This window comes from Erithacus rubecula (genome assembly GCF_903797595.1).
Source record: "Erithacus rubecula genome assembly, chromosome: 13".
Classification (NCBI taxonomy): domain Eukaryota; kingdom Metazoa; phylum Chordata; class Aves; order Passeriformes; family Muscicapidae; genus Erithacus; species Erithacus rubecula.
Genome location: NC_136665.1, coordinates 11,809,966 through 12,033,318, shown reverse-complemented (window position 1 = coordinate 12,033,318; position 223,353 = coordinate 11,809,966). Strand labels below are relative to the sequence as shown.

The 223,353-nt window shown below is 52.0% G+C and overlaps 18 protein-coding genes across 42 annotated transcripts; 6 read left to right on the top strand and 12 right to left on the bottom strand.

Annotated features, from left to right (window-relative positions):
- Nucleotides 1-18,140: 18,140 nt before the first annotated feature.
- On the bottom strand, nt 18,141-29,571 carry SLC25A20 (solute carrier family 25 member 20). Its single transcript, XM_079317151.1, has 9 exons — nt 29,213-29,571; nt 28,486-28,578; nt 26,460-26,587; nt 24,251-24,341; nt 23,176-23,293; nt 21,968-22,040; nt 21,255-21,364; nt 19,816-19,940; nt 18,141-19,313 (listed from the first exon to the last, which is right to left on the bottom strand). The coding sequence occupies exons 1-9, from the start codon at nt 29,315-29,317 to the stop codon at nt 19,251-19,253; spliced, it is 906 nt and encodes a 301-aa protein (XP_079173277.1). The 5' UTR covers nt 29,318-29,571; the 3' UTR covers nt 18,141-19,250.
- ARIH2 (ariadne RBR E3 ubiquitin protein ligase 2) lies at nt 29,537-62,760 on the top strand. 2 transcript variants are annotated; one of them, XM_079317128.1, is made up of 15 exons: nt 29,561-29,700; nt 33,410-33,759; nt 46,265-46,332; nt 48,004-48,067; nt 51,941-52,088; nt 52,596-52,717; nt 53,605-53,714; nt 54,541-54,658; nt 56,146-56,196; nt 56,297-56,318; nt 57,803-57,954; nt 59,015-59,158; nt 59,512-59,580; nt 60,511-60,594; nt 61,070-62,760. In XM_079317128.1, exons 2-15 carry the CDS (start codon nt 33,511-33,513, stop codon nt 61,139-61,141), a joined length of 1,473 nt encoding a protein of 490 aa, XP_079173254.1. In that variant the 5' UTR covers nt 29,561-29,700; nt 33,410-33,510; the 3' UTR covers nt 61,142-62,760. The 2 variants fall into 2 exon arrangements, with proteins under 2 accessions (XP_079173255.1, XP_079173254.1); XM_079317129.1 differs by lacking the exon at nt 33,410-33,759 and having other exon boundaries at nt 29,537-29,700.
- A 2,143-nt stretch (nt 62,761-64,903) lies between these two features.
- P4HTM (prolyl 4-hydroxylase, transmembrane) lies at nt 64,904-82,568 on the top strand. The gene is made up of 9 exons (XM_079317137.1): nt 64,904-65,184; nt 65,257-65,338; nt 74,648-74,838; nt 75,857-75,953; nt 77,989-78,151; nt 79,766-79,951; nt 80,320-80,410; nt 80,847-80,970; nt 82,247-82,568. The coding sequence occupies exons 1-9, from the start codon at nt 64,936-64,938 to the stop codon at nt 82,474-82,476; spliced, it is 1,413 nt and encodes a 470-aa protein (XP_079173263.1). The 5' UTR covers nt 64,904-64,935; the 3' UTR covers nt 82,477-82,568.
- Nucleotides 65,353-74,634, bottom strand: LOC306807501 (secreted frizzled-related protein 5-like). The gene is made up of 4 exons (XM_079317163.1): nt 72,211-74,634; nt 71,310-71,482; nt 70,296-70,385; nt 65,353-69,168 (listed from the first exon to the last, which is right to left on the bottom strand). The coding sequence occupies exons 1-4, from the start codon at nt 72,534-72,536 to the stop codon at nt 68,834-68,836; spliced, it is 924 nt and encodes a 307-aa protein (XP_079173289.1). The 5' UTR covers nt 72,537-74,634; the 3' UTR covers nt 65,353-68,833.
- Nucleotides 82,569-82,652: 84 nt separating the features above from the next.
- On the top strand, nt 82,653-87,300 carry WDR6 (WD repeat domain 6). Its single transcript, XM_079317077.1, has 6 exons — nt 82,653-82,762; nt 82,834-85,246; nt 85,513-85,608; nt 85,804-85,920; nt 86,110-86,228; nt 86,310-87,300. Exons 1-6 carry the CDS (start codon nt 82,654-82,656, stop codon nt 86,804-86,806), a joined length of 3,351 nt encoding a protein of 1,116 aa, XP_079173203.1. The 5' UTR covers nt 82,653; the 3' UTR covers nt 86,807-87,300.
- Nucleotides 87,301-87,424: 124 nt separating this feature from the next.
- DALRD3 (DALR anticodon binding domain containing 3) lies at nt 87,425-91,551 on the bottom strand. The gene is made up of 13 exons (XM_079317119.1): nt 91,086-91,551; nt 90,675-90,964; nt 90,320-90,591; nt 90,039-90,097; nt 89,819-89,941; nt 89,623-89,693; nt 89,464-89,522; nt 89,059-89,141; nt 88,851-88,974; nt 88,706-88,764; nt 88,486-88,599; nt 88,195-88,263; nt 87,425-87,981 (listed from the first exon to the last, which is right to left on the bottom strand). Exons 1-13 carry the CDS (start codon nt 91,458-91,460, stop codon nt 87,862-87,864), a joined length of 1,818 nt encoding a protein of 605 aa, XP_079173245.1. The 5' UTR covers nt 91,461-91,551; the 3' UTR covers nt 87,425-87,861.
- Nucleotides 91,552-94,241: 2,690 nt separating this feature from the next.
- On the top strand, nt 94,242-95,838 carry NDUFAF3 (NADH:ubiquinone oxidoreductase complex assembly factor 3). Its single transcript, XM_079317158.1, has 5 exons — nt 94,242-94,544; nt 94,659-94,851; nt 94,937-95,003; nt 95,135-95,235; nt 95,331-95,838. Exons 1-5 carry the CDS (start codon nt 94,486-94,488, stop codon nt 95,421-95,423), a joined length of 513 nt encoding a protein of 170 aa, XP_079173284.1. The 5' UTR covers nt 94,242-94,485; the 3' UTR covers nt 95,424-95,838.
- A 1,159-nt stretch (nt 95,839-96,997) lies between these two features.
- IMPDH2 (inosine monophosphate dehydrogenase 2) lies at nt 96,998-110,853 on the bottom strand. Of its 2 annotated transcripts, XM_079317123.1 has the most exons (15): nt 110,680-110,853; nt 110,543-110,591; nt 110,347-110,448; nt 110,059-110,133; nt 109,400-109,606; nt 104,918-105,005; nt 104,136-104,335; nt 102,976-103,066; nt 102,238-102,333; nt 100,836-100,907; nt 98,538-98,681; nt 98,209-98,353; nt 97,980-98,123; nt 97,520-97,603; nt 96,998-97,257 (listed from the first exon to the last, which is right to left on the bottom strand). In XM_079317123.1, exons 1-15 carry the CDS (start codon nt 110,775-110,777, stop codon nt 97,236-97,238), a joined length of 1,617 nt encoding a protein of 538 aa, XP_079173249.1. In that variant the 5' UTR covers nt 110,778-110,853; the 3' UTR covers nt 96,998-97,235. The 2 variants fall into 2 exon arrangements, with proteins under 2 accessions (XP_079173249.1, XP_079173250.1); XM_079317124.1 differs by lacking the exon at nt 100,836-100,907 and having other exon boundaries at nt 110,680-110,852.
- A 1,514-nt stretch (nt 110,854-112,367) lies between these two features.
- Nucleotides 112,368-138,778, bottom strand: QRICH1 (glutamine rich 1). Of its 7 annotated transcripts, XR_013775727.1 has the most exons (13): nt 138,634-138,732; nt 137,604-137,664; nt 133,828-134,157; nt 124,684-125,700; nt 122,284-122,461; nt 121,585-121,739; nt 120,718-120,832; nt 119,299-119,407; nt 118,793-118,944; nt 118,014-118,104; nt 117,064-117,257; nt 115,153-116,761; nt 112,368-114,956 (listed from the first exon to the last, which is right to left on the bottom strand). XR_013775727.1 is itself a non-coding variant. In XM_079317086.1 (12 exons), exons 3-11 carry the CDS (start codon nt 134,134-134,136, stop codon nt 117,065-117,067), a joined length of 2,319 nt encoding a protein of 772 aa, XP_079173212.1. In that variant the 5' UTR covers nt 134,137-134,157; nt 137,604-137,664; nt 138,634-138,732; the 3' UTR covers nt 116,315-116,761; nt 117,041-117,064. The 7 variants fall into 7 exon arrangements, 3 of the variants coding, with proteins under 3 accessions (XP_079173212.1, XP_079173214.1, XP_079173213.1); XR_013775726.1 differs by having other exon boundaries at nt 115,153-117,257; nt 138,634-138,736; XR_013775729.1 differs by lacking the exon at nt 137,604-137,664 and having other exon boundaries at nt 138,634-138,727.
- A 1,084-nt stretch (nt 138,779-139,862) lies between these two features.
- QARS1 (glutaminyl-tRNA synthetase 1) lies at nt 139,863-146,093 on the bottom strand. The gene is made up of 24 exons (XM_079317085.1): nt 145,919-146,093; nt 145,424-145,571; nt 145,241-145,350; nt 145,059-145,134; nt 144,717-144,781; nt 144,444-144,497; nt 144,191-144,248; nt 144,015-144,086; nt 143,760-143,845; nt 143,464-143,550; nt 143,256-143,355; nt 143,057-143,135; nt 142,834-142,942; nt 142,622-142,752; nt 142,408-142,500; nt 142,143-142,280; nt 141,982-142,069; nt 141,762-141,905; nt 141,586-141,690; nt 141,134-141,226; nt 140,731-140,858; nt 140,472-140,538; nt 140,148-140,273; nt 139,863-140,045 (listed from the first exon to the last, which is right to left on the bottom strand). The coding sequence occupies exons 1-24, from the start codon at nt 146,063-146,065 to the stop codon at nt 139,995-139,997; spliced, it is 2,355 nt and encodes a 784-aa protein (XP_079173211.1). The 5' UTR covers nt 146,066-146,093; the 3' UTR covers nt 139,863-139,994.
- An 848-nt stretch (nt 146,094-146,941) lies between these two features.
- On the bottom strand, nt 146,942-149,468 carry LOC306807487 (epidermal differentiation-specific protein-like). The gene has a single exon (XM_079317146.1). The coding sequence runs from the start codon at nt 148,187-148,189 to the stop codon at nt 147,131-147,133; it is 1,059 nt and encodes a 352-aa protein (XP_079173272.1). The 5' UTR covers nt 148,190-149,468; the 3' UTR covers nt 146,942-147,130.
- Nucleotides 149,469-149,610: 142 nt separating this feature from the next.
- SLC6A8 (solute carrier family 6 member 8) lies at nt 149,611-155,300 on the bottom strand. Of its 2 annotated transcripts, none has more exons than XM_079317112.1 (14): nt 155,011-155,300; nt 154,523-154,744; nt 154,052-154,183; nt 153,189-153,462; nt 152,979-153,111; nt 152,605-152,739; nt 152,414-152,517; nt 152,207-152,331; nt 152,016-152,128; nt 151,799-151,936; nt 151,395-151,497; nt 151,218-151,318; nt 150,839-151,009; nt 149,611-150,121 (listed from the first exon to the last, which is right to left on the bottom strand). In XM_079317112.1, the coding sequence occupies exons 1-14, from the start codon at nt 155,117-155,119 to the stop codon at nt 149,990-149,992; spliced, it is 1,992 nt and encodes a 663-aa protein (XP_079173238.1). In that variant the 5' UTR covers nt 155,120-155,300; the 3' UTR covers nt 149,611-149,989. The 2 variants fall into 2 exon arrangements, with proteins under 2 accessions (XP_079173238.1, XP_079173239.1); XM_079317113.1 differs by having other exon boundaries at nt 154,523-154,741; nt 155,011-155,299.
- Nucleotides 155,301-156,018: 718 nt separating this feature from the next.
- USP19 (ubiquitin specific peptidase 19) lies at nt 156,019-177,128 on the bottom strand. Of its 12 annotated transcripts, XM_079317064.1 has the most exons (28): nt 176,988-177,126; nt 173,229-173,328; nt 172,834-173,078; nt 171,020-171,076; nt 169,804-169,932; nt 169,123-169,256; nt 168,404-168,811; nt 167,826-168,093; nt 167,540-167,696; nt 167,367-167,438; nt 166,740-166,855; nt 166,216-166,430; nt 165,730-165,931; nt 165,507-165,640; nt 165,152-165,310; nt 164,961-165,071; nt 164,691-164,801; nt 164,434-164,535; nt 164,081-164,221; nt 163,781-163,899; nt 163,421-163,558; nt 162,967-163,331; nt 162,197-162,307; nt 161,452-161,668; nt 160,978-161,130; nt 160,699-160,862; nt 160,441-160,619; nt 156,351-158,622 (listed from the first exon to the last, which is right to left on the bottom strand). In XM_079317064.1, exons 3-28 carry the CDS (start codon nt 172,940-172,942, stop codon nt 158,389-158,391), a joined length of 4,305 nt encoding a protein of 1,434 aa, XP_079173190.1. In that variant the 5' UTR covers nt 172,943-173,078; nt 173,229-173,328; nt 176,988-177,126; the 3' UTR covers nt 156,351-158,388. The 12 variants fall into 12 exon arrangements, with proteins under 12 accessions (XP_079173196.1, XP_079173197.1, XP_079173188.1 ...); XM_079317070.1 differs by lacking the exons at nt 156,351-158,622; nt 173,229-173,328 and adding an exon at nt 156,019-156,270 and having other exon boundaries at nt 176,988-177,128; XM_079317071.1 differs by lacking the exons at nt 156,351-158,622; nt 173,229-173,328 and adding an exon at nt 156,019-156,270 and having other exon boundaries at nt 166,216-166,424; nt 176,988-177,128.
- Nucleotides 177,129-177,403: 275 nt separating this feature from the next.
- LOC306807446 (laminin subunit beta-2-like) lies at nt 177,404-187,660 on the bottom strand. Its single transcript, XM_079317058.1, has 33 exons — nt 187,405-187,660; nt 187,103-187,266; nt 186,876-187,011; nt 186,612-186,685; nt 186,322-186,510; nt 186,183-186,246; nt 185,119-185,321; nt 184,911-185,031; nt 184,454-184,642; nt 184,201-184,380; nt 184,012-184,124; nt 183,827-183,906; nt 183,613-183,748; nt 183,273-183,428; nt 183,034-183,161; nt 182,834-182,951; nt 182,526-182,718; nt 182,308-182,451; nt 181,970-182,201; nt 181,734-181,897; nt 181,433-181,654; nt 180,688-180,902; nt 180,504-180,600; nt 180,064-180,436; nt 179,807-179,991; nt 179,489-179,730; nt 179,212-179,415; nt 178,975-179,119; nt 178,471-178,678; nt 178,248-178,389; nt 177,992-178,168; nt 177,753-177,912; nt 177,404-177,668 (listed from the first exon to the last, which is right to left on the bottom strand). The coding sequence occupies exons 1-33, from the start codon at nt 187,460-187,462 to the stop codon at nt 177,532-177,534; spliced, it is 5,349 nt and encodes a 1,782-aa protein (XP_079173184.1). The 5' UTR covers nt 187,463-187,660; the 3' UTR covers nt 177,404-177,531.
- A 116-nt stretch (nt 187,661-187,776) lies between these two features.
- Nucleotides 187,777-201,495, bottom strand: LOC306807445 (laminin subunit beta-2-like). 2 transcript variants are annotated; one of them, XM_079317056.1, is made up of 35 exons: nt 201,171-201,495; nt 199,474-199,523; nt 198,816-198,991; nt 198,588-198,711; nt 198,415-198,488; nt 198,120-198,308; nt 197,978-198,041; nt 197,698-197,903; nt 197,498-197,618; nt 197,041-197,229; nt 196,749-196,928; nt 196,274-196,386; nt 196,076-196,155; nt 195,696-195,852; nt 195,377-195,520; nt 195,121-195,279; nt 194,923-195,044; nt 194,662-194,782; nt 194,002-194,188; nt 193,674-193,817; nt 193,087-193,318; nt 192,651-192,814; nt 192,339-192,563; nt 191,715-191,929; nt 191,528-191,624; nt 190,698-191,076; nt 190,432-190,616; nt 190,131-190,360; nt 189,842-190,045; nt 189,350-189,494; nt 189,053-189,264; nt 188,827-188,964; nt 188,436-188,612; nt 188,174-188,330; nt 187,777-188,032 (listed from the first exon to the last, which is right to left on the bottom strand). In XM_079317056.1, exons 1-35 carry the CDS (start codon nt 201,458-201,460, stop codon nt 187,899-187,901), a joined length of 5,784 nt encoding a protein of 1,927 aa, XP_079173182.1. In that variant the 5' UTR covers nt 201,461-201,495; the 3' UTR covers nt 187,777-187,898. The 2 variants fall into 2 exon arrangements, with proteins under 2 accessions (XP_079173182.1, XP_079173183.1); XM_079317057.1 differs by lacking the exon at nt 201,171-201,495 and adding an exon at nt 200,273-201,103.
- A 1,793-nt stretch (nt 201,496-203,288) lies between these two features.
- Nucleotides 203,289-213,478, bottom strand: CCDC71 (coiled-coil domain containing 71). 2 transcript variants are annotated; one of them, XM_079317142.1, is made up of 2 exons: nt 213,341-213,478; nt 203,289-210,941 (listed from the first exon to the last, which is right to left on the bottom strand). In XM_079317142.1, the coding sequence occupies exon 2, from the start codon at nt 210,878-210,880 to the stop codon at nt 209,693-209,695; it is 1,188 nt and encodes a 395-aa protein (XP_079173268.1). In that variant the 5' UTR covers nt 210,881-210,941; nt 213,341-213,478; the 3' UTR covers nt 203,289-209,692. The 2 variants fall into 2 exon arrangements, with proteins under 2 accessions (XP_079173268.1, XP_079173269.1); XM_079317143.1 differs by lacking the exon at nt 213,341-213,478 and adding an exon at nt 211,411-213,326.
- On the top strand, nt 213,347-217,666 carry LOC306807495 (uncharacterized protein). Its single transcript, XM_079317157.1, has 5 exons — nt 213,347-213,778; nt 213,851-214,236; nt 214,840-215,000; nt 215,396-215,528; nt 216,975-217,666. The coding sequence occupies exons 1-5, from the start codon at nt 213,625-213,627 to the stop codon at nt 217,161-217,163; spliced, it is 1,023 nt and encodes a 340-aa protein (XP_079173283.1). The 5' UTR covers nt 213,347-213,624; the 3' UTR covers nt 217,164-217,666.
- Nucleotides 217,667-218,139: 473 nt separating this feature from the next.
- KLHDC8B (kelch domain containing 8B) lies at nt 218,140-222,298 on the top strand. Of its 3 annotated transcripts, none has more exons than XM_079317125.1 (6): nt 218,140-218,206; nt 218,897-219,361; nt 219,915-220,079; nt 220,274-220,498; nt 220,746-220,847; nt 221,644-222,298. In XM_079317125.1, the coding sequence occupies exons 2-6, from the start codon at nt 218,989-218,991 to the stop codon at nt 221,838-221,840; spliced, it is 1,062 nt and encodes a 353-aa protein (XP_079173251.1). In that variant the 5' UTR covers nt 218,140-218,206; nt 218,897-218,988; the 3' UTR covers nt 221,841-222,298. The 3 variants fall into 3 exon arrangements, with proteins under 3 accessions (XP_079173251.1, XP_079173252.1, XP_079173253.1); XM_079317126.1 differs by lacking the exon at nt 218,140-218,206 and adding an exon at nt 218,235-218,519; XM_079317127.1 differs by lacking the exon at nt 218,140-218,206 and adding an exon at nt 218,235-218,601.
- The last annotated feature ends 1,055 nt before the right edge of the window (nt 222,299-223,353 follow it).

Genomic DNA, 223,353 nt, shown 5'->3' with positions numbered 1-223,353 from the left:
CAATTTTTTTCCTCTGGCTTCATGGCATGTTCAGCACCGAGTATGGAGTTAGATAAGACTTGTGTAGCTGGGGAAGCTGGTCCCCACAGTACTCCTATCAAAATATATGTATATTTCAGTATGTAGTTCTCCTAATAATTTCTTAGTGGCTGAAAGCTATTCCCATATATACCACGTGTCTGTGCTCCCAAATGTGAAGTCCCATCCCTTTACTCTGCCTGCTCTACCCAGATCTGTGGGACTTTGTGTGACTTTGTCATTTGTGAAACTGTTGTGGAGTTTCAGTGCTTGTCCTGCTCAGGCAGGAGTAGTAAAGTTGCCAGCAGAAAAAGCAAAATAGTCTGTGTAGTCTTGCACTGGGGAAAAATAATCAGATTAAACTTTCTGACTGGCTCCTTATAAAGCAAAATAAATCCTTTTATAACAAGTAATAATTCACTTCTCATAAACCTGTCAGCACCAGCCAGAGCTCAGACACTATATAAACATATGTACATCTTGGATTAATTACACTTGCCTTCGAATTCCATACAAGGATCATGCAAGAAAATACTAAATATTCTGATGACATTTATTAGTGAACACAGCCTCACGTTTTCCACATTCCCCTGGTGCTCAAGCCAGTGATCAAGGTTTACCTCAGCAGCAAGGTCCAGAAGTTCAATATCTGTAAGATATAGCAGCACTTCTTTTTCTAAGATCTGGAGCAGTCTCCCCAGGTTTGCCAAATGTCTCCTACTCCTGATATCACAGGATTTGGCAAATGTTTCTGCCTGTGTTTTATTTGCTACTTTGTGATTTTGTAAACCTCAATCTAACCTCAGTCCTCTCAAAATTGAGGTCTCACAGTCCTACTGTCTCTTCTCCAAAAGCAGCTGCTTCCCCAGGATGACATTAAATGTTCCTTTCTGGAGCTGCTCAGCTTCTCTGTGCTTTTCATGAGCACTGTGTGCAGTTCTGGTCTCCACATCCCAAACTGTGGGGCTTACCCTGGTTTTATACAGCACAAAAATGATTCTGTTTGTTTTGTTCTCTAACACTTTTCCTTAGATTTTTTGGCTGCCACATCATTATGAACTGCATGTATCCACTCTTCTTTATAAGATATAAAGAGATGAAAAAAATCCCACTTCCCTTGCTCTGTTTTTCCCGTGGCTGACCACCCTCATTGTAAAAAACATGCTGAGTTTCACATTTTAAGTTTTCTATGTTTAGCATTCTAATATTTTTCTACCCACTGCTTGCTCCTGTTGCTGCAAATGTGCCTAAACATCATATAACTTTGTGCATAATGTACACAAACCTTCTGAGTTTGCATTTTACCAGAAGTAATAGTAACAAACAAGTGATCCTGGGCTTAACAGACAGGCTGTGGAGATCCTTGAACACCACATGCAAGATGAAACTGCTTCTCCTGCTTCTTTGGTTCCTTCTCAGGAAAGTACTAAACCTCAGAAACCAAACCTTGCTCCTCTCAGCAGTTGGTTTGCTTGTGACAGTAAGCAAGATTTAGTATGTATTTTTGTTAGTCTTTAGAGTGAATAGCTTCAACAAATCATTTGGAGCTGCCTATCAATTATACAAAGACAGGTGGGAAAATCAGCCATTTTTTTCAATAAACTCATATAAATACTTGAGTCAGCTGAAATTTGTTAGCTTGACACTACCTTTAGTCCATCAAAAATATTCTGGATAATTCTTAGAAAGATGTCTTGCTGCATTTGTTGATGCATGTCAAAGTATCAAGTTGGAAGAATCATCTGTAAAAATATCCACATAGTTTAGTTTATGAGCATAGAAAGCACTGATTCTGTTGGTAACAATAACAAATTTTCAGGCAGTAGAAAACACCAACCTTAAAATACCTGATTTGTTAATCATTTAACCTAGGTGTTACCTAGATGTAAAAGAAATACCTCTGACTATCATACTTGTGATGTAAGATGGCACATTTGAATCTAGATAAAAGCAGTATCTGTGACATAAAACTTGTGGGATGACCATGTTGTTTAAACTACCCTGAGCAGCACTATACAGCAGATGAAGAGTTGATGGTTCCCACGTCAGAGGAGCCCTAAGCAACAGCACTGCTGTGTAAACAGGGGATATTCAAATAAGGACTTGGCTGAGCACCTGGTTCTCTTGCATACAAAGTGGAAGCTGTACCCACTTTGGTTGCACTTTAATTTCTGTCCCCAGCACTGAAAATGTTACATTAAGACCTTCTCCACAGAGGTTGGTATGAATTCTGGGCAGAGGTGACTGGTGGGAGCAGACCTTTGTGCATGTCCTGTGGTAGCCAGTCACTCACTGGGCAGCCCTGATCCTGCTGGAGGGCAATGTTGGCCTTAGAGTACACAGACATTGCTACTAAATAAAGGTAGAAAGTTTTCAGATTATTTTATGTTAAGAGAATAAAGAAAATTAACCTCCCTGTGAGTTGTTTGAAGACTGATCTGAATCCAAACTATCAATTGCTGTGTGTGTTTTCCAGCAGAACCTGTTCAAAGACACGTTTGTTGATGTTGGGGGGTTTGTCATACAAAGAGCTCTGAAATTTATTTCTTCCTTGAGCCTTTGCTTGCAGATCTGGAATTTTGCAGTATGTACAAACTTGTCCCCTCCCCATCTTCTCACATTTCCACCACACAGTTCAGGGTATGAGCATTTCTGTACTTGGTCCCAACATGCCACACCCAGAGATGTATGACTATGTCACTGTTGCTACGACTCCTGTTTTTACATCTTCTGTTGTCACCTTTGTAGATTGAATGTTATTAACCATTTCCCACGCTTGGCATTTGCTAATTTGTCATGTATCTTCACTAGATGCTTGTCAAATAACAATTGCTGTGGTTTTTGGTGTCCACCAGAAGCCATTGACACATTTCACTGTTCTCAGTGTTTGTGTCTTGCCCTTGGTGCTCACAGATCCATCCTGGCCACAGAAGTGCTGCACACAAACATTGGGCAGTACTACAATGAAGGGCTCACTTTACAGGTCAGCATGGTGTGTTAAGTAATTCCAAGTGCTGAAATTGCAGCATTAAATGTAAATTGCGACAGTAAAAATGAGCTTTATCCACCAAATCCCCAGACTTTTGTATTTCCCTCTGAAAATCCTTTTATAGGCTTCATTACAGCTGCTAGCACTTGTTTTAATTAAACTCATGGAGCAGCATGAAGATCAGTTAACCAGTTTTTAGAGAAAATCAGGAGGCAGTTCCTATTCTATTTTGCTATCATTCTTCACATCCTGTGCTTTGGTGTACATTATGAAAACGTTGGTAGAGGATTTTGTATCTCAGGGGAGGATAATGGAGACATGAAATTTCTCACTTCTAGGCTCATTTTCCAATTCAGTTTAGGTTCTTAAGTTTTATAGAAGTATTTGATGCTTGACTGCAGCTCGGATGTCTTCATTCAAGGTGGTCTTATCATCCAAGGCACCTCACCATGTCCAGATCCCTCTTTGCCAGTGTCAGAAAAAAATTATTGGTTTGTAGAGCTGAAAAATGCTTGCTGCCTTCAACCATGACTTAAATCACATCTGTGTAGGAAACTAATTGAATGGGTGTTCCATCTAAAGTGCTGCTCCTGAGGGGGTTTTTGAGTTTAATTCCCAAGGCTATCATCCCAGAAGAGTTACATTGAAAAAAGAGGAAAAGAAGAATCTGGTTTTAGAGAATGCAGCAGCACTACCTTTTGTTGCAGTTGCTTTGAAGTGTCTCTCCATTGACATCTAGTGTCCGTACAGGAAGATCTTTAGATTCCTCACAGCCATGCTTGAAGTATATATCTATAATTTTAAGATTTTTTTTCCTCATGTAATTATTAAGAGCTCTTATTGATTGTACCAGGTCAGCCAGTAGGTGAGCTGATGGTGCAAACACAGCAATCTCCTACTCCTAACAGTGGCATCAGAGACATCCATGTATGTCTATGTTCTGAATGGCTCCTGGAACCCCTTTTCAGTTCTTTGCAGTGCAAAAATATTATCCCTTTTTAATTTTTTCTGTAAATACCTGTAAAATATTTCAAATCTCCATCTCTTTCCTCAGACCATACAAGCATTTGTGAATCAATGAATATTCAATACAGATCTTATGAAGTATTGTACTTTGTAGTCAGGCATTATACTAATTATATTTAATTAAAGAAGAGTCTTTTCAATGATAGAGATCTCTTTTTTACACTCTATTTTATCATTCAAAGTTACTTAATAAAGAAGTGTCTTTGTTCTTCTAATGGTGAGAGTTATTTTCATATTTATTTATTTACACTGTAGAAATCCCAAGTTTTTCCAAAATGATTTGTTGTTTGGCTTCTTCAAAATCTTAAACAATGGCAGTGAGCAATTAATCATGTCATTACTGTACACTTTGCTCTGTGAGCAGTTCTTCCTTTGGAGTACTTCCTCCTGCTCCTTTGATCAGCCTGAAGTGCTTCTGTTGGGCACACAGGGGTCGTGCCAGGGTCACAGCCACACCATGCTTGGTCCCAGACTGATGTCAAGTCCTTCCCTACTCTGAATACACCCTGCACATTCATACTTGGATCACTTCCTTTGTCTGGTCACAAAGGCAGTTATTCCAAAAAAACTATGTTATGAAACTATGTTATGTTGTCTTAATATTTGTGTTGCAGCTTCAGGAAAAGACAACTGGTTCAAGGATGCACACCAGACACATCTTCTGTCCGTGATGGACTCTGTGTTTCCAGGGGGCTCATGGACTCCATCATTTCTTGGCAGTGTTTTATGATTCATCCCTTTCCAGCCTTTCCTCAATATCTCATAAGTCCCAGGTGAGCTCTCTCTTGAACTGGTGATACCTGACATAGCAGGGTCCTGCCCTTGCTGGCTGGTGGAAGTTACTAGTGTGAAAATAATAGATCTTTGCCTTGGAACAGCAGGAAACCTGCTGAAAAATCTAGAACAGCCTTGAACTTCTTCTGTGAAGGTCTGAGGAGAGTGAATCAGTATTTTCCACCATTTCCTGAAAAGAAGCAGTCATCAGTTTCTATGGACAGTCACACATTTTCCTTCTTTCTCCTTTCAGTGTTCTGTTATTTAAAAATTCCCATTACATTAACTGTCAGAGAGTCTCTGTTGAAAGAACCTGCTGAATCAATACATCCAGAATAAGAATGACAGCATCATTAAGATGTATCCTGCTTAGATTATTCATAATTTAACTATAAAGCAAAACATGTGATCATGAGTAATAAAGGAATGTGACATAAATTATTTCATTCAGAGCAGTGCATTAATGCAGGCACTGGCAAAGCTGCTGCAACCGCAGCGGGAGCCTTTAATTGCAACTGCTTATAATTAGGGTTACAAATAGGGCTTTATGTCTGGTTTTGCCGTGATCCTTTGGCCACCCCAACTTTTCATCGCCGATAGGACTCAGTGCTTCCAGCAGCCCCAGATTTCCCCTCCGTGGCGTCAATGGAAGGAGGCAGGAGCATCGTGTTGCTATGGCAGCACATCCCACTTCCCTGGGGACCGTGTTGCCTCGGCGACGGCGGGCGGGCGGCGCGGTGGATCCGGTGGGCTCGGAGCAGCTGCCCCTCGCAAACAGGAGCCCTGGGATCGGTACCAGGGAGCCCAGAGCTCCGGCTGGCACACACTCACCGGGGCTGGGCAGGGCTGACCCCGCTGTGTCATCCTTCGGGTACCGAGAGGAGGCTCCAGCCGAAAGGAGCTTCCCATTGCCGTCTGGAGTGTTAAAATGAGACGGATGGCAGGAAAGCCGATGTCGGTGGGAGTGGTTTTGCTGGAGGGAGCAAACGCTGGGGCCACTGTCCTTGGTTCAGGACCTGCAGCAATAACGCAGCATCAGAAGTCATCGCCTCTTGTTGCACAGCCTGTGTGAATGTAGGTGAACTTGTATGTTGATTTTAGGGTAATTCAGCTCTGTTTTTCACTGTGTCACCAGCACCACGTAGGCAGCAGATTAGAGATCAATTTACATAGGCAAATGCCTGTGTTAATGCTGTCAGCACAGAGCCTCCCTCTTCTGTGCCAGCGACCAGCCCCAGGCAGAGACAGGATCTCAAGAGCCCCCAGCCCTTTGTCACAAGAGTGGTTTTGGATATCTGCACCAAACCTTCTGTAGATTTCACTGGAGCCCTCTGTGTAACTGCCAGTAAGAAGAGGGATTTCAAAGCTCAATGCACCAACACCAGTTATGGACATCAGTTATCCACAGCACTCAGAGAGCAATTTGAGAAGCAGGAAGATGATAAAGGACAGACAAATTTGCACAAGACAGGTAAATTCCTTGTAATTTGCCTGTTCCTATAGGAATCTTTTCTCCCTATATACTGTTGCATTAAGAAGCCTTTTGCCCATTGTAATTGGCCCTTGAATAAACACCATGTCTGGAACACAGGCCTCTGTTGTTCTGATTTTGTGATTTAGCAGTGCTTTGTGTTTTTTTAAAAAACCTTACACTAATTACTGGAGAAGAGCAGAGCCTGCCCTAGGGAGTCTGGTGTTTCTTTTTGCCTCTGGAAAAATTGCCATGTGTTGCAGAACTGTGTCTCAATGGTGGTAGCATACTTGGCTTTAAGTAGATATTGTCTGTACCTGCATCTACACCCTTCTTCTTGTTCTATCCTTGTATTTCTGCCATTAGCCTCACTCTCTTGGAGCCATTCTGTGTGCATTTTTCACACATTAGCTCTCTTTCTTCTCACAATCAGAGCTATGGTTAATTGTGTTTACAAAGGATTCCTGAACTGTGGGAAATGTTTCTCAGAATGTGTGGTTTTGCATCATTTAGCCTTGAAAGGATGCTGCTTCCCCTGACCTCGTGTTGGTTTTTTCTCAATGACACTGGTAATTGCATCAGTAGCCTTGGGAGTCACATTTTCCTTTCACATCTAGGAAAGATCCAACCTTTCCTTACCCTTTCTCAGCAGAATCACATATCCAGTCCCTCCTGTTTTCTGTGGTTCTACCACACCAGCTCTTTTTCTGGCTTCTTGTTTCACCTTTGTCCCAAATAAACTCTGCTGCGTCATCATTTGCACCACTCCACTTTTCTGTGAAATTCTCAGTCTTTCTTCTCCTCTCCTGCATCAAACACATTTCTTATCTTCTGCATCAACATCCTTTACAACCAATCTTCTGTCAGGTCTGTTCTGACAGACTGATTCGTTCTGACAGCATTGTCCTCAAAATTCTGACAGCATTTTGACACCATATCAAACAGATGTGTCAGTGTCTTTTCCACAGCTCCCCACCACAGCTGGGCAGAGCTCTCCAGAAACATCTGCAAAGACGGTTTGGGGCACAAAGTCCAAATGGTACCACATGCTCCCTCCTGTTGAGGGGATTAATCTGCCGTGTTTCACTTATACTTAAAATCAAACTGCCTTGAGAAATGCCTTTTTTGCTTCAGCGCACTGAGAAAGTGAAAAATGACAGCCAGGAGTGCACCCCAAACCCACACACTTCAGGTTCTGATGTCACCTCAAAGCTCCTCAGTCCCCACACTGATGTTCCACATTATCTGCAGTTGTGTGTGGGGAGGTTCCCTTTCAAACACACATAAGCAACATCGGGTCCTTGAGGTTAACCTGCAGTTTGCAAGAAGCTGTAGGCAACAGCAGAGAAAAAACCTGTCTCCTCTCTCTCTCCACACCTCTTTAAAGAGGATAGTTTTTTCTGAGTCACAGCTAAGGAAAAGCTGTTGGAAAAGATTCAGTCTAGATTAATACTCCAGCTCAGAGGAACATAGAAGACCATTTAGTGTTCAAAGTATTATTTTAATTATTAATCAAGCCCCTGTCTGGCTGAGCTCTGTCAGACCCTTCTTTGGATTTTGCAGAGTTTATTTCTCTTGCTATCCTGAGCAGACTTTGACATGCAGAACACATCTTGTTGATGAAATGAGAAGATTGCTGGCAAAGTTTGGCTCTGTCTCTGCATTTGCAGTAGGATCTTAGTGCAGGGGATATGCAGTGCAGTAGTTCTTTTGTTCATATTTAATCATTTAGGAAAGAAGAGTGTAATTAAGGCCTGTCTCCCTCAATCTCCTCCCTGCCTCAGAGTATTTCAACCCTTTGAGATAAAGGAAATGGAGATTTTTCTGACAGCAAAGTGCAGCCCAGAGCATATCAGGAGTGATTCTGCCCCCACTGACATTCCATTTGACAACGTTTTCCCTCTGAGCAGTTTCCTATATGAAGGAACACAGCCATTAGAAAAAGCATTGCAAAATCTGATCAGAGCTGGAAGCACAGTATTTGCTCTCAGTTTTCTTTGCACCTTTGACAGCCCAGCTTGCTTCTCTGTCCTCCTCAATAGCTGACTGATTTCTCTTTATCTGAAAATGCCCTTAGGTAGTTACTAGATTTCAGGATGCAGCATCAAAAGGGGTCTTGGCTCATAAATAGACTTTTTTTCTATTTATCTATTTTAGCTGTTTATTGTCTGCTTAGCTTTGTATCTCACTTCATTTGTGCTCTAAACCTACTGACCACTTTAAAGCCCACACAGGGTTATGAAAGATTTTCAGGAGAATCCTGAAAATTGGAAATGTCTGATTGAAAAAAGGGTGTTTCAAGCTTGCATTTTGGGTTGGCTTTGGGCTGAAATGAAACCATATCAGCAAAGACAAGAAATGACTGGAAGAGGCAGAGAGGCACCCAACCCCTTGGGCCTGCCCTGGGCAGGCAGCAGGTCCAGGATCCTGATGGGGAGGGATGGTGTTCAACCAGACCAAGGAGAAATGTCCCAGGCCTGAGTGAACCCTGCCAGAGAGCTGCAGAAAAACCATCAGTGAGCAGCCTGTTGATTGATGAAGTTGCCTGAAATGAGGAAGGAGGGAGGAGGCTCTAATGCACAAACACTTTAATTGCAGAGTTGTTTATTCTGAGCTTTCCTAAGAACTGACAGGGCAAGTGTTATTGCTCCTTCCCAGGCTATGTAACAGGCACAGAGACTGACAGAGAAGTTTTACACTTAGTGGCAGGGCTATTAAATTATAAAAAAGATAAGAGTTTATCACAGAAGCAATAAGCTGCTGTTCTGTCAAGACTTTCCTGTTAAACTTTAGAAGAAATACTGTGGAAATCAAAGCAGTGATCAAAAGGGAAAAATCTGTTGCAGATAAAATACTGATTTAAATCTTGCTTCAATTTGCAAAACTGTTTTTACCTACAGAGAGGCTTTTAACAAGGAGAAAATATTTTCCTGTTGCTTGGGATCAAAATCCAAGTCTCAGCCACACAAAGATTAGTCCAGAGGAAGAAGCTGCATAAAAAAAGCCATGACAAATGAGGAACCTCATGGGCATGTAAAGTGAAGGGGAAAAAAAGAACAAAACAATAGAAAATGTTCTTGCAGTTGCAAAAGTGTAGCTAAAACACAAGATTTGACTATATGGGAATCAAAAGGTTATACAGGAAGATTTCTTGTGAGTTAGTGAGTCTGAAGGTTTCATAGTGGCAGTGCTGGTGCTTAAAAATAAGCTGCAAGAAGGTTGATTTAACTGGGAAGAGGCTATTCCCATGTTTGAGAAATACAGACATGATGAGTCCAGGAAAGATGAGTTAAATAAAATGGAAAGGATAAAATGAAGTGGAAATTAGGCTGGTGCTGTGTGCTCACAGTGGGAGTGTCCTGCTGCAGCCAAGCACAAGCAGAGAGCATGGCCATGGCTGGGGTGTGGCTGGGGGCAGGGGCACAGCCCAGCACAGCAGGGATGCACAGGGAGCTGCTCAGCTCTGCTGCTCAGCATCCTGCCTTTGTCACCCTGTCACTGTCAGCTCAGACCTCCTTGGGCCCCACCACAGGGATGGGGCAGCCCCTTCCCACACAGGGGTTGTCTGTATCCAAAGCAGCATATCTGAAGCTTTAAAAAACCCCCAAATAATAATTAGTTACCTTTAAACTGACATATTTGAAGATCGGAGAAATAAACAATACAGGCAAAAATGACAAAACTGAAAAACTGTTTAACTGTTACTCTACATCAGGAAAGGATTTGGTCAAGTGCCAGACATGGAAGGTCTGCTCCAGGTGCTGTTTTCTGCAGCTTGAGCAAAGGAAAGTCTTACTCTGTAGTAGTGATATTCAGAGTGAAGCTGTGTGTAAGAATAGGAAGTGATGGTATCTCCTGTTAAAGGACACAGTTGCTCGCCCAGTTATCCCTATCACAGGATTCAGATTCTGCTCACAGTCAAAAGCAAATGTTTAAGATATACTTTAAACTAGGCCAGTGCTTTGGGAAAGGTCAAATTCTTTTTGGAATTCTGAGCAGTGTATATTTTTACAGGAAAAGACCCAATAAAGAAGGAAAAATAGAGGAGGCAGCAGGCACTCACTGTATCAGCAATTCAGGCTCCCAGACTGCAGAGGCAAACTGCCCTCAGGGAAATGAGATTATACTTTACCTCTGACATATATAGAATAACAGATTTCTCATTCATCTCTAAATTCATATTCAAACTGATTAGGCAAGAGCTACTGGAACAGGAGGAAAATCATGTGCAAACCTTAGAAGCAGTATTTGTTTGCCAGATGAAGTCTTTGGGAACATTTTTTTTAAAATGAATGCTGCATTCACTGGAAGAAGTTAGAGAAATTAAGGATGACTGCTCCATGCTTTCAGTAAATGGAAATCTGCTTATTTATTTATTTCTATGAAGACAAACTGCCTAAGCAATATTTAGGGCAAAAAAATGTCCTAACTTTTTTTTAGAGAAAAAATAAGAGTAATCAAGTAAAAAATTAAATAATAATAAAATTCTTAAAATCGGATTTTTAAAAGTATATTTAGAATTAATTTAATTTGAACTTCGTGGCATATGACAAGAAAATCTGGTCTCTTATGAAAGCAGAAATCAAGTGGTAAGGATCATGATTGTGACATTGAAAAGTACCAGCGTTGTCAGTAAGACAGTTACATATTGTAGCAAAATGTGTACTGGTGTTGATTACTTACTCAAAAAAATGTTTATATTTGGGATATTTTGACATAAACAAAAAAGATGTAACAGTTTGTCAACCGTTACATTGGTTAAATGTCCAAAGAATAAAAAAATCTCAGAGGAAAATAAGAAAAAATTAATTTAGAATGTCATAAGGGCACAGGAGGTTATGGATTATGCCTTCCCTGCTGGATTCTACCAAGCTTTTTAAATTTTGAAGGGCACTTGAGTTGGCATCCTGTGTGCAACAAGCTTACACGTGAAAATAAGCCTTTTTCCCCAAAAAATATGTTAAGAAGGAAACAAAGCAAGAAGGAAACACCCTAAATGCAGCAGGCTGGACACCATAGCTTTGCCATCACCAGCAGCAGTCAGGATGGAGAAAGGCTGGGCAGTCTGGTTTGGGTTTTTTTTGGTTTTTTTGGGTTTTTTTCAGAAAAACAGTGCTTGTTTATTGATGGTGTAAATGTTGCTAAGCAATATGGATTAAGTTAAAACCCTCATCCTTTCACAATGTGTACACTACCTTCAGCAAAGAATGCTCTGTGAATACAGTAAAAGTTGAAGGGTTATTCCAGATCAGTCAAATTTAATTACAGAGGAACCTATAGAAGACAGATTATCAGCCAGCTACTCAATAAAGAGGCTTTTAAGCATATTTAGAAATCAATACCCATTTTGTTAACCAGATGTGCCAGTGCAAGAGGAAACTATTATATTTTTATTTAAAAATGGTCTGTAGAAGACATACAAAATAGGGGGACAGGCATTATATAAGGACAGGCTAAATAAGACATCAGCTTGAAAAAGAATCCAAAGAAGAAAAGCCCAGAAAGTTAAAAACTATTGCAGGAAAGATAAAGGGGAACAATTTGTTATTATTTCTCACAAGATAAGATTGAAGTGATGTCAGTGAAACCATTCAGCCAGTCTGAAACACAGCAGCACATAATTAAACAGTGCTGCTCACTGCCATCAGACCCTGGAGAGGCCAAACCCAGAGAGGTGTCTGGGAGGTAACTGTATTTAAACCAAGCCTAGAGCTCTGGGTGTGGATCCAGGCTCCAGCCCAGTAAATCCCAGCTGTGGCTGTGGGTGGCAGAGCTGGTGGCAGCTCCCTGGGCAGGAGCAGCTGGGAGCTTTGTGCCCCTGCTCTTCTCTGCAGGCAGAGCTTAGGGATGAGAGACCTTCGGTCTGGGGCCCAAACCCCATTCTTAATGACACAGCCTGCTTTTATCTTTTCCAGGAAAACAACCCTTAGCTGTATTAAATTTTGTTTGCTGAGGGAGTGAGGAGGAGCAGCCGTGCTTCACACCCCAGTTCGCTTTGGGACAGGGCTCTGCAGACACTGTCACCCCTCTGTCATGGAATGGAGCAGGGGGAGAGAGGAGAGGGCAGCGTTGACCTGTCCTCGGGAAGGGCTGCATTTCTGGGAAGGTCTGCTCTCCCAAAGCAGCTCTGGCATCTCTGGACATGCCCACACTGGAGAGCAGGACAGCTGCAAGCTGCATTTTGTGAGCATTAGTGACAGAAATGCCAAGAACAGCCTGTGCTTTTGGGGCAAACAGTGTGTGGGTGCTTCATCCTCTGAGCTGGACCCATAGGGAAGAAAATGGAGAAACCCCCAACAATTTGTCATCAGCACCTAAGAGATTCATCCACATGACGAGGAATTGTTCGTGTCGGGATAGACGACATGTCACACAGGGCCGTGCCATCGTGTCACCGTGTCACCGTGTCACCGTGTCACCGTGCCTCATCCCCTATCCCCGGCGGGCACAGCAGCAGCCCCAGGTGCCTCCCCAGCCCGGGGCAGCTGAGCTGCCTTGTCCGATGGAGCTTTGCTGCATCAGCAGAGGTCGGGGGGAGTTGCCAGGGCTCTGCCCACACCCATTCCCATCTCGACAGCATCCTGGGATGCTGGCAGAGCCAGAGCAGACCCTGCTCCCGCCTCCTGCCCCCGCAGCCTGGGGCTCCTGCCCAGCCGAAGCTCCGCGCTGGCTTCGTGGGAAACGGGTGGTGGGGCTGCGAGAACAGCGAGTTCCCTCCGCCGAGTGATCTCCTGCCATCCAGTGCCAGATCCTGAACTTTGGCTCCGGCCAGGAGGCAGAAAACGAAGCAGATAATTGCCTGGCAGTGAGTGATAGGGAGTCAAGGGTGAGCGGGCGGGGAGGGGCGGGGGATGAGCGCCAGGATTATGTTTCAGAGGGAAGTATTTTTTTTAGGATTTGTCTATGCAGGCATTCAGGAGCTTTTCTGAATCACATGGGCTTAGACCCAGGAGAAGGAGGACTCACTGTAATTTTACACCTTTTCAGCATTTCAGCTGATTCTGCTGAAATCTGCATAGGGATTAAAGATGGGAAGGGACAGATAATTTATTTCCTTGCCCTTGGTCTCCAGGACAAACATTCAAAGCTAAATCACAGTTTAGAATTTTTTGATGGCATGAGTGGAGAGAGGAAGGAACCAGCAGCTGACAGTAATAAATAACTATTAGGAAATGGTATTAGGAAATAGTACCAAGGAGAAATGTCGCTGCTGGGATATGCTTTCAGCCTTGGGGAATCCATATCCAGGCAGCTCAACATTTGCTTTAGTATCCAGAGCTTGTGTGCAACTTCTCTGAGGCCCAGAGCAGCAGCAGTGCTGAGGGAGAAGCTGAGCTCAGGTCTCGGATGAAGAAGGGAAGTCAGCTCATTGCACGGACAAACATCTCAGGCTTCCACCCTCCGTGCCAAGGGTTAGCAACAGCACTGTGTCCTTCAGCAAATCAACACTCAAACTGTCACCTGCAAAGGGAAGTGGAGCTTATCCACGGCCTATTGCTGAAACTTTGATACTGATCTTTATGGTCATGTTCCTAGTAAGCCTAGGGACAACTTGTGCATCATAAACTGCTGAAACAGATCTGTCTGAGCTTAAACTGAACTGTCTGATCTTAAAGTGGTGTCTGAATTCAGAGACAGATGTTAGTAAAAATCCAGTCCAATGTTTTCTTAACGTTTACATTTTTACCAGGTTTGAGATATACTTCCAGAGCTATTCTAATACATTGAGGTAATGGAAAATGTCCTTAGTTTTATACACAAATCTCCCTAAATTAGAAGTGGTTTTCCATTTCAAACATCAGGCAGACTGCTTCTCCCCTTCTCTGGGAGTTTTCTCAGGGCAGGGTCTGCTGGACAGAAAGACAAAGTGTGGTGCAAAATGGGGTTAGACAGAGCCACGTCCAGAGCCCAGCGCTGTGAATGGGCACAGCTGCCCGTGATCCAATCACCCAAAGGCATCCTGGAGAGCAGAGAGGCAGGAATCCCAGCAATCCTACACCCACCCTCCTGGGAAGCCCCCGGCTGCAAGGCAGGCATCTCCCTGCCATCATCTGAGTCAGGAGCAAAAGTCCCCGGGATGCAGCTGCTGGGGCAGCCAGATCTATTTTCAGCAGGGATAACTGGGCAGCACCATGGAAAGCCTTGGGTGCAGAGCACACTCAGTGCCACTGTCACAGTGCCACAGCATGCATGGCTTCAGGCCACTGACTCAGCAGGCATTTCAGGCCAGCACTGTGGTCACACACTGGAAGCAGGATTATTGGATGGCAGGATATTGGGCCACCAATACACCCTTGTGGCAAAGAAGGGCACCAGCCTGCTGGGCTGCTTTAGGAAAAGCAATGCCACCAGGGCTGGGGAGATGAGCCCTCCCTGCTCTCAGCACTGGCCAGGCCACAGCTGCAGTGCAGGGTCCAGTTCTGGGCTCCCCAGTACAGCAGAGGCCTTGACATGCTGGACAGTCCAGTGAGCCCTGCAGAGATGGTGAGGGAACTGGAGCATTTGCAGTATCAGGAGACCAGGAGAGATGGAATTGTTCAGCCTGGAGGAGGCTTCATGAAAATCTTACTGATGCGTATGGATCTGTGATTGGATGGAGCCAAGCTCTTCTCAGTGGTATCTGGTGACACTGAAATACAGAAAGTTCCTCTTTGACATAAGAGAACTTGTATTTTTTGTGAAGCTGGAACTGGTTGCCCCAAGAAGCTGTGGACTTTCTATCCTTGGAGACAGTAAGAACCCAACTGAACACTGTCCTGTACTAGTGGGCTCTGGTTTGAGCAGGAGAGCTGGACTGGACAGTGTCCAGAGATACCTTCCAGCCTCAACTGCTCTGTCATCCTGTGAACTGTGTGGTGGTGAAAACTACTTTGCTCAGGCTGTGCACAAGGCTGGCCTCTCATGGGCAAAACCAGAACATTAATATAGGAATCCTCTTATCCAAGAGGCAGCAGATATGAAGAACAATGGAAAACTGTAGAAATGGAAACCATTAGAGGCCAATTGGGCACAGGTAAAGCTATGGTGGTGCTGTGTCCTAGTGTACGTTATTATTTGAAGGTACATGGCCAGCCCCCCCTCCTCTGTGTAGACTCCATAGAACTAATTAGTGCTTGCCCATAATTTTGTAAAAGCCCCAGCGAAAGTGATGAAGATCAGATTTGAATCCTGTCTCTGTTCCTCTACCCAACAGTGTCCAGCAGTAGATGCTTACAGAAATAACACAAGAAATAAAACACTAGTCATGCCTTCCCTAGCACACCCTCTAAATCCCATCATCCAGCAATTCAGGAACATCCTGTGCCAAGGCTTTGCAGCCCTATCAGATTTCAGTAGATCTTGATGAACTGTTCTTCTGTGATATTTTTTTTTTTTACATTCTGTTTAAATATTGCTTGATGTCCTCATTGTATATCACTGTATCTCACCTGTAAGAAATATGAGTAAATGCACCCTCTTGACATTGCTCACCATTTGTAAGATCTACCTTGCAATGTCCTTTTCCAAACTGAATGTGTGTCCCACAGGCAGCTTCCTATAATTAGACAAATTTGATCAAGACTGACTTGTCAGGAGTGTTCCAAGGACCTTTCTGTCACTATAGCAATGCTGAGTGTGCACAAAAGGCACTTGCACACAATGGGCTGAGAAATGCAAGCACAGAAGATTTATCTATCATGGATTACTTCTGGAATACTTCCAGACACCTTGAATCACCACTGGAAAAATCACTTGCATCAAAGCAGAGGGGCCAGGAGGATGTACAGCACAGCAGTCCTGGGGCACTCTGCACTGATTTTGGTAAAGCAAACCCTGATGTGATCAGCACAAGGAGCATAAAGAATAGAAAAATATTGCTATCACTAGCTGGCACCAGTGTACCAGCTGCTACTGTGTGCCCTTAAACTGCACATACACTGCCTGAATTCCCACAAGAACCTGTGGGCAATTAGAAAATAACATTTGAATGCAAATCTAGGCCTCTGAAAGTAAAAGAGTCCTCAGGGTATAAGAAATTATGCCTGTGTTAAAATCCTTCTCTTTCTGAGGCTGCACATATTAGAGGCAAGGAATTGGCAAATTTTGTATGGCAAAATCTTTAGAGGCATGAGCAGCTTTTTAAATATTTCCAATGTGCCTGGGTTTCAGTTTTTGAATAAGCAAGCAGATGTGTCTGATGAGCCTTTGCAAAGCTCTTCTTCTCTTGCCACTGCTGTTGGAAAGCAGCCCCCCATTTGTGATTGTCTTCTGCCATATTTTACTTAGCTAAAAGCACCAAATGAAATCAACCATGGTAAACAACAGAATGTTATCATGCAAAACACAAAGCTCTGCAAAAACCTTAGAGTGGGGAGAATACAGAATATGATTACGATAAGTTAGGATCTGAAATGTTTAAGAAAAAAAATGTTAAAAGGGATAGTTTGGCAGAAGAAAGAGTCTACAACTACTAGTAACAGCTGAAGTAGGAGAGAGTGAAGGGAATATTGCAGTCTTCCAGAGCAAGTACTGCTTAAGGCCACAGGCTGGAGGGGCTCAGCTGGTGACTGCAGAGCCAAGGTAAAGTGCTAAGCACCAAGCCAGAGGCCAGTACACAGACACAGCAGGTTCCTTCTGCTCAAATGCAGGAGCTGTGCTTTTAAACCCAGCAGCTCAATCTGGAGCATTACTCATCTCTGATTTGGTCTTCAAGAATTTCATGTTTTGCACCTGCAATACTTAGGATTGATAGGACTGGGATGGGAGAGAGCACTAACCATAGTGCACAGCTCAGGACCAAGCCTTGGGGATCTCAGCCTTCCTCTGCTTCAGCTCTTCCCAGCTTTCTGGGAGCTTAGGTCAACAGCATACAGTTGACATGGCAGCTGGAATGGGCAGCTTCAAGCATCACTGTCTGGAATTTTATGAAAGAATACTCACTTCTGCCCCTCCCAAGAAGTGTCAGTATTTCTGAGTGCGTAAACAGAATTGAAAATAAAATTCAGCTTTATAACACTTCTTAAAGCTGGAAGTTGCTTCTAGGTACCACAGCCCTAGTATGGAAATCAGGAGGAGGCCAGAGCAGCCAGCAAAGCAGCACAGGGCAGCATTTTGTGGTGAGGCAGCACTGAGCCCTCAGAGCAGACCTGATTAGCTTGAAACTACCCTCAGTAAACCCAGAACTGCATTTAAAACCACTTGAGAGGTTTATCTGCTGTAATCACTTCCCCAAACCAGGAGTAACTCAGTGTTCACATGTAAATATTGCATTCATCTGAGGAGCAGCAGCCACTGCTGACACTGAGGAACAGGGAGGCCCTGGGTGGGTCCAGCAGCAGCAGAATGTAGAAGCAGCTCCATGTGACAGATTTCCCCACTCCAGGAGCCACCCCTCCTGCTCTGCAAAACAGAGGTGGACTCTGAGAAAAGCAGGTTCCCTTCTGGTCTTCCCAGAAAAAAAATGGGAAGGAAAGAATTCAAGGTTTCTCAGCACAGAGTGGGAAGTTTTCAGGGCTGCCTGTGGAAAGCCAAGGTGAAGGCTGTGTTCTCATGGTACAGGTCAACAGACCAAACTAAGTACTTTCCACATAGTATGTGCTATTCTTCCAAGATGTGTTATTTAGTGTTTTGCTTTATAGTTAAAAATTTGCATCCACAATGCAGCACCCTAAAAGCACTTGTCTGACAAACATGCCAAGTGCAGAATATTCCTTTCCACAGCTCATGTCCAAAATTGAAAAGCTAAAAGGCAATGGGTTAGCAATCAAAGACAGCACAGCACAGCTTATTTCCCAATCAATCTCAGAATTAAGAACTGGAAAACTTTTGCAAAACTAAGCATGCATGAACCATGCAAAAAGTAAATGAACCAAGGCACACATTCTAGCCAAGCAGCACCTAGTTTTATTGAGTTCAAATAACACTGCATCACAACCAAAAGAAATTAAAATTTGCTTTCTGCTTCTCAGTATTAGTCACTTCTCAAATGAAAATGTGATTATGTTTAATAATAGTAAGAGAAAACCAAGGAACAGAAGAAAGAATAAAGTTAGACAAGACTGCAGAGCCAGTGTCCTCTTCATGTGCCCCCCTTGTATCAGAGAAATTCATTTCTTGGAAGTGCTCTTAAATTTTCTCACATCAATGTCAGGGATTGAATCCCAAGACACAATATTTGATGAATCAAATATATCACAGATTGCTATGAGCTGTGCTGTATTTTGAAATCACATTTGGGCTCTCTTCAGTGGGACAGAAAGGATTTGAGAGAAAAGTTCAGGTTAATCAAACACATTTCCCCACTGGCTCCCTCAGTAAAGTTGAGTACAAATGTTAAACATAATGCATTTTGTGTCCTAGTTCCACAGAAAAGATCAGTGTGCAAAACCTGATATGGTTCCTGCAACACCCCTCAATCCACTGAGACACAGCTCTGGCCACCCCTGCTGAGTTGTGTTTGCTGCTGTATATGCACAGGAGATTAAAACCAGTGTTAACACAGAAACAGCCACAACTGAAAAACTACAGGAGATGAGAACACTGTCAGACATTGCTTGCAGACACGACCATGTGCAGCTGCTGACTTATTCCCTGAGAGTTAAGTACATGCTGCCAAAACATTATTTTAAGGAAGTTTTCCAGCATTAATAGCTACATGTTTCTTCATTAATAAAGAATTACATTTTAAGATGTGCCCCCTTCTTCCATGAGGAAGTACTTAAAGTAGCACACGTGATAGTGACAGCTGTGTGGTAGCAGTGTCACTGCTGTGGTTGGCTCAGAAGATTTGTCACCTCTAACTCCTCATCAACTCTGTGTCAGAGCTACAGCTTGCTTTTCTGATTGGTACATAGCACCACCTAAAGAATGTGAGGAAGGCAAAAAGGTATTAGGCAAACAATCATTCCTGAAACATTAAGTGATCATTCATTTATTCCTTTGAGGCAGACTTGCACTCTCTTCCTTCTCTCTCATTTCCAGACTTCCTAGTCTTCATAGACCAGGTGCAACCCAGTTAAGAAACTTCATGGCAACTTCAAAACCAAGAAAACATGCCTGGAAAAGAGACCACAGAACAAATAAGGATTCTCTAAATCTGTTTCAAACAAGGCCTTTGAAATGCTGCACTATGAACACCTAACGTGGTTTATATGGAAGAAGGAAGAGGACAAAAAAAGTCTTGAACCAGAGGGAAGAATTCTACTGTGTCACTCCACACAAAGGCTGAACTTTGGCTCTGTCAGGCTCATTATTTATTGAGGGAAAAGTGAGTCCAAACTTATTCCATCTTCTACAATTGGATGTACAACCAGTAGATAAAAATATCAGAGAAAGTCAATAAAGAGCTTTCATGCAAAGCTTTGAAGAAAGATTTACTTGTTGCTCCTAGATTAAAGTAGTTTTAGAATTTGGACACCAATAGTCAAAAGTACATGCAGTGACAAGAACCTCACTGAAATGACACATGAGCAAACAGACAATTGTGTTTTCTCCAGACTGCAAACACTCACTGTCCCCAAATGTCCCCAAAACCCACCTGGCATCACACCGTACTCACCGCGTTAGCAGGAAAGGCTCTGATCATCACAGCTGTGAACCCCTTGTACAGAGATGCAACTCCTTCCTCTCTGATGAGTTCCCTCAGCACATCTCTAAAGCCATTTGGGTATTTTCCTGCAGGAGCTGAAAGGGATGCACAACACATTAGTCCAGATGTGTGGCAGTGCCATGTGTAGCAGCCCAGGATTTTCAACAGGTTCACACTGCTATAGCAAACAAAAGACAGCTCAGTAAAGTTTCAATGAATAGAAATTAGGTGCTCACCATGACCAAAGAATTTACATCAGGGAAGAAAGGAGAATGACTTCTGTCAGGGTTGGAAGTCTGAGCTGTTACTTGCACTGCTGATCACAGCTCTCCCAAGAGCTGCACTTAGGTGATAAGAATGTCAGATTTAAAAACTGATGAAGCTGGTTAATAAGAAAATGATCCTATCACATCCCCCAGCCAAGCACAGCAACAGACTTCAAATGAAAAGCACAGGATGTTCTAACGCTGATGTTATGTGGATATGCTGAGGTGTTTTTTAAAAGCTACTCTACTCAAAAAACAATTTTGTCCTTCTTCTGACACTGCACTGGGAAATACTGCCCTCTGAAGTGGTAACCCACAGATCAGTCCAGTTAAATAGAACCACCATGAACCCACATCATCCACACAGCAGCACTGGGGACTGGCTCAGTGGAACAGGATCAAAGCTGTGATGTGTTTCCCTCTCAGCCCTCGGTATGGTAACAAAAACCACAGCAGCCATTGCTCAGAGGGAAAAAAAAAAAAAAAAAAAAAAAAAAAAAAAAAAAAAAAAAAAAAAAAAAAAAAGAGGCTTCCTGCTCTGATTATCATGATTTGTGACTCAAGAAAAATGGTCACTGTCCAGTCCAGAGTTGAGAACATGGGGAAGCCTTAACAAAAATATTCATTGACAGGACTGGCAGGGAAACCAACGAAAAACCTGTCAAACTCTGCTGAAGCACAAGGCCTGGGGCCACCCTAACTGTAATTAGGCCACAGACATTAAAGAGCAGAGCTGCCAGTCCAAAAGCAATGTTCTCAGCAAGTCATGCCTTGTTACTATAAAGTACAGATAGCACAAGCTACAATTTATACAACTATGTCTGAAGTGAAATAATAAAACCTCTCAAAAGAATTACATTTGTAATAAAACAGCTATGACAATTCTATTATTATGAGTTCTATGCTTAGGTTTCAAATCAGGTACCTCAAATCAGGATCATTATATTATCAAGGAGACAGAAACAGAGCAGTGCAGCCCAATGTGCCAAAAATCTGTGAGGAAACCAACTAGAATGCTGGGAACACCTTTGGGTTTTTCATGCACTTGTCTCAAGCAGCACTCAAGACATGCTGGAATCTTCCATCACTGCCCAGCCCATTCTCAGGAGCAGCACACTGAGTGTGGCTGTGAGTGCAACTCACCAGTCTGGAAACGTGATTTCAGCACATCTGGTGGAATGGCAACTGCCCAGTTGAAGATCCCAGCCAGGCCCCCAGCAAAGAGGATCCTAGGCACACTGAGGTCACTCACACTGTGGCAGGATCAGAGTGGGGAGGGAGGAAAAAGTGAAAAAAAATATTTTAAAAGGGAAAAAAAAAGTCTAACTCATTGTTTTGACTAAGGTGACAATTGAAAAGACAGCCTGACTGGCAGCCAGAAGGCAGCACAATGCTGCAGGCAGAGACAGAGTGCAGAATCTGAGCAACCTTTCCAAGATGGACCAGCTCCACCCTAAAGATTCAAATCTTTTTATTCAGCAGCAGACACACACATACACGCTCTGGGGTGAAAAACAAAACAAAACAAAACAAAACAAAACCAACCAACCAACCTCCCAAGCCCCCACAAAAAATCCAGCAAAGCCCCCCTGAAGTTTGTGCACATACAAGGTTGAAACTACTTTAAGTACTCCTTATTTGGCTAATAAGATCCAAACTGGAATCTGAGAGAAACTCAGAATATTATTTTAATTGTCAGTTAACCCCAAACCAAAAGAGCTCAACTCACTAGATGAGCAACAATTTTTCTTTTTTTAAAATTTTTGTTTTGATGCTACTGCTCTCTCCCTAACTGGGGCTATTAATCAGCAGTGTCTGGGAAATTCAGAAAGTGATGACTGTGAGATTTGACTGACCTCTTTCCCTCAGGGGTCAGAATGTTCTTCAGCCACTCGTACGTCATGAAGTACATTCCACTGGCTGGGACGTCTGGTGGGTAAACAAAGGCTGTGAGGAGTGGGAAACCAGAGGCAGCCCAGAGGCTTCCAGCCCCATGCCAGCCCAGCAACACCACTAAGTACATACAGATTCCTCTCCTGAACCTCTTCTACAAACAAAATAAAAATCTTCTGCTGCCTTAGACAGAGGAGTCTGAACTTTCCCATGGAGAACAGGTGTTAAAGGCAAGAACTGGGAAAATAACTTTTCTGTCAGCAGCCTTTCAAACCAGACTGTAACCTGATTACATTAAACATCAGACCAGTGCAGAAACTTAATAAATTTTGCATACTAGTGGTTCTAATGATTCTATTTGGGGATTTTTCTACAATTGATGGGTTTTGTTTTGTTTTTTTAAGCTACTCCCACAGTCTATTCTTATCCCATACCTAAATTGGAGAACCAGCCCCTATCTAGGGACACTGCTAAAGTTATACTGCAGGCTGCTACACTTGTGTGAGAAGCAGAGTATAGAACAAATTCCTAAACTGAAGTAACAAAAATACAGAAATTTTAGTTTTCAAAAGGGAATTACTAAATACGTAAAGGATTCTGGGTCTGGCACAATAACTTAGTTGTTGTTGCTGTATTTGAGAGAGGGGTCATGGCATCCCAGTCCAAAATAACCCAGACTTAAAGGGTAGAAAGCATAACTGCTGCCACCACATATTTTAAAGCAGTCAGTACTATACAGGAACACAGACAGACACAATCCTTCTCTCAAGGAGAGAACAAAAGAAAAAAAAAGTAGAAAGTAATTTTTAAAAAAGAAGCCCACTTCTGTATTTTTCTCTTCTCTTTGTTCTCTCTGCTCCTCTCCTGAAGTCTCTCATTCCTCTTGGCTTCTCAGATCTTAATTAATTCCTATATCACTCTGTCCCTCTGATCCTTGTCATCTAATCTCTTCCTCACTCACTGAGAATCTCATGTTTATTTCTCAGGCCCTTTGAGGCACTGGAGTAGCTCTGCAGACTGGAAAAAAAAAAAAAAAAACAAAAAAAAAACAAAAAAAAGAAAATGGGTAACACAGCCCCTCCAGTTGGCTAAAGGGACAGTGGGATCTCCTGCAGTGTGTCAGGCTTGTGCTGCAGTCCCCCAGCAGGGGTGGCACAGCCCCATCCCTTACCTCTCATGAGGGTCAGCACCGTTCCCTTGTACACGCCGCGGATCCCGGCCTCGCGGTACAGCTGCTTGGCACAGTCCAGGGAGCCACTGTACTTGGTCTCACCTGTAGCTGCCTGGATCTGCAGGATTAAAGGCACAGTTGCTGACCAGTGAAGGTTTCTGGATGATGCAGAATTGTTCAGCCCAGGGTTGGAAAGCCTCACGTGTGTTTCCAGAGAGGAAAGAGCACACACTTCTGCCTAGAGAGCCTCTGCCTCACTTCCCCAAGCAGCTCTCACATTGAAGCTGAGCCTGTGCTTACTGTTCCATGCAGAGGACAGATTCTCCTTTATTTTTCCACAGTGCAAGTTTGAACTTGAGTCACTTAGGTAACTCCACACTGACAAAAAGTAATCTTCAAATAGTTGAGTGAAATTCAAACCATCTGTATGTGTACAAAAGCTCCCAGGATAATATCCTGTCTGTCAGAACTAACATGTGACCACCCATCACCCTATTAACAGAGTTCAACACAGTCTGAAACAAGTAGAACTTCCCACACCTGCTCAAGATGGCATTTCATTTGTTCAGGTTTACATTTTCCAACAATACTTGAAAACCCCCGCAGGAGGTGCAGAGCTCACAGCCACCCAAATGTCAGAACATTTTTGAAATGCATTCCTTAGCTCTGCATGGGGAACTGTCAAGGTAACAGAATTTTTTTACACCACAAAGAGTGTCATGATCTACAGGGTTTTACACCTTTTTTTTTTTTTTAGGGAAAGTTTCATTCAGAAAAAAATTGACTTTTCCATATTTTGAAGTGGACTGAGGCATCCATGGATGCCTCATATAATGTCCCATAGCATAACACTTGAGCTGTGTAAAATGAATAGAGCACTTAATGCTGTGTGTATTTATACTGTCATGGTGAGTTGGTTTAAAATGCTTCTTCATGACACAGATGCATTAAATGACAGTTGTCTCAGTCCTGTCAAAAACCAGAACAGAATAAATGAACTAATCAAAGAAATTCCTGCTATGGAAATACAAGACCTCTAAAATTAAATTCCCATCACCACCATCCAATGCCTTACCTGTAAAAGGCACTTGATTCTTTCTCCTGGAGCCATGATTACTGTTGTGAACACTCCTGACAACATGCCAGCAGCAAACAGCTGAGGATATCTGCCCCAAGGAAACAGAAAAGACCCTAACACAACACAGCACACAGGAAATGAAGGGCAGAAAAACCCCTGCATCACAGATGATGCTGTTCCACATGAACATGGCAGTGGAACTTGAAATGCATCCACTGCTTTCATCAGTGCACAAGTGCCTTGTCAATGCAGAGGTAAAAATTTAGGATCTCTAGGACTCAACAGACTGGTTCCTACAGCAACCCCAACTCAGCTCTTCACATTCATTCTATTTGCTAATACTCCTTCTACTTGCATTTTTTGCTATAGCATTCCCCATTCATTTTCATTCCCAACAGTCTCTTCCTCCTCCAGTCTTCCATACTCTTCACAGTGACCCCAGATTCCACACATACCCCTGTGTGCTGCCAGAAGCCTCCTTGCCATAACCTCTCACTCCTTCAGTCTCTGCCAAAGTCCAGTCTGTCTTACCAACCTGCCATTATCCCAAACATTCTGCACCTGCTTTCACGTGGCAAAGTCTCCATGACAAAAATCCCTTAAACAAGCTGAGTTTCTCCATCACAAAACTATCTTTACATCCAGACTCCTGCTACCTCCCCTAGTAAGATGACCCAGCATCTCAATTTAATCAAATTCCACATCTTCTGCTTCTCTCCACTTGCCCAAGAGATGGCATTCTATTCCAATTCTTACACCTTTCTCTACTCAAATTCCCATTATATCTTCCAGACCATTCAGACCTCCCTCACCACTCCACATGCACTTCCTATTTGCTCAAACTAAGTTTTGAGGTTTTTAGCTCACCTTAAGATTATTCAGCCCCAGAAAAAGCAGGATAGGCTCCTCAGGTTTCTCTCCATCTTCTTCCTTCACAACATCCCTTCAAAATCAGCATGGGGAAATACAACCAACCAGCCTGCCCCTAGACCCATAACCACAGCACTAGGAGTCTGACCTTTATTTTTAGGTCTCATGTCCCAAGTGCACTGCACTTTGACTGTGTCAGGTCTGCACCCACAGCACAGCTAAGCACAGAGACAGTACATACACTATTTGCTCTTTTCCACTGCTCTGCTTGAAAGGAATCCTAATAAAGACTCAAAAAACTATGCTGTCCTGCTCCAGTTTGCTCCTTAAAACTTCCTGTTGGTACCATGTGTATAAAACACAAGGCACTGAGCTGATCAGCTGCCAGGAGTAAGTTCATGGTGCACTTGTTGTCCAGTCCCTACTGTTCCCCTGGCCTTTCCCTTCAGTCTTGCCTGCAAGAAGACACTGCCATGGTATAACAGAGGGGAAGTGAGCAGTTTCCCAGCACCTGAGCACTGCCTCTCTCTGAGCAATGGGAGCTGTGTTGGCAGTGGCTCGTGTGGTATGCTCACACCAGCCCTGTGTAGGCAAGGCTCCAACAGAAACCAAAACACCCCATCACAGCTGGCTCCACATGATGGACTCATGCTTTCTGACAGAGCTCCTACCTAGCACACAAACAATGGGATAAAATGTTGCTAAGCTACAGCCCAGTCCCTGTAGAGCTGTAAATCACAGTTTGGCAAACACATTATAGGAGTATTTTATGGGTGAGGAGCTTTCTTCATGCACAGGTTGGCTTGTAGAAAGCCCCACCAAGCCTTCTCAGCTTCCTACTGCTGTTTCTGAAGGTCAGACATGCCTGAGAGGAGGGCTTCTCATAAATATAATTATCAAACATTTGTATGGCTGTTTTCATATCCTAATGAAGGGACACAAGAAAACTCATAACTAACAGGGAAAAGAGAATCAAGGCTGTGAATGTTGTCAAGACTGCTTGACCATGAATTTATTGGTCCCACAGTTTCTGTTAATAGCCAGACTGTTGGCAGGCAGTCATTATATAACTTCACTGTACTCATCTAAACCAGAATTGTTCCTTAAGGGCTCCTTCTTGCGTAGAAAGGGAATTGCATCGCACCTGCCCACACAGTGTCTGTTTTTAGCTATCAGTCCCACGCTTCCAGAAGCATTAAAACATGAGTGTTTTATTTTTCAGAGCTGTATTTATAACCTAGGAGAAGACACAAATTTACACCACAACTCAAAGTGTGACAATGCAGCAAGAGCCTCAGGATGCCTTTCCCAACCATCTGATTAACCAGGAACTCACGTCAAAACATCATCAGGTTTTCTCTGCTGGAGTCTTTTTCCCAAGCCAAATCCAAAGAAGCACACAGCAAACATGGGTGTCACTCCAATGATAGGAGCTGCCATTCCTCTGTATAAGCCTCGGACTCCCTGCAAGAAACATTATGACAGGAGTTACTTTGTTTGTCATAAACTTTGCACACACTTCAACTTGCTGAGAAAGGCAACAATCCAGGATAGGCTTCATCTGACAGTTAAATTGATCAGAGAAATAAAGGGGTTCATTTAGAGTTATCCATGTTTATCTGAGGCTCAGGGACTGCTGCAGAGGAAAGTTATCCTTCCTGGGAAACACTGGCAGTACTGATGCCCTTCTATAACAATACACATCACCCGCACGTCCATCTCAAAAATCATGAAGTGAAGTTAAAAGCCACCTGAATAAATAGCTTATGTCAAGAGACAATACTGTCAGCAACACACAGAAATGCACTGTGTTTTATTGGTAACTTGTCAAATGCAGTAGTGTATAACCCTGACACCAAACCTGCTGGAACTAATTCACTCTAACTAAAGGAAGAGCCAGGGAGGGCAACCTGAATTCCTTCACTGCCCACATGAATTCACTTTGCAACAGTTTCAAGAGCAAATTATTTTTAGTTTCCTACCCTAAATCCAAACTTTTTCCCCACACATCACATTCCTGATGTTTTATGCATTCCTGATATTTCCTTTCATAGACTACACAAATGAAAAAGTTCTAACGCAGACCACAGCAGCTGTATTTATTTAATTTCTCTTGCCTTTAAATTGAACTTTTTCCAATAAAAAGGAGAGTTATCTTCCTAGATAAAGGCTAGACACATAAGTTAAATATCTGCAGGTCTCTGCACCCTTTTTTTCCCCCTGCCCAAATAAACCAGTGCATCCCAGTACATGCTCAAGCCTTACAGGCACAGTTGGCTCTGCCATGAAACTGCAGGTGGCTGAGAGATCAGCCCCTGCTGCTCAACCTCCCCATGAGCACTGGGAAGCAAAAGGCCTTGGCAGAGAGGTTGAATAGTTTTCCTTACAAAAAGGATGAGTATTGAGTAGGAGTAGGAGCAGATAGAGAAGCAGCACTGCCTTTGAACTCCCCATCACAAGGCTATTATTATGGCTCAGCTCTGACGTCCGTGCTGCAGCAGGGGTGTTAAAAACTGCCAGGGATTCAGAGCTGGCACAGCATTCCAGTCCTTTGTGGGAGAGACCAGAGAAACAAGATTTGCTTTGGTTATATAACAACCTGTTAATACCACAATGGAAGTAGATTTCAGATTTGAGGCAGGTCTTTCATTCAACAGGGAGTTACCTAACAAGATCCAACGGTTAGAATAGAGATTTCAGGCAAGCAGATAAACAGTTGGGCTTCACAGCCATTATTTCCAAATAGTAAATAGCTGCAAAGAAAACTTAAAAAGCCAAAAACTGGACTCCCTGTCAATTAAAGACTTTAAATCAAGGCTATGTGCCTTTCTAAAAACAAAACAGACTAGCTCAATTATATGGTCATGATGGTTCAGGAGAAGGTTGAACAACTACTATAATTGACACTCTGCTCTCAAAAAAAGAAAAGGAAAAAAATCTATAAACTAAAGATCCTCTGCTTTCTCATAGGTGGCATTACACTTTATAGAAGAAAGTAAAAGTACTGCTTGTATCAACAAAAGGCATTACCCATTTTAGAATTTCCAGAGATGACTCCAAATACCAGCAAAATTTCACTAACTACAAGGCCAAAAAACAACTGCCAACATTCACTCCAGTCTATAACTTCAGACATTAATATCATGTTATTTTGAACCAAAAACATTTCTCAGCAAAACAAAGATACATGTACCTGGAGCATGTGTATGCTAAATATTCTCCAAGCTTTGTAATCTGCTTAAAAATGTTGATTAGAATCAATTTAACCAATAAGCCAGGAATTGTGTGGTCTCTGGGGGGCACAGGATTCCATTCCTACAATATACAGAAACAACTGATATATCTGGCAGGTGTCACAGTACCTCTCCAACAAGAGTCTTTCTGAAGCAGTCAAAGGTGCCAGAATAGAGTGGGGCCTGGCCAGGCTGTGGCTTAGGCTGAGTTTGCAGTCTGACCTAGTAAGAGAGAGAGAGAAAACATTATTTTACTAAATATATCTAAACTTTGATTGACAGAACACATCTGGCTGTTATGGAGTATGTTTTATGACTGGACCTGAAGATATCGATAGAAACACTGACATCATTTTAGCTCTTTGCAGAAGAGAAGAGGTTGAATTATAATGTAATGAGTGGTTAATGTATTTAACTAATTAGGGTTGGGATGACGTCGGGAAGAGGACCTCCGCTCCCTGGACCCCATAGGGTCACTCCTGGCTCCCTGGTCACTCCCCGCGGGACGGGGCTGGCGGGCGCATCCCAGCTCCCAACTCCTCCCAACATGGGGAACCCCGGCGCTCTTTTCCCGGTTTTTCACTTAAACCGGGACTGCGCGCCGCTCGGCCGCCGCGCCGCCAGGGGGCGCCCTAGGGCACCGCAGAGGTCCAGCTCAGCCTTCCCACGGCGCGTGCAGGAAGCTCCGCCTCACGCGCAGTGCCTGCCGGGAGTTGTAGTTCTGCCATAGCGCCCACCGGGACCCGCAGCGCTCCCGCGCAGTTCCTGCCGGGAGCTGTAGTCCACTCCCCGGTGTCCCGGACCGCACCGAGCACCGGCCGCCCCCCTCGTCCCCGGGTGCCCCGCGCCACCTCACCTTGATGGTGTCCAGCGGGTGTCCCACGAAGACCAGGCAGACGCCTCCGAAACCGCCAGCGAAGAAGTTCTTCAAGGGGCTGATGGGCTGGGGCTGCTTCGCCATGGTGGCGGCGGCGGGTGAGAAGCGGGACCGAGACCGGGACCGGGATCGGGGCGCTGCGTCCCTGCCGAGCCAATGCCGCCCCCTCCGCGCCGCGACCTTTAGCCCAGTGCGGGGCACGCCGGGAGGCGGGCGCGGGGCGGGCCGGGACCGCGGCGGTGCGAGAGGCCGCTCCCGCCGCGGCCACTGGGTGTTGTCACCGGTCAAGCCCGGCGCGGGGCCGCTTCCCCCCGCCCGCCCGCAGTGGTTCAGCCGCTCCCCCCCGCCGCAGCGCCGTGGCCCGGCCCGGCCCCGCCCCGCCCGGCGGAGGTGACGCACCGGGCCCGGCGGTTCCGGCGCGCAGGAGGTGCTCGGGGCGCCGCTCTCGCCGCCCGCCTGCCCGCCCGGTAAGTGCGGGGCCCGGCCGTGCCGTGCCGTGCTGGGGCGAGCCCGGCGGGAGGGATGTGGGGCCGCTTATCCGTGCCCGGTGCTGAGCTCGGCGCTCACCCCGGCAGAAGCCGCAGCCCGAAGCTCCCGGGCTCCAGGCGGCCGTGCGGGGGCCCCTCCTCGCCCCGCCGCCCCCCGGGCTCTCCCCGCCCGGTTCTCGCTCGCGGTGTTCCTGCGCTGCCCGCCCGCCCGCAGCGCTCTGGCTGTGCGGGACGAGCGCAGGAGCTGGTCTCACACTCATTCCAAAAGAATGGACCCGAGGTCATTTAAATGCGCTGGGTACAGCTCTGCCCTAGCGCAGAGGTGCCGTGGAATACGTAGGTATACGTAAAACAACTTGTTAAAAGCGACCATAGGTTGAAAAGGGCAGGAATGAAATTAATTAGGTGAGTTAAGAAAGACAAGGCAGCCGTGATAGTGTGAACCAAGAGTGGCAAGAGGAAGGAAAGCAGGTGTGTTCCCGAGGGAGTGTGATAGGCTGCAAGGAGGTCCCTGCAGAGTCATCTGTGGTGAAAAGGATAGGGCATATTCTGGTTTCTCGGTCTTGGATGGAAAAATCCATACCTAAAAAACAGTAGAGAAGGAATGGCGAGGTGTGCGCTGTATATGTGAGGAGGAGTTGGGAATGATCCACAAATTAGGGGTTTAAGTGGCATAGATGAAGATGCAATTATCATTGATAGCCAACATGGAGCTGAGACTGTGGATGGTTCCAGGGAAAAGGGAGAGTGTTAGCCTGTCTAAAGGTTACATGGATAAGGAGTCCAGGAGGCAGATTTAAGTTGCACTTTCTCTGTTTCAGATAAATAAAGAGGTGAAAGAAGAAAAAAACATATGAAATGGTTGTGAAATATCAACAGGAAAAGAGGAGGAGCATTCTCCAATTGGAGGAGTCTCCACCAAAAGAGTTATTAAAGGAATCCCACAGGGGTAGGCAAGAAATAAGAATACAGCAATGTAGTGGGGCAAGGAACAAGGTGGGATCACATAATGTGATGAAAGTAATGGAAGGCGTTTTGTTTCAGAAGGACTTGTTAAAAATTGTGTTGCAAAGTAGGAGTCAGGGAAAGGGCACTGTTGGAGGTGATAGACAGCCGAGGGTAGGGGTGGGTGTGTTTAGGAGTTCCGGCAAGAGAGGCGACTAAATTGTATCAGCATTAGTGAAGATACAGGAGTATCTTGTATAAAGGTGGTAAAGAAGGAGATAATTCTTCCTTGGGTAGAAAAGTGATCTAAGTATGGTTTAAAAATTTATAATTTGGTCTTGGGAGTTGTGGTCATTATTTAATCTAAATAATCCTTGCTCTTTTGACCCTATCTTTTGAGATTAACATATTTATTGTTCTAAAAATTGATGCTATCAAGTAGTAGCTCTGTCTTGTCTTTGTATTCAGAGAGTTTGATTGGGCTGAGCATAGGTGAGTGAGTTTTTTTCCTGGTTTTCTAAGTCCACTCTTTTGCTTTGTTCACAGAGCATGTGCCTTGTCCTTCCTCTCGTTTCACTTGTGTCAGTGTTGTGCCAGTTATGCTGGAAGGGAGTTCTTTCCTAGAATGTTGGAACAGGAGTTACCCAGTCCTGCAGACTGTTTTCTGCTTGATAAATCCATATGTCCATTTGTCTGTGCAAACAGTTCCTCTGCTTGCTCATAAAACTGTGCTGGTGGCACAGAGACATCTCTGCACTCCTCTGACCCCTCCCCAGTGACTGGTGTGTAATTGGGAGGTACTGGGCAGGCCCATTATTCTACCTGGATGTCTACAAACATCTCACTGCTTGGATGTGATTTGCTATGTGTTGGAATAGCAGAGGACCCAGTGTTTTCATGGTTATTTTTCTCTCTCTAGAGTGTGGAATGATCTGAATGAGTTTGAGAAGTTCCCTTGGCTGTAAAACTTGCTCAGGCTTTGTGGTGGCTGAACAAAGTTGTTGCACACTGGCTGATAGTGCACACTGGGGTTAGAGACTCAATTAAGTCATTCTTTTAACATAAGTTTTAGCAGGTAAAGATCTGTTACTTCTTTTATGCAAGAGCTCAGTGTCAATGCAGATTAAGCCCAGACTCTAAGCAGGGTAGAGGGAGGGATGAGGGTTTGCCTTGTGTCTTCCAAATCAGATTTCACATCTGTCTCCTTCCAGTATGGAGAGACTGTGTGTCTGTTCCCCTGAAGTACTATGGAAAGCAGTACTATAAATCATTTCTGTGCTATGTGTGCTGTGGATAGCTAAGGAATCAAGGGGCAAATGAAAGGAATGAAGACCAGAATTCAGGGGGTAATGTAATCTTCAGCCTCTCTGGAGGTTTGTATCTCCTGAAATCACTGAAGCCCCTCAAATTAATTGTACATCACATCTCTTGCTGGTCATTCTTTGCTGCCTGGTCAGGTTGCTGGAAATAGGAAAAAAAAAGAGTTGAGAAAAAATAATGAAAATTTGTGGTTGAGATTTCCTGTAGTCTAAAGTCAGGATTATCAAAGCTTGATTATGATTTCCCCTGCAGCTACAAATTGCAATACTGAGGGAATATAGTTGAGTGGCAGAGCTGACAACATAGTAGTGTAGAATGGGAATGTATTTAAAGAACCAAATACATGCTGCTTGTGAAAAATAGAGCTTTGATTTTAATATATGTTTTTATATGTAAAATTTGGTTACAGCATTATTCTAATTCTTCTGTATTTAATGTATTCTCTCTAAACTAAATAATTTGGTTAAATGGAAATTTGCAACTAAATATGAGATGACCATAATTAAAGGTTGATTCATGCTTTACTGCTGAATCTTTTAGAGCTCAAATTCATACAGTTCAGTTACACAAGCAAATTTGTAGTTTAGATAAGCATCAGATGTGTGAATTTTCCAAAACAAGTGAGAATCTTAAAAAAAAAAAGAAAAATTAGCTGTTCTGATTCTTCTTCAATAACAGCTAACACCTGAGGATAAATTTCTACATTCAAAAGGTAATAAGTATATATTGAGAAGGCAATAAATAATAATTTTATTTCACTCTTCAGATGTAAGGTCCAAGCCACATCACATCCGGTAGAACCAATTTAAAGGGATGAACTAGTTTCACAATTTCTTTTGAGATGGTATTGATGATTGTTAAATTGTGTGCATGTGAGAGATCTGTTTGCTGGTCTTATTTTCCTAAGTCCCACTTCATGTCTGTGGTTCTGAAGCAATATGGATTTCTACAGAATATCACAGGTTCTACAGGATATCACAGGTTGCCTTTCTAGCTGCTATGGTCATAGGTAAGAGGTTTGTGTTTTTCCTGTTGATTAAATAGATAGGATGCTGGGATGCTGTTCTTCAGCATTTCAGGCTTTGGATAAAAAACTTTGTCATAAATTAATGTTTATGAAGATGTGTAGTGAAGGTTATGCAGCCAGTTTCCAAATGTCAGAAGTCATGGGGCCTGCACTGGGGACTAGGATGCAGTGTAATAATCCAATCTCCAAGGATTTGGACCTGTCCTGTAAGAGCAGCCTTGGCTTTGGAGGTGCAAGAGAGTCACAATGGATCCCAACCAGGGACATGAACAGCAGAATCCTCTTTACTGGGCCATTGGGTTGGTCTGTTCCCAGCTGTTTGATCACCTATTTGTTGTTGATATGGCACCTCTTACAATTTCTTAGGCACAGAAAAAACTGTTTTTCCTCCCTTAGGAGACAGAGCTCAGATGAAATCAAAAGAACGATAAAGTTTGGAGGAAAAAAAAGAAGCTGCGCTTGCTTTCCTGGTCTGCAGTGTTTGGCAGGGCATTAAGATGTCCGTGGACATGAACAGCCAGGGCTCTGACAGCAATGAAGAGGATTATGACCCTAATTGCGAGGAGGAGGAAGAGGATGAGGATCCTGGGGATATTGAGGATTATTATGATGGGGTAGCTAACGACGTGGAGCAGCAGGGAGCAGATGCCTTTGATCCAGAGGAATATCAGTTCACCTGCTTGACTTACAAGGAGTCGGAGAGCACTCTGAATGAACACATGGCCAGCTTGGCTGCCACGTTAAAGGTGAGGAAAGGTTTCTGCATTAACACAGGTGTAAGACAAGTCTGTGGTTGAACAGGCAAACGCTGAGAATACAGTTGTAATGAAAGCTGTGGCAACATTGCTGGTGTGGGGGGGTTGGAGGAGAATTATTGAAGGTCCCGTGTTCAAAACTGACTCGAAGGTTTGCAATTGTTACGTACTGGGGCCTGAAAAATCTTCCTTACTGAATATTGATCCTTTTTTTTTTACAGAGCTGAGCTTCATGACTAAAATTCCTGAGTTATAACTCTCTGCATTATCACAATGCAAAGAGGGTATATAGAAAAGAAACAGATCAAACCATAAATGGTGCAGTTTCGTACATCTGCATTTGAGGAGATAACTGACAAAAAGGCAGACATGCTAAAACACTGTAATTCAAATAAAACCACTTTTCTTGGTTGGTTCTGAGAAAGTAATCTTGGACTTTCAAAGAGGGATCAGCTGTCATGCCAGTTATTAACAGTACTGTTGCAGTGACAGCAATTCAAGTACAGTGGACTTGCCACCTCTTGGGGCAAGTGGGACTTAATCACTGAAAAGTCACACTCAGAATCAGCTCTGTGATATTATGTTCAATAAGACTTTTGTGAAATTTTCTTTCTCTTTTTGTAACAAATTGTTATAGTGTCAGTCAAAAGAGGAGGCAGGCAGAGTTTTCTAAGTTCTAGATGTGGACACTGGGTTGAAATTGCTGCTGCATCTACTTTATAACAAACAGGTCTAGTGCTTGCTCTTCTCTGGAACAGCCCCTGAAAGCAGGGCAGGTGATGACTGCAGCATGTAAAAAAAACGTGTTGGGTAGGTTTTGATTCCAATTCATTCTGTCTGAATCAAATCTAATTTTAAAAATGACAGGGATCTCTTGGTCTTTATTTGCACATCAATGTCCTGTAAAAGAGTATAACCATAAAGCCTGAGGACTATGAACCATAAACAACAGGCTTTAAAGGGCACCCATAATTTAATGATTTTGCCATCTGTTGTGTTTGTTCCCAGCATTTGCCACCTCAGAAAATGAAGTTTTACTTTTTGTTGCTCTTAAATTTGTCTCTGTAATTACTTCAAAATGTGCATCCTGAGCTCTGAATGCCAGCAGTTCCCTACAGATTGTCAGAAACTGGAGGCAACAGAAAAGTACAAATGAGAATAGTTGGTCAGCACTTCTGATCCAGCTGCCAGTTGCTTTTGGTTCTTAGCAATTAAGATTTAGAACAGCTTTTCTGTGCTTTATTGACTGTCTTCAAATGGAACACCCTCCTAAAATGTGACCCCTGCCATATTGTTCTCTTGAATTAAATTACAGAAAACAATACTTTTAGTCCTTAAAATCAGGCTTCCAGTGTTAAAATTTTCAGAAGTTCTGAAGGTCTCATTGAGACATATTATAGTTGCCCAGACTATACCAACCTGCTAGCTCAAATCTCATCCCAAATAGTACCCAAGGAGAGAAAATCTAGATTTCTTTTATATCAAGAATATGCCTGCGTGTTTACTTTTAAAATTAAGCTCTGCACACTTTGGTTTGTGCATAAGAAGATGAAATGAAATTTGAGCAGCAATTTGGAAGGATGTGATCTTGCAAGCCACACACTCAGGCTTTAGCCCTTGAGTTGCCCCATTAACTCTCTCCAGCAACAATAGTCCCTCAGTTGCACTTTTATTGGATATCTCTTGTGTATCTGCAGCATTTGCTTTTTGTTTCTTGGCATAGTGCTTATGATTCTTAAAACAACCCTGTCTTCATTCCCCTCTCTCCCCTCCTCGAGGAAAATTGTGATTTTGTTAGTTCTCTGAGACAAAATGGAATAAAAAGAATTAGTTTTGAATTAGCAAGCATGGAGAAGAAAGAAATGGAGCATGCTGAATTATTTATCATCATTATTTTCCGTGGACTTAATGGATATGAGTAAACAGGGGTAGACTTTTAAAAGAATTATATTAACTTCTTTTCTATTAATTTGTTTGAGCTGTAAAAACTGTTTTTTCTTTTTAAAACTACCTTTCCCAATGTCTTGGGTTTCCTTGGATAGTGATTGTTCTTTTGGAGCATCTAGTTAATTTCAATGTCATCTTTACTCCTTTCTCTCCTTTACTATTTTGTGATAGATACTGATTATGTGGTGCTTTTTCAGCATTAGCTCCTATTTAAGGCAGAGTGGTTGCCCCAACAGGGAAGGTTGAAGGTAAATTAAAAATTATCTTCTGGAGGTACAATGTTGAAGCCAATGGATGATTTGGTGTCTGAGTGATTCACTATCACAAATTAATAGATGAATACAATTCCCTAAAGCAAATTAAAAAAAAAAAAAAAAAAAAAAAAGGTAAAAAATGGGCTTAAAGCTGTGTTGAAATGTTCTGCCACTGTCTGTTCTCATTAGGTGATTCACTTTCTGAAGGTTAAACTCTGGGACACAATCACTTTTATTGAGTGGCTTTTTTCTTTGTGACATATTGTCTACACACTTTAAAGATGAGAAACAGAATTTCAGAGCTTTACATCTTCATATTTGCAATCTGTGCTGTTAGTGGCTAATAACAGTTTAAATAGTATTTCATTTGCTCTGCTTAATAACTCTCAATGTTTGTTTTTCAAACTGTTTTGCTCAGCTATTTCAGACTGATTCTTAATTTCCTATTTTATTTTGAAGCATTGTGGTAAAGGGTGGTCTTTGGACTGTTTGCATTCCCCATGAGTTATAGCTGACCATGTTCTCATTCTTGCTGAAGGCACTGAACTGGGCAAACCTTGCACTGGCTGGTTAATGTAAGGTTAGGTGTGAACACCCTGCACATGTTTCAAAGTTCACATGCAACATAGGAAGAAAAACTCTTCAACAAAATGCTTGTTTTGTTTACCCCAATTAGAAACAACAGTCAGCTAAAATCTGAACTCTGATAAAAGCATAAGACCCTGCATGTAGGTAAATGCATGTCCTTGTATCTCTTACTGATATAGGAAACTTTTACCTTAAATTTTTCCAGCTTGCTTTTTGTCAGGTGCAGAAATCTGAATAGAAACATTAGTGCAAGCAAGGCAGCAGTAGACTGAGCCAGCTGTGCTATGTGACAGGCCTGCAACTGCATTAGTGGTTATTCCAGAACCATACAGAAGATAGAGAGATTTAGAAAGTGTTACTCTGAAAGTTTCTCCTTAATTTTGGTTTTAGTAAGAACTGTGAGTTCATTGGTTTTCAAGGAAAAGAAAAGGAAATCTTTGCTCCTTGGTTAGTGCTGTTAATACCAAGATCTGAGGAAGGTTCCATTAATACCCTGACTAAAATTAGGACAGGCCATCTCTATTGAAATATACCAGATGAAAATCTTGAATTAATAACCAAAACTGTGCTTCTCTGACCAAAAGTCTTGTAAATTAAAGTAGGTCACTTTTAGTTCTTTAAATTAAAACCACAGTCAACACTTGCAAATGACAATTCTCTTGAAATCATTGTGGCCTGTATTGCCTGCAGGCCAGCAAATGAATTCACAACAGTTCTTTTTAAGAAATAGATATAAGATACAGTATCTTTCAAAAGTAATGAGTTAAAACGGTATAGTAGTAACTTTGCTTTTGAGATAACTCTGTCAGTTGTCATGGAGCGATTGTGGGTCCTGGAGTGGCTTATCAGTACATGCAAACAGTGTGATACTCAGCAGTTGTACAAACAAAGCTGAGCCTGTCACTGGCAAGCAATTGAGTATCTGATGATGTCATATTGTTTTTGTTTGTTAATGGTGCTTCCTGGCTCTGCTGAGGGTCTCCATACATTTCTGGAGTATCTGTAATGTTTCAAATAACTGGCAACAGTTTCTCTGTTTCAGTGATGAGGTACATTTTTCTAGTGTTACTTTTTTTTTTTTTTTTTGGTTATAAATCACTAGATAAAACAATTGCAAGTAGAATATATGAAAAAAAAATTACATTAACTTTAGGTGTTAGCTGATTGTCAGTCATCAGCTGTGATCTTTCTGCATATGCAAGCTAGTAAGGGAAGATAGTCATGGTGTTCTACAGGTAATCAGTACTGACGTCTTTCCACTAAAACCAAAGGACTTGTAAGACTGAAGAACTTATACTTTTCACTTCACTAATTTGAGTGATCTGCTAATATTTATCAGAGAGCAAAAAGCTTATTTCTGTACTTCCTGAAATTACAGCTTGTGATGTGGGGGTTTTTTTAGCTCTGTCCCTTGAAGAGTAAATCTTGGTAGATGTAAAAAGTATTTGATATCATGACATAATTCTGTTAATCCATGTTATCACTACTGATCTTTTAGAGATATACCCGTTTTTCATATCTTCTGGCTCAACATAGTGATGTTGCATCTTTTCATGGAACCAGATGAGTATTTACTCATGAAAACACAGCCCTCTGAGGCTGCTCCACACACTCAAATTGCGCTGACACAGAGCAGTTAGTTTGTAGAGCTGCTTGGTGAGAGCTGGCAGTGCTCCTCTGCAAATACCATCTCCAGCAGACCCAGGGTCATGTGCATGGGGCTGGCAGCCCATGTGAGCAGCCCTTCCTGAAGGAGCCTGTTCCCTGCAATCACAAAGTGTCTGTAATGAGACACATGTCAGGACCCAGGTCTGTGTGTGCCCCACTGTGCTGCTCTTCAAACCATGGCCCAGAACGTGCTGTGGGGTGCTGCTTATCTGAACCAACCTGCAGTGCTGCAGTGTCATGCTTTCAATGCCATAACGACTTCATGGAACTTTCTGCAATGCAAAATGACAGCATTCGAGCCTCACTGTGCCTGGGTACTTCAGGATTAAAGCCCCTTGAAGAATTAAAATGCATGTATACAAGAAGGGCATTTCAAAAATTTCTTTTCAAAGTTAAAGTACATAAGCACCAATATTAGTATGTATTAGTGAGCAGTAAATATTTAAATATATTTTTTTATAAATGGCAGAACCTGATAGGCAAATTTGACTTTTTCACAGAACCCCTGTGGTGCTGTTTGGCCAAGATAACACACTGTTTCAAAGTACCCTTAAACCCCTAGATTAGTCAGGACATGCAGGTTTATATCTGTACTTTTAACATCAAATCAACATTATGTGGGACACCCAGTCTGATGCTGCAACCTATAGGAGCACTCGTGTTTGAGATATATCTTTGTCCTTTACCTGCCTTTTGTCCCTGAACAGGAGGATTAAGAAGTTGCATTTTTGCCTACACATTCACAATACCTGTACTTCAGTAGTATCAAGAGGACATGAGTGTGTCTAACTTCAGTGTAACTGTCTTCAGTGTGTTTTGTTGGGCTCATAAAACTCTTAGTTTTTAAAAAATGTATTAAGTTTTTGTAGCCTTCTGGTCAGCAGAATATGAGCTGGCTGGAGAGCCCAGACCTTGCAACAGGTTGTGTGTTGTGTTGTGACACCTTCCCGGAGTCATTTGAGGAGAGAAAACAATTTTGTTGCTTATTGCCCAGGACTGCTGAATTTCTCAATTTGACTGGAAAAATGAGCCACAAATGTGGAGGGTGATTATAGCCCACACATTTCTTTGTGATTCACACCTTTAGTGTGTCTTACAGTCAGTATGACTCTGCAGTGAGCAAAAAAATCTGTTCGCAGCTGTTGATGAGTGTGATCTTGGTGGGAGGTAGAGGCAAGACACAAGTCAATAAAAATGCCAAAACAACCTCTGTAACTGTTCCATGTTGCAAACTTACAGCTGGACATCATGATCACAGGAGCAGCATGAAGCAGCTGAACACTTTGCCAGATTTGTGCTGTGCCTATTAAGGATGGTGAAGCAGGAACAAGCTGTGTTGTGCACTGTGGAACGTTGTGCAAAGCAGATGTTCCTCTTCTTCATCTTTGTATAACAAAAGTAAAATGCCCTTAGAGTTGGTGTTGTTGAGTGAAGGACTGTGTTATTTGGGACTGAGCAGGGATTACTCATTGCAAAGTTACCTAAGCCCTGCTCCACTGTGGCTGTGTGCCCACACCAGTGCTCCCAGTTTGTGTTGGCCGCCCAGTGTTCTTACCTGCTGGTCTCAATTGTGTGGGTTCAGGTTATTACCAGACCTTCCCTTCTTCCCTGTGCACCTTCTGAATCATCCTCTCTGTCAACCAGAAGGGATTGTCCACTCTTCCTGTGTTTTGCTGGGGCTGTGCAGTGGGGTGTGTTGGTGGGTGTTGCAGCATCCAGGGAGCACAGTGCAGCATGTGCTGGGCCCCGGTGTTCTCACACTGTGTTGCTTTGGAAAGAATAACTGCAGGGAGGACAGCTGGGAAGTCTCATGCCAATCATATCTGTGTGCTGCCTTACAGCTTTCTTGCTGCATTTCTTTCGCTCTAAATCTTTTTCAAAGAAGGGATCTCATGGCTGTTTTGTAATAATGCCTTCTGGCATACCAGCTTGCTTAAATGTTTCTGTTCTCTTAATATTTATTTCTGAATTTCCTCAGGAAGAATAGCTAACAGCTTGAGAAATACGTATGTTGAGATTTCCTAGCTGAGTCCTACTGATCCTGTTTGTTGGCAGCTGCAGCTGAAATTGTTGCTGTCCTTGTGTAGGAGAGTGGATGGATTAAAGCAATGTGTGAATGTGGGGAAAGAGCCAGAATTTAACCCCAGATCCCCTTTCTTCAGTATATGGCCAACTAGGTTATGTCTGACAGCTTCACAACCATGGTGTAACACCAGCAGTATTTGTCATTCCCAAACTGCAGTCTGCCTCCTAAATATGCTTCTAATCTTGCAGACTGACACCAGGTCTCTGCATGCCAGAAGGTGAGTGATGGGGTACAGATTAAAACCCTGTGATGAAGCAGAGCTTATGTAGTCCTGTTTGACAAAACCTTTCCATGGTGTTGAGAGTGCAGCTACAGTCTCTTAAATGGCATTTCTTACCTGCTTCAGCCTGCAGTCTGTAATGAGGAGAGGGCCTGAAATGTCAGAGAAATCATAATCTCTGCATGAAAGCTAAAGATGGAGAGCTTTCTCTCACTTTTTTATTTTAATTTGACTGAACACAAGAAAAAATAAATGCAGTATATGTGATTTTGTTGTAAGACTGTCTGGTTTTCCTGTTAGATGAAATTAATTTGAGTTCCATTTTGAAAACAATCTTCTTATGCTCAGAAACCTGTAATAGATATGAAAGATTTTGCTTCACGAGTCTGAACACTTGGGGTGTTTGTGGCAGGTGATGTGAATCATATCTCAAGCCCCTGAAACCTCTTGAGCTTTTTACTAGGATTACTTATGGGAAGTCTGCTTCCAAGAGATAGATCAAAGGACAGTGTAGTCCAAAAAAAAATCTTAGGGTTGCCCTTTCTTAATTCTTGATACTTCTGCAGTTTTCTGAGAAACCCTCCAGTAAAAACAGGGCAGTCACATAATTTTTCCAATGGGACATGAAGGGAGTCAGATCTACTTTCTACAAGCAAAACAAGTATAAAATATTTTTTTTTCCATTTGTGGGTCGCTTTCCTTACCTCAGCATACTGCAGTAAAGCATGTCTGAAGGGATTTTTTCTTCAGTAAAATTACTCAGTACAAATTATGGTTTCTTTCAAAGGTGTTACTGCCAGCTCAGCTCAGTCTCTATTTTGCCATAGTTTCTCACCAGCAGAAACAATTTAGAGGCTTTTGCTCTGTGTGCCTTTCCTGTTTTAAAGAATTTTAGTGTGTTTTTGGAAGTTTGGATGTAACACACAAACTAGTATCTTTTGAAGTTCATCCTTTCATTGTAGAACTAACAAAAACTATTTGTGGGTCGAAACAAATGCTTCTCAAGATTAATCCTATTTGCTTAAATCTATTTGTATAAAAACCTTTGATTAGTGAAAATGAAATGGAAGCTACATTTCTTTATGCCAGATTTGTGTTCTTCTTGGGCAGACATTTCAATGCAATCCTGATCTAACAGGAATTGTCAGCTTAGTGCAAAGCCGTGGGATATCAGCTCCAAGCAGACCCTATCATCTCCAACTCATTCTGAATTGAATCTTTTTGAGAATCATGTGATGATCATTGTTTTAAATTCCTGATACAATATATCTGCAAAAATGAGCATTGAAATGCACTTCTAAAATATAGGCCTTCCCTTTGAGAAAAGTGAAATGAACTCGTGAGATATGCATGTGATATAAATATGCTTGAGCAATTTAGTTGGATATAAACTCGACAAAAGATGGTGTTTTTTAGGAAACATTTCTGTCTGAATTAGCAATTGTCGAGGTGGCATGGTTGAAAAGATTCTCAACTGTAAATAGATTTAACATCACCTCTCCAGACACCTTGGCTCATCTAAGGAAGCAAGTTGAGACAATTGTTTTAGAGCCCTCTGAACACAGCAAGGTACCTGCAGGGATTCTTTTCAAATTCTGTTGATATTGTCTTGTCCTAAAGAGTGCCAGACTCTATTTCACACTTCAGAAGTGTGAGAATTTTGCTTATCTTGGAGACTAAGGAACCTAGGAGATAAATGGAAATGCAAATAATAATGAAAAAAAATTACTGTGCTCTCTTTCAGAAAATGCATAGATTTGTGTTTGATGCAGAGGCATTACTATTTTTGTTCCACTTTCAGAATCTGTTTTTGTTCAGCATTATGTAAAATCTTCAGACTTTTTTACAGCTCCTGTAGAATCTTTTTCTTATGCAGAGCAGCTGCTTCTTGGCACCCTTGCTTTGTGCATAGGTGCTGTGTCCCTTTTCCAGTGCATTGATCAACATTTGGTGCCCATTCCTGGCAATCAGCAGCACTCCATAACTCAGAATTATAGTGATGGAAGTTTGGAAGAGGCTTTGGAGATAATAAAGTTCCTGTTTTAAAATAAAGCTGGCAATGGCAAATTGTCTATTCAGCTTTGCTGCTACATCATGGAGAAAGAAGTCTGGTCTTCAGTCAGAAATATTCCAGGTTCTGATTTGGACTGATCTGATCTTGGATATTAAGGTTTTAAGGTGGTGGCACAGAAATGAGAATGAGGAAAAGAAAAAAAAAATAGCATGACTATTGCTTACAGCTTCTAAACTTTAATAAATTTAAAGAAAAGTCAGGCTATGTAGAAGCACTGGCATAATTAATGGGTTGCAGTCAAATACTGATATAATGCAACATACAGAATATGCATTCCCCTTTGCACTGGGGTCTGTAGAAGTATTTCACTGAAAGAAGCTGCTGCCAACAAGACACCAAGTGGGCTGTGTTACTGCCTTTTTTGGTCCTTAGGATTCTGAAGTGAGAATAAGAAAATTTAAACAAAGCAGACAATTTATCAGAGGCATAATTTTTTTAATGTATTTTGTGTCTGAGACAAAATATTACTGTTCTTGAGATCTTGTGGCACCCAGTGTCTGATAGGAGACTGAATCAGTGCTCTTTTTGAAGTGTTTTACAAGTTTGAGATACTTCATTGGATGAAACTCTGGAAATGCTTCATTGGATAGTATGCCAGCAGTATCAGCTTCTGCATGTTGCTTCTTCAGTACTGTAAGACAATTAATTATGTGCACATGGACCAAACTTCTGATTGCAATGGTATTTTTCTGTGTTCAGCATGTTTTTGCTCCAGCTTACAAAGAAATACTTCAACTGTTCTGGGGTGTTATTGTGGAAGAACTGGCTGACTTGGTACAATCATTCAGTCATTGTGAGTGTTCAGTCATTGAAGAGAGGCTGGGGAGTGCTGCTAATCAATAGAAGCAGGCTTTTGTTAAACATTTGTTTTTCTTCTCATGCTTGTTTTCTGGAATCTCCTCAGTAGTGTTGGCCCCTGATGGTATTTACATTAGTCTTCTGAATTCCTAGCCTTGCTGCTGGTGAGCAGGATACAGCATGTGGTGAGACTCCACTCAGCAGGCACAGCCCCACCATCATCAGTTGTTTCCTCCTCTCCCATCCCTTTTTCTTACAGTTTGAATATTACCTATCTTTAATCTGTAATAACTGGTACTTCTGTGCCAAGGAGACTGTGCATGTGTTGCTGCAGCTGTCTGACTCTGGGACTTCTGTTTTACAAGATCACATGCGCTCCAATCAGGTAGTATTAAAAATTTTTCTGCTTCAGGGCTTTTATGAAAGTGGTTTAATATCATGGATCAGGCCTTATGAATTGAAAATTTATGGGTTTTATATTCTTGTGTGCTTTTATGATGAAAGCACTGAAACTAGCACTACAGCTGATCCAGTTGATGCTTGTAGTTGGAGTTAAATGGGAATAGTCACAGAAGATTTGTTGTTCTTCTTGATCTGTTAGTCTGGCATCCTTTTGGAGCTTTAATTCCACATTTTCCCTGACACATAATTTGGCTCAATAGCATTTGATTGTGTTAGGTTAGTTTGTTAGATTTCAGAAATGTCTATTGGTATTTGTCTTTCTCTTTCTGTACATATTCAGCCTTGAATGTACTTGACTCCTCCTCAGGGAACGAGTAACTCGATGAAGTCGTGATGCTGCAACAAATGCTATACCTCAGGCTCTGAAAATCCGACAGAAAAATACTCATTTTCCTATGTTACAAATCAACTTCCCATTTAAGTCCAGCAGTTTGTTTTCTTCTGTCAGTTCTTCCTTACTGCTACTGAGAAATAGTTTCATTACTGCTTAAGAATGATTCATTAGCATGTGGTTTGCATTTGTAGGAAGCCAGTCTTGTAGAGACCACATTCCTGGTGCTTGTTTGTTTTACAGACACAAATGCAGATGTTTTCCTTGTACAAACAAGTCAGAGGTGTCTGTCTGGGTCTGCCAGGCTGGGGGCTTAAGATAACAACGCATCCCAGGCTGGCAGTGTCACTTCATCCATGCAGACTTGTGTGTTGGCAGCAGCAGCCCTGTGTGCTGCATCTAATCACAGGCTTCTGTGCTGGAGGGAGGGCAATGCTGCCTGGCAGCCTTTGTTTGCAGAGGGTCACATCACATTGCTGATAAAGTTGAGGAAGGTGACATGCCAGATCTTGCACAGCATGAGCTAATGCTTTGATTCTCCTAGGAAAAAAAGGTTATTTGTATATTGCAAATTGGTGTTTTATTAGTGGGATTTCTTAGTAGCCAGCAAAATGGGCACATCAGAATGTGGTGATGGGTAAGAGTCAATTAAACACCACATCTGCTTTGTGTCTTGGTGTTGCCCTGGTTTAATTCACTCACTGAACCGTCCAGCACTGAAAAATGCCAGTGCAGGACCAGGGCAATATCATGTGGCAGCAGTAGGTCAGTTGTGTTGTGAAACTGCCCCTCTTCAGCAGGGTTGACTTAGAAGAGTAATGAATATGATGCTTCTGGGTGTGCAGAGCTTGACTGTTTTTGTAGGAGTGACCATTCCCTGTTTTTCCTTCCAGGATTGTGCTGACTGTACTACATCACATCCTGTGATTCACCTGTAGCAGGGTTCAAGAAGCCTATGGTATTTCAGCCAATGATTGGGGCTGACAGCTTCTCTAGGAGAAATAAAACAACTCTTCCTGCAGCTAGAACTGAAGGACTTATTTCTGTGAGCAAAGTTGAGAGATGCCTTGGTGATAGCTCATCTTGGAGTACAGGAGGCAGAGCCCTTTAGTGTCAGAGGGTGTTTGAATGCAGAGTGTGCCGACACTGAACTTGCCTAAGTGCTTCCTAGCACAGATAGCAGTGAGGAGACAGCCATTGTCAGCCCTCTGAATTCCTCTGGAAAAGGTCTGTTGTTTGAAGGACACTTGCTTTGTTTGAACTCTAGGACCTGAAAGGCTTGAGAAGCAGGGTGAAGGTCTATCAGCTCAGCAGATGTCTGTTGTCTTAGAGGAAAGGAGTCTTTGTGCAAGCAGAGAAGGCTGTTTTCTTCTGAAATAAACCAATACATAAAATGAAGGAGGACTTGTTTACTTGTACCCTTGTAGCATGACTTTAAATGTCATGTTGCAGTACTCTGATGGTGCTCAGACTAGCACGGATTGTGCTACTGTTTGCCAAGAGTCCACGTAATGCAAGCAACTGCACAGAAACAGGCCCTGTCACAGTAGTTCTCTATCTTCCTCTCCACTCCAGCATGCAACTTTCTTCTCTACAGTGAAGGGCTGGCAAAATGTTTTGTATTTTCCCCATACCCTTTGTTGTCCCAGTTTGCCTGCATTTGCAGCCTATAGCTTCTCCACCTCAGGAAGTGGTATCTTCTGCCCTGGAGTTCCTGCTTTGCGCATTTAGTGAGGACCCTGATCACAGTCTAATCTGGCCCTCTGGAGTGGTGATGACAATCAGGATTGGATGTGGGCTTTCCATGAGCAGTTAAGCTAATCCACTGCATTCTTGATTCCTTCCTCTCTGTGCTATTGTAACAAAGTTAGTTTTTGGTACACCCGTACTTCATTCCAGCTTTTGTATTGCAGATGTACTGTGAGCATCATGTCTAGCAATTTAATGTGAATTGATTATCACTAGGATATTGTACATTTTTTAATATGAAAATCATACTCCTAAGCATAGGTGTAGCTTCAAAATGTGCAAAGTTTGATCTTTTTTTTTTCTTTTATTTTCTACCTAGGTATCACATGCCGTTGCAAAGCTAGTATTAGTTAGTTTCCACTGGCAAATCTCAGAGATTTTGGAAAGGTAAGTGCAAATAGTCTTATCTCATTTGTGCTGAGTGCTTTCCCCCCTAACTTTGCAGAAATGCTCAGGGGCCCATAGGTGCATTTTTTTTGGCAAGTGTCTTTGGACCTGGAAGCAGGACATGCAGTCCATTTTAGGGAGCAGAGGAAAACTACTGATTTGTTGAGGCCGCACTGCCTGTAAGAAATTTTTAATCAAGGAGAGGGTAGTAGTGATAAATGTCTTTGTTTTGGAATTATTGTTGTGCTAAGAGCCCTCTAGATAGATTTATCTTAAATTTTGAGATAACAGATTGAGAATGCTACATCTATATTTATTTAATAGACATAAAGATAACATATGTTCTGCCTTGAACATAGGAGCCAGAAATCATAAAGAAGCGCTGACCCTATACTGATGTAGTCTTTAGTAGTACATTCACACTGAAGTTTGTAGTTTGAAGTTGTTCCTTTTGATGTTAAGTGATGATTTTTTTCCCAAGTTGGCCAGCATTTGGAGAGCAGGAGAAGATGAGAGAACTGAGCACTACAGCTCCCTTGTTTGGCCAGTGTCACTGTAACAAAACCCTCCAACCAATTTCAAAAAGAGGGTTCAGGCTCGGCCCAGACGTGTGCGGGAAGTGCATTGGGAGACACTGCTGGCTGGCAGCCCCTCCACAGAACACTGGCTCAGAACTGAACATTGTCTGAAAATAGAGAGCATATCAGATTGACTCATTCTGCCCAGACATTTTTGGCCCTGTAGCCAGCAACTTTATCCAGAGAATGTATGGAAAATGCATCCTGTGTATGGATGCTGTTGTCTCCTTGGTTACCCTGTATCCTGTGAATGCTTGTCTCTGGGATTCAAGGAGGGTGAGATTACTGCATAGCAGTTTAGGGTGATCCTGATGAGACTTAAAAAAAAGGAAATTTGGGGAAGAGTTTACTAAAGTAATGAATTTTCGAATTGTTCTCCAGTTGATCTAGTCCTCAAACTTCTCTCTTGGGACAAAATGACATTGTCAAAAGAAAGTTCACTAAGACAGCTAAGAAGTGCTGGTGAGGAAGGAGGACTTACAGCAAGGCCACAACAGTGACTGTTTCTGAATTCAGTGAGATATAAACATTTGTCCACAAAGGAAATCACAAACAGCAAAGTGTGTTTAATTCTATGGCTGCTGATAGACAGCTTCACATGCTGAAAGGGAGTCAGTCTGTCACACAGTAATTACCTAACTAGACCATAGTCTGGAGATACAGTGAGACTTAACCAGGACAGCTTAATTTTACAGAGCAATAGGAGACAGTCTGGAGCCTCACTGCTGTGTTATTGTGGGCAGTGGCTTAGGACTACTCTAGGAGTGTGGATGGAAAATCTTAGCTTAAAAATAATTTTTCAGGAGAGGAAGATAGTTGTAGAAAGATATTCATCAAGATATGTAAGGGAAATGTTAATCCATTACCAGGAGAGGTAGTATTTCTGGTTCTGAATAAACTCTCACAAAGTTTTGTTGATGGGAGCTTATCTCTCTATATGAAGGAGCTTTACACAGGAGACATTTCCACTTTCCTTGTTGAAACCTACCCTACTTTTGCACAGAGAAACTGTTTATTCAGGCAAGAAGATTCAATTTAACGATGCAAAATGTATTCAAAACTTGATTTGATCATTCTTCAATTGCCTTTTCAGGCACAAATCTAATGCTGCCCAGTTGCTAGTAGAAGCTCGAGTTCAGCCCACCTCATCCAAACATGTAAGTATGTGAACTATCCCTTCTGCTCCCTTGGCAGACACCTCTGACCCCCCTGATGGGGGATTGCATTACTAATGGCACACTCTGTACAATGTTAACCCTTTGCAAACCCAGGTCTGACACCCTGATTCATTGCTGGGTTTACTTCTGAAATGAGAATGCATTCAAGAGGTCTCTAATATTTAAACAGCAGCTTTGCTGTTGGCTTGCAGGTAGTGTTCAAGAAAATTTCTTCAAGAAAATTAGGATAATTTTTTTGGCATGAGTGGTGGCAGACAGTGGAAGGAACAGAGTACTTTGGCTTGGCTACCTCTTCCTATTCTGTTTTCTGTTAAAAGGCACTGAAAAGAAGTTCTGGCTGCACAGACTTAACAGAGTTTGTCTGTGCCTGGAACAGATTTTTTGATTTTTTTTTAATATTTTCTTTTACCTTTTAAATCGTTCTTATCTATTTGCACTGCTCAGCTCAGGGATGCTTAAGCTAAGTCTCTCAGTGAGTTGTGTTGCTACTGAGTCAGTCAGTGCTGATATTTGAACCAGCAACTTGTTTTTTGTATCCAGGGCTACACTGATCACCAGATGCTTTCCCCACCACCTTAAGCAGAAATTTCCTGTTGCATGTTTATAGATTTCATTCATGGTGGGTGTCTGTACAATGCAGAATTACCCTAGGAACATGTTGCCATGTGTCAGATTTTGAATGATAAAATACTGCATCTGGGAAGCACTCTGGATTGTGGGGGAGAGATCTTAAAAGCCTGATTTGGCATCTGAGCTCTCTTGTAACTGGCAGATTTGTTCACTGGCAGTGAAAAAGCCAAGCTGACAGAAATATAAACTTCATGGACTCAAAGTATCTGCCTAAAGTCCAGAAAAAAAATCTTTCTAATTTGACATACCTGCAAATTGCTACATGTATTTCAAGATTTATCCAAGTCTTGTATCACTTGAGTATTCCCCCTGGCATTCCAACCTCCATGCCAGGCAAGGTGAAGACCATCAGCACATCATTTCAGTCAGGGTCCTGGGTTTGGACCAAACACTTACCCAGCTTTAATGTACAATAACTTTATATTTTGCTCCAAGGAGATAAGAAGTGGTACAGGAAGCTTTTTTGCCTAGTGTGGCAAACTTCTATACATACTGCAAAACTCCATCAGTGAAATCCTCCACACATACTGTTCCATTTTCCTTTGCATGCCTGCTGTATTCTTCTTGAAGCTGAGCCAGCTCAGTTGCAGAATAGGGCATTTGTTTAGTTGTTGCACTGGGTGCTGCCTCCTCACACTCCCTCTCATAAACAGCATCAGTCTTTATAAGTGGTCAGAGTTTAGGGATAGGTTGAGGGTCTGGCTTTGCTGTACCAAGCTCCTCCCAAGGATAAAGGCAGGTGACATCATCAGTAAGCTCCACCTCTTTAGTGAGTCTAGAAAATCCCACCTCATTCTCCAAATCCTCCCCCTTCAGGCAGGCAATCTACAAATGTAATTCTCTTTCTCTTACATGAGATTCTTTAGTCAAATATACGAGCTTTCTGCCAGTCTCTTTTCAGCATTTAACTCATTATGTGTTTTCTGCTGGCCACTGTGTTCTGCCTCCAAGGTCACTTGCAGTATTTTAGCCAATTCTGTCAAAGACCCATTCACCACCTTATCTCATTGCTTAGCTCTGTGCTTATCTCTTTGAGCAGCTATTAAAGCAGCTCCCAAAAGTGGGCAGACTGTGGGTTTGCCTTTACCAATTTTTTTCTTCTTTTTTTGCTAAATACTGTATTTTTTCCACAAGACCAGACAGAGAATGCCAATTTTCCTCTGTCCATGCAAAGCAAGTCTGGCTGAAGGTAGCAGTTGAGATCGTGCTTTTCCCAGGTTACCACGATCTCTCTGCTGGAAAATTTGGCTTCAACTGAATAACAATTCTCCTTTGTCCAGTACTCAGTGTGTTGTCCCAGTTGAACACAGCTCCTCACCACCCTCAACCACTCACCACCCTCACCCCTGCTCACTGCACCTGAAGAACTGTCATGCCCTGAGCTCTCTCGATGAGTGTTTGAAAGGGGTTTAGGTACTTTGATACTCCTAGGCAGAGTGCAGGAGAAGACAACAAACTTCTCAGGAGATTGAGTAACAAACTTTTACTTGCAACTTTGGACTACACAGGACTTGGCAAATATTAAAGCAACATCCAATTAAAGTAAGGCAAGGCACTGATTTAGCAAACTCTAATCCATCCAGATTTCAAGAAAAGGAAGTTAGGAGAAGAAAGAAGAGAGATAGAAAGATAATAGTCACCATCTTGGATTCAGTCAATCTTAGCTGCTGTAAGGTCCAAGGCAGCGAGACTCTCAAGGCTGCACACTGTCACTATGGTCTTTTATCTGTTCTAGTCCCTCCCCACAAGTGGGGCTTTCAGTGTTCCAGTGGCTTTTCTACTTTGGCCTGGACCAGAAGCTCCAGGCTCCAGTGGGTGGGATATGGAGCAATGACCACCCCACCTTCCCAGAACTTCTCCTGCCCCCACCCAAGCACATACTTTAATTGTTTTGAGCCATTAATAACTTCTCCAGTCTCCTACAAATGGTAGGATTTTATTTTAGGATGAAAGATACCATGGTTAAAATGTTAATTTAAACTTGATTTGCTAGACAATTCATTATAGTCTGTGTCTGCTAGAGCAAGATGTTCTGTGTTTCAGCTTGTAATGCAGGATGATTCTGGGGACAGATGCTCATAGTGAGTGTCTGTAGGGGGCTGACCCCATAGGGAGAAGCTGTAGTGGTGAGCTCAGAGAGGCAGCACATGTGCTCTTCAGGCTGAGCAGCTGATCCAGGCAATCAGTGCAATTACAGACTCAGTGAATCTTGTTCTGGTCTGTAAGTGAGGCCATTTAGAACAAATTTGCATTACTGCTCTTTCTTGTGGCCGTGCCATAAATCAAGCTCTGTCAGTCATGTGGCTGCATATCATGGTGCTGCTGCTCCATGTCTCCAGCATGCAGAGATTTGTGTGAAAACTGATGGCAGGCTCACACCAGCTTCTCCACAAGTAGCAATGTGTGTGCAAAGTGATTATATGACTTCTCTGTGAAAGGAAAAACTGGAACATAAACTGCAGCTGACAGCTTTGTAGAGCCTTGGTTTTGATGATGCTGGGCTAGACCTAGTTCTGCAGGTCCCAGTGGTGAGTGGAGATATGTTGTAGGCTTGATCTGTTGTCTAGGGATCAGATCTGCACAACATAGGGGGAAACCAGGTTTGGTGAAGCAGTAGCAGTTATGCCTGATTTGAAACAAACCCTCTTAATCTTTTTCAGCTGAAGGGATGATGCCTGTTTTGCCAAATGTAGCATAGGCAGAAGATAAGAGATGGCAGGTGATAGTTAGTGAATTGCCTTTCATCTCTGTATAAACACTCTTGTGTCTTCCATTACCCAAAATTACTGTCCAGTAAAAGGGCATTGCTAAGTCTGTTTGCAGTGACAGCTGCTCTCCAGAGCCTGTAGAGATAGTCTGGCCCAGCTCGCAAAATATTAGTAAATCCAGGGAAGGACTAACACAATGAGGTATTTCAAACAAGATGGGAATAAGAACCAGAAAAGCAAAGATGAGTTCTGGACAGCACTAGAGGAGAGGCAGAAGCTCTTCAGAGACTGTCAACGTGTTGTGCTCTGTGAGGTTGGAGGTTCTTGAGAAGGACTGACTGTTTGGAGCAGTGCAGCACCTTAGCACACCAGCTGCTTATGAACTTGTTCTGGTCTGGACCTCTATGGAGCCCATTGTCACAGTGAGGGTGATGCAGGTGTCTGTGGACGAGCTGAAAATGCTCTGGGAGGCCTGGGATGCTTTCACTGTACTGCTGATTTGTCTCTCTCCCAGGCAATGGTACATTCCTCCCACCACTGCGCAGTGTGCATGCAGTTTGTCCGGAAGGAGAACTTGCTCTCCCTGGCTTGTCAGCACCAGTTCTGTCGCAGCTGCTGGGAGCAGCACTGTACAGTGCTCGTCAAGGATGGTGTTGGAGTCGGTGAGTTCAAGGTGGATGCGGTGCTGGGTCTGTGTTTGCCCCACTGGCCATTCTGATGAGTCAAGAGCATGACTGTAACAAGTTAGAAACTGCAAATCTGTTGAATAGAACTTGCATCTGTGATGATGTGCAATGCCCCTGGAGTGCTTGTGGATACAAACATCTGTTCCCTTTTTTGTTGGGGAGAAGCCAGTAGTTGCCAGAGTTGCTTTGGGCTTTTCTGAGCCTGTTTTTCATGTTGGCATGGCAGTAACATGTAATTTTCTAATTTAAGTATCTGACCTTGTGAATACTGGTTGAAGCACTCACTGGTCCTGGATACACATGTGCCCTGTCATCTTCTGGTGAAGACAGTTGGGCTTCAGCTTTTCAGCAGCCCTTATTTGTTTCACAGTTGTATCCCTCTTGCCACAACAACAGATGGCACTAAGGAAACCATCGAATACTCTGTGCATTCACCCCTTAGTATAAGCAGCACTGTTCTAAAATGTTGCTTTGTCTTCTCAGGGGTGTCCTGCATGGCTCAGGACTGTCTACTCCGGACACCAGAAGATTTTGTGTTTCCATTGCTGCCTAGTGAAGAGCTGAAAGACAAATACAGGCGCTACCTCTTCAGGGACTATGTGGAGGTAGTAGATTTTTTCAGTTTTAAAATACCCTGGGTCAAATCACCAATGACTTGCAGAAATTTTGTTTGAAGTGTCTTGCATTTTTGATTAGAACTGCAGTAACTGCAGCAAAATTGTCCTCAATAGGCATGATGTGGCTGCTTCTGTAGGACAGCCTCACTGACAAAATGCTCTAGCAGGTTGCCAAAGTAAATTCTGCTGTAAGGTCATCCACTAACTCCTTGGCTGGTGCTTCAGAATTCTCAGTGTTGCAGCTGAGAATTTCAAAACTTCAATCTGATTATTCAAGTCCTTGTTATTTACATAAATTTTTTTTAGGTTCAGAAAAATAGGTCACTCAACTCAGGATAACCCAGCTGAATTGGCTTGCTCAATTACATTTTGTGTGAGCTTTCTTGAAATTAAAGTAGCAGTTGTTAAGGTTAAATATGCAGGAGTATTCTGATAACTGAGAACAGACAGGGAACACTAAAAAAGCAGCAAAGCAGTTGGAAAGCATGGTGTCACCTCTTCTCAATAAGAGACCCTTGGTAAGAAATGGCCACCACAGAAGAGCAGCAGAGTAGCTTCTGGGAGATAAGAAGATAGGGAAGGAGCTCAAATGGAGTAAAATAATTTGTTTAGTGTCTTTGTGGGGTTTTGTTTGTTGTGCTCACTTAGTCTGTAACTGTCCTTTTGAATTGGCTGTTCTAGAGAAGCTGTAAGTAAGAACCAATCCTCTTCCATACGGGGAAATGCGGGATCTGCTCTGATAGCCAAGATCTGATGATACTTCTTTTATATGAAATAACTCCCTTGTATGTTTTTGAGGATAGGAATGGTCAAAGTGGAACAGATAATGGTCTCCTACACCCACTGCTGGTCTTACTCCCTTGTTGTGTCCACAGAGCCATTACCAGCTGCAGCTGTGTCCTGGTGCAGATTGCCCTATGGTCATACAGGTACAAGAGCCAAAAGCCCGGCGAGTGCAGTGCAATCGTTGCAATGAGGTTTTCTGGTAAGAAACAGAGTTTACAGATCACAGGGAAAGTGTGTGCTGTCCTCAGAGCCAGTCCTTTTGCTTGCCAACAGTTTTGGTGTGTAGAAGTATCTGAAATGCTTTGCTACAGTTGTTTGTAACTTGAGTTAGCCTGAGTAACTGGACACTTGTGATCTGACTTCTGCGGGTGGTCACACATCCCCTTGCTTCCTAAACTGCTGAGAACTTGGGTGCTCTGACAACCAGGGGACACAGAGCTTGAGTAACCAAAGGGTTACAAATCTGCCATTCTCACATTTTGGCTAGCTTAGAAATTTTCCTACAGGCACAGTGCTTGATATAGATTCTGGTAGTAAACATAGAGTCCTCCTTGCTATCTGCTGGTATTGAGTTTTTAAGTTTATTAAAACATCTGACTCCCAGTTTAGTGATCCAGCTTTCTGGTATCTCCATGCAAATAGCCCTTGTTCACCTGGGGTTGTCAAGTCATGCTAATATAGGTGCCTTATATCTGCCAGTGGAGTCAGGATACTTGTAAGTGACTGATCCACCCCAGAACTCTGCAGTCTTGTTAGAGGAGACATTGGTGGGCTCTAGGAAGGGGCATATCAGCCCTCAGACACATGATTTGTCAGGCCCAGGTTCACTTTCATCCTGACTCTGGCTTTTACACAAGAAGAAGGGGGAATTGCAGTTCAGTCTTGGTCTTCACACTCTACTAATACACAAGAGCATTTCCATCCCTTACTGGGCCCCCCAGATTTTGGTCAGGAAAACCTCAATTCTTGAGTCATTTCTGTAGAAAGTGATATGTCTTTTCCTTTTTTTTTTCTCCCCCATTAAGCTTTAAGTGTCGGCAGATGTACCACGCGCCCACAGACTGCGCTACCATTCGGAAATGGCTCACCAAGTGTGCAGATGACTCTGAAACAGCCAACTACATCAGTGCTCACACTAAAGATGTAAGAACAGGCACCTGCATGTTATTTCTTCTCCTCTAGCCCTGGCTGGAAAGCAGGATGTAATTCTATACACACGTAGCATTGTGGTGTTCTTTTTCGCAGACTGCAAATTCTCACAGCTCCCTAGGGACTGTCAAGAAGCTTCTGTCAGAAGCTACTGTCATATGTGAAGTGATTATGTACTTATGGCAGTGATAGAACTTAACTGAATGCCTTGAGAATGCTTTGTGTGGGAAGCTCAGCTGCCCTCCTGCAGTAAGGACCTGGTGGTCCTTATTCCAGACCTGATGTGAATGTCTGACTGCCAGGTGTGCTGTCCTCCCACAAGCAGAAGAATTGTGACTGCTTTGAAACAACCAGTGCAGATGTATTTATAATGGAAGGAGAAGGTGTCATAAGTGCAAAGTCAATACCAAGAAAGGCACCAGTGGTGTTTAAGCCTGAAAAACTTTGTGCAGTACTGTGAACTGGAGGACAATCTTGATTTGGCAAGGACTGCAGAGTGGAGTAGTTGAAGTCTGTAAATTAGACATTGGAGTACTTTTAGTAGATTTAGACCCAAGACAAAGAAATAGTATTACATATTGTGCATGCTAGCCTACCTGTAGAATTGTTGTATGAATATACTATCTTCATCCTCTAAATTAGCAGTCTGAGACTGAAAGTTTTAATATCTCCTTGGTATTTTGTGGCCCAACTTCAAAACAGTTTTTGGCTACATTTGTAGTACGATGGCCAGTGGCAATTGTGACAGTGGTGATTTAGCTGCAAGCTTCAGTTTTGTTAGGAAAGGGGGTACTTAGATGGATCAGAGATTTCAAGTTCCCTTCCTTCTCTGGACAAAGTGTCAGCATGTGATGGTATTGTTTCTGATGATTCTCTATTATTGAGCACAGTCCTGGCATACATTTTTCCCGAGATGAAAATTTATACAAAGTAGCAAAACTCACTTCCTCTGTTTTACCTATGCAGCCCAAAAAATGTATCTGGACACCCCAGGGTATCTGTGGAGTGGGGGTGTGTGCATCCCTCCTGTGGTTAGGCAGAGTCTCTGCAGGTAGCTGAGATGTCATTTGTTAGTGGCTGCTGAAGGCAGAATATAGTGACAATTATCTGTAGTCAAAGTAGCTGTGATACACTGTCATCCTTGAGCTAATTGTGTCCCTGTGCCTGAGTAACTGCAGGGTGGTAACTCAGCAAGACCTTCCGTTTTACAAGGAGTAACAACAGTACATTTGTTTTCTTGAGCAAACACTCCAGTGCTGCAGTGTAAATGCCTGACTTTGCTATTCTGCTGTCTTTTAAATGGAGCTGTCAGGAACTGGTGGGAAGCAGGGTATAAATGCTAATATTCTCATATGAGAATATTTCTCATATGTGAATGCCTATTTTTAAGAAAAAAAAGCAGAGAGGAATAATCATACAAGTGCTGTCATTCTTCAGAAGGCTGCTAGAGTTAGATCTAACAATTGTGTCTGTTTCCTTAGTGTCCCAAGTGCAATATCTGTATTGAAAAGAATGGAGGCTGCAATCACATGGTGAGTAATTCCCTGAACACGTCAAACCCCCCTTGTTCTAAGTGGAATTTTTTTCCCACACTTTCTGCTAACCAAATGCCTTTTGTCTCTTCTTTTTCAGCAATGTTCCAAATGCAAGCATGGTAAGTTGGGTTTGGAAGCTTGTTTCTTCTGCAGTGTTTGTCAGTGGTGATGATTCCCTCTCTTTTGTTTTTGACAAATTGTGAACACAGGCTGAAATATTTTCCCCCTAATAAAAGCTGAACAGGATATTAATTACATATTTCTATGTGACAGCTTTTTTTAGTACTGGCTGTGATCTCAACTGAGTTCTGATTCAGTGCTGGTTTGACTTCTGCCCCTGATATGTGTATTGGATAGAGAAGTATCCAGGATATTAACAGTGGAGTCCATCTCACAGGAGAGCTTTCCATGTAATTGTATTTGTAATCAGCTGAAAATATTGTCAAACTTAGCCATTTACACAGCTTAAGTCCTTCTGCTTAGTGATGGAAATAATGAGCTTCAACCCAGATGAAACTGCAAGAGCTGTGAATGTAACAGCAGGTGTTGAACTTCTCAGTCCATTCCTGTGCAATTAGCAGCCTGGGTGTCTTTGGCCCATTGTGTGGCCCTACAAAATGACAGCCTGTTTTTTCACTTACCTTTACATGGCAGAATTAATTTCGGTTGCCTTGGAGTAAGATATTGTTGTATTCAGCCCTCTGAGTTAAATGTACCACTAGAAACTATTGTAATATCAGAACCTTATTGGGAAAGTGCTTAAATATGACTGTCCTCTCTCATTTCCTTTGCTTTGGAGTTCTTGGCAGCACTGGATGTGCTTTGATGGAGCTCTGTGACAAGGGGGAGCAGGAAGGTGCCAAGATAACATGGTGACTTAGCATTCAAGAAGGCTGATGAACTGAAGAATTATAGATTTCAGTCTCATTATCATAGTAACACAGAAGAGATTCTTATTGTAGCAATTTAATCTCCATCTTTTTTCCTTCACAGCAGAACTCACAGCCTCTCTCTGAAATCAGAAAATTACCACGTTTTGCTCTTTTTACTATTGCTCTCTTTACTCCACTTTCTTCCTATTTCTGCAGCTTCTGACTTGAAGTGTCATAAACCACTGACATCTGACATTACCTGGGTTGTTCCCTCCTGGAGAGAACTGAGGGCAGACTTCCTTTTGCATTACTTAGCTCATTTTTGGATCCAATTATTCATGTTTTATTCAGACAGAGGTTTGCATGGGGCGGTGTGCCCATGGTGGGGAGGGTGCAACTCACAAAAGGGACTGGCAGCCTCTTCTCTAACCCAGAGTGACAGTATGTGCAGGGTGCAAATGCAGTTCTACCAGTGTTTTTGGTGTACAAGATGCAGAACTTAAAGATTTACTTTCCATAGCTGAATGAGAGGCTGTGCAATTAAAATCTTCAAGACAGGGTGGTATTTTTGGCTCACTGTTGAGTTCTGTTTTGCAAGATGATACAAAATGTGTGTGTTTCTTGGCTTAGCTGAAATATCTGAACACAGATGGGCTCTGTCTTCTGAAGCTTTTCTTTCTTAGAGGTTTTTTTCTGTGCATCACAGTGAGGTTTTTTGCTGTTTTCTGCAGACTTCTGCTGGATGTGTCTGGGAGACTGGAAGACTCACGGCAGCGAGTACTACGAATGCAGTCGGTACAAAGAGAATCCTGATATTGTAAACCAGAGTCAGCAAGCACAGGCCAGGGAGGCCCTTAAGAAGTACTTGTTCTATTTTGAGAGGGTAGGAGACATCTCCTTGGCCAGAGCTGCTGTAGCCTTTTAATGCTCCCTGCCTGGTGCAAAGGTCATTGCCAGCAATCTCCGTGCAAGAAACTGCCCAAAGAGAATCTGTGCAGAATTTTCAAGCCCTGTTGTTTATCACTCAAAATCCTGCCCTGAAAGTTCCATGTGATGACATCCCCAAAGCAAATTGTATTCACTCCTATATTCCCTTGTGCTAGAGAAAATCAGTATTACCTGTGTGCCACTGTACCATGTACCTGCAGGCTGAGTGGTGCTGCAGTAGATAGATACTGTTCCAATCATTTCCTTTCAAGACTGGGAAACTTCTGTTCCTTGCAGTATGTCTTTATACAGTTAAAAACTAAATAAATTATACCATGTTCAAAGCTTCATTGGCTGTAGCAAAATTTTACTGAAATTTCATGTAATCGCATTTTTAAAAGTTGCCATCAGAGCATCTCTGTCCACACAGCAGGCTCCATGCACCTGGCCATGCAGAGCAACTCTACAGCAGCATCTCTAGAAGAGAATGTGGTAGAGGTTAAATACTGCTGCCTTTCAGTTTCCCCATTAAAATGCATTTATTCTTCACAGCATGAGCCAAGTCCTATCATAAAATAAACGTCTTCATTCCTGGCTCTCCAGACCAACAGGCTTTGGGAAATAGCCATGTTTATAATGTGCATGTGGATATTGGAGTTCACTGAGCTCATGTCAAATGTTAATTTAAACTCTTGACCTTCCTATAGAAATCCTTTAAGTTGAGGATTTGCCATGACTTTCCCCTTGTTAGACACAAGGTCACTGTGTGACCAGAGGGCATTCCCACTTGGAGGAGCTGGGTTTGCTCCCTGCTCTTGCTGCTGTCAGTCTGTTGTCTACAGCCTCCACCACTTGCTGCTGGAGGTGCTGCCTTGCCATTCTTTCCCACAGCATGTCTTACCTTGCTGGACTCCTACCCCACTCCAATTTCTGCTTGCTAGAGCTTGTGCTTTTACATCAGTAGTACTCTGTTCTCATGCCATTTTTTTCCTTTCCCTGTCTCCCATCCCTTGCAGTGGGAGAATCACAATAAAAGCCTACAGCTGGAGGCACAGACATACCAACGAATCCAGGAGAAAATCCAGGAAAGAGTTATGAACAACTTGGGAACATGGATAGATTGGCAATACCTACAGAATGCTGCAAAATTACTTGCAAAGGTGGGTAATTGTGTCTTGTTGGCACAGTGAAGAGAATACATGACAGAATGCTAAATTCATAACACCAAGTAAGGAGGGAAACTTAAGAGTTGTGGTTTTGTGGGACAGCACTTCTGGTCTAGGACATGAACTAAGCAAAAATCGTCTAGAAGTGACCTCTGTGAAGTCACACTGCACAATACACAGACCTGTATAAGTTCTTCAAAGCAAGTTATAGGGAATTTTACCAGGAACTGTCCAGTTGTCAGGAGGTAGCTTCTTAACCTGTAGTGATTGCATAAATGTGACTGTGCTGATTTCCAAGACTGACACTACTGTCCTTTTCTCTCTCTTTTCCTCCTACTCTTGGACAGTGTCGTTACACCCTGCAGTACACATATCCATATGCCTACTACATGGAGTCTGGTCCCAGAAAGAAGCTGGTAAGATGTTCTGCTCCTTTTTTCTGATAACTCTTTGGGCTATAGCTGGCAGCATGCTGGGCTGAATTCCAGGGCTGGGCAGTGTCTAAAATATTAGTCCTGACTTTGAGGTAAGGAGAGACAGAATAAATAGATGGGGCTTGCACCTTTCTTCTTCAGTTCAAGTCCATGAGCAGTCCTATCCTCTTATACACTACATTATTTTCCCAAAGGACTTCACTGCACTTTCACTAACAAGCCATTTATCCAGAATGATTTGAGGCTGGAAGTGTGTATTTATATCTTGGTAAGATTTATCACAATGGTGTGGGCCATATTTCCTGCAAAGAGCTGCTGGAGGAGAAATTTTCCTTGGATCAGGGTGTAGCTTTGCTTTTTATTCCTGGTATAAGTTCCTTACTGGCTTGGTGCATCTCATGGGCTGAAGAAGCACAAAAATAACCTTGAATTCAGTGAGGAGTTTTTTCTTTGACTCAGCTGTCCTGTAAAACCTGTTATAGAATCTGCCTTCATAGCATCATGTGTTCTCTAAGGCTGTGGATAGACATTCTCTTCTGGATCTGACTGTGCTAATGAAACAAGTTGCTGCTCCTAACAGTGGTTAACAATCCCTTCACTCTGCCTGAAGAGTTACTTATGAGAGCATTTTGTTCCCTATTTATGGCAAAATAAGCTGAATTAGGAGATGTTTTGTCACGTGCAGTTTTTAGGCTGACTGGGTTAATTTTGAGTGCTGCAGGTTGGGAAGTGCTTGCACAAGAAATGCCTAGAAGGGGTGATCCCATCTAGATGAAGATGGATAAGGAGGATACACAAACCTGCTCTGCCAGCACTGCTGTTGGCAGAACACATTTGTCTGCTCCTCAAGTGTAATGAAACTACTCCACTAAACTAGTTTCTTGTTGATGTCTCTTATTTTGATCTTTGCAGTTTGAATACCAGCAGGCCCAGCTGGAAGCTGAAATTGAAAATCTCTCATGGAAAGTGGAGCGAGCAGACAGCTACGACAGAGGGGTGAGTGTTCTGCTTGCTTGAGCCTGCTGGCCAGATTTTGTTTGTTGGGCTTAACACTTCTGCAGTAGTACTAAGGCTGTCAAGTGAGGGTTCTGAGAAACTAGATCCAGAAACCATCTTTAGCCAGGAGATGATGTAGAAGCAGAGTGCTTACTGCCTTGTGGGAGAGGAAGGGTGGCTGCAGGGATTCCTGCAAAATGAAACAAGTCCCACGGAGCTCTGGAGGAGACTGCATGCAGCCCTCTGGTGAAAAACAATTTTATTAAGTGTCTAGCATTTTAGACAGAGCAGATGCTGGGTAACTGCAGAGGGAACCCCTATAAAAAGGCAGAGGATCTGGGATCTTGTAATCTGGAATCTGTATAAAGTGTGTGATGGTTGGTGCTTCTCAAGCTGGATTTCAGTGTCCCCCTAAGGAAAATGAGGTCTTCTCCAGGGATTTTATGCTAACAGTTTGTACCTTTTCTTTTACCAGGACTTAGAGAATCAGATGCACATAGCAGAGCAGAGACGAAGAACCCTGCTGAAAGACTTCCATGACACATAAGAGAGGAGGAAGTGACAGTGCAGGGGTGAGAGCAGCGAGTGAAGTGATGGTAGCTTCACTAGGATAAGCAGGCACTGCCTCTGGGAGAACACGGCCAAGGACAAAGCCACCCCTCCCCTTGCAAGTCAGACACATGCAAACACCACCTCTTAGTCCAGTTTGTTCTCTTATCTTTCTGTTTCTGTTTCTGCCAGGCTAGAGGCCAGAGCTCAGATTGGCGTATTTCCTGGGCCATTATCCCTCCTGCCCTTGATGGTTTCAGAAGGGGAGGGAGTTTTTTTCTGAATGGCTGTTAATAGTGTTAGATCATTACAGTTTATGTAATTTTCAACGGTTGTACAATTATACAGACAAACCTTAGAATAACACAAAACCCTTTTTAAAAATAAATTGGCAGTGGAGTGTTTTTCCTTAATCTGCTTGTAAATTTAATGGGCTTTTCCCCCTCTCCCTCTCCCTTCCTCTGACCTGAAAATCCTCCTAGTCACTGAAGGAGGTTAAAAAATATCTCAGCTAGATTTTCCAGTGCTCCTTTAACCAGGGCATTGCAGCATTGGCATTGAATGAGGAGAGTGGCTGGTGTTAAGGGTGGCTGCTGCTGTGTCTGGCCTGACAGTACCAGCAGTGGCTGTGATTCAGTATGATCACATGTGACATCTCTTTTTCTTGTAAATCACCTGTGCAAAATCCAGCTACACAAGCAAAAGCAAGCAGAGGAATTGCAGGGGACAGGCTGGGTTAACATTGGGGGGAATATGCCTTGAGTTTGAGAGAAATTGAGAGAAATCAGATTCTGCATTTGATGAATTTTAGGTCTTCCATGTAGATTTTTGCTTTACTTGTTTTTGTGGGGAGGATGTTGTATTGCCAAAGTGAGTGATGAGGGAGTAGTAGCATACAGTTGTTAATCAAGGCTTGGGGCTTTTGCAGAGTGAAAGAATCCATGTTATAACAGTGCCATGCAGCCTGATAAAGATTATTTGTGCCTGCTGGGTAGCATGGCTGAGAAAAATTGATCTCGTTCATCAAAGTGAGACTAAACACCACTACATTATGAGGAGGAAATATTATGTACTACACACTCCCTGGCACGTGTTGGCAATGTGGACGGGCACTTGAATACAGGTGCACTGCTTGTGCAGAGCCTGCACCAAGCCAGGCAGAAAATTAACTAGCAAAATTAATTTATTTGTATATTAGTATTGATGCTGGTGGGAACTTATCAGAAAATTGATTGTTAGGAGCATGTGGAGCTTTTTTATTAACATTCTCTTTTCTAATGTAAAATATACACTAAAATAAAAATATGAAAACCTAGTTCATCTTAGTAGGGGTTAACATGCAAAAGGTTACTTAAATGCTGGCTCTTGCCTGTTTGCTACAGGAAGCAGGCAACATACTAGGATTTCATAGATATCTGTGTCACTTGCACCAGGAGCTTGTTTACAGCCAGTAAGGTGCAGCTAGAGTCTGATCTGAGGAAATTTTCACCTCTGTGGGGAACTCGTGGGATTTTCTTCTATGCTGTATTTGGAAGTGTTGCCTTTGATGCATCCCTGTATTGTTCTTATGCAATGTCACTTGATAAAGATTAAACTGGAGGGGGGAAAAGTGCTAAATTCCTTCGTGTCAGAATAAGCTAACTCTGCAGTTGGAGTCTCTTTCATGTACCTGAGACATGTGACCCCAGGTATTACAGCAGGTGTAATTTGGCTCTTAGATTTTATCGAGACTGATGCATTAGTTTAAACTGAAGGAGTAGCTGTCATAGGAGCTAATTCTGTGCCCATGCTTGCTGTACACAGCAGAAAATTTCAAACTGAGAGGCCTTCACCTTCCTCCCATCCCTGGTGTGGGATCTATCCTCAGGGAATGAGGGAATGCACTACAAGGAGCTGCTGGCCATGGAGTGAGTTTTACAGCAGAAACAGCCGAGGGCAGGGCAGGCTTGTGGAAAGGTGGCTGGAGTCAGGGAGCAGGGCAGGGAAGGGGTCTGTGGTTTCTGGGAGCAGCACTGCTTCTGTGCAAAAGATCTCCATATCCATGGCTCCTGCTCTGTCCTGTTCTGGCTCCCCTGGAGGCTGGAGCTGTAGAGATAGATTTGACCTTGCTCCAGCCACTGTCTCTTGACTTCATTCCTTACTCTGCACCCCGCAGCAGCCTCATTGTGCCCTCCTCATGATACATCCTAGAAGTCAGTCTCTCTCCCTCTCCCATTCCCAAATGGTTGTCTTGGCATGCTGCTTCCATGGGAAGGGATAGTGGAGGGGGGAAGGTTTGCTGAGACCCAGTAGTTTGCAGTGAACCAATGATTAAACTATCCTTAAAAAATGCAGTGTGCAAAGTACTGATTAGGATAAAAGCTGGTGTTCTTGTTGTCTAAACGTAACTATTTTAACACCTAATCCCTTTGCAGAGCAGGTATGTAGAGTTTCCTAATCCCAAAGAATTTTAACTTCTGTTACATAATTGTCCAGTTTTGAGCTAATTGAGAATGAGGTTTTGTCTCTCTTCTCCTCTCTCTCCCTCCTTCCATCCCTCCCTCTCTCTTCTATGCCCCCACAAAATATTTTGCTATGAATCCTTGCTTGTAGACAAGCCAGACCATATAACTGTGGCCAGGCTTACTGAACAGGCTGAGGAACAATAATAAGGATTGCACAGTGCACCCACTAATTCCTTCAAATTTTCTGAAACTAGAGCTTTGTTAACAGTTCCATTTAGTTTTTAAACAAAACATCCTTTCTGAAAGTGGTGAAAGTCCTGGGTTGCACCCACAGATCCTCTGGGAAAACAACAGGACTTGCTTTTGCATCCCAGGCAGGACCACTTCTGTATTGGTGTTGTACAGAAAGTCATGGACTTCAAGACTAAATGTGCAGGGCACAAGGGCTGCTGGCTCTGTGTAAGGTGAATGACACTGCTCAGGAGGCAGATGACAGGAAGGAAATGGGGTTTCTCAACACCAAAAGAAAATGCTGTTTTCCCACTCTAATAAAGTACATGGCCCTTTTTGAGTTAGCAAGGCTATATGGATGTAGGTAATAAAAAGTGGCTCAGGAGTCATTAATTCTGAAGTATCAGTTTCCCTTTGATGCATTACTGCCACAGACATGGAATGTTTGCTTTCTTTTTTCTTTTTTGCACTTGTTTCCAGCTCCTGCGCCAGCCTGACACTTCTCCATCCTTGCATCTGGTACTCTTTAATTTGGGCTTTGCTTGTGTTAGTGCATTGGCTGCCTCATCTCTATTCGTTCTCAGGCTTCCCAGACTGTAATAAAATGTTTTCTACTGCCACCGTAAACTGCATGACCACTGCCCTGCGCAGCGAAGTCTCTGCCCACCCGCAGACGGGGCAGCAGGAGGTTTCTGTACTATAGTCTTGCACTCTAAATTTTAGACTTTTTAAGCAGGTGAAAAATAGAACTTTATTTTTAAATGAGGCACTTGTTCTGGGAATTCCTTTCTCGGCCCCGGTCTGGTTGGGTTGTGGGGCGGCGTTGAGGTGTGTGGGAGGGCACAGGACTGCTCGCACCCCTCGCTTTTCTTCGCAGGCACCAGAGAGGGGCAGGGGCGGCGGAAACCGCCCGGGAGACGGTTGCCAGAGGTGTGCCCGTGGTTTATTTGAAATAAATTGTGACTTTCTAAGTACGGCGGTGTCTGGCTCTCTTTGGCGGTGGGACGGGGAGGGGCTGCTGTCGCTGTCGCTGTCCCCGCCCGCGGCCCCGCCCCGCGGTGACGCAGCGCCCGCCGGGCCGTTGCCGTGGTGACGCGGGGCCGGCCGGGCCGGGGCGATGGCGGCGGCGGAGGCGCCGGCCGAGGGGCCGCCGCTGCCCGGCCCGCCGGGGGGCCGCCCGCGGCCCGTCTGCTCCCGCCCCTACTTCCTCGTCCTCATGGTCTTCGCTCACCTCTACGTCCTCAACGTCCTGGGGCTGCTGCTCTTCGTGCACCTCAGCGCCGGCGAGCCCGGCGGGCCGCCCGCCGCCCCCGCGCCGCCGCCGCCGCCGCCCGCTCGCGCCCTCCCGCGCCTTGAGGGCATCAAGGCAAGGCCGCGACACCGGGGGCCGGGGCCGGGGCTGCTGAGCGCTGGGCGCTGACCGCTGCTCTCCCCGCAGGTGGGCCACACGCAGCGGGTGGAGCTGGTGCCCGGTCGGGCCCACGCTGTGCGCACCCTCAGCCTCAAGCCGCTGCTGTTCGGTGAGTACCGGCCCCGCCGCGGCTGCTGCTGCCGGGCCCGGGCACGCCGGTAGCGGGGGGTTTCCGTCCCGACGGCGGAGCGGTGTGTGTGTGTGTCTGGCTGTCTGTCTGTCTGTCTGTCTGACACCCGCCGCTGTCTTACACCCACTCGGGGAAAATGATTTCCCGTGTGTTGGCATCACCTCCCTGTGCTGCTGTTCCTTAAAGAGTGCGGTATCGTTTAAGGTATGTTGATGTAAAATTCGCAGAGGTTACGTATTCTGAATGGCCCACTTTGAAGAATTTGGAAGGTTAACTTTTCCAGGTTTTTCAGGTTCTCTGTAAAATACTAAGAATGGACAGCAGATCGCTGGCAAGAACCTTGAAGAAGCTGCTCAGTATAAGTAAAGGACCAGAGATGTCCAAACTTTTGTTAATAAATTATGAAAAAGCAATTTAGTATTGTTACTTCATCACTGAGGAAATGAGTAACAGGAGAACTTATAGATTTCAAGTCTTCCACCATTTTGTGTCCTGTTCTAGATTTATTTTTATTTTTGGCTTCTCTGATACACAACCACACATCTGCCTTTTAGAAGTTTTTAAATCTTCTTTACCTTTCTGTTACATTTTGCTGTCACTGGTCAAGTCTCACTAATGGAACTCTGTGTTCTGAAAAGCCACTGACAATATGCTAAATAATTTGAGGGAGGGGAATGAATCATTACAAAATTCCTACTATTGCAAAGTGAGAGGAAACCTGTTGTTTCTGAAAAGACAGCATAGGGAATCTTTCAGATGCTTTCTCAATAATATAAGTAGAGGGATTTTTTCTTATTCCAAATAGATCATATACACTGAAAACCTCATCATGAACTTTGTAGTGGATTTCTGACTTACATTCACTAAACAGACACACCAACCTGGAGCTGATAACCCCACAGCATCACAAAACTGATGTCATTACCAGAACCATGGTTTGAGGCGATTACTCTGGTTTTCACTCAGGAAAACTCCTATTTCCTCTTTCCCTGCCTTCCTAGTACCACTGAAGTGAAAAAGTTGGTCCTGGCCTGCAAGAAAGGTGCTGAAAACAATCAAAGGCAAGTTTGTCCTGGCAGCAGTAATCCTGCAATTTTTAGCTTCTTGTTCCAGCACCTCCATTGGTTTTAAGGGAAGTTTTGCTCCCTGAGGATGCCATCACAGTGACAGACATTCACCATTTGAGATGCCATGAGTCTGGTCTCCTTTGTCCTCTGATAAGAAGTCCCTTATTTAGAAACTGCATTACAGGACAGTTCTTATCTCCCAGATGAACCTGCCAAGAGCCAGCTCTGACTTTAAGACTTCCAGAGACTTCTCTATCTATGCAAGCAGTACCAACCTAATTCAACTGGTTTAAAAAAAAACTTAATTTATTGCATCTCTGTTGCTTAAATTGGTGGAAGTGTTTAACTTGGTTGTGTTTGGTAAATACAGAAGCCCTTAGCAAAGATTCTTGAGTTTCTGGGGATTTAACATGAAGTGCTGCAACATACAAGAGCCAATTTAAGGAAACAGTGCCTGGTCTGTCATCTTTGCTTTCAGCAGAGAAGGCTGCAGTAAGACCACAGCAGCAAACATTCATTAATGATTTAATGTGTTCTCTGGGCTTCAGAACACAGTCTGGGCACTGTAGGGAAACTGTAAGTTTGTTTTTTAGTTGTGGGTAAGTCACATCTGCATGGAACCCCAGGCGTATTTTATGGAACTATGAAAAAAATCCCTGCCCTATTTTTTCCCCCCTCTGGCTACAAGGCATAATTTCTAAAGCTTGTAAATCAGACCATCTGTGCAGTTTTCAGTTGGGAAACACTAGTAATCAAATAGGCCTACTAATGGAAAACAAATCAGACAAAGCCTTTTCAACCTTCAGAGCTTTTATAAGTTCTGTTTCCAAACGCGGTCTGTTGAGAAGATGCTGCCGTTGCAGAGACCACCTGACAGCAGACTCTGTGGATTGGGCAGCAGTTTCTAAGACAAGACAGTGGGCAGGAATGAAGATAGGAAATTCGGCTGTTGTTTTTCTTCTGAGCCTCAGGGAAGAGAAGTAATCACTGCACAAATGTCAGGGCGCAGCTGAATTGCAGTGTGTGTGTCTGAGCACTTGTTTCAGCCCACAGCAGTGTGAGGAGGAGCCTGCAGTGTGGGTTGTTGGTGTTCCTTGTGAACACAGGGAGGCAATGTGTCTCCAGCAGACCAATGTGTCTCCAGCACACCAGCTGTCTCTGCACAGCCAGCACTGCAGGCATCACCAACAAGGCAGAAAACATTCCTCCCAAAGGCTGGTTCTTTCACTTGGTTATTTTTTTCTTTTTTTTTTTATTTCAGCCACAGGTTTAAACCAATATAGAAAACTTTCCATGGACAATGCTTTGTTAGGCAGTAGAAATCCGACTTGTTTCCTCATTTGGGAATTTGCTGTTTTCTGCTCTGTGGTCTGGAGTACAGTGTGTGTACCCCTGCAGGGAGTGACAGTCCTGCTTGAATGAGAGAGTGAGCTGCAGAGAACTTGGTGATACTGAGATTTCCCATATTTTCTATCTTCCTCGTGTACAGGTGGAAGGCCAGGCAGCTGTAAAAGGTTTCTCCCCTGCTCCCATATCAAAACTGTAATATCCTACTATAGTGGGGCTGGGACTCACCTCTTAGTCACGAGCAAAGCTGCTTGCTGTTCACCAAAACTGATGTCTCATTCATGCTCTGCTTTTCATAAGGTTCTTGTGATATTCCCAATTACCAGAATCTTCTGATCCACACTGAATTTCTGATGTTGAAGAGTAGTTTTCCCTGTTACATAGAAATCCTCAGCTGTCTGCTCTGTGCCTTTCCTGCTTGAGAATGGCTGTTTCCTTTTGCGTGTGTGGATGCTCATCAACTCTCGGTGCAGGAAGCTGAAGGGACAGCCTGACTAGAGCAGAGTTCAGAATGCAGTTTTAAGGGGCTGGGCACACCTGAGGTGGTTTCCTCTCCCCGTTAGTTTACCTCAGACCCTTCAAGAATATAGTCTTTGCTCCATTACATAAAAAGTATCACTTAACAGTCAGGGAGACTTTCATGTAATCTCTGCACAGAGAGCAAGCAGGCACTTGTACAACTTCGATGTCTCAGGGTCAAATAATGAGTCTGAAATACCAGCTCTGATAATGAGAACTAGAAGGAACTGTTATTAAAGGTTTCTTCTAGTTTGTCCTCACCTGCATAGTTAAGTTTGGTTGTGATGTTGGATCCTATGCAAAGCTGAACACAGCACGTCCTGGATCTGCAGAGCCTTGTGAGAGGAACATGTTAAACCTGCATCCTTAAGCTCTGTCTTGGTAAAACAGTGATCTGTAGTGAAGCCCTATCTGTGCACTATGACTGCTTCAAATCACCTAGAAATATGACTGTACATCTCCAAAACACCAACTGCCAGGGAAAGGAGTTTTCTAGCCGTAGGGAAGGGAGCAGTTTCTTGTTGCTGGAATTGAGATTTTTTCAGACCTTCCATCCCGCCTGTTCGGGGCAGCGGTGATGTTTCCACCTCCGCACTGCCTGGTGCAGGTTCCTGTTCCTCTTCTGCCAGGCATAGGCCTTGTTCACCACCACTTTGTCACTCTGTACTTCACCACTTACAACAAAGACCCCTGCCTGGGTGCCTCTCATGATGTTGTGGGCGCACGTGGCGTCTATGTCCAGCCACTGCTGGAGCCTGGCAGGGATTTCAGTTCTGAGGAGCGGGCCGTGCTTCAGCACCTCCACCTTGGAGGGGTCCAGGTCGAAGTCCGAGATGGTAGTGGTTGTGTTCTTCCTCAGGATTCGGATTTTTACTGCTGCAGGGGTTGGAAAAAGAGCTGTGAGTTCTGTTTACTCTTCATAGTTCTCACCTACTTAAAGACAGAGCCAGCCCAAGGCTTCTTTGCTGTCTCTGTGGGAAAGTATCTGTCCAAGCTTTTGCAACTGTAGTGAACTGTAAAAGTTCTCATTTGAGGTTAGTTTCCAGTACTGAATACTGTTCTTAGAATCACAGAATTATTTAGGTTGGAAAATACCTCAAAGATCAAATTCAACCACTGTCCCAGCACCGCCCAGTTCACCACGAAACCATGTCCTCAAGTGCCACATCTACATGTCTTTCAAAAACCTTCAGGGATGGTGACTCAAGCCCTTCCCTGGGCAGCCTGTTCCAGTGCTTGATAATTATTTTGGTGAAGAAATATTTCCTATTACCCAATCTGAACCTCTACATTATAACTTGAAGCCGTTTTTTCTTGTTAACTGGGAGAAAAGACCTCCTTCTCCTTCTCAGTCCTCCTCAATTCTCAATCTCAGTTTCCCTCCTAAGAGCACAGGCAAGCAGATACATTAAAGACTCGGTCTTGTGTGAATTACTTGACTTTTCTCTGAGCAGGGATTTCAGGAAGTGACATGACTGACAGCTGCTCAGGATTTGCAATCTTTTTTCTTTTATTGAAAATACCTATTTTTCTGTATGTGTGCCTGAATTCAGGACAGTATCTTGAAAACTTCCTGCCATCTGATTGAGCAGAGCCCGTGCTGCTGTTTGCTTGGGCTAGGAGAGGGAGAGTCACAATATTAGAACAATACTATTGAAGTTTGAAATAGCTGGTGTGGAATTTGCTAAAGATTCTTATAGGCATTGATTGAAATGTTTGTCTGCAAGGGAAAGCCAGAGTACTGCCTCTTTTTAGCAGTCACAGACTAAAACCAAATCAGAGCCCACAGAAGTAAATCAGTAAATCTTCACTTTCAGTGCTGCCAGAAGCTGGGTCCTCCAGCTACCTCACAGGTAAGATGGAAACTGAAAATCCCAAGGATCTGCTGTAAAAGCTTCAGTTTCTCCAAGTCAGTATGTTATGGCAAAGCTATTTTCTATTCATGCCACTGCCCGGCTGCTGGAGGGAATGGCAGCAATTGAGAGGAGAAGGAGTGTACTCACCAAAATCATTTGCACAGAGGCTTTCTAGGATCTCTCTGGCAGTGCTGGCTTCCTCAAGCTCACAGTCCTTGCAGCTGGCTCGGGGCACTGCTGCAAGAGAAATTAAGTTATAACACCCTTGTCAAGCTTCACTGGAAAAGGTGCAGTGAAATTTTGAGATCTACAAGTGGTGTCTTGCTGTTTCCTAGTGTAGCTTTTTCCTGAGCTAGCCTGGCCCTGGAGACATATCTCAGACAGGCAGGGTGGGAAATGCTGGAGTCTCCTTCCTGTGACTGAGGCAGACACCGCTTGTTGTGCTTTGTTCAGGCTTGTGTGTATTGGTGCATGTTAGAGCAGCAGTGAAAATGCTTAATGAGGATCTCCTAATTTGGATGAAACAGCAAAGTTTCTAGTGATATAGCCAGACTCCATCCAGTGATGCTGAAATGATGTTGAAATGTCTGTTCTCCCCTTAACTGTTCTTGAATCTCCCCCAGTGTTCATCAGTATCTGGGTGTTAGTTGAGTCCTTCAGACAGACTTTTTTCCTGTGTAACTCATGTCTGCAGAGGCTCATGTCCTTTCATGGTGTTTCTAATGTTTAGAGAGAAGGCTTGCAAAACGTTTCTTTTTGCATGGTTTTAAGCCCTAGACACAGCTGAAAGATCAGGGCTGCAGCTCCACAGCTCCACTGGAAGCACATTCGCTGCTGGGAGTCTGCACTCCATGAGCTCTCCCACTGTGCCTGGGCCAGAGGCTTTGCAGCCTTTCCTTCCCTCTGCCCCAAGCCCTGCGGGGTCTGATGGCACCCAGAGAGCTAATGAATACAGCAGAGAGAGGAACAAGCCACAGTCAATGTTATGCTAATTTTCTAGACACAGCTCCCAGAGAGAACAAAACTAGAATTTGTAATTAAAAAAAAAAAAAAAAAACAGCTTAAAACCAGAAATATGCAGAATAGAAACAAGTCATAGGATCATCCTTTTGAGCTTGCAATGTTACATATGGGAAAATACATGAAGAAAAAGTCTCTTACTTCTCCTGCTTGAGGAATCTTCATCCACGGAGACTGCTGCAATGCACAGTTCATGATCTGCAGGGAACTTGTTGCAGTTCAGGATTTCTGGCCAGGGGTAGCCGTAACAAGCCATGACGGGCGCACAGCTTCTCTTGACGGCCTCACAGAGGCTGCGGCAGGGATAGATGAGCCTGGGGAGGGGGTGGGTATTCAGCACCTCTCTGTGCCTGGCAGGAGGCTGAGGGTCGAGCCCTAGCACCACTGCTACCACTGCTGCTGTGTTGAAGGGTTAGCAGGCAATCTGGGGATCTTTGACTTTTTTTTGAACATTCATGCAAGCAAGCATGGAATTTCTGAGGACAAGAGGGATGAGACAAGCTGCCAGAAGCCCTATACCTCCTTAGGGATCTTCTCTAGTTGTGCAAAGACTGCTTACCTTTGCAGGTGCCTGATTACACCCCAAATTTCCTTAGCAACTCTGTACTTTAAGAACTGCACCTCAAAACTGGGGATTTGTTTCTGTTGCTAGAACTGTTGGGAAACAGTTGGGAAATTGAGAAACTCTGTGTTCAGGGCAGGAGCTGGGGTGAGGGGCTGCACAGGAGGTGGGAGGTGAAGCTAGTGTGTGCCAGCAGCCACTGCAGTGTATGAGGGGCTGGCCAGGGCATGTAGTGCCTGGGGTGAGAGAGCAGAAGAATCCCAAGGAGGGAATATATTTCTGCTGTGATATGAAATGTTTCGCTTTCAGAGGGATGTTCCCTGCTGAGTAATCCAATTGTCTCATACCAAGAGCAGCAGCACTGCTTTTTGGGCACTGCTCAGATTACATTGAATACATTTTCTCTCAGGAGGCACATGTAGTTATGCTCCTGCAGGGACTTAACTATTACAGCCAAAATAACTCATAAAAGCATCTTACCTGTCCAAGCAGATCGGTGCAAACAGGGAGCAGAGGAAAATCCTAGCATCTGGGTGGCATTCCCTGGCCAGCAAGGGCAGCCAGCTTGAAGACTGCTGGATGACTTCTGTCATGGTCTCATGCTCCAGCAGGTTGGGAATCCTCATCTCGGAGTAGCCGATGTCGTAGCACAGGGCCATGCGGTGTGGGATGGGCATGCAGCTGGAGGATCTCCTCAGGTAGCTGGCCCAGGCACCTGGAGAGCCCCAGAGCAGCAGGCGTGCCAGGAGACCCAGTAGCCACGGGCCACCCAACCTCGAGGGGTGCCTGCGAGGGGACGTGACCATGCTTGGAGCAAGTGAACCGCCAGCACACCCCGGACTGAGCTGCTCCTGCCTGTGGAATGCCTTTTATAGCCTACGAGCCACCTCTTTGTCAATCCATCCTCATTAAGTTCGGCCCTTTCAGAGCCCTCATGGGGAAGACAATGCTCCAATTTTCATTTGCCAGCGGCTCCGATTGTTTGTATTTTAGCAGGGGTTTGGCTTAGATCAGCAGGTGTGGAAATGAGGGCAGTTGGGGAGGGATGAATGACTTGGCCCATGTGTCTTGGGGCTCTTTCAGCCAAGATTGAATCTCTGTTTGACACCACTGCTCCAACCCATCCCCTTTCTCTTGCTCCAGGATTAGTCATTATTTCATAAACCCTAATGTTTTCCTCTCTTTTGTTTTTTGTAAAAGCAATCAAGTGTTGCTTAAAGTCAATTAGAAGGCATTTGTTTAGTTGGATCTATTGTTGAACAGGCTGGGAGATAGGATGGTCTCACAGCCACAAGTTAACTGTTTCAGAGAACTGGAGGCAGAGAGGAACTAATTTGCAGCTGTGGAGCCAAGTTGTTTGCAGATAGGATTGGCAGCACTCAGCTGGAAACCCCCTCACCTTGCAACCTGCATGACCACACTGCATTTCCAGTTAACAGAACTCCTACTTCGTTCTGAAATCCCATTACTACCACTGAAGAATGGAATTGTCCTTCCTCCAGCACGTAATTAAGGTTCCATAAGCCATCATTATTGTAGCCCAGTTTGAGGAACTGGAAATACTGGGGGCACTGGTTTTCAGTGCACAATGGTTCATTTGGACCTGGTGCTGTGCCATGAGGTTCAAACTGGTCAGTAGAAGCTCCAGCTCTGAAGCATCCTCTGGCACAAGGACCCTGTGCTGCCTGTGGCGGAAATTGTTTCCTTGGAGTGTGTTACGGATACAGCTGGCTGCATTGTGTTCCTGGGGCTTCCCAGGAGCAGCTCATTTTCTACAGAGCTGGTTCTGGTCTGTGCTTAGCAGGAAGCCAACTGTTTATTGACAGCTTGTGCCGATAGGGTTGATTTCAGGTCATGAAAGTAATGAATTTTTTCCCTCCATTTGAGGATTGCTGCTGTAGTTGATCTATGATGTGTCCTTGGCACATACCTGCAGGAGCTCTAGGGAGCTGCAATTTGGAGAGCAGGACCTTGGGTCTAGGAGCACATAACCTGTCCTGCATTGGTGGCTTCTCTTTCCCTTTTCAAAAGTCTCAGCAGCTGGTAACAAGACACTGGCCAGGAGGATCCTCTGAACCTCCTGGGCCACTGTGTGCAGTCCTCTGGAATGGGACCTTTCCAAGTGCATGCCCAGTATTCCATGAAGCTGGAAGTCTCCTAGACTCATGGTCATCGGTGGATTTCTCTGCACTTTAATTTGCTTGGGATTGTGAAATTGCCTGATTACTGCTGGGTTTGTGCTACAAAGGAAAGCTGGAGATAGATACCTGGGTATAGAGCCTGGCATCCTCTATGTCCAATATTTTCCTCTTTAATACTGCATTTGAAGACCATTTTTAGTGGGGAAACAAGAGAATGAGTGAGAGTAAGTTAAAATTTTTCTGCTTTCTGTTTGAGTTTCATAGTAGAGCACTGTGCTGTGCTTCCCTGAAAGAGATTTGGTTTTGTGCAAAGTGCCATCCTCTCCACGTGAGAGCAAGGACATCTGAAATCCTGGCCATCACCACTGCCCACTTTAAAGATTTTTGACCTCCCTTCCAGTAAAGCTACAGTTCCCAGACTGTGATCCACATGGCACCTTTGAAATGGTAATATGCAGTGATATGCACGTGTTTGTTCCCTCCTTTGTCCATTGTGGTATCTGTGAGAGAGTTTAAGGGCTTGACCCCAGGATTCAAACATTTAGAAACTGCTGCTATAAAAATACCTGCCTCCAGCAGCTCAGGTGTGTGGTGTATGCTCTTTGAGAGCCCTTCTGATAGAAGGGTGGATGTTTTTGAATATCCCAAACTTAGAAAGTTCCTAAATTTCCCTCCTACCTCTTTTGATTATTTTTTTCCTGAGTCTCCTGCCACAAGCATAGGATCCCACTGTAACAGTTCCTCAGTCTCTGTTGCTGCTCACTCATTTGCTGCAGAAATCCCTGACTTCCTGACAGAGGAGGAGTGCAAGCTCATTGTCCATCTGGCAAAGCTAAAGGGACTACAGAAGAGCCAGATCCTACCAACAGAGGACTATGAGGAAGCCATGGAAATGATTGAAATCAGCCAGATGGACATTTTCAATCTGCTGGATCACAATCAGGATGGGCAGCTGCAGCTCAAAGAGGTAGAGTGTGGGATGGACTGGGAAAAGTTTACTGGGCACATCCCCTCATCAGGTGCTCTCTTGTTTACTCGTGTGCTTGGGTGGGGCCAGACCCCAGGATATACTGATCACAATTTGCTTAATTTTATGCCTCAAAATTTGCCCTGGCCTTCAGAATGGAAGTTTCTGGGGCAATGTGCAGCAGTTGTCATGCTATTGGGAGTCAGCAACAGTCCTTGGCAGGACTGTGTGTTTTCAATATGCTGGATAAAATGTTCCTGTGCTGTGGGTTGTTGCCTCTTGCTGTGTGTCCTGGGAAATGAGTTTGTCACGTAGGCCTTGCTTTGTGTAGCTTGTGGGGAACTTACTGTGTGAATTCACAAGCCCCAGCAAAGCCACCCCTATTGATGAGCCAAGGGGGATAATAAACCTCTTGTCCAGAGCTCTTCAGCACCTTTGCCCTGTATGGCAGGGTGCATCAGGGCAAGTACTGACAGTTCAGGCGTGTCACTCCTCAGGTTCCCATTTCAGGTGAAGCGGGGAGTCTGAACCATCCTGTGCACCACGAGTGCTGTGGAGTACAGGGAGCTGTGCCAGTGACAGCCCAGGGCAAGGCTCCTTTCTCTGAAGGTGAGAGGCTGCTGAGAGCTGTTCAGGCTTCTGCATCTCTCTGTACATGCTGAAGGAAAAATTTGTTCTAAGCCCTTACCTTGGACAAGTAAAAGCATTCACTTTTGTCATCAATAGCTTTACTGTCCCTTCAAGAGAAAGCTGTGCCCTCTCCACCTGAGGGCTGGTTAACCAAGTCCCAGCAGTCATTTGCCATGACCTAAACTGGAAATAACAGCACTCATCAGCAACACTCTGTGTGTGGCTGCCAGATGATTCTCACTGCAATCATCTTTCTGCAGAAATGTGCCCATTCCTGTCAGACTGATGTGCTGTGGAGGAGATCCCACCAGGCCTCATGCAGGGAATCTCTAGGGTCTCAAGAGTGCAAGAAACCAGTGCTTTTTTTTGATCCAATTATGAATTTCAGGTGTTGACCCATACCCGACTTGGGAACGGCAGGTGGATGACCCCTGAAAACATCCGGGAGATGTACACTGCAGTCAAAGCTGATCCTGATGGGAATGGTAAGAGCAGCTCCATGGGAATCCCTTTACCCTCAGCACCCTGGACACCTTGCACAGCCATGTGGGGGAGAGCAAGAGCTGTGTCCCTGCCCAGGCCTTTTTCTCTAGCTGAATTCTTTGAAGGGAAGTAGCACTAGACTGCTCTAGACACTTTCTCAGGAAAGTAAATGCAGGGTAACCCTCTACTGCAGCACTCCTGCCCCTGCATCACCACTCTAGTGGCTAACTGGTCCCACTGCCTGGGTTTGGATCTTGCTGGAGCAGGACCAGACCACAACTCTGCACTGCCTCTCCCCTGTCAGACCTGCCTTGGTTCATGCCCTGCTGTAACAGGATCTTAGGGCTGTGCTTTTGCTCCCCTGGTCTGAGAGACCCATTCAGGTTCTGACTACAGGGCTCTTGTTACCTGGGATGCAGATATTCAGACACACATTGCATGCCCCCCTGTTTTCAGGGAGACTTTTGCAGCAGGCCAAGTGGTCCCTGTCACTGTGAGGGAAGAGTGGAATAAGTGGAGGTGGGGGTGATCTTGTCTGTCAGCCTTTGGTGCTGACCCTTCTCTCTGCCACACAACCTCTCTGTATTCCATGAGGCCACTTCTGCCCCCTGGTCTCCCAAGGGCTCCTGCTGGTCCGGACATACACTCTAACCTCTGCTGCTCTAATTAGAGTGGCCTCAATTAAGCAACACTCCATTTCCTAATCAAATTAAGTGAATGCACAAGTTCTACACACTCTCTTCCAGTGACCTGGCATGAGAGCTGCCCAGGAGGAGCTGCTTTGGAGTTGAAGCAGTAGCAGTGAATGCATAAATATCCGGAGGGCACCCTGTGTAACTCTCCTCCAGGCTGGTGGCATTCTTGGCAGGAGTATGACTGAGTCCTCAGTGGCTTTTCCACCATTCTGGACATTAACAAATAAAAGGTCCTGTTAAAGGGCTATTGGCAGGACCTTGCTTTCAGAGTGCTGCTTCCCTCTGTTGTTAGGTTGGTACATGACACTGAGAGACCAGGTCACAACCTGGATGTGGCACTGCGTCATCAAAGACTGTGGGGGGCAGTAAGGGGAAGTGGGGATAGAGAGACACTAGGAATAATAACAGTGGATCATATGGTCATGACCTGAGGACATGGCACCTGAGGAACTGTCCCTGACTGACCTTTGTGGCCAGTCCTTCCTCCTGCCAGGGGGTGCTGGTGCCCAGGAGCAGAGCTGGCACCCAGCAGCACTGGGGTTTGCTGCCTGAGTGAGCTGCTCTCCCAGCCCATGGTGTGTGCTGGGCAGCCCAGGGCAGTGCACTGTATGCTGGTATCAGGGACCTGTGCAAGGCTTCCCTTCTCCAGAAGGAGGTAACAACAAATGAGAGGATTTTCCTGAAGCTGACAAAGGCAAGAGACCATCCTTTGCTGATTCCAGTTGACTGCAAACAAGAAATACCTGTTTTAGGAGAAACTGCTTTATACCTCTTGCTTTTCTGTTATTTCTATTTACGCAAGACCATACTGTCATGCATTTTTCATTTATGTTTTGCAATTACACAAATGCAGAACAATGTACTGCTTGTTTTGGGTGTGGCTTTTTCGTAATTACCCTGCAAGGTGATATAGAAAATGTGGTCTGAGGTCTGTCCTTAAACATGTTGATTTAAATATCTAAGTAATAAGCCTCAAGACATTGGGTGGCACAGACTTTCTTCTGTATATCAGAACTGTAGTGTCTGTTTCTTTTGATGTATTGATTTGTGTGTTTCAGGAGCTTTTTAATGTTTAAAATGGTGTTCTGCTTGTTCCAGTTCTGACCCTGCACAATTCATTTTGGCAGGTTCCTCTGTGTCCTCTGCTGTAGGTGAGAGCATTGCTGGAGCCCATGACCATGGGCAGAAGGGGTGCAGCTTGTGGTGGACACAGTGGACCCAGACTGGGGTCTGTGTGAGAAAAGCAGTTTCTCCAGTGCCCTCAGCTGATGTTTCTCAAAGTACAGGACACAAGAGCTATTACCTGCACCAGAGTCAGGTGGCTTTTCCTGTGTTCCCATAGGTGTGCTAAGTTTGGAGGAGTTCAAGCAGTTGAATATCCGTGATTTCCACAAGTACATGGGAAGCCAGAAGGTGAAGATGAGTGACTTGGTCCGCAACAGCCAGCACACCTGGCTGTACCAGGGCGAGGGGGCACACCAGGTCATGAGAGCCATTCGGCAAAGGTAAGGGCCAGGCAGCTGAGGGGAGCTTGGGTTTGGGTAGGCACAAGGCACCTATGTGCTGGGAAAAGCAGTGGCAGACTTGCTAACATTCACACTTCCTAATTGTGTGAAAAGTCTTTGGAGTATAAAGAGCAATGAACACAGACAGAAAATGGAGAGAGGAGGTTTTCATTAGAACAAGAATTTGTATTGTCCTGTGGAAAGGGAAAAAGAAAAATCAGGCCTTTCAGCATCTCCATTCACTTTTGGGAACAGCCCTATAAAACCAGGAAGACTTGGCAGTATATGAAATCATTCATTCTAATTAGTAACTGAGCTTACTGGGAGAAACTGCCCGTTTCCAATGCTGTCTGGGTGCCAGCAGTTACAGTCATTTGCTTTAGTTACTCATGCATTTCACTGAAATCTGTCTTTGCTGTTCAGAGCTGACTTTTTAAAAAGCACGACTTCACCTTAAATTAGTCAAGTTAGTTTAATCCTCCAAGCATACATATTGTAGGACAGCTCATGGCAGATGGGAGAACCTCTTACCTTTCCCTTCATCTCAGATTTGGTACTGGGAAGAGCTGAAGCCCAGCATGAAGGCCAAACCATGTAGTTGTAGTGAGTTTCAGATAATCAGCTGGAGATTAGATTGTTCTTGTGGTGCTGGTCCTCACCCAGAATGTGGGTGGGTAAAATGTCCTGAGGCCTGAAAAACAGCTGTTGGCCACTCCTTTTCTTCAGTGCATTCCAGTGGGAAAATGGGTTCACATATTGCCTTGATTAGAGCAGACTGTGGCTGCCACCTTCTCTGTGCCAGCTAGCCAGCACACACAGGCATTGGCATTCTGCTTGTACACTCTCCAGTTGGCCACTGTCAGGAGGATGTGAAGACACAGCACTGAAGGAGGCTGTTAATCCTCCCTGGGACCAGGCAGCGCCTGCAGAGGCATTGCTGTCCTGCCAAGGTGCCACATTGTCCTTGCACCTGTCCCAAGGGCTTCACCAGTCCGGATTCTCAGAGCTCTGAGTGTTCTTTGGCAGGTCTCAAGACGTACCTGCTTGCCTTGGGGATGATCTCAGATGTAGCAGTGGAAAAATCCCAGAGCAGGAGGGCTCCGGTCTCCTTGATCACTTCCAGTGCCCCTCTGCCCTGGGGGAGGCTGCTGAAAAGGCAACAGGGAAAGGTGAGTTAGGTGACAAGACTATTCCTAGAGCTAGTTTCTCATTCACTCTCAGCAGGGGGCCTGTGCTTTCCTAACTGTCCCTGAGGTCTGTAGGTGGTGTGCAGGAGTCCAGAGAAGTGATGAGATGCCACATGAAGGCTCCAGGGATACGCACAGAAGGGATCTTGCTGAGCAAGCAAAGTCTTCCTGAGAGCAGTCCTGCTGGAGTTGCTTCCTTCTGTTTTGTTTTGGTTTTTTATTAACCTCGATCAGGGTTTTCTGAGCCAATGCTGATGGTCCAACAGATCTGTAAGGACCTGTCTCTTGGCATGCTCACTGCAGCCCATCCGTTTCTCCGGTCTTTTGGGGAAGGGGGTTCTTTTTCTCTGGGTTTATTCACTGCTTGGGAATAGTAGCTGACTAGGCTGAGGGTGGCTTTCCACTCACCTGCTCTGCTCTTCCCCAGGGTAATGCGCCTGACTCGCTTGCCCCCCGAGATCGTGGAGCACAGCGAGCCCCTCCAGGTTGTGCGGTACGACCAAGGAGGGCACTACCACGCCCACATGGACAGTGGCCCTGTGTTCCCTGAGACTGCCTGCAGCCACACAAAGCTTGTTGCCAATGAAAGCGCTCCCTTTGAGACCTCCTGCCGGTAAGCTCTCCCCTGAACATGTTAGACAAGGGGTGTGAAGAGCCATTTCACCTCACCTCATCTTGCCTGGGACTCAGTACTTGGCTTGTGGGCTCACAAACCAGCTCAGGACATCACTGGCATGAAGGGGTTTTAAAAGGGAGGTGGGCAAATCCTGGAGGTCCACACAAGGTGGGCCTACCCCAGCAGAGCCTACAAACGTACTCTCTACTCTGGGTAGAGGTTTTCTTTGTTGTCCTTGTGTTACCCTTGGAGAAAAGCTGATGGTGTAAATCATGTGCCATGTGATGTCTTGGAGGAGCCACTGTACTTATGGAGTGGCAGGGCTCCTGCTCCAGGTGTGTCTCCTGACAGCCTCTGTCTTGCAGGTATGTGACCGTGCTGTTCTACCTGAACAATGTGACTGGGGGAGGTGAAACAGTCTTTCCTATCGCTGATAACAGGACTTACGAAGAGATGGTAAATGAACCTTGCCTACATGTTACCCCTGGGGATTCTGAGTCCCTCTTGGAATATCTTTATTCACTGTGGCTGCAGAAGGGGCCTGGTGCATTAGGTTGGTGTGCATTAGCATTTGTAGCTAGAGCACTGGGGAAACCGTGCTCCACTTACAGTCTTTATCCTCCGAGGACAGGGGAGGAGGCACAGGGCTTTGACAGCTCATCTCTCCTTGATTAGAGGTGTGAGGTGTCAGCAAATGTGTTAAGAAGTGGCATCTGCTCAGAAACAGGTTATGAACCTCCTGGGGCCTGAAACTGGCTGCTTATGAAAGCCCCTGCATCAACCTTAAGCCATCCTGTGGGGCACTCAGGCAAGGGTGAGGGGCAGGGGCAGACCAGTGTGCCTGCCTTGTTCCAGCCCTGTTTGTGAGACCTTCCCTGTGGTTTCTTTCCAGTCTTTGATCCAGAATGACATTGACCTGCGAGATACTCGGAAAAACTGTGACAAGGGCAATTTGCGAGTGAAACCTCAGCAAGGCACTGCTGTCTTCTGGTACAACTACCTGTCAGATGGAGAAGGTACAGGCTCACTTCAAAACTGGGCTCTTGGGAGGGGTGCAACTGCAGTAGGTGACAGCCATCATCTCCTTGCCACAGCTGGGAGCTCAAAGAACAGCCAAAAAAAGGGTGGTAGCTGCCTGCTAGTGGGAACTGTAGAGTCTTTTTGTCAACAGCTGAGTAGGAGCTTCCTGACTCTGAAAGGCCTTTGTTTACAGGCAGTAGGTCAGTGGCTCCTGATGTCTTTGGGGGACAGGACTAGCTAGCAAACAAAGACCTTGGCTGCACTCACCATAACCAGCTGCCTCCCATCCCGCTGTGCAAGCTGAAACTCCTGCTGGAACGTGGTCTGCAATTCAAAATGTGTCACTGATGTGGTGTTGCCCAAAGGGATGGGGAGGGGAGGTAGACAAAGGCACAGCCATCAGCTCTGCAGTATGAGGACACTTGGGCCACCCCATGCCACGCTTGGGGCCAGTGCCTGCTTTGTAGCTCAGCCGCAGCCCCATGATGTGTCCTTGGGGCTGTTTTTGTCACGAAGCACAGCACAGTTTTCCCTGGCAGGCTGGGAATTGACATGAATCTTTAAGGCTGCTGGTGAGCATGGCTCCAGAGGGTTTCCATGGCAGATTTTGAGCTGTGGTGGGAAGGAGTGTAACGTCCCAGGTCCCCTGAGAGCAGCTCATGTTTCCATCTCTAGAAAATCCACAGAGGAGGTCACAAGACCAGTGTTTGGGCTGTTGGATGATAATATCAAGACTGCCACTCTCCTGTGAGAAGAGCCCTGTTGTGTTTTTATGAGCAATTTGTTCCTGAATGGAAAGTGGCTGCTGATTCAAGCCTGCCACAGAAAAACGATAGGATCATTGTAAACAGGTCATTTAGAACTGCTGAAATGCAATCTCTAAAATGGCTGCAAGCCTCTGGCTTCCACGGCCTTCTAGTGGCAGTACCCATCTCTTCTACTCCAGCCTTCCTTTTTTCAAAAGAGCTGAGAAAAACAGACACTGTGATCTGGATTGTGAGAGCCACTTGTGCTGAGTGGAGAGGTGGAAGCAGTGGGCATTTTGCACTCAAGGAGCCTGCTCTGATTAACTCCTTGTGGGCACTAGGGTGCCATGGCAGTAAGAAGGAGGGGTGCTAGGAAAAGTAACTCCTGTAATATATCTGAGCTCAAATCCAAGCAAGTAGTGCAGGCAGGAGAGATGGCATTGGTGTTCACTGCCCGTGTGTCCCTCTGTGGTCTCAGCTGTGCCTGCCCTTCTTTTCCACCGTCTAACAGAGCTCTGCTCTGCAGGCTGGGTGGGGGAGCTGGATGACTTTGCTCTGCACGGGGGCTGCCTGGTCACCCAAGGCACCAAGTGGATCGCCAACAACTGGATTAACGTGGACCCCAACCGCCGGCGGCAGCAGCAGTTCCAGCAGGAGATGGAGCGCTTTGCGGGGTCTGAGGCGGGGGCCGGGGCCGGAGCCCCGGGCGAGTGGACAGTGGACAAGTCCTACAGCGGGGTTCACCTGGAGCTGTAGCGCCGGGAATGCCGCCGCGCGCACGTGACCTTTTCCCGCGCGGGGCGGGGGGGCGGGGCCGCGTCGCGCGCCAATAAAGCGTGGAGACACGGGCGGCGCCTCCGCGTGCTCTGGGGGCGGGGCGGCGGCGCTGGCCAATAGGCAGGGGGCGAGCCGGTGGCACGTGGGATTCGGCCAATGAGCGCTGGGAGGAGTGGTGGCGGGGTTGGTACGGCTAAGATGGAGTCGGTGGCGTTGGTGGCGCCGGTGACGGCGCTGGAGTTCACGGGGGATGTGCTGCTGGCGGGTGAGCGCTGGGACCGGGAGGGGGCGGGCGGCGGGACCAGCGGCGGCGGCGGCTGACGCGGTGTCCCGCAGGTACAGGCCCGGAGGTGGTGGCGTTCCGGCTGAGCGGCAGCGGGCCAGCGGCGGCGGCGGGCCGGCGGAGCGTGCTACGTGAGGGCAGCGTGCAGGGGCTGCGGGCCGAGCCGGGGCCCGGGCCGGCGGCGCGAGTAGCGGTGTTCGGTGGGCGCTGGCTGGCGGTGCTGGCGGTGCGGCGCGGCGGCGCGGGCGGCGGGCCGCGGCTGGCGGTGTGCGGCGGCGGGGCCGCGCGCCAGCTCGGGGCGCGGGTGTGGGAGGCGCGGTGGGCCGCGGGCAGGCGGCTGGCACTGGCGCTGGGCGGCGGGACCGTGGCGCTCTACGAGTGGCGGGGCGGCGGGCGCTGGCTGCGGCAGGCGAGCTGTGGCGGGGCCGGGGCCCTGCGCTGCGCCGTGCTGGCGGGGGATAGCTGGTCGCGGCTGGCGCTGGCGGCCGGCACGGCGATGGGGGCCGTGGTGATGTGGCGGGCGGCGGCGGCGAAGGCCCCTCAGCGTCAGCTGTGCGGACACCGGGGCGCGGTGCTGGCGCTCTGCTACGCGGCGTCGCGGGGGCTGCTCGCCTCCGCCTCCGAAGACCGCAGCGTGCGGCTCTGGGCCGTGGGCGAGTTGGGCATCGGGGACGGGGCCGGTGCCTGCCTGCTGGTGTGCTACGGGCACGGGGCGCGAGTGGCCGCCGTGGTGCTTCGGGGGCCGCTCCCGGTGAGTGCCGGGGAGGACGGCGCCTGCCTGGAGTGGGGCGGCGGCGGCGGCGTGCGGCGGGCGCGGCGCGGGCACCGCGGGGCCTTGCGCGCCCTGGCCCTGCGCCCCGCCGGCGGCCGCCTGGCCACGGGCGGCGACGACGGCGGCGTCCGACTCTGGCAGCCCCGGCGGGCGGCCGCGGAGGCGGTCCCTACGGTTGTGGCGCTGGGAGCCCCCGATCGGCCGCGGGCCGTGCTGCTGGTGGGGCCGCGCCGGGTGCTGGCGCTGGGCGAGGCGGGCGGGCTGGCGATATTCGAGGTGGCTCCGGGGCGCTGGGCGCCGGTGCTGCATCCCGCCGCCAGCGGGCCCCGTGCCGTGCTGGCGGCCGCCCCGCTGCACGGGCGGGACGAGACGCTCTGCGCCGTGGCTGGCGGCGACGGGCGCCTCCTCCTTTTCGCCTTGAGCCGTCCCGGGGCCGCCGCCAAGCTTAGGCTGTTCGAGGGGGCCGTGCACGGGCTGAGCTGGGCCCCCCGTCCCGGGCTGCCCCCCGACACCGCTGCTGCCCTTCTGGCCTCCGGGCCCGACGGGGAGATGCTGTGGCTGGACGTCACCCACCGGCCCGGGCAGGCACCCTGGGTGCAGCTCATGGGTCGGTACCTGCTGCCCCCCTGCAAGCAGCGCTGGCACACCTGTGCCGCCTTCCTGCCCCAGGAAAAGCTCCTGGTCTGCGGGGACCGCCGGGGCTCCCTCCTCCTCTTCCCTTGCAGCAGCTCCTCGGGGTGGGCTGCAGAAAACACCAGCATTGTCAATGGTGCCACTGACCCAGTTGAGGACTCCAGCAATGAGTTGGATCCCTCTTGCTTGTTGTACAAAGCGGCTCTTCCTCTTGAGTCCCCACTGTCAGTGCTCTTCGGACTCCATGGGAAGACAGGAGTTACCTCGTTGACCATCCATGGGGGCTACATTTACAGCACGGGCCGGGATGGTGTCTACCGCCAGCTCCGCCTGCGGGACCAGCAGCTGGAGGTCCTGCAGAAGCACAGGCCCTGCAAAGGGCTCCAGTGGATTGAAGAGCTGCACTTCACCTCGGATGGGGACCTGCTTGTGCTGGGCTTTCACGCTGACAACTTTGTGGTGTGGAGCAGCAGGACTGGCGAGAATGTCCACTGCATCCCCTGTGGGGGTGGGCACCGCTCCTGGAGCTACTGCAGCAGCCCTTTGGCCAAGGTGTTTGCCTTTATCAAGTCTGGAGATGTGATGCTGTACCACTGTGAGGCCGAGCCCTGCGAGCAGCAAGTGCTGCTGCCATCCCTGCACGGGCGGGAGATCACCTGTGTGCGGCGCCTGGGGGCCGTGGAGGTGCCCGGCCGTGCCACTGTTAACGTGTTTGTCACCGGCAGTGAGGACACCACAGCCTGTGTCCTGGTGCTCAGTGAGAACTCTCGGGCAGCTGTGCCCCTTGCCCGCCTCAGTGACCACATTTCCAGTGTGAGGACGTTGGCATTCGCCATGAGACCTGGAGATGAGGGCTTTGGTGATGAGGGCTTGTCTGCCCTGCTCTTCTCTGCAGGCGGCCGTGCACAGATTGAGTGCTACCGGCTGCTGTGTGCTGGGGACACAGTGTCTGAGAGTGCTGTGGCCTGCCAGGTCATCCACGTGGCCTCCCACCGGCTGGACAAGCACTGGGAGAAGAAGAAGAACAGGCACAAGCTTGTCAAGATGGACCCAGAGACAAGGTGATGGTCAGGGACTCCCCAAGGCAGGGTTAGTAGTGATCACAGTGTGGGAGGCTGTTGGGAACTGCACTGGAATACCTGCTCTGTGCAGCTGCAGGTTCAGCTGAGGCAGGCAGGGCCAGTGTGGCTTCATGTGTGATTCCTGGTGTACAGTGCCCTGTGGGCTTCAAAGGGCTTTTGTTAGGGAAAGGCTCAGGGCTGCTCTCCTGGGCCACCCACCTCCATTGGCCATAGTGCTGTTGGTGAGTGTTGTATCTTTGCTGCAGGTACATGTCCCTGTCAGTTGTGCCTGTGACCAGCACCAAGCAGCTGCCAACACCCTGGAAGTTCCTGGCTGCTGCCTGCAGTGATGGATCAGTCCGGTGAGGAGCCATCATGGGGCCTGACAGGGAGAATGGAGCTGGTGATGGCAGCAGAGCAGGCTCCACATAGGAGGCTGCTGCCATGAGATGTGGCTTGCTCTGAGCTGGCCATAAGACAGTGTGTGGTGGGAAATGGGGCAGTGGAGCCAGAAGCTCCTACTTTCCCACAGCCAACTGTCCTTTGCTCCATTACAGGATCTTTGGGCTGCTAGAGGCTGCTCAGAAGTTTGTGCTGGTGGCAGAGTCATTTCACCACCAGCGTTGTGTGCTGAAGGTGGAGGCGTTCCTGCACACATGGGCAGAAGGGGAAAGGTGAGCCCTGAATACTGGGCTGCAGCCAATGGGCTCTGGGGAGAAATGTCTGTCCTTGAAGGGATGGCAGCTCAGCAGGCAGAGGGAAGGGAGAAGTTAATCCCCGAGGGCTGTTCTGCCACTTCCATGGATCTCATTGGGGATGCTCAGGGCTGCAGCCAGAGACTCCCCCTACACCCCCCGTTCTAGGAGGCAGCTCCTGTGCAGTGCAGCCACTGATGGCAGCATTGCCTTTTGGGACATCACCGGCCCCATCATGGATGCGGTGGATGCCCTGCACCAAGCAGAGGGAGAGATGCAGCCCTTGGGTGAGTGCTGCTGCCCCGCAGCTCTTCTGCTCTCTCTGACCAAGGTGAGCTCTGCTCTCCTGACCGAGCCTGTTTCCCCAGCCCTGGGTGCCCCGCTGGTCACCATCATGGCCCACAGCTGTGCCGTGAACAGCCTTCACATCCGCCAGACACCCGAGGGACAGCACCTGGTGGCCAGTGGCAGTGATGATGGCTCCATCCACGTGTGCCTGCTGGAGGTGACCCTGGGCAGGGGTGAAGCTGCAGCAGGGACATGCCTGCAGGTGCTGGAGCGGGTGTCCAGGCCCTGTGCCCATGCTGCCCATGTGACAGGGATCCGGGTGCTGCAGCCAGACCTGCTGCTCTCTGCCTCAGTGGACCAGCGCCTGACGCTGTGGAAGCGGTGCCCAGGCGAGCTGGTGCCCCTCAGCACCACCTTCTTCCACGTGCCTGACCTAGCTGAGCTGGACTGCTGGGAGGTGGTGGAGGCTGGGGGCGAGCTGCGGTACTACTGTGTGCTCTGTGGGCAGGGCCTGCAGATGCTGTGTGGCACAGCCTCCTTCAAACCTCGTCCTCCTCCACAAGAGGCTCTCCAGTAGTGGGGCAGGTGTGTGACACATCCAGGTACCTGCCTGCATTTGGAGGGCACCCTGCACAATGATAGGTCCTGTCCTGAGGCAACAGGCATACTTGGCTCCTCTAAGCACATGCCATGGTTGTGGTGCTCAAAGCCAGTAGTCTCTAGGAAGAAGGCAGATGTGATCCCTCCTGAACAAGCCTGGGGCTTCCCCATGCAGTAAAGAAGTGGGATTCTTGGTCCTTGCTGCCCAAGAGCAGCTCTTCTCCAAGGTGTAAAGGACCTGTGTCAGCTTTCCAGTCTCGGGCTCAGAGAGGAACCTTGCTTGGGAGGGCACTGAGGGCATAGCCTGGCCCTGGGAGCTTGAGAGCAGCAAGAGGCAAGGAAAGGTCAGGCACTGATGTGACATGTGATGGGCTGCAGCGCTCTGTGTCCTGGGACAGAGCCCTGTATGACAGTCCTGACCCTGCACTGCTGAGGATAGTGCTGAAATGCACAGGGATGCTGATCCTCCATAACAGCACTCTGTGGCATGAGGGGTGGCTGGGCTGCCCACAAATTCCACCCCCCTCAGGCCAAGTGGGTTGTTCCTGCACAGTAGCAGGACCTGAAACAGTCAGACTGAAGGAAGGGCAAACACAGGTTAGACACACAGAATATTTGTCCAGCAACAAGTGTATTGGACCCCAATACTGGGGCCTGGCTCAGAGCCCAACAGGAGCCTGAAGCCTCAGGAGCTCCCTGCCAGCATGGAGCACCCTTCAATAAAGTTTTGAGGGAAATGAAGTTGGCATCTGTCTGACTTTTGGTGACTGGTCCCTGGTGCCACCTTCCTACTACTCCCACCCCAGCTCCTGGGGTGCCACAGGAGCCCTTTTCCCTTCTGCTGGTGTGGATGTAGAGGGACATCTATGTCCCACACTGGACACAGCTGCAGAGAGCACAGACCAATCCCCAAACATCACAGGCCATGGGAAGGGAAGTGCCTGCGTGCTGCTGAATTTGGCCTTGCCTACCACTGGGGGCATATGCCCTGTTCTGCCCCCACAATGTGTGGTGTGTAGGTGACACAGTGGCTCAGATCTGGCTGAGAGGAGGGAGGTGCAGAGTTGCCAGTGCACTGTGGAACACATCCCTCACTGCTCCCAGCAGCTGAAGGCGTGCAAACATCTGGTCAAAGAGATGAGGAAATGGCTCCTGCAGGGAGAAAGGTGGCAGCTAGGGGCTGGTGGCTAACTGCCCCTCACCAGGCTGGCCCTGCTGGCATTGCTGCCTGTGCACCCTTGGAGGATGGCACTGGGGGCCATCACACTGCTGGCACCATTCCCCACATGGCTGCCCCCCAAGAGCAGTGCAGCCCTGAAAGGACTGCAAGGCCACAAGGCTGCAGCCTGGGACACCTTAACTCACCCCCAGGATGTGCACGCGGTTGTAGTAGGAGCTAAAATCCATGCTGAGCTGGATCAGGAACTTGCACACCTGCAAGGCAGAGACATTCTCATGCTGCAGTGAATTGTGGTTGGTCTTGGGCCCTCACCCACCCGAAGCACAGCAGGAACTGCCCCAGGGGCATTGCAATCTATTCTGTCAGCACTGGCTCTGTGTCGCTTACAGATGGGCAGCACCTGCTGGCATGGAGCTTTGCCCTGGGTTGGGACTGCTAGAGCAGCATCCATGGATTCTGTAACACATGGCACTTACTGTTTCTGTGTTGGCAGTGACCCGGATCCCCTTGGAGGATGGGGGCAGCTGTGCTGCCTGCTGCAGGACTTCAGGAAAGGGCAGGAGATAGTTGAAGAGCAGGAGCCATTCGCCCTGTGAAGGGATTACGTGTCTCAGTGTCAGATCCTCCTGAGCCAACAGCATCCACCACCAGAGCCAAAGGTGCACAGATCCCCCCATTCCTCCTCTCAGCACTCACCTCTTCTCGGAGGCAAGAGAAGTTCAGTTCAGACACTGGTGGCAGAGGGGGATATGTGCCTGGAAAGCAGGGAGAGTGCTGTGCCCAAAGAAGGCCCTGTAGCTCCAGGAGTGGCTGTCCAGGAGGGTGCTGGGATGGTGCTCACCCTGCTGCACAGCCTGCTGGAAGGCGCTGAAGAGCGTGGCCAGTCGGGCACAGTTGTACATCACGAAGGCACCACTCTTTGTTCCCTTCGTGGAGATGCTGTTGTTCTCCAGGTCCAGTGTGATCTGAGGGCAGGAAGGAGTCACAGTCCAGGAAAAGATTCACTCCACTGTTCCCACAACCTGGCTCCATGCAAGCCACTGTCCTACCTGACTCCGGTGAGCAGTACTCAGCAACTCAAACCTGATGGCAGCCACTGTCAGGGTATCAATCACCTCTGTCCAGGCCTCATCTGTGAAGAATGCAGGTGCCATCATGCACAGCTTGCTCCATTCCCATGTACTAATACCCCCAGCACCCAGGCAAGACACCCCTGCCAGGACCAAGTAGTAGCTGAGGACCACCACACCACCGGCCCTGGCTCTCATCAGAAGGAGCTGCTCTGTGCCAGTGCCCTGGATATTTAGATGTTTCCCAAAGCAAAGGCAGCACCTGGCTCGATCCTGGAGGGGAGGAGCACCCTGCAGGGGTGCAGTCCCCACCCTAGCTGTGGACTCATGGGAGAGATGGGATGGAGCAGCATCCATGCATGGAGCCCCAAAGCAAATTCTTACCTTGTGCAAGCTCCCCATACTTCATCACAGAGGCTTCATACATCTGGTGCTTTCGGAGCCTGGGAGAAACACAAACAGAGCCACCCACTGTGGGCTGAGCTGGCCCACAGGCAGCCTTAGCAGGAGAGAAAGCAGCAGGTGCCTTACACACCAACTTACTGGAAGTACTGGTCTGCCCCAATGGGCGATGAGGGGTTGGTCACCTTCACAGGCCCACAGACAAGGTGTTTCTGAAAGACAGAGGGGCTGAGGCTGGGAACTGAGTTTAAATCCAACCCTGTTCAAAACCTAGTCATGAGCCAAGGAAGGATGCTGGGGGCCACCCTGAGGAGGGTCAGAGGTTGCTCTTGCTCACCTGTAAAGCTGTGTGGGCTCCTGGATTCAAAATCCTCCAGAGCACATCCAGCTGTTGCTGCTGGAATTCCTCCTCACAGTTCACCACATGCACGATGCTGCAGCAACTGCTCTGGCCTTTGGCCTGCAGCAGGGCATAACAGGGAGCTCAATCCTATTGCCTGGCAGAAGGGAAGGACAGGTGGGAAGCGAGAGGCAGGCAGTGCCATGGGGTCACTCACTGGGCACTGCAGAACAGCTTCCTGCAGCTCAGCCAAAGACTGCAGTGTCCCCTCTGTCACTGAAAGATGAAGGGACACACAGTGGGACATAGGATTCTCCATGTGACACCATCGGGTCTGCCCCAGGTTGAAACTAGACTGAAGGGGAACAAGAGGGGGAAGCCACTTGTGTCCACCCCCTCACCTTATTTTTGTTAAAAAACAACTGAAAGGAAACAGGCCTCTTTGCACCTATTCCACCCCCTCTGCCACACCTGAGCTGTTGTACATGTGAGGCTCACCAAGAAGCACATCTAGATTAGGGTCGTAGCCCATCAAGCCCTGCTGCTCCACGAAGCTCTTCAGGTGCACCTTACAGATGACACCCTCGGCTGTGCCCGGTCCCTGCTCAGAGGCTGCAGCACAGGGGCACCGGTCCAGCGCTGCCTTCAAGGCCGAGACGGCATCAGTGAGGGACGAGCCACCGGAGCCGGAGGGCCAGTAGATGCGGAGCTGCCGCAGGACGTCCCAGCTCCTCTCCTCGCTGAGGGCAGGGACCAGGCGGACGCTCACCCTGCAAGAGAGGGCGAGGCAGGCGCTGGGAGCAGCGGGCGCTGTGGCGAGGGGCCGGGAGCGGGACGGGACGGCGGCACTCACCCCTGGGCGCGCAGCAGCTGAGCCAGGTGCTCGGCCACCAGGACGGAGCGCAGGTGGCGGGGCTGCAGGGCGGCGGAGCTGCGCAGCGCCGGGCAGTGCAGCACCACGCAGCCCGTCCGCGCCCCCGCCGCCGGGGCAGCCGGCTCGGGCACAGGCCCCAGCAGGCGCTGGAAGGCCTCGGGACGCCGCACCTGCACCGCCAGCCCCGCCGGCGTCTGCCGGCAAACCCGCAGCGGCAGCACCGCCGGGCCCCGCAGCGACGGCACCGCCGACACGGCCTCGGGGGGCACCTGCGGGCGGAGGGCGAGGAGGAGTCCGGGCTGCACAGGACAGCTACAGCCCCGGTCTCATCAAACAGTTCCCGCAAATCCTCGCTCCCGACCGAGGCCTGCCCACTCCGCCGCGACCTACCTGCCCGCCGGGAAAGGCGGCGCTGAGCGCGGCCCGCGGCGCCAGAAAATCCCGGTGGCGCAGATTGCGGGCGCCGCTTTCCTTCACCCAGAGCGCGGAGTGCCGCCCCAGGGCCGCGTTCAGCGCCTGCAGCGTCGCGGCCACTCCCGGGCGGCCCTCAGCCATGTCCATGGGATCCCATCCGCTGCTTCCGCCACCGGAAGTGACGTCACGCACCGCCCTCCCGAGGGCCGCGCACGGCCGCCATGTCGCGTACGGCGCTCCCGGGCGGCCATCTTGGTCGCGGGCGGGTTGGCCGGGCAAGGCGGCCATCTTGGGGGGGGAAACGGGCGCGGAGTCACCATGATGGGTGTGGCGGGCAGCCGGCGCCGCCATGATGAGTGTGTCAGATCAGGCACCCCGAGTGGCCCGAGAGGGTCTCAGTCCTGCTCAGCCTCAGCTCAGCAGGGCCAGGGTGTCACCCTGAGGTGTGTGAGGCAGACCCCAGCTGTGGGCATGGTGTCACTGGCAGACCCTGACTGGCCAGTCTAGCTGTCCACCGTGAGCCCCAGGGCTTGGCTGGGCTGTTACACGATGGCTGAGGAACACCAGCAGCATCCATGTGCATGGGCTCTGCACAGCAAAGCAATGAGCAGCTGTGGGTGCACACCCTGCGATGTTCTCCAGGCCTGTCCCAGTGGGCTGCTCGCCTGTCCAGCACATGAGCAGTGTCCCACTTATCAGCCCCAGGAAGAAGGAAGTGGAAGCGATTAGATCACGCCATCGTGGTCTTGATTACATCTGCAGAGCTGAGCTGCTCCACAGCAATGGTTGGAGTGCAGATCTGACATAGAGCTCACACTGCTTGCCAGCTCTCCGACAAATGTGCCAGTGGCTGCTGAAAACAGTGCTGCAGGGCAAGGGCCCAGCATAGCCCCAGCCCCACAGCACCAGCCTGATTGACAGGGAGCAGGAAGCGCCAAAACCCACCACAGCACCACAGCAGGGAGCTGGGGACCTTCCTCTGTAGTCTGCCCTTCCTTCCCTCCCCGTGGAGGAAGGGAGGGGGAGGGAAGGAGCTCTGCCCGCAGGGCCCAAACCGGTTCCTCCAGGGCTTGTGTACATGGGGGAAAAGGGTGGGGGACCAGGGCGAGGGCAGATCCTGCTGCACGTGCTCTTCCAGGAATGCAACAACTCATTTTGGGGCTCCTCAGGCAGCTCTGGAGCCCCAGGGCTGCAGCCCACAGCCAGTGAGAATCTGCAGCCCCAGGGCAGGTGTGAGAACGTATCCCCCAGCTGTGCCATGGTGGGGTGCCCCCTGCACCACCCACAGCCAAGAGGTGATCTGAGAATTGCTGCTCACACCAGACCAACTGCTGACTGTCCGCAGGGCAGGAGCTGCCCAGGACCCCTGCCCAGCCAGGGGGACTTGCTGGACCTTGTGTCACCACTTAAGGTGGGTCCAGGCTGGCTTCATCCACATGCCCAGAGCGTCCCCCAGGCCGCCCACGTGGGCCCTGGCAGTGCAGTGGCCTGGGGAGGGCTCTCGGAGGCGCCGAAAGAGCTTTGGAAAGACACGACATCCCCGATGGCTCTCTGGCTGCCTGCTCAGCGGGAGTGATCGTGTCATTCCAAAGCCATCTCTCTCCAGAGGCCGGATCCTTCCCACCCCTGCAGGCACTGGGGTGCTGTGAGGGCCAGGGAGAGCCGGCATGGGCAGGAAGTTCGGCAGTATCACAAAACCTGCACCACCGTGGGGCAGGGGACCACATCCACCCTGCAGCCATGCTCCCCATGCTCTCCCAGGAGACCAGCTCCTATTTTTAGCTATTGAGAGCATAATAAACAGAAGAGCCCTCAGCCGGTGTAGGGGCTGAGCCACGAGGCTGAGCACGGGGGAACGCCACCCTTCTTCCAGTGTGGCCCCAGGCGCTGCCCCAGCTCCAGGAGGGGTTGGAGCGGGACACGCGGCTCTTACCCAGCACAGGGCAGGGGGCGTGTGGGGCGAGGCGGTGGCGGGAGCGCGGGTAACGAAACCCCAGGGCAGCTGGGCACAGCGGGGACAGCTGCTTTTGGGATTCCGTTGCCCCCGCTGGCGCCGCAGAGGGATGGGCACAGGCACCACGGCCATGCCACCCCGACCCTGGGGCACTCGGTGGGCCAAGAGGGGAGAGGGCGACTTACCGGCAGGGACCGGGGCGGAGGAGGTGCGTGGGAGCCACTGCCGGACCGTTGTGATCGGGGGTGCCGGCAGAGACCGGGGTTGTGCCGCCGGCTCCCCCCGCGCCGCGGGCCGGGTGCCAAGGGGAGGGCGGCACGGCCGAGCCAAAAGGAAACGGCTCTGAACAAAGCCCCGGTGGGGCTGGAGCAACTGGTGCCAGCCCATCAGCCCCCGACGGGGCCCGGAAACACGAGCCGTCCCCGAGGGAGGGCACCTGCCCCGGCACCTGCGCCCAGAGCCTGCACGGCTCGGTCCGGCCCCGCCGCTGCCAGCGCCTCCAGCCCCCGGCCCCGGCAAGGAGCCCTCGGCATCGCCATGGGGGGACTTCAAACAGCGTGGGGAACCCCACCGGCCCCATGCGGAGCTCCCGCGGGGCCGCCCGGGGATCCCTGGGACCGTGCGCCGGCCAAGGCTGCCGGCTGTGGGAATCCCTGATGCCTCCGGCACGGCACAGTGGCGGGAAATGCTCCGCCGCCGCTGCCGGCGAGCTTCCCGGTGGCCCCCGCAGTGTCAGGCTACGGCTGGCCCCGGGTGGGTGGCACAGGTGGGGACGTGGGTCCCCTGTCCCAGGGCACCTCTAAGCACGCAGTGCCACCGGCCTCACCGAGCGCGGCAGAAGGAGGGGGAGGATGCGGCGGGAGGTCCCGGCGGCGGCTTGGGGGCTTCAGCCCCGACTGGCAGCAGCCGCCTGCAGTGGGGAACACGGGGAACCGGGGCGCTGTGCCGAGCCTGGGGCAGCCCCGCGGCACCGGCGGTGCCGGGCCAGGAGCGCAGCCAAGACCCGGGCCCGCTCCCTCCCGCCCGGGGAGCCGCCCGCTCCCCTCTCACCTCCGGCCCCGCAGCCTTCGGCACAGCAGCCCGGGCCGGTCCGCAGCCCCTCCCGGCGGCGGGGCCGGGGTGGCTCCAGCGGGACACCCCGCTCCCGCCGAGCCGCTCCCGCCCCGCCGCCGGCCGCTTTCGCTTTCGCTCCGGCGCCCACCTGGGCTCCGCAGGTCGGGGCGCACCCGAGCCCGGGGGCAGCGGGTGTGTGAGTGCCGCGGCTCTCCCGCCCCGCAGGACCCGAAAGCGGGGGGATCCCGAGGGCTCCCCGGGAGCCCCGGTCCGACCCCGCTCCCCCGGCGGCGCTGTCCCGGCCCCGGCCGCCGGGGGGCGGTAGCGGCGGGGGCGGGGCCGCTCGGCGGTTCCGGCGGTGGCGCGGCCATGGCGGCGGTGGCGGCGCTGCGGCGGCTCGTGCCGGCCGTGGGGCGGGCGGCGGGCAGGTACCGGCACCGGCAACCGGCACCGCGGCTGCCCTGCGACCGGGGGAGGTGCCCGTAGGGTCTCCGGGAGTGTCCGTGGGTCCCACGTGTCCCAGCTGCTCGCTCTCCCCGCAGAGCGCCGTGCCGGGGTCACCGGCTCACGCCGGCGGATGATGAGATGTACCAGCGGACGCGGGTGATGGTGCTGGAGCCGGAGTCCCCCAACATCATGTTCATCGAGAGCTACAGCACCCGCGGCTTCACCATCAGCGGAGACGTGGTGGTGGGGCCGTGCGCCGTGCTGCCCCGCAGCATCCTCCAGTGGAACGTGAGTGCCCGCGGCGGGGCGGGGGCTGCCGGGCCCCACCGCGCACCGGGGACAGCCCTTCTCAACGCCCGCCGTGCCCCCGCAGGTTGGTTCCCACCGGGACATCTCGCACGAGAGTCTGTCGCTGTTCCGGCTGCTGGAGCCCCAGATAGGTACGCGGGTGCTCCCCGTTCGGGCTCCCGTCGGGGTGCATGTGCGGGAGCCGTTGGTCCCTGCAGGAAGGGCAGGTCTGGGCCGAGGCAGCTCCAACGCTGCCCTGCCCACCCTTGTGCCCTGATTGCAGAGATCCTGGTGCTGGGCACAGGGGACAGGGTGGAGCGGCTCCACCCAGCCACGCTGAAGCAGATGCGGGATTGCGGGATTGCTGTGGAGGTGCAGGACACGGTAAGGAAGGGTGAGCACAGGCAGCACCCCACTGAAAGGGAGGGACTCTCCTTTCTGGGGACCGGAGCTACACTCATTCCCTTTTCTATTCACAGGCGAACGCATGTGCAACCTTCAACTTTCTAATGAATGAAAGGCGCTTGGTGGCCGCTGGGCTCATCCCCCCGCGGGGCACCTACGGGATGTAGGCACTGCCTGCCATGCCCATGGTCCTTCCCCTTGCCTGCCTGACGCCCCCGAGTGTCACTGCTCCCAACTGAGAAACGCTCCATAGTGAATGGTGGAGCTGCCGGTTGGGTGATGGCTCTGCACTCAGGAGGGCTGTGAAATACATGAGCTTAGCTCTTCCCTGCAGTCCCTGGCTTCTTCACCTCCCTGTCCAGTTTGTGCTGGGGACTGTGGGCCACAGCAGAAGGCTTTGCTGGCAGCACTGCTCCCACAGCCCTGCCAGGGTCATGCCCTACACCTTGGCAGCAAGAAGCCTCACCTGAGGGAGGGTGAAGGCTGGCGGGGTGAGTTATACAACCCCTGGGTGCATCTGGAGCTCCACGAGGAAAATACACGTGAACGGGAAGTACAATAAATTGTTTGGTAGTTAATGCACAGCGCATTGAGGCTGCAACAAATTGATGGGGCACGTGCTCACCCTGGGCACTGGGCAGCATGTGTGGTGGGATGCCATGTGCCACAGCTTCCTGTGCACAGCCAGCACCAGCAACTAACTAGTGTGTCCCAGCTGGTGCTGGCCTGGCTTGGGCTCTCCTGTGGGGCTTTGTACCACCCCAGCACCAATGTCCCTTGGGCATTGTTGGTTGAAGGGTGCTGCACCCCCTCTCACTGAAGGCTCAGCTCCAGCAGGGGACATGGAAAGGGTCCCTGTCCTGTCCCTGCATGGGTTGGTTCATGGTTGGGAATGTCACCCCTGGGGAAGAGAGTACATGTATCTAATGGAAGCCTCAAGGCCTCAACTCTACCACCTTGGCAGGCAAAGGCAGGGGATGCAGCTGCAAGGTTAGGGTGGCTTTGTTTAGCAAGTGTCTTAATGAGTGTGTGACACTGACACTCTGCCATTGTACTCAAGGCTCTGGTTTTAGTGTATAAATCAAATTTGACATCCCCAGACCACTGACAGTAAACACACACTTCAGCAGGAGTGACATATGAGACATCTACAACTGATACAGATGTAAAATACTTCTTGGCTCCAGGTATTGCAAGCACAGATAAACCTACCAAGCCATGGAAGTTTGCACTGCTCAGGATTGCAGAAATGCAGACCAGCTGCTTTATAAACTTGTGCCCCTCCCAGTGCATTGCCCACCTTCCAGCAAACAATTGCTCTCTTGGAACCTGTGCAGATAATCCACAGTGAACAGCCCAAGGGGTGCTGCCACTGGGCCTGGAGGTGTGGCATCTGCAAGAGGTTTAGGGGAATGCAGCAGCTGGACCAGGATCGGGGGCCTGCAGCACCCTGGCTGCTGCCACAGCTAGGTTTGGCAGCTCCCAGCAGGATGTAATGGCCTGTAAAACAGTTTGCTTCCTTGCCCAGCAGCCCAGCCCTCATTTTCTGCTCTCAGGAAGGATTTTAAAGAAGCCACACTGTGTTACCCACTCAGCCCTGTCTCAGGGCTCTCCCCTTCCTGTTGTCCTTCACATGCACACAGTCCGTTCTAGGGTTATCAGCTGCCTCTGACAGAGTGGGAAGCAAGGGACAGAGCCAAGGACAGAGAGCAAGGAAGGTAAAGAAGAGGAGCTCCGGGCGGACACCAACTGCACATCTTTTCATTCTTTTTATTGTAAAACATGGCCAACATGTGCAAGGCTCCAGCCCGGGATCACAGCTCCCAGGTGGAAGGTGGGCCCCGCGGGTGGTCAGAAAGCAGCCAAGGGACAGCGGGAGCTCCAGGCAGCCCAGGGTAATGGCACTTCACAGCACAAGCAGCTCCCGCGCGGAGCGGCGCGGGGCTGGTGGCACAAGGACAGACACAGACTCATCTCCTTCAGAAGAGGCGCTTCTCATACCTGTGAGGGAAGCAGCACCAGGGAGCCCCTTTACTGACCCACCTCACTCAGGGCAGGGACAAAGGTGCAGATCCTGCCAGCCCAGGGAGGGGAGCAGCCTCAGCACCCTGACAGGCCGCAGCTTCACCTGGCTGTGTAGTAGAGGGGCAAGCCAATGAATGGCACACCAAGCCAAGGGCATGGCAGCTGAGGTACAGGGTGGCTGTTCCTGACCCCAAACACCACTCCCCAAGGTGACAGGGATGCTGCTAGAAGCACTTACGAGTGGAGGCCATGCACTCCTCCTTCAACCTGGGCAGACATTGTCCTCTTCTCAAATTTCAGCTCTCCCGAGTACATCATGGCTCTGAGGGGGAAGGACACCTGTCACAAGCCAGGCAGAGTCCAGGGAAAACAGTGCTCTGGCACATGCTCAGCTGGAACACCTGGGATGAGGGTCACTGGTTCCTCCAGCTGTGGCCAGAATGGTCTTTGTTGTGCTCCCAGGAGCCAGGCTGGGTAATGTAACCCAAATGTTTTGAGCATAGCCAGCTGAATATGCCACAAGAGACCACCCTCCTGTGTCCCTGGGACTGGAAGATCCATGATGCAGTGCCCACTGGGGATGAGGCAAGAGCTACAAACTATCCAGAACACACCAGACCTTGAGTACAGCTACACAGGGACTACAGAAACCCCAGCACCACGACCTAACCAGCGTACAGGCATGGGGAAGCACTCACCGGAGTTGGGTCAAGCTCTTGGCACCAATATCCTGGCAAGAATGCTGGATCCCAGCAATTAGATATGGAATGAATTTATGGATAGAGCCCTTGTCTTGCACTGCACCGGAGACTCCCTGGGCTACTTTAATTTTGTCTGTCTCACTGCATGAAAGCACAAATCAAGGTTATTTGTGAAGCAGAGAAACCCCAAAAGCTTGATCTGCTCCCCCAAAGCACCATCTCTGACCTGAAATACCGATTCTGGCTTCCCAAGTTCTTGTCCATGGCATCTAGGGAGCCCATGCCGCGGTATTTCTTCAGCCTGATGCCATCCGAGAAGAAGTACTCGCCTGGGGCCTCCGTGGTGGCAGCCAGGAGAGAGCCCATCATCACTGGCACAAAATATCACCAGGAACAGCCCATCAGCAACAGTGGCAGTGGCTGCAAAATGCCTCAGGGTTCCTGGACACAGCACTGGCTGCAGTCCCCATGCCCCCAGCCACCTGCAGGTAAATACCCTCAGGCCCAGTGTGCTGCCATATGGAAACACCTCCTAGATTCCCTGCAATGGCTCACCTGTGGAAGCCCCAAGTGCCAGGGCTTTGGCGATGTGCCCAACTGTCTGGATGCCTCCATCGGCGATGACGGGCACGTTGAACCTCCTGGCGTACTCGGACACCTTGTAGACGGCCGTGGCCTGGGGCCGGCCGCACGCCAGCACTGCGGGACAGAGCACGGGGTCAGCTCCTGCAGCAGCACAGCCCCGTCCCAGCAGGCTCTCTCCGGCTTCTAGCACACACATGCTCCAGCACTCAGAACGCACAAATCCCTGGATGCTCCTTCCAGGAATTGCAAGAGAAGCAGATGCCCGGGAGATGCCTGCTGAGACGTCCTCACAGCTCTTGGCTCCAAAAAGCTGTGAGTAACCTTGGGACTGGGGTCTTTGATCGGATTCCTGGGATCAGATGAGATTCGTGGCTCAATCCTGGTGCATGGCAGACATGTGGGGAGCTTGGGAAGGAAATAAAGCAAACTCCAAAAGCCCCTCACCAAAGCATCCCTGGCATGTAGCCATGTCCCACTGCTGGCTCTCTCCTGGAGCTGCCAGACCCCTTGTCCATGTACCCAGCATCTGTATGATATGCCTCTTGAATGGAAAGGCAGTTGGCTGGGAGAGAGCTCATATGCCTGTATATGGTATAGATATAAATGTATCTATACATACAGGTCTGCATACACACACAAACGCACATGCAGCAGTGGAAAGGGAAACAGGCAGAATGGTTTGGTAGTAATTTATGTTCCTGCCCTGCAATGTAGCAAGGATTCCATCAAGTTTAGCTGCCCCATGAGAGAGTTATTAGCTTTGGATTTACTTGTTCTTCCCAGTTGGTAGCAGTTAAGAAGCTTCCCATTATGTGAGGAAAATCAGCACAAGGCATGTCTTATAACATGTTTGTCAGCCACAGGCATGCAAGAATACTGAGATAAGCTTCTCTCAGGGAGACATCCCTTCCCCACCATCAACTGGAAGCCTTTTCTCCAGTCATGGTTAGTCCCATAAACTGGGTAAGATTAAGGCCATACAGTATTAGTAGTTTGGAGTGTGAACTCCAGGTGTGGTTCAGCCTGCATGGCAGTAATGCTGGCAGCACATCCCTGGCAGAAGCCTGCCCGGACCAGGAGGCTACAGTTTCTCTACTCCCAGAACTCAGCAGAAGCTGCTGAGGGAGAGCAGCCAGTCTCCAGGGTGAGATTGTGACTGAACTAAATTTAATCAGACCCCAGCATTCAGCTCAGGCTCAGCCAGCCAGGGAGAGGCTGCCAGCTTTATCATCAATGCCCTTAAAGAGATGGTCTTGCACAGTTCTGCACTGCTGAAGGCCACAGTGCAGCTGCAAAATGCTGCCCTGGAAGAGCTCTGTGGAGAGAAACACCCATTTCAGCAGGGTTTTGAGTCCAGGGTCTGTGGGATTGTGCCGTAGACAGTGCAGGGCCTGCAGAAACCTCTCAAGCGCAATGACAGATCAGCCCTTTTTAGGCACAGCTTGGCTCAGAGCCCCTGGGAGCATCATGCCTCTCTGACTGTCCCAGTGCCCAGTGGCACAGCCCCAGAGCACAGGCTTCCCAAGCAGGATTCTGAGCACACACACACATCACACGGTCAGAGCGAGGGTTTGTCCCTTTTAGTGTATTGGCAGAGGGTGGTCCTACAAAATCATCTGCTAGAGAAAACCTTCCAGGATCTGCAAGAGTAAACCTCTCCCTTTGAGGTGTGTCACAACTAGGAGAAAGGACAAAGCCTAAGGCTTGCCTTGCAGGGGCTGCTTGATCAGAGCATCAGAGCAGAGAACACTGCATCCTGTGCTGGGCAGGCAAAAGCCCCTTCTCTCCCCAGGATTTGGTGGGAAAAAGATGGAACGCAGCTGCCAAGTGGCTGTGAGCAGTGAAGTCCCTCTGTAACTCAGGGGAGCCAGCTCCACAGGAAGCTTGGCCAGTGTACAGCTTCCCCAGAACTAGGGCTGTATTTTGAGCACAATGGAGAACTGCTCAGGGATCACATCCCAATCTGGATCAGCAGGAGCATGCCTGGCTAGGGATCCAGAAGGTGCAGTCAGGCTCCTAACTGGATTTTGGAGTGAAAAGAGGACAGGCCTGAGTTCCCTCAGCTTGAACAGTTTAGATTCTGCTTTAGGAAATCAGAAAGGCTTCTCAGATTTCATTTCAGATTCAAAACCAGTATCCAAAGCCACAAAACCCCAAGTGCATCTACAGCTAAATTATTCTCAAACAAGCAGTAGGGCCATGTGCAGCCAAATCAGGGTCCTGCTTCAAGACACATAATTAGGGTTGGGAACAGGGCAAGTAACTTACTATAGGTGCCCGTGACAGTAGAAGGGCATTTGGGGCTGTGGGACTTTAGGTCTGGAGGGATCTTTGGAGCAGCTAAACAAAAACAAACACACATATTTTAGAGACAGAAGAACAGCAGCAGAACAAAGGACCCCAGAAGTGACCTGCTACTGGGCAGAGCATACGGTGTGGGGCAGAGCTGACTTTGCAGACCCTTCCTATCCCGAGCCAAGCCAGAGGCCAGATCCAAGGCAGCCAGGCCTGGCTGTGCACAGCGCATGCTCGCCCTACCCCAGCAGCCACCCAGAGAGGTGACCCCTACCCCAAAAAAACTGAGTTCTTGCCTTTAACAGGGCCAAAAACCTGGGGAGTTGCAGACAAGAGTTCTGCAACCACATCTCCTATGAAGCGCCACATTCTACCTCTGCTCTGTGCCTTTGCCAAAACCAGCACCCAACCCCATCTCCCAGACAGGAGGAACCCCTGGGACATTCACCACTCTGCAGATCAGAGCATGTCTCTGCTCTGGAGCCTGGGCAGGACATGTCCTGGCTCTGCTCTGGCTATGAACTGTCAACCCAAGGATGCCACTCCCTCCTTAAAAATCCCTGAGACAGACTGCCCTGATTGGGAGCTCCCTGCAGCCAGGCAAAGCAGGAGCACAGCACAGGTCCAGAGCTGCTCACAGGCTCCATGCTGGAAAGGGCAGAGCTAAGGCAGCTCCTACAGCCAGCAGTTGCTCACTTGCTGCCTCCTGTGGCACAGACCAAGGACCAAAGCAGTGAGGGGCTGTGCTCGTGGATTGCAGCGCCTTGCTGCACCACCTCTCTGTACCCCAGCTGAGGTTCAACACACAAGGATTGACTATGTCCTCAAGACAGATTTTTTTCAGGCTCCGGGGGATGTCCCTCTTGCCTTTTAGTTAAGGGTGACACAGCCTCTGCCCAACACAAGCTCTGTATGACTGCAGACATAAAAGCAAGAAATCCCATTTTGGCCTGGAAATTGCAAAGGCATCGAGCCCAGATCAATACTCAAGCATCAGGCACACTGCTGCCAGAGGGAAAGGGAGCATGGACAGCCCAGTGCACTTCACCCATCAGCACTGGGGATCCAGTAAGTCCCTCTCCCTGCACAGCTGCCCACCAGCCCCATCCTACACCAAGCCAACACCTCCCCACAGGCAAAGCCACCATCTGCCACACCGGCTCTACTCAGTCTCGGTCAGTACTGGGAAATGCCTTTGCTGCTGCTGCCACCCCAAAGGTTGGAAATCCTGGACAAAGGGAGTGAAAGATGTCTTGCTGTTGGACACTGCCCTCACAACGGGAGAATTCCATCCCAGCCATGCTGCTTTTTCAGCAAGAAATTTCTACTAGACACATGTCTTCAGCCTATTTAGGAGGCTGCTGATCTCTCTCACCTTCCTGCGTGATGCAGATGGAGCCACTGCCCATCCCGACCCTCAGGGCATCAACCCCCGCGTCAATGAGGTTCTTGGCCTGAGCCGCAGTCACCACTGTGGGGAGCAGAAATCGGTTTGAAAACAGAAAGCACATTAGCAAACAACACTTCTCTGCCCTGCCAACATCCCCCACCCAGGGCAACAGCCAGGCCTGTCTGGGAGGAGCAGTGAGTTTCTGCCCCAGCTGTCCCAGTGGGTGAGATGACACTGCCCCTTTAGGCTATTCTGCAACACACTTCCCCCCAAAGGCTGAGGCAACAGAAGTCATGGCATGGTCCAAGTACTCTCTGGGCCACACAAGGTAGGGAGGGCAGAGTACAGCAGCACTGGGTAAAGACAAGGACCACTGGAGTCTGCTGTCAAAAGGCAGGGAAAATTGCCATTAGAATTCCACGTCAAACAATGTTCATTATTATGCAAAATGTTAAACTGGTGTGTAAAATAAGCTAAGGCGTAATGTGCTACAGAGGACTGTAACACACTGTGCTGCAGAACAAAGGCTCCCAAGTATCTGCAGCAGTAAGGTACAGCCCTGTGTCTACAGTGGTCTTGCTCCATTCCACAAGTCAGAGGAAACCATTTTAAGTATACACAAATTTACCAAGATGACAGTTTCATTCACATCCCTGCAGCTCCCTTGATGTCTAAGAAATAAAAGTGATTTAAAGACAAGAAAAGTCTTCAACACATGCCTACCATTTCCTCCAATAACTTGTAGGCTGGGATACTTCTCCTTAATGTATTTTATCATATTGATCTGGAAGATGGAATTCCCCTGAGAGGAATCCTGCAACAGAAAGAAAAGCAGTTTCAACCAGAATTTCTGCAGATTACAAATGCAGCTTCAGATTTTTACTCTGTTTGTTGGGATCTGTGCTAAGCTGGGTAATGGGCAAAATGACTCCTCAAACTGGGCACAGAATCCCGGGAGAAGCTGCTGCCAAAACAGGTCCCTTCCTTTTACAAGGAAGTTCATTGTAAAGACTTCAGTAATATCCTTCTTGTTTAATCCTGTAGCTTCTACAGAAGGCAACAAGCAGAACATCTGGCTGTGGATAAGAGCCATCTGGTTCCAACAGCAGGACACTGTCAGTCCTGTCTCAAACTACAGGTGAAAGGGAGAATGCTCCCTGTGAAACCCAGGAGGGCTGGTGGGGGGATGCACCTCCCCACTGTGCAGCAGAGCAGCTCAAATGCCAGATGTTGAGCTTTGAGCACTCAGTCCCTGCCAATCTCTGTGACCCAGTCAAATCATGTCTGTTAAATATTTCCCACTGCTCAGCCATGCCCTAGAGCACAGCAGACTCACAGGATCACAATCAATAAGAAAACCATGTGCAAATACAGGCAGTGACAACTGTGCCTGAAAATTTACAGGCCAGAGAACGAGACAAGCAGAGCAGCTCTGGGCTCACTGACCACTCCTGAACATCAGTAAGAGAGTAACACAGTAACAAACACCAAAGGGACAGAGGGAAACTACAAAAAGCCGAATATTCAAAACTAGTCAGGAACATCAGAGAGGCTGGTGGATGAGTGCAAGAGGTATTTGTAGAAGATTCTGTATTAACTGACAATGTTTCTCTTCTCAGCTTTCAGGGCTTCAATGCACCCTACAAACTCCTTCCAGGTCACATAAGTCTCCAGGCAAGAGGAATCCCTCCAGACTGAGGATTCTAACCTGAACAAGACTGGGAGGTCAACAAACTGCCATATTCTGACACAGAAAGGCCTGTAACAAAGATAGTGAGTGCCACACTGCTATTACACTATCAGAGACCTTCATTCAGCCCAGGGATTCACTCCCCAGTGTTCCAGGCTGACACAATGCCCACGGGTCCCCCACAGGTGCTCACCAGCACGACGGCGTCCACGCCAGCCTGCACCAGCAGGTCCAGCCGGTACTTGTCATCCTCGTGGGTCCCAATAGCAGCACCACAGAGCAGCTGCTTCTTGGAGTCCTTAGAAGCCAGAGGGTAGTCCCTGTTCTTCTTGAGATCAGTGCGGGCAATGATAGCCACCAGCTCGTCATCTTCATTAACAATTGGCAGCTTGCCTGGAAACAGACAGAAAGAACATTACTGCGTATTTCTGCAGGAGACAGACATTAGCTCAGAACAGTGCAGCAGACCAGGAGCACTGGGCAGGCAGAAACTGCTACAAGATGGAGACTCAGAGGTGTGTTACTAAATCTTGCTTGGCCATAGATGCCAGCAGCCCTGGCTCGAGAAACAGAGAAAGGAGTTTGCTTGTAAGGCTGGAGAAGGATTCAGTATTTTTACATAAACTATAGAAAATGTGTGCATTTTTTAAGAATTAGACACACAGCACCCTATTAAAAGTCAAACTATCAAACCATAAGAGAGCTGAACTGAGTTTGAAAGGTGAAGGCAAGGACAGAAAACCAAAGACATGAGGCTGGACAGGCAAATGCTGGGCTGCCAAGAATCCCTCAACTCCAAACACATCTGAGATGAAGGTGTGTGAACTCTGTACCCTGGCAGAGGGCTGCGGGCACTCTTCTCACTGTCATCTCCCACGCTTCACCCACCAGGGACTGTGTGCCCACATTCACCCACTGCTGCCCCAGCCCAGAGCTTCCACAGCTCTCCCTCATGCCACAGACAGTCTCAGGTACCTTTTTTACTCCTTTGCAGAATTTCATTTGCTTCTTTCAACATTACACCAGCTGGGGCCACAACAAGATCCTCTCGCTTTGTCATAATCTAGTGGGTGGGAGAAGATAAAAAGTCACAAGAACTCCTTCACATTGATCTGAAAATACCAAATCCCCCTGCCCATGTGAAGTGCTCTACAAAAGGAGCACACCTCCAGAAACACACAGGCAAAGCCTCCAGTGTGCTGTCCCCATGTGGGCACTGGCATCAGGCCCCAAGCCCATTAGTGCACTAAAAACATGAGATGGAGAAGGCCTCAGGAAGACAAGTGAAAGCACCTGGAAACAAGGGATAACTTTCAGATGACCCTAATTTGGGACAGCTCTCCCTTTCAATGGAGCAGATGCAAATAAGGGCTGGAGACACCTCCAGAGTGTCATGCTGTGCTGGCAGAAATGGTGCCCTCAGTCTCGTTTTCAGGCAGCATCTCCAGTGCACAGGCCCTGGAAGGGCTCTGCCCATAATAACCCACTGCTGTGGCTGGTCAGGTCAGTGGGGCAAAGGAGTTGCATCAATCCAAATATGCTCACCCACACTCACTCTGACAAACAAGCACCAAAATACAGTGGAAAGCCAAGGGCAGTGCTGGACAGTGGGGAACAGGGAAACATCTGACCTGGTATGGTGGCTTTCACCACAACAGTGGTCTCCCACTGGGAGAGCAGCCCAGAGAGATAATGAAATCTCCATCCTTGGAGATTTAGACACAGCTCCACAAAACCTCCTCCAGCTCCATGTGCCTTGAGCAGGTGGCTTGATAAGATACCTCCAAATCCCTTTCTGAGCACAGCATTCTGTGATCATCAAGTCCTCATGAAAGGTTATTTGAGAAGGCTGGGTAAAGCTAAAAGGGAACATTCTCTAACCCTTCAGGAAGGTAGATCAGTTGCACACAAAGAAGGAACATTTTAGTTATTTATAGAATAAGAACAGACATTTAGCAGCAGAAAGAGGCTGGCCATGCCAGCATCTACCCAAAATGCTGTCAGTGACAGAATCCACATCTCAAGAGAAGCCTGAGGCATCACATACATATCACAGAATCACTGGGCTGGAAGAGATCTCCAAGTTCATCAAGTCCAGCCCATGCCCTAACACCTCAACTAAACCATGGCACCAAGTGCCACATCAAATATTTTTTTTAAACACATCCAGGGATGATGACTCCACCTCTTCCCTGGGCAGACCATTCCAGTATTTTATTACTCTTTCCATAAAAAACTTTTTCCTAATATCCAACCTATATTTCCCTTGGTGCAGCTTGAGATTGTGCCCTCTGGTTGCGTTAGTTGCTGTTTGGAGAAAAAGACCAACTTCCACCTGACTACAGCCTCCTATCAGGGAGCTATAGAGGTCACCCCTGAGTCTCCTTTTCTCCAGGATAAACAACCCCAGCTCCCTCAGCTGTTCACTCACAGGCCTAGTGTTCCAAGCCCCTCACCAGCCTTGTTGTCTTCCTCTGGAGGTGATCAAGCATCTCAACATCTTTCCTAAACTGAGGGACCAAGAACTGGACATAGCACTCAGGGTGAAGCCTCACCAGTACCAAATACAGGGGAAGAACAACCTCCCTGCTCCTGCTGGCCACACTACTCCTGATGCAGGCCAGGGACCATTTGCCTTCTTGTCCACCTGGGCACACTGCTGGCTCGTGTTCAGTCAGCTGCTGACCACCCACCCCAGGTCCCTTTCTGCCTGGGCACTGTTCAGCCACACCATCCTCAGCCTATAGCACTGCAGGGGGTTATTGTGGCCAAAATGCTTCACTTGGCACTTGGATTTGTTAAACTTCATCTTATTGGACTCTGTCCATCCATCCAACCATCCAGGTCTCTGCAGAGCCATCCTACCTTCCAACAGATCAACACACACTCCCAGCTTAGTGTCCTCTGCAAATTTACTAATGAAAGACTCAATACCCTCACCCATGTCATCACTAAAAATATTGAACAGAACTGAGGAACACCACTGGTGACTGGTTGCCAGCTGGATGCAGCACCGTTCACCACCACTCTCTGGGCCTGGCCATCCAGACAGTTCTTAACCCAGCAAAGAGTGCTCCTGTCCAAGCCATGGGCTGCCAGCTTTACCAGGAGTTTGCTGTGGAAGACAGTGTCAAAGGCCCTGCTGAAGTCCAGGTGCACAACATCCACAGCCTTTCCTGATCCACCAGGCGGGTCACTTGGTCATAAAAGGAGACCAGGTTGGTCAAACATGACCTACCCCTCCTAAACCCATGCTGGCTGGCTCTGATAGCCTGGCCATCCTCTAAGTGCTGTCTGATGGTATCAGTATAAACTGTTCCATTACCTTACCTGGTACTGAGGTCAGGCTAACTGGCCTATAATTACCAGTATCCTCCTTCCCACCCTTTTTATGAATGGGTGTCACATTGGCCAGGTTCCAGTCATCTGGAACCTCCCCAGTGAGCCAGGACTGCTGGTAAATGATGGAGAGAGGCTTTGCCAGCTCATCTGCCGCTCCCTCATCACCCTGGGATGGATCCCATCTGGTCCCATAGATTTATGAATATCCAAGCAGCTCAGCAGTTCTCTGACTGCCTCCTCCTGTTTAACATTCCACTCCCTGACACCATCTACCAACCCAGGACAGCTGTCCTGAGGACAAGCTATCTTCCCACTAAAGACTGAGGCAAAGAAGGCATTAAGCACTTCCACCCTCTCCTCATCTGCAGTTACTAAGTTCCCTCCCTCACCCAATAGAGAACAAAGGTTGGTCTTACCTTTCCTTTTGCCACTAATATATTTGTAAAAAACATTTTTTTAATTATCCTTTACAAAAGTTGCCAAATTAAATTCAAACTGAGCTTTAGTCTCTCTAATTTTTTCCTACATACTGTAGCAACCCCCTTAAATACTTCCTGAGAGACCTGACTGTCCTTTCAAAGCTGACACATCCTCTTTTTATTCCTAAGTTCCTTCAAAATCTCGCTACCCATCCAGGCTGGACACCTGCCTCATGGACTCACCTTTCAGCATACATCTGTTCCTTCAAGATCTCTATTTTGAAGCACACCCACCTTTCCTGAACTCCTTTGTTTTCAAGGGCTGCTTCTCAAGGAACTCTCTGAATAAGTCTCCTAAATAGGCCAAAGTCTGTCCTTTGGAAGCCCAATGTAAAATTCTTATTGACATATTGATGTACCTCCTAATTTTACCAAATATCAAGAACTCTATAATTTCATGATCCCTATGCCCCAAGTGGCCTCCAACCACCACATCTCCCACCAATCTCTTATTTTCAAACAAGAAGTCTAAAACAGTCCCTCCCTTGGTGGGTTCACTCACCAGCTGCAACAAAAGGTTGTCCTCCACACCCTCTAAGAACTTCCTGGACTCTTTTCTGCTGTATTAAGCTCCCAGCAGATTTCTGGTAGGTTAAAGCCACCTACAAGAACAAGGGCTGGTGACACTTCCTAAGCCTGTGGGATTCATGGGCTTCCCATGCTACAGTAGACCTGCTTGTTTAAACGGATGGCAACAAATGACTCGGTAAAATGACTGCTGGGCTGCAGGTGGAGAGAAGACTGAGGAAACCATTTGTTCCACTGGCCTTGCCTGGTGACAGGGACAAACACCAGACACTGAGCAGAAAACTTCCTGCTCTGCAGTGCTGAACAACTCACAGAAAGTATTAGGAAAGATTCTTATCTGGCTCCTCTGAATGGGCAGCTTCAAAGAGCCATGTGCACTTTTATAACCTACCTCTGGTTTAAGACTCTTGTATCAAGTATCTGTAGCTGATTTCAAACCAAACAGGGATCAGCATGTGACACCAGGTTTGGTCAGCAAGAGCTAAAAATATTTGTGAGCCAAGAGCAAAGTGTGGCCATGAGGCACTGGTAGTGTAACCTGACAACACCACAGATCTCCAGTTACACAGCTTGTGTAACCAGAATCACAGAATGTTCTCCTGCATGAGGGGAGTCTGACAGCAAAACATTGTGAAGGCCAAACTGCCAGACTGCAAGTTTGGGGGGTTATTTGAGAGAGCAAGTAACCCAGATGTGGCTTACAGGGGCAGGCAGCCCAGAAAAGGAAGCTCAACACTTGGAGGGTTTGTTGGGCAGAGCACAGATGCTACAAAGATGACCAGTGCCAGCATGTGGGACTACATCAGCAGCCACGAACACCAGCAATTAATTAGTGAAGCAGGGGAGAACCTCCACAGCATTGAAAGATAACCACCATGACTCACATAAACTGCATGGTCTGTATGGCAGGAGTCACACAGAGAGTGCAAATGAGCAAGACACTCTCCCCTAGAAATACACTCACAGACAGATCTGCAGGGCTAAGCTGGAGCCGTTCCCTCCCAGTGGCAGAACACCCTCACAGCCACACACTCACCCTTGTCCTTATCACAGGTCACACTGCTTCCTAACATAGTGTTCACATCCATCAGGTGTGAGCACTTCTCACCTCACCGAGGGGCAGGTCATGCTCTGACTCTTTCAGGAAATCAATATCTCTGGACGAGATGATCCCAACCAGCTTGCCCCCCATCTTCCCATTGTCCGTGATGGGAATCCCACAAAATCCATGACGAGCTTTTGCTTCAAACACATCTCGCACTCGGTCATTGGGGCTCAGCACCACGGGGTCTGTGATGAATCCTTGCTCGTATTTCTGAAAGGAAGCAGATCCAGCAGCCAGGCTGAGCAGCACTGCCAGGCCAGACAGGAGCGAGGCACACGCCTGCAGATTACTGCAGCCACTCACACGGGTCTGCAACCACCCAGCCTAGACAAAAGCTCACCAACAGGACAACTCTCAAACCAGCGACAAGGCTCACCCAAATAATGTTAAAATCCAAAAGTCTCCAGGCTAACCTCCCAGCTGAAACGGTGGGGAATATTCCCACACCAGGAGGAGTCAAATCCCAGGCTCACCACAGATAGTGCCTGGCACACAAGAGGGCTGTGCCTGCAAACCCTGGCAGCACTACAGCTCTGAAACCAAGATCCGGCACACGTCAGCAATCTCCTCGTACAGCTCATTCAGCGAAGCCAGACCCGCTGCCCACCTCCACGGAGGACCCTGTGCCAGCACGACCGGGTGCTGCTGCTGCAGCCACTCACCTTCACCTTCCGCACTTCGTTGGCCTGGAACTCCGGGGTGCAGTTGTGGTGGATGAACCCAATTCCTCCGGTCAGCTGGGGACACAAAGGCGGCTGTGAGTCACTGCAGACACTACCCGGCGCTGCACCAGCCCGGTGCAGCGGTGGGTTCGGCACCGATGGAGCTCCCGGGCCCGGGCTCGGCCCGAGGGGCTGCGGGGAGCCCAGGGCAGCCGCGCGGGTGCCTCAGGCAGCGTTTCCTGCCCCGCCATCCCCGCACAGGGGACCCGCCCGCGGGGCCGCACTCACCGCCATGGCGATGGCCATGCTGGCCTCGGTGACTGTGTCCATGGGCGAGGAGACCAGCGGGGTCTTCAGGGTGATTTTCCTGGTCAGCGCCGAGGTCAGGTCCTGGCGGGAGGCAGGCAGCGGCGGCGGGTGAGCGGCGGCACCGGCGCAACCCCCGGCCCGGCCCCCGGCCCGCTCCCCCGCCCCGGCCACTCACCACCTGGTCCGCCGTGAAGTCGATGTACCCCGGGAGGATGAGGAAATCGCTGCGGGGGAACGAGGGGAGACGCGTCAGCGACCGCAACGGCCCCGCTACCCGCGTCCAGGTCCCATCCCCGTACCGGCCGCACTCACTTGTAGGTGAGCCCATCGCCGCAGCTGAAGAGCTGCTGCGCCGTCAGCCCGTCGTCGGGCACATAGCCGGTGCCGCCGCTGATCAGATAGTCCGCCATGGCCCCGCCGCGTGCCCGCCCCGCCACACCGAGCGCACGCGCGCCCCGACGGCCGCCGGGAGGGACCCGCTGTGCCCGCCCCGCGACAGCGCGGACAGAGCGGCTCCCACAGGGGCCGGCGCCGGCAGCGCCCTCTGGCGGCGCGGAGGGCTCCAGAGCGGAGCACAGCGCCGGCCCTCGCCCCGGGCTGCCCGGCGGCGGCGGGGACACAGCGGGCCCGCCTTCGCTCTCAGCCACCGGCAGCAGCTCCTGAGCAGCTTCTCAGCACCGAGCCCCTACGTGTTCAGACCGCTGATCTCGGGTTCTGTGCTCAGGCCGAGCAGCCGGGTCCGCGTACCGGAGAGAGCTGAACGCCAGCACAGCCCAGGAGGGCCCTGGTTCTGGCTTGGCTGGCACCAGCTTGTGGACCAGCACAGTGTGATACCTGCTAGAAAACCACCTTAAAAAGCCCAGCTACAGGTGACATGGTGACATGCACAGAGAGACACTGGGCTGGGAGCCGAGCCCAACAACAGGCAGTCTTGCAGCTTCAGAAGACAAGAACGGGCCTGTTGGGTCAGTGGTGAATGCAGAGCTGGGACAAAACAGCTCTAAATCAATTTTGTAAGTCAAAGGGAGCTGCACGAAGGATGGAAGTCAATAGGCAGCAGCAAGGCCAGTCTTGCACCTCGAGGGGAATGAAAGGGAGAGCTAGAGTGGATCCAAGGTGATCCCAGCTAGGCATTAGCCCCCTCTTCCCAAAGCAAGCAGGGCAGGCTGTACAAGCAAGTAGTGTGAAGAGGATAGTTGCACACAGGGGATGGGGGTATAGCACCATCAGGTATGTGCCACAGACTGGGGCTGGAGGGAGGATTTTGGAGAAGAGCAGTACCACAAGGACTGTGCCCACAGGAGCAGAACAGGCACAAACACTGAGGCGCAGAGGAGCCTTGCAGGATATAGCAGTTGGCTTTTTCCAGGATGAGATGTTCCCATCTTTGCAGTTCCATTTGAGCATCAGGAAAAGTTCCTGTAGTGCAGCTTACAGAATAACTTCCTCCTCTTGGTTTGCTTGTTGTGACATTCCAGATCCAGCCTCAGAACATCAGGGACATGAGACAATCACACCCCTTCTCACCTGCTCCCTGTAGCACACTGTCCAAGGCAACTCCCTGTCTAACACTAGTTCAGGGACTAAAGAACAGTGCTCCTGTGCCTACAACTCCCTGCTGCAGAAGGTTAATTCCTTGTTAAACGATCAGAAAGCAGATTCAAGAAAAGCGTTACTCATGTTACCCTGTAGGACACAGGAAATGTGAATAGAGATTGGAAAACACTGCCTGCCAAGGACATGCACTCTTGAGTCTGCATTACCTGTCACAGGATTGGCAGAACAGAAGACGTCATGCCAGACCAAGATCAGTGTGACAGGTTTCTCTACCCTTATTTTAAAAAAGGCTAACGGTTTGCTGAGCCTACCTGGGAGGCACACATGGATCTGAGCTGTTGTGCTACAGCACAGGCACAGCAATAAACAGGCATGTTTGGCTTCTGTTCCAACAGAAACATCAGACAAAATTTAATGGTTCTCAAACAGACTACAACAAAGGCTGCAGGGAAAAACATTTTATTTCCAAGCAGATTACAAAGAGCAGAGAATATAAGAGTAAAATTAAATTAAAAAAATAGTTGAGTGCATCTCTTTAAAATGATTTGTAGTGTGAGTTACTCACGGGGCAAAGCTACTGGAGAGTTCTGAAGGTCACTTTGCAGGATGCCAATCACATGTGCTGTTTAGACCTGGGTCAACACAGGAGGGACAGACAAGATGTATTTTGCATATAGGCTGCACACTCATTATCAAGCGAGGTTTTGGGCTGCAACTGGACCCTGCCTTTTTGAGACATCCCCTCCACCTCATTCTCTCCTGCAGTTTCCTCAAGTTCTAGACATGGTTTATTGCTGCTGTAAGTGGGTTTAATCTGCCTTCCCGTTCTGATGAGCTCCAAAGAGAAAGGAGAAGCAGGCAAACGTGTGCCATGCACAAAGGTTACAGGGAATGTGACTGCAGTGCTAAGAGCAGAGCTTCAGCCACACAGCAAAGGAAACCAGCAAGTAGGGATACAGCAATCACTTCAGAGATTTGGGAGCAGCATGTCAGCAAGACTTCTGGAAGAATTGAGATGTTCCTTAAGGTAGGAAGAGGTATAAGCAAAGAAGGGCTCTTTCCTAAGCATTGGCACCAATGAAATAGAAGAGGCTGAATCATGTGGATAAGGTGCATTCCCTGTAATGTTTGAGAGAGCAGCTTCAGCAATAAGATGGGGAGAAAAGCCCCATATAGGGTGGAAGACAGTTGATATCCCACTTTAACAGTGATTTAGGAGTCCAAGCAATATTAAACTCGCATAAGAATGTTGTTTGGCTGGACAGCTGCACAGCCATTCAGTGTCCAGCAGCACTCAGTCCAGCAAGAAGATGAGCAACTACAGTACCAGCAGTCCTCCACCCCTGTACACTCAGGGGGCTCTTTTCTACCATTTCTGGATCTGCTCTTATCACAGCACAGGAGGATTCGAGGCCCCATCCCTTCTATGCATGCCAAGGCAAACAGTAGCCCTGATGCAGAGAACAAGACAATTTCTGCCCTAGAAGCAACAGTGCAGAAGAGGATTCTTATTTAGAGATCAGATTAAGTCTTTTTGTATTGCCCAAGGACAAAGAATTCAGGAACTTGTGGCCCCTCTGAAGTCCAGACCTCTAGGGGTGAGGCAGCCAACACATGAGAGCCCTATGAAGTTCTCAGGCCATTCCCTTTATACACTGCTCTAGACAGGAGTGAAGAACCACTCTCTAGTCTGCTCTCTGCTGCTTCAGCCATTACCACTTAAGAGCAAATGCTTAACCTCTTGAAAGCAAATGAAAATCTAATGGTGCTGTGGACACGTGTAAGAGGCTACAAGTTTCCTAAAGAAAGCAACACTGTTAAATGTCAAGAGCTTAGACAATACATGAGTCTCATGTCAGAATGTGAGGTGCTTTACAACAGTCAGTCTCTGCTTTCTATGGTTCCTTTCATACCACAGTGACAAGATGGGCACAGTTCAAAATCAACAACACACAGTCTCTAGCTTGACTTCTCAGCTCTATTTATTTAGAGATCAATGCATTTTCAGCCTGTCTCATACAAGGCATAGGGCATGGAGAGTTCCTGTCAATATACATATGCATACAAGAGCAGTACAAGCAGTTTGGCACTCTCAGAGCCAAGGAGGAATGCCCTTTAAGCAGCAGTCAAGCTGGTTATAGGAAAGTGTTAAAAAGCAATTTTACATGTTCAACTGGGAACATTTCCCAGAATGTGGATAGCAACTCTAAGCCACGACACCCTTCTGTGCTACTCTGTGCATGTCTTCCTATGAGACCCTACAAGGGAGCAGATCATGTTCTTCACTATCAAAGAACATAGTATTTATATTCTAGAAATACTGTACCTTTTAAACTAGCTCCAGAGAGACAGACTAGAAGCCAGATCCAGGAAAATAATCCTTAAGTCACAGTATATCGATTGTCTCTAAAAATAGGGAATGAAGTTAACACAGTGGATATTCTGATGAGACAGTACAGAACAGTACAGCAGTCCACTTCTGCATCAGCAGATCCTCTCCTATGTACATGAGGACAATGAGAAAGGAATGGAAACACTCCAGTCCATCAGAACAAAACCAATCATCAGGAGATCTCCACAGCTCATCATGTGCCTAGTTTCCCTGTTCTTAACCAGTATCCTCCAAGGAGAACTCTTCCCCCTAAAAAGACTTGAGATCATCTTGCAATTAAAAGTAGTAAGGAAAGTGCACAATCTAGAATTTTAAGGTAACATGGAATTTTGTTCCCCCAGAAAGCTCAGCTGAAGCTCCTCTTTGTTCCCAACCTGCAACTGCCCTAAAGTTCCATCAACTATTGCAGTTTCTGTCAATTATAAGTGTTAAGAGGTGGCTCTCAAGGCTGCCCAGTAAAGCAACTGGTACAGTGTGTATCTGCCAGATTGCTTAATATCCACTGTATTTCTGATGGAGACAGCCAAGGTAGCAGGCTTTCCAGCTCTGTTCTGATGATGAGACAAACTGCCCAAAAGAAAGGGAAAGCCACTCTGTGCATGCCTGTTGGGCACATCCTGTGTGTGTGTTGCACATGCAGCTGCTTGGAATAGTAGAAGCCTGGCGCAACCATTCCCTCAAAGACTTAAAAAAGGGCCAAAGATGTACATGTCAGTCACTACATATGGTGAAAGGATTAGAGGCTTCTGACAGCTGAAGTGGTACTGGTGATCCAAGAGCCACCCTAACAAGGGGGCAACTGCTGGCTCCCAGCAGACAAACTGAGGTCACAATACCTGCTGCCAGTCCTACACCCACCCTAGGTGATCTGGACACTGATCCCAGGCTGTTTTCCTCTGGCTAGTTCTGAGGGCAGACACTGAGCTAGGAGTCTAAAACAAAACAACTGTGCATTGCTACTTAACCTCTCTGCACACAATTTTGAGTACAGAGTCCTGCAGAGTGAACAAACTGCTCATACTGACAGCAAACTCAAGCACACCTGCTTCCTCAGGAACACCAACATCAATAAGAATCATAAGGGCTTGGGAAGTCTCTCTAAGCTGCACACCTCAACACTGCTCACGAGCACAAAGGGAACATTGGCTACTCTCATCAATTTACACTCTGCACAACCAACAGAGAGGGCAGACCTTCCTTCTCAATACAGATAGGTGCTGGACAACAGAGGCTTCAGGAAAGTTGCTTGCCTGTACACAAGTTTATGTTCTTTTACTGTAATATATAATTAAATATTTATCTGTGTGTTTTGGAACAGGGAAGGAACATGAGGTGGAGAAGCAGGGAAGACAAGTTCAAGAAGCAGAGTCATTTCTCTGCATCCAAGAAGCCGGTGGCACAAGTAACAAGCCTGGCAAGTGATCTCCCATTTCAAGCAAAGTTGGCTACCTGCTGGCTTCAAAAGAGCAGACTATTTGTTAATGATATAAAATACAGCAACCATTTAAGACACAGCAAGGCAAGGCTACAGGGCTGGGGATTATGGTTCATGAACGATGCCAAAAGCTACACAGCTGTGTTAAAAACTGTGAAAAGGTTGTTAAACAGCAGGAGTAAGCCATATGCTGCTCCTGGAAGGCCTTTTCCCTCCACTACCCCTCCATCATGCCGTTGTTGATGCATTTGAAAAGGTGGAGAGAAGGGAATTTGCCTAGTGTTAAAGCCACAGAACATTAGGACAGTCTGATCTGATCTCACAGATCTCATGTTCCTAGCCTGGCACTGAGCTTCCATCAGCAAGCAAACATTCAGGTCCTTCAACAGAAATGTATGCCCTTCTACCTTCCTAAGTTGTAGGGGTGAAAGAAATCCAGCAGAGTTGAGCTGGAAAGCATGAACAGGGATGAAAACAACCAGTTTGCATACTGATCTTTGTATATGACCCCCCCACCCTCACAGCTCACTCTTCCCCAAATAAAGACACATTGTTCAATGGCATGTTGAAAAGACGTGCTCGTCATTCTTAATAAACAACTAGAGTAAGAATACATAAGAGAAACAGGGTGGTATCTTTATATGATACACAAGTGTATGTTACAAGAATTCATCAGGCACAGAAGCCTCAAGGTTTAAGGCCTCAATGTTAGGCCAAAAAAAGAAGAGTGTGGTAAAGTTTGTACTTTTAACATCTAAAAATGTCACTTAAAGGTCTGAATAGAAATTGTTGGTTTGTTTTTTTTTTTGTATAAATCATAATTGCAGTTCACTCTCTCCTCTTTCTTCCAAGATAACAGCAAATTAACGTCCAAGCACAAGAAAAGAAGATGCCTGCCTCTCCTCCACTGGCTGAGCAGGTCCATCCATCATTCTGTGCCTGCTAGGCTGCATGTGCTCCAAGGAGACAGAGGCCCCAGCCAACCAGGCAAATCCTGTAGTTCATGTTTTCTACATCATAAAAAAAAAAACAAAAAACCCAGAGTCAACCAGCAGCTTTCCACAGCTCCCAGCTTGCAGGGGATATGCAGCCTCCAATGGTTCCAACAGTTTGGTGTGTTGGGTAGGATACACAATGGGTAGGTTTTCCTTTAGATTCTTTTAAAGAGAAGAAGCCTAAAAGGGCTTCATAACTACACCAATAAAAAACCAAAAACTTAGGCATCTCCTTTAGTGTAAAAGTCTGTACAATTTCTCTTTGCTTGTCCCTCCCCCATCACCCTGCCCCACCCCATCTGAGCCACGAAGGATGCCTTAGTGCATGGTGCTGGCATTAGCCACGGCAAGAGCTTCCTGAATCTCTCGTATCACCAGGATCCGGGTGAGCATCTGCTCCATCTGCTCTCTGCTGATCGGCTGGATGGAATACCAGATAGGGCTGTTGGGGGCCACCACTGGCTCCGGTGTCAAGTAAAACGTGTCATTCCGGCCTTTCACACTCTGGGGGCTGTGTGAGGAAGATCAGAAATAACCAGGCTAACAAAATGTCCTGGAAGAGAGAGACCACCACTGTCCTCACCCCAGGCTTCACAAATCCTGACAGTGACCATCTGGCTGATGACATATGAAGGCACAGAGATACATCTAGAGACAACATTCATCCCAAAGTTTTAGGACATGCCAAGGTTAAAAATCCATGGTGAGGACTACAAGAAAGTAGTTTATATTTCACACTGGTAAGCATAACACATACATGGCTTTAGGGGTCCTTCAGAGTGAATAAAACATTCAGGCTACCTGCAGATCCATCTGTGCAGATGAACCATTATATTAAATTTCAAAATAATCATAATTTAGAGATGAGTCCTTTTGAGGCACCCTCCAATCTCCATAACAAGCCCTTACTTTTGAGAAGATAGTTTGAAGAGGACCCTAATCCTGTCTTCAGTAGTGGATGCTTCCAGATGACTTGCAACTCACAAGCAGAAGAATAAGTTCACGTCAACACAGCAAATGTCCAAGATAAAGAGCAGCCAGTTCACAAATCAGGATTTGTCTCTTAAATACCCCAAAAATTCAATATACATGCTATCAGAGTTAATCCTTACTCTCTCACATCACCACCCCTCTCCATTTAAGTAAATTTATGGAAATACAGAAACTGTGCCAGCAATATCACACAGCACTGAAAACTGGCCAGGCACAAGGTGCAGCTCCCCAGTCATAGAAGACAAGCACCATACACAGAGACAAGAGCTCTCACCATTTGAAGAGGTAGAAGTCATACAGCTTTATCGGACACCTCAGGGGGTTCTCTGGATTCTCTGTCTGCTCTGCATACATGTCATCTGTAACTACAAATCAGCCCCCCAGAAGTATGTTAGACACTCTGTGTAAGCACAGCACACTGAGCAGTACCACAGAGCCTCAACACTGCAGCACTCTGTCACCATACAAGAGCTGGCAAGAGACTGGCAAGAGATTTGGTTGTTCCAGGGCAGAGGCACCTTGCTATAAATGCTTGAAGCATTATGCAGAACTTGCTTTATCCTAAGGCTATTGAAGACCACAACCCATCCATATCATCCTTTCCATTTCTCCTCTACCAGTGCACAAAATGAGGGAAATCTCACTATTGAGACTGCAAAGCTTCAGTTGCATCCTGTGCTTTTAAAAGGATAGATTGTACTTACATAGGAATTCTGTATGAGTTCACATGAATCAAGGTAAGAGAAGCCCCCACAAAGAATTTTCTCCATCTGTTCATAAGCACTTACACCCAATAGCCTCTTTGTCCATTAAAAAAAAAAAAATTATCCTTACTTCTTGATAAGTCCCGCATGGCTCAGGTAAGGTATGTCCCCAGGGTTATGATTAGAATGTTCTATCTTCTCTTGGATAGAATGCATGGAAAATGCATAGTGGCAGGCTACTGATAACTGGCAGAGCCTTGGACTCCCTACCTGCAAACATCTCCAGGTTCATCCACTTCTTCAAGCCCAAGTAAGTAAAATATTCCCAAAGAAACCTCCTAGACATTACCTTTCTGTCCTGTCTGGTGCATGCCTGGAGCCTTCATATAGCGGATACTCGTGCTTTTATCCTTGGGATTAGAAGGGTTCTTCTTGGTCTGCCTCAGCACCTTGGAGAAGGCCAGCTTCATGTGCTGGTCTACTGTTTTCAACAGGAAGTATCTGAGCAGCAAGAACAGAACACAGGACACTCAGAGGCAAGCAAGGAACATAGTCTCAACAGCAAGGTAGTTATCTTTAGTCATCATGAGCAGGCTGAAGCTCAGACTAACCACTGGGCCAAGGACTGTTCCAGCAGCAAAGCATACAAAAGCCACAAGCTGAGTCTGCCCTCTGCTAGATCACTTCCTTGTTATACTCCATCTTCTTTATCTGATGAAGCAACAATTGGGCTCTGTGTGCAGCCATTTAAAGCTCATGATTTGGCCCTATGAATTGCAGCAGTTGAACACCAATCCTGTTAAGGCATCGGAAGTTCTTTTATTCCCCAAGATTCCCTAAGACCTGAGTACTTACTTTGTATTAAAAAACATCAATGTAGTGAGCAAGGTGGAAGGGGAGTGAGCTCCAAGCTGCTTACACTCCCACAGCATCTCTTCTGTTACATGACTGGAGAGGATGTAACCTGCAATAATCACAAGTCAGCATCATGCCAGGGGACAGACACAACATGAATACAGGCAGCATTTTACAGTCTGTAAGTACTGCAGAGCACATAGATCTTAACAGGAGGAAGTGGAGATTCTCACTAATGTCAAGATTCAGTGCTCTGTAAAAAACTTTTTAAATAACAGGAACAGTTAGGAAACACTTGTACATATCCATCAACATCTAGTTGTGGAAAGTATCCTTGTGCAACATGCCTATACATCCCAGCCCATAGAGAAAAGAATATGCACTTAAACAGCTTTTAATTATTGGTTTAACTCCAATGCAGATGCTCTTAATCCAATAATATGTGAGAGCAGGCAGGCCAGTGTAACAAATCAGTTCTTGGCCCACAGCTTCAGTCAGCATGCAGTGCCAAGTGATGTATTTGGACACATGAGTAATCCTTTGATATCAGATTTTTTCCCCCTCTTTGTGTAGAAGAAAAAGACTACACTCCAAATACACAGATAAACAGAAACAGACAGGAGTATGAACTCCAGGGCTCATGGAATGCCAAAGCACTGATCAAACAACTAAACTGAAAACAAAAGAATTCCAAAACTCATGGTGCTATTTAGCTATCTAGCCTATAACATCAGCTACTTTTCTGAACATATGCAGTAGCTTCTTCACTGATGTCCAAACGTATCAAAGGGAGTGAAACAATGAGAAATCAGGTTTCCATGCTCTGAAAATGCAATTCTTACCTAGTTCTCAGAGTTCTCAGTGAAAGTCTGTCTCTTCTGGAACTGCTCCCCCCATCCCTGTTGCCATGAACCCCTAAACATGAGGTTGAGCTGCAACTGATTGCAGCACTGGAGGCTTTAATCACTCCTTTGTTTTTTCCTTTGACACTCAGTTGGTCCTGCAGACAGTATCCACCTGGCTACACGGCACTATGACAGTGCTGTATTCTCTCCCAAAGAGACAATACATATTAGAGGCAGGATGTATTACCACTTCAGATGAGGAAACCTGATTCAAATCAAGGATCAGCTGCCAAGTAAGCCAACTCCATGACACTACAAAGTCCCCACAATGTGCCTTCTGATTGGTGACAAGTGACAGACAAATAATGCTCAATGACAGTCAGGGTTAGTGCCTGACAATTGCTGTAACCCCAACATTCACTGCAAACACATTTTTTCCCTGACCAGCATTAGCTAGCCTAGGAATGTTACATACTTCAAAAGGGATTTCATTCAGACTACACTCATGCTGTAGATTCAGTTTAAACATTCCAAGCTCTGGAAAGTTTTAAAGTTCTTAAACTATAGCCCTTACCAAGAGGTGAAACACGGGGCTGTATGTCCTTAAGAACTTCATGCAGCCATTCAGTGAACCGAATATAGTAGAGATCTGAGAAGATGTCATCAACTCGGCCATTTTCAAAGAGATACTGGAAGAGATTCACAACACAGGCCAGTACAGTGGGAGCAAGTTTGTCCCTCAGAACAGACCTCATCCTAAGGTCCCACATCCTCAGTCGAGCATTTTACAGCACAGCACTGAAGACTAACACAGCTTACTTGAAGAGTGAGGACTCTTGCACCAAGGCCAATACAGGGTAGGTAATCTCCATTACTATTATGGGAATACCAAGCCAAAAAATGGAAAAACCATCTTTCAAAGTAAAGCTGATTTGATTTCAGCTTTTATTTCATGTGTATTCCCTTCAAGTTATTTCACATGACTACTGGACACTACTTTTTCAGATTAACAAGTATGCTCAATTTCCCTGTTTAGCTGTGTTCCTGCAACTCTTCCAGAAAGCTCATACTTTCCATAGCACATAAAGCTAAGTTCTTGCCTGTTAAAGCTTCAACTAGATTTAGGTCTCAACACTGACAACTTCTTCAAACATCATTCAAACCCTTCTCCCCTCACCAAAAAGAATTAAATGGATTAATTATTTTCACTGTGATACTGAACTCAGTTATTCACAAACTTAGCTCACAGACGAAAGCATTGCTTGCACTAAGGACAAGTCATCTGATGCTTTCAAGATTTTTTAAGCAAAGAGACTTTTTTCATATAAAATGGTTGGGAAGCTTAACAGAAGCCTCAGTCTCTATTGTTATAACCAAGAGTCCCTCTACACATGCTGACAACATGGACAGTTCTGCAGCTCATAGAGCTGTACCATCCTACCTTCTGAATACACAGGAAGATATAGTAGAGCACATCTGGATCATAGGGTTCACCATCACCATTCCGAGCTTCTCGGGTCATTAAGCACAGACCATAATTCAGTTCAGCCACAGCTGAAGATATGAGATCTTCCTGGAACCTCAGCAGCTGACGCCCTGGAAAAGCAAAACAAAGCTGTATTATTTCCTAATATTTCAGGAAAGATTTCCCACATCTCCATTCTATATGGCAGGCCCAGCACTACCCTCATTCTCCCTGTATAGTAAAGCAAGTCAAAATAAATCCAGATCTCAGGCTGTAAGAAATACGAAAAGATAGAACAGGCAATGGTTTGATAGGAAGATCCTCTGCCCTATCAAATGACTATTGCCTTCCTTTACCATGTCCCCAGTGAAATGCTGCCCTGCAGCAACAGGAAAACAGCAACTCCATGACTGCTCTACCAGCCTGCCCACGCAGTCATGCAGTGCCCTTTTCTATTGCTATCAGCCCAGGTGCTCAAGGAGGCTTAGCACAGAGCTAACACATCCTGTGGCAATGGGAATACACAATAATTAGTACTGCAGAGTAAACTGAAATTTAAATTTAGGAACAATCACTGATTAAACAAAAGTTTTTCAGAGCAGTAAACACCTAACATTTTAGTAATTCCTAATCCTACTTGAAAGGAAACAAAGGCCATGTTGTCACGACACTTACTTCCAATAGGTGCTAGTCTATTTTGGGCTTCTTTTTCCAGCTCTGCATTCTTGGTCTGTGCCCAACTTTTCCACACTTCAAGACCTTCTTCTGGCTTCAGAGAGTTTGGAAGCAGAAGTTCAGGTGAAGTCTGTGGCTGTGGCTGCTGTTCAACTTCAGCAACCTGAACAGTTTGAGCCTATGAAAGAAAACACTTCAGTTTATATACACACTTCAATATGCAACAGTTGGACAAAAAACAAGAATCCCACAATACCTGTAGCCCCAGGATACCAACCTTCTGCAACACTCCCAACAAGAAATTAATCCAAGGAATGCAACTTTTGCTGTCCAACCTGAATTGCTGCTCACAAAAGAATATTCTACACTCCAATAACTCTCAGTTTGAGTGGACAGATTCTGTCCTCAGCTCACTTGCCACTCTGAATGACCACTGAAGTCCATCTCACTACAAGAGCAGCCTGAACAGGAAGGTGCCACCAGCTTTATTCAGCACTGCTGCTCCACACCTAGACTGCCCTGAGGAAGGTCCTGGGTACAATTGCCATATGCCACTGGCATCCCTCCCTGTCCAGACTCTTCTTTAAGCAGTACATAACAGGCACACACAATAAATACATTCTGTTCTTATAATCAATGATGAATAAGATTAATTCACTTGTAAAAGCTATAAAGCAGTAAGACTAGAACACAGCATCAAAATGTCAATTCAATTTCAATGCAATGTTCTCAAAATACCAAATACCACTAATGGGGACTAGCTACTATTGTGTGGAAGTGACTGCATGACTTATTACAGACATAGGGCATATCCAGAACCTTTGGAAATTTACTCTGCAGTGGGACCTTAGGTCACCAAGAATTTCCATCTCAAACTGAAACTTATTTGTCAGGCAACCAGTAGCAACAATCTAAAACCTGCAGCAAGTCCTTCAGCTGCACTCATCCTGCACTCTTCACTACAGGTTCTCAATTCCATGCCACAGACTCATAGCTACCTCAATTAACAGCTTTACAGACCTTAGTCAAACTCTCACTAGCACCCTGAATATTACACAAATAGCAATTCTTGTATCAAAACAGTTATACTTTTTCTTTCCTAAGATCTACTTCAAAAGCAGGTTTTCCTTTGATACTGCTAAGTGTCAATACTAGTGGAAGTTGCTCTGACAATACTAGAGACTACACAGAGACTTTTAATACCTGTACCTTACTTAGTATAAGAAAAACAACAGCTTAAGAGGCAAAGTCTGCAAGAGTCTCAGACTGGAGTCTTCCAACTGCCTCTGGTTGGTTTTTTATTCTCTGCATCAGCTCTTATAAGCTTTTTGCTTATCAGCCCCTGCAGCTGTAGCATGTAGCACAGCTGAAGAGAGACTGATTGAAAAGGCCCAGTTTTAATCAAGGCAGACAGCAACTAAGTTGTGAAGCAAAGCCTCTCTCTGCCTTAGAGTCCAAGGGTGAACTGACACCTTATCTTTGTAGGAGCCAGGACTGAGCCTCTGTTCTCTTCCAGAGTGCTGCCACAATACTCTCCAGAGAGCTGAAAGCTCTCCAAAGCCAACTCCCTCCATCAGCCCAATCCAGTCTTCTGTCCTGACCTCACAGACACCTTGTCCAATGTGAAGGCTGGACACAGTCTGATGTAAATCTCCTGAAGTGGCAGATGCTTCTTAACAAATTTGTATTTTTCAGGACTAGACCAGAATTGCTAAAACTTACCCAGATCCCCTAGAAGCACAATACCAGAGGACAGTACAGGGCAGGCAAGCAAATTGCTTCTCAGTTTGACAGTTTTGAGAGGGTCAATTCTCAAAAAAGTGTGATGTTCACTCTATTAGCTTTATTGGCCCCTCAGACAGAGAGTACATCCCTGCTGGAATTGCCTGTGTACTTAGGGGATTTTATTTTAAATACCCTAAAGTACACTCGATTCAGGAATTTTGATCACTAGTCAGATTTCAATACTTTACCCAGGCACTGGATCCGCTGTGGACTCCACATGCAGGATGAAGTAACTGATAACAACTAGTACTTATTAGCACACCTTATCTGGCTGCAATTATCCCTGCCTGTCCACTGCAACCCCTGAACAGCTCAGGAAAATACTGCAGATCTCAGGATACCCATATGAACAGTCTGGCATTCAGTATGTATCTATTAATTTTTAACACTAAGATCAAGACTGGACTTTCCTTTGGAAAGTTTTGAATCCTATAACTATGTAGCAACATTATTACATGAAAGTCTTATACCCATCAGGAGTCAAGTCACATTCAAACTTCTGGGACAGATGCATCTCTGCTTCCTAGACACCAGCTGTCTGTTGGCATGCTCCCTCTCCACAACATTTGTAAGTTGTTAATCACAAACCGAGACCAAGAGCCAGTTTTAACTTACTGAGCAAGTAACTTGTAGCTGCTGCTGCTGCCCCTGCTCTTGGGGCGTGGGCTGCTGCTGTTGTTGCTGTGGGTCCCATATGTGCACTGTTTGTGCTGTATTCTGGTATGTCCCTGCCACAGCCTGCACTGCCACTGGAATGTGGATGTTGCCATTCATGAACTGTGCTGGAAAGATCGAATTAGCAAGAGTCTGCACCACTTCCTCATGAGAGTTCTTCACTACTGAAGTACTTCCCACCATCTTCTCCTTGTCATCTTCCAGCTTCACTGTAGCCAGTGTTGTGGGCGAGCCACTGACGTGGACGGCATTGTAGGCCTCCTGAGGGATGGCAATGTGGGTTATGTTTTGCTGCTGAAGGTCACCACGTGGTTGAGCGGAGTAAACAGGGATGGTCCACGTCTCTCCAGTGGGGCTAGTAATGGTCCCAGTGGCACTGTACAGGTGGGCACTGTCCACTGTTAACAAGTCTGGCCTTAAAGAGACATAACTTTGCTGCTGGCCCTGAGGAATGGCCAGCACTGTGGCAACTGGCTGCCCTGAAATAGCATACGATACAGTAATAGGCATATCCACTTTACGTTTCTTCACTGGCTGAAGGACACTGGCAGAGCTGATCCGCCTCTCTCCCTCTCGTGGGGAGCCTTGTTGAGAAGGTGGAGGTGACAGTGCCCCGACTGTCTGGATCTGGATCTGCTGGCCACCAGTAATGGCCTGTCCTGCCACAAGCTGGGCCTGGATTTGCTGGTGCTGTATGTGTTCCTCCTGTAGCTCTGCAGCCTGGATCTGCTGGGCAGTCTGCACGTGCTGCACTTGGATCTGAGCTGCTTGCAGCTGCGATGGGCTGGGGCTCTGAAGAGACTGACTCTGTATTGTCTGGGATGCCTGCTGCTGTGCCTGGCCCTGGATCTGCACTTGGACCTGTATTGGCTGCTCTGAAGCCTGATGGACAGAGAGCTGTGGAGAGAGCTGCTGGGCGGAGACCTGCTGTGGTGACTGCTGGACCTGGACCTGAACCTGCAATGACACAAGCCACCAGTCAGATCAGAATATGTCAGTGATTCAGAAGAGATGGTCTGTCATTCAAGATCTATGCCCTATGTCTTTTATGCTTACTTTTGATTTCATACATTAATCCATTAGTAAAGATTTCAGGAAAATGAAACCAAGTTATTCTAGAAGTCCCTGGTTGATAACAGTGATATTGTAGATATGTTTGCTCAGCACTGCACATGACTCTCAGCACAGAGAGAACATCTCCACCCTCAAAGCTCTATGGGCTCAAGCCAACAGATTCCATCCCTGGAATCTAAGAGTCTTCAAAGCTACTTGCATTACTAAAATGTTACTTTAGCATAGGTCTTGCAATACCAAGACTTTAAGGTCATTCACATTACAATCACAGGAGCTTGCTTCACTCTTACCATGCTCTAAAGATTGTTTTACTGCTGCCCACCCCAGTCCCAAGATGACCACAGGATCACTTGCTGGTGACAGGCAATAAGAAATATGGGTAAGTTGAAACCAGCACTTAGCTCTTTCCTCATAAAGCACAGGAATATTACTTTGAAACCTGTCATTAATAGTAACGCTTCTCAAGCGGGTGTAAACATAGAATGTGGCAAGTTCAACCTCAATCTTTGTCATGCATTAATGGCCGATGCTGCAGCATGTTTTTCAAACTCCAGAAGTTTCTCTGACAATGATAATTAAAACAAACCTTTTTTTTTAATTTACTTATTCCATTTAATACCATTTATCGTCCAAACTACTCAGTTATACCTTCTACCTCACGCACTTAGACAATGATGAATAATACAGACAAAATCTGTTGACTTGATTCCAAACAAGTTCCTTTTACTTTAGAGAGAGAAAAAAAATAAAATAAAATCACACCTTCTCACATTAATGCTCACTTGTCCAGGGTCACAATATCTAGTGGTAGTCCAGCAGGACAATGAAAGCCAGTAGTCAAAGGTAGCCCCAGCACAAATTTCAGGTCTCAATAGCTTCACATGGTTGTCCAGACACTTTCTCCACGTTCCCTCACATTTACACAGACAACCTGTTACATTTGCCTTGTCCTAGAAGTGATATCCCAGGTACTCATGACCATCTGTTTCTCCAGGCTTCACTAACACTTTATCTTAAGGGAGGGAATTAATTAACTCAACACCTCCTTCTGGAGCCAACACAGACTTATTTAGTTGCAAGACTGTCTTCCTACTTACAATTCTCTCACCTTTTCTAACTCACTTCCTGGAGCCAGCCATACTAATGCAGCATTTGCACAGAGCACATCAGCCATCCTGACAACACCAAAAAGAACTACAATGCAGGCCTGCTGTGCACAAAATCTCACTTCCTAGCATGGCTGCTAAGAAGTTCTTGAAAAATGTTAGGGACCCATGTACAGCCAATTAAGAGCTGCTAAGGAAAAAACTGGGGTAGCAAAATGCCCATTGGCAGGCCAGATTTATAAGTCACCTCCTGTTAAGAATTAGTTTATTTCCAGGAAGAATAGGGTATAGTTCCTTCTGGGAACTCTGTGCAGTATACTGTAATCTGATGACGTGGTGACTCTATAATAATTTCCTGCAAGGTAACAAGAAGCATGTGACTTTATGTCAGCATGACAGTTTAAAAAGCTGCATCAATGAGTGATTTGATCAGGCAGTCAATTGAAAAAGATGAACTCACCTATGGGATGTTTCCTTAGTTCTATTTGATATCATTCTGCCCTGGAGCATGAGTACTGCCCTGAGCAAACAGCCCCAAACATGGATCCCAGGTAAGGGTTCAGTTAATATAGTCACTTGCATCCACACTTCTAAGGCAAGAATTTTTCAAAATATTTCACTTTAAAAAATCACTAATATGGTCCTTAATATTAATTTAAGTCTTTGTTCAAAAGATTACCAGTGCAGTAAAATGTAATTTGTTCAATCTTTGGTCTTTGCCTTGCAGGTAATTTTTAGTTTCACACAAGAAACACTTGCTTCAAAATGATGTTAGGAGGTAAATATGTCATTTGTCCTGTACTTCTGTAGTGTTTTCAGAATTTGCACAGTTGACTAAGAGCACCTTAAAAGCTTAAAATCCCCACCTTCTTTCCACACAATTTTACATTACAGCTCCTATGAGTGCTATAACATATAAAGAAATGACTTTTTTTTTTTGCTAGCAGTAAAAATTCAAAGTCTCCTTCTGCACTGAAACATTTTTATCACCTAAGCACAATTAGAAAGGTAACGGAACTGGTTTAAGAAAGAGGCATTGTCAGTAAGAGGCATAGTCAAAGAAAAAAAATGGAAAAAGACAGCATTTGCTCCCTTCTGCTCTTGTAAACAGACTTTCAGTTTGAGGGGACCTCCATTGATCATCTAGGCCAAATCCTGACCACTTCAGGGCTGACCATAAGCTACAGCATGCCATCCACAGCACTGCCTAAATGTCTCTTAAATAACATAGCCTACAGACAACAACCACCAGTGTTTGACCACTCTCTTGGTAAACAAACACTTCCTAATGTCCACTCTAAACCTCCCCTGGCAACCTCGAACCATTTCAGAGCCCGAGCCTACAGTGTTTGAAATCAGTGGCAACTTCCTCCACTTTCAACAGGAGAACAGTCACACCCTGAGGCCCTTCAAAATCCTAACTCCTACACAGGGATGTCTTGCTACTGTTTTAGAATCCACTATTACTGTTAACACCCAAAGAATGAAGTCAAACTCCAGAATCACTTGAAGCTCTTCGTGTTCCAAACTGCAGACACTATGCTTCTGACTAGAGAGTGGTCCTATTTAAAAGGACATTGGAGCTCTACCTACTACACATTATGCATCCCCTGTGAATTATACATCCATTTTTAACAACTCTATTTTGCAGTAGATCCCTATTTTCAAGTAGGTTGTATCCAGGAGTCCTACAAGCATCCATTTCAGATTTATAGGCTTTAACCCAGTCTGAGACCAGAGCCTTCTTATATTGACCTCATTGTTCTTTTTTTCCTCAGATAGCAAGTTAGACAAAGAATTACACTCAGCAGCAGCGGATGACTTTATGAAAGACTCTGTACAAAGGGGAATGTTTTAAATTTACAGACCAAGACCAACAGGGAGGACTTTAAATCTTCACTTTATGCTGAAGATTAAAGCAAAAACATGTTATGCTGGCAATTCCTGGGTTACTGGCACAAGAAAGGAACATGCCAAGTTACCAGCACTGAAATACTATTTATTGCCAGAAGTCTGGATCCAACAGCATGAAAGAATCACCTCCCAGCAGGCCACCATGACACAGAGAAATGCCTTTTCACCATAAAGTAGCTGGAAGCTGAATCAAGTACTAGCTGCCTAGAAAATCAAAAGCATCAGAAATCAACTCCATATCATAACAGGAGGGCAGAACTAAATTCCCTTAAAGGAAATCTTCCTTTTACATCAAGCCCAAACACATATTCTGTCCTGAACAGAGCACATGCAAAGAGTAAATAAGTAACCCCAGGACTATGAGACATCTGAACCCTGGTTGCCAAAACTTTTTTTCCTAATGGGTGATAGACAAACTTCCAAGTAGGACTCATAACATGTCTGCCCTGCATGGATTCTCTGCCCAAAAAGGAATCAGACTCGGTTGTTTCAGAACTGCAGTTCTGAAACAACTGAGATTTTCCTTGCTTGTTAATTCTTTCAGCTGCAGACTGTCTGGATTATCTAATATTTCCTAAAACGTAACTCTAAAAGAGCACACATAGCAACTCTTTCCTGCATGGATTTTTTAATATACAGCTTGTGCTAGAGCACCTGACAGGCTCTTATACACATCTTTTGACAAAGAGATCGTGGTTTCTGAAGCTGTATTTAAACCAGCAAGCAGCAGTACATACCAAGAACAAGTCTGGAAGCGTATTAACATGTCCACACTCCACCTTCCAGAAGACTATTTCAAACTTAGTTCTAGTCTTGCCCACCAGACAAGTCTGACATCACTAAAACACAAGACTGCATCTTACAGCTTAGTTTCATCTGGAGGGACCCTCAAATCATAGGTTCCAAACTGACAAGAGGTAAGAAGGGGCAGGTGGCCGACTTGCTGCAGGAAGCATGCTCAAAATGCCCACAGAAATAATGTGGGTGCATCTCAAACTTCCCAAACAAAGTCAAATACTTGGGGGGAAAAAAGTGAGAACACGAGAAGAGTAATCTCAGGTTTTTTAGCCCAATTCAAGGACAGAAGACTTAAAATACACTTCCCTCAACAACAGTCCTAAGCTAAAGCAAGTCCAGCATTAAAAACTAACACTGTAACAAAGAGCTCCTTCTAAAGTTACACCAGAAAGTGTACATGCAAGTACAAAACAGATATGAAAAGTGTAAGTGGAAAGTGAAAAGACTGATTAGTGAAGGAGCAGGAAATGTCAGAACTTGTTATTTAACTACTTTACAGAAAGTCCTCTGCTATCGAAGTAAACAAGGTCTATGGGAAGGGTACAAGTCAGCTTTTCAGAACAACTGCCAGACTCTCACTCCAGGATTTTCCTCAGCTCATTCATCAACATCAGAGAGGGAATTCCATCAGCTAAATTAGGCCTTGGGTGTGTTTAAACAGTTACAATATCAAGATTATGCTGTCAAGCTGTACACCGGAGAGGCATTTAGGTCTAAGTTAAAACATATGAACCAAGGCAAAACAGCTTACCTCTCCAACAGAAGCCTACTTCCATATACAAGTAGATCCTACCTCAAAAACACCACTCTTGACTATAACCACTCTTTGAAGCATCCCCCTCAGCCCTAGCAAATGCTAATTAATACCTGCTACACTAAAATCATACTGGCATGTTTTTCAAATGTAAGCAAATAGGAACTCTACCTTCAAGCTTAAGTTCAAAACCAGTACAGAAGCAAGAGGAAGGTACATCCATTAGAAGCAAAGGAAAGATGCATTCTGTGCAGAGCCAGAAATAAGACTTTTCTAAGCCATTTAAAGGCTTCTTTCCCTGCCTTGTGTCATTAATAATGTCTAGCCTCCTATACAGGTCTGAAGTCACAGAATAGATGGAACAGCAAACACACAAGGAATCGAGCAATTAGAAAGGCACAAGCATTAACTGAAAGGCATTTTACACAAGCATTTATTTAACCATTCCCCAAGCAGTTCTGTGATCTCACTCATATGTAGCGACCTCCCCTCAAGCCCTGTCCAAGAAAATCTTGCCACCTAGACATCAGACTGTTCATAAAAAGCTGAAACTGAGAATTTTCTCCACACACACCATAAGCAAAGATACTTTCCTCCGATATTCTTTCAGTTAAAGCTTCTTGTGTAAGAGGCACAAGAGGGTCGCTGACCTCTGCAAAAGTACCATATTTGGAAGCAAGTCAGTACTAAACACCTCACTGGCATCATCAATTTGATGGCCTCAATGCACAGGAACAACAAGCAACAATCTCAGCAAAAGCAGAGCTGATAAAACTCTTACTTGACTGAAGGAAAACAGACCTTCCCTGCCACTCCCCGATGCACAACAAGGTATGACACCTTGACACACTAAACTCCTTCTTAAGGTCACCTATGGCACCCCTGTGATACTGGGCACGGAAGGAGCTCCAGGACACTTGAACTGCAGCAATGACCAGTGTACATAACCCAACAGTTGCATCCACTCATCCTCTAAAATAAACATTTGACAAGACTTTGTTGAATCTTTTAGGCAAGAAAACCTTAAGGTGACAAGTTCTTCTAAGAGAAAATTTATTTTGTCAGAATAAATAAAGCAGCAAGCAGTCACACACATTCTGTCTTTAGTTGTTCACAGCAAGTAAAATCCAGGACGAAATCTGAGCACTGATCTCTGTGATTGTAAGATCATCAGCATCATTTGCAACTGTGAGGTCATCTGACTGGTCATTCTGTTAATCACCTTCAGCAGCACTGTCACACTGCCAGACATAAGCACAGTCATTCAAAGGGTCTTCCATTGATTTGCAATTGGATTAGCAAGAACTAAACAGATTACCAAATCAAGTACCAGGATGACAAGTTTAATCAAAAGCTAAGAGGCTTCGGCAGATGACCAAAATTCATCATAATACAACACAAGCAGTATTTCAGCACAGGAAGCCAGCTGGATTGGGTGCACTGCTATGGTGGAACACTGTCACTCCCCAGAGTCACAACAAAATCCAGCTTTAGCCAAAAGATGTGCTCTGCCACTGCTGCCACAGTGACAATGCAGAGATAAGTAAACACTAGATCATGGGTTTAGCATAAATTATGTCTCATTTAGAAATCACAAAAGACAGAAAAACACTATTGCAAAGGGGTAAAGACATCCTTCTCCATCCAATTCTTGCAGAAAAACTAGGATAATCCTGAGCTAGCTGCTCAAATACACCTGAGTTCAGCTGCACTGCTGATACACAAAAGCTGCAGCCACTTCTAGTACCAAATGTGCCACTTAAAGAGAGCAGCAGGATAGGTAATACAAATAGTAATGATGATCTGTACAGATGGGAAAGCAGGTATCTAAAAGCAGGGGAACATCAAAAACAAGAAGAGAGTAGACCACACTCTTCAGGAAAGCTGTTGAAATCTTAATTTTCCTGAGAAGCTTTTCACATTCAGGGTGCAAGTCATTCAGTTCAAAAATCGGGAACCAGTCTCTGGCAGCAACTTTATGCTTATTTACAAGAAGGTCAGGTTATATTTCCCTGGAACATATGATATATGACCTCCCTCCCTATCTCTGATATTAAAAGACTTGCAATGGTCAAGCCTGAACATTGGGTAGTTCTGAAAGGAGACAGCAAGAGGAAAAAAATGAGAGGGGGGAGAAAAAAATTCCTTTTGACTTTCACAATTGGTTTGGGGGCTTTCTACATCTTCAAAGCTAAGGCATTCAAAAGCCAACCCTTCTAGCTCTTCTACCAAAAAACAAAACTTCTTCCAGAAAACACACTAGCTGGCAAAACCAAACCCACTCTTGATCAGATTTAATAGCCTTATGCAGAGATCCAAGTCATGCCTGAAAGACTTCAGGTTTTTGTTTTTCAAAAGCCTTTCAACACAAGTTACTGTAGGGCAACAGGTTACAGAAGTCCCAGTTAAGCATTCATTTACTCAATAGAGAGTAATTTGAGACAAGTTACCAGTGAAGGAGGTAAGTTTGTCTTTACTGTAGGATAAAAACACGCAAGTGAGCTGTTGGCACAACTCCACTGCACTGCAGCAAGTACACACTACCTGATCTCCAGTCATTTGTGACTCCATACCCTCACTTATTGTAATAAAAAAAAAAGCTTATAGCTTTACATTCTGCTACAGAAACCAGAAAGCTTAATAGCTCAAGTGTATCAGAGCTATAGCCAGAGTTCAGCTGTTTAGAGACATATATAGAAAACCTTAGAAAATGCCCTGCAACCTATGAACTCTCCAAATTACAAAATTTATCTGAGGACAAAAGCAGTTTCCTAAGTTATAAACTTGGTTTTTTCCCCTCTGATACAGGATTTGCTTACTTGATACTTAATAAAATACCTAATGCAATACCTACTTTAAAAAACTCAAAACAAAATAAAACTAAAAAGGCAACTCCTTCCACTGTGCAAACAAAATCTACCTTGATGCATATGCATCCCTTGGAATTCCTTTCCTGAAATGTATCTTCCCCTGATTCATATCATATACATTTTTCCCTCAATTAAAAGTCAGTTTTCAAGAACAACTTCTAGGTTTGAGTAAAACTATTTAAAGATTATTAATTTTATTAAGAAAAAAAAAAAATCCTTAAGGAAAGCTCCATCCCACAGCCACCCTGAATAATCAGAGGGGGCTGGTATTTATGGAAGTTTCAGAGCACAAAGCTTCAGGATTTGTGTACATGCCAGAACTGTTGACCAATAGGTGACACCACTCCATTGCTATGAACACAGCTTCTCTGACAGCAGAGCTCGAGTCAAGAAAGCCAATTTACTACCAAATTCTTTAAATGAAAGAGAAATATTGCTGCTCTATATAAAGTTAATTGGCCCTGCCTCTTAAGTACTTATCTGAGGCTTAAGGTTAGACAGCAGCTCTAAACACTACTCCATCAGTTAGCAAGTCATATATAAACTCAGAATGATTTCAGATGCTTACCTGGACTTGCTGGGGTTGCTGAACCTGTATCTGCTGCTCGGGCTGAGTTTGTTGTTGGATACTGGTTGTCACAGGACAAGCAAGTTCAAGCAAAGACCCAGCCACCTCTGTGCTGTCCGTGTAAATGCAGTTGCCCCCCTGCTGATACACCATCGTGGTGGTGGCTGTCTGCTGAAACTCCTGGAGAGCTTCTGGGCCCTTGGAAGCAAGGGAGTCTAGAAACTCCTTCATCCTGTGCTGCGGGATCGTTCGCGCCTTCACACGGATGTATTCTTCAAAGGAAATGGTGTTCTCCAGAGAATTATTCATATTGCAAGGTCCTCAGGGTTCCTTAAGGAAAGAGAAAGTAAAAGTCTTAACTACAGCACTCCCTTGATGCAAGGATATTCTTAACTCCAGTAACTAATCTCTCATACCAAGTACTTATGAAAACTGGCAAACATGCACAGCCAGATGCCCAGATGCTTTAGTTTTACTTTGTGCTACTACACATTTCTCAGCTTAACCCTTGGCAGCTCAGGGGAGTCTGACACCCAGGTGTGACGACTCATCCTCCCAGAGCTCACTGCCATGTAAACTCTCCTAGCCCTGCACTTCACCCAGACCAGGCAAGTCCTGTACCAGACAAATCCAGTCATACATTCCATTTGTTTGCAGCATGCACTGTTAGTGAGAGAGGCTCAGAAATCAATATCTGCGGCCCTGCTTTGCAGCCGCAGAGGTGGGAAACTGAGCAGTGTGTTCTATCAGGCCGTGCAGTTCTATTCTAGGCAGCTAATGGGAAGCACAACAGAAGAGCAACAGATGCAGCATTCAGCTCACTGCTGTTAGGACTAGGACAGCCTCATTGATCTGAACACAGCAAGCAAAAGGAGAGCACTGGAATCGAGATATTTCCTCAAACTAGGAACTACACACATGGAGAAGCAGAGCTCTGGAAATGACAAAGGCAACTGCAGCATCAGTTCTTGATCTTTTAATATAGGAAGAAGTTAACATGAAACATGCCATGTGTGAAGATAAAAGAAAGAAAAAGAAGTTAAGATGATCAGGGCGGAAGTGAAAGCAAAGACAAAACCACCACCACCAAAGATGACTCCACCTGAGAACGTCAGACAGCTCTAGGGTATACTCTGACAGCATTCTTCTCTTATTGACTTATCTTATTTAACCCACAAATTGTTTTTGAAGTGAGTATACTGGTTATTTCTAAGCCACTAATTAGCCGTGATAGAGCATAAATACATTTGAGCTGTAACATCACCAGATACTGAGATAGTTGTGAAAAGATGTGAAACAACAAAAGATCAGGACTAGAAGAGGTGATTCAGCACTACTAGACCAAGCTGCATAAAGGAGGAAAAACAGACAGATATCATATGTACATTATGACTGTAGGTCTAAAGACAATAGGTACAAAACCAGAGCTTTATATATTCTTTTAGCACGATTTAGAAAGTAGAACTGAGACAAAGCTATGGTTGAAAATAAAACTGCAAAAGCCTGCCTGTGTGAAAATGAGAGTTAACTCTAGGCTATCACTGGCACTCAAGCACACTGCACGAGTCCAGTGCCAGTTATCACCAAAATCTGTGACAGCTGAAGCAAATGGTAACCCCTCTTCACTGTTACGTGACAGCAATCCAAACATACAGCTTTTGTTTACATGGAGGTTCATGGCTAGTGCATTGGACCAGGCTCACAGGAGAAAAAAAACTAGTATCAAAGGTAAGGGGAACACACATGAGGCAACTTGTGTTCTATGGTTTCTGAAGTCTTTAAGAAACATTTGTTGTTGTATGAGATTTCTACAGAAGATATTCTTAAAATATTCAATATGCTTAGTAAAAAACACCAGATAATGGTGCTCACACAGCAAATCAACAGCGTTGCAACTATCAGCACACAGAAGCTCCAGCAGAGCCCACATCTGGACAGAAAACATTCTTTCAGAGACACCAAACTCTGAGTTTTCAAGCCAACTCTGGGGGATAGAGCTAATAAGACTACTCACCTCTCCAGGAGCCACCCAGGAGTACTCTACACCTCTACAGCACATACAACTAACCTCTTTCCTCTTTTTTCTTTGGTGATCATACACCAAGGGTGAAACCAAGGGAGAACAATGATGTTAATGCATCCACAGGGACTCAGACAAGAACTACAACAGGCACACTGAAACGTGTTTTGTATCTAACTGCATGATGCTCCCTTATATACTCTGAGGTTGGAAAACAGATTTTGAGCAATTAACTTGTCCCAGTCTTCTACTTGGAACTTTGAAGAATTTGATTTCAATACTACAGCAAGGCTTTCAGAAGAGAATCATTGTTTTCCATGTCCACCCTGAGTTGCACTAGCAGATACAACTTTGAGGGAAGCCTCAGGATGCCATGCAGGGATCCCAGACATGAAAACCACAGATGTTCTTAGACAGTGGGATGCCAGACAAGTGCCACAGATGCTCTTTGACAGTCAGCTGCTGCTGAATTGGATGAGATCACCTCTCCCAGGTGCTCCCTTCCTGCTCCTGCATTGTTCTTTATTAGGTTGTAACTCAGGGAGTAGCTATCCACCTGCTGTTATTCTTGTCAAAGGAGAGACTAGGGAGATCAGCAGGGCCACTGTTTCCAATGGGAGCTCTTAGCCCTCACTTCTACTTTTGAAAGTCCAACCCTTCTTTCACAAGCTACATCATTTTCCCACATAAGACACCAGAAGCCACAAGAAACCCAGAAGCATAAGCAGCAGAGGTCCACCACCAAACCATCACCAACCTCTTCTGACCACCAGGAAGCAGAACAAAGCAAGCATTAATTTCTTAACTACAAATCCTTGACCCTGCTCAGCTGGTCCATTTCAGTTAGTTCTTGTTAGCATCAAAATCAAGAGGCTACTAGGCCAGTCTTCCCTTACTAGTAAATCTTCCTCGCTCACAAGCTGTCAGAAGAAATCTCTTTCCTTTTTTCTACTAGGAAAAAAAAAAAAATCCTTTACATTTTCTTGAAGTTACTATACTATACTAAGAACCACTAAGCTGAGCTCCTGCAGTATTCCAAGTGTCAGGCATGGACCAGAGCCTCATAACATAAGGCATCTGTTCCTGCCCCAGGAGAGCAGATCTTCCTTGAGTTCTCTACAGCTGCAGTTACAGACCCTGTAGGTAACAGGGTCTCCCAGAGTCACTCATATCAGTTTTAAGGCTTCTCAGGATTATTTAAGTAAAAGCACTGAACCACCCAAAACAGCATTTCACAAGAACCTATACTGCAATAGAGGTACCAGATCCAGAGAAAGATTCAGAAATGTAATGCTGCAACCCCAGAGATTTTACTTATTAAAATTACCCAACCTGCATTTATGGCAGAAAACCTCTGTAAGGGTCTAGGGTGTATTCAACAGGCTTTTATAGAGCAACACATAGAGCTTGCTGCTGCAGTCACCACTTTTACTGTTAGTTATTAAAACACACGAATTTGTGCATTCCATTTATCCCACAGACACGCACTGGAAACTGCAAATGCCCACCCTCACTGGATCTTAGCAGCATGTTTTTAACATTGCATTTTAAAATTTAAAAAAGAGCATCCAGGCAGTAAGTTTCTCCAACAAAGAAAGACAACTCTTCTCTGTGCAGCTTAACTGCATTTTTTTCAGGAAGTAAGTTCAAGAAATTCTTTGAAGATTATGAGAACATACGGTTAGTTGATAAAACTTAGACTGAGGTTACTGAAAACACACACACAACTTGCAGCATGTGGACAATCTGGACTCACCAGTCACCATGTTGCATGTATTTCTGCTGCTCTTGTCCTGAGCTCTTAGACTTGTAACGTTCTGGAGAAGACAGAACAAAGAAGCCCTTTCCATCCCCAGTTCCTCTTTCTTTATTAAGTCATTTTATTTTTAATATGTATTTCATTAAGAAAAAAGATAGGAAACAAAGATATTATCATCCACGCAGCTAGCAGCTCCTACTGAGGAATTGCAAGATGCCCAATTTCTAACCATCGTATCCCTCAGCCTGGTGGTACTGAGAACGACTGTGTGAGCAAATCTGTCACAGAGCGCCGTGCGGCGACAGGCGCGGCACGGTGGGCAACACGGAGTTACTGGCAGACAGAACTTAGAACAAGGCAGCAGCAGTGACCGCATCCAGAGGCAACCCCCCGGCCCCCTCCTCCTCAGGTGTCCCCGGTGCTGGCCCGAGAGACAGCCAGGAACGCTACGGACCGCTCGGCCACCCAGCCAAGACGAGGCGAAGCTCCGTATTTAGGCCCTGAGACCGCGGGCTGCAGCTCAGCCTGTGTCCTGCCCAAGCGAGGACGCGGAGCCCATGGGGCTTCCCCCGCCCGCGGGGACCCGGCACTGCCCCAGCCGCTCCCGCCGCCTTTGTTTGTCGGCGGGGCGGCCGGGCCGGGCCCGCAGGCGCCGCCGTGACACCGCCTCCCCCGCCCCCCCGGCAGGAGCCATGTCGGGGGCTCCGCGAGGACGAGACCGCCGCGGGCCGCGCACAGGCCGCGCCTTCCGGTGCCTCGCTGCCCGGGCCGAGGGGGAAGACGGGGACGCGCCCGGTGCACCGGGGGGAAGAGCAGGGGGCGCGCCCGCGCGGGCCAGGAAAGCGCGCGCGCGCGCGCGGCAGGCGGGGCCGCCCCCTCCCCCTCCCCGCCGGGCCCGCGCCGCCCCCGGAACCGCCGCCTCCTCCTCCCGCGCCCAAAGGGAGGCCCCACCCGGCTCTGCCGCCGCCGCGCATTACCCCGGCCCGCCGGCCCGGCTGCGCCGCGGCGTGACCCGGCCCCGCCTCACCCCGGCCCTGTCGCCGCCGCCGCCTCGGCCCCGAGTCTTTTCCCCTCACAGCTCCCTGGGCGCCATCTTACATTCAACCCCCTGCAGCCAATCACTGCGCTGCCACAGCCTCGCGAGAGCGCGGCTCCCAAGCCCCGCGAGAGCTCAGCTCCTAGGCCCGCCCCGCGCCTTAAAGGGGCCTGGCCGCGGCGGGGCGCGGGGAGGGTGTGGCCGCTGGGGGGCGCCCTGCGTGGGGAGTGGGGGGGGGGGGGGGGCGTGCGGCCGCGGTGACAGCGCAGAACGCGGTGGGGACACGTAGGGACAGGGACAGACCCCGCGTAGCCGGGATACCTGGGACGCCACCAGCACCGCGTGGCCGTGAGGCGACGCCGGCCGAGGGGTTCCACGCGGTCGCCCCGCTCCTTCGCGGCATGCGGGTGCAGCCCGGCCCCCATCCCCACGCAGCCCCTGCGCCGAGGCTTCGAATCGCGCCCGCGTGGGGCCAGGCCCCGGTGCAGGAAGGGCGCTGAGGCCTGTGCGGCTTGTAGCGGAGGGGCTGCGCCCTGCCGCGGGCGGCATCGCGGATTGCAGTGTCCCCATGGAGGCGGAGGATGCGCCGCGCCGTGGGACTGTGCCGGGTCTGCTTTAACCGTGTCCATGTGCTCGGCGCGGCCTCCCCAGCCCCAGCCCCGCTTAAGGTGGCCCGCGGGGCTGGGCAGGGTCTCTCTCCGCTTACTTCAGTTCCAGGGACACAGGCGCGGGGCTTAGGGCACGGGGTTCATGCCAGTTCCGCGGGGACACCCCTCTGACCCCCAACCCGGGGACAAGCAGGGACCACCCCACTCGAGTCCACCTTAAGGGGGGAGGGCGCTCCGGCGGTGTTTGTACACAGTGTGCACACCCTGCCTGCACCCCCTGTGCCCTGCCTGCACCCTCCCGCACATCCCCTGCTCCCTCCTGTCCTGCCTGCACCCCACCTGCACCCCCCGGAGATACTTCTCCATTCCACCCCAACATCCCTGATCCCAGTCTAACCTCATGGTGCTGGCTGAGGGAGCTGCAGCTCCCATGGGGTCACACCAGTGCTACACAGCAGATAGGTGCAGACTCTGTGTTCCCAGAACAAGGAAGGCACCCCACACACACGCTCCGCCAACGCGGGGCTCATCGGGGGACAAACAGGAGATCAGCCCCACCCCATCACCCCAAGAATGAGCAGGACAACAGGAGGCAGGGACAGTGCAGGGACAGGCTGGGGTCTCCATTTATTGAGGCGATGCTGTGGGGCACCCCAGGGGACTGTGCCAAGGCACGGTGGCAGTGGGGGTGTGCAAGGACCCCCAAGGAAGAAACACCATGATGATGTAGCAGCCATGGGGCCCTCAGGCCTTGCCAGGGTCCTCCTTGAGCGTCACCGTCCGGTTGAACACCATCTAGGGAGAAATAGAGGGTCTGCTCAGAGCCCCATGGCGGGCAGGGAGTGCTTGCACAAGTGTGTGCAGGCTGTCTCACTGCCCCTGTCCCACAGGGCTCACCTTCCCCTCTTCACTGTCAGGATCCACAGAGAAGTAGCCCAGGCGCTCAAACTGGAACTTGTCAAAGGGTCGAGCAGAGCGGACAGAGGTGTCAACCAGGGCATTGTGCACCACACGCAGGGAATCCTGGTAGAGGGGACAGTTCAGCCAGCAACCCTACCCTTCTGTTCTCTCCACAGTCCAGCTTCCCCCAGCTCCTCTTCCCCCAAGACACAGTAAAGCCTTGGCACAAGAGGGGCCACATGGAAGTGGGTGCCTCAGGACTGGGTGCAGGAGGTCCTCACTTCCCCATGGCCCATAACTTCAGCTGCTGCCACTACTCACAGGGTTGAGGTCACTCAGAAAGCCACCAGGTACCTCTGATGGGTCCTCAGGATTTTTGTGCAAAAACCTGCCATGACATAAGAGTCTTATCCCAAAGCTGCCAAATGAGGGGACATGGTGCCACTCATGGCACCCCAGAGCATCATCTTCCCCACCAAAGGTCTGGGCAGACCCCAGCAGGGCCTGCTGCTGTATAGCTGTGCTGCTGCTCCAGCACTGCTGGGCTTGTGCTGGCCTCAGCTGGCAGCCAGATACTCACAGCCGCTCGTAGAGCCGCACTTCACAGGCCAGTGGCACCGACACCCAGTGGATGAAAGCTTTGGGCTTTTCTGCCACATCCGACTTGGTGCAGGTCACCTCCAGCTCCATGACACGCCCACTGACATCCTAAGGGAGAGGAGATGAGCTAAGCTGTCAGGCAGCAGTCTTATCCCATATGGGAGGCCTGGGTCTGAACCACCAGCCCCACAGCTTGGGGATGCCTTGTTCCTCACTGAGAGGCACAGGGCAGGCAGAGAGCAGCCACACAGGCAGCCTGAGCCCTCACTGTATCCAGAGCATCCAGCACGAGATGACCATTGCTGCTCTTCCCTGCTGGGGCATGGTCATGTCCTGACATTCCACAGCCCAACTTCATGTCACCAGTGCCCACAGCCACGCACCTTGATGACATTCTGGACGGTGATGACGTAGCCAGCGTGGCGCAGCCCCACCGGCTGCCCGGGGGCCAGGCGCTTGTAGCCCTTATCTGCCTCCTGTAAGAGAGTTCACGGCTGCATGAGGGGTCCCAGCATGGGCAGCAGGTCCCTCCTCCAGCATTTCTCTTCTGCTCCCACTCCTGCCATCCCAGGGCTGTTTGTGTTGCTGTGGGACATTCCCAAGGACAGGCCAGGTTGAGTACCATTAGTTGGACATACTCTTGCAAGGCTGAAGGCAGCATTTTCCCAGTGCCCATCAGAGCTGCTAGCCAATTTGGGAGTTGCAGTAAGGTGCTCCACACCCGCCTGTGACCTCTGTGTGCAGCACCAATATCACTTCTAGTGCTGCCAAGCTCCTGCTGCACAAGCCACAGCTCCAGGAGTGAGGGTAGTATAATCCAATGGGCCTGGCTTACCTCCCTGAAGTCTGTCTCCTCAATGTAGATGGTCTGGTGGAAGGGCACTTTGTGAAAACCACGGCTCTCATCAGCTGGGAAGTTGGGCACAAGTACTTCCAGTGCCTGGGGAGAAAGAGGGTGTGAATGCTGATCTCAAGGAACACCACTCCCACAACAGCCCATGGCAGTCTCACCTTTGGAGCAGGGAAGTTGGTGATGGTGACCTTGAGGGGCTCCAAGACAGCCATGGCACGGGGGGCTTGCTCATTCAGCACCTCACGTGCACAAGCCTCCAGCAGATGCGGCTCCATTGTCGCCTGGGCCACTGTCACCCCAACCTGAGAACAGCGTGCTGTGACCATGCTGGCCAAGGGATGCAGTCATCTGCCCTGTCCCTTCCTATCCAAAGCCTACCCGTGCACAGAAGTTGTTGATGGCCTCGGGGGGGAAGCCTCGCCGGCGCAGGGCTGTCAGCGTGAAGAGACGTGGGTCATCCCAGTCCCTGAGAAAACACCAGAGTGACAACCAGGCATGCTCTGGGTGAGTCCCATCGTGGCAGCTGGCCCTGCTCCTACCTCACAGCGCCTGTCTCCACCAGCCGGATGATCTTTCTCTTGGAGACGACGGTGTAGAGCAGGTTCAGGCGCCCATATTCCCACTGCACAGGGCAGTAAACATCCAGAGCGTTGCAAAGCCAGAAGTAGGAGGAGCGTCTGCAAGGGAGGTACAGGCACAGCCCAGCTCAGTCGCATGGACATACTGTCCCCCAGCACTCTGCAGCCACCAGATGCTGCTCCCAGGTCTAGCTCAGCCCTGGGCCATGCCATGCACAGTGCTCACCTGGCCTGGAACTCCTTGGTGCAGAGGGAGTGTGTAATGTGCTCAATGGAGTCGCAGAGGCAGTGTGTGTAGTCGTATGTGGGGTAGATGCACCTGCAAGGCAGACGCAGTCAGCTCAGGGCAGAGCACAGTGCTGCTCCACTGCTGACACCTCCTCACTCCCAGGAAATCCCACCCTCACCACATGTGCCAGAACATGGCAGGGCCTCCCTACCACTTGTCCCCAGTGCGGTGGTGTGGAGTGAACTTGACACGGTAGGCAACGGGATCCATCTTCCCATCCTCCATCACCAGCTTCATCCTCAGCGTGGCTTCCCCCTCCCCAAACTTGCCCTTTCTCATGTCCTGTGAAGAGGAGGAAAGCTGTAAGCTGAGCCACAGATCCAGAGCCCATAGGCAGGCAGCACCTGCCCCAGCCAGGAGTACCTCAAAGAGCAGGAGTGACTCCTCCACAGGCCGGTCCCGCCACGGCGAGGGTGGTGGGTTGTGGCCCTTGATCTCCTCAACCTTCTGATGGCAGACATATGCCTGACCCCTATAGAGGGGAAATGCCATCACAAGACATGAGTGACTCATCCCCTGAGCAAGGGGGCAAGGGTGTAGAACATCAACACCACCCCAGCACAGTCCTGCTGCCCCACATGCTCACCTGCGGATGAGCTCCAGGGCCCAGGTGTAGAGCTGGTCAAAGTAATCCGAAGCATGAGTCACTGCATAAGGCTGGTAGCCTGGGGAGATAGGTAAAATGGAATAGGTTGGAGGAACTCTAAAGGCCCTGCAGCAAGACCTGAATGCAGGGGTGTCCCTGGCACCTGGCTTGATCGTGCCCTCCCCATCCCGAGCCATACCCAGCCACTCCACCATCTCCCGGATGGCTGTGAAGTACTTCTCCTCCTCCTTCTCAGGGTTGGTGTCATCATAACGCAAAAAGCACACGCCACCATTGGCCTGGGAATGAAGAGATAGTGAGCAGCTGCTCCCTGAGGGACCACAGGCCCAGGCCAGCAGCCAAGCAATGGGGAAAGGCAGGTGACAAGGTGGCTTGGTGCTTTTTACCTTGGCATAGCCAAAGTTGAAGTTGATGGCCTTGGCATGGCCTATGTGCAGGATCCCATTAGGCTCAGGAGGGAAGCGTGTCCGTACCTGAAGAGGCAAAGGGAACACATCTGTCCTTCAGCAGGAGACTTTTACTTTCCCTGACAGCAGTGACAGTGACATGAGCCCCTGGCAATACTGCAGAGCACCCCATGCTGTGTGGGTGCTGCCTCTGGCCGTGCCCCCCGTAAACTGTGTGTTCCCCACCCACTCTAGCTGTGTCACTCTCACATGTGGGACATGGGACATGGCCTCACCTGCCCACCCGTGATTGCCAGGTGCTGCTTCAGCAGGGCCATAGTGTTGGGCGTCACCACGTAGCCCTCAGTCTTGTAGTTCTCTCCTGCAGGCAGAGAATGTTCAGGGCTGCAGCACTGCCCTAACCATGCCAAGCCCAGCAGCCAGGGGGGGAGGGCACAGGACCTCTCCAGTCCTCTGCAGCATGGAGAGCTGGGACCTCGTACAGAGCCAGTGGAGTGGTCCCACATATGGCAGCAGCTCCTCACACTCACCTGGCTTGTGGAACTTCAGGGCTTCTCCCCGTAGCTGCTCCAGCAGTGACTGTGTCTCTGTGCCCATGTCACCTGCAGGGAAATGGGGCTGAGCTCCCTGATCACAGCTCCCAGGGCCCAGCTCAGAAGAAGGTCCAGCAGGAATTAAAGGGCTGGGGAAAAGGACAGTTTCTTACCATTCTCCACCACAGCCACCTTCTGTTTCTCTGCTGGGGCCAGACGGGCCTTTGCCACCTGCAGAGACCAGCACAGCATCCTGAGTGCCCAGCTGTAGCACATATCTTCCCCTCCAGGCCCAGCCTGCTGTCCCCAGCAGTCCCTCAGACCTGTACCCATGCTGGCAGCTCAGCCCAGAGCAACTATTTGGGATCCTGCCTTGACACTTTGCAAGAAAATACCATCCAAGTCTCCAGCTCCCTTTCTCCTTACCTTTGGCTTCTTTTCCAGGTCAGCTTCTGTCTTTGGCCCAAGCAAATGCAGCACCTGCAGAAGAGTGACACAGTCAGGAGTCAGAAAGGCTTCCTGTGTCCTAAGGCCTGGAAGTGTCCTGTCCAGCCGTCACTCTGCTTGCCCTGCCTGCACCTAGGTGGGGCAGGCTGTGCCCAGCGCTGGGCCCTCCAGGGGACTGGCTGACAGGTCCCACACCAGTCCCAGCACACCCAGAGACCACAGCAGCACCTGACGCAGTAACATTGCACCCACCTGCAGGTCCACCTCATTCTTGATGGTCTTCCCGTCTGCCCACCGCAGCTGGTTCCGTGCCTCCCCTGCAGACAGGGCACCCGTGGGCAAGGGGCAGGGCCCAAGCCTGGGGGAGCTTCAGCTGGGGCACTGATGCAGAATGCCACAACCTTTGCCCAGGGCTGTCCCTGTTGCTGGGCGCTTTGGCCCTGCCTGTGTGGGGGATCTGGCAGGATGACATCTCCCCATGGCAAAGGGCTGGCTCTCATGATTCAGGGGAGCAGACAGTGGCACTGGAAGTCAGGCACAGGGATGTGACAGCCACCAGCACCAGGCAGGGGATGCCCTGGTGTCACCACTCACCCATCAGCAGCCCCATGTTGAAGTGGTAGCGCTCTGCCAGCAGCTCTGCTCGGTGTTTGCTGATCACAGCCTCCACCTGGGAGCAGCACAGGAAATTGGAATGAACGAAGGGAGGCAGGAGCATGGCAGGAATTAGTCCAATGTCCCCTGTGCTGTCTCCACCGGGTCACAGCCCCACTCACCGCTTCCTCAATCTGCTCGGGGGTGATGCAGACTCCCACACCACAAGCCCGCTCAAAGTCTGCCACGTCCAGGGGTTCCAAGGGGTGGCTTCTCACGTATTCCAGGGCAGCTGGAAACAAAGTAGGAATGAAAAGCGGAGCCCCTGGATCCGGGGCCGGGTGGGGGCCGGGGCCGCACGGTACCGCTGAGCTGCAGGTCGGTGAGGATCTCCCTGCGAGCGATGTAGCCGACGAGAAAGCCGAGGTGCTTCGGGTCCTTGAGGCGGGCGGCCGTGTTGTACAGAAGTGTCCCGGTGGCCTTGTCCAGCGCCGGGCCCAGCGCGCTCCGAGCCTGTCGCCGCCGGGGGAAGCATCAGGGCAAAACCGCGACCCGGGCCCCGGAGAACCGGCGGCACCGAGGACCGGAGCGGGTCAGGGGAGTGCCAAGAGCCGAGGCCACTCAGCCGGGAGTAGCCGGAGCCGGGAGAATCCCGGGAAGGCTGGGGTCGAGGGGTGACAGAGGTACCACGGTGCCAATGTACCCGGCTGTCATCGGAGATCGGGGTACCGGGTCCCGGGATGACAGGGGTACCGGGGTAGCGAGTCCCCAGGGTGGCTGGGTCCCGAGGTGACACGGGGGTGAGGGGGTACTGGGGATCGAGGACCGGGGACCAGCGTGCGGCCCCGCGGCGGACGCACCTGCAGCACAGCCTGGCGCAGCAGCGCGCTAAGTGCCCCGTTGCGTAGCGTCTCGCGCGCCTTGGTCTCGCTGAGACCGATGCCAGTGAACAACCCCAGCGCCTCCTCCGCCTCCTCCGCCGCCATCGCCGCCGCCGCCGCCGCCATGCTGCCGCCTCCGCCCGGGGGCGGGTCCGCGCCCAGCCAACGGGCAATGAGAGCGCTCCGTCTCGGCCAATGGGAGCGAGGGAAGCGGCGCCGGCCGGGCCAATGGGCGCGCGAAAGGCGGGCTCAGCGCGCGGGCAGTTGCATCATTTAAAGAGACCGCCGGCGGCGGCGGCCACGTGGGGGGCGGGGCTGGGGGCGGGCCCGGGGCGGAGCACGTGTCAGATCCCGCCCTCAGAGCCCCCCGAGCCCCCCTCTCCCGGCGCTTTGTGCCCCGCGGCCGGTGCCCGTACCTCCGGAGTGCCTTTGCGTCTCCCCTGCCCCGGCAGCCCCGGGGGGACGTGCGTGCCCAAGGTCCTGGGGTGGAGAGCGAGTCGCGGTGGCTGCCACAATACGGTTTATGCGGAGCCAGCCTGGCTCGGCATCCCCGGCTCCCCCGGCCGTGCGTGGTCCCTTGGCCCCGCCAGCCCAGTATCCGTCCTTTTCCCTCCTTTCCTGTCCCCCTCGCTGCTATAGTACACCCCTCGTCTCAGTGCCCCCAGGCTTCCCCAGACCGGTGGAACTTTCGCTGCCTCTGCCCAATGTCCTCCTGCCCCCCTCCCCCGTCTGATGTCTCGTCCAGTCTGGTGTCGCCAGCTCTCCCCTTTGGCCCGCCAGCTCCCCCAGCCTGGTATTCTCTAGCTCTTCCGGCCAGTGCCCCTCCAGCCCGATGTCCCTCCCCAGCCCGGTGTCCTCCACAACCCCACGTTTTCTGCCTCAGCCCGGGAGTCCCCCCTCCACCCCAGCTTGGTGTCTCCTCTTAGCTCAGTGCCCCCCTAGCCCAGTGCCCCATCCATCCTACTCCCACCTCAGCCTGAATAGCAGCAGACTCGAGTGATTGGGGAAGGGGCTTTATTGGAAATACTGGGTGGGAGGAGGCACTGGCAGGTCCTGCCAGCCAGAGCCATCGGACACAACCAGACAAGGCAGGTCCTGGCTCCTCCATCGGTGGGTGCTGGAGTCAACGCTGGTGTCACAGTGAGTCCCACACCACGGAGGGGACAGCCATTGCTTAGCGCCGCCATAGAGCTATAGCTCCCTCCCGGTGCCAGGCACTGTGTCTGTCCCCTTGGTGGCTGCCTGCTCCCTGCGTGTAGCTGGCAGTGGCTTTAAGCTGTAGCGGGCACTGACATTGGTACCTGAGACGCTGCGGTACTCGCCCATCTCCGTACGAACGTTCTCGTTCTGGGTGATGGTGAGCAGGACCGGGACAGAGAGCGTCACCTCCTTCCGAAGGACTTGGATGCTGAGCGCAGTGCGCGGGGGGATCTTGGCCGGCAGCTGCACCTCCACGCGCTGCCGGCGAGTGCTGGTTTCGCTGCGCCCTTTCTGCACCGTAAAGATGTTGGCAGCTTCCACGGTCAGCGTGAAGGAGAGCCCGGCTTTGAGGCTGGTGGCATTGCTGAAGTGGAAGCTCTGCCAGAGTGTGGTGCCATATTCCCGGCTGCTGCTGGCTGCCAGTGCCTGCTCCGACTCTGTTTCATTCACCCCCTCAATCTCATCCACCAATACCTCCCGCTCCTCCTCCACCCGCTTCTGCTCCCAAAGGAGACGTGCTGAGACCAAGGGCCGCCCGGGCCGTAGCGGGCGCAGGTGGGACAGCCGAGACTGAAAGTTCAGCTCCAGTTTGTAGTCAGCGAGTCGCTCGCCGGGCCATGCCAGGCAGTGCCAGCCTCCCCGGCCGGGATGCTGGTACAGCAGCCAGACACCTCGCTGCACCACATGGGATGCCACCCGGTCATTGAAGTACCCATATGCCAAGTTGGTCTCCTCTGTCACCACTTTGCAGGCGCCTTGGAAGTTGGGATGCTCGTAGAGGGTGATCTGGGGGTCCCCCAGGTCATGGTGCACGAGGCGCAGTGCTGAGAAGCTGTTGGGCCGATCCACAGAGGGGTACTCGCCCTCCTCGAAGGCGTGCGGCTCCCCCTCGTACTTGGGGTCCGTGTAGGCAATCCATGGCTGCCCCTCCACTTTCAGGGAGGCAATGCAGTCCCCAAAATCCAGCTCGTGCAGGTCAGGCACGTCGCAGGTGAACTCTCGGCTCAGCCCCTCAAAGTTGGCACGCTCGTACACCGTGATCCGGTTCATGGTGCTGCCTGCCCCTGCGAGGGCACAATGTGGGTCACGTCCCCTCCTGTGGGGTCAGGTGGGTTCTACAGGAGATCCGTGAGCAAAGCGCAGCCAGCAAAACCAAACCTCAGCACCCCTTTAACTCTTGTCCTCTGCCTTCCCTTCGTCCACCTCCTCCTGGTCCCCGTGCTCTCACCGTCTGTGCTGGTAACACCCCGCAGCTGTGCCTTTTAGGAAGGGGTGGTGGGACCAGGGCGTGCTGTGGCACGAAGCGAAGGCGATGACAACGCTCACCCCCACACCCTGTGCTCAACCTTGTCCCCACTTCGGTGCTGAGGAACCAACCAGACCCTGCACGGCGGCCGACACACCGGGATGGCAGCTGGTCCCACAGACCAGCCCTGCCGGAAAGTCCTGCCGTGCCCCAGGCATGTGAGACTCTGTGCTGAAGAGTCACCGCCAATTATCAGTGATGCTTCCGCCCTGCCCGCGCTAATTACAGTGTGCATTGCCGGTGGGGCAGGAACTGCTGGCTCACCCCAGCAGGGTGAGAGGGTATCGTGGTGGGGCAAGCTAGCACCCCAAAACAAGAGCCTCTGGAACCCTGGTGATCCCATCAATTGGATATGGTGGCACTGCTCCAGCTCTGTCTCTGAGGATGGCTGGTGCAGATGGGGACACTTCTTTCCCCTTGTGGCTTCATGGCACAGCCAAGGCACTTCTGGGGTGGGGTACTGGACACAGCAGGACGCTGACATCGAACCAAGGCATTGGAAGGCAGCCACTCCAAGCACAGCATGTGGTGGTTTCCTCCAGACTCCATGCAGGTTCCCATGGCATGAACCAGACCTGGCCTCCCCAGGAGCTACTGGTGTGGGGCATAGGGCACGTGCACTCCCTAGCTGGCACCCTGCTGAAACAGGGCTCAGGCAGCTCACCGGTTCTGAGGCAGGTTAAGCCTTTGACTTCTTTGGCTACATGCCCAGGGCTGCCTCATCCACTTGTCCACACAGCCCTCACCAGCCCAGGGCTGTTCCCAAGCCACAGTTCATGGAACAGGGAGCCACAAACCTGATATGAAAAGGTCCCAGTGGGATACAGCTGGATCCTGACCCACCCTTTGGAGACAGTCAGGACCCGCAAAGCCTCTTGGGGCTGATAGGCAAGGTCAGCCCTGGCTGCATGGAGTCCCCCAGCCCCACAGGGGTTTGGTACAGCCTGCGGGAACCCACATCCTGTGGTGGAGAAGGATGGAGACCCCATTGCTCCAACAGTCTGTCCCCCCACAAGTCACCCAGGAGAAGAACCCAGGTGTTCCTGAATTCTCGAACCCTATTTCCTTCAAGCCTCTGTCCCCCAAAGGCCCGTGCCACCCCACACCTCGCCCCTCAGTTGTCCGCTGCTGGTGCCCCACTTTCCCCTGCCTGCAGTGCCAGGACTGCCAGGGTCTCCCAGTTTATTGCCAGATGTCGGGGCGGTTGGGGTTACACCAGACAAACGCTACGGGAAGCAGTTAGTGAGTGGGGGGCCATGGGGGCCGCGGGCAGAGGCCAGGGAAGGGCTGTCCCACTCACTCCCCTGGCGTGCGGCCTCCCAGCCGTTCCCCCCGGGCCGCCACGCTCCCCCGTGCCGGGACCCCTCCTGTGCCCCGCGGCTGCCCTGGCTCCGTGGCCCCCAGCACCCCCCTCCTCGCTGTGTTCACCACCCTGCAGCGAGGCTGGCGGCCGGGGCGGCGCGGGGGGCACGGGGCAGCGTGGGTGGGAGGCGGTGCTGGCATTATTGCTATGGCGGGCGGGAGCAGCGCGACCCTCCCCACGCTCAGATCACAGTCTCGAAGAGCGTCGCCTTCTCCTTGGGGGGCTCTGGGGCCAGCAGCTTGGCTTCTGCCTCTGGCGTCAGGTACTCCAGGTGGTGTTGGCCCCAGATTGGAGTGGTCAGGAGCTGCCAGCGCTGTGGGGACATCGTGTCAGCACCCAGGGACAACAGCACTGGGACTGCCTGGACCCAGCTTGATGAATTCCCCGCAATGCACAGGGATAGGAAAGGGATGAGATTTGGATGGGGGTGGAGGTGAGACTGGAACGCGGAAGGGATTGAAATGGGATTGAGAAAGGGACAGAGATTGCATAGGGAAAAGGGATGAGACTGACACACTGACAGGATTAAGACAGTGATGTCAGCAAGGATGGAGTTTGGGTGAGGCTGAGAGTGAGACAGCAGTGGAGATGGGAATCTGATAGGAGTGAGAGCAGTGAAGACAGGAACAGGGCTTGGATGGGGGTGAGACTAGGATGGGAAAGGACTAAATGACATTGAGAGAAGGACAGGAATTGCAAGGAGACAGTGATGGGGACATGCACAGGATATGGCAGTGATAGGGATAGAGACAGTGATGCAAGTACTGGTGGGAATCAGGTAAGATTGGGAATGAGACAGTGATGTGGATAGGGATGGGATTTGGATGGTAGTGAGACAATGGGGACAGACACATGATTTGGATGGGAATGAGACAGTGATGAAAACAGGGATGGAACCTGACTGTGGATGGGACTGTGATGGCAACATGGATGGCGGAATTTGAATGAGGCCAGGACTAAGAGGAAGACAACCATGACTGAGAATGGGGTGGAGACAGAGGCAGACGTGATCTCGCTGCACCGCCCTCACCTCGCGCAAGGAGCCTTTGCAGCGCAGGAGCTTGTAGATAACAGTGCAGGGGATGCAGAGCATGGAGGAGAGTGCCAGGACCCAGCCGATGGCTTCCCCCCACCACGGGTACACGTATGTCTTATTGTATGTCAGCGGCTTGTAGTTCACCACGTGGAACACAAAGATGCCCTGGGTGGGGAGAGGGAGGTGAGGTCCCTCGGAGCAGGGAGCTGGCGGTCCCCACGCCTGACGCGTGTCACCGCCGTGTCCCTGAGGCGCGCACTCGCCCCACAACCGTGACACGCGTGTGCCCGCAGCGGCCGCCGGGGGGCGCTCCGTGCCCGCGCACATGCGGGGCAGTGGCACACATGTCCCCACGCGCGGTGGCCTCGCTCACCACGCAGACCAGCGGTGTCACCACAGCCCAGCACCACTTCATGACGGGCAGGGGCCGGTAGCCAATCATGCGGGCCACGTCGTCCATGAAGCGGTCGGCACCTGCAGGGAGGAGGGCATCAGCTGGGGCACTTGTGTACCCCCTTGTGTCCCCCTCCCCGTGTCTCCCTTGCCTCACCATAGACCCAAGCAATGACCACGCACTCCCAGAAAGCCTGCCACAGCAGCGTGATCCCGCTGGCCGAGTAGTTGTCAAAGAGCTGGAATACGTACATGCCGCCCTGCCAGGAAGGTGCCCATGTCACCAGCATTGTGCTGGCTGCCCTGCACGCTGTCACACTGACAGTCACAGCCTTGCCAGCACCGGTACCCTGCCTGACATGGACACCCTGCATGCCATGGGCACCCTGCTCCCACAGCACCCCCTCGTCACATACACCCCCCCCATGCCATGGGCAGCTCCACTGACACAAGGGCAGCAGCCCCAGCGAGCTCCAACCCCACAGTGGGACCTCATGGAAGGTGATGCCTCAGGAACAGGCGCAAGTGGCCAGTGTGGGGCTGGCCGGCAGTGTCCCCCACCTGTGTGACCATGGAGAGGTCAATGAGGCAGCAGATGATGCAGCAGAGCGCAGCGGTGAGCTCACGGCGCAGCGAGCCAGCTCCCGGCTGGGGGAACAGGTCCAGGATGCCCGTGATGAAACCCTCCACACCGACAAACTGTGGCACAAAGCAGGGCTCAGTGGGGACGTGCCTCCCATCCTCTCCCCGTTCCCCATCTCCCTGGTTGCCACAGCACCTGGCTGTCCAGCCCCAGCACGAGGAGCATGATGAAAAAGAGCGTGGCCCACAATGGGGACAAGGGCATCAGCGTCACAGCTTTGGGGTAGGCGATGAAAGCCAGTCCAGGACCTGCGGAAGAGTGGGGTCAGAGATGCCACTCAAGGGTGACACAGAAGACACAGTTGGCACCCACTGTCCATCACTCACCAGACTCGGCCACCTTGGAGATGTCCACGCCTTGCTCAGAAGCCATGAAGCCGAGCACAGAGAAGACAACGAAGCCGGCAAAGAAGCTGGTGCAGCTGTTGATCACAGCCAGGATGTAGGCATCCCTGTGGGCACAGCATCTAAGGAAGTGCTGGGGGGCACTGGGGGACACCCCAGGGGCACTGCCTGCAGCTGGCACAGCCCTACCTGTAGCAGTTGTTGTGGAAGCGGTTGTAGCTGCCCAGTGCGGTCAGGGCGCCCAGCCCGATGGCATAGGAGAAGAAGACCTGGGTGCCAGCATCAATCCAGACCTGGGGCGTGACAGAGGGTCAGGGCAGGACAGGGGTGCAGGGGAGGTCTAGCACCCAACTCCTTGCTGCCCTCCCTACTGCCCTCACCTGTGCCTCAACCAGCTTGGACCAGTCAGGTTTCAGGTAGTAGATGATGCCACCGAGTGCACCAGGCAGTGTTACTCCATGGACCAGCAGCAGGATGAGGACCACATACGGGAAGAGTGCCGTGAAGTAGACAATCTGAAGAGTAGTGGGTGGCCATGAGACTCCCCAGGCTAAGGCTCTCTGTCACATGCCACAGGTGTCCCAGCAGGACCAGAGCTTGGGAATGTCCCCAGCAGCTCCTGGAGAGATGTGGGACACAGGCTTCCCACCCCTGTGGGCTGTGGCACAGGAGGGCAGGAGCCAGCAGTGGCATGTGCTGCAGTCCTGTTCTCTCATGCCAGTGGCCCTGATGCATGTACCCCTGCCAGTATTACCTTCCCAGTTGACTTGACACCCTTCCAGATGCAGAAGTAGACAACGACCCAGGTGGTAACCAAGCAGAGGATCATCTGCCAGTTCATCTCCCCTGGCTCGCTGAGGCCCCCAGAGAGACGCAGCACCTTGTTCCTGCAGAGTGGGGCTGTGCTGAGCACCAGCATGACACCCCCAGCCCCAGACGATGCCCTCCTGGTTCCCACACTCACTCCCAAAACTCAATGACAGGTGAGCGCTTGTTGGTCATGTCGGTGCAGCTGAAGTTAGACGTCAAAGTGCTGACAGTGGCATTAGTGCTGACATTGTTGCACAGGTCTGGGTTGAAGAGCTCCGTGCACTGCTCTGTGTTCCAGGAGTGGCCACAGGTGGCCCAGGGCAGGGTGTCCGTCAGTGAATGCACCAGATAAAAGAGCCCCCACACCAAGATCATGATGTAGTAGGAGTTGCAGAAGAAGACGATCACCATAGAGGCCAGACCTAAACCTGTGGCATGGGGAAATCAGAGCCCACAGGCACCTGTGGGCATCTGACAACTAGCATGGAGTGGGATGTGGGGTGTTGTAAGGATGGGGGAAGGACAGAAGAGAACTGACAGGGACAGGACAGGGAAGGCAGCAGCTCTGGACAGGACAAGGGAGAGCTGGTGGGAACAGGACAGGGAAGCTGGCAGTCCCAGGCAGGACTGGACAGGGTGGAGACAGCTGGCAGCATGGCACACGACCAGGGGGGGAGCCGGCAAGACACCTCTGAGGTGGGGCTTCAGCAGCCAGCAGCCCATGAACCAGCAGCATGCAGGCAGGGAGCCACAGGGGCAGGCAAGGCAGGCAGGGCAGCACGGGGTGCCACGGAGCACAGGTGCAGGCAGCTGCCATCCTTGGCCGGGGCACAGGGCGGCAGTGGGACGCGGGCAAGGTGCAGGGGAGCAGGCAGGGCGTGGGCAGGGTGCTGCCAGCCCCAGCAGGCTGTGAGCAGCCGAGGCAGTCAGGGTGCAGGCTGGGTGCCGGGGGCCCTGGGCAGGGTGCAGGGGCCACGGAAAGGGTGCGGGCAGGGTGCGGGCAGGGCGCGGCGTTACCCTTGAAGAGAGGGGCGATGTTCCAGGCGGCGATGCCCCCCTGCTTCATGAACTGTCCCAGGGCTACCTCCAAGAAGAAGATGGGGATGCCGCCCACGAAGACGATGAGCAGGTAGGGGATGAGGAAGACGCCTGGGGCCGGGGGCAAGGGGCTGGCTCAGCCGCCGCCGTCCCCCAGGCCCCCCCTTTTGCTCCCCCCCCTTCCCCGCGCCGCCCGCCAGGACGCAGCGAATGGCAAAGGCGCCTCCGCGCCCTCCCCTCGCCGCGATGTAGGTCGCCACAGGCAGGTAGCGGGGGGCTCCCAGGACCCCCCTCCCCGTGAGTGACTCCGGAGCCCCGCGGGGCGGCCCGCGAGCTGCTCTAAGGCGCAGGGCGAGCTGACCCAGCGCGGGGTGACCCCCAGGCACACACTCCGGGGCGGGAAGGGGGTGCCCCCCACGCCGCGGGTCGTGGGGCGAGCGCGAGGCTCACCTCCGCCGTTCTTGTAGCACAGGTAGGGGAAGCGCCAGACGTTGCCCAGCCCCACGGCGAAGCCCACGCAGGACATGATGAAATCCATCTGCCGGGTCCATGTCTCCCGTTCAGGGACGGCCTCTTTGGGGGGACCGGGGGGTCGCACCAGTGGTGCCGTCACCGTTCGCTCCTCGCCCGCCGTGGGGGGCTCTGTGCCCTCCGCCCCGCCGGCGCCTTCTGCTGAGACGGGGGGAGTGGGGATGCCCACGCCGCCGTCACGCGCGCTCGTGGGGGCGCGGAGGGGGGGGGGGTAAGCACCTCCCCCCCGCGCGCCCCTCTCCGCGCGTAGGGGCGTGACGTCAGATGTCAGGCCGGCGCGTGACGTCACAATGCAGAGCGGTGACTCACCCCGCGGCGGCGGGAGGGGGCGCGCCGCGGTCGCGCGTGGCCGTGGGTCCCCCTCTCCCCCTCCCCAGGCTCATCCCTCCCCGGCGCTCCCCGCTTACCGGAGCCCGCGGGGGCAGCGGCGGCCGCAGCTGTGGCGGCGGCGGCGGCGTCGCGTCGCGGGGCGTCGGGCGGCTGCGGGGCGGCCGTGTCGGTGGGGACGGGGGGCATGTCGCGGGGGGCCGGGGAGCGGGGGTGGGTCGGGGGCGGCTCCGTGGCCGAGGGGGCCTCAGAAGCAATCCACGAAGCACTTGAAGGTGAGTCGGAAGAACCTCATTGAGGGCGGCGGGGCGCGGCGGGGCGGGCCGGGCCGGGCGGGCGGCTCAGAGCCGGGCTGCGGGGCCGGCGCCGCGCGGCCGCTCCGGGGCTCTCTGCGCCGCGGCACCGGGCGGCGGCGGAGGCAGCGACCGGCCGCACCGCCCCCCGAGCCCCATTGGCCGCGCCACCCGCCCGCGGCTTGACGGGACTTGCAGTTCCGACGCACTGGCAGCGGCCCCGGGGCGAGGTGGGGGCACGGGGGGGACAGGGCACACCCGGCGGGATTCCGGGCACGAGGGAGAGGGAGGGACGGCGTTGGCAACGGGGGACACCGGGCACGAGGAACATCAGGGAGCAGAGCGCTAGGGACAGCAGGGGACAAGACAGGCAGCAGAGGACGAGGCACTTCAGGGCACAACAGGCACTAGAACTCCGGGACGTGCACGTCTCGCCCCATCAGCACTAGGGCACGGGAGAAGACACGAGACAGTAAAGCGCCAGGATTTGCACCAGGGCACACGAGACAACAGGGTGCACCCAGCAGCAGAGCACATGGAGAGACAGCAGGCACCAGGGGACACTGAGTCCCCCAGACCCCCCACTGCTATGGAGTGCACCTGGCAGTGGCACCAACAAATGCCGGTTCCTGAGGGTATTAGGGGATAGCGAGTACCAAGTCACACCAGGGAACACTGGAGCACGAGAGCAGCTGGGGCACTCAGGTGGGGGGTTCCAACTGCACACTGGGGACACGGGGCCCTGGCTCACCAGGAGGCAGAGGGGCCGAAGGGATAGCAGGGAGGAGAGGCGAGTGAAGTTCAGACAGTTTAATGAGCGCAGGACAAACCCCGATTCCCCCCATCCCCCCCACCCCCAAGTGCCCGGCCTGGCCCACACCCCCAGGCCAGGCCCCCCACCACACCCTAGTCGACTTCTTCCATGCTGCTGTAGGAGGGGGCTGGGCGCTCGGCGGGGCTGGCGAAACGCTCGGGAAGCCCTTCCGCAGCCAGTGGCGGGGCTCCTTCGGGGGCCAGGCTGGATCCGAACGCCACCGGGGGCAGTCCCTGCAAGCAGAAGGTGGGTGTGAGAGGGAGACTTGCACCCTGCCCACCCATCTCCCTCCCTGCTTCTTGTAGGGGGTCACAGCCCCATGTGCAGAATGTGCAGCCCCAGGGCTTAGAGAGCAGCAGCTGGTGGCAAACCCCGCGGCAGGGCAGAGGGAAGCAGCATGCCCAGGGCCCTGGGGCAGCCCCCCGGCCCAGCAGCAGAGCCGGGCCACAGCACACGCCCAGCCCAGGGCTGCTCAGCCACTGGCGGTCGGAGCAGAGCCCTGCACCCCAGCACGGGCAGCAGTGACAGGCCACGGGCAGGCTGCCAGTGCCTGCCGGCGGTCTGAGGAACAGAGTAGGGCCAGAGGGGATTTCCAGGGCTGAGAGCACCTTGTCAGGCCTCGCGGGCGGCCACCCACTGCTGGTGAGGGCAGGCAGCAGCTTGTGGGCCCCAAGCCTGGGGTGCCAGCACCAGCTGGAGCAGAGGTCAGCCCACCGGCGCCGGGCACTGACTCAGACCCACGAGGCCAGCACTGTGGGTGAGCGGGGGAAGCTGCTGAGACCCAGGGCTGTAGACAATGAGGCGACTGTTCCAGGACAGGCACCTCATGACCACAGCACAGGCCTGCCGGGCTCCCCGGCTGGCACCTGCTTGGAAGGGGAGTAAACCTCAGCACGTGGACGAGGGGTGTGGGACAGAGGGACCGCGAGTCCAGCTCAGACCCCAGCCTAAAATGCAGATGAAACTCTTCACTGCCAAGCATCCCTCCCAAGCTACCTGAGGGCACTGAAAACAGAACAGCAGCAGAGACGGAAAAGAAAGTCACAGGGCTCTGAAGTCACCTCTCACACCCAAATACGCCAGAGCTGTCTGAGCCACGCTCAGCCAAGGGCAACACGTCTCAATGTCAGACACTGTTGGAGTTACAGCCTGTGCCCCAGCCACTGGGGACTGCCTGCTCCTAGCCCTGCTGGGCTCACCACACCCTGCATGTGTCCTGCAAGGCTACCAATCCACAGCTGGGGCTGGAGCCCAGCCTGTGCCCCATGGCACGGGCAGGCAGAGCTCTCTGCTGAGCCTGCTGCCACACACGGTGCACCAGGCACCCAGCAAAGCCCAAGGGGATGGTCCTGGTGCCAGCTGGGTCACAGAGTGGCCTCAGGTGACCCCAGTGTGGAGTCCTCGCCTCTGTGTGGGAGTCCCAGCACACAGGACAGGAATGCAGCATTTCTTTGGAAAACCTGACTTTATTAACGCATTATTAACCTGTGCTCCCTGACCCCATGCCTCTCCAGCAGCATGGGCAGCTGGTGCCTACACAAATGAGGTGCTGCACCACACTGCCCTGAAGAGAAGAGACCAACTTCCCCAGATGCTGCCAGCACACAGCCCCACAGACTGGTGGGAGGCAGTAACCCACAGAGATGAGTGCTCACCATGGGCACCCCAGCTGGGATTGCCAGGCTCCCAGGCAGCTGTCTGGGCTGAGCAGAGAAGCACACAAGCCCTTGGTGACAAGCCTGTCCAGCCCCAGCAGAGGAGCGTGGGACACACAACTCTCAGTGCACAGGCAGCTGGCACCAGAAGGCTCAGCAGAAGGTTAGCAGGGCAGACTGGGCTGGCTAAGGACCATGGGTAGCCTCAGTCCTGGGGGAGCTCAAGGCTCCTGCAGCAGCACAGCTGAGAGAGGTGGAGAGCCAGGGCCCATGTCAGGGCATCCTGTCCTTGCTGCAGCCTCCCAGCAGGTCTCCACTTCCTTCTTGGGAGCCAACCAGAGAAGGCTGATTTGCCCATGAGGCTCTCAAGCCCCAGCTTCACTGCAGCAGCAATGTCCTGTCTTGAGCAGCAGGTAGCCTTGAGGTCTGCCCCACTCCCAGTGGTGCAGCAAGGAAGGGCAAAGGAGCTTCTGGTTCTGGGCTGTGCCTCGGCAAGGTAGCAGGCTGACCACACAAGCTTGCCAGCTGGCACAGGAGATGCCAGAGCAGACAGGCAGGAGCCAACAGCCCCATGTTTCCCTTGGCGAGTCTTTCCCAGCGTTTTCTGTCCTGCTGCCTCATGTCTTCGTCTCATAGCGTCCTAGAACGGCGCGTGCCCTGGCGGCCCTGCTCCCGCAGCTGGCCACGTGCCTGGGCCTATCTCCAGCGGGGCTGGTAAATGAGTGGGTAGAAGACGTTCAGGAAGAGAGCCACGATTGCGGCCGTGGTGGCCAGGACAAAGTATCTGACGCAGCCTTCATCAGGGTGCTGGGGGGTGCCCGGACTCCGCTTCTGGCCACAGGGCCTCCAGGAGTTTCTTGCACGCCTTTGGGGTGCCTCAAGCTGCAGCTCTTGTTCTTCAGCCTCCAGTTCCTGCCAGATCAGAGAAGCCTGCGATGTGGAAACCTGCGTCAGCACTTGGAGAACACAACGGGCAACACCCCTTGCCATCCCCCGGGGCAGGCGGCTGCCTGCAAGCCCAGCCCCGTGCCCAGCCAGCCCGCCTCCCCATGCAGCACCGTCGCGGTCGCGCCCGCCCCCGCAGCTCTTCAGGGTCTCTGGTGTGTGGGGCTCCGGTGGGTGGCTCTGTGGGAGGGAGTGTGGGCAGCTGCCGGGCAGGGTCTTCACAGAACGGCAGGGAGGAAAGCCGGCAGCTGGATCCCGATGGAGCAGATGCACTTGCATTGGAGGGTCCAGGAGGCAAGGGAGCAGGCAGCAGCCATTCACAGCCCAGCTTCTGTGATCCCAACAGGATCTTTCAAGTGACAGCCAATCCAGAGCCAGCTGGAGCAGCAGGAGCAGGAGGTACAGTGCCAGTACAGCCAGTCACAGCTCTGCTTTGGTGGGTAGGAATGCTCTGACAACCAATCGTAGCCCAGGTTCCAGGGGGATTTTCCACAGGCAGCCAACCACAGCTTGGCCCTTCATGGCGGTGATCATGCAGAGCAGCCAGTCAGGGAGCAGGTCTCTGGAGGGCACCCGGTGCCATGGAGGGTGCAGGTGGTCCAGGGTGGTTGGGGACCTGCTGAGCCCCACTGGGATCCAATGCATCCCATTACTGCAGGGGAACAGGTGCTGCCAGGGGCCCAATGAGCCCCAGTGCCACAGAGCAACCTGACAAATCCCAGTGCCATGGGGCATTACAGTGAGCCACAGTGCCAGTTCGGTCTCTGAGGGCTCTCACCACCAGTGTGAGAAAAGCAGTGCAGCTTTCTCACTCATTTCAGGCTGCCCCCAGTGAGTGGAGCTGCTCCAGAACACGCACACAGGGCAGAAACAGCCCAGGCAGGCAGACACCAACATGCCAGACAGCCCCGCTGGCCTCAGAGACAGCCATCTTCTGTCTGCAGACAAGAGGGCAGAGCTGGGATGCCTAACCAGCACCGGGCTAAGGGGAGGGTGAGCCAGAGGGGCAGGGAGGCCAGGCCAGAAGTGCCCCTCCCACATGTGCAGTCATGCTGGAGATGAACTCAGTATTGTCCTCAGACTCTGCAGTCCCACAGAGGTGCTGAGCATGGAGGGAACATCTGCAGCACAATGGGGTCTGACCAGGTGGGCACCAGCCTTGGCCTTCCTGACTTTCACAAGATCAGTGCAGCCATTACCTACCACTGCATTCTGAAAGCACCCTGTCATCTGGCCCACCCCCAGTCTCTCCCTCCCAGGCCACCCAGCAACAGAGCTCACTCTGGCAGGTTTCTCTTCAGCACCCTGTGAAGGCTGCCAGGCCTCTGGCTCAGCACTGGCATTTACCTTTTTTGCACTTGGCTTGGCCCCGAGTTGGGCCCCAGCAGAAAGTGTTCCCCACCCTGCCTTGAAAGCAGCTCCAGAGGGCAAGTTTTTACTGCTCCCTGCCCCAACCAGATCCTACTGTACCACTCACAATCCTCCTCCAACGCAGACCCCAGTGAGGCTGTGCCCCTTCTTCCTCTTCCAGCACCCTCCCACCAGCACTTCAACACTGATGATGAAAACCAGCTCTCCTGTGATCCCTCAGGACAGGGACTGTCACAAGCCCACAGTGAGAACATGGCAAGACTTGCCCAACTGGCGCAAGCTCTTTGATATCAAAGAGGTAAAGGCACTGCACCACGGCTGCACCAGGCTCTGTAGGTGCAGGCAAAGATGGGCAGGGCCCTGCATGCTGTCCCTGAGAATGTTTCAAGGCTCTGTGACTCCAACAGTGCTGAAAGGGACGCAAGCACTCACCTGGCTGGCAGCAGCTTCGGCGGAGGGGGTGCGCTCAGCGCGGTGGTCTGAGGGATGCCCTGGCAGGGGTCTCTCCACAGGAGAGTTCCTCCGGCGGTAGAAGAGAACATAGGCATATCTGGTTACCACCTGGCTCTCATCCACGGTGGTGACTGTGCTGTCGTCAAAGAGCCGCCAGCCTGAGGAGGAGGAAGGGTTAAGCAAGCAGGCAAGTCACAGCTGCAGTAGCAGAGGGGTGTGAGGGTGACAGATGCTCACCCACGTCGCTGCGCTGGCTGTTCTTGTCATTGGGCAGGCGGGCGTACGCTGTGTAGTGCCCTCCAATCATGCCTCCATAGTGGTTGATCACAGCATACAGGTCATACATAGGCAGCTGCTGCTCACCTTTCCGACCAATGCAGAACTTGCTCAGGTCCAGGCTCCTGTGCAGAGACACAGTGACCATCAAGGCTGATCAGTGGATCAGTGTAACGCAGGCTGGGCTGCAGGTCAGCAGAGGCAGTGCCAACCCAGGCACATCGTTCCCCAGGCTCTCACCGGACAGGAAAGTCCACCATGTCATTGATCTTGTCCCTCCAAATAAAGCTGCGGAAGGAGAAGCGCTTGAGCTGGATGATGAGGACGTTGGGCAGCCGCCACAGCATCAGCTGCTTGGAAGCCTCGCGGTGCTGCTTGCACTTGGGGCAGTACCTGGGGGAAGAGTATGCTCGTTACTGGCATGGGGAGAGCCTCAGTCCTTGCAGCCCAGCTCAGTCCCAGGGTCCCCACATGCATTGCTGGCAGAGGATATGTGGGAGATGTGGGAGGGCTCAGCCTCTTCTGTCAAGGGCAGATCAGTACAGTCCTGCAGAGCACTAGCTGTGCTGGCTTAGCCCTTCCTAGTGCACAGGGAAGGCCAGCCCATCATTCTTGGCTGCCAGTGGAAACAGCATGCAGGCCCAGGCAGCTCCTGGGAAACCCCTGCTGCTGTCTGGGCCTGTTGGCTGGAACCCACCCTGCTGCCTTCCTCACCACGCTTCCTCGGGGGCCAGGACTTCAGGCTTCGTGAAGAGATTGAGGCACTGCTCCAGGGTGAAGTGACCAGCTCGGGCTGCTTCGCTGGCTGAGCCTGGATCCTCCACACACTCCAACTCCTTGGATTCTACCAACACGAATTCCTTGAGGCGCTCATTGTTCTGCCACACCAGAGCAAGGGAGCAGTCATCTGTCAGATCCAGGGGGGTGTCACCTGGGAAGAGGCACAGAAGTCATACACCTATCCCACCAGGCTGGACCAGGCAACCTTGCTGGAGCAATCTTGCCCATCCCAGTTAATTACAGAGACCAAGAAATGCTGCCAGAAAGGGACAGGTACCCCCTGGCCAGGTTCATCACGCTGGGGCAGCAGAGCCCCTCAGCCTGCACTGGCACAGCCCTCTCATCAGCAGCACCATCACAACCAGGACGTAGTGCAGGTATCCCATTCAAACAAAGAGGTGACCCAGAGACCACAGACCCTCTGAGTATACATGAAATAGGAAGGAATTGGCCTATTTGCTGAGGAGAGCAGGAATGTCATGCCCATGAAGAGCTTCTAGACAGAGATTCTGTGCAGCAGAGTGCTTCCCTCCCCTGTCAGATGCAGCTTTTACTGTCCAGTGTGGACACCTGGGCTCATTTTGTGCCAGGCAACCTCTGGCATCCCAGCCAGGCAGACCCACTATCGTGCCAGAGGCTGTAAGGGATGAAGGTGGTGCTTCATAGGGCTCTGGCTCACCTTTATCTTCCAGCTTTTGCTCTCGGTTGGCAGCATCGATCTTAGTGATGTAGAACTGTGTGGCGCGGGCACTCAGTGAGTCTGGAGTGTGCTGGTACCCAGGGATGGCAGCTGTGAAAAGGCAGAGACAGATTTGTGGTGGCACTGCTTGTCTGCCCTGCGTAGGGGCCAAGAATTTGCAGCGCCCCCACCCCCACCTCACATGCTACGGCCTTGAAGGGACACAACCACGTGCCCGTGTCCTTGACTATTTTTAGCAGGCGCCTGCCCTTGGCAAGCTGTGCTCCTCTGCCTGCCTTGCCCCTTCACTGCACATTGCTGCCATCCTGAGACGAGTGTCTGGAAACGTGACAGCCAGGCAGCCGAGCGCGAGAGGCTGGTCCCATGCAGCTGAGTCAGAGCCAGCAAAGTGCTTTGCTCACAGCCCCCAGGGGCTCAGCCTGCACCAGCTCTGCCTTGCTCCCACAGGACTTCTGCCAACTCCTGCCTTCCCACCTCTCCCACAACAACACAGAACTCCAGCCTCCCTCCTCATCAGGTCTCCGCTCTACACCCCGGGCTTTGCCAGGGCAGGGCAGAGAGTGGGTAGGCAGGCATTTCAGGTGAGGCAACAGTGCCAAAACAAAGCTCCCAGAGCCTCATCCGTGTTCCCAGAGTCTCCAGACAAAGCTGACAAGCAGAGAGGAGATGCTCTGCTGAGAGGCCACTCCAAGGAGGGAGAATTCCTGAGCTCCTGGCACAGACACAGGCAGCATTTCAGCACCTCTTACCTTCTGGCTTGAGGGCTCTCTCATAGGACGGCTCCTTCTCACAACAGCTGTCACCCTGTGACTCCATGTGCTCAGAGAACCCTGAATCCAAGCTCAGCAGGGAACTCCTGGTTGTCAGGACCTTGCTCCGGACAGTGGTAGTATCCCCCATCTCTGGCTGCAGCTCAGGTACAGCTGGCGAGAGTGGAGGCTCCTGTGGGAGGCTGGAAATCCTGTCGCCATCTCCCAGCTCGGGGACAGAGGTGGCTGCTGCACAGCTGCTCTTGGCCAGGGGCTCCAGCTTGTCTGAGTGCAGAGGCTGCAGCCCCTGCTCCGGTGACATCCGTCCCAACTGGAATGGAGGCTGGAACACGCTGACTGAGTACCTGGGCATGGAGGTGCGAGTTAGAGCTGGCCAGACACAGGGCTGAGCTCAGCTCCGTGGCAGAAGCACCCTCCTTCCCTGGACTCTTACCTTGCATAGCCCTCCAGCAGCTGGGCCAGGCGGGCGTAGGTTAGGCGGGACTCAGGCACGCTGATAAGGAAGGGGAAACCGATGTTCTCGGGACGGCACGATGCCTTGTGGTCTGGCCAGTGTGTTTTCTGACATGCCCTGTAACACATACAGCCCCTGCTGAACCCAGCATCCTTGAACAGCCTAGGAAGGAGCAGTGCTGGGCCAGAGGGGTGTGCGGGGGAACAAGGGGAACACCAGGAGTTTAACTGGCTCCATGCCCAAAGGGCAGACCCACTCCACCTTCTTGTAACAGCAGTCTTCCATCCAGCCCTTCACAGCAGGAGACCCACCTCCCTGCCAGGCACCAAGCCAACTCACACGTTGCAGTAACCAACTCGATAGCACCTCGTGCAGCGCTTGAGCTTCTCATCCTCCGGCAGCTGCTTCTTCTGGCAGGCCGCACACTTGGCGACAGGGCCACTGGGCACCTGCGGACGCTGCAGGAGAAAGGACCCATTGGACAGAGAAGGGCACCTGGGCAGGACAAGGCAGCCTTGGTGGGCATCCATACTCACTGTAGCTAATCACCCTTGTGTGCAGTTCTGCCCCTCCTGCTCACTCCCACTTATGGCTCAGCCTTCCTACATCCCTCCCAGTAGTCCCAATACGCCTCCTCACCTGCTGGACCTGAAGCTCCACCACGCGCTCCTTGGCCAGTTCTGGGGACAGCACCTCAAAGCAAAGCAGCAGGTCGGTTGGCGAGACTGTGTCTAGTGAGTTAGATGGCAGGAACATGCGGTGGAAGTGATTCTTGACCACCTGCCAGGAAAGCAGGAGTATGGCCGTGTGAGGGCTGCCCTGTGTCCTCTCCTCAGAGAGCCCCAGATCTTAGCCTCACAGTGAGCTGTGAGTGAGCAGCAGCTCAGGGATGCTGTGCTCAGCTCACCACCTCACAAGGGAAAGATGGACATGCCCAGGCCCTCCTGTTATGGCCTACATCTTCACAGCAGGTATCTGCCCAGCGCTCTCACCTCTGCCAGGCGCAGGTTCTCTGGCTTCACACGCACGCTGTGGGCCACTGAGTCAAGTACCTCCATGGCACTGGAGTTCTCCTTGCTGATACTCACAAGGAACTGCCACCAAGAAAGTGCCACATTAGTCACACCACACTAAAGCATGCAAGTCCTTACTTAACATAGGGCTTAGCCTGTTGGCACATGATCAGCTGTCTGGGGCAACTCTTGGAGTCTTCTTAGGCTCCCTCCCCAAGGTAGAAGATATCCTTTACCTTGATGGGTTTCTTGTGTGGCTCCTTTGCAAAGTAGTAGACAGTCAGCACCTTTTGCTTCTGTGGGAGGGGCACGGGGAGGTACAGGAAGGGATCAAAGGTAATAGACACCTGAAGATATAAAAACACATTCAGCTGCGGAAAGTGCTTGTGGCTGCACAGATACAGTGCACTCAAGACCCAGCCTTGCCCTGTGACCTGTGCTCTTTGAGGGACAGGAACCTACTTCTGTACAATCAGGACAGGGACAGAACCTACAGGGCTGCCTACCTTGGAACACACTGGGCACACGAGCTTGGATTTGTACTGGCCCTGGAAGAGGTCTACTATGAACGAGTCATTCCTCATCTTGTGTCTTTGCCAAGCCTCCTCAGCTACCACCTGCAGGTAGAAAGGGCTTAGCACCTCATTAAACCACTTAAGCTGCTCTCCCAGTAACTCTGGGGGAGAAACACCCTCACCTCATCAGGCCTCCCATCTGAGTCAACGGTCTCTGTGTAGGGCTTGTTCTGGATGCGGTTGAGGTCCTCATGCAGGCCATCAAGCAAGAAGGCCATGAACTCCTGAGCATCATGCTGGGCATAGCCAGTGAACTGGCTTGCCTTGCTGGCCACAATTGCCTGTGTGGAGCACAGCAGTCAGGGCTGGTCAGCAGACCTCTGGCACCCCATGCACAAACCCTGGATGCACCCACCCACACCCACAGCTCTCTGTGGCACCTGCAGAGCAGCCAAGAATGCTGCTACACTTGCATCCACAGAGGAATGCCGGGGACCCAGAGCAGCTCCTGCTGAGCACCAGTGCCAGGGGCCCTACCTTCAATTTAGAGGGCTGAAAGGCATGGTGTGTGCCCTTCCACAATGCTCTGAGCAGCATGGCAAAGCCAATGGCCAGGCGTCCCCCTGTCCCCAGTGGGTTGTTATAGTTGATTTCCGACTCAAAGGACCGATCTGTAAGAAATGCAGGAGCTCAGGATAGCTGGATTCTGGCTTCATCATCTGAGTGGCCAAGCTCTGCTGGGCTCCCAGTGTGGGCTCACCATGGAAGTAGTCACGCAGCTCCCGGGTGTTGGACAGGGACTGGATGACACTGTTCATGAAGCAGGTGTTGCCCAGGTTCACCAGCCCCGTGAAGCCGGGCAGGCAGACCTTCTTCTTCTCATCCTCATCCTCATCATCCTCCACGCTCTCAGCACTCACTGGGCTGTGTGTCATCGGTGGCACCATACACGTTGGTTTGGGCTGCCAAAGCAGAGGCAGGTGTGAGAGTATGGCACAAAGGGAGTCTCCCTGGGAACACCAAAGGAATTCAAAAGCCCAAGAAAACCCCCAGAGAGTGCTGGAGCCATCACATCATCTCCCAATTGTACTGGGACAGACAGGACAACAGCTGCCCTTAATCCTGCCAACTATGACTGAGGGGCACTGCCTCCTCTTCCAGGAATACTTTGCCAGTCTCCAGAGTGACACCGAGGAGGTGTCCCTCTTTCCCCTATCCAGATCAGATCTAGCGTGGCCACACTCACCGAAGGAATGTGTGGCTCTTGCTTCACTGCCAAGTGCTCTGGGGCTGTACGGGCTGCCACACCATCCAGAGCCCCATCTTCCACACGTGGCTTCTCTTTGTCACTGGTTCGGGCCTCTTCCTTGCTGGAGAGGGGGTGCTGGTTACTGCCCGGAGGGTTCTTATCCAGAGGGGTAGGGCCTGTAGGCATGGCAACCTTTGCACCACCCACTGCACCTTAAAAAGGGGGAAGGGTGGGCCTGTGGTTAGCAGCACGACGCGCTGCCCACAGTGCGGCTGAACTGCTCAGTCCACACTCGCACACAGGCTCTCTCCTACCCCTTTCCTGTGAGCAAGGGAAACAGCAGTGCCCTTCCCTTATCACTTGGCTCACACCCCGCCTCACATTCCTCCTACTTGCATCCACTCAGCCCCTCTCCTTCCCCACCATTCCATGCCAGAAGATCCAGCACCAGCTGGCAGCTGGTAGTGGTGAGGAGGGCCCACACCCCACTGCAGTGCAGGACACGAAGGCAGGGTGCAGACCTCGTGTGGCTGGAGCCTCCAGCCCCCCCCAGCGCTGGCTCTGGCGTTTCTTCAGGCAGACATCAATGCGAGACACCGTGAAGTTGTAGGTGCACTGGTCCGGCTCAATAAGGTTCCTGCAAGGCACACAGCAAGTCAGAGATGCCCCAGACCTTGCAGCAGCCTCAGACGCGCCAAAACCTTTGCGTGGCAAACCCATCGCCTCCAGGCAGTAGCAACCCTGCTAGCACTGATCCTGAGGTAGCCTTGGCAAAGCAGGGTGGAAACCCTCAAGCCTGGCCACACTGAGCACAGAGAGCAACTCTTTTATGACAGATCCATTATGCTTGGCTCCCTCCTGCTGCACATCCCACCCAAAGGGCACAGACACAGCTCTGTCCCCAGAAATTCTAAAACAGCCTGGGGTGAACTGCAGGCAAGGAGACACTGGGATTTCCTCCCCTGCAAGTGAGCACACAGCCAAGGCAGACCAGGCTCAGAGCACTAGTGTAAAATGGTGTAAGTGAAACCTCCAGATGCAGAAATGAGAATTCCCTGCACAGAACCACCAGCTGGGACTGGCTCCTGCCCCAGCTCTGGACTCTCACCTCCCTTGCCCTGGTGGGGTAAGAAGGACAGGAGTCATACCTGAGCTTCACCTGCCACCGGAACACTGTGTGGGGCCCACAGCCAGGATGGAGACGAAGGAAGTTTGTATCACTGCAGAGAAACTGGGAGTGAGCTGAGGTGAACAAACAAGTAGCCCAGCCACAATTAGAAGCTCTGCAGCAGCTTGACATCATCCCAAGGCAAACTTGTACCTCGTCTGGAACACTAGTGTGAAGTCTTGTTCCCGGAACAACACCTTGGATGTCTCCTTGTGAATCTCCTTCACATAGACATGCACCACCACCAGATCATTGCCTTTCTCGTATGAGTCATTCTTGACAAAAGTCAGGCTTACAAAAGGCTCTGGCTCTGAGTAAGGAAAGCCACAGAGAAAGAGGTTATCTTCTTTGCATGCTGAGCCTATAGGCTGACCCAGGAAAGGTCCTGAGCAGATGGACCTTCCTGACCAGGCTCACCCCATGGGCTCTGAACACTCACCATCAGCTGCTGCTTCCAGAGCCACGTCGTCCTTGGACCAGTCCCTCTTCTCACCATCTCTGCCCATGGGAGGGGTAGCCAGTGGGATGGCCTTAGAGCTCTCTCCCAAGATAGGTAGGCAGTCCCGGCTCCGCAAGGCCTCAGCAGGGCTGCCTGGCTGCAGGACTCTCTTCTCAACACAGGTGGCAACACAATGGGGGAACACCTCTGTGGTAGCCGAAAGAGGTGGCATCTCCACGGGAACGGTCTCTTTGGCCAAAACCACAGCCTTGCAATACAGAAAGACACAGTGAAACACAGACACTGTCACCCCTGAGCTGCCCTGGCCCACTCACTGTGACTCCTGCCAGAAAGCCAGGGACAGCTCCATACCACCTGCTTCCCCTACACATCCCATGCTCAGTCCCATTAGCACCAGAGCACAGCAACTGCAAGGTCCTCACATCACCCTCTCCTCCACCACAGGTCCTCCTGTCAGCCCTCAGCATCCCGGAGCCCGCCTCATCCTCATTGTCAGGGATGGGTCCTGCATTTCCCGCAGAGGGCAGAGGAAGCAGGGGTACCCTGTCCTCAGATACCTTCTCCAGTGGCAGTGCGAGGTCTGCGAGGGCCGCGGGTGCATCGGCCTGGCTGGCTCTGCCGTTGCGGCGGCTGCCAGCCCTCCCACTGTGCCCTTTGCCAGGCTCCGTGCTCCCAGTGACTCTGGCATTCGGCTCCTCCTCAGTGGGAGCCACTTTGAGGTATACTGCCCGCTTGGCGCTGGGGCCACTCTGAGTCCCTGGGCTGGCTGGGCTCTTCCCTCCCAGGGCCTCGCTTCTTCCTGGAGCACGCTTGGGGTTGGAAGGCTCCCGCCGGGATCTTGCTGGTTCTGTGCCTTCAGCCCTTGGCTCTGCAGGGGTCAACTCTGCAGAAGCAGCCTTCTCCTTCCCATTCTCCCAGCACGCAGCCCCTTTGGCCGGTTCTTTGGATCCGTCTTTCCTTTTCTTCTGTAAAAAGCAATGCAGCACAGTGGGAAGGCATTCGGGTAGCAGCATCTTTCAAGCTCCCTATGAACCTCTTGCCCTCATCCCCCCTTCCCAGACTGCATCAGGACTCTCCTCCAGAACCTAAGAATGCATGACAGGCAGAAACAGGGATGCGACTCCCTGGGACAGTGGCAGATGGCTCATGCAGTACATGGTTGAAAGATGTGACCCACATTGCTCCCTGGGCAGCTCAACAGCAGGGAGCTCAGAGCTCATCCTGGCTCCCCAGGGTTCCACAAGCTCTCTTAAAAGACAGATCATTCCTTCCTTACCAGAAGTGAAGCCCAGTTATGGAGTGGAATCTTCTTCTGAAGCACAAGCTGTAGAAAATTGCCCTTCTTGCACTGGATCTTGCTGCAGGAGCCCTCAATTTCCTCATAAAACTGACAACTCCACTGGCGCCCGTCTGTAAAGCAGAGGGGAACCAGTACCTCAGGCAGTGCTCCAGACAGCTGTCACCTAACCCACAGCCCCCATTCACCTGTCCCCAGGATGAAGGAAGCACTCATTCAGAGCCAAGAAGGCTGCAGGCAGGCTGCCACCATACCCCAGGAGCCTTCCAGGGTTGCAGCCAGCTTTCCTGAACTTGCTTTGTACATCTGGCTGGCCTCCTTCCCAGTGGGAAGGCCCTGGGCCTCCCTGCCCTCAGGGGCACAGTCACTTTTCCAAAGGATACCCAGGACTGACTCAGCCATCCCAGCAAGCAGGGGAGAGACGCACTGGCGCGGCAGTGGGCACTTGTTCACTTGGCACAGAGGCCAGCTCCTGCCCTTCCCAGCTCTACAATGCTCTCCTATCGACTCTGTCTGCTGCCTGAGTGTGTGCCAGCTGAGAGCAGGGCATTGCCTCCGAGTGAAAAGTTTGACGTCTGCCTGTGGCAACCCCGTGCTTGGCCCAGAGCTGTGCCAAGTCCCAATGGAGAAATGCTTGCAGCAGTTGCTCCATTCCCATACCTGGTAGTTTGACCACACAGTCCGTGTCGGTGAAATCGGCACGTACATCCTCTGCTTTCAGAGCTCCACTGCCCAAGTTCAACTTGATAATGATCTCATCGGCATTCTGCTTCCAGTCCAGCAGCAGCTCTAGGAAAAGGGAGGGAAGTGTCACCCACTTGCTGGGGAATGAGCCTGAAGTGCCCACTCCTTGGCTGGGGAACGCAAGCCTGAACACACACGCAGTTAAGGAGGTCAGTGCAGGGAACACAGATCATGACAATTAAATGGGACCTGCCCTCATTAGACAGGCCATAAACAAGAGCACGTGTTGCAGCAGGGCAGATGAATCCTGGTGGGAACCAGAGAGATCAGAAAAGCAGCACCGCTCTTGGCATTGCCACAAGCAGCAGTGGCAGCTGGAAAGAAGGGGTAGCTCCTGCCAACAACAAAGCAATTACTGCTTTCCCAAGGAACGAGGAAGCCACAGAATTACTCTGGGGGATTTAAGTGGACTCTGACCACAATCAGAAACTGCCACTTCCCTTTTGCATATGCAAACTAAGCAGCCCAGCTGCAACCATCAAAGCACTGTACTCCTGCCAGTGAGTGTGGCTACACAACTGAAACATGGGCAGGCCCGCCAGTGGGCAAGTATGCTATAATGGGTGAGAAGAGTGCAGCCATGATACTCTAGTGCAGGCAGAACTTCCACAGTATGCCTGTCAGGCTCCAGGTGTCGTCTTGTGGTGCCCTGAAGTCTTCAAGGAAAAAGGTGATTCCAATCACCTTGATTTCAATCAGGTTTGTTCTACCCCTGGGGCATAAGGACATCCTACTCTGTCCTCAAAGTAGGCCTAGACTGCGACAGAAACCAGTCAATGCTGCCCACAAGGTGACACAGCTCGGGATGTTCCCAGCCCAGCATCATCTCCTGCTTAGAAAGAAGCAGAGCAAATGCCAGCAGTGAGGTACCCCAGGCCTGTGCTCAGTGGAATCATGACTTGCAACCTGAGTTGCAAGCAGCCTGCCACATGCCCAGGGCCTCTTCCTTGCAGACAGCCCTTCTCCACTCCTGGAGGGGCCACATACTGTTAAGATAAACACTGAGACAAGGGAGCGCTCATGTTAGCTCTGCTCAATGCCAGAGCACTGGACAACAAGGTGAGATCTTCAGATCTCTTGGCGAGGGCACTCCATGGCCATGCACTGACAGCTGGCACACACCTCGACTTACCCTCTTCTGAGTCCTTGTCCTGGGCAGTCTCAGCCTGCTCGAGCTCAGGGCGAGACACTGGTGGGCAGAGAAGCAGAGCGCAGGGAGGTCTGTCATTCTGTCACCTCACAACATAGGCTAGCAAGCTAATGATGAAAATTTCACACATCATCTCCTTCTGAATCTGTGTCCAGGCCTTTCATCCTGCATGGGTTGCCCATCTCCCTCCTCTGCTTTCTCACACTTCTCCTTTCCCAGAGTCCTGCCTGCAGGAAGTCAGCCCCAGGACAGCTGCTCTGGGCCATACCACCACATCCCAGTCTAAACAGTACCACAAGTGGGAGCAACACAACAATACTGCCCCATGTAGGCAGTGCTTTTTTGAGGCACATCTCATTGCAAGCTTGTGGCATCCAGGCTGAGCTGTGTGGCCCATGTCCCAGGCCCCAGCCATACAAAGAAGTCCTGTCTCGATGTGACAGAAAGAACCTGGTGTTTGGTCATGCTCAAACTAATTTTGCTGTAACCAGAGAACCACGTGGCCCAGCTGCACTTTAACATTTCCATTCCTGCACAAGCTGCCAATGTCCACATCTGAAAACCTCCTTCCAGAACAGGGTGGGGAACCAAACTGACCTGACACCTAATCCCTGCTCCCCACAGAATTACCTCCAACAGCCAGAAGTGTCTCCAGGCCTGGTCTAGTCCCACAGGATAGTGAACTCTGCCAGGCAAGGGACCCAAACCGAGAGCACCTTCTCCTGGAGCAGAGAAATAGTGGCAACAGGAGACGTGGTCTCCACTCAGAGGGCTGTCACTGCCTCCCTTGACTGGCTACAAACCAGCAGAAAATTTCTACTGACCACCACAGCCACTGGTGCAAAGGTGCCCATGCAGCTGGCAGTGTGAGAAGCATGGCAGTGACACTACCTGGAACACCTACAGCCCCTCACCACCTCTCACAGAGGGGATGGGGACAGCATGGCTGCCCTCAAGAAGGCCCCCATGTCAGAGGATGCAGAGTCAAGCCCTACCATACTCCTCCCATGTGAAAGAAAGCACAGTGCTGTCCTCTGCACTGTGGGATTTCACTTTGGGGACTGCGCCTGGCCACTCTGGCACAGACCTCACCAAGCACTCAATTACCTTGGCCTATAAAACACCCTGTGATTTTGAGGTTACAATAATCGTAACAGAGCAGGCACAGAAATTAAACAGCTTTCCAGAGCCACAGAAACTCCTGCAGGCATCCTGTCCACAGGCATTCCCTGCACCTGAAGCACCATTTTTGTCAAAGAATACATATGGCAGTTACAGAAGGAATTACTCTACGGCAAACCACTTCACCTGAGCCACACCTTGCCCTGACTCAGAAGCTGAAGCACCAGCCCCACCCGCAGGCCTTGCACACCTTGTCACAGCCTCACAACATCTGGCCTCAGCAAACTGATGGGAAAGAAGAAGCACTGACTCCAGGTGCAAGAGTACCCACAGGTTTCATTCAGTTTCACTCTCGCTGGATCAGGGCAGCTCACCCCCAGTCCAAAGCACAGTCTAGAAACAACCACCAAGGCCAACTCCAGATTTCAGTTAACAAGGCCATATGCCCAACCTTTCTAACATTGCTGGGGCTAAGTGGTGCCCAAAAGAAGGAGGTTACAGGTCCAGAGAGGACACTGTGTCAGAGAAGATCCCACATCACATGGGATACCATAAGCTGCAGGAAGTGATTAGTCAAATCTACTTATGCTGCAGCAGATGGCTGAGAGGCTCCCAGGCTGCGGGGCCGAGACACCATGGGCCTGCTCACCACAATGATGTTGAGGGGCTCTCACCTTCCTTGCTTTCCTGATTGGCTCGATCCTTCTGCTTCTTCTTGTTGGTGGCATCATCCAAGCCCCGAGATGCTCTCCTCTGGCCAGGGGCATTTGTGCTGCTGGACATTTTCAGCCGTTTGGAAGACACAAACAGCCCGCCGGGGTCGGTAATGGAGTCTGGGTCAGGGGTGCGACGTTTTCTTCCTGGCCCAGCTATCTTGGCGACTCTCTGTGGTCAAACTCTCTGGCAAGGAAGTAATGGCCTAAAGAGAGGAAAGAGCAAGCATGGCAGGAGGAGCAGGTGGAAAAGGCCCAACAGCAGCAGGATCCGCTCTTTGCCTCTGGGCCAGTGCCCTTACATGACCTTCACCATGGTGTTTATGGGAAGCCCCATACAGCACTCAGTGACCTACCTCATCACAGCTGCTACAATGCTTACTGCCAAAAGCATGTGCTTGTCAGAGCTCCCAACATACAACCCGGGGTCTTCAGTACGTGGCACACATTAAAAACCTGGAAAGCAAGTGTCATGCTCATGGCTCCCACTATAGCAACACTGGCCCGGAGGAGCTACTGGCACTAAAAACACCCGGAGACACAGCTGAGGGCAAGGACATGAGGAGGCCTGGTTCTGCAAAACTGAGCCTCCAGAGTCAACGGGGGGAGCCTGTCACACAGCTTGGAGCAACAGCTATTTCAGTCAGTGTTCTGTGTAACAGCGCCAGAATAGGAGCCAGTAACACCCTAAGAAGGAAGCAGGCCTGGGACAGTCTCCCATGACAGATGAGAGCAGAGCTCCCTGGCAAAAGGAGAGTTCCTCCCCCTTCGCCCACTAGCTGGGAGCTTAACCAGCATGACTGCACCTTGAATATTTATCTCCCAGCCGGTTTACAGACAGCGTCAGCGGGGCCTGGCCTGGAAACAGGACACCTCTACTCGTGCCCCAGGAAGAGAGTAGGCTGGAACTTGCTCACCCCTGCCCCCTCAGACATGCCCTTCCCTACAAAGCTCACTCTCCTACAGGTTTTGGAAGCTGCTGGCCCAGGGGTCTATTGCACTCATCAGTGTCAACCTGCAGTGTTCAGGGCTTTGAGAGAGCAGAGCTGAAACAACCCACTGAAAGCAGCCCCACTGGAGGTGTCTCTGTGGAGGCGGTGAGAGCAGAGTGCTGGGAAGGTTTCCTCCCTCACTGCCCCAGCTGCACACCCTGACCCTGGCAGTGCTCACCAGCCTGTGGGGGTTTGCAGCAGGGAAATGGGCCCAGCCACATGGATCCTGCCCAACCCCAGGTGCCAGCTGCCTGCCACAGCTCCCACAGCACTGTTTCACAAACATCCCACGGCCCGGCTCCCATCCGAGGACATGGAGCCAAGCCCAACAGCACCTTGGCCTAGCCCAGCTCCACTGAGCCTGCCTCTCCCTCAGTGGGAGGCAAGCTGTCCCTCGGGAACACCCTGTTCTACTTTCACCCATGTACCAAGCACAGACCCCTTGCTGTGTTGGGAATGGCCAGTGGCAGGAAGTACCACTAAGGGAAGCACTCTGACAGAGGAAGGACACTGCCAGTTCTGTGCTGCCAGCCCCATGCTGCTAGGGCATTTGTGTTCTATAAATGTTCAGGGCAACAAGTTGCCATAAATGTGAAGCTGTAGCCACAAATTGAGAAGAACCAGAGAGCAAAGCAGCCTGGTCTTGCCCTCAGCTCTGACAAAGCTAGTCCCATGACAGGTGCTTCATCCAAATCACTTTCCTTCAGGTCAACCTGCACTCACCACCAAGAGCCACTGAAGCCAAGTGAAAAGCTGAGTCCAGCCTGACTACCTGGCACAGACAACTCCTGCCACCCACACTGGAGAGGCCCAAGTGACCTGGAGACTGAGATGCTGAGCAGGGTCCAGCATCAGTCCCAAAGAGCTTGAAAGAGTGTGGGAGGGCAGCAGCGTCATCCCCATGCTGCTGCACAGACTGGGTCTCTCCAGGATGCAGAAAGACTTCTGGCTCCAGAGGGAATGGGAAAGGCCCCCACAGCAGGGAAAGTGGCAGTGATTCACCAGGCTAGGCCTCTGATGCCAGCTGCATGCTGTCACTCAGCTCCAGTCCCCACTGACACCTAAACAGGTTGGCTACAGATGCTTCCTGGTGTTGAAGAAGCTCACCTGGACTCAACAAACATGGGAAAGCATATTTTGTTGTATTTCTTTTGCCTCTGGGGTGAAAAACCCAGGAGAAACAGGACTTAAGAATCGGTGATTGCTTCACGCAGGCGAGTCTCTGTCACCTCCTTCCCACCCCTCCAAAGGAGTGGCAGAGGTTAACTGCTGGGCAGGATAAAAGCAAGCTCTGAGAAGGGTCCTGGAAGGCTGAGAAAGGACCCCCAAGAAAGAGTGAGGAAGAGAGACAAGGGTTGCGTGCCTACTTGCCACTATTTCAGGAGAAGCCTGCAGATCTCATGCCTCACTGAGGGCTCAGCTCCCTCGGGTGCTTTGCTGACAGTTATTCCTCACAGCAGGAAGGAACCAAGGGGGCTGGAGTTCTGCCCATTTCAGCTGCCAGACTGATGGCAGCCTGAGGCTACTGCAGGCACCTCAAGGAGTGAAGGCAAAGCACAAGTTACTCAGGGATCAGAACAGGCAAATAAGAGACTTTGTGCTTTTCTGCCACCAGGAAACGCACATTCAGCCCCTGGGTGCACAGAGGTTTTGGCGCCACTCCTGTTGGCAGGGAAGGAGTCACTGCAGGGGAGAGATGGCGAAAGGCTGCTCTGGCCAGATGCCAGGTGAACCTCTGGGAAGCACCTGATGAGCTGGGCACTCCTACAAAACCTTACCCAATCCCCAGAGACAGGGAAGCCTGGCCATGCTGCTGCTGGGAGCAGAGGTGCTTCCCTGTTCTCTGCTCTCCCTGCCTTTGTGCTGTGGTGTGTACCAGACCCCGATGCCAGCTGGGGCTTTCTCCTAAATATGTCTTCCCCCTGAGCAGTTTCCCAACCCAGCTAATGCTGAGGCTGCAAATATTTTGACTAGCCAGAGGAAAGGGAGCAAGAGGCCAAGGAGAAGGGCCAATTTTCCCCAAAGCAGCACCAGACCACGAAGGACAGCAGAAGGTTTTGGAAGAAGGTTTTGAGCAGAAGGTGGTCAATGAGATGCAATTCGTGCCCTGTATCTGGGACAGGTTTAGCACTTGGCAGGAGGAGCTCCCTGATTCTTGTCCACAGCACTCCTCATCAGTGCCCAAAGGCCTTTACAGGAGTAGCTGCAGAGAAGGCTGGCTATCCCAGCAGTATCACCTTTCCATGGACTTTTGGACTAAATACAGCTAACAGAAACACACCCCTCGTGTACACAAATACTTTTGTCACCTTCTGTTTCTCGTTCGCCTGAGGGACCAGAAATCCCAAGGATCAAGCCTGACTTTTACTTGAGTTTCTGGGCATGCCTGACACACGGGTGGAGCCAGGGCAAGCAGAGAGTCCCCTGAGGCAGCTACTCAAGCCACCACTGTGACACAACATGTTTCCAACCCATGTGGAAATCACTGTGCCCCCAATGCATCGTGAAAGCAGTGAACCTTCTGCTGAGTGGGGAACCCGGCAGGCCCAGCTTCCTCATTCTGGGAACCATCATTCAATCACAAAACGGTGTGTGCTGGAAGGAGATCTTGAAGATCATCTACTCCCAACCCACCGACCATAGGCAGAGACAGTGAGAATGCCCAGACAACAGCCGGCGACCCCAGGCCTCCCGGGCGCTGCTGCCCGGCCTCAGGCACCGAGAGAGGGGAGCAGGGCTGCGAGCGGTGCTCGTGCCAATGGTGTTTGTATGAACGGCCCCGGCAGGCAGAGCACGAGGTCACCGCGCCGGCTCCTGCCCGGGGCTGCCGCGCTCGGCCCGTCCTGCCGAGCCCCGTTCTCAGTCCCCGCGGCCCCAGGTCCTGCTGTTCCGCACGTTCTCTCCGCTCAGGCCCGTCACAGGCCGCCGCCACCGCCATCCGCCACCTGCCTCGCTCTCCGCCGTCCCGGCCCCCGTGCCCACGGGCCACATCCCAGCCTCCCTCCGCCCCCGGGCCCTGCCCGCCGCCGCGGCCCTTCGCCCCGCGCTGGCCCGGGCGTCACTCGCCGCCCCCGGGCCCCGCCGCCGCCCCGGCCCAGCCGGCCCGGCCCTCCCCGCACTCACGGCCCCGCCCGCCGCTCCGGTCTGTTTGTGCCGCGCCGAAGTTCCGAGCGGGCCCACAACGGAGACAGGCCCGAGCCCGTGACGCACTTCCGGGAGCCGCCGGGCACGCCCACGTGACACGGGAGCGGGGGGCATCATGTGACACGGGAACGGGGGCGGTGCCGGCGCGTTCCCGCGGCAACGGGTTCGCGGGGGGTGCGGGGGTGTCCGGTCTTGTCCGCAGGGCTTCCGCGTCTGTCCCGTGAGGGGCCCGGGTTTGATCCGTGCGGCTGTCGGGCTGCTCTGAAGGGCTCCCGGGTGCGCTGCGCCCCGCAGCCGATTCCCGCCCCCAAGCCCCGCTGTGCCCCACACCCTGGGGGAAGCCGCTGTGGGCCCCCGGGGCAGACGGCCCTCGGCACGGGGCGGAGATGAGGCGGTCTTGCTCTGTAACTTTATTCACACGAGAGTACCCTGCAGCCCCCAGCCTGCCTAGCGCTGCGGGGGCAGACGGAGGCTGGGCGGCAGGAGGCTGGGTACTTCGGGGGGGTCCAGGCCCCTCGGGGCATCACTGGCAGGTGTTGTAGATCTGGACCTGCTGGTTGATGGTGGCCAGCACCTCCCTCATTCTGGCCTCCAGCCCACCCAGCTGAGCTGCTTTGGCATCCAGCACCCGCTCGTTCCGCTCATACTCCTCCTCCAGTGCTGCAGGGACAGGGGGAACATGAGTCAGCCTGGCCGCCCACCACTGCCCCCACCACCGCCGCAGCATCCCCCCTCCAGCCTCACCTCGCAGCCGCTGCAGCTTGCCCTGTGCATCCTGCAGCAGCCCTGCAGCCTCCTCCCGCAACTGCTGTGCCCGGTTGCCTGCCTGCTGCGCTCCCTGCGCCCGGTGCTCCACCAGCTCCTGTGCTGTCCGGTACCGGTCCCGCAGTGGCCCGTCCAGCATCTGCTGGGCAGTGGGGCTGGTCAACGGGATCATCAGGGGACCCCCCCTGCTGCCACTCTGGTGCCTCCTGATCACCCACCTGCTTGGCCTCGCCGGCTCGGTCCCGCGCAGTGCTGGCTGCCTCCTGGGCACGTGTGGCTGCCAGGCTGTTGTTTGCACGTTTCACCTTCAGGGCATCAGTCTGCCTGTCCAGGAGCCCAATCTGCTCCATAGCACCTGCCAACTGCTGCTCTGCACCCCCTGTCTGGGTCTGCATCTGGGGATGGATGGCATGGTTTGGTTTGGTGTGACATGGTGGGGATGGGGTCCCATGGCCGTAGGGATGGGGCTCTTACCGTGCTAAGGGCTCTCTCGCTGTGCTGGATGTCACCAGCAGCTTGCTGCAGTGCCTGCTCGGCCATGCCCTGGGCTTGCCGCGCCTCCTCCAGCGCCTGCCGTACTGCCTCAGCTGTGCCCCGCACTCCCTCTGCCCGTGACCTGCAGCCAGACAGCAAGGCCTCAGCATAGCCTGGGCTGAGGGTCCCTGCAGGGATTACATCTTCATGTTCCTGGGCTCACCTGGCCCGCTGGGCATCCTGCAGCAGCTGCCCAGCCTTATGCACGTCACTGGCTGTCTGCTGCAGGATGGCATCCACGCTGGCCAGGCTGCGCACCCGCGTCTTGATCTCCTCAGCCAGACGCTGGATCTGGTCCGGTGCAGCGGGGAGTGACAGCTCCAGAACCCGACTGGCTACCACCTCAATGCTCTCAGGATCAGCTCCCTCCTCTGCAGGTGGAAGCAGTCAGTGTGTTCCCTAGAGCACGCTGGGGGTGGAGGGAGCAGGCAGACCAAAGGGCAGAGGGGAACATGGGATGGGCAGAGAGGGCAGAGATGGCTGGAGGTAAGAGGAGGGTTGGGGCAAGGCAGGGACCATGCATTGCTGCATGGGGCAAGGGAAGCACAGTTCACATGCAGTGTCTGGACAATGCAGTGCAGTGCAGGGTCAGTGCAGTGTGGTGCAGATGCAGAGCCACAAAGCCCTGGGCAGGGGTGGCCAGCCCTCCCGGCATGCCAGCACTCACGGCTCAGGAAGGTCTTGACATGGCTGATTAGTTCCCTCAGCTCCTTGTTGGAGCTCTCCACACGGGCCCTGGTCTGGTTTGCCTTGTCCAGGGCTGCCTGCGCTTGCAGCCGGGCCTCGTTTGCCTTCCCCTTGGCCTCGGCCACCTGAGCACAGGCAGAGATGCTTGGTGTCAGGCCCAGTGGCTGCAGAGCCTAGCTGTGCCACCAGATCCCACCAGCACCCACGTGCCACACACTTTGTGGGAGAGCTGGGTCATATCGCTGGCAGCCTGACGCAGCTCCTCCTGGGCATGGCGTGCCCGGTCCAGAGCACTGTCAGCCTTGGACACAGCTCCACCACAGCTCAGACCACCACAGCGTCGTCTCCCATCCTCATCCCGGCACCCAGCACCTCCACAAGGGCTCTCGGCACAGGGCACATCACCTGCCACACCACAGACCTGCAAGGCAGCACGGGATCAGCTCCCTGCAGCTCTAGGTGCCATTCCCCCCAGTTCCCTCCCTATGTGCCACCTTCTCGTTGAGCGGCTGCAGGCTCAGTGCCTGTGCCCTTGCTGCCAGATCCATCAGTGCCCGCCGGTTGGCCGCATTGTGGCGGTTGAAGTCATCCCGCTGGCTGGCCAGGAGCTGCTCAGTGCGGTGACGAGTGGCTGCTGAGATGCTGACAGGGCTGGGCATGGCACGGGTGGAAGCATCTGCCTGGCGCTCGGCCTCCTGCGACTCCTCATAGGACTGACGAATACTGTCATAGGCACCTGGGGGAGACAGGAACACTGTCAGACCTCTGGCCATGGCCTGACCACCCTGGCCTAGCTCTGTGGTGTGGCTCACCAAGGAAATTTGAGGTCTTGAGGGTGTGTAGCCGCTGTTCCAAGTCTTGCAGGCTGTGGTTGAGGGCGCGGGCGCCCCGGTCCACAGTGTTCAGCACGTGGCTGGCATTGAAGTTGGCATCCTGAGCAGCCGTCAGCTCCCCTTCCACTCGTGTCAGCCTCTCAGTTGTCTCCTCGATCTGCTGCCTGTAAAGGAAGGGGGTGAAAAGCTGCCCCCATGCACCACCCCAGGAGCCGTGCCCTGTGCCAAGTGCTCACCGCAGCCCCTCCATGGCATGTGTCAGGTGGGCAGCGGTAGCAGCAGTGGTGTTGCGAGCGGCCACCACATCACGTACGGTGGCAAGGTTCTCCTCCAGCCGTCGGAAGGTGCCCTCGAAGGTGCCAGCAGCCCCGGTGTGCTGCAGGAGGCTGGCTCGCTGTGCCAGCGCTCGGGTACGCGCGGCCAGATCCTGCACCACACGGTCCCAGTCCCCAAAGCAGGGGTGGCATGGCTGGCAGGCAGGGAAGGTACCAGCAAAGCCCCGGGCACACTGGTCACAGCGAACTCCAGAGATGCCAGGCCGGCAGTCGCAGTGGCCACTGCTACGGTGGCATTGGGCACTGGCTATGCCACGAGGGTCACAGTCACAGGCTGCAGGGAAAGTAGTGTCAGAGTACCATAGGGCCCACTGTGGCACCCCAGCTGGCACCGCTCTCACCTCGGCACTGTTGTCGTGGGTCACCCCAGTGGTGCTCCTGGCAGTCGGTGCAAGTCTGGCCCCCAAAGCCTGGCCGGCAGGAGCACTGCCCTGTGAACTAACAGACATGGCCAAGGCTGGCACTGCTGTAATACACTCCCAGCCCCATCCCATCTCCCCAACCCCTGTCCCTGTTATGTCTCACCTGGTTGCAGGTGGGTGTCAGGGAGTGCTGGGGGTGGCAGGCGCAAGGCTGGCAGCCTTTCCCGCTGGCCAGGTTCCAGAAGTTGGGGCTGCAGCGGTCACAGCTCTGGCCCTCCACATTGGGCAGGCAGTGGCACTGCCCACTGTGCCTGTCACAGTGGCACTGCTGGGGTCCACAGGTGCTGGGGTCAGTGCCCAGGGGGTTGCAGGAGCAACCTGGAACCAAAAGGCACTGAGCAGAGATAGAGATGAGGAAATGAGAACAAGGATGGGGATGAGATTGGGGTGGAGATGGGATGAAAGTTCTGATGGGGACAGAGAAGGAGTGAGATGATGATGGATGAGGGTGGGTGCAGGATGGAGACAGAGATTGGGCAAGGATGGAATGGGGACTGGATGGAGATGGAATGGGAGCAGCATGAGGACCACTAGTGGGAATGGGATGGAGATTGTACCAGGGTCAAGATAGAGCTGGAATAAGGATGGGGACAGACAGATGGCAGTGGGGATGGGATGGCAACAGGGACAAGAATGAGCATAATAGGATGTAGATGGGAGGGAATAAATTGGACATGGGGACAGGGACTGGGCCACAGTGCAGGGCCTGAGCAGAGGAGACAACCCTGTTCCAGGGCAGGGACTCCAAAGCGCTGTGCACAAGAAGGGTCGCCATGGGTGCACACGGTCCCCAAGGATGTGCTGGACTCTGGAGGCAAGTCTGTCTTGACAGGGCAGTGGGTACTCACGCCTGCAGCTGTGTCGTGTGGCATCTCCATAGAAGCCGGGCTGGCACTCGGCGCAGTGGGGCCCTGCTGTGTTGTAGAGGCAGCGCAGGCACTGCCCTGTGCGCCGGTCGCACGCCTCAGGGTCCGTCACATCGATGTTATCGTGGCACTGGCAGGGCAGGCAGCGCCCGCCCTGCAGAGGATCCCCATAGTACCCAGGGGCACACTCATCACAGCGGGAACCTGCTGACACAGAGCGCTGGGCAGTGCCCGGGGACAGGGCACCCCAGAAGGCACTGAGTGGGCCATGCCAGGTACCCACCTGTGTAGCCAGGGCTGCAGTGGCAGACAACCTGCTGGGAGCGGCTGTCTTGGTAGCAGGAGGCAGCGAAGTGGCGCGGAGTGCTCGGCCCCTCAGGGCAGGGGCAGGGCCGGCAGTGCTGCCCGGAGCCAAGCGCTGGGTTCCCAAAGTGGCCGGCCGCACACCTGTGGGCAGGAGGTCAGCAGCAGCTAGGGCTGGCAGCACCCTGTCCCAGTCTGGGCACGTACCCTACCTACCTCTGGCACCTTTCACCATCTGTGTGGTCACGGCAGCGCAGGCAGCTGCCTGTCCGAGGATCACAGTTCTCAGTGTGCCCGTTGCACTGGCAGGGCCGGCAGACAGGGAAGCCCCAGTGGCCGGGCTGGCAGCGGTCACAACGTGGGCCATGGGTGCCCTCACGGCAGGGGCACTGCCCTGTGGTGCTGTCGCAGATGGTGCTCACTGAACCCTCTCGGCTGCACTGGCATGCTGGAAAGCACAGCACCCATAGTGTCTGTCCCCAAGCTGCAGAGAGCATTCCTTTCCCACGCCCCCAGCCTTGGGATGTCCAGGCTCCTCTCCCACTGGCACTCACGTCGGCACCCGCCGGGCCCAAAGCCAAAGGTTCCTGGAGAACAGCGGTGACAGCGCCGTCCCATGACATTGGGTTTGCATTGGCACTGCCCACCCTGGGGCTGGCACTCGGCACTGAGCGAGCCCTGGGGATCGCAGAGGCAGGCTGTAGGCAGAGAGCAGTGTCAGTGCCAGCTGCTTTGGGACAGGATGCAGGACAGGGTGTGGGGCTGTACTCACACAGCGCCCCATCATGCAGGATGGCCGAGAGGCTGTGCAGGAGGCTGGAGCAAGGCTCAGCCACGGGCGAGGGCCCTGCTGCATGGAAGGGCTGGGAACAGTGGTACCGCTCAAAGGTCTCCCGGCGCTCCATGGAGCTGGGGTCACCCGCAATGAACATCTCCAGCGAGGAGTAACGGGGCAGGAGCACCAGCTACGGGGCGAAGTCAGTGGGATGTCATGTCCCTCTCTCCCTATGTTGCCTATGGCTGCATCCTATCACCCTGAAGGGTTGCCGTCCCCCATCCCACAGCCTGTCTGTCCCTCACCGAATCGATGAGCACATTGGCAGTGGCATCCTGATGAGCAGCAGCACAGCCCAGTTCCAGGCGGAGCATGTAGGAGACACCCTGCTCCAGACAGATGGGCTGGGACAGCACCACGTATCTGGATGGGGGCAAAACAGAGCAAGGGCAGCAATGTGCCTCCAGTGAGCCACAGCACAGCCCAACTCTGCTGAAGTGCTTACCTTGCACCAGAGGGAAGGCTGGTGGAGAGCTGGTCATCGGCAGGGATAGTGTTTCCACAAGGGCTGCTGGCAGAGACAGGGCTGGGGCGCAGGACCTTCAGCCTCACCTCCTGCCAGGCCTCTGGGTGCTAGCAGCCGAGAAGGGGCAGTGTCAAAAAGCTTCACCATCTGGAACTCCCCACCACTACTGCCCAATCTGACAATATATAACACTGCTGGCTTCACCATCTGGTGCTTACCTGAGGCTCATAGCGGATGACCACATCATACTCAGTGGAAAAAGGCACGTCACTCACGTGAAACTCCACCCAGCCGCCTTCCAACATGCGGGCAAAGCCTGTCCCTGTCCAGGAAGCTGGACGGTCTGAAGGGGGCTCACGCTCCACCACTGAGCCCTGAAGCAAACAGGTGTTGTGAGATGGGACCCTAAAAATCGCCTTGGCCAGCAGGCACTGCTCTACCCTGAGTAGGGAAGCAGACCACTGGTCTGGGGGAGCCTGCTGGTTTGGGGACTCTGCAAAGGGCACCCACTGCCCTGTTCAGCCTGATGTCCTCCCGAGGGACACATTCATTCCTTACCTGATGCAGTCGTGCATCCTCTGCCTCATAGGTGTAATGATCCAGGTTGATGCGGTAGAAACCGGTCTCCACCTGTTCACACTGTCGTCCTATCACATGGCTGCGGCACTGGCACTGCCCTGTCCCCATGGCACACCTGGTACCCCAGCAGCACCATCAGCCCTGATGCCAGGAGGGGTGCCCCCTTGCCCTCTGCATCCTCACAAGGACTCACAGGTTGTTGCGAGCACCTCCCACATCACAGTCACAGGGCCGGCAGCCTGGGAGGTCATGGCTCAGTCCCCAGTGCTCAGGCTGCAGAGGGCAAGGGTGTTAGAGAGCAACCATCTGTGTACTACAGAGTACTACATCTGTGTACTACTGAGCACTGTGCATGGGCCATGGCACAGCCCCACTCACCAGGCACTGGTTGCAGCTGCGCCCAGTCACCAGCCGCTTGCAGAAGCACTCCCCACTGACAGGGTCACACCGGCTGCCATCAGCCACCGTGCCACGAGGGTCACATTGGCACCCTGCATGGAGAGCCAGCAGTTTCCAGCAATGCCAAACCACATGCCTCACCCTAGTTGGGGCCACCCTGGTACCTACTCTGACAGCCTTGTGGGTTGTTGGCACTGAGGCCGAAGAAGCCGGGTTTGCAGCGGTCACAGCGGGGACCAGCCACATGCTCCTTGCAGCGGCACTGCCCCGCAATCAGGCCTCTGGCTGTGTCATCAGCACTGTCACATAGCCCACCATCCAGAGAACCTTCAGGGTCACAGTCACAGGCTGAGGAGACAGGCAGGGTCAGCACTCTGACCACCAAAGCACCCACCTTGTACCCAGCCTGTCCCACACTGACCTCGGCACACCGCGGGGTCCCGCAGGTCCTTAGTGGGGTCCTTGTAGTAGAAGGGTTTGCAGAGGTGGCAGCGACGGCCCATGGTGTTGTGCTGGCAGTCATCACACACACCCCCACTGGTGTTCCCCGTGGACAGGAACACAGCCATGTCAAAGTGGCACCGCCGTGAGTGCTCGTTGCAGTCACAGCCTGCAGGGACAGCACCGTGGCATGGCATGGCATGTGGCACCCCATAGCCCACACCTGGCAGGCAGCACCCTCAGTGCCAAACCTCCCCTGCCTGGATTCCCCTTACTCTGATATGCAGCACCACAACCCCAAACCTCCCCAAAGTACAGCCTGCAGCACCCCAAACACCCCCACTATACAGCATCCCAAAACCCCTGGCACAGCACAGCCCAACAGCTCTGGCACCAGGATCACTGTGCCAGGAGCTGGTGCCAGCAGGGGCACTCACGGCGACAGGCGTTGGTGCTGGAGCCCTCGGCCGGGCGCCAGGGCAGGTCTTGGTAGAAGTCCTCGCAGCGCTCACAGTTCAGCCCCTGCGTGTGGTGTTTGCAGACACAACGCCCATGCACCTGCCAGGACACCATGGTAAGGGGCTGCAGGACTAGGCAGCACAGCTACCCAGCTCCAGCAGGGCACACCAGCCTGGCCTGCCCTACCATGCCATTGGTGGTGGTGGGGGCCCCACTGAGTGGGGCGCACTCAGAGGCGTGCCCATAGCAGAAGCAGTTCCCGCGCATCACCAGCTCGTAGAGTGCATAGTAATACTTCTCCCGGATCTCCCGCCGTGAGTCCAGCAGGTTGTCCCCCAGTGTGTGCAGCTTGGTGAGGTTCACACGCAGGTTGGTGACACGCAACAGGTCTAGGGCAGGGAGACATCCCTGTTGGCATAGGGTGGCTGGGCACATCTATGCACAGCTCACCTCTGCCAGGCACAGCTGGGCTGGACTGTGCACGGCACAGGAGGCTGTGGCTGGTACAGAGGAGCTGGGCATGGCTGTTCTGCTGGGCGTGGCTGGGATGGGCTGTGCACGGCACGGGCGTCCATCAGGCTGGTTTTCTGTGGTTTTCTGTATCACACAGTGTTGGCCCAGGGCTGTGCATGGTTTGGTTCATGGGCACATGGCCAGGCTGGGCTGTACATAGCTGTGGGGGTTCAGCTCCCACACATGTAGCTGTGCACAGTCTGGCTGTGAGTAGGCTGGGCTCTGCACTCCCACAGCAGAGGCACACTGGGACCCCACCAGTGCAGAACTATACCCTTGGCATAGCACCTTTACATGTCTTGGGACACTCACCACTGGGGCTGTGCTCAGGAGATGGCTGTGCCTGGTGGGCGCAGCCTGGGGGCCCTGGGAAGACAGGATAGCTTCCCCAGAACTGCAGTTTCCCAGCAGCCCTGCCCTGCAGATTCCTCCCCTCCTGCTCCCAGTCTAAATTTAGCCTTGGGTGATTAACCCACTGTGTCCTGTGCCCAGCCTGACTCCCCATCTTACCACAGCTGGTGTTGGGCTCAGCTGTGCCACAGCCATCCTCCTCCATTTAACCCAACATAGCGACCTTTAGCTGCTCTCAATAGAGCAGGGTGCAGAGGGGCCCAAAACCCTGCAGGCTGGATCTGGTCCTGACCCCTCTATAGGGCCCAGAGTAGGGAGAGAGCAGCCAAAATAGCTACACCCAAAATAGAGCAGCCAAGCAGGAGCCCTGATGGCTGGCAACTCACTTTGGATGGCAGGGCTGTAGGGGTCCCGGATGGGGATGGCAGGGTCCAGCACCCTGTATATGACCTGGAAGGGACAGCAAGGTGATGAGCGCAGTGCAGGGAATCCCCTGACTCTCCTGGGACACTACTAGGGCCTCACCTCCCCTTCAGTGGAGGGCTCGATGTCAGAGTAGCGGGACTCGCAGACGACATCATCAATGCGGCGCGGGGGCCCATGGGGGACATGGGGAAAAGAGGCAGAGCAGTCATAGGCGAAGTATCGATACACCTTCCAGGTGTGCCCAAAGTCGGCCGAGCGCTCCACCAGCATGGCCGCGGGGCGGAAGGTCTGCGAGACACCCAGGTGGGACAGGGGCTAGCCCCACAGCCCCCAAGGGTGTGTTCCACCCTGTCCTGTCCCAGCCTGGGTACCCACACGCTGGGACCCACCTTGAAAGTCATGATGAGATGGGTGAAGTGGAACTCGGCCTCTAGGTCCAGCTGGATGCTGACGTGCTCTACACCTGGGGATGACAAGTGTGACACATGGAAGCACCCGCTCACGGGTCCCGGGGCTCGTCCTCCCCACCCGGCAGTGGTCCAGGGGCGCGGCCGCGGCCACAGGCTGAGTCACACTTCCTCAGTGTGGGAGGAAGGGAAGGAGAGCCCCCCGGGACAGGACAGGATGCCCCACCACCTCCACCCACTACTCACCGTTCTCCGACTGCCACCAGGCTTTCTTGGGACGGGGGGCAAAGCTGGTGACCACATTCTCGATGCGGTGGCTGTTGGTGTTGGTGCGAGCATCGTAGGGCCGCCGCGAGTCACAGATGAAGCACTTTTTCTCCTCCTGCGAGTTGGAAGGCTCAGTGATGTGTGTCCCCAACTTGTCCTGTGCCCCTCACCCTTGTCCGGTCCCCCCCAGGCCCCGTCCCACTCACCTGGAGGTGGCTGACAATGCAGTAGGGTTGGGGCCGCCGCAGTCCGCAGGTGGAGGTGGCACTTAGGCGGGCTGCTCGCCCCACCAGCAAGTCCCCGGTGGCCGGGTAGCAGCTGCCGCGGGCACAACCCTGGGGGGAATCGGGGGCCAGGGCCACCCCCAGCCCTGCAGAGCGGCGGGTGGTGAGGGCGCTGCGGGCCGGGGGGGCCGGGGCCCCTTCCGCGACCGCCCGGAAACAGGACGGCGGCGCCGGGCCGGACCCTGGCGCCCACCGGCCCCGCTGCGGCGGGGGCACGGACTCACCGGCCAGCAGCGGCAGCAGCAGCAGGACGGCGGGGCTCCGCTTCGCCGGGCTCCGCATCGCGGGGCGAGACGGAGCGAGACGGGACGGAAAGGGGCGCAAAGGGCGCGCAGAGGGGGCGCTCGACAGGTACCCGGAGGTCCCGTCTCGTCCCGTCCTGACCCACCGGTTCCCCTTCTCGTTCCCGTTCCCAATCCCTTCCCCGTGCCCTTCCCGGTCCCTCCCGGCCCCTCCGAACTGGCGGCAGGCGCAGCGCTCGGGGCTGCGCGGAAAGCGCGGGGCGGATCCCGCTGGAGCGGGGAGCGGGCCGGCCGAGAGAGGCGGGAGGAGGCAGGAGCTGGCTGGGCAGAAGTCATCGGACACAGGCACACACAGTTTAGGGCTTTATTTGCAGGCGCGCCCGCACTAAAGGCACCTGCAGAACAGACGGGACTCCCGGGTTTGTGGACCTGCGGGGCAGCGAGGCACGACCGGCCTCCGGTCCCGCCAGTGGTCCCTAGCAGGTGGCGTAAGCGTTGGCTCTCTCCCGGATCTCCTGCAACAGCCCGGTGACCTGCTGCTCCAAAGCCTGCAGTCGTGTCACTTTAGCCGCCATTGTCCGCTCATTGGCCCCAAAGCGCTGCTCCAGGTCTATGGGATGGGCACTATGGTCACAGTGCACCCTCTCACCGGTAATACCATAGGGACACCCGGTGGGGTGGGCCCAGAGAGACACAGGGAGATGTATGGGGAGGTGGCAGGAAATGTACCCCACCATGTGCTCCACCTCACCTTCCAGCTTCCTCTTGCTGTTGCTGGCCTTATCCAGGAGATCTTGGGCCTCTGCCATCAGCTGCGACACACGCTGCAGGGCCCCACCAGATACCCTGTCCAGCAAGCCCACCCGGTTCTTCAGCACCACATAACGCTGTGTTACCTGTGCCAGGTCCTGGCGGCACAAAGGCATGGTGAGGCTGAGCACCTGCAGCACTCAGTACCTGCATGGTGCCATGCATAACCAAGGGATGAGCCCATAGGCTGGGACGGAGCTCACCTGGCTAAGCATCCCCGAGGTGGTGGTGGCACGCTGTGCCCCGTCCTTGGCCTGCTGGGCCATGTGGCGAGCATCCCGGCTGCTCTCCTGCAGGGCGGTGATGAGCTGTGCCAGTTCCCGCAGCCGCCGCTGCGCCTGCGACTCCTTCCTGTCCAGCACCCGCAGACTGCGCTCCGCCTGGCAGGTATGGGCACCAGCTGCAGCAGGCACAGCAACCACCATGCCATGGTGCCAGCCCCACTGCCCTGGCACCTGCTGAGTGCCAGCCACATTTCCCCAGCCCCAGCCTCCCTACCCATAATGTGCCCAAGGCATCAGTCTTGCTCTCCACAGCACTGATCCCATTAGTCCCAGCAGTACCAGCTCCGCTCCCCCAGCCCATACCCCTCACCTCCTTGGCTCTGTTCTCAGCCACCTGGATGGCATCCCTGGCGCTCTGCAGGGTGCTTCTTGCTGTCATTGCCTGTGTTCGTGCCACCTCCAGTGCCTGCTGTGTCCCCACGAGCTCATCCCTTATGCCTTCTGCTCGCTCCCTGCAGCAGCACAGGCAGCTACAGTCCCTGCCGGTGCAGGGGGACTGACCCTATCCCCTGCCTGCCCCCGCATGCCCCCACCACTTGCCTGGCCTCCTGTCCCTGTGCCAGCAGATCCCGTGCCACTGCCAGCCCCTCTGCTGTGCTGTTGAGAACTGCATCCACCCCCTCTAGCTGGCTGATGCTCTCCCGCATCTCCCACAGCAGCTGCTGGATCTGTTCGGGGCTGCTGGGCAGGGAGATGTTCAGCACCTGCCGGGCCACCAGCTCAATGCTGCCTGGGTCAGCTCCCTCCTCTGCAGGGACAAGGGAGCAGGGTGGGCTCAGGGTGGGCTCGCTGAGACTTGCCATGCCCATGTGCCCACCCAGGGCTGGCCCTACCTGCCAGGAAGGCCTTGATTCGGCGGATGAAGTCCCGCAGCTGGGCCGTCGCCTTCTCTGCATGGCTGCGGGCAGCCTGGGAGCGCCCCAGCGCCTCCTCTGCCCGGCTGCGCGCCCCCCGTGCCAGCTCCTGCACCTCCTGCATCTGAGGGGCACCTGGCTGAGCAGGGGGCACGGGGCAGCCGCAGGAGGGGGCATTTGGGGTGAGCAGGGGATACGAGGGGACAAGATGTGAGCCTGCAAAGGAGCATGCAAGGGGGGTGCAAGGGGACAGTGCATGTGGCCCAAGGGGGCATACACACCAGTGGCACAAAGGGCATCTCTGAATGGGCATAATAGACATGTACAGAGCTGACATGCTTGGAGGCATGGAAAAGGAAAAAACAGGACATAGAAAGGAATCATGCAAGGTGGCATGGAAAGGGCACAAACAGGACATGCAAAGGCGACACAGGTGGACTCCAGAAAGTGTCATGGAGCAACCACCCCTACCTTCTGTGCCACAACACCCAGCTGCCCTAATGCCACCTCCAGCTGCTGTGAGGCATTTTGGGCACTGCTCAGGGCTCGAGCTGATATAGGCAGTGCCCCTGCACAACCAGTGCCACCGCAATGCCTTTTCCCTGCACTGTCTCGGCACAAGGCTCCTCCACAAGATGCGTGCTCGCAGCTCCGGTCTCCGGGTGCCCCACAAATCTGTGATGATGCCAATGGTGGAAATGGCAGCTCAACACTACATGGGGAGTGACATTTGCGCCACTTCTGCCAGTCCTGCTCTCACCTTCTCATTGATCCTGCTAATGTTGAGTCCCATCACCCGTTTCTGTGCCTCCCGCAAGGATTTTCGTGCTGCAGCTGTGCCACGGCGGAAAGTGTTGCCCCGCTGCCGCAGCAGGCGCTCAGTCTCCCGCTGCGTCATCTGCGCCCTGCGTAGCTCGCCAGCTGTGCCATTGGCCACCACCTCTGCCTGCCGTGAGGCCTCCAGCAATGCCAGAATGCTGCGGTAAGACTCTGCGGGTGCAGGTGTCAGGGTTTGGTCAGGACAGCAGCCGCCAAACCCAAACCTTGCTCGTTGCTCTTACCGCTGAATCCAGCTGAGGCTACAGTGCTGAGGAGGGTTTGAAGGTGGGAGGCGGTTCGGTTGAGACCTCCCAGCTCACGGCTCAGCTCAGCTAGCTGCTCATGCTGCTGCATATCCGCCTGCACCAGCTGGTCTAGATGTCGCTCCACTTCTTGGAGATGCTTCCAGAAGTTGTCCAGCTCCATCCTTTGGGTAGAGAGGGGATCTTCAAACTTTTGGGGGGGACAAGAGGGGGTCCTTCCACCCCAGCGCTACATGCACACTTGCCTGGTGCCGCCCAGCTGCCTGGGCAGTCCATCAAGGAAGGGACCAACAGGGCTGTCTCTGTCTCCCAGCAGCTGTTCCACGTGCCCCAGAGCCTCCTCCAGCTCCCGCAGGCGACGGGGGCTGAGTGGGAGTGCAGATCCCCCCTCCCTCAGTGCCTGCACCTGTGCCCCAAGGCGCTGCAGCCCTTCCCGCAGGCTGCCTATGGCCAGGTCCCAGCGCCCAAAGCAAGGGTGGCAGGGTGAGCAGTGGGGGAAGGGCTCCTGGTAGCCCCGCTGGCAGCGGTCACAGCGCAGCCCCCCGAATCCCAGCCGGCACCGGCACTGCCCGTTGTCCTGTTCGCACTGTGGGCTCTCAGCACCCAGTGGCTCACACTCACAGGCTGCAGAGACAGTTGGTGGTGTGTCCTAGCCTTCCCGTGGAGCCCCATTGCCATCATGTCCCAGCATCCCACTATATTCCCTTGTGTCTCCAGAATCCAATCTATCCCAAGCATCTTCTATTGTCCCCACAGTTCCACCAAGTACTCTGGGTCCCCTGAGTCCTGCATGTCCCCAGAGACATACTATGTCCTCAATGTTCTGCCATATCCCCAGCATCCCACTGTTTCCCCAAGGTCCGCCATGCCCACAGTGTCCCACCACATTCCCAAGATCTTCTTGACTCCCTTGTGTCCCCAGTGTCCCACTGTCTCCTTAGTGTCCCATGTTCAGAGTGTCCCACCATGTCCCCAGGGCCCCCATTTCCCTAGAGTCGCATCATGCACCCAGACACCCACAACATCCCCTGTCCCCAGAGCCCCTGCTCCCCAGGTCCCTGGGATGTGCTCCCACCTCGGCACTCCTGCTCAGGGTTTCCCCAGTGGTGCTCCTGGCACTGGGAACAGACACGACCCCCGAAGCCAGGCCGGCACTGGCACTGCCCTGTCACCTGCAGCAACAGTGCCATGCTCACTGTGCAGCTCACTGGGCCCCAGGAGGGCATTGGAGCTGTACCAGGGTGCCAGGGCATGTGACTTACTGTGTCACAGGCAGGGTGCAGGGCGTGTGTGGGGTGGCAGCCACAGGGCTCACAGCCCCTCGACCCCCCCAGGTTCCAGAAGTGGGGTGCGCAGCGATCACAGCTCTTACCCACAACGTTGGGCCGGCAGGCACAGGCTCCTGTGCCACGGTCACAATCACAGGTGCCATTGGTGCAGTGGGAGGCCAGTGTACCCCGTGGGTCACAGCCACAGCCTGCAGGAGGATGGGTGACCACATGGGGCTCAGTCCATACCTGCTGCCTAGGCAATGTGCTGCTGGCACCAGCAGCTCAAATACGCCTGACCCCAGTGCCCCCCTGGCCTCAAACTCCTGCACAGCCCCAACACCCCTAATCCCAACACCCCAACCAACCCCAATCCCTGTCCCCTGCCCAGCCACAACCCAAGCACAGCTCCATGATCCTTCCAACAGCCCGAAACTTCTCCTGACCCGGAACCCCAGCCCCGCAACACCCCAAAATTCTCACTGACCCAACCCATGTCAACCCACACCCCACCACAGCCCCACGCCTTATCCCTGCCTGAAGCCCTTGCATCACTTCAACCCCCCCATCCCAAAGCCCAGTGCAGCCCCAGCCCCGCAGAGCCCCCTCCCTGCTCACGCCGGCAGCTGCGCTGCAGGGCATTGCCGTAGTAGCCAGGCTGGCACTGGGCACAGCGTGGCCCAGCAGTGTGGTACAGGCAGCGCAGGCACTGTCCCGTGCGGGGGTCGCAGCCCTCCGGGTCGCTGGCGTCGATGTTGTTGTTGCACTGGCAGGGCCGGCACTCCCCGCCCTCCATCTCCGGGGCCCCAAAGTAACCAGGGGAGCAGCGGTCACAGCGGGGCCCTGCAGAGAGGGGGGCTATAGGTGCTGGAGTCCCACAGCCCCATTGCTGGGGGGCCCCTGCTGCACTGTGCCCACTGTGCCCCTCACCGGCATATCCAGGGGCACAGAGGCAGACAATGTGGTGTGTCTCATTGTCGGCGTGGCAGGCAGTCCCGTGGTAATGCCGTGTGCCAGGGTAGCCGGGGCAGGGGCAGGGCCGGCACTGCTGCCCTGAGCCCAGCACAGGGTTCCCATAGTAACCATCCTGGCACCTGAAAGGATGAGGGAGGACCCAATGGGTCCCTCCCATCCATCATATACCATCCCACCATCCCATCTCATTCCATCATATCCCACACCTCCATATCTCACCCTATCCTAACCAATTGTATCCATCCCATCCCATCCCATCCCATCCCATCCCATCCCATCCCATCCCATCCCATCCCATCCCATCCCATCCCATCCCATCCCATCCCATCCCATCCCATTATATCTATCCCATCCCTCACCATGCCATCCCCTCCTCTTGGACCTGGCTCACCTCTCACAGTGCCGTCCGCTCGTATGGTCGCGGCAGTGCAGGCAGGTGCCTGTCCGGGGGTCGCACTCCTCGGCGTGCCCGTTGCACTGGCAGGGCCGGCAGGCAGGGAAGCCCCAGTGGCCGGGCTGGCACTGGTCACACTGCCGGCCCACGGTGCCGGGCTGGCACCGGCACTGCCCGCTCACCTGGTCACACAGCTGGGACACCGAGCCCTCCGGGGAGCAGGTGCAGGCTGCAGGGTGGCACAACTCAGGTCAGCCACATGGATGCAGGGACACAGGGATGGATAGATAGACAGGCAGAGGACCAGTGTCCAGAACATGCTCACTCCACAGGCTGTGGCACAGAAGGGACACATGTAGACACAAGAACATGGGTGGACAGACAGACAAGTGAGTGCAGGACAGCACAGGGGCTCACAGGATGGATGGGTGGATGGATGGATAACAGTGACTGAACCTATGGGCTGCAAGACAGCAGGGACACATAGACAGACAAGTGAACAGAGAAGTGAAGAGTGTGCTGATGGCTGGACAGACAGACAGGAGAGACAGTGATTCCTGGCAGATGAAGACCCCACTACTCACGGCTGCATCCCAGGGGCCCGAAGCCGTAGCTGCCTGGGGAACAGCGGTCGCAGCGTCGGCCGATGACGTGGGGCTTGCACTCACACTGCCCGCCCTGTACCTGGCACTCGCTGCTGCGGGAGCCCTGTGGGTCGCACTGGCAGGCTGTGGGAGCAGGACCAGCATGGGGCTGCCTTGTCTGCACCTGCCCACATCTGCCCATGCCTGCCCCCCACCTGCCCATGCCCTGCCACTGCCGCCCTGCCCACCATGCCATGGGCATGGGCATATCCTGACCCACTGCCCCAGGCAGAGCTCCAGCCCTGCCCACTGCAGGCTCCCCACTCACGCAGTGCCCCGCCGTGCATCAGGGCTGAGATGCTGCAGACCAGGCGGGCACAGGCCTGGGCCAGGGGATGAGGGGGCGCCATCCGAAACACCTCCAGGCACTGGTACCGCTCCAGCTCCTCCTGGCGTGCTGCTGCCTCTGCCCCATGGAACCCTGGCAACTCGGACACCCGCGGCAGGAGCACCAACTGTGGGAAGGGAAGAGGAGATGGCCTGGGGGGCATAGCCAGCTTCCACTGTGGAACCTACCAGTAGTCTGGATCCATGTGTTCCAGGACAGTCCCAATGCTGCTGGGTCAGCTACCCCAGCTCCATCAACTGCCCCAGCTCCACTGACATCTCCTACTCTGTTGATATTCCCATATAAATTGATATTCCCATATAAATTGCCATCCCCAGAAGATTGGCATCCCTATGCCAACCTATCTAAGTCTCCAGTCTCATTGATATCTCATTCCCCATCAACATCTACTTCTCCTTTTCCTTCCCCATTCCCATCCTCATCCTTATCTCATCCCCATCTCCATCCCATCCTATCTCATTCCATCTTATCCCCATCCCAACCCCACATACATCCCTTCCCACATCAGCCTGTGGTTCCCTGCCCATGATCCCACCCCTACCAAGCCTCAGGCACAGGGGCAGTGGGACCCCCCCTCACCGAGTCAATGAGGATGAAGGCACCAGGGTGGCGCTGGGTGACACCAGCCCGCTGAAGCCGCATGGTCACCTCATAAGGGGTGCTGGGTTCAAAGCAGAAGGGCCGGGACAGCAACACATACCTGTACAGAGTCAGGTGTTGGGGCATGGGCACAGCAGGGCCATGGAGACAGCAAAGGGATAGCAGGAGGACCCAACCACCTCCCTTGTTCCCACCTCCCTTGTTCCCATCCCCATTGCACCCCAGCCCATCTCATTGCACCTCTGGCTGTGGGGCAGGCTCTCGCGGTACATCTGCTCGGAGGGCAGCAGGTTCCCACAGCGAGAGCTGGTGGGCAGCACCCGGGAGCTGACACTGACCACGGCCTCCCAGTCCTCGGCTGACTGTGGCGACAGGCAAGGCAGTGTCAGGGCTGTGCTGTGCAGTACATGCCCTGGCCATGGTTGTGGCCGTGCTCACCTCGGGCTCGTAGCGCAGCAGCAGCTCATAGTCCATGGCGTAGGGCACGTTGTCCATGCGGAAGGTCAGGCCAGCCCCGTCCCGCACCCGGGCGAACCCCGAGCCCGTCCACGTCACCATGCGCCCGGCGCCGTCCCGCACCACCTCCTCCACATCCGGCTGGGCAGGGCACCGGCAGTTTGGCCCTGGCTCTACCCCTGGCCACTTCTGCCCTGCAGTGCCTCACCGTGCCCTCTCCTACCAGCCCAGGGCTCACCTTGGGGGGCTGCTGGCGGCTGCGGCGCGAGGGGACAGGGGGCTGGGGAGCACGGGGTTGATGCCGTGAGCGTCCCTTCCGCCCCGCCGGCTCCCTGGGGTCATACTCCAGGCAGTCCTGGGGCACCTCTGCCCGAATGGCACCCTGCAGGGATGGGGATGGTGGCCATGCACAATGGGGACAGCCATGCACAGGACATGGTAGCAGCCACATGCGGGACAGGGTGACAGCCATGCATAGAGCACAGCAGCAACTATGCATGGAGCATGGTGCACTGTGACAGCCATGCACAAGCACAGGGACCCCCAAGGAGACTCACCGGGAGCTGAGGGTGGCTGGGGCCATGGCCGGTGGCCTGCTCAGCCTCATAGGTGTAGTAGTCGAGGGGGGCACAGAAGAAGCCGGGTTGTACCTGGTCACACTGCCGCCCCATGATGTGGGGACGGCAGGGACATGCCCCATCCTCCATGGAGCACCTGGGGGTGACCATCCTGTCCCTTCATCTGTCTTTCTGTCTGTCTGTATCTTCATCCATCCCTACTTCCATCTCTGTCCCCATCCCTCCATCTCTGGAGATAGAGATCCCTCTATCCCCCATATCTCCCCAGCCTTGTCCCCGTCCCTCCCTCCCCCATGTGTGACTCCCAGCCCTGTCCCCACTCTCTCCCCCACCCCTCCAGATGCTGTGCTGGGCCCCACCGGTTGTTGTAGGCTCCCCCGAAGTCACAGGCGCAGGGCCGGCAGCCCCCCAAGTCGTAGCTCAGACCCCAGAACTCGGGCTGCAGTGAGAAGGGGACATGTAGGGCAGGTGTGGGGCTAACCCAGCCCTGGGGGTTGCCATGGGGTTGGGGACACTCAGGCCTACAGGCTTGGTATGGGGTGGGCTGGGGCACTCACCACACACTGGTTGCAGGAGCGCCCAGCCACAAAGCGTTTGCAGTAGCAGTCCCCACTGATAGGGTCACACAGGGAGCTGCCCACCACCGTACCCCGTGGGTCACACCTGCATGCTGCCCCCACACATGCACATGTGAGGGGGTGTCAGTGGGGTCACAGCCCCCATGCTTCATGGCCCTCCTTCCCCATCCCGTATCCATCCATCTTCATCCCTTCATCACCATCCCCCCATCCATTCTCATATAACTATCCCACAACCCTCCATCCCACATCCTTCCATCCCCATCCCTCTATCCCAGATCTTTCCATCCTCATTCCTCCATCTCTACCTCCAGCCCTCCACCCCTCCATTCTCATCCATCCCAACCCCATTCTTCCATCAACATCTCTTCATTCCCCATCTCTTCATCCCTACCCCTCCATCATCCCCCCATTCCCATCTCTTCTCCCATGCCATCCCTGGCTCCCAGCTCACGCTGGCAGCCCTGTGGGTCGCCGTGGCTGAGGCCATAGGCTCCGTGCCGGCAGCGGTCGCAGCGGGGACCGGCCACGTTCTCCTTGCAGCGGCACTGCCCCGCGATCATGCCCAGCTCCACGTCTGTGTGCCCGTCGCAGGCACCTCCATCCAGCGAGCCTGCCGGGTCACAATCGCACGCTGCCAGGAGAGAGGATCATGAGGAGTTCTGGTTGCTGGCACTGGGAGCTGTGAGGCACTGGGAGCCATAGGGCTGGGACATGCCATGGTGCTAGAGTCCCAGGACACTCACGGGCACAGGCAGTGGGGGACCGAATGTCGGAGCGAGGGTGCCGGTAGTAGAAGGGTTTGCAGAGGTGGCAGTGGCGGCCCATGGTGTTGTGCTGGCAGTCATCACACACACCCCCACTGGTGTTCCCCGTGGACAGGAACACAGCCATGTCAAAGTGGCACTGCCGTGAGTGCTCGTTGCAGTCACAGCCTGCAGGGACAGCACCGTGGCATGGCATGGCATGTGGCACCCCATAGCCCACACCTGGCAGGCAGCACCCTCAGTGCCAAACCTCCCCTGCCTGGATTCCCCTTACTCTGATATGCAGCACCACAACCCCAAACCTCCCCAAAGTACAGCCTGCAGCACCCCAAACACCCCCACTGTATAGCACCCCAAAACCCCTGGCACAGCACAGCCCAACAGCTCTGGCACCAGGATCACTGTGCCAGGAGCTGGTGCCAGCAGGGGCACTCACGGCGACAGGCGTTGGTGCTGGAGCCCTCGGCCGGGCGCCAGGGCAGGTCCTGGTAGAAGTCCTCGCAGCGCTCACAGTTCAGCCCCTGTGTGTGGTGCTCACAGACACAGCGCCCGTGGATCTGGAGGGAGTGCCCAGCTCAGTGTGGCTGCCAGGTCCCACGGGGAACCGTGCCGTGCTGGTGAGTGCGTGTGCCTCACCATGCCAGGGACAGAGGGTGTCGGGGCACCCGGTGCTGGGGCACAGTGGGCAGCGTGGCCATGACAGAAGCAGCTCCCGCGCAGCACCAGTTCATCCACAGCATAGTAGTACTTCTGCAGCACCTCCCGCCGTGAGTCCAGCAGGTTGTCCCCCAGCGTGTGCAGCTTCGTAAGGTTCACCCGCAGGTTGGTGACACGAAGCAGCTCTGGGGACATGTAATTGTTAGCACCTACCCTGATGCCAGCCAGCCCCACATCCCCAACACCACCGGCCACATACCCTGGATTTCTGGGCTGTAGGGATCTGCTACGGGGATGGAGGGGTCTAGCACCTTGAAGATGACCTGTGACAAGGAAGGAATGAGTGATCCTATTCCACCCAAACCTCTGGCCCTGCTCTGCACCACCCTATTCCTACGCACCTCCCCATGGCTGGAGGGCTCGATCTCAGAGTATCGCTGGTCACATAGCACCTCATCCACGCGCCCCAAGGGATGGGTGGGGACTCCAGGGAAGAGCTTGGAGCAGTTGTAGGCAAAGTATCGATACACCTTCCAGGTGTGCCCAAAGTCGGCAGAGCGCTCCACCAGCATGGCCGCGGGGCGGAAGGTCTGCAGGACACCCAGATGGGATGGGGGCCGGACCCACAGCCCCTCTGCATCCATCCTGTCCCATCCCATTCCATCCCATCCCAGGCATCCATGTGCCAGGACCCACTTTAAACTTCATGATGAGGTGGGTGAAGTGGAACTCGCCCTCCAGGTCCAGGCGGATGCTGACGTGCTCCACACCTGGGTGACAGAGCTGGCTGAGGCTGGGGAAGACCCCCATGGCCACGCAGCTCCACAGCACATGCATATGGGACAACCCCACTGCCACCCTGACCTCACCGTTCTCCGACTGCCACCAGGTCCGTTGGTCATGGGGGCTGCTCAGGTAGATGACATTCTCGATGCGGTGGCTCTCAGGCAGGGATGGGTCACGTGAATCACAGGTGAAACATTTCTCTGAGTCCTGTGCCAGAGAGTGGCACCATCAGGGATGGGTGACTGGAGGTTGCACTGGTGCCTGGCTCTGTGGATCTATACCAGAGTTGTTCAGGGGCTGGGTGGGCTCACCTGGAGGTGACTGACAATGCAATACTCCTGGGGTCCATCCAGCCCACAGGTGGAGGTGGCACTCAGGCGGGTGGCTCGCCCCACCAGCAGGTTCCCAGTGGCTGGGTAGCAGCTGCCACGGGCACAGCCATGGCTCAGGTCAGGCTGCTGCCAGTCCCCTGCCACCAGTCCTCCCACTGCAGAGAGCATGAGGGCACGGGCTGGGGGCTGTGCTGGGGTGCCTGGACATCCCCTGCTCCCCCATGCACCCACCCAACCCCCAGCCGTCCCATTCCGTCCCATCCCTGCATCCCGACCCACTGATGCAGCACGAAGCTCCATGATCCGGAAAGGTGCTGGCAGCAGTGCCGCAGCCTCGTGACAGGGGCAGGGAGAGGGGTGAGTGGGGGGCTGGGCTGCCCATGCTCCTGGGGCCCGGACAGCCCCAGGGTGCCGAGAAGTGCCGGGGGAGTCAGGAGCCAGGTCAGGCGCTTGCTAATCCCAGCAGGGCTTAGTGCAGCCTAGATTCCCCGCTGGGTTTTGTGGCAGTCAGGCTATGGCCACTGCCAGGCAGGGAGCATTGCCACTGCCCAGCACCCTCCACCCACGCTGGGGTCCCTGAACCACCACAGATCCCAGCACTGTGGGTATGAAGGGTATCCCTGAGGCTAGTGCTTACCCAAGAGGAAAGCAAGCACCAAGAAGTCCATGGGCAACCACGGGATCTGCCTGGTGGAACACGGAGATGGCACTGCAGTAGGGTGCTTGGTACAGCATGGGGTGCAGGGCAGCTGGTGCCTGTCCTTTTCTGGCTCTAGCACGACCGTGCAGTCCAGAATGCACCCCCCTGCACTGGCATGATGGTGCTTGCCGGGGACAACACGAGGAATCAGGGTCAGCTGGGGCGGCTGAGTCTGAAAGCCCTCCGGGAATGACATGCAGCGCCCACCTGAGCAGCTCTGGGGGACTGTCACACACACACCCCCAGGCACACAGCCATGCTATGCCCCACCAGGGCTGGCAATGAACTGTGCCATGCCCCATCCTGCCTGGCTCAGAATGGATCTATCCTTTCGAGAGTCACTAGCGTCCCTGGGGGGTACCAGCACCGGGCCAGGGCCAGCTTGGGAGGGAGCCAGGAGCTCCGGAGCCGGCTGGGCAAGGGCGTTCCTGACTCTGGCCAGGGTCCCGCTGTTAAATTTAGGTTGGAGCTGCCTTTTGTGTTTCCTTCTCTCCCGGTACTTCCCGCTCCCAGCCTCGCAAGTGCTGGATCAAAGCCTGGTCCCGACTCTGCCCAAACACATCTCTCCTGTCCCCCGCACGGAGCCAGCCCAGGGCAGGGGGGCTCGGAGCGGCGGGGGGAGCCGCGACTGTGTCCTGGCACCCACCCCGCTCGAAGCCACGCCAGGGCGATAGGCAAGGTGGTGCAGAGCCACGTGCTGGCAGGAGGGTACCCGAGCCCCGCGAACCCCCTGTACCTGGCGTCCTGCGGCGTCTGGCGGGACCAAGGCCAGGGGCGAGGGCGGCGCGGGACCCGCTGCCCCCGGGCTGGGCGCGCAGAAATGAGCTGGGGCAAGGGCAGAGATGGGATGGCGGCCGGTGGCCCCCCTTCCCCGTGTACGATTCTTATTCAAATGGGCTGCCCGCTGAAAGGGACGGCGGTCTCCAGGCTACGGGAATGTCACTGCCGATTCCTTCTGCCTGGAGGCCCCCACCACCCGCCCGCCCGCCCGCGGAGGCCAGGCCGGCCAGGCGTCGGCAGCCCGGGCACGCCCCGGCCCCCAGGCGGCACGGTGGGCCCCGCCGGCGAACAAAAGGGCGCCTCGTGGGCTGGCGAGCCAGAGGCTCCGCGTTCCCTGGGCTCCCGGCACGGCGCGGCAGGAACGTGCCTGCGGCTGCTGGCAGTGAGGCGCGGGGGGCGGCACGGCGGCATGGGTGCCTGATGCTCCAGGAACCGGCGGTGCACATGCACTGCACCATTCTTTGCCCCACCTGGGGATGTCTCAAGGCGAAGGCACCTGCACGGCTACGCTGCAGGGTGGAGCCGTGCAGGGAATCTTCTCCACCAGGAGCTCACTCGGGCATGGCCACGATGCTGCCGGATGGGAACGTCCCTCCCAAGGTACCTGTCCCTCCCTACTGCCACAGTTCCCTGGGCAAAGTCCGGCACACGTCAGCCACAGAAGTTCATGGCAAGGGTACGGATATCCAGCCTGTCACTGCCAAGGGACCCCGCAGCCCCTTCCTTGTGTGCTGCCTCATGCCAGTGGCCAGCACCCAGCCCGTGCCATGGGGCTGTGCCGTGTGCCGGGAGCTGTGTCATGCCCTAGAGCTGTGCCGTGCCCAGGGTCACCCCTAAGGCACTCTGGCTCCTACCTGTGCCCGTGGGAGCCTGGCGTGCTGGGCAGGTGGCTGGTGGCCCGGGTGGGCTGCGGAGTCGGAGGCCCGCTGGGCTCAGGCTGGGCTCGGGCTGGGCTCAGCTGCTGTTCCTGGAGGAGGGCGGCCGGTGCCTGTCTCCTCCTCCGGCAGCCGTGCCAGGCGAGGGGAGGGACCTGCCCGCACCGAGATTTAGCCAAGGTGAGGCAGAGGAAGGTATACGGTGGCGGTGGCCCACGTGTGACACAGCAGTGTCCTGTGCCTAGGCTGGCCGGGAGAAGGCACAGCATTCCCAAAGGGCTGCTGTGCCCGGTTGTGCAGCACGTGGGGCTGCTGAGACAGGCAGCCTGGCAGGGACTCGCCCTGCACGGCACGGACCCGTCTGTGCCTCCAGCTGCGGTACCGGGAGCCCTGCACTGCACTACCCCAGTTCCCATGCCAGGTGGATCCTGTTCACGCCCAGAGCTGGCACTGTGGGCACCTCCATGCCCCACTCACCTGTGCTGGTCAGGGCTGCCTGGGATCCTCAGGACTGGCCGGGCTGGGTGCTGAGCCGGCAGCCCTGGAGCCCTGCAGAGAGCACGGCTATGAACCAGGGCTGGCTTCCACAGAGACCTCATTGTCACGCAGGGATAGAGCCTTTTATTAGCCGAGGTCGAAGGAAGGAAGAGGAGCCATGTGCTCTCCATGCCAAGGCCATGCTCTGGCCGTCCGCCGCCAAGCAAGGTCATGGGCAGACAAAGAAGCAGCTCTTGGCCACAGGGATGCCAAAAACCCACACCCACAGGGACACCCTGAGACAGCCAGGCACTTTAGCAGGACAAGAGACGCTGTGGGCAGTGCCCTACCAGCTCCCCATACCCACGAAAGGCACTTGGAAGCCTGGAGGAAGGGCCAGGCTGTGCCCAGGGGACTCCAGCAGTACAGGCTGACTGTCAGGCACCACCATCACCTTCTGAGCTGGGAGAACTGTCAGGAGATGAGCTGACAAAAAGCCATTAGCACCGACCAGCGTGTCTATGTCAAGGGATCTTGCCAAGCAAACCTTATTTGCTCTGAGGAAATCCAAAGAGGCCTGATAAAGGCAACTGTAACAGGACCTCTGGCCTTGAAAAGCGAAGTGGGAGGGATCCTCAGTGGGATGCGAGGGATTAGAGAGACATTTTAGCCCATGTCCAGGCAGCTCCCTGAAGGCTGCTCTGACTTCCTGTGCTGCAATGCCCTTGTCTGCCCCAGAGCTGAAAGCGTGGGGGTGGCCCGGGTCTGCCTGGGGAGATGGCCTGTCCGGGGGCAGCTCCACTGTCCGGAGAGCTGCCAGTAGCTCTGCCCTCTATCACCAGCGTTTCAATGATGCCGAGCATCCCCCACATCCTCGGGCGTCCTCAGCCTCTCTCCCCCAGCACCTTTCAGCAGCGATTCAGAGATAATTTTTGCAGCAGCGCAGAGGCCCTTCCCACCATCCTCGGCAGAGCCCCTGAGCTACAGGGGCAGCCTCTCATGCCTGGCCAGCCCTGCTTGGACCGACTTCCGTGCACACAGCAGGCAGCCAACACTTTCCCGAACATCCTTAGTGAGCAGGGAATTACTTAACCACTTCCCTTCTCGAGGAATGAGCTGCAGCACGGGACCGGAGCTGCTGTCTGCTCAGGGCCACGGTCCCACCACCATTAGTGCTGGGTCAGTGCACTGACTGGATCCAGACTGCACACCGTGGAACAATGGTGCTTCTGTTGAATTAGCCAGCCAGAGGGTCCCGGCTGCAGAGCGGGCAGATTCAGAGAGAAGCTGGAGAGTGGGCAGGCAGAGCACCTGCCAGCACAGTGCCTCCCTGCACGTTTCTAGGAACTAACCAGGAATGCGGATTTATCCCAGGTCAGCACCAGTGACACACATCCAGGGTATTTCCCACCCCAAACCAGGCAATCCTTCATGGAGTTTGAGTAATGCCAAACTTCCCTGGGTGAACTGGGGAGAACAGCTGGGGGTGTGGTCTGCAGCTGAGTGTGCCCCATGCAGCAGCACAAGGGAGACACCGTGCATGGAGCTGACAAAGGCTGGGAGCAGGAGCCCAGGGAGAAGCCGTCTGACATAGCCTAAAGAAAAGCTGGACACATTGGGTGGTTTTGAGCACCATTTTACTGAAGGGCTGGACACCTGCTAGGACTTCATAACAAAAGGTTCACTTCATTTAAGAAAAAAGACAGTCTGTTTTTTGTCCTATTCCCTTACAAAGAGTGGAATAATACTAACGCTGTCTTTTCACTAAGCAATGCCATTCCAAAATATACAACATTGAATGTGGAACAGCCCAGTTTCATATTAACATTAAATATTATTAGAACTTCAGAAACATTCTACACAAACAAATGAAATGGTAAAAAGTTCACTCAAGAACAAGATGGTCATTTGTAAAATCATCATTCGAAGTTTGTTACTCGCCCTTCTGCGGGTTGCAGTTGCTGCTTCCCAGCCATTGCTTGGGATGGCCAAACAGCAGGGAATGCCACAGCAGAGCCCATGGCACGGTCAGGAGCAGGTCAGTCACGCTGTGGTGTGGAGATGCTGGCTGGCAGAGAGCAGCACAAGCAGCCGGGCACTGCCCACTCAGAGCCCCTGTGTCACTCAGAGCAGCTGCCCTGCCTCTGCTCAGGAAATGCTACTCCTCAGGAGTGCTGCACCCAGACCCGGGAGGAGGGAGGGCATCACAGGGTGCCTTCCCCGCCATGAACAAACACCAACACTCATTCTGACCCAACCCAGGCCCAGGCAGTGCAGTGGAGCAGGGGCAGGAGGAGAGGTATTTCTGGGGGTAGCTTTGCAGGAACCTTCTCTTAAAACAGCACCATGTGCCTGACTGTGTCTGGGAATCACCAGACACTCACAGGGACTGCCTGTAGCCACAGGAACACAGGAACGGAAGGGGCTAATTAAGACAAAAAGGAGAGTCCCATATGATAATAAGGCCTTTAAGGGACTCCCTGGGGAAGGTATTTCAGAGGCCACATGAGCAGCGCCAGATTGTGAGACCTATGAAGGATGGAAATGAAGGGTTTGGGGAGGTGCCTGCTCCAAATGGACTCCTGCTCACCTGCAGCACCAGTGTCCATGTACTGCTGCCAGGCAGGGCAGGGGAAGCTCTGTGGCCAGGCAAGGATGGAGAGAAGACAGTGCTGCAGAATGCCACAGCCTTGGCTCCTCTGTTTGCACATCTTCTGCAGCAGACACAGAAGCTGCAGGCTGCTGGCTGTCCAGGTGCTGCTGGCATCTTTAGCTTTCCTTACTCCCAGCTTCTCACTTTTACACCAGACTTGCTTGGTGTTCCTAAGCAAAGGGAGGGGTTTGGCCTCAGCACCATGGCTTTGGAGGCAGCTGCTAGCCAGCCTGCAAGCTCCAGCAGTTGAAGCTACAGACAAGCTTCATTCAGGAATGACCTGGTGACAAAGGCTGGCCTGTCATGTCTTCTGGGACAAGATTCCTCCAAGGCACCTGGCACCTTCCTAACAGCACCTAGCTCCAGGCAGAACAGGCTGCAAGGAGAGGGAAACCCTACCATGGTGCTCTCTAGCAGAGTCCTGAATGTGAGGGTTCAGGAGCATCCTGCCCTGCCGTGCTCTCCACAGGTCATGCCAGCCCACCCAGTTGGCAAAGATGAGGGCTGCAGCATTGTCAGGAAGGTGCCAGACATCCCAAAACTGCTGTCTTCCCCATGGGCCACCTCAGTTCCTGTAAGGCATCCCCGTGTGAGCACAGAAACAAAAGCCAGTGCCATTTTGAAGACCGAAAAAGAAACTGTCATTTCCACACAAACCAACCAGTCTGCCTGAGCAGCTGATGCTCCACAGCTCGCCACTGACCGTGCCAACCATGGCCAAAAAAAACCCAAAGGATCCTCCCACTGAAATCTGCCTTCCTGCCTGGCAAGATGCCCAGCTCGAGTCACACTGCCCAGCTGGAGCTGAGAGACAAACCTGCTCTCCATACCCAGGGATCCCTTGAGCCATGGCCAAAGGCCCAGATCCTAGACAGGGCAGGGAACTTGGATCCAAAGGGAAAGAACTGCTGGGGTGACTGAAACCCCCACATGCTGGCCACGAACACAGCACAAGTCACAATTAAAAGGGCACAAACTCTGTGCTCAGTTCCAAAACCCAGAATGTCCCAGCCCCCCTTGCCACAGCTGGAGCCAGGGTCAAGTGCTCCTGATATCCCAAGGGGGCCTAGAGGACAGGGTGCAGAACACAAGCAGCTATGGAGCAGGACCATGAAGCCACATGCACAGCATCACCCATCTGTGCTGTTCTGCTGTCGATTCCCCTGCCATGTTCTTAGCTGGCAACTGGCTGAACTCCATGCAAGGAAGCAAGGGGGGGATCTCAGCCCACTAACCCCACCCTGTTAATATGAACTGGCCTTAGAGCTGTCCAGTGATGTGAGCACTCCAGGGAGCACACCTCTTCCACACACTGAAATACCACTCACGGGCTGCCAAGTAGGAGTAACAAAATAATCCCTTCTTATTTTGCAAAAAAAAGTGTTTAAGAAATTCTGTACAAGGATTGCTACAGCAGCTGGCTCAGGAGGAATGCAAATAGTTTAGAAGTAGCAGCAGCAGCAACACGCTACATGGCTTGCAGGGAAGAGGCTGAGGAAAAACTTCTACAACCATAAGCAGTGGCAGATGGTGAAATCTGATCACAGTGGACATGAGCTTCAGAACACTTCTACCAATTAACATTGTGATTTCAATGGTATCTGATGTCAGCTTCAGCTGCCTGCCGGACAAGCTACGCTCCCCACGGACCTTGCTGACGGACATCTGAAGCATGCAGGAAGCTCAAGGACCTTGTCTGGTGGAGAGGAAGCACAAACTGCTTCTTGGCAGCTGAATAAAAGGAGAAATGATTTCCAAAAAAATCAGTTGGAAGAACAGCCTTTTGACCGCTAGCCGAATCGTTTCTCAAAGTGACAGTGGCACAAATCCATGCATTAAAAGCATTCCTAAGAGAGTCTCCAAAGCTCTCAGCTGTCACAGTGCCCAGAACAACACAGGCCAGGTTAGGCACTTGGATGAATTCAAAGTGACTAATACAGAAACAGGTCTGAACAAGGTGCATACCACATACTCAGCAGAGACCACAGCGCTCTGGGCAATGCATTTTCATGGGCCCTGCCAGTTACTGTTGCACAGTTCCATGGAAGTGTTACTCAGCTGCCACAGAATAACACAGGATGGAAAGGACCTGTGGGGGATACCTCTAGTTAGATCAAGTCTTAGGCAGCTCTGGTTTGATCAAACCCTTAACAGCAAAGAGCAGCATCCATACTGAGCCCCCTCTGCAGCCTCATGCACTGTGCATCAGTGTTACATGCCCAGGACATCAGGACATCCTCACCTAGGCATGAGTCGAAGGATGGTGGAGCCAACCCATGCCAAACTGAGGAACCCCCTCTGCAGTTGCTGGCATTGGCACAGAGGCTCTAAAGCTCCTCTCTAACAACCTGCAATCTTTTCAGTCAAGTTCCTAAGTACCTGCAAGAGGAAGAAGAGACAACAGGAGGGCAGAGAATGGAGGTCTAGCACTGCCCTGTCACTCAGGGCCCTGTGGTCTGTTAGAGATGTGCAGCAGAGCTGACAGAGATGGAAGTGGTGATGAGCAAGTCCCTGAGCACACAGCTATGGAGTGCTCACTTCCCCGGCAGGAGTGTCAGTGACACAGAAGCTTTTCCAAAACTTGTCTCTCCCTGTGGAACAGAAAACCTTTTGCTGCTGGTCTGGGAAGGGCACAGGGCAAACTGTCATCACCAAGCATGCACAGAACTCACTTCAGTGCTGGGAAAGGCATGGCAGCACTAAGGGTGGATGCTGTGCTGGATGTGTTAAGCAACAGTAAAAGTCCTTGACTGACAGAGACTGAAGCTGTGAAAGACAAGAGGTGATGGAAAAGAAGGGGGAGGCAGACAGCAGTGCAGCTGGGGGAAGACACACAGCAATGAGGAGGGATATGGCCTGGTAAGTTGGCCTCAGGTACTCAGCTTCCTGCTCAGGCTGGAGGAAAAGCGACCTCGACCTGAATTCAACCTTGGTGAGGCACGTTGTTTTTCCCAGCGGAGGCCAAGTGCTCAGCTGGGACGTCTGTGCTGCATAAGAAGGCTCCAAAGACAGCTCTCAGTGCCCTTATAAGGGTCTGGGAACGGGGAAGCTGCTGAGCAGCCTGACACCAATACCGCAGGCAGAAGTTCATGAGCCTTCCTCGGGAAACAGCCCAAAAGAGAAACACCAGTGCAGGACTTCAAGACCTGGCATTTGAGAGCGTGGGAATAAGGAAGGTCTGAAGGAGTGGGAACAAAGCAATTTTTGGCCAATTGACAGTGATGGAGAGCCCCTGTTCATCCAGCACCAGGTCAGGACAGGGAACTCTCTGCCAGGGCATTTTAAAACACAGAAGCAGAAGAAAATATTTCCTCCTCAGCAGCCAAGCAGCGGCATTCACAGGTCAGTCTCAGACACTGCAAGTTATGACCTCTGTCAGCAACTTAAGAACCCAAGAGTGGGGTTCAGGGCTTGCAATCATAGCCTGAATCATAAAATCACAGAAGATTATCTTGTTCCAACCAGCCTGCCATGGGCAGGGACACTTTCCACTGTAACAAGTTGCTCAATGAAAGAGAACCTCCACCGTGTTCTATGTGGGTGAGAGAACCCAGATGCACTTCAGAATGCTCAACTTCCCTCTCACACTGTCATGAACCTCCTCTCTTCTCTCCATACCACAGTCTTCCTTTCTGCACTGGGGATAGACACCAACCCCTCTCATAAACCACTGAAATCCAACCAGGTGCTTGGGGGGTGGGGCTTAAATGTAAGGAGCTGAGACATCCCCTGGGGAGCTCATCCCTTCAGCCAGTGTTTACAGACATTACTAGGTCAGACAACTGGTATTTTGAGCTGGTGAGAGAATGAGTGGATTACACTAGTGCTGGAGAGATCTGAGCATACAGGAGTGCTGTACAGAACACAGACCAATGCCTCTTCCTTTCCCCAGACCACCAGTTTGTCCCTTCCAGGTGACAGCAGCAGCACTAACTGCTCCAACGAGGTGTTTCTCCTGGGATTAGTAGATCCCTCCCTGTGGAGTACAGAGCCGTGTTCCCACGTGACAGCAAGCCCCGGTGCAGGGAGGTGACAGCAGCCATCTGCAGTGGTTCTGCAGTGCCTCCTGGGGATGACTCCTTCCACACAGAACTCTCACACCTGCCACACACCTCACAACATCCCTGACGGCACGGCAAGGCTGCCACCCACCGCAACACAGTGCCCATCTCTCCTTCTACTGCTTCATCCCCACAAACCACAGAAAGCAACTCTCTACGTTTAAGTGCTGGTATACGTCCTCCCAAATTTTTTGCTTTTCTGCTTTAACTCAGGCTCAAGTATCCCACTGAGCTCTGGGACTGCAGGATGTAGCTAACACATTCAAACACATCTTTGTTGTCGTTTAACTCCAGCCAAAACCAACAGTCTTCTCTACCAGCACCTGGAATCTGCTCCTGGAACACCCAGCAACAGCCAAGCAGTTACATGGAGGGCAGGACACTATGCAATTCTTACTAACATTTCCAGCCCTTTGGCTCTAACAGTCACAGTTCATGATGCATAGCTGCACCTGGGGTATAGGAGAGCAAAGTAATGATGGGTGCTGAGGAGGAATCCTCTTTGGAGGCAAATCCCTACCATGAGTTCAAAACTTCTGCTACTCACAAAGGGAGGAGGCACCTAAAGACATCAGACAGATTTGCAGCCCTGTGACACTCCCCCACTGTTATGCAGAGGTAATACCGAAAACAGGATTAAAACTACCAGCTGGTAATTCTCCAAATTGTTTGGCATTCTGGAGACAAACAAGTGGCCACAACGCTGCTGCCTCTGAACTGCTCAAGGAAGCCCAGGACAGACTGTCACAACACTGAACCACAAAGGAATCCTGGCACCTTTCAACAAAAGCCTAGCTGAAGGGAAGAAGGAACAAAAGCTATCAAACCCAATCCCAAAGGGATGGAGGAAGTGCATCTTCCCACAGTTCCTGGGCCATATGAACATATATGGATATACAGATATATAAAGTTATAAAATTTGATCAAAATAAAACCAGTAAATGTACAGCTTGAAAAAGAGCAATATCACAGTGCATCAATGTAATGAGAAAGTCCTGTGTTCTGCCCTGCAAAAGAGCACTGCCTGCCACATTCAGGGGAGCGTGATGGGAAGTGAACTCTTAAGCCTGCTCAGCTCGATGCTGGCCAGAGTCAGCATCCCATACTCCCAAACAGTGGATTGGATTTCTGCAGTCAGTTCTGCACAGCAGTGGCAGACAGGCAGGAACAGCATGAGAGTGGGCTGCTCTGTCTGCAGGTTAGTCGGCATATTGGCACCAGAGACACAGAGTCACTCCTAAACCTCTCTGCGCTCTGGTGCCAGGCTTGTATTTACTTACTTACAAAAAACAGTGACAAAGTGAAGAAACTTAGGGAACACTATGAGAATGGGACAAAGGCTGAATTTGGATCACAGGGGACAAGTTGACCCTAAGAATCTTCTGTGCTCTCCTCCTCACTTCATCATCAGAGGAAGAGTTGCCCACCTTGATGGTCCGGAATTTCAGCAGGTTCAAAGTGCTCTGAGCCTGTCGAGTTTTCTTTCGGACAGGAATGGCATTTGATTTTTTCCTCTGTGGTGCTTCTTTTGTCTCTGTAGCTCTTCTCTTCTTTTGCCCAGTGGTCTCCTGGTAAGTGCTGCTGTCCTTCCACTCTGTTTTTCCCAACAGAGCTTCCTTATCTTTGATTTTCAAGGTCTTGGGCTGTGGTGCTGTCGTGCAGTCCTGGGACGAGCTGCCTGTGACTCTCCCATTGAGAACTCCAGAGGCCTTGCAGGCGTTGCTCTCCTGCAGCACTCCACCCTTTGGTCCCTTGAGAAGCTTTAAAGCACGGGTGGCAGAATCTGGTGCTTTCTTAACCAAACGCTTGTACCCCTTGCCTTCAGTTATTTTAGTGCTCTTGCCTGAAGAAAACTGCCTTGGTGGATTTGAAGTCTTGAGGAGTTTAAGGTCTGAGGGAGAGATCCCAAGACGCCCTTGTGTGTACTTGGACTCCAAACAGGACGTTGCAGTTTTCAGAGGCACCAGGGCTTCCAAAACCACCGACAGTCTCATAGCTGGATACACGTCAGGATACATGTTTGTAGGGAAGCCCACTGCCGCTGGCTTGGATGTGCCAGATCCTGTCTGCTTCAAGGAGCTCAAGAGGAGATTTGCAGAATCCCCTTTGGAGACTGGCTGACTGGAGACTTTCAAAGAGCTCACTGGAATGCTGGTGGGCAAGGGGGCCACTTTTGCCACTGAGTTCCTGGCTGGACTCTGAGTGGGCTCAGTGGTGCTGGCACAGCTGTGCTGTGTATTTTCTTCCGTCTGACTCGGTATGACTGCCGTGCATGAGCTATACCCATACACATCCTTACTCCTCAGAATAGTGGGCTGGTAGCCCTCCTCCTTCAGGCCTTGAATGAAGGCCACCAGCTGGGTCTCTGTGTCCGAAAGGTCCTTGGACATGGGGTTGAAGACTCGGAGGGCTTCCTCCAGCACTTTCTGTCCTGCAGAGGAAATTCTTGACCAGGAATGGACAGCTTTTTCTTCCTCATTGTTCACCGCAACATTCATGGCATTAGGCAAGCAGATGCTTCAAAAAGGTCCAAATTACTGGAAAAACAACCCTTGACACCTCAAAAGGAGAAAGAAAACAGTTAGCTTACAGCAACTGAAACTACCCAAGTTTCTAAACCGGGAACTGAAACAATCAAGCTGAGGCGTGGCTGGTTGCAAACACTGGGTCAGATTCTGGGCTCAAGCCAACACAGAAGCACCATCAAGAAAATCCTGTCACTCATTCATCTCTGAAATAAAACTAAAACATCTCTCACAAAAATATCCTCCAACCCAAACAAAGACTTCAGGAAATACCATCCAATCCACCCAAGATGAAGGACTCCAACGGTTAACCCAGCAAAATCTGCAGCTCATTTCCAGTTTGAGTTTGACCCATCCCAGTTTTGGATAACCAGATTTCATTTTCCCTGGGAAAAACTGAACCCTCATTGAACCCTTTCCCTGTGCACACATCACGAGCAGCACCATCGATCCATCTCAACCCTTAGAAATGTCTAAGCACTTCAACTGCATCCCAGCACTACCTTCAATTTCTCAGCTTAACTGATACTGCTCAAAAATTGATTCTGAGTCCCTGCCAAAGCTGCAGCTCCCTCCTGGAGACCTGGCAGCAGGGTTGGAGGCTGTTCCAGTTGTGCTTCATTGATGCTGAATGCTGTGGCAAGGCAGCACTGCTCCTTGCTGTTCCCTTGTTTGAACAACAGTCCACAACTTGCTGTCACAGCAAACTGGTGTTGATCCAAGGACTCTTGCTGCCAAGTGAGGAGGAAGCAGGAAATTCAAGCAGGGCGGTATGAAGGAAACACACATCACCAGGGCCAAGTGCACAAAGGCCTGAGGGACAACACTGGGATCACACTCGGGGCACTGCGCAGCTGCCTGCCCGGCATAAAAGCATCAATTATTGCTTTCAATAAAAAATAGGCACTAAAGGGCAGCCCAGGGAGGACTTGAAGGGCAATCCAGGCTGTACTTTGGGATGTACCCAGTACTCTGATCCTGGTGGCCTCACAGCTCCACAGCTGGATGCTAGACTGACAAGGCATAAAATCTTTAGCTTTATTGATACCTCTCGAAATAATAATGAGGATTCAGTTAAAAACCCTGATCAGGGAAATGCAGGAGGTTTCAGAGACAGTTCTGGAGAGGGCAGTGCACAAGCAAGAAAGCTGTGATGGAGAAGTTAACTCCTGAGCAGACAGAACAAGGAACTACTCAAGTCCCATGTTCCCCCAGAACTCTGGTCTCACCACAGCACAGGAGCAGAGCCCGTGCTGCCGCCAGCTGCACAATCAGGGAAGAGACACAAGCCAAGAGCAGCCACAGAAGGGAAAGCACAGGTCAGTGGGGGAGTAAGAACCTCCACATGACAGACTAATCTCAGTCAAGTGCTCTACAGACGTCATGGCCAAAGAGGGATTTGGAGGAGGATAATGCAGTTGTTCAGAGGCAGGCGGGGGATCTCCCACGAAGGAGGGGAGGCAGGCAGGGAAGTGATCCCACAGAGCCCCAGCTAGCGTCACCAGCCAGCAGGGAGTCACCACCTCCTCAGTGACCAAGCAGCACCAGGCACAGGAAAGCCAGAGAGGGTGTAATGTTAATTTTGATCTGGTAGTGAGGCACAGATCAACGAAGATGCACAAGTAACAACACTTGCTTAATGGACTGCAAAATGGATCATCTTCAGGCTGCAGTAAGCCTTGGAGAAGGGACATTTGAAGGGGTGTTCTGGCTGTGACACTTCATAGGAATAGGACTTTGCAACATCCATCCACTTGGTCCTATTCGGTGCAGTGCCAGCTGTACTGGAGGAAAGCCAGCCACGAGCAGACGCACCCCCGGACACTCTGTCCTCCCAATAGCAGGTTCCCTCATGTGACACACTGCTCGGGGCCGGGCTCTACGGGAACGCAGCGCTCCCGGCACGGTGCATGCTCGCTCGGGTTCAGAGGCCCGGCTGTCCGAGCAGGGAAAGGGCTCTCCAGGTGCACCGCAGGGGAAAGCGGCTGCCGGCAGGGCCGGGACGCAGGGCTGGGGCAGCCTGTAGGGCTGGTGCGCAGTCCCAAGGAGGGCTCGACGGGGTGGCCAGGTCCTGCTCAGCCACACCTTCTGACCCCCCTTCGGCGACGGGGATGCCCGTTCCCGAGCGCCCGCCGCGCGCTCCCGCTGCACCCTCCCCAAGGCTCGACCCGCCGGCCGGAGGGACCCGGGCAGGGCAGGCCGCCTGGGCCGGCCCCTCCCTGCAGGGCTACGGGAGGTGATTGGTGCAGACAGGGGGTGCGGCACCCGCGCTCGGCCCGCGCCGGCTCCCGGGACCGGAGGGGCGGGGGCCGGGGCGGGACCCTCAGCTCCGCGGCTCCGCCTCCAGCGCCCCGAGGCCGCCCTAGCGGGCGGTTCGGCAGCGCCCTCGCCCGGGAGTCGGCGTGGGACCCGGGCCCGCCGGTCCCAACCTACCGGCTGCCGCTAGACACGCGCCCGCCGCTGCGCCGCACCCGCCGCTCCAACATGGCCGCCCGCGGGGCGCCGGAAGCGTCACCCGCTTCCGCTTCCGGTCCGGGGCCGCGGGCCGCGGTCACACCCACAGCCACGGAGCACATTCGGTCCCGCCCCGCCCCGCCCCCGCGGTGTCCACGGCAACGGCGCGCGGGCCGCCCCCGGGCCGGCAGGGGGCGCCGCGGGCGGAAGCGGCGCGGGCGGAAGCGGCGCCGTCACCAGGTAACGGGGTCGGTGTCGGGGCGATGAGCAGCGGGGCCGGGAGGCGGCGGCGCCTGGTTCTGCACGTGGACCTCAACAACACCGTGGTGGTGGCGGACACGGTGACGGGGCAGGCCCCGCGAGCGGCGCTCAACACCTTTCTCAGCACCGTCACCTGGGGCCGCGCCGGGGCTGCCGGTGAGCGCCGGGGCAGGGGGTACGGTGACCCGGTGTGGCGGTGCGGAGGCTGAGCGCGTTCCTCTCTTCTAGGCGAGTGGGAGTGGGTGAGCGACTGCCCGTCCCTGCGCCCGCCGTGCCCCGGCGCCCTCAGCTACTACAGCCGCCACGGCCGGGACCCCGCCTTCACCGAGAACGGCCCGGGCCGCCGCTTCCGCGACCTCCACGCCCGCCACCTGCGGCTGCTGGAGTGGCCGGGCCGGCCGCAGGACGCCTTGTCGGTGCCGGGGGAGCCCGGCAAACGCTACCACCTGATCCTGCCCTCCTTCTTCCGTCTCCTGGACACGCTGCACCGTGATGGCAGGGCCTTCGCTGTTGTCTTCAGGACCTTCGGCACCGACCTGCCCCGCGCCCTGCGGGCCGTCAGCAGCGCTCTGGACGGGCAGCACCCCCAGTTCCCTGCCCTGCGGGACGTGGCGGTGAGTGGCGTCCTGAGGGTCCGTCGTGATGGGGAGGGGCAGCGGAATGGTCCCACGGAGCCCCCCCCACGTCATACTGCTCTGCAACTGCTTGGCCAGACTGCTTTTAAAAGCGTTGAGTTTTCTGAATGAAGCTGATAGCTGTGGGAAAGCGTGTGCGTGCAGATCCTATGTGGAAGGGGATGCTCTTGGGGTATCCCATGTTGGTCAGAGCATGCCGAGGAGGGGCTGCTGCCGCAGAGAAGGACTCCCTCGCCCAGAAACAATTGCAGCTGCACTCTCCTCTCAGTGGCAGCACACTTGGCAGGAGTGCTGGGAATGAGCTTTAGGAGATGCTTTAGTTATTCTTTGGAGTGTTTTCAGGTAGCAGAGATGGAAAAGGGGGCAATGTGCAGCTAGGAGGTCATTCCTTTCCATCCCTGGGGAGGGGATGATTTTTAGTTGGATGCATTCCATGCCTCCCCTTGTCATCTTCCCAGCACCATCCTCCCACAGTGTGCTGGTGAGGAGTCTCCACCCTGCTGCTTGGTGTCTCTGCCAGTGCGTGAAACAACCTGTCTGCTTTGGAAAACTTTTCCTTCCCCATTTTCTGTGGTCCTGCAGCTCCCTGTGGACCTTACTCCTGGCCAGATACGCTGCAGCAAGCGAGAGGTGGTGCTAACAAGGGGAGCAGAGCGTCTGGCCACCCGTGAAGACAGAAGAAAGCTTTACAACTACTTCAGCTCCTTTGAGGGAATTGGAGGCTTTCAAGACCACTTTGACTGGTGAGAAAGAGGGCATTGAGGAAGTGGATTGGGCATTATCTTCTTTCCTGTGATTCTCTTAGTTTCTGGGATAGCTCCTAGTTTTGAAGCCTTTATATTGTTGAGGTTCCTATCACTTAGGCACTCCCCATTTTGCCTCTGGGCAGCCTGATGGGACTCACACCTTTTGTAAGGTCCCCATCCCCTGGTGTACTTCCTTTTCTCCAAAGACCCCCTGATTTGTCACCTTGATATAAAAGCCCACTTCCTACAAGGCCATGGGCAGCAGGACAGGACATTCTCCATCCTGCTTCACTGGCTCAGAGGGTGCCCTGGGCCTGCAATACATCTGCTATTACCCAGGAGCTGTCACCTCTCCCTCCCCTGACTCTTCCTTCTCCCACTTATTGTTTCAGGTGGGCCAAAAATCAGTTCTCTTCCCAGGGTGGGAAGCCCCTGTGGATAGACCCCCATGATCCTGACATTCACCACATCTTCATTGATGACAACATCCGGCTGGACGATGGAGACACCATTGTTCACCCCCAGGTGGGTGGCTGAATGTCCCTCTGGCACCAGCAGCCTGCACTAGAGGTGTCCCTGGCAAGGTCAGACATGTTTTGTCCCCTTTGCATGAGGCTGCAAAGAGGAGTCAGGGCACAGCCCTGGTGTCACTGCATCCTGTGCTACAAATGTCGGTGGTAGTGATGCATGGAGGAGGCGAGATCAGACATCAGCAAATGCACAGCAAGTGCTGGCTGCCTCTGCTCCCCACTGAGTCAGCCCTGTGCCTGGAGACAGCAGCAGTGATATCAGGGCTGCCAGCCCTGGCTGTCACCCATCTGAATGAAAGGGTAGTGTTTGTGGGGAGCACACTTGGGAAACAGAATGTTTATGCAGACAGAACTGTGCCTTGCCATTGGACAGCTGTCAATGCTCAAACAAGAGCTGCATGGGTGATCCTCAACCTCTGATTGTTTCCATCCATATGGAGACAGTGCAGGGAGGAAAACGTGGTAGCCAGTGAATTGTCTGCAGTGTTTGCCAGGCAGCCCGGGAATGGCAAGGGGTGGTATGCTCTTTGGATATTCCCTTCCATACAAGCTCTCTCAGTTGAAACATTTGTAGCTGGTGGCAGGAATTGTTACTGCCTGGACAGAGCTGTCAGAAGTAGGCTTTGGTCTGTGGCATGCCTGGTTGAGGGGAGCCTCTGCAATGGCTGCTGCATTCAGATCTGTAGCAGCTGGAGCATGGCTCACACAGCTCCACTTGCTGCATTTCAGCCTCAGGCTGTTTAGCTGATCAAGGAGTTCTTCCTTTGGCATTGGTAGCCTGTGCAGCTGGTCAGTCAGGCTGCTCTGCTAATATTGTGGCAGCAGTGCAGCCAGCCCTGGGGCTGCTCCCATGCTGGATCACACAGGTTTATGGTAGCAGCACCCCTCATGGCAGCCTGGGCAGCAGCCAAGCATCTTCCCAGCAGGGCTCATTGTCTCTGCTAGGACCTTGCTGTCCTGCAGCTAGGATCAGTAGGTGGAACCCTCCTTGCGTCACCAGCTCTGCAGGGCTGTCCCCATGTCAGTGATGGTGACAGAGCAGCACTAGGAGTGGAACAGATTGCCAGGTGGCTTTAAACAGGCCGTAGTGACGATCAGAAGGTGAAGTCCCTGTTCCATCCTGTGGTAGCTAAAGGAAGAGTTGTTGGCAGAGGTTTTCCTGGAGTCATTTGCTCCACAGAGCCCTTTTCTTCCAGCTGCATGGTGTGGCCTGTTTCCTTAAGGGAGCACCAGGCACGTGTGACATGCTGGTTCAGAGTCAAAGGCACTTTCTGGGAGAGGGGAAAGTCAAAGAAACTTCACCTTCTGCTGTTGCAGTGGAGATAGGATCACCCTGCCCTCTGCTCCTGACACACAGCCAGCATGGAGGTGCCTGTCTGAGAGGAGGGGAGAGTGCACCACAGGGCATGTACATTGCTGCCAGGCTCTGCTCTCCCTGCAGGTATTCTCAGAACAGGGCAGCAGCAGTCCCAGGAGTGTGCCCACCTCAGAGCTGTACAACATTTGTCTGGTCCAAACCAATCTGCTGGAGGCCATTGCTGATGAGGACTATTTCCTACGCTGTGTGAGGAGGTGCGAGGAGAACTACGACCGCTACCTGGCCTGCGTGGAGAAGGACACCCCAAGCTAGCAGTGGGATGGACAGTGACACCACCTCCTGGGACTGAGTGGCTCCAGACTGGGACACCACCTGCTTCCTGCATGCAGGCAAAGTCCCAGGCAGGCTCCTGCTTCAAGCTGTTACGTCTCCAATGTGCAATATGGGCGTTCAGTCCTATCAGGAGCTTCCATGAGCAAACACAAGTGTCCTGGGAGGTTGTGTGATGGGATTCTTGGAGGAAATGGTTTTCCATCCTTTGGCAGTATTGCCTGTCATGCCCACTTCTGTTTGAGGACTGGGGCTCAGTGTCCCCCTGCAGTCGCCAGGCAGGTCCCTTCCACCATACTGTGATGCAGGCAGCCTCGCAGTATTCACACCTCCCTTCCCGCTCCTGCAATGATGTCTGGTGCAGAGCAGGTACCAGGATGACTGCAGTGTTATCAGCTACATCCTCAGGTGGCATTTGTGGTGTAGTGTTCTGGGTGGATGTCTTGTCACTTCTGTCTGTTTTTAAAGCAAACCTTTTTAGCTCATTTCTGTGTGAGTTTCCTGCCTGCCCTTGGCTCTGCCTGTACTGGTGGGTGGGAAGTGCCTTTCCCAGCGTGTTCATTTGCCTGGCTCAGCCAAGTGGGGACAAAAGTGTTGGTGGAGGTTTTGAGACCCATGTGCACATTTCCTGATGCTGCTGAGAGACCCCAGCAAGGTCGTGCTCAGAATAGGTCTGAGCTCATATTCTATCTACAGTGGTGACAGGATAGGGGTCCTCTCCAGGGTTAGACGGTGGGTTCCCGACTCCTTGAGCCTGGCACCGTGTGCCTCTGGCACCGGCAGCGTGCAGCACGGGAGGGCAGAGCCAGGGTCTCTCCAGCCGCTCTCCCTGCGATGGTTCCTTCCCGGCAAGGTGAACGCGGCAGAGGCACGGCGGGCCGGTGGCACCGGGAGGGCCGGGCGGAGGGGAGCGAGGCACGGCAGGGGGGCCGGGGCGGACGCGGCGCCGCCCCCACCGGCAGCGGGCGGGCTCGGGGCGGGCAGAGGCGCGGAGCAGCGGGGAGAGCGGCGGAGCGGGCGGAAAGGTGAGCGCGATTCTGGTCCCGGTGCCGTTCCTGGTCTCGGTCCGGGTGGCAGGGCGGCGCGGAGCGGGTTGTCCGGGCATGGTGGAGCGGCCGTCCGGGGCTGCGGGCGGCAGTCCGGGGAGCGCCGGGGCGCGGGCATTGCAGCGGGAGCCGGAGGGACGCCGGTGCCTGCAAGCTGTGGGCGGGAGCCCTGTGGGTGCGGGCTGCGGGGCAGTGCGCCGGAGCCCCGCGGGTTGCGGGCTGCGGACTGCGGGCGGGAGTGGGGGCAGCGCCGCGGGTGAGGACGGTGCTCCGAGAGCAGGAACCTGGCGGGGTCTGGATTGTGAACAGGGACCCTCTGGGGAGTACGGACCCGGGGGATGTGGGTAGAGAGCCCCGGACGCACCAGAGTCCCAGTGAGTGCGGGCTGTGTACCAGTAGCACCGGGTAGTGGGAGCCCAGGGTGCGGGAACCTCGGGAAGCGAGAGCGCTGGTACGTGCGGGCAGAGAGCCCCAGGGAGTGGGAGCCCGTAGGGTCGGGCAGGCAGCCTGGGGCGCAGTCAGGAGCCCGGAGGGGTTGGGCACGCAGCCCCGGGGTGCAGCGCGGAGCCCCGCGGAGCAAGAACTGTCGCACCGCCAAGGGGAGCTGGCTAGCTGGGGCTGGGGGGAGCGGTGGGTGCTTGGGGTCCGACTCGGATGCTCTCCCCGCAGGAGGCCGTGCGCCGGACCAGTGCCGAGCCGGGCCGGATGGGCGACAAGGCAGGGCCGGAGCCCGGGGACCCCCGGGCCGGCTGAGCTGGCCCATGGCGGCGGGCGCGGGCGCCTTCGCGTGGGCCACCTTCCCCGCCATGCCCACGCGGCGCGTGTACTGCAGCGCCGCGCACCGCGAAGGGCAGCTCTTCGTGCTGGGCGGCTGCGGGAGCGGCGGGCGAGCCCTGGGAACTGCTGAGGTGCTCGACCTCCCAGCCCAGCGCTGGACCACGCTCCCACCACTGCCCACGCCGCGGGCTGGCGCTGCCGCTCTCGCCCTGGGCAAGCAAATCTTGGTGGTGGGCGGTGTGGATGCGGCACAAAGCCCCCTCGCCTCCGTTGAGGTCTACCACGTGGATGAGGGCAAGTGGGAGAAGAAGGCAGCGTTGGCTCAGCCCTCCATGGGCATCTCAGCTGTGCAGAGAGGTGAGGGATAGTAACATGTTGTGATTCTTACCCAAAGTTTGCTGAGCATCCTTGGAGTCTTGACACAACGCAGCATGCCAGGAGGAAGGGTTGGTCCCTGTATGTGGTGCCCATATCTGCTCCCTGGACAGGGATGCTGTGGCATGGACCAGGCTGCAATGTGGTGGGCAGGGCAGAGATGTCAGGACAGTGATGGGAATGGGCAGGGGTGCCGGCCGCACTGGAAGCAAGAGCAGGATTTGGCAGTATGGCTGTGTTGCCATGGTGTCTCCAGGGAGATGATACTGCTGAGAATAATTAGAGAGGATGGCCTTGTGCTCTTCTCTTCTCGGATTGATGGGATGGGATGGAAAAGGGGGTGAGAGCGTCCCAGGGCAGTCAGGGCATTGCAGGCTCAGGCCTGGCTGTACTTATTGTCCCCCGGCTGCCCTGGAGCAGTGTCTGGCTGTGGGGCTTGGCAGTACTTGTGCTGCCTGCTGTGGTGAGCAGGGGGACTGCCAGCCCTTCAGTGCTGCCCACAGACCCCCCTGACTCTCTGCTGCCTCTTTTACAGATGGAGCTGTCTATGCACTGGGGGGAATGGGTGCGGACACCTCTCCACAGGCACTGGTCCGTGTCTATGAGCCGGCAAAGGACCACTGGCAGCCCCTTCCCTCCATGCCCACCCCATGTTATGGAGCTTCTGCCTTCCTGCAGGGAAACAAGATCTTCGTCCTGGGTAGGTGCTGCTGGGGCAAAGTGATCATCCGCTGTGCCTCTATCCTCTCCTTCCTCCGTTCCCAGGCCAGAGAATGACCTGGTGCACCCCAGGATGGCTGCCCAGCACTGCAGCCAGTGGGCCCCATCCTGCTTGTTGAGCACACCAGTAGTGCCAACTTGGGGCACTGGCAACTATGTATCCTCTGTGCTTAGGAGGCCGACAAGGCAAGCTGCCTGTCACTGCCTTCGAGGCCTTTGACCTGGAGACAAGGAGCTGGACACGCTACCCCAGCGTGCCCAGCCGCCGCGCCTTCGCTGCCTGCGCCATGGCTGATGGGGTTGTCTTCAGCCTGGGAGGGCTGCAGCAACCAGGACCCCACAACTTCTATTCCCGTCCCCATTTTGTCAACACCGTGGAGATGTTTGATCCTGTGCAGGGTGAGCTCCATGTCTCTGGGTGAGGTGGAAGCATCTTGTGTGGGTCCAGGATGACTCTGTGGGTTGGTGAGGGGTGTTTGTGCCTGAGGGACATGATTACCTGGGCTCTGAACATCAGCCCCTTGCACCCAGGTGAATCCTCCCCTGTGCTCCCTGGTGCCATGGAGTGATTAACCTGGGGGTGTCCTAGCCTTGGTCTGTAGAGGGGAAACCCCAGCAGATGATGCTTACTCCCTCTCATACCCAGGTGTGTGGAGAAAACCAAGCCGCACCATCCGTATGAAAGAGAAGAGAGCCGACTTTGTGGCTGGATGCCTGGGAGGAAGAGTGGTGGCCATGGGTGGCCTCGGTAATGCTGGGGGTAGGCGTGTGGCCATGTTCCCATCCCCATTCTTTGTGGTACACCAGTGATCTGCATGGCAGTAGGAAGGTTGGCTGTGCAAAGCCAGAGGGTTACTGCACCACTGTCTGCAGCAACATCTCTCTATGTCCTCACAAATGCTGGGGAGACCCTACTGCCCTGTCCCACAGGCTGAGCCACTATGCTCCTTGCCCCTTTCACCCCCCAGTCAGGCGTTTCCCAGTTCATGTGCAGCACGCTGGGCTCACACGGCCCGTGGTGGCTCAGCTCGGCTGTGCAGGGTTGCAGCATTCCTCTCCCAAGGGAGCTGGGGAAAGGTTAGTGCTGTCACTCAGCAGAGGGGATACAGCAGGAAGGGCTGCCTGGGGAGCCTGGTGCCAGCCACAGCACCCCCAGCCCTGCAGTGAGGGTTTCCAGACTCCCAAGGTCGTTGTGGGAGTAAGGAATGGTGCTGACTGCATCCCTGCAGTGTGGCATTTCTCCTGAATCCTGCCGCAGCTGGAGCTGCCCTCCCTTATCCCTGCAGAGTGCTGGCACGGGGAGGGGGAGCGGGGTGAGGAATGACAGGGGGGCAGAGCTAGCAGGTGTGGCATTAGTGCCAGCCACCATCCCTATGGGGACTCTGTTAATCCACATGTGCCCCCACTAATTGCCCCTGGGACCTCAAAGCCTGTGCAGCTCAGGGCTCCTGTGAGGCATCAAAGGGATGTGGAGGGGGAAAGGCAGAGCCTGGAGTGGGGGGCAGGGAGCTGCACGGGGGCTGATGTCGTTCTGTCTTCCACAGGGAACCAGTCCTGCCCATTGAACTCAGTGGAAGGGTTCAGCCTCTCGCAGAAAAAGTGGGAGCCACTACCCCCCATGCCTACTGGCCGCTGTTCCTGCTCCAGCTGCCCAACGCCCAGCCTGCTCTTCGTCATTGGCGGTGTGGCTCAGGGTCCCAGTGGCGCTGTCGAGGCTCTGTGCTTGCGTGACGTGCCCTGAGTAGGACCCCAGGGACCAGCCCTGGCCAAGCACCAAGTGCCTGAAGACGGGGACAGGGTGTGTGAGCACCCATGTGCTCACCCAAGGTGACCTGGCTCCAGGAAACCTCTGTCCCATGATGCCAGGCACCAAGACAGCTGCGGTTTTGGGAATTTCCAGCTCCTGCAGTGCTGTGGCAATGAAGCCCAGGGCAAACTCCTGCCTGGTGGGATGGCCATCGCCAGCAGTGTGGAGGGAGCAGCGGTGGCAGGACTGGCGCTGGCCTCACTGCCCTGTCCGGCCCCATCTGTGCCACGGCGTATCCGTGCCGTGTGTGTAGCAGTGAGTGCTGTGTCGTCGTAGACCCAGTCGATGTCTCATGTAGCACAGAGGTGCCCTGTAGCTCAGTGCCTGGGAGGTGATGTAGCACCTCAAATAAATGAAACATGTGGAATTTTATCCCTCTGGAGTCATGTTGTCTCTGATTATCCTACTCCAGGCAGACATATGCCACAGCCTTTCAGGAAAATCCCTCCCAAGGCAGAGTTCAGTGACCCCATACTGTGGAGCAGGGGTAATTCTTGTTTTCCATCCAGGTTGAGTGAGGACATCCAGGGTGAGTGGAGCAATGTGATGTAGAGATCCAGTCCCTGTTTGGAGAGGAGGAGCTAAGCAGCGGCTGTCCTGCCTTGACACAGCCTTATTTCTGCTTGGCCTCTTGTGGGTGAAGAGGCTGTGGGGAGTGAAGGCAGCAGCAGGAGAGGGACTTTTTTGAATGGAGCCAGCATGTGAGAGAGGCAGGGAATGTTGAATGCTGCCAGGATACTGAGAAGAAATAAGAGATGCCTGATGTCAGGGTTTGTGGGCCCTATCCAGCACCATAGCCCCATCTCAAAGGATGGACCATGGCTGGTGTGGGGGAGAGCTGGGTACAGCTGAGTCCAGCTTCTGTAGGCAGGAGCACTGCAATCCTGCTTACTGGCAACCAGGAGGGGAATGTAAGCTCCGTACTGGTGGTGTCTGTGGGTGGTGTTTAGGTGTGCACTATAAAATCAAGGGGGGGTGACACTTGAATTACTCAGTGCTATGGGCTCACCTGAGCCTTGCTGCTCTTGGCTCCACAAAGAGACCCATACCTAAAGCAGAAAGCAGATGAGGGATTTGATCCTTCAGTGGTACATTAGAAAGATCTCACAAGTCCAGGTAAATATCAAGTACATAGGCCTGACCTTTCAGAGAAGACAGCCAGCTTGAGCCTCGTGTTGGCCACAAGGCTGTAGAGAGGAGACTGAATCCCATCAGAGTGAAGCAACATCTGACATGCCGCTGGGGCAGGCTGTGCCATGTCCTGGGGGCATCACAGCATGGGAAAAGTCAGAAATTATGAAGAGCATTCAGAAGATATTTTCGTGTTGCTGCTCCATTGCCTCTGGTGCTTACCTGACACAGTGATTGCAGGGTCTGTCCTGATGCACTGCACGACTGTTTGCCTGTGATTTGGGAGGAACAGCTTGGGATACCTAGGCTGTTGGTA

What these genes read in the sequence shown, in the direction of transcription:
- SLC25A20 (XM_079317151.1), bottom strand. Translation starts at nt 29,317, where the DNA reads ATGGCGAAGCAGCCCCAGCCCATCAGCCCCTTGAAGAACTTCTTCGCT. An exon ending in GAAAGACTCTTGTTGGAGAG is followed by an intron (nt 26,588 to 28,485) that starts GTACTGTGACAC and finishes TGTTTCTTGCAG; the next exon opens with GGAGTCCGAGGCTTATACAG. An exon ending in AAACCTGATGATGTTTTGAC is followed by an intron (nt 24,342 to 26,459) that starts GTGAGTTCCTGG and finishes TCCTTGGGGCAG; the next exon opens with ATATCCTCAGCTGTTTGCTG.
- ARIH2 (XM_079317128.1), top strand. Translation starts at nt 33,511, where the DNA reads ATGTCCGTGGACATGAACAGCCAGGGCTCTGACAGCAATGAAGAGGAT. An exon ending in ATCTCAGAGATTTTGGAAAG is followed by an intron (nt 46,333 to 48,003) that starts GTAAGTGCAAAT and finishes TTGCCTTTTCAG; the next exon opens with GCACAAATCTAATGCTGCCC. An exon ending in ATGTTCCAAATGCAAGCATG is followed by an intron (nt 56,319 to 57,802) that starts GTAAGTTGGGTT and finishes TGTTTTCTGCAG; the next exon opens with ACTTCTGCTGGATGTGTCTG.
- P4HTM (XM_079317137.1), top strand. Translation starts at nt 64,936, where the DNA reads ATGGCGGCGGCGGAGGCGCCGGCCGAGGGGCCGCCGCTGCCCGGCCCG. An exon ending in CGCGCCTTGAGGGCATCAAG is followed by an intron (nt 65,185 to 65,256) that starts GCAAGGCCGCGA and finishes CTCTCCCCGCAG; the next exon opens with GTGGGCCACACGCAGCGGGT. An exon ending in CTACCTGTCAGATGGAGAAG is followed by an intron (nt 80,971 to 82,246) that starts GTACAGGCTCAC and finishes TCTGCTCTGCAG; the next exon opens with GCTGGGTGGGGGAGCTGGAT.
- LOC306807501 (XM_079317163.1), bottom strand. Translation starts at nt 72,536, where the DNA reads ATGGTCACGTCCCCTCGCAGGCACCCCTCGAGGTTGGGTGGCCCGTGG. An exon ending in AGATTCCTCAAGCAGGAGAA is followed by an intron (nt 70,386 to 71,309) that starts GTAAGAGACTTT and finishes TTTCTCTTGCAG; the next exon opens with CAGTGCCCCGAGCCAGCTGC. An exon ending in CCTCTGTGCAAATGATTTTG is followed by an intron (nt 69,169 to 70,295) that starts GTGAGTACACTC and finishes CAACCCCTGCAG; the next exon opens with CAGTAAAAATCCGAATCCTG.
- WDR6 (XM_079317077.1), top strand. Translation starts at nt 82,654, where the DNA reads ATGAGCGCTGGGAGGAGTGGTGGCGGGGTTGGTACGGCTAAGATGGAG. An exon ending in AAGATGGACCCAGAGACAAG is followed by an intron (nt 85,247 to 85,512) that starts GTGATGGTCAGG and finishes TCTTTGCTGCAG; the next exon opens with GTACATGTCCCTGTCAGTTG. An exon ending in ACATGGGCAGAAGGGGAAAG is followed by an intron (nt 85,921 to 86,109) that starts GTGAGCCCTGAA and finishes CCCCCGTTCTAG; the next exon opens with GAGGCAGCTCCTGTGCAGTG.
- DALRD3 (XM_079317119.1), bottom strand. Translation starts at nt 91,460, where the DNA reads ATGGCGGCGCCGGCTGCCCGCCACACCCATCATGGTGACTCCGCGCCC. An exon ending in CCAGCAGGCTGTGCAGCAGG is followed by an intron (nt 88,765 to 88,850) that starts GTGAGCACCATC and finishes CCTGCTTTCCAG; the next exon opens with GCACATATCCCCCTCTGCCA. An exon ending in ACCGCGTGCACATCCTGGGG is followed by an intron (nt 87,982 to 88,194) that starts GTGAGTTAAGGT and finishes TTCTCCCTGCAG; the next exon opens with GAGCCATTTCCTCATCTCTT.
- NDUFAF3 (XM_079317158.1), top strand. Translation starts at nt 94,486, where the DNA reads ATGGCGGCGGTGGCGGCGCTGCGGCGGCTCGTGCCGGCCGTGGGGCGG. An exon ending in GTGGGGCGGGCGGCGGGCAG is followed by an intron (nt 94,545 to 94,658) that starts GTACCGGCACCG and finishes CTCTCCCCGCAG; the next exon opens with AGCGCCGTGCCGGGGTCACC. An exon ending in CTGTGGAGGTGCAGGACACG is followed by an intron (nt 95,236 to 95,330) that starts GTAAGGAAGGGT and finishes TTCTATTCACAG; the next exon opens with GCGAACGCATGTGCAACCTT.
- IMPDH2 (XM_079317123.1), bottom strand. Translation starts at nt 110,777, where the DNA reads ATGGCGGACTATCTGATCAGCGGCGGCACCGGCTATGTGCCCGACGAC. An exon ending in GGCGATGGGCTCACCTACAA is followed by an intron (nt 110,592 to 110,679) that starts GTGAGTGCGGCC and finishes GTTCCCCCGCAG; the next exon opens with CGATTTCCTCATCCTCCCGG. An exon ending in ATGACCTGCCCCTCGGTGAG is followed by an intron (nt 105,006 to 109,399) that starts GTGAGAAGTGCT and finishes CCCACCCACTAG; the next exon opens with ATTATGACAAAGCGAGAGGA.
- QRICH1 (XM_079317087.1), bottom strand. Translation starts at nt 134,136, where the DNA reads ATGAATAATTCTCTGGAGAACACCATTTCCTTTGAAGAATACATCCGT. An exon ending in GCACCAGACAGGACAGAAAG is followed by an intron (nt 118,105 to 118,792) that starts GTAATGTCTAGG and finishes GCTGATTTGTAG; the next exon opens with TTACAGATGACATGTATGCA. An exon ending in GACTTCTACCTCTTCAAATG is followed by an intron (nt 117,258 to 118,013) that starts GTGAGAGCTCTT and finishes TTCCTCACACAG; the next exon opens with CCCCCAGAGTGTGAAAGGCC.
- QARS1 (XM_079317085.1), bottom strand. Translation starts at nt 146,065, where the DNA reads ATGGCGGCGGCGGCGGCGGCGATGGCGGCGGAGGAGGCGGAGGAGGCG. An exon ending in CCGTCCAGAATGTCATCAAG is followed by an intron (nt 140,859 to 141,133) that starts GTGCGTGGCTGT and finishes CCTCTCCCTTAG; the next exon opens with GATGTCAGTGGGCGTGTCAT. An exon ending in TTCTGAGTGACCTCAACCCT is followed by an intron (nt 140,274 to 140,471) that starts GTGAGTAGTGGC and finishes CCCCTCTACCAG; the next exon opens with GATTCCCTGCGTGTGGTGCA.
- LOC306807487 (XM_079317146.1), bottom strand. Translation starts at nt 148,189, where the DNA reads ATGAACCGGATCACGGTGTACGAGCGTGCCAACTTTGAGGGGCTGAGC.
- SLC6A8 (XM_079317112.1), bottom strand. Translation starts at nt 155,119, where the DNA reads ATGCCCCCCGTCCCCACCGACACGGCCGCCCCGCAGCCGCCCGACGCC. An exon ending in CCAAGCTGGTTGAGGCACAG is followed by an intron (nt 152,518 to 152,604) that starts GTGAGGGCAGTA and finishes GTCACGCCCCAG; the next exon opens with GTCTGGATTGATGCTGGCAC. An exon ending in GCAAAGGCTCCTTGCGCGAG is followed by an intron (nt 150,122 to 150,838) that starts GTGAGGGCGGTG and finishes ATGTCCCCACAG; the next exon opens with CGCTGGCAGCTCCTGACCAC.
- USP19 (XM_079317060.1), bottom strand. Translation starts at nt 172,942, where the DNA reads ATGTCCAGCAGCACAAATGCCCCTGGCCAGAGGAGAGCATCTCGGGGC. An exon ending in ACACTAGTGTTCCAGACGAG is followed by an intron (nt 167,439 to 167,539) that starts GTACAAGTTTGC and finishes GTTTCTCTGCAG; the next exon opens with TGATACAAACTTCCTTCGTC. An exon ending in TTCAGCCCTCTAAATTGAAG is followed by an intron (nt 165,311 to 165,506) that starts GTAGGGCCCCTG and finishes TGCTCCACACAG; the next exon opens with GCAATTGTGGCCAGCAAGGC.
- LOC306807446 (XM_079317058.1), bottom strand. Translation starts at nt 187,462, where the DNA reads ATGCGGAGCCCGGCGAAGCGGAGCCCCGCCGTCCTGCTGCTGCTGCCG. An exon ending in GCATTGTCAGCCACCTCCAG is followed by an intron (nt 187,012 to 187,102) that starts GTGAGTGGGACG and finishes TCCAACTCGCAG; the next exon opens with GAGGAGAAAAAGTGCTTCAT. An exon ending in TCATCCGCTATGAGCCTCAG is followed by an intron (nt 183,162 to 183,272) that starts GTAAGCACCAGA and finishes CTCGGCTGCTAG; the next exon opens with CACCCAGAGGCCTGGCAGGA.
- LOC306807445 (XM_079317056.1), bottom strand. Translation starts at nt 201,460, where the DNA reads ATGCTGTGCCTTCTCCCGGCCAGCCTAGGCACAGGACACTGCTGTGTC. An exon ending in CTGTGCCCCTGGATATGCCG is followed by an intron (nt 192,564 to 192,650) that starts GTGAGGGGCACA and finishes CCCTCTCTGCAG; the next exon opens with GGCCCCGCTGTGACCGCTGC. An exon ending in TGGGTGTTGTGGCACAGAAG is followed by an intron (nt 189,495 to 189,841) that starts GTAGGGGTGGTT and finishes GGTGCCCCTCAG; the next exon opens with ATGCAGGAGGTGCAGGAGCT.
- CCDC71 (XM_079317142.1), bottom strand. Translation starts at nt 210,880, where the DNA reads ATGAATGTTGCGGTGAACAATGAGGAAGAAAAAGCTGTCCATTCCTGG.
- LOC306807495 (XM_079317157.1), top strand. Translation starts at nt 213,625, where the DNA reads ATGAGCAGCGGGGCCGGGAGGCGGCGGCGCCTGGTTCTGCACGTGGAC. An exon ending in CTGCCCTGCGGGACGTGGCG is followed by an intron (nt 214,237 to 214,839) that starts GTGAGTGGCGTC and finishes GTGGTCCTGCAG; the next exon opens with CTCCCTGTGGACCTTACTCC. An exon ending in TTTCAAGACCACTTTGACTG is followed by an intron (nt 215,001 to 215,395) that starts GTGAGAAAGAGG and finishes TTATTGTTTCAG; the next exon opens with GTGGGCCAAAAATCAGTTCT.
- KLHDC8B (XM_079317126.1), top strand. Translation starts at nt 218,285, where the DNA reads ATGGTGGAGCGGCCGTCCGGGGCTGCGGGCGGCAGTCCGGGGAGCGCC. An exon ending in GAGAGCAGGAACCTGGCGGG is followed by an intron (nt 218,520 to 218,896) that starts GTCTGGATTGTG and finishes CTCTCCCCGCAG; the next exon opens with GAGGCCGTGCGCCGGACCAG. An exon ending in GGTGGCCATGGGTGGCCTCG is followed by an intron (nt 220,848 to 221,643) that starts GTAATGCTGGGG and finishes TGTCTTCCACAG; the next exon opens with GGAACCAGTCCTGCCCATTG.